Below are 288,358 nucleotides of genomic sequence, written 5' to 3'. Positions count from 1 at the left end.
TACACATTTTCTATGGTTTTTCCATAGAAAGCATTATTCATTAACTTAAAGAATACATCACCAAATTTATCTCCCTTAGCTTTAGCTTCTTTTCTTTTCTGAATATTAAACTCACTATATGGCTTTAACCATTCACTCTTACTATACTCCATCTTTTTCTTAATTGTAATATCATCCAATCTTAAACCATTACTCAAATACCAATCTAACATCTCTCCATCAATTACATAGTCTTCCGTATCTGTTAGTTTTATCAGCAACTTCTCTTTAGGTTTATATCCTTTCTTTTTATTTTCATTTTGATAATCTGTAAACTGATCTACATTAGCTTTTGTCTTTTCTGGAAAGAATGGATACTTCTTTGTTTTCTGTTTCAACTCATCATTATACTTTATATCAATGGTATAGAGATAACCTGTGCTAGAGTTAGATCTAATGTAACTATTATATTTGAAGCCAGTTTTTGGGTTATCACAAACTTTAATTTCACCATTAGGTAAAGCTTTCACCATAGCAGAAGCATAGAATGAGTTGAAGTCTCAATACTTTAAATAAATCTCTCTCCCAGTATACTAAGGATCTGTTTGTTTATTTTTACATTTTTCATGACAATCACCTAATACTGAAGCCAACCCTCCTCTAACACCACGCTGTATTATATCAAAAAGTTTTACTGTCTTATCTTTATAATATTTAATTCTATTATTAGTATATTTCAATCCACATAACCATGTTAATCCAGGAGTAGAATTTGTATAGCAAGGATCTATTTCATAGTATTCTAAACTTTTCTCTCTAAACCTCTCAAATACATCAACTGATAATAATACATCGGTTTATAGCGTATAGTTAGTATATAACGTCATATAATCTTTTATTGTCCTACATCCAGTATTATTCCAACAATCGATTGCCTGTTTATATTATTTATACTTAATACCACTCTGTTTCAACTTAGAATAGAATGCTTCTTTAGGAGGTAGTTCTGTATCATTAAGTTTATCTATATTATCTAACCACTCATACAGGAATATATCTTTTCGTCTCTCTAGTCCATGTTTGTTTAATGTCACACACTCTTTATCACTCAATGTTTTACTTATAGCATCTAAGCTAAGTGGATGGAAGAACCTAAAGATATCTAATGCTTAACATGTCCCATATCAGTACAAATATAATTCTCATCAATTTAGTTATTACTTTAAGTCTAACCTACTTTGCTAGTTTAGTTATAAATAGGTGGTTATCATAATTAGTAGAATTATATGCATATATTGGAACAAAAGTGTTCTTTGCTTGAAGGTTACATTTATTGTGAGCATATCCTCTAAATTTACCATTTAGGTGACCATGATCTCTAACAATGTCATTATCCAAATACTCATTACAATAATAACAACTACTATATAACGGGGTAATACTATCTTCCTTCAACGGAATATTAATACTAAATATCTCTTTTGAATAACTATTATGATAACTTATCCTTCTTATAAACCATTCATCTATGTCTTCCCCACTGTAATATCCATACTCATCTTCTAATATATCAGGATAGTCACTTTTTATTTATAACGCACAAGCAATAGGATTGCGTTTTCTATTTTTAATTATACAGTCAAAATCATAATACATAGCAAATGGTATTCTATTCTTATAACGGAACTTATCAAACATTAGATAATCATTATTATGGAATGTTCTTCTTCCAGTATCATTACGCATCTCAATGTTTATTTAATTCATCTTCAGTTCTAAATGACACACAACACTTAAGACATGGATAACATTTATTAGTAGATGTTCATCATAAGCATGATACATCTTTACATAGTAGATAGTGATTATCCCAGTATAAGAGATTAGGATCATTATGATTGATTAATACAGGATAAATAGTTTTTTTTTTGATATGGATTAAACAAATTAAATAATACTTAAGTTTTTTTATTTTTGTATTTTCTGTAGTTCCTTATATCCATAAGGAGGTTGTAGCTTCGGTAGTTTTATGTCATTAATATATTCAGCTTTATTATAATTACCAAATATATTGGGATGGTCTATAGCGGGATGTAGATAAGCAATTAAACAACATAGTAAACATTTATTATCAGTATTATGTATATTTAATATATATCTAGATGTGAATGGTACCTTAGTAGTATATCCAACAGTAGGATAATACCTATGCGTATTCATAGTCCTTTTAACAAATCTTTGCATACTCCAACTAGATTGATTCTCTTCCTGTTCTTGCATTCTAGACTCAAGTTCCCGATTCAATAAGTCCAAGTCATACGATCCATTGTATTGTCTAGTCATTAACCAAAATGTGAATTCATTTCCTTCTAGTTGTTCATCTGTAGGTTTAGTATATCTTACTACATCAAAGGCGTTAAACTTAATATGAGGATGTATGTTATGCAACGCCTCTAATGCTTCCAAGAATCTAGGGTCTTCATAATCAGTACTGGATATCATTATTTGATTATGCTTCATGTTATGATCTAACCCTTACTCATTAATTTTTATCTCTCCACTTACCATCACTAAGTTTTCTCTGTTTATCAATTTCTTTATGTTCATCTGATTCGTTGTGTTTCTCTTTATTGTTATATCTAGTGTTACATATATCACAATAACCTGAAGTCTCTTTATTTATTTTATCTTTAGTTATTCCCTCAACATTATCTAGATGTGTCCTTGTTTTAAAATGTTTATCCACACTATATTGACCCAGGGAAGTCTTACATGTTACACATTCTAACTTGTCTTCATTCGTTATTATCTCTCCATTATTTAGTTTTACATTATTCTTATGCTTTAATGTTCCCACAAGTTCATTATATTCATTATTTTTATCAAGATATATGTTACAACTTTCACAGTACTTTTTTTTTTTAGTTCAGAATGGTCCCCGTCTATCTTTTGTTCTATACCTTTATTAGTGATTTTCTTCCCAATCTCATTAGCATTCCCTATAATTTTACTTCTGTTATATAACCGCGCATTCTTTCTATGTTTAAGTGATTGAATGTGTCTATCGTAATTCTTTTGAGTTAACTCTTCATTACATTCTTCACATCTAATCTTACTAGAACTTGTTGTAGGCTTTCTAGAATAGACATCTTAATCAGACGAATCTGAATCTTTATCTCGATCTCTAGATGATTCTCCATCTCTAGATGATTCTCCATCTCTAGGTGATTCTCCGTCTCTAGATGATTCTGGATCTCTAGATGATTCTCCATCTTAATCTTTTAAGTATTTAGCTTCTGCCTTTAGCATTTACTCACGCATATTCTTTTCCCGTTGTTTTGGTTTTGAAACCTGTTCCTTATATGACTTCTTTATCTCTTCATTTCATTGATTAAACCTTCTGATTGATTCTAAAGATTTTTCTACTTCTTTCTTTTGTTTTTCTTTATCTATTGGTTTGCTTTCCTTTGCTTTCTATCTTGTTTTTATTTAACAACAATTGGACTGCCTCATCGGCAGAACTTGATTGAGCTTGCTCACTTCTAGATTGGGCTTGCCCACTTCTAGATTGGGCTTGTCCTTTTGAAGATTTAGCTTGCGCACTTCCAAATTTGACTTGTTCACGGGATTGAGGTCGCTAACTCCCAGATTGGACTTGCCCTTCTCCAAATTGAACTTGCCCGCTTCCAAATTCATCTCGTCCATTTGCTGGTTGGACTTGTTCAGTTTCAAATCGAATGTAACCGGTATAATCTTGCTGATTCATTTTATGTGGAAAATTTTGAAATAATATTATTTATATACCTTTTCAACATTATAAAAATGATTAGTACCAAATGTGATAAATGTAAGGATAAGGTCTGGTGTTGGAGTTGTGATGATTGTCAAATTAAACCATTCCAATGTTTTGTATGTAATGAAATCATAACATATAGAGAGAAACATGATCATCTGCAAGTGCGCTTTAATAATCCCAATCGATATTTAGTATGTAGAATGTGTGAGGTAAATAAACACATCTCTCAGTATAGTTTTAAACATTTCTCTTGTAGGTCATGCATATTTCTCTATAGATATAGGTGTCATCATACAAAAGAAAGATTCTTAGATCATGCTAAGAAATATAGTTTTGAAGTTAAGCTATAGCTAAGTCTATGACAAAGTCTATGATTAATTCTATAACTAAGTCTATGACTAAGTCTATGTCTAAGTATATGATTAAGTCTATAACTAAGTCTATGATAAAGTCTGTGACTAAGTCTATGACTAAGTCTATCTCTAAGTCTTTGACTAAGTATAATAAGTTTTTCACCCCAAATAAAATGTTGCTGATATTTCCGCTTATTATTATGTTGATATTTATTATTTTAATATCTTATTATTACTATGATCGATATTCTCATATAAGGAAAATATTTATAGGGTATAGGAACATTGTAAACAAAGAATTTGAAATGAAAAGAGGAAACTTTATTATTTATGGACCATCCAATTCAGGCAAAACAAAATTCATAAAAGAATATTGCAGTTTATATGAAACGGTTAATGTATTCTGTCGTGATGCCAGACAGTGGAAAGGATATAGTACATTTTCTGTCGATGAATTAGTTTTATTGAATCATCCAGAAGACTCTGCTAATAGTCTTGTTATAATTGATGATATGGGGGAAAACATTAGATTGCCATCAGTAGATGAGCTTTATTCTTCAGGCAGGCATAACAATATTAATATAATTTAATGGTCATACTGTAACAGATCTAAATACTAAGTTAAGAGATAACACTCCATTAGTATTTATTACTTTAAATAGTTCTCAATTATTCTTTAAAAGAGTACAAGAGAAGTTTAAAATTGATTCTAATTTATATTGCCATTATAAATATGGTATGTTATGTTATGATGTTATTGGTGCCCATAATATTGTATTAGATAAAAATAAAAAAAATATTGCATATGATTCTAGAGTTGGAGATCTTGATATTAGGAAGTATGTTAATAATACAGAGCTTAATCAAAAGAATATGAAGTACTAAAAGGTTATTTAAAGAAAAGAATGGTCCTAACCGTAGACATTTTAGAAGATGAGTTGATGTTCTAAACCTATTGGTTTTTGCAAAATATATAAGAAACTAAAAGGTGTACTTAATGAGATAAATAGTGGTTATTATGCAGTATTTGGTACTGTTATTGTAATTGGAGGCCTCTTTAGTTTACCTCAAAAATATAGCAATTACTATAATAATGATGATAATAATAAAAAAACAACAAAAATAATAATGAAAATAGTAATATTACTGATTTATTATTAGCCATTGATGAGGGTGCTACTAGATTTAAAAACGGTAAGAAGACGAAAATAGGCTTTGGCACATCTACTGAATCAAATGAACCAATTGAAACAAATAAAAGAATTAAAAGAAATGAAACAGAGGATGAATTATATATACTTGCAATTTGTCCTGTACATTTTATGCAGGCCATATTGAAATTAATCGTCCCCCAAAAATGACAAAAACACTGACACTGACACTACCGCGGACACCAACACTGACACTGTTATATTTAACAATCAAAATTTTAATTATTAATGCTAGTAAAAATGGAATTGCAATATTGAAATTGATAATGATGATGATGATCCCGAAGATGAAATAATGGATCATTATAATAAGTTTCATAAAAAATTTAATTAAAAGATGTAGGAAATGCATGCAAAAATTATATAATGGTTATCATTTTAGGGGTAGTTGTATAGATAAACGTACAGGCAACATATCAACAGTACATAGTTATATTGATTATACTGATATTAATATTAGTGTTAATGATGATAAAAATGATGATGATGATTTAAATAAGACTTTAAATGAACTGAAAGATGCCATTACAGAAGATTTAAAAGATTATATTAGAAGTGATTTAAAACTAGAGATCAAGAATGAATTAAAACTAGAGATTAAAGTGAAACAAAAAAAGAACTCAAAAATTAAATAGAAGGAGGGGTCATAAATAGTTTTAATCATTATATGTATGCAAAAACTATATAATGGTTATCATTTAAGGGATAGTTGTATAGATAAACGTACAGGCAGAATGTCAACAGTACATAGTTATATTGATTATACTGATATTAATATTAGTGTTAATGATGATAAAGATGATGATGATGATTTAAATAAGACTTTAAGTGAACTGAAAGATACTATTACAGAAGACTTGAAAGATTATATTAGAAGTGATTTGAAACTAGAGACCATGAATCAATTAAAACTAGAAATTAAAGTGAAATAAAAAAGAACTTAAAAATTAAATAGAAGGAGAGGTCATAAAAATTTAAAGACTGATTATAATACTAAGAATCCATCTAAAGAAATTCAATCAACTAGTTGTTGTTTAACCAAAATTGAAAAGAATAAAGATTGTTTTTATAAGACTGGAGATTTATGTAAAGAGTGTTCATTTGAAAATGTTACTTGTCCATTATGTAAGATTGTATCAAATAGATCTTCCCTTAGAAAACATATGAATAGAACCCATAAAAACCAGAATAAAAAATCTTAATAAAAATTTAATGATGAGTCGTATATAGTTATGAGATAATTCTCTCATTTATTAATAAAGCACAAATTTCACCTTTTACTTTTATTAATTACAACTTACACAGGATAACACAGAATAACAAGGATAACAGGAATTACTAAGATTCTTTATAGTGCATAAGTCCTGTTATCCTGTGTAATTTGTAAATAATAAAAGTAAAAGGTCAAATGTGTGCTTTATTAATATAATGAGAGAATTATCTCATAATTATATATGACTCATCTTTAATTTTTTATTAAGAATCATTATTCTGGTTTTTATGGGTTCTATTCATATGTTTTCTAAGTGAAGATCTATTTAATACAATCTTACATAATGGACAAGTAACATTTTTAAATGAACACTCTTTACATAAATCTCCAGTCTTATAAAAGCAATCTTTATTCTTTTCAATTTTGGTTAAACAACAACTAGTTGATTGAATTTCTTTAGATGGATTCTTAGTATTATAATCAGTCTTTAAATTATTTATGACCTCTCCTTCTATTTAATTTTTAAGTTATTTTTTTTCACTTTAATTTCTAGTTTTAATTCATTCATGACCTCTAGTTTTAAATCACTTCTAATATAATCTTTTAAATCTTCTCTAATGGCATCTTTCAGTTCATTTAAAGTCTTATTTAAATCATCATCATCATCTTTATCATCATTAACACTAATATTAATATCAGTATAATCAATATAACTATGTACTGTTGACATTCTGCCTGTACGTTTATCTATACAACTATCCCTTAAATGATAACCATTATATAGTTTTTGCATACATATAATGATTAAAACTATTTATGACCCCTCCTTCTATTTAATTTTTGAGTTCTTTTTTTGTTTCACTTTAATCTCTAGTTTTAATTCATTCTTGATCTCTAGTTTTAAATCACTTCTAATATAATCTTTTAAATCTTCTGTAATGACATCTTTCAGTTCATTTAAAGTCTTATTTAAATCATCATCATCATCTTTATCATCAGTAACACTAATATTAATATCAGTATAATCAATATAACTATGTACTGTTGATATGTTGCCTGTACGTTTATCTATACAACTACCCCTAAAATGATAACCATTATATAATTTTTGCATGCATTTCCTACATCTTTTAATTAAATTTTTTATGAAACTTATTATAATGATCCATTAGTTCATCTTCGGGATCATCATCATCATTATCAATTTCAATATTGCAATTCCATTTTTACTAGCATTAATAATTAAAAATTTGATTGTTAAATATAACAGTGTCAGTGTTGGTGTCGGTGGTAGTGTCCGTGTCAGTGTTTTTGTCATTTTTGGGGGACGATTAATTTCAATATGGCCTGCATAAAATGTACAAGACAAATTGCAAGTATATATAATTCATCCTCTGTTTCATTTCTTTTAATTCTTTTATTTGTTTCAATTGGTTCATTTGATTCAGTAGATGTGCCAAAGCCTATTGTCGTCTTCTTACCGTTTTTAAATCTAGTAGCACCCTCATCAATGGCTAATAATAAATCAGTAATATTACTATTTTCATTATTATTTTTGTTGTTTTTTTTATTATTATCATCATTATTATAGTAATTGCTATATTTTTGAAGTAAACTAAAGAGGCCTCCAATTACGACAACAGTACTCATACTGCATAATAACCACTATTTATCTCATTAAGTACACCTTTTAGTTTTTTATATATTTTGCAAAAACCAATAGGTTTAGATATTCCTCTAAACTTTAAATATTCTTCCAAATAGAACATTAACTCATCTCCTAAGATGTCTACGGATAGGACCATTCTTTTCTTTAAATAACCACTTAGTATTTCGTATTCCTTTTGATTAAGTTATGTGTTATTAAGATACTTCCTAATATCAAGATCTCCAACTCGCATTCTTTATATAACTTATATAACCGCGTATTCTTTTCATTGTGTTTCTTTTTATTGTTATATCTAGTGTTACATATATCACAATAACCTGAAGTATCTTAAGTTATTTTATCTTTCTTATTCCCTCAACATTATCTAGATTCGTCTTTGTTTTAAAATATTTATCCACACTATATTGACACAGGGAAGTCTTACATGTTACACACTCAAACTTATCTTCATTCGTTATTATCTCTCCATTATTTAGTTTTACGTTATTCTTATGCTTTAATGTTCCCACATGTTTATTATACACAGTATTATTATCAAGATATATGTTACAACTTTCACAATACTTTTTTCCTTTTAGTTAAGAATAGTCCCCATCTATCTTTTGTTCTATATCTTTATTAGTGAGTTTCTTCCCACTCTCATTAGCGCTCTCAACAACTTCATTTCTGTTATAAAGCCGCGAATTTTTTTCATGTTCAAGTGATTGAATGTGTCTATCGTAAATCTTTCGAGTTAACTCATAGACATCCTAATCAGATGAATCTGAATCTGAATCTTTATCTTGATCTCTAGATGATTCTCCTTCTCTAGACGTCTCTCCATCTCTAGATCATTCTCCATCTCTAGATGATTCTCCATCTCTAGATGACGCTCGATCTCTAGGTGATTCTCCATCTTCATCTTCTAAGTGTTTAGCTTCTGCCTTTAGCATTGACTCACGCATCCTCTTTTCCCGTTGTTTTGTTTTTGCAATCTCTTCATTTATTTGATTAAACCATCTGATAGATTCTAAAGATTTTTCTACTTCTTTCTTTTGTTTTTCTTTTATCTATTGGTTTGCTTTCCTTTTCTATCTTGCTTTTAATTAACAACAATTGGATTGCCTCAGCAGCAGGACTTGATTGAGCTTGCTCACTTCTAGATTGGGCTTACCCACTTCTAGATTGGGCTTGTCCACTTGAAGATTGAGCTTGCCCACTTCCAAATTGGACTTGTTCATGGGATTGAGCTCGCTCACTTCCAGATTGGACTTGCCCTCCTCCAAATTGAACTTGCCCGCTTCCAAATTGGTCTCGTCCATTTGCTGGTTGGACTTGTTAAGTTTCAAATTGAATGTAACCGGTATAATCTTGCTGATTAGTTTTTATATGGAAAATTTTGAAATAATATTATTATATACCTTTTGAACATTATAAAAATGATTACTACCAAATGTGATAAATGTAAGGATAAGGCTTGGTGTTGGAGTTGTGATGAGTCTCAAAGTAAATGTTTTGTATGTAATGAAATTATAACATAGAGAGACATGATCATTTGCAAATGCACTTTAAAAATCCCAATCAATTTTTAGTATGTAGAATGTGTAAAGTAAATAAACACATCTCTCAGTATAGTTTTAAACATTTCTCTGGTAGGTTATGCATATATCTCCATAGATATAGGTTTCATCATACAAAAGAACGATTCTTAGATCATGCTAAGAAATATAGTATTAAAGTTAAGCTGTAACTAAGTCTATGACTAAGTCTATGATAAAGTCTATGACTAAGTCTATGACTAAGTATAATAAATTTTTTAACCCAAGTAAAATGTTGCTGTTATTTCCGGTTCTTATTATGTTGATATTTTTTATTTTAATGTCTTTTTATTACTATGATCCATATTCTGATATAAGGAAAAGATTTAGAGGGCATATGAACATTGTACCCAAAGAATTTGAAATGAAAAGTGGAAACTTTCTTATTTATGGACCATCCAATTCAGGCAAAACAACATTCATAAAAGAATATTGCAGTTTATATGAAACGGTTAATGAGTTCTGTCGTGATGCCAGAGAGTGGAAAAGATATAGTACATTCTCTGTTAGTGAATTACATTTATTGAATCATCCAGATGACTCTGCTAATAGTCTTGTAATAATTGATGATATGGGGGAAAACATTAGATTGCCATCAGTAAATGAGCTTTATTCTTCAGGCAGGCATAACAAAATTAATATAATGTAAAGGTCATACTGTAACAGATCTAAATACTAAGTCAAGAGATAACACTCCATTAGTATTTATTACTTTAAATAGTCCTCAATTATTCTTTGAAAGAGTACAAGAGAAGATCAAAATTGATTCTAATTTTTATAGATAGTCATCATGAATATGGTATGTTATGTTATGATGTTATTGGTGCCCATTATATTGTATTAGATAAAGATAAAAATGTTGCATATGATTCTAGAGTTGGAGATCCTGATATTAGGAAGTATTCTAATAATACAGTGTTCAATCAAAAGGAATATGAAATACTAAGTGGTTATTTAAAGAAAAGAATTGTCCTACCCGTAGACATCTTAGGAGATGAGTTAATGTTCTATTTGGAAGAATATTTAAAGTTTAGAGGAATATCTAAACCATTTGGTTTTTGTAAAATAAATAAGAAAACAAAAGGTGTACTTAATGATATAAATAGTGGATATTATGCAAAATTTGGTAATGTTATCGTAATTGGAGGCCTTTCTGGTTTACTTCAAAAAATAGCAATTACTCTAATAATGATGACAATAATTAAAAAAAAAACAATAAAAATAATATTGAAAATAGTAATATTACTGGTTTATTATTAGTCATTGATGAAGGTGTTATTAGATTTAAAAACGGTAAGAAGATGACAATAGGCTTTGCCACATCCACTGAATCAATTGAACAACTGAATCAAATAAATCAAAAAGGAAATGAAACAGAAGATGGATTATATATACTTGCAATCTGTCTTGTACTTTTGTATGCAGGCCATTTTGAAATTAATTGTCCCACAAAAAAGACAAAAACACTGACAATGACACTACCACCGACACCAACACTGACACTGTGATATGTAACAGTATTGTTTTTAATTATTAATTCTAGTAAAAATGGAATGCATATGTAGTGATTGCAATATTGAAATTGATAATGATTATGATGATCCCGAAGATGAACTAATGGTTCATTATATTAAGTTTCATTAAAAATTAATTAATAGATGTAGGAAATGTATGCAAAAACTATATAATGGTTATCATTTTAGGGATAGTTGTATAGATAAACGTACAGGCCACATTTCCACAGTACATAGCTGTATTGATTATACTGATATTAATATTAGTGTTAATGATGATAAAGATGATGATGATGATTTAAATAAGACTTTAAATGAACTGAAAGATACTATTACAGAAGATTTGAAAGATTATATTAGAAGTGATTTAAAACTAGAGACCATGAATGAATTAAAACTAGAGATTAAAATGAAATAAAAAAAGAAGTTAAAAATTAAATAGAAGGATGGGTCATAAATAATTTAAAGACTGATTATAATACTAAGAATCCGTCTAAAGAAATTAAATCAACTAGGAGTTGTTGTTTATGCAAAATTGAAAAGAATAAATATTGTTTTTTGGAAAGACTGGAGATTTATGTAAAGAGTGTTGATTTGAAAATGTTACTTGTCCATTATGTAAGATTGTATTAAATAGATCCTCCCTTAGAAAACATATGAATAGAACCCATAAAAACCAGAATAATAACTCTCAATAAAAAATTAAAGAAGAGTCATATGTAATTTTGAAATAATTCTCTCATTATATTAATAAAGCACACATTTCACCTTTTAGTTTTATTATTTACAAATTACACAGGATAACACAGAATAACAAGGATAACAGGAATTATGCATTATAAAGAATCTTAGTAATTCCACACGCGTGTGGAATTATTAAGATTCCTTATAAAGCATAATTCCTGTTATACTTGCTATTCTGTGTTATCCTGTGTAAATTGTAATTAATAAAAGTAAAAGGTGAAATTTGTGCTTCATTAATATAATGAGAGAATTATCTCATAACTATATACGACTCATCATTAAATTTTTATTAAAATTTTTTATTCTGGTTTTTATGGGGTCTAATCATATGTTTTCTAAGGGAAGATCTATTTATTACAATCTTACATAATGGACAAGTAAACTTTTCAGATGAACACTCTTTACATAAACCTCCAGTCATATGATTTAATCTCTTTAGATGTATTCTTATTATTATGATCAGTCTTTAAATTATTTTTGACCCCTACTATTTCATTTTTATGTTCTTTTTTATTTCATTTTTAATCCCTAGTTTTAATTCATTCTTGATCTCTAGTTTTAAATCCTTCTTATAAAATCTTTAAAATCTTCTTTAAAAGTATCTTTCAGTTCATTAAAAGTCTTATTTAAATCATCATGATCATCTTTATCATCATTAACACTATTATTAATATCAGTATAATCAAAATAGCTTTATACTATTGATATGTTGCTGTACGTTTATCCATACAACTATCCCTAAAATGATAACCATTATATTTATTTTGCATACATTTCATACATCTATTAATTAATTTATTATGAAACTTATTATAAGGATCCATTAGTTCTTCTTTGGGATCATCATCATCATTATAAATTTCAATATTGCAATCTCTACATATGAATTCCATTTTTATTAGTATTAATAATTAAAAATATGATTGTAACATATAACAGTTTCAGTGTTGGTGTCGGTGGTAGTGTCAGTTTCAGTGTTTTTTTCATTTTTGGGGAGGACGGTTAATCTCAGTATGGCCTGCATACAAAAGTACCAGACAAATTGCAAGTATATATAATCCGTCCTCTGTTTCATTTCTTTTATTTGTTTTATTCCATTCAATTGGATCATTTGATTCAGTAGATGTGGCAAAGCCTATTGTCATCTTCTTACCGTTTTTAAATCTAATAACACCCTCATCAATGGCTAATAATAAATCAGTAATATTACTATTTTCATTATTATTTTTGTTGTTTTTTTATTATTATCATCATTATTATAGTAATTGCTATGTTTTTGAAGTAAACTAAAGAGGCCTCCAAATACGATAACAGTACCAAATACTGCATAATAACCACTATTTATCTCATTAAGTACACCTTTTAGTTTCTTATATATTTTACAAAAACCAATAGGTTTAGAACATCAACTCATCTTCTAAAATATCTACGGGTAGGACCATTCTTTTCTTTAAATAACCACTTGGTATTTCATATTCCTTTTGATTTAACTCTGAATGATTAACATACTTCCTAATATGAAGATCTCCAAATCTAGAATCATATGCAACATTTTTATCTTTATCTAATACAATATAATGGGCACCAATAACATCATAACCTAACATACCATAATCATGATGACAAAATTAATATAAATTAGAATCAATTTAAAACTTCTCTTGTACTCTTTCAAAGAATAATTGAGAACTATTTAAAGTAATAAATACTAATGGAGTGTTATCTCTTGACTTAGTATTTAGATCTGTTACAGTATGACCATTACATTATATCAATTTTGTTATGCCTGCCTGAAGAATAAAGCTCATCTACTGATGGCAATCTAATGTTTTCCGCCATATCATCAAATATAACAAGACTATTAGCAAAGTCTTCTGGATGATTCAATAAATATAATTTGTCGACAGAGAATGTGTTATATCGTTTCCACTCTCTGGCATCACGACACAATACAATAACTGTTTCATATAAACTGCAGTATTCTTTTATGAATGTTGTTTTGCCTGAATTGGATGGTCCATGAATAATAAAATTTCCTCTTTTCATTTCAAATTTTTCGGGTACAATATTCCTATACCCTATAAATCTATTCCTTATATCAGAAAATGGACCATAGTAATAGTAAGATATTAAAATAATAAATATCAACATAATAAGCAGCGGAAATATCAGCAACATTTTATTTGAGGTTCATTTAGTCACAGACTTAGTTATAGACTTAATCATAGACTTAGTGATAGACTAAGTTATAGCTTAACTTCAATACTATATTTCTTAGCATGATCTAAGAATCTTTCTTTTGTATGATGAAACCTATATCTATGGAGATATATGCATAACCTACCAGAGAAATGTTTAAGACTATACTGAGAGATGTGTTTATTTACTTTACACATTCTACATACTAAAAATTGATTGGGATTATTAAATTGCACTTGCAGATGATCATGTTTCTCTCTATATGTTATGATTTCATTACATTTCATTATGTTATGATTTCAATACATACAAAACATTTCCTTTGAGACTCATCACAACTCCAACACCAAGCCTTATCCTTACATTTATCACATTTGGTACTAATCATTTTTATAATGTTGAAAAGGTATATAAATAATATTATTTCAAAATTTTCCATATAAAAACTAATCAGCAAGATTATACCAGTTACATTCAATTTGAAACTTAACAAGTCCAACCACCAAATGGACGAGACCAATTTGGAAGCGGGAAAGTTCAAATTGGAGGAGGGCAGGTCCAATCTTGAAGTGAGCGAGCTCAATCTCATGAACAAGTCCAACTTGGAAGTGGGCAAGCTCAATCTTCAAGTGGACAAGCCCAATCTTTGAGTGGGCAGGCGCAATCTAGAAGTGAGCAAGCTCAATCAAGTTCTGCCGATGAGGCAATCCAATTCTTGTTAAATAAAAGCAAGATTGAAAAGGAAAGCAAACCAATAGATAAAAAAAAACAAAAAAAATTAGAAAAATCTTTAGAATCTATCAGATGGTTTAATCAAATAAATGAAGAGATTGCAAAAACAAAACAACGGGAAAAAAGTATGCGTGAGTAAATGCTAAAGGCAGAAGCTAAACACTTAGAAGATGAAGATGGAGAATCACCTAGAGATCGAGCGTCATCTAGAGATGGAGAATCATCTAGAGATGGAGAATCATCTAGAGATGGAGAATGATCTAGAGATAGAGAGTCATCTAGAGAAGGAGAACCATACAGAGATCAAGATAAAGATTCAGATTCAGATTCATCTGATAAATATATCTATTCGAGAAACCCTACAACAAATTCTAGTAAGACTAGATGTGAAGAATGTAATGAAGAGCTAACTCAAAAGAATTATGGTAGACATATTCAATCACATAATTATGAAAAGAATGCGCGTTTATATAACAGAAATAAAATTGTTGAGAGCGCTAATGAGAGTGGGAAGAAACTCACTAATAAAGATATAGAACAAACGATAGATGGGGACTATTCTTAACTAAAAGGAATAAAGTATTGTGAAAGTTGTAACATATATCTTGATAATAATATTGTGTATAATAAACATGTGGGAACATCAAAGCATAAGAATAATGTAAAACTAAGTAATGGAGAAATAATAACGAATGAAGATAAGTTTGAATGTGTAACATGTAAGAATTCCCTGAGTCAATATAGTGTGGATAAATATTTTAAAGCAAAAACTCATCTAGATAATGTTGTTGAAATAAAAAAAGATAAAATAACTAAAGCTACTTCAGGTTATTGTGATATATGTAACACTAGATATAACAATAAAAAGAAACACAACGAATCAAATGAACAGAAGAAAATGATAAACAGAGAAAACTTACTGATTGTAAGTTGAGATAAAACTAATGAGGGTTATATCATAACAGGAAGCATAATCAAATAATGATATCCAGTAGTGATGATGAAGACCCTAGATTCTTGGAGGCATTAGAGGCGTTGCATAACATACATCCTCATATTAAGTTTAACACCTTTGATGTAGTAAGATATACTAAACCTACAGATGAACAACTAGAAGGAAATGAATTCACATTTAGGTTAATGACTAGACAATACAATGGATCGTATGACTTGGACTTATTGAATTGGGAACTTGAGTCTAGAATGCAAGAACAGGAAAAGAATCAATCTGGTTGGAGTATGCATTTGTTAGAGATTTGTTAAAAGGACTATGTATACGCATAGGTATTGTCCTTGGTGGATATACTACTAAGGTACCATTCACATCTAGATATATGTTTAATATACATAATACTGATAATAAATGTTTACTATGGTGTTTAATTGCTTATCTACATCCCGCTAAAGACCATCCCAATATATTTAGTAATTATAATAATGCTGAATATATTAATGAGATAAAACTACCGAAGCTAGCACCTCCTTATGGATATAAGGAACTACAGAAAATACAAGAATTAAATAAAGATAAAGTATTATTTAATGTGTTAAATAAAACAATGCTAAATAAAAACAAAACTATTAATCCTGTATAAATCAATCATAATGATCCTAAAGGATGTAATATCTTATACTGGGATAATAATTATCTACTATGAAAAGATGTATCATTCTTATTAATGACATCGAATAATAATTATTATCCATGTCTTAAGTGTTGTGTGTCATTTAGAACTGAAGATGCGTTAAATAAACATTTAGCAATGTTTAATGATACTGGAAGAAGAACAGTCCATAATAATGATTATATAACGTTTGATAAGTTCCACTATAAGAAAAGAATACCGTTTGCTATGTTTTATGACATTGATTGTGTAATTAAAAATAGAAAACACAATCCCATTGCTTGTGGTTTATATAAAAAAGTGACTATCCTGATATATTAGAAGATGAGTATCAATATTACTGTGGGGAAGACATAATTGATTGGTTTATAAGAAGGATGAGTTATTATATTAAATTATTTAAAGAGATATTTAGTATTACTATTCCGTTGAAGGAAGATACGATTACCCTGTTATATATTAATTGTTATTTTTGTAATGAGTATATGGATAATGACATTGTTAGCTCACAATAAATGTAACCTTCAAGCAAAGAACACTTTTGTTCCAATAAATGCATATAATTCTACTGACTATGATAACCACCTGTTTATAAGGAAACTAGCAAAGAAGGCTATACTTCAAGTATTAACTAAACCTGATGAGAATTATATTTGTATCGATATAGGACATGCTAAAGCATTAAATTTGTTTAGGTACTTCCTTCCACTTAGCTTAGTTTCTATAAGTAAAACATTGAGTGATAAAGAGTGTGTGACATTAAACAAACATGGACTAGAGAGACGAAAAGGTATATTCCCGTATGAGTGGTTAGATAATATAGATATACTTAATAATACAGAACTACCTCCTAAAGAAGAATTCTATTCTAAGTTGAAACAGAGTGGTATTACAGATAAAGTATATAAACAGCCAATAGATTGTTGGAATAATACTGGATGTAAGATAATTAAAGATTATATGATGTTATATCTTAAAAGAGATGTATTATTATCCGCTGATGTATTTGAGAAGTTTAGAGATACATGTTTAGAATATTATGAAATAGATCCTTGTTATACATATTCTACTGCTGGATTAGCATGGTTATGTGGATTGAAATATACTAATGTTAGACTTAAATATTACAAAGAAAATACAGTTAATATTTATGATACAATACAGCGGGGTATTAGAGGAGGATTGGCTTCAGTATTAGGTGATTGTCAAGAAAAATGTAAAAATAAACAAATAGATCCTTAGTATACTGGGAGAGAGATTTATTTAAAGTATTGAGACTTCAACTCATTGTATGCTTCTGCTATGGTGCAAGCTTTACCTAATGGTGAAATTAAAGTGTGTGGTAACCCAGAAACTGGCTTCAAATATAATAGTTACATTAGATCTAACTCTAGCACAGGTTATCTCTATACCATTGATATAAAGTATAATGATGAGTTGAAACAGAAAACAAAGAAGTATCCATTCTTTCCAGAAAAGACGAAAGCTAATGTAGATCAGTTTTCAGATTATCAAAATGAAAGTAGAAAGAAAGGATATAAACCTAATGAGAATTTGATGATAAAATTAACAGATAAGGAAAACTATGTAATTGATGGAGAGATGTTAGATTGGTATTTGAGTAATGGTTAAAGATTGGATGATATTATAATTAAGCAAAAGATGGAGTATAGTAAGAGTGAATGGTTAAAGCCATATATTGAGTTTAATATTCAGAAAAGAAAAGATGCTAAAGCTAAAGGAGATAAATTTGGTGATGTCTTCCTTAAGGTAATGAGTAATGCCTTCTATGGAAAAACAATAGAAAATGTGCACCTTAGACAAGATGTAGAGTTAGTTAATGATGTGGATAGATATTTTAAATTAGTAAAAATATTAGTTTTAAATATGCTGTAGAGTTTGACGATGACCTGATGGCTGTACATAAAACAAGGGGTAAAGTTTAGTTAGATAAGTTTAATTATATTGGTTTTGCTATATTAGAGAAAGCTGAACTATTTTTGTATAATCCATATATGATTACTTTGAGAAAGAGTTAGGTTGTAGTTATCATCATATAGATACTGATTGTATTTTCATAAACATAAATGTTCCTTGGATAGTGATATAGAAACTGAAATGAATAAGATAAGTGGTATATTACATAACACAGAGTTAGGTAAGATGATAGATTAATTACCTAACGATACTATTATGGAAGCTTGTTTCCTTAAAGCTAAACCATATTGTTACACCTCAGTTAAAGGAGAAGAAAAGAAGTTAAAAGGAATAACTAAAGCTACTATTAAAAACCAAATTGCAATTGCAGATTATACTAATGCTATAAATGAAGGTAAAACTAAGTATGTAACTAATTATACTATTGATAGTAAGAAGCATCATTTAGAAACTAAGGAGCAGTATAAGATAGCTATAGATCCATTTGATGATAAAGGCATTAGAGATAGTAATGGTAAATTTAGATTCTATTGGTCATAGACTATTATTAAATTATTAAATTATTAATTTTTTTATAATATTGGAAAAAATTTATACATATATATAAAATTTATTTATTATTTTTGTTTTTTTTAATTAACAAGAACTAATACATTTATGAAAATATTAGTAAAATTGAGCTAAAAATAATAAAAGCATTAGTTGACAAATTTATGCATGGAAAGGCTCCAATCCGTTGAGCGGACGCTATCATATATACATTACTATAATTATGTAATCTTATGTAAGAATTGGTTTCTGTGACGCCACACATACGTCCAGCTATGATTACAAAAACATCAAACATTTATCTTTCGTTTTAATTCAATTTTGTAAAGTCAATTATTTGTATAATTTTGTGTCCTCGACCAATTGTATTGAATATAGTGCTTTTCAACCAGACAAATTTTTTCCCGCAGATTCTGCTGAATTCACATTGTTCACAAAATAACATGCCAAGATAGGCTAAACAACTGTTGGAATTCATAGCCAAGGACATAACTTGATTTAAATTTGACGTGTGTTTAGAAATCTAAGTTTTGATAGATAGAGTATTGAACTCGTCATTTTCCTTATGAAATTTTGTACGTTTTAAATACCGTGATTCAGATGTATAATATTATAATCTACTTTAAAAATTTGAATTCATTATTATCATATCTGCTTTAACGGATGATTTGTTTGTAAGTTTTTGGTTTCAAAGAGATTCAGAACTTCTCTTCGATAATGGACGCTTTTTTGCAGACTAGACCGGGCGTACAAATAGATTTTTTCCGATTTCCTTACTACAGAAACTCATTTTTTTTTTACCTATTTCCGATATCTGTTTCCTTATGAAATTTCCTTTACCTGCTTCTAAAAAGCTGTGAAAACTCAGTACGACTCCAATCTATCTGAAATAATAACACAAAAGCTACTTGATTGCATTTCCTGTTGAGTCCCGGAAGTTCGCTGTCATTTTTGGAAATACGTCCGAACCGCAGATCCCTTCGATTCAAATTACTCAACAAGTTGTCTGCGTATGCAAACTTTAGTAATTTGAGTATCACACAGAAAAAAATTTGTTGACCCAATAGAAAGTTCCTGCACACCCTTTATAAATCGTTCATCTCTTTTGTTTTGAAAAATGAGTTAAATGAAGGTAAAATTAAATTTGAGCCGTGAAAGTATGGCAAAAGTAAGAGATCAATTGAGTACTGTGTTTTGAATATCAATATTTTGAGAAAATCATGCATTTAATTAGGAAAATTGGAAAAAGATCCCTTTGCTATTAAAGCATTAGAGCCAATCGTAGGAAAAAAACCAATTTTCTCTTATCAAAAATTTTGACAGCAAGTTGTCTTTCTTTGGGCCCTAAAACAGCTTTTGTTTTGTACTTAAATCAGTTGGCAAGCAACCCAAACAAACCAGTCGAACACATTCAAAACAATTGAAGACGTCCATACTTGTTTAAATCAATAGGAGAGCAAAGATAATTCTCCCTCGTATTTTCACACAAATTTTTAGGCCAACATACTCGTCTGATTATATTCAAACCTATTATTATCCAACAGCTGTTTTGGCATAGTTTTTATCTAGATTTCAAACCTTACTATACAATAACCGTCTTTGTAATGTCGCGGCCCCGTAGCGTTTATAATGCGGGGGCCCAATGCTAATATCGTCCAACGCACACTTGTTTTCAAATTTTGTCATGCGGTTTCCCCATACACGAATAAAACCTATGTTAAACATTTCTTTAACCTTACTGAGAGGTTGCCGCATGACACGTTAAAATCGTTTTTTCTATGCGTTGTCATGGGAAATCCATATGCAATTTATTTTGTTGTCCGCGACTTGACAAGTGATTGGCTATGGTGATGATTGTCTGTGTTATGTCTTTGTTATTTGTTCAAGTTTGTTTGTGTGTCTAGATTGGACCTCATTTGGTTTTAAGATGCTTCCTTAACGTTTGGAATTCAATTCACTTAGTGGTCATAATTTACGGGATGTAATATTTACAGCCGCAGTATGACGCTTCTTATGCAGCAACAAAATCAGTATCAGAACAGCTGCAATGGATGCTGAAGCTTTTTAAACTTGCTCGTTTATAAACTTACTCATTTGTAAACTCGCTACTAATAGACACCCCGACTCTCGAGAAGCTTCAATGAGATCTTTTCCGTTTGTGCCCCCCAGTATCTTATATGTGCCCCCTGTTAAAAGGACGTGTCATTATCTGGACAGCTTTACCGATTTATTATTAAGGGTCAAAAAGACCTGATTGGTCTATTAATCAGTAGTTCGGTTGACATTTTATCTTGGGTGTGCGGTCGGCTGGTGCTCGACTCGGCTTCTCCGTGGCCGTACCCTCTCCCCCTGGCAGGGGAAGTGCCTTTCTCATTTTTTGATTGTCGGATAAACGCCCTGTTGGCCAATTCGGTGGCTACCTAAGCTGAGAAGGGGGTCACAAATGGAAAAGATCCCTTTAATTTAGTGAACTCGAAATAAACATAAATGAGCTACCTTTTGCCGGTATCTGAATTTTATCTAAGAGAACAGATGTCTAAAAAAATAGTTGGATGAATTATCTGAAAAAGTCAACACTTCTATTACTTTTCCGAAATACAAAGGAGATCGCAAAGGATTACTACAAGATTTTGAATAGTTATCTAAAAAAGTCAACATTTCTAATACTTTTCAGAGATTCTGCTCCACTCTTTTATAATTGTTGAAATTATTGTACCTTTATAACTTAATCATTTTAGAAAAAGATCCTTTGACAACCAATCATTGTCGAATAACATATTTTCCAGCTGAGAATTGGAAATATCACATTTTTTCATAGTCAAGAGGTGACGAATGAATGATCAATAACAAAAGATTTGTTGACCCGCGTTTTGCGACCTCACATCATCTAGGATGAATTAACAGTTGAACTTTAATGAGATCAATTAAGTATTTAGTGGCAATATTGTGGACAAATCATAGACTCGGTAGAAGGCGACAGGGTTTTTTTGAAAGGGTGATTCTTATAATCCCCCAAACTAGAACGAACTCTAAAAGAAATCGCCAGATAATCCCCCTACATGGCCATGATAACGCTTGAGGTTTATTTTCGGTAAACCGCATTAAAAACTAGTGAAATTCGATGTTAAATTGAAACTCAAACTGATGTCAATTAACAATATACTCGATCATGATAACACATGCGTCTTAGTATCATTAAATCGTAATACTAAATATTGAAAAGTGAACTTCGATGACGTTTAATTGAAAATGAAACTGATTTTATTTAACAACGTTAATACATTTTGATAAAAAATCATTTAACAATAACTAACGTTGAATCAATGCAAATTTGTCATACTGAATTTTATGTCATACGGAAATTTATCTCGATGATTTGTCAGTCCATTTTCCTGCTGAAAAAGATTTTAATAACAATAAAATGCAATTCACTTTTGAAAAAAGTCATGTCTCCATCCATATCTACAAGAACCCAGTCACAAGTGAAGTTCGGAGGAGCTCTTCGAACTCCACACAGCGAGATCACAGTAAGTAATGTTCGTCTGTTCAGCAGTCCTTTGAGATCAGAGCTGCTAGTTGAGCCTCATGAAATAATCGTACCAGAAACGCCGCAGCAAAAATCACACACCAGATTCCTTAGTAGAATCCTTCGAATGCTCACTGCAGCAAATATACTCATCAATAAATCTCACAACAGATTTCTTGTTAAGATCCTTCGTATACTCACCAGCACTTAAACAGGAGAGCTATTTCGACATTGGATTATCCCCCACTATCCCGTCGCCAGCAATTTTTTGTTTTTAAAATGGTATTTTATGAACTCTCTCTTTCATTTAACTGCAAAACCAATGCAAACCAACGCTACGCTCAGAAAATTATTTTCAGAAAACTATTTAAACTATCTGTTATAATGTTTCTCAGAAAAATAATTTTAGAAAAGTATTTGAACTCTATGTTGGAATGTTTCGCAGAAAAATACTTACAAAAAAGTGTTTGAACTATCTGTTGGTATGTTTCTCTGAAAAAAACTTGCTGAGAAGTATTTGAACTCTCTATTGGTATTTTTCTCAGGAAAATACTTTTAGAAGAGTATTTGAACACGCACGCACTCTCTTTCTCTCTCTCTCTCTCTCTTTCTCTCTTCATCATATAATTAACAAAACCAATGCAAACGGTCAAACATTTTTCAGAATAGTATCTGAACTCTATCAGTTTAGGTGAAATATTTCATCTCTCCCGGCTATAATCAAAAAAGTACAATCGTCTGGGACAGAGTTCTGGGTACAAATTGGGATCTCTTGCCTCGGAGGGACGGGCAGTTTGAATTTAAGATCCGCCAGATGAAATTTCTTGAGACGACTCACTATGTTTTTGGTTGCATTGAAATTAATTTGCAAGAAGTGATCGGGCTCTACCTTAAAAAATCAACCCGAGTTACAGAGAAGCTATTGCAGAAAACTCCAATAGATGCAATTTTTGCGACTTTATCAACAAAAGCGAAGTTAGATGATGCTGATGCCGACTCTGATATTGCAGAATTGAGTTATTTTTGATAAACTGTTCATTAATCAAATGTTTAATTAATTGTTCCGCCGTAATTGTTTTAGTTAAGAAACCAGATATCAAAAAATAGAATTCTATAAACCATGTTTGTCATAGAGATGAGAAGACATCAAGGTCACAAACAGCTAATTCAAAATATTTGCATTAGCTTCACATTAGTCAATAGATCAGTGTTGTTAGTTCAACAAAAAGTATCATAAAAAACTTTTCCAACATTTAAGTGCACCTCTGTCATCGGACAAACGATTGCAGCGCTGTACGCCTCCAACTGCCCCCAACTGTGCTCAGCTGTGTATTTATTACGTTAATGGCTACTTAACTGCTTAACTGCTCTGTAAGTTAACTGCTTCAACTGCTGTGAAGCTGAAACTTTACATTGTCAATTAATTCATAGATAATTTTTATCACATAGTTCGTCACACCGGCTCCACTGGACATACATATGGAAGCCACAGCACATCAAATCTAGGACGCCAGATGACACTGTCATGTGGTATCCTGGAATTCTGAGCAATTAACGGTAGAAGAAAAGTGAGATTTGATTCAAAATAGTCTTTGAGGCCGACCCACGACAGGCTCTAAAATCGCCGTTTTACATGTTTTACTATTGAATATCGCCCTCACATGCAGCTTCATCCATGGTATTGCCTTGTAATGACAGCACTCCAATTCTTCCTAAAGAGAGATTACCGATATTGCAAAAACTAATTGAGAACACAAACTAAAAACAAAATTTTGCTCGGTTTTGTTCCGCAGAACAAAATTAAGCCGGTTTTTAACCCAGCTTTTTCTCAATTGTCCTTTGCAATATCAGTGATAAACATTTAGGAAGAACTGGAAAGCTGTTGAAATCTAGATAAAAACTGTCGGAAATATAGCTGCTGGATGTTGATAAATTTGACTATGATCGGACGAGTGCATTGGGAGGAAGTCCCAAATGAAATCATGAGCGAGAATTATGTTCGGTTTCTTAATAATCAAATCAAGTATACATGTTTTTTTGACTGGTTTGTTTGGGTTGTCTACCAGATAGCAATTGTTGAACTAAAAATTGCTTGTTCTTTTTTATTCATTTTTGATATCTTCCAAGCAGTCCAGACAAACCAGTCTATCGTATTCAAAAAAACTGAAGACATGCTTACCCCTATTATCTATTAAGACAGCAAATTCTTCCGCACTTTTTTGACTTATTTTGATACGAACGTTTTTATTAAAGCTGGGAAACTTAATGTTATTTTCATGCTCGGCAAACTCAAAGGCTATTTTCTTTCGTTTGAAATCAGATGAACATATGATAGCCTTTAAAGGCGTCCAATGTCCCTAAGGTAGGCCAGATTTTTTCTTGCCTATAGGCACAGCGTAAAAAATTCACAAAATTGGTTACACGTGCAGCGTATGATCACTTCTAACTCTCTTTTACGCACTGATTTTAAGCGTGTTCCTCATGGTTGTTTCTGAGGTTAATATTAGCAGTAAATAATGTGAATAATTGTCATTTTACAAGGACTTAGTTTGATGTCTCACAGTGAGATTTTTAGTAGATATATTTTGAATAAATTCAGCTAGTAATAGCTTTTTATTGAGCTGATCGGATGCGTGATATACCCACTAATTGCCTTGTATTTTAGTGCATTATCTGGTTGCTATTAAGCTCTAAGGAAGCCTGTTTTTACTTAGAATTTTATAAAGATTTTCCAATTCAATCTTTAATTATATAATCAGAAAATATAGAAAAGTTTTTAGAGACAGAATAAGAAGTTTCAAGATTATTGTTGAGTTTTATTGTCAACTGATTACTATGCTGGTTCTCAGAGCCAGCCTAGTAAGTTATATCGGTCCTTCGTAAAAATTTACTGATCTGAAAGTTGGGCAATTTTTGGCTTTTGTACGTCTCTTGATGTTTGTTAAGTACATACACAAGTTTTGTGTTAGCACCTACTTTATCAGCATAATTACTTCACAGAGTACATAGTTTCTCATGAAGTTGTTAACCAACTATGCGCATTCATCGTCGGGGAACTCAAAAAGCTAAAAATTGCGGCTTTTAGGCACTTAATGTGTTTATCAGTAAACTGTCAATCTGTGGTTGTTTTTAGTAAACATAAACAAATCAGATGGAAATACTGCATTAAAGTTAAAGACAATTAAAGAATTTATAGGTGATAAAGTTTAAGTTAAGAGAAATTAAGATAAAGGTTAAAATGAACGAAGATAAGAGAAGATTTAAGGCTGTTAAGGGACAATAAGGAGGTTAAGATGCGCTAATGCAGAATGGTGAGTGAGAACATAAGTTAAAGTTAAGATCGAGAGAAGGCATTGAGATTAGCCCTGAAAATAAGAATGTTTATTTCGCTGAATAAAGGCTCTAAACTTTTAAATGGAGTAGAAGAAGTGTACTGGTTGAACGAATGGTTTAAAGCACTGATTAATTTCTGGGATTGAAGCACTAGTTTGATTATTTAAAGCACTGATGATTTGAGCTTAATGATTGAAGTGATACTTAATCAGTTAAAAGATTAATACTTGTCGAACTATTTCGGACTTTCAAGAACTTAAAGTACACTTTCTTCTCGGGTTAAAGCGCTGTTGTCCTGTTCGTCTACTGTGGTATTTTGTGCGTCTTTTTTAAATCAAATTTGTCTGTTTCAAATTGAAGATGCGCTTTTAGTTTGACAGTTGAAGAGTTGAAGGAAAACTTGAAGATTGCTTTCCCTATGAACAAAACTTGTCTCTTGCGGAGAAGTCTTAAGTTTTTCTCTTCTGGTAGTCAATTGCTTTGTCCATGTGGTTGTCATTCGTAATGCTGTCGTTGGGAGTAGGAAATAAAGTGATGCATGTTACTCGTGCAAGACTTTTCCGCCTTTTTTTGCTTTCCTTGAAGCCTTAATGGATTAGTGCATTGTATCGATGCATGGTAGTTACTTCACTCTGTCTTTGCTGGCTGATGTATTTTAGGTCAGGCTGCTCACTCCGAGCAAGACCAGGAGCTTCTTTCCTTTATTACCCTTCATTTGAACGCGTGAGGTCCTGTTCGGGGAGAAAGGAAAAATTTCTAAAAAACAATATTCATCATTTTTTGCACGAGCTCTTCAGTTTCCCTTTTCATTGTCTTTCTCTAGCTTTGGCAATTTGCCTGCCTTTCGAGCATAAAATGAACGGAAAGCTGTGGTGCTGTATGTGCAGCTCATTAACAGCAATATGTTTAGTCTCTGAAAGTTTGTCTGAAAGTTTGACTGAAGTCAACTTTTCCCTTAGTGGTCAGATACTCGATAGGAACTCGATATTGTAAAACTTTTGCAATATTTTTGGTTTTGTGGCCAACTATTGCTGTTATCACATGTTATGGTGGTTTTTTTTGTTCGTTTACCTGCTGGATTCGGGCTTCTAGGTCTAGTTGTCTCAATTTGGCACTTGTTTATGGGATAATTACTTGTTTCAGCTGTTCTGTACTTTTAGCTCATGTGTGGTGTTGTGTGTGTTTATTGATATTGCTACTATATATGGTGTTTTATGGTGTCGTAGTGTATTTGTTTGGTTGCATGGCGGGTGTATGGGTATGGGGTTAGTGGTTGGGGGGTCGAATTATGCAGTGTTTACATGTTTCTTCGAGTTTTTCAGATTATTCTGCCTGAAATATTTGCACTATGTGCTTCAATATCACTATGCGTTCGATTGAAATTGGCTGTTGCAGCAATGGGACTAACTTTGTGAGGCGGAACCGAGTTCATTGGTCCTCAAAGACTCAAAGCAGTACTGAGGGAATATTAGAAGATGTGGTAGCACGGGGAGGATGGTGGTACTTAGTTGTAGGGACTTTAATATCCATAGTATTTACTATATCGTTGTTGGCGGTGATTTGGAGGTGGCGTCAGTGGAAGCGGGAGAGAATTGAGTCGGGTTAATTATTTAACTATATTGAATTATTATAACAATTATTATATCAATATTAATAAGCAATAACTTGAACTATTGACTTGTAGTAATAGTGTTCGTGTTACATGTACTCGGCTACCTCTCTGACCATGGTGCTTAATTAATATTCATAATAATGTTACAAATATCATAGTAATTAGTATATAAATAATAATCTCGTTTTTTGGATGGAAATGAGGACGTAAGTTGGTGATAAAGGACAATTGATGAGGCTTTGAGAAAAAATAAATGTCAGTGAGGGGAGTATTTGTGTGTTCACGTCGCATTTTTGTGTGCTTTTGTGCATATGTGTCGTCAATTAGAGGTCGTTACTGCATGATATTTAAATTGTCCTGGGCAATAATTGCATAATTGCTTCAATTGTTGTGATTTCATTCAATTGTTTATTCATTTTTCGCGCTTCACTTTAACTTTGAACTTGCTTGAATCTCAGTTTAATTCAAATTTCAAACTTTCAGATACTTTTTGTTAGTCATGGATGTTGCTCAGTATGAAGTTTTTCTGTCTTTTCTGCGAAGTAAGTTGTTGCCTCAGACTGAATGGGCGTATCCAGCGTTTGTTAAATCGTCTGAAGATCGAAAGGCTTATCATATTAGGGCAGAACAATTGTGACTGGGAACAAAGAACGTAGGAACCTCCGAGTTAGCTGTGAATTGGGAGATATTGATGTGTCAGGCGGAAGTGAAGGTAAATGGAGTGTTGGAAGTTCAGGAGAAGGAAGTTCCAACTCAGCAGTTGGTGACTCAGGAATTGGCTCCGCTTCATGTCGGGTTTAGTGTTTCAGCAGTACACACAACTCGTGTGAGGATGCAGGTCGATTGCCTGAAGGCTGATGGGTTCTTCTTTCTTCGTGCTCTGGGTGGTTTGCAGGCCGCTGTTGAAAGGTAATTATAATATATTCGGTATGCGTATAATAATTATGGGTGTTTGCATGTATTTTCCGGTAGTTAGGATGTTTGTTATCAGTTGTAGAGATTTTGTTGCTTGTTATTTAGATCCAACCGTGAGTGTGTGCCATGTTTCGTGAAGAAGATGAGCGGCAAAGAAGTGCATTGTACCTTTTTCCGTGCGAATCTTCGCGCTAATGTGTGTACCGAGCTGGGGTACGAGTTTTACAATGACATTAGCGCTGATCATGTGGACGTTGTGTCATTTAGAACTCCAAAGTGGCTTGGTGTGGCTGGTGTGAGGACCGAAGTTGGTGGTCTTTGCGCTCTCAGTGCTCTGTATTACAAGTTAACTGGTCGAAAGTCAGGTATGTATCTGATTTTATCGCAGTTTAGTTTTTGTCATATCTGAAGTTTTAATTCATGTTTATTTGCTTTATTACAGATAAAAAGGAACCCAAGCATAATTTTCATGCTTTGCGCTTGGCTAATGTTGCCAAAATGTGTTCGCCTTGGTTCACTGAGCTGGCTAAAGATCAGTTAGGTTACGTTGTATCTGAGTATGAGAATGCGGAGAGTGAAGATAATGGATCGTTGGCCGAGTACTGGGTAATTTTTTTGGGTAACTTACAATACTTAATAAGTTTGGTACAATTGTGTGTAGCTAGATGTTATCTGTTTTGTTGCTTAGTTTGTCGGTATGGCATATTTCCTCGGATGCAATGTCAATATCTATTGGCAGTATGATGAGGAAATGGGGGACGGCTGGGCATGGTACAAGACTTATGTCAATGCTAAAGCCAGCGCTCCTGCGGTACTAATACAATGCATCGGGAAATTCATCGACAAAGTGTTTAGCTACCATTGTGAGCCGATTGTGGACTTTCCTGAGTGGGAATTTGTCTGTTTTTAAGCAAAAATAATCGATTTTTCAATTAAATTTAATGACCTTCTGTTCATTTTTGTGGCAATTTTTCAGGCTATCTGAAGCTGAGGGATACGTGGCTCGTTCAATTCGAACAAAGAGTCGTGCTCTTCAAGGTGCTAGTGGTGGCATTGCTGTAGAGGAGGATAGCGCCGATGAGAATTGACTAGTTTCGGTGCAATTCTTAACATCAAGTAGTATAGTTTCATTTGTAGGTGAGTTTTGCATTGATCATTTTGACTTGTGACAATTATACTTAGTTTCTGCTGGTGTAACTATTAGTTGTGATCCATTTGAGCTTTTGGTAGTGTTTTTATGACAGTGAGTAACTGTTGAATGACATGTTTGAGAGAGGGCACGAACTGTGATATAGAGAATTTTTTCGTTTTTGAGCATTAACTTTACTTTACGTGTAAAATACTGGTTTTAAACTGTTTCTAATAATTCTAGACGTTTTTCCTGGTTGCTAGTAACAATTTTGTGTGATAAGAATATTTGATACTAATTTTTACATGTGCATTTATCGTAATTGTGGTCATTTTTCCGCATCAAGACAGGTGGTACATATATGTGATTTTTTCGTTTTGTATGGAATTTTGAGCAATTTTTTTGCTTGCACTACTCGATAGACATTGGTGGGGAACGACTGTGCTATAATTTCAGTTTTTGGGACCTGTTTTGATCAAATTTTTTATTTTTACGAGAGAGTGAAAAATGCGAATTTTGGGAGCCTCGCCGTCACTCGATTTTTAAATTGCTCCAAGCAGGCTCAAAATTCGAAGATCGCTTTAGCGGCTCAAATAACCCTGCAGCGCAAAAATTTGGCATTAATTGAGCTTTTTTCGCTCAAGTTATGACTATTTTTGTGATCTGAACCTGACTATTTTCGAATCATCAATTTTGAAGTTGAATAAGTCAGCACTGTTCTAGAATATTGTTACTGGATGGTTAAAATAGTACTTTCTGTGCCTGGTACCAATGTTTAAAACTGAATTATATGGTTTGGAACAATTTATCGGATCAGAACGTTGATTTTTGAGTCCAAAATTCTAATTTTTAGGCATGATTTTTCCACTAATCCAAAATTTTTAAGACATGTGTCTGTCTGATGATGCATTAGTGGCCTAAATCTGGTGCTATCAATCAGTACTGATATCTGAAGCTATCAGAAGTAACATTTTGGTATCTTTAAAGATGATTAATATGAGATTTGTTCCGTTTTTTTTGGGGAAATTTGTTAGATTTTTGCTGGTGGTACATCATGTTTAGAGCATAAGTTGACATGGGTTGAAGATGATTGATTTTTAACGGTAATTGAGTTTTATACTAGGGACTATTTTGTAGGTGGCAGCTATTGGTGCAGTTTGGTGCTTGATTTATGGTCGTTATGTTGAGTATTTGACTATAGAGTTTTGGACTAATATTGATCAAATATGTGCAGATATCGGTTTTTTCACTTTTTTTAACATTTATGCATTTCTGTGCAGTTGCATGGGTTTATTATGCTTGGGCAACTACTAGAGAGACTGAATATTGGGTATGGGCTTAAAATTGGATATTTGGTACTATTTTTCTGGTCTAAACTAGCGTTGTTTTGAGTAAATTGAGGAGAGTTTGATAGGCTTCAGTTTTTTGCTAATATTTTAACATTTTACATAACATTTTTCAATATTTTTAATATGAGCGTGTCGAACTTGAGCATGCGGATGTATTAAGCTAATAATATCAGGTTTTGGATCATTATTTTCGATTTTATGGAAATGTTTGTGAATTTTCAAAAAGTCGGAGCCTCGCCAACACTCGAGGCTCCGACATGTTGGAGCCTCGCCAACACTCGATTTTTAAAATGCTTAGATAGAGCTCAAAATTAGTCAATCACTTTATCGGCTCAACAAACCCTGCAGCGGTACGGTTTTAACTAATTTTTCACGAGTTATAACGTTTTTGCTGCAGTGTACCTGGTTTTCTTGAAAAGGGGCTATGGGACTATGTAAAACTTGTTCAAAATGGTTCAAATGGCTAATGAGTATGGCTAATTGAATCAACAAAAATTTCAGGCATATTGGGGTAATAAGAAACATTTTTGATCATTTTTGTTTAGAATTGCATACAAAATGTGGTGATTTTTGCTACTTTGGCAGTCCTTTCTCAGCTTGTATTGGCACTAGGAGGCTGGGAGTGCATATTCTGAAAAACATAGACCTGAGGAGGCTGATGTTATAATTATTTTTTGTCAGGAGTCAATATTTTCGATTCTAGAGGCAAATAACTAAATTTTTGCTGGCAAAATTGTGGCAATTTTAGAGCTTATTTGGATTTAAGTCTTCATGGTTGGTAGTGTGGTGAGCCGGGACCAGTTTTTATGGCACTACTAGAATAGTGGGCTTACACTAGGTTAGTTGGGGGTATTGGTGGCATCAATTGGGTCAGGTAGGTCGAAAAATGACAAAATTTTTGAAGCAGTAAATTGAAGTAGAAGCGTGATTTTCGTTATTTTGTTACTTTTGAACATATGCTTGGAATTAACTGGTTCCAATGGGTGTTTGAAGTTGTACCACATGAGTCGCAACTTGGAGAACCTATAGGAGGCATTTGGGTTAGGTTTTTGGCATATTTATGAGGTATAATTTACACTATAATTTTAATCAATATTAACGCATTTTGGTAGGGCTCGTTATTTTTGTCATAGGTCAATTTTTATTGATTTTTGACAGGATCTTTGAGTATTGAGATGTCAAGCATGAGCAGTAGAATGGTCTGAGGCTTTAAAATTGGTCAATCGGGGAATTTCTGTAGAACTTATTGACGGATTCGAAAAGTGTCAAATTTTGGGAGCCTCGTTGTCTCTCAATTTTTAAAACGCTCCAAATTGTTTCAAATTTTGGAGGTCAATTTCTCTATTTGGTTAATGGGACTGCGAATAGGTATTTTGTGAAAACATCTATCCCACTCAAAACATACTTAAACTGTGTGGACTTAAGAGGGCCTACTAGATTAATTTGAAGTTTTTATTACTTGGAACGGGTCTGAAGGGGTCAATTATAACTGGGTTTGCTGGTACTGAATAGGAACAATAAGTTAATCCAGGTTCGGACAAGCGGTTCTTGAGATATGTTAAAATAACTAAATTTTAGTGTCAAAATTTTTGAATTTTGTGCGATTATTGGACTTTAGGACTAAGTTGCTCGGGCATGTTGAGCTCCTGGGGCGGATAGAGGGTACTGCTAGACTGTACTGCGTCTGTACGTATAAACGGTTATCGGTAGAGGGTCGGAGACTTGACATATAAGCCCAAAAACTATGTTAAAATCTAAATTATTATAGCCACTGGCGAGTTTTGGAAGACATAAGTGTTGGATTCCCTCATCTATTACTATTTCCCTCAGCTCATATGTAGTATACTAAAATACAGTATGCAAAATATTATGGAAATTGTAAGATATCTGTTGGTGAACTGAGATACGTTGCATTTATTTCTTGACTAAAGTGATTTGAGTTTTGGTTAGATGGGCCTGGTGAAGAGTTTTTTGTTTGTGATCTAGTTACGGGCTTGTTTATTTAAGTGCTGGAAATTTTCCCTAAACATTTTGCTATACTTGCTCTAACTTGGTCTAATTTTGTCTCTCTATTTAGTGTATTTGATTGCTTTGATGCTTGTGCAGATGCTTTTATTCCCTCACGTTTTTCTTCTCGCTCCAATCTAGCACTGCATTTTTTGGTCAAAGACTGCCTGATCATCTAAAATGGTTGATTAGGTAAGCTTTTGTTCTATCATCTTTATGCAGTATTATTTCTCTGTCTCTTCTAAAGCCAGGTATGTTTTTTCGTTGTTGGTAACTTTCTGGCGATTTGAATGCACTTTTTTTCTGGTTTTCGTTTCGGGTTATAAGGTTGGGCCCTTAATTTCCTCTCGGTTAATACAAATTGTTCATCGTGTGTGTCTGGAGGCGATTCAACATCCAATGGTACTATTGCTGGTTGGGGCTGTTGGAGAGGTCAGCACATTTCCTCATCTGTTGAAGATGATACCACAGGAACACGAACTTCTTGTTGTTGTTGTTGTTGTTGTTTAATTTCGTCTGCAGTCAACGGGTTTATTGGTATTTTGGCTGTTTATTCAGCATCCTAGGTTCAGGTCAGCTAGGTTTTCGTCTGAATTGCTGTTTTCTTCAAATAAGTTTGGAATTGCTTCATCTGAACTTGAAGAATCAAACACCGGAAGATGTACTGGAGCTGTTCGTAGTCTAGCTGCTGGTGCTGCGAGGCTTGGTGGGGCCAGGGTGTTGCAGGAGGTGCTGCTGCTGCTGGTTCCACTAGGGGAACGTTTGTAGTCACTCTGATTGGGTCTGGCTTCACTGTTTTTTCTTGAGGCGTTTCCTTTTCCTGTTCATTAATTAATTCCGGAATGTCTTTGTCAAAAAGGTCTTGCTCATGTGTTGTCGTCTTAAGGGATCAGTTTGAAAAGTTGCAGGATTAATGACTTCGAGGTCTCCAGGGTTTTCACTTTGTTTAATTGGTTTCAATCTGATGCGATGGACACCTTGTGTGTAATTAGTGTTTACTTTTCGAATGATATAATTAGAATCAGTAAGGGTTTTTTTCCACTTTATACAGCAGTAGCCATCTCTGAACTTGAGAAGCAATTACTGTTGACTGTTCTAGCAGATTAGGGTTCAAAAGTTAACAGAATGATTTCTCTGGAATGGGTTTTGCTGAAGTTTCTTGGTCATAATACTTTTTGTACTTCAAGTATGCGGTTGTAAGTTTTCCCCAAAATTTTGCAATATGGCGTCTTGCAGTTCATTTACAATTTCAGAATTTACTGCTACTGCGTCCATTACTTTTCTGGAGAATCTAATATCAAGGGTTTTTTTTGGTTCTTTGCCTTGGAATAAAATTGAAGGGCGACAATTTGTTGTTGAGTGACAAGAAGTATTATAAATGAACGTTGCCAGAGGAACATATTTGTGCCAGTCTTTCCATTGTTCTTCAGTATTGAGCTTCAAAATTCGGTTTAGCGGTCCATGTGATCGTTCTACTGCTCAGATAGTCTGGGGATACTTTAGTGAGGCGTGCTTCATCTTTATTTCTAATAAACTAGCTAATTCAGATATTAATTCCGAAGTAAAGTTTGTTCCTAAGTCGCTAAGTATTGTTTGAGGAATTTAGCTGTGTTGGAAGAACACCTCTACTAGTTCTCGAGCTACTGTGTTAGCATACCCGTTGGTTAATGGGACTGGGAATAGATATTTTGTGAGAACATCTATTCCACTCAAAACATACTTAAACTGTGTGGACTTAACAGGGCCTACTAGATCAATTTGAAGTTTTTATTACTTAGAACGGGTCTGAAGGGGTCAATTATAACTGGGTTTGCTGGTACTGAATAGGAACATTAAGTTAATCCAGGTTCGGAGAAGTGGTTCTTGAGATATGTTAAAATAACTAATTTTTAATGTCGAAATTTTTCGAATTTTGGGCGATTTTTGGAATTTAGGACTAAGTTGCTCGGGCTTGTTGAGCTCCTGGGGCGGATAGATGGTACTGCTAGACTGTACTGGGTCTGTACGTATAAAAGGTTATCGGTAAAGGGTCGAAGACTTGACATATAAGCTCAAAAGCTATGTTAAAATCTAAATTATCATAGCCACTGGCGAGTTTTGGAAGACATAAGTGTTGGATTCCCTCATCTATTACTATTTCTCTCAGCTCATAAAGACTTGCTAAGACAGATTTGTATGTGGGATTATGGTGAAATTGATTTTTGGTAAGCAAGCTTTAACTATGCATAACGCTCAATTTGTGGGTCAAAGTTTACTAAAATTGAGCCAATATTTGGTGGACATTTAAGTCTGATTGCACTTGGTGCTGCTGGGTTCCAGCTTTTGACTTGTTGGGCTTATCGTTTTGCCATTACAAGTTCTGCTGATATACAGTATGCAAAAAAGTATGGAAATTGTAAGATATCTGTTGGTGAACTGAGATACGTTGCATTTTTTTCTTGACTAAAGTGATTTAAGTTTTGGATAGATGGGCCTGGTGAAGAGTTTTTTGTTTGTGATCTAGTTACGGGCTTGTTTACTGAACTGCTGGACTTTTTCCCTGAATATTTTGCTATACTTGCTCTAACTTGGTCTAATTTTGTCTCTCTATTTAGTGTATTTGATTGCTTTGATGCTAGTGCAGATGCTTTTATTCCCTCACGTTTTTCTTCTCGCTCCAATCTAGCACTGCATTTTTTGGTCAAAGACTGCCTGATCTTCTAAAATGGTTGATTAGGTAAGGGTTTGTTCCATCATCTTTATGCAGTTTTAATTCTCTGTCTCTTCTAAAACCAGGTATGTTTTTTCGTTGTTGGTAACTTTCTGGCGATTTGAATGCACTTTTTCCTGGTTTTCGTTTCGGGTTATAAGGTTGGGCCCTTAATTTCCTCTCGGTTATTACAACTTGTTCATCGTGTGTTTCTGGAGGCGACTCAACATCCAATGGTACTATTGCTGGTTGGGGCTGTTGGAGAGGTCAGCACATTTCATCATCTGTTGAAGATGATACCACAGGAACACGAACTTCTTGTTGTTGTTGTTGTTTAATTTCGTCTGCAGTCAACGGGTTTATTGGTATTCTGGCTGTTTGTTCAGCATCCTAGGTTCAGGTCAGCTAGGTTTTTGTCTGAACTGCTGTTTTCTTCAAATAAGTTTGGAATTGCTTCATCTGAACTTGAAGAATCAAACACCGGAAGATGTACTGGAGCTGTTCGTAGTCTAGCTGCTGGTGCTGCGAGGCTTGGTGGGGCCAGGGTGTTGCATGAGGTGCTGCTGCTGCTGGTCCTTCTAGGGGAACGTTTATAGTCACTATGACTTGGCCTGGCTTCACTGTTTTTGCTTGAGGCGTTTCCATTTCCTGTTTATTAATTAATTCCGGAATGTCTCTGTCAAAAAAGTCTGGTTCATGGTAATTGGTTTCAATCTGATGGGATGGACACCTTGTGTGTAATTTGTGTTTACTTTTCGAATGATATAATTAGAATCAGTAAGGGTTTTTTCCACTTTATGCAGCGGTAGCCATTTCTGAACTTGGAAGGCAATTTCTGTTGACTGTTCTAGCAGCTTAGGGTTCAAAAGTAAACAGAATGATTTCTCTGGAATGGGGTTTGCTGAAGCTTCTTGGTCATAATACTTTTTGTACTTCAAGTATAAGGTTGTAAGTTTCTAATTGTTTTACCCAAATTTTTGCATCATGGCGTCTTGCAGTTCATTTACAAAGTCAGAGTTTACTGCTACTGCGTCCGTTGCTTTTCTAGAGAATCTAATAACAAGGGGTTTTATTGGTTCTCTGCCTCTGCCATGGAATAAGGTTGAAGGACAACAATTTGTTGCTGATTGAAAAGAATTATTATGAATGAACGTTGCCAGAGGAACATATTTGTGCCGGTCTTTTCATTGTTCCTCAGTACTGAGCTTCAAAGTTTGCTTTATTGGTCCATGTGATCGTTCTACTGCTCCGATGGTCTGGGGTTACTTTAGTGAGGCGTGCTTCAACTTTACATTGATTCTGAAGTGAAGTCTGTTCCAAAGTCACTAAGTATTGTTTGAGGAATTTAGCTGTGTTAGAAGAACACCTCTACTAGTTCTCGAGCTACTGTGTCAGCATATCCGTTGGTTAATGGGACTACGAATAGGTATTTTGTGAAAACATCTATTCCACTCAAAACATACTTAAACTGTGTGGACTTAAGAGGGCCTACTAGATCAATTTGAAGCCTATCTCCTGGATATGATTGTAAGGAACTGACTAGTTGCAGCTTTGGCGCGATGTGATTTTATGGAATTCTGTTTAATTGAAGGCAAGTGAGACAAATTTTAATGAAACTTATGAAGTGTTCAGTGAATCCTGGGTAGTAAAATCGCTTTCTGAATTCTTAAATTGTCGCTTTGATGCCTAAGTGTCCTGCTGTTTGTGAGCAATGGAGCCTATATATAGTCTCTTTCCACAGATGCTTAGGTAAACAGAATTGCTTATGAAGTATTTTTCCTGTATCATTATAAAAATTCCGGTATAAGACATTCCCTTCAAGAATTAGTCTATTTAAATGTTTGTGATAATTTTTTAATTTTGTTGAAGCGTACTTTAAATCTGGTTGTTGATTATTTTGCTCTATCCAGTCTGTTTATTTTCTAATATTTGCATCTTTGTGCTGCTCATCTGCTAAATCGAGGCTAATTAGGTTTTCTGTGAGGTCCGGGAACTCATCTAATGGATTTGGGTACTGAATTGAGTTAATTTCTAGTTTTCGTTTAAGTTTTAATAGACCTTGTAATTCTGAGACCGGTAAATTATTCTGTTTCTTTTTGTAATTTTCATAAACTCCGAGTTTTTTTAAGGACGTCAAGTTCTGAACTATTAATTTCATTGTCAAATTTTTCAATATCAAATAGTACGTTCAGTTCAACTGTCTATCTGTTAACTTTAGACAAAATGTTGCCGTTTATCAATTTTCATTCTAAAGAGGAAATCTGCTGCGTAATTAGCACGTCCAGGAATGTGAGCAATTACTATGTTAAAAGCGAGTATTCTATCTAGACAATTCTAAAGACATGGCTTTATTACTTTTGATTGAAAGAATTGTGTAAGTCTTTTATTGTCAGTGAGTAAAATTATTTGTTTGCTTGATCCCCAAATCTAGTGTGAAAAGTAGTCCAGCGCATTATACAAAGCTAGGAAGTCTTTGTAGTAAATTGAGAACTTTAATTGCGTTGCGTTAAACAAGTGCGATCCAAACGATACGGGCGCGTTTGCTTTCTTTTCTTTCTTTCCGCTTTCGTTTACATAGTCTTCCGCCATTAGTACAGAACCTGCACCGTGGTAACTAGCATCATAAAAAATTATATACTGTAAACCGGGTTTTGGTAATCGTAATGTTACATTTGTTGCCTCTATTAGATCCTTCTTTATTACTTCTAATGCCTTTACGTGTTCTTCTGTGGTTTCTATTACTGCATTCTTCTTCAGGAGCTTATGAAAAGACATTAGTTTCTCACCTAATATAGGGATGTAATTACGGAAGAAGTGCGTGAAACCAATTAATCGCTTTACTTGCTTTGTTGTTTTTGGCATTTTGAGTTTATCTAGAAACTTGGTTATTTTTGACTTTTCTTGCGATATTTCTTCTGCACTAATGTTATTTCCACGGAAATTCATAGTGTCAGTTGCTTTTTCCCTTTTCTCGGGTGGGTGACAGTTTCAGTCCTGATTGACGTATACAGAAAAATATTTCTCGTAAAGATACCAATTGTTCAAACTTTGTTACAGCGTTTCCAATATTATCCATAAACTGGGTACAATTTCCTGAGGCTAAGCATGGATCCAAGTAATGTCTAATGAAGGAGCTAAATCTTTTTACCTCCTTATTTAATCCTTGGGCAAGGCATTTGTATGCATAAGTTCTCGAAGCAAAGTTAGATGCTAGCAGTTGCACTGATACACCGTCTACCATTTGCACACAATGACATGCTTGAGAACAGCCAAGTTTTGTCAACAACATTTTCCTCGCGAAGTAAATTTTTGCGTCACTCATGTCCGCAATCGGGAAATTCGTATTCATTTTTCAACAAATGATTTACTTTTCTCAAGTCAATTAGTAGTCTAAGTCTTTCTGAGTTCTTTCGTTGTGCAAAAAGGGGACTACTATATCTTGATTGAGACAAAGTTGTTTTTAGTCCGTAGTAATGCATTATTGCCAATCCTACTTGCAGCTCATTTCTCAGATGAATAGGCGTTGGAGGGCCTTGTTCATAAATTGTTATGCTTCTTTCTGGAGTTAACTTTATTTTCAAATCTGTATTATATCCGACGTCAAATCTGTATTTTGCAAAGATATCGCTGAATTCAACTAAAAATTTACCTACTACAGTTTTTGGTTCGTCATTAGGGGCCAATTTTTCCCACTGAAATTTTCTGAGAAAATTGATTTTATCCTGATAGTTGCCTTTTGGGTCTTATTTCTCCATTCCTTGCAATTTTAGCAGTTGCTCAAATATTTCTCTCTGTAAGGGCGACAAATCTTTCGGCTCAGGGCACGTTTACAATTTTTCATATTCTGGGGCCAGTTTTGCTGGTTGCACTTTCTGTTTTGGAGTATCTCTGACTTGAATTAACTGATTTACTTCTGTTAAGTATTTTTTGCTCATTTTTGCAACATTTATTAACTGTGGTTCTACTTCTGACAATTTTTCAGCTTGGTCTGATGTTAAGAATGAAATTTTGGCTATTTCCTCGCCTTTTTTGATAGTTGATAGTGACTGGGTGTTCAGTAATGTTCAGGACGTAGATGTAAAGAATATTGTTTTCAGCAAATTTACTTAAAGAGGACGTTAAAACTGTTTCGCTATCTTTATCATAGATTTCATTCGGAATTATTACGCCACAAAGGTCAGTGAATGATTCTAATTTATCCTTAAGCTTAAATTTTAGAATTGTTTGTTGATTTGGTTGCAAAACCAGCTTTTTCTGTGTATAAACTCCGAACTTTTTCCATTTAACTACCCTTCTGGGTTGCTTTTCTGGCTTTATTTCATTTATTTGTAGAGTTTGGTCAGGGAATTTAATATAGCTTTGTCCTGGGCAGATGCTAACTTCATGTTTAACAAAAAATATGTTGCCTAATATTACAGGAGTTGTGAAAATTAAAACAAGGAAGTCTTCAGTGAATGTTTGTGTGTCCAATTTAAATGTAACTTTAATTGCTTTATCAATTTTAACTATATTTCCGTTTGCCATTTTAACTTTATCTAGATCAGGTTTTTCTATTTCTGTTATTGAGTTAATGTTTGTGTTAATAAGTTCCTTGTAAAACTTGCGGCTTATCTCGTTTGGAAATGCTCCTGTATCAATTAGTGCACGTCTGTCTAAATCTACAATAAACTTATATTTGACATAGGATAAGGTTCTGCCTAAAAGTAGGACAATGCTAAATAATTGTTGAACATGTGCTACTGGCTTTGGCATGGGCTGAGGTACTTGTGTTGGGAATTGCACAGATTTATTAACTTTACTTTTGTTACTGTTTCTTTTGCGTTTTCTACGCTTTTTATTATTTTCGTTGTGAAATGGTTCTATTAATTTATCTAAGCTAGGACTAGACGTGCTTTCGTTATAATGATTAACTGAATTTTTCTAATTTTTATTTTGGTTTTTAAGATTGGGTGGCTTTATTAGTTTTTTTGTTGATTAAATGGGTAACTCATACCTCTGGCGTTTTTGTGTTGAAGTGCACCTGCACGACTAAATTCTTTTGCTTTTTGCATACCATATCGGTCTTGTGCTGCTGTATGACTATTGTAAACTATTCCTTGTCGCAGAAGGTTTGCAGGGTTATTTTTTGGTGGGAAGCGATAAATAGGTCTAATAACATAAGCTGGGTGAACAAATGGGGGGGGCTATCTGAAGGTTCGGTCCAATAATTCCAAGTTTGTGGCTGTTGATTATAATGAAATGGTCTAGGAGCGTTCAATTGTGGTCTAAACTCTCGATAATTATTAGAACGGGGGGCGTACTGTTGCCGAGGCCGATAGTTTGGCTGAAATTGACGATAATTAGGCCGATATTGACGGTAATTTGGCTGATAATTTTGATATTGTGGGCTGAAAATTGTTCTATAATTTGTCTGTAGGTTTGTTGAGGGTAATGTGGTGCGAAGATGTTTACTGCGCCTTGTTCTGATGGCTCATTTTTAGGTGCTACTCTTTGCTCAAGTTTCTGTTCAATTTGTTTTGATTTTTTGAAATAACAGTTTTTGCTTTTAACATTTTATCAGTGTTGGACTCAGTTATTTCATTAAACCCGTCGCCAAAGTACTCTTCACTGTTACTCATCTCCCTTATTACATTCTGTTGGCTAGCTAAAGTACATAATTGATCGATTGCATCTGTATCTGGCCTTTCTAACAACTTAGTCCTAAGCAAATTTGGCATAGACTTAATAAAAAAGCGCTTAATTTGTTTATTTTTTCTGTTTTCCGACGTTTCAAGGGCAGAATTTTCTTGCTGCTGTCCCTCTTTCAAATCCACGGGTTTCATTACCTCCACTTGCTGGGACTACTAATATTGCGGGTGGTGGATATGCCTTTTTTTGCTTCTGTTCTTAAATTTACTAAGAAATTTTTCACTGTATCTGTTTTCGGATTAAACTTTTGATTCTCTAACTTTAATATTCTGATTTCTCTCAAAACATCTTGCGTGAATCTGTTTCTCAGATCTATTATACTATCTGCGAAAACTGGTCTGGTGGCTTCTGGTAAGGTTAAGAAGTATCTTTCTCGAGTTAACTTTATTTTCAAATCTGTATTATATCCGACGTCAAATCTGTATTTCGCAAAGATATCGCTGAATTCAACTTAAAATTCACCTACTACAGCTTTTTGTTCGTCATTAAGGGACAATTTTTGCCACATAAATTTTCTGAGAAAATTGATTTTATCCTGATAGTTGCCTTTTGGGTCTTATTTCTCCATTCCTTGCAGTTTTAGCAGTTGCTCAAAAATTTCTCTCTGTAAGGGCGACAAATCTGTCGGGTCAGGGCACGTTTACAATTTTTAATATTCTGGGGCCAGTTTTGCTGGTTGCATTTTTTGTTTTGGAGTATCTGTGACTTGAATTAACTGATTTACTTCTGTTAAGTATATTTCGCTCATTTTTGCAACATTTATTAACTGTGGTTCTACTTCTGACAATTTTTCAGCTTGGTCTGATGTTAAGAATGAAAATTTGGCTATTTCCTCGCCTTTATTGATAGTGACTGGGTGTTCAGTAATGTAATGTTCAGGACGTAGATGTAAAGAATATTGTTTTCAGCAAATTTACTTAAAGAGGACGTTAATATTGTTTCGCTATCTTTATCATAGATTTCATTCGGAATTATTACGCCACAAAGGTCAGTGAATGATTCTAATTTATCCTTAAGCTTTAATTTTAGAATTGTTTGTTGATTTGGTTGCAAAACCAGCTTTTTCTGTGTATAAACTCCGAACTTTTTCCATTTAACTACCCTTCTGGGTTGCTTTTCTGGCTTTATTTCATTTATTTGTAGAGTTTGGTCAGGGAATTTAATATAGCTTTGTCCTGGGCAGATGCTAACTTTATGCTTAACAGAGAATATGTTGCCTAATATTACAGGAGTTGTGACAATTAAAACAAGGAAGTCTTCAGTGAATGTTTGTGTGTCCAATTTAAATGTAACTTTAATTGCTTTATCAATTTTAACTCTCAGGCTTTTCTATTTCTGTTATTGAATTAATGTTTGTGTTAATAAATTCCTTGTGAAACTTGCGGCTTATCTCGTTTGCAATTGCTCCTGTATCAATTAGTGCACGTCTATCAAATTCTACAATAAACTTATATTTGACATAGGATAAGGTTCTGCCTAAAAGTAGGACAATGCTAAAAAATTGTTGAACATGTGCTACTGGCTTTTGCATGGGCTGAGGTCCTTGTGTTGGGAATTGAACAGATTTATTAACTTTACTTTTGTTACTGTTTCTTTTGCGTTTTCTACGCTTTTTAGTATTTTCGTTGTAAAATGGTTCTATTAATTTATCTAAGCTAGGACTAGACGTGCTTTTGTTATAATGATTAACTGAGTTTTTATAATTTTTATTTTGGTTTTTAAGATTGGGTGGCTTTATTAGTTTTTTTGTTGGTTAAATGGGTAACTCATACCTCTGGCGTTTTTGTGTTGAAGTGCACCTGCACGACTAAATTCTTTTGCTTTTTGCATACCATATCGGTCTTGTGTTGCTGTAAGACTATTGTAAACTATTCTTTGTCGCAGAAGGTTCGCAGGGTTATTTTTTGGTGGGAAGCAATAAATAGGTCTAATAACATAAGCTGGGTGAACAAATGGGGGGCTATCTGAAGGTTCGGTCCAATAATTCCGAGTTTGTGGCTGTTGATAATAATGAAATGGTCTAGGAGCGTTCAATTGTGGTCTAAACTCTCGATAATTATTAGAACGGGGGGCGTACTGTTGCCGAAGCCGATAGTTTGGCTGAAATTGACGATAATTAGGCCGATAATGACGGTAATTTGGCTGATAATTTTGATATTGTGGGCTGAAAATTGTTCTATAATTTGTCTGTAGGTTTGTTGAGGGTAATGTGGTGTGAAACTGTTTACTGGGCCTTGTTCTGATGGCTCATTTTTAGGTGCTACTCTTTGCTCAAATTTCTGTTCAAGTTCTTTTTGATTTTTTGAAATAAAAGTTTTTGCTTTTAACATTTTATCAGTGTTGGACTCAGTTATTTCATTAAACCCGTCGCCAAAGTACTCTTCTCTGTTACTCATCTCCCTTATTACAACCTGTTGGCTAGCTAAAGTACATAATTGATCGATTGCATCTGTATCTGGCCTTTCTAACAACTTAGTCTTAAGCAAATTTGGCATAGACTTAATAAAAAAGCGCTTAATTTGTTTATTTTTTCTGTTTTCCGACGTTTCAAGAGCAGAATCTCTTGCTGCTGTCCCTCTTTCAAATCCACGGGTTTCATCACCTCCACTTGCTGGGACTACTAAAATTGAGGGTGGTGGATATGCCTTTTTTTGCTTCTGTTCTTAAATTTACTAAGAAATTTTTCACTGTATCTGTTTTCGGATTAAACTTTTGATTCTCTAACTTTAATTTTCTGATTTCTCTCAAGTCATCTTGCGTGAATCTGTTTCTCAGATCTATTATACTATCTGCGAAAATTGGTCTGGTGGCTTCTGGTAAGGTTAAGAAGTATCTTAAGGCATCTCCTTTTAAACGTAATTGCAGAAAATTCGATTGTTGCGCTCCTGCAATTCCTGCGACTCCGATTGCACCCGTTATTAATTGTTCAAACTCGTTAAAATTGTCCGTTCCGGATCCTGATAAAGGTGTGATGTTGATTTGCGCATGCGCCATTTTGCTTTTTACCCGTTTAGATTACACGCTTATCGTTCCATCAGTCTTATTTCGTTCTAAATTAATAAATAACACAATTAACCTAAATTAATGGGGAGATTAATTAGTTAATAGTGAAAAAATAACTTTAACGGGTAGCACAAAAGATCAGAAAAAGAAACTACTGAAACCATTTTTTCAGTAAACGATAAAGATGAGCTACTTAAGAACCTATGCCTAAAGCTCCGGTCGAGTCGTCAGACTTATATCGTTGAAACCGTATGGGCCGCCAAAGTCTCACCATAAAAGTCTGCCCCTTAGTCTAGGAAAATTCATGGGGACCACAACAGCACAGGCCTTGTGGAAGTTGTACTCAGATAGGCAACAGCATAATGACCGAAGTCACTGTTTGATTCATTAACCTCCGGAGCTGGGTGGGGAATTAAATATAGACATTTTTATTTTTGTGATGAAATTTGGTTTTGCCCTCTTTTAGTTTATGTTTAGACTATGGTTTAATTGATTTAGCTTATTCTGAGGTTATTTGATAGTCAGTAATGATGTTATCGAGCTTAATATCACTATCTGATTGAAGTTTGTTTCGTATAATGCCAAATTTGCGTACTTTTTGATTTATGCTTTTTTGCTGTCCAATAAATTGCAACACGTTTATTGTCATTTTCTAGCACATAACTTACAATAGACTTATAAATTGAAATAGAAAAAGGAGTTACTATCTGTGCTTTTGTTTTATTGTTATTCTGTGTGTTTTTAAAATTGTTTCCTTCAATATGTTCAACAAAATTGGGTGAAGCGCGGCAATTGTTAATAACGGGGAGAATTTGTTCTTTCTAAATTGACATAAATAAAGCACCAAAAACTAAAATTAAAAATTAATTTACTCACAATATCCTCGTTTGCAAATACCCTGTGTTGATTTTGTCCGTTGTAGCGGCTGTGGTTGAGTTTGTTCCAGTTGAAATCCACTCAGACAGTTTTGAATTATTGTTGCATTTAGTCCACAAAGACACAAACACAGTTTCCACCCTTTTTTTCCTTTGTTACTGCTTTCTGCATTATCGTCTTGCTCGGAAAATGGAGTGCTGGATGCTGGCTGAAGATTCTTGAGGCTATGAAATGGATGCAATAAAGAAAAGAATGTAATGAACGAAGAAATCGTCAAATTTATCAAAGAATTAATCGGAATTTCGGTCAGTTAAACTGGGAAACAGTTGGTAACTCCTGTCACCATGTTGCTCACTGATTTTAAGCGTGTTCCTCATGGTGTTTTTGAGGTTAATATTAGCAGTAAATAATGTCAATAATTGTCATTTTACAAGGACTTATTTAGATGATTCACAGTGCAATTTTTAGCAGACATATTTTGAATAAATTTAACTAGTAATAGCATTTTTTTCAACGGTTCGGATGCGTTGTATACCTACTAATTGCTTTGTGTTTTAGTGGTTTATCTGGTTGCTATTAAGTTCTAAGGAAGCCTGTTTTTACTTAGAATTTTATAAAGATTTTCCAGTTTTATAAAGATTTCCATCTTTAATTATATAATCAGAAATTATAGCAAAATTTTTAGAGATAGAATAAGAAGTTTCAAGATTATTGTTGAGTTTTATTGTCATCTGATTACTAGGCTGGTTATCCGGTGTTCTGGTGATCGTGGGTTCTTCAGGGCTGTACCTTGAGTTGTATTGGTCCATCGTAAATATTTACTGATCTATAAATCGGGCAATTTCCGGCTTTTGTACGTCTCTTGATGTTTGCTAAATACATATACAAGTTCTGTATAAGCACCTATTTTTATCAATATAATTACTTCACCAAGTACATAGTTTCTCATGAAGTTATTTACCAATTATGCGAATTCATCGTCGGGGAACTCAAAAAGGTAAATATTGGGTCTTTTAGGCACAATATGTTTATCAGTAAACCCTCAATCTGCGGTTGTTTTTCGTAAACATGTACAAAAGGGTTACAGGCCCAGATGGAAATACTAGCTATTTATGGCCTTGAGATCTATTTGAATATGAACTAAATTATAGCACTTTATATGGATATCTAAAAGAAAATCATCACGTAACTATGAGTGACGAAATAGGGGCGTGACACTCTCTGATTTCGTGTGCTGTTTTTTTCTCATTATTTTAGCTTTCATTCGCTTGTTTGTTCAACTAGTCAAAGAAATGCGATAAAACTATATCATCTGCTGTTTTATATGGAAACTTATATGCGAAATGTCCTGATAATTGCAAAATATGGTCGCTTTGCTGTCTTATTTGTCTCATGACAAATGAAACACAACTTTTAAACGAGGAGACATTGCGAACCCAATGAGAAACAAACCTGGAATCGACAAATTGCTCCCTTTTTAAAAAAAAAACTGTCCAGAACGAAGGCCAACGCAGGGAACTATATACTACCGGAAAGAAGCAATCTTCTCTTGCCCAACAAAGGTATTTGATTTAGAATTAAGGCGTAATGATGATAGTCAATAGTGTCAAGGAATTACACACCAAGTGGTATTTCTGGTGACATCGACATCTTTTCCGACACGCCACAAAGTCAAATGGATTGCAGCAGCAAAACGTATTTAAAGAATTTCAGAGAACAAAGAAAGAGCCTATTTCCCGTCCAGATGGCAACAAAAGAGGGCTCGAAAAATTGGAAACTAGAAATTGTGAGGTTTGCTTTAGGCAGAACACGGCAAGAGTAAAACAAAAACAAGTTATGAGAGCAATGGAGAAGTCTGAAATTTTTGTGCTTGTTTTGTAGAATCTCAAAGCCGAGGGGGAAAACTCCGACAAAAAACTACCAAATTGATCAATGTGAAAGCAATGTGAGAAAACGAGGGACAGATAAGTTTGAAAACAAACTTATCTGAGAAATAGCAAGATAAACATAATAAAGACCAAAAACGGGCGAAAAAATCAAAACCTTCCGAAACTATCAGCAAGGTATTAGTCGAGATGTTGCAAAAGAATTGAGATTGAGCAAGGAATTATTTTTCTTTTTCGCTAGGGGTTCCTTGCTTTTAGATCAAGGATTCAGGTCAGTTTTCTTTGGAGAGTTTTGACTTATTTTTGAACAGAAGTTTTTTAAGGCTGGAAAGGTTAACGCTGTTTTCATGCTACCGAAAGTTAACAACTATTTTTTTCGATAGTTTGATTAGTAAACAACAGTTTCTAAAGTCGCGAGATGTCCATAACCTCAACCAGAATTTTTTTTGCCTATAGGCACAGCACGGCGTAAACAAAATTCTGGCATAACTTATGGACACCCGGCGACTTTAAAAAGCTATCTTTCAACCATCAAATTTCTAAGAAAACAAGGTTTTAACTTTCCTTTAGCATGAAAAAAGCTTAAATAAAATCAAAGTTACGTCGATTATTGTTTGCTTCCTATCTTGCTACAGTTATATTTTAGTTTCATCCTAATCTCAGTTATGTGTAAACTGAACCCAAACTGCTGACAAATGTATCAATTTCCTGAAAAATCAATGCAAATCTGTTCACGCACCTCACTTTCAACTCATTCTCATCATGGTAGTGAACCACCATAACTCAGCGAAGGATAAAACACAGTTTCCATAAAATCCCCCATATGAGCGCGGGTGGGCGCAGGCGCTGCGTGTGATCACTCTTAACTCTTTGACTTGGCGTGCGGCGTTTTTGTCTCATTATCCTAAATTTCATTCATTTGTTTGTTCAGCCAGTCAGACAAATGCGTTTTGATTGCACTTGGTGCTATATACACTCTCCTACACCCACAATATACAGAGCTACCTGCTATCACAACTACACAAAATTCTCTATGACTCTAATGTGTAAGTTATCCGAATGGTATGTATGAAGAACTTACTTTGACATGGTTTTCAAAATGCGTAATTAGACGAAACATGTAACTGTCTGCTGCTTCTCAATGTGATTATTTTTGTACTAAGTTATGCATAAGGCTGCTGCTTTAATTTAAAAAACTTTTTATTGGCCTTCTAATTCAATTAAAACTTCGAAATTGGCCAGCCAACTGTTTTGGCGTGGTCTAGACATTTCTTTAAAAAAATTATGATGATTAATTTAATTATTTGAAGAATTGTAGCTCTTTTAATTGCTTTGGGCGATAATGTAAAAAAAGGCTGAAGACAACCGTATGCAAATTCACTCTCCCAATTCTTAGTTAGCATTTTACGTTATTTTTTGTATGAATTTCATTCAATTAATTTTTAGAAAGTTAAGGTGCTATTTAAGAAACAAAAAATATATAGCAAAAGGTGTTTGAAGAAAGTTTAGCTGCTATTTAAACGTCTTAAAGAAGGTAACATTCAAACAGTGCAGAATTTTTAAAATCAAATCATTCATTCAGAGCTTTTATCAGATACTTCGCTCACAAAGTACGGCTTAGTGATCTTTCGGTAAGTGAATACGGGAAGTTGTGAAATTTGCAGCACTTTTGTTCCTACACACACTGCTTAGCGCGCCATGATGGTTAAGAAGGAAAAAGGGGAATGAATGCACGGAGGAGGGTTGTTGCAAGCATGTGGGTGCGGGGGAGGGGGTGGATAGAAGTAGGATTTGTGTTGTGAGGACTTTAAAGAAGACTTGGAAAATATGGATATGTTGTATTGTGGTAAATTGTATGGAAAAGGTGGCAGTGGTAGCGGTGGTATTACATAATGTGGTGGTAATACATGAAATGTGGGAGAAAGAGCATGGAATTACATAGATAGATGGAGAGATAGAGAGATGATAGATGGATATAGAGTATTGCATAATAAATGACGTGACAATTCTATTTCATCGTGTACTCTCTCTCTCTCTCTCTCTCTCTTCTCTCACGTTCACTACACTACCCCAGCATACCATACCATACCTTACCATAGCTGGTACCTTCATGACTGTGTTGTATGGTTGTGCGTGTGTGTGTTGAGTATAACATTCTATATTTTTTCTTATTAGGGGTCTCCTCTTTTTATTGCATTAAAGCGATGGTGGCGCTATGTGCAACGCCATCCTACCTTGAAGCTTTGTATTATGGTGTGCAAAATGTTGGCGGCGGCAGCTACACTTTTTATTAAACGTGTTTCAAAATAAAACTAGTCTTGGCTGTTTTAACTTGTTGGGAAAACGCAAACGCGAGCACAGCCAAATTAGTACAAGTCATTTTTATTGTGAAAAGTACGATAGAGTAGATTTGTAAACAGCAAGTATTAGTAGCGTACCATTTCTAACTGCTTCAAATTATAGCGCATACCTTGTTCCAATTTTTTTTAGATGTATGAGGATAAATGTGTATATGTGAGCTTGTGCATTCCATTAAATTTAATTCCCCACCGTTTCCGTGTGTTTTTGTCTCGTATCGGATGTCAGCAAAAAGCAGCAGCCTCTTTTTAATCAAAACCAAACCACCGCCAACACACGCTCACACAACCGACCACATACACCATGGTACACATATACACAACAGCAGCTATGCAGTAGGCTATCTTCCGTACCTCTATGCCCAATTATTCCTCAATCTATATGAGCTCAAACTAACTAATAATCTAGCTGTGCATTTTTATGTTTATGCACTTATTTCGAATAGTGGCGGCAGACCTTAACTCGTTGCCTGTTATTTACAACAAACAACATTCACCTTGTTCCTGTTATTGCCCCCAATCCATCCATTCCTTCCATACTCGCTTCCTTTCTTATACCCCTATCTCTATCCTGTACCACTAACCCTTCCTTTCATTTCCACACCCACTACTCTCCATCAATGCGGTAATATTAACACCCGACTATTTCGGCGCTTGTTGTTTATTTGTTTGTTTTTGCTGTTAGTTCGCCAATTTTCGCTGTTTATTTCTCAATCCTTTACTGCCGCCATAGTAGCAGCTAGCTGCTCCGTTATTTTGTTTATTAATAAATTCCTTCTTTCTTCTCCTCTACTGCAGGTAAGCATTAATTTATCTCACACATGAGCGCCTCCACTTTTCTTCCTAAACTGTGTCCCACCATTTCCAACTATAGCTACATACACACCTTTATTCATACTGCTGCGCATACATGGAAAGTAGTTGTTGTTTTACTAGTTTTTGTTCATGCTTTTAGTGTTGCTGCTGCTGATGATGATAATGTTTGTTTGTTTGTTTGTTTGTTTTGTGTACTAAATTGCAGTGAGAATATGGCATGCTGGAGTAGCAGTTGTAGTTGCGGCAGAGGAGAGAGTTGAGGAATTTGTGTTCTCCACCTTATCAAAAGAATAAAAAAAGCCCAGGAGAGCGAAGAGTGACAACACAACACAACAGCCATTGTTTTGTTCACATTACCACCACCACTACTACTACTACTACTATCGCTACTACTTCTGCTTCTACCAGTACTCTTACTAGAGCACTAGCAGTGTACTTCCTACCACAACACTAAAACACAAACAACAAATAACAACACAACAACAACAGCTAAATGCCGTGGCGTGGAAAAGAGGGTCATTGTTGGATGTGTATGTAATTCTGTATGAGTGTAATGGTTATGCATGTATGTATGTATGTATGTATGTGTGTATGTATGTATGTATGTATGTATGTAGTGTACGTATAGAATGGGTAAAACTTGTTCCCACTTTCTTTTCCATCTTTTAGTCTTTCTTTCACTCTCTTTCCCTCATCCCACGCACACACACCAACAGCAACACTAATCGAAATTTACTCAACACTTCGACACAATATCACATGAAGCAACAAATATATAGTTTTTGTCTTCTCTTTAATCAATTTCCTTCCTTTCACTCAATAACACAAACCATATTCCATAATACCTCCACTGCCACCATCGCCATCCATTCAAATTTGAATTATTATTCTCGCAAACAGTTTTTGCTTCATTTTTCTTCAATAAAACAAAGCAACTAATTTCAAATGCGCAGTTTACCCGAAAAATTCAGGCTAATATTAATAGATCAATTGCTGAACACGTGCAACTAACTATAGAAGTGCGTTAAGTTTTCATGTTTTAAATGAGTTCAGTTTTGGTAAATTTTACTTCTAAAATGTGTCAATTTTATTTAATATGCAGGTAGTCTGTGACCCACTAATGCACGGCGGCTCCCCTTTACTCTACCATAAAAAGCCATGCATCAAAGGATTTAGTGGGCTATTAGTATGGAAAAATAACTCCCAACATTATTTGAATAATTTACAACTTATTTTCCCTGTCGCTACTTTCATTACTGAACGAAACAACAACAACTACAAACATTTGCGGAGCAGCATCACACAAACAATAATGCAGCCATAACTTCCCCGCTATCAGGATCTTACAAATGAATTATTAATGCGTCAAAAGTATATCCTTCGCTCGTCAATATTTGACTTGTGCTCGCGTATCTTTAATCTTGTGCTCGCGTAACTTATCAAAGCAGCTACCATTATCTCATTGCTTTCCATCTTCCATTTATACCTTTTCAGGAAAAACTGCTTCGTTTTAAGTCAAAAATGCCTCCCAGGTTTGTCCAATTTCCAAAAGTCTTTGGTAGGTAGAAGATAGCAAATCATAATCCGCAATACAAACAGATCCTGGTTCAGAGTTAGTATTTTTTTTGTTCACAAGGACGCTTGGCGATGTCCATTTCCAGGGCAAGTTCGGACTACCTGATAATTAAGGCAATATTGATATATGAACTGTCAGGCCGTGTAAAACAAGGTTTTCCGACCGGGTAGGGAAGTCCCATAGGCCGTGAGGAGTGAACCAGCCCCTTTTCTGAGTCGAGGTCTTGACAGAAGTAGTAAGACTTAAGTGGATGACTCCTAACCTCTCTGGGCCTCTCCAGACCTCTCTGTGCAGAGATGAGTTAAGACTTGAGTTTTCCAAAGCAAAAAACTGGTCTTAGGTTTCTCTCATCATACTCCAATCTGATTTGATGAAGATAAAGTAGAAAAAAGTAGCATACAAAACATTTTTGCTTTTTATGCATTTTTGTATGCAAACGAAGCTATAAAACTACTATGAAATCATCAGCCTTTTCAAAACGGACCCTTTGATTCTCAATCAGAATTGGTTGGACATTGTGCAAAAGTGTTTAAGTAAAATTCGAGAGTATTTCCAGTCACCCTGAACATGTATGTAGCCACAAAACAGGTTCCGTAATGGCTGAAAACCAGAAAGATGTGATTGATAATAATCACGCATTGAACAAAAAGCAGCAAAAACTTATCATAAACAACAAACACAAAGAGTTTCAGTATTTGAATTTCTAATATGCAAAACTTGCTAAAGCGCACGACAGCTAGAAGCTTTTCTGACTCTTCAGGAAAGTGGTCAGCAATTAAAAATAGAATAAGTTGTCAGTATTAGTCAGATGGCAAAAGTAGAAATGATGATCAACATTTTGCATTGCGATATTAGTCATCTAATTAATATATAACAATTATTAAACTGCTTTTGTGACACAATTTGACTAATTTTTGTAAAACAATTGAAAAAAAATGTCATCTGTGAGAAAAAAAGAAACAATGTTGCGGCTTCTCAAGAATCTCAGCAGAACCAAAATAACACAGCCTGGTTCTCGAGTTTTACGCCGGCCTGGTTCTTCACTGGGTTCGATTGACTAACGATCTCGCAGAAATAATTAGTCGTTCGGACGTATTAAAGGACTGTAACTTTAATTTTGCTGATTGAAGTTAAGAAAATCCAGTGATAATCTATGTTCAATCTCGTGCTGAAGTTTGTAAGGCTTCAACCAATGTTAGTACTGTTGCTAACTTCTCGTCAAGTAAGCTCAACTAACTTAGAACCCGCAAGATCTTAAGATCTAGCAAAACTTAGCAAAAAAGACTAAAGTTGTTAAGAATCAAATTTTACTCTATCTGAGAGCCAACTGCTCTTGGTACAGTTTCTAATGGTTCTAAATACAATACGGTTTCACTAATCAAACAGTTGGGTTAAAGTAAATAATCAATTATTTATCAATTATAACATCATTGCTACTTGTCTCATTGCTACTGGTTAATCAAGAAAATGATTTAGGTCATTGTTTACATAGCAAATGTCAAATTAATGCAATATTTACTTTTGTTAACATAAGCACGGATGATTATTACGTGGCTGTGAATGCCTCGAATATACGGTTTTTCACCTTTAATGGTCATCTAAAGTATCATAAAATAAACAACTTAAGAAATTTAACAATAAATAACAAAATATCGAAAAATGCCAAATTTGCACCATATAAGTGCTAATAGCCACATTTGTGGGTCTGATGCAATAACGTTTGTTGGGTCCATGAGTAGCTTAGAGGTAACCCTAACCGTCTGCCATAACCTCGGGTTGCTCGGGTTTTGCCTTCCCAAAATCGGAGGGGGTGGACAAATTTTCGGTCCCAACTTGTAAAATTTTTCAGTTTTGACCATTTTTGAGTTTTGACAAATTCTAAGTTTTTTCAGTTTCAAGAGTTATTTCTTCCTATCTGATGGCTTTTGTAGCTGATCTGAAGTGGCCCCAACATCGCCGGCCCTGTTTTCGATCTCGGAAACACCATCGTAGAATACTGGCGCTAACTTCACGACTGGCCGGTTTAGCTCTCCATGTGCCATTTTGACTCTCGCTGATCTCACAACTCCGTCATTGCCGGTGAAGATCTCAATGATTCGTCCCAGTTTGTATTCACAGCGTTTCAAGGAGTCATCTACTAGCCATACTAATTCGCCTTCTTTCAGGTTTCGCACATGTTCTTTTGACCACTTCGATCTCCGGTTCCATTGTGGAAGATATTCACGAGTCCATCTTTTCCAGATCATGTCGACATATGCTTGAGCCGTTTTGAAAGATTTTCTCAGGTCGTGGTAGCGTTCACTGGGTGGCATGAATGGTGCACTCGCGTTCTCTCGTCCAAGCAAGAAATGATTAGGTGTGAGTGATGTCAAATCTTCAGGATCGTCACTTACTGCTGTCAGGGGTCTTGCGTTGAGAGTCTGCTCTACAAGACACATTGTTGTTCTGAGTACCTCATCGGTGAGGCTTCGGTTGTCCAAGATTGCAATCATGACCTTCTTGCAACTTTGAACCAGTCTTTCCCAGATTCCACCAAAGTGAGAAGCTCCGGGAGGGTTGAATTTCCAGACAATCTTTTTCTGTGCTAAGTCACTCTCAATCTTTGCTTTGTCTCACTCGTTCATGAGTGATTTCAGCTCATTGGCTGCTCCAACGAATTTTGTTCCGTTGTCACTGATGATGATGCTTGGGTAGCCACGTCTTGCAATGAATCTTGTCACTGCAGCTAGACATGACTCGGTGTCCAACTTCGATGTGTACTGCTCTGGTTGTCAGGCAAGTGAAAAGGCAGCACCATCTCTTCAGGGTACATCGTAGGAACTTGACTTCGAAGGGTCAGAAGTAGTCGACTCCGGTATGGATGAATGGGAACACATGTTCATCAAGTCGTTCTCGGGGTAGATCTGCCATCGGTGGGTGAATTGGGTTGGTGTTCCTGTGTCTGCATTTGATGCATCTCGACTTGATTTTTCTTAATGCATTTCTCAGCCTGATGATCCAGTATTCTTGTTGGAGCATGTTTCTCACGTACTCTGTGCCCTCATGTAGGTTGTCTCGATGTGCTTTCTCCAACAGAAGTTGTACAACTGGATGTTTTGCTGTTAACAATATTGGATGTTTTGCATTGTAATCAAGGTTTGAATGCTTCAGTCGGCCTTTCACTCTAATTGTTCCATCTTCTCCTATGGAGGGTGACAATTTGGCAATGTTTAAAGTTTTGGACATTTCTTTGCTGTTTGCTGTAGACTTCGAAACATTCGGGACGCTTTCGTTATGAACAAATCGAAACATTATTTGCTCTGCTTGATGAATATCGTCTGCTTTGAGGGTACCCTTCTGCTTTGTCTTGAACCTCATGCAATAGGCAATGAAGTTTCTAATTCGGTTGAATGTACTGTATCGTCTCCAGTCAAATACTTGTTCTAGTTTTGTTTCTGTTGCTACAGTACTCGTAACTTGCTCGGGTGCGAGTTCGTTCTCTTGGCACGACTCCTTGAGGCCTTCGATGAACATTCCTCGAGTTCCAATGTCGGCAGGGTTTTCGACACCTTTGACGTGTCTCCATTGATTCATCGAAGAGTTTTCCGGTATTTCCGCTGCTCTGTTAGCAACGAACACTTGTTGTTTCTTGCGCGCTGCCTGTAGCAACTGTAGCACTGTTGATGAGTCGGTCCAATGATAGATTTTGTCAATTCTGACATCATGTTCTTTGAGTATCTGCTTTCTGAGACGAACTCCGTAGACTGCGGCTTGAAGTTCTAATTTCGGTATCGACATATGTCTGATGGGTGCCACACGGCATTTCCCTATCACATATGTCAATTTTAGAGTTGCTTCATCTTGCAGATATGCCACAATGCACATTGCTTCCTCGTATGCATCTGTGAAAATGTGTAGTCTGAAGTTTGTGCATCCGTTTTCAAAATAAAGTCGATTTATTGACATTGTCCTTATTTCTCTCAACTCAGAGTACCAATCACTGAACAATTTTGAGTGTTCTGCTGGCAACTCTTTGTCCCACGCTTGTCCCATTGATGCCCAAATGTTTTTGAGTAGGAACCGCATTCTTATTGTGAAAGGTGAACATATCCCAAGTGGGTCGAACACTGCTGAGACAAAGGATAGGACAATTCTCTGAGTTTTTTTGCTGAAACTTCTTGCTCAGTTCCACGAGAGACTATGAGACTATCTGTTTTCACATTCCAGTTGAGTCCTAGGATTGAAGATGATTGTGGTTCTGCTTCGAACATTTTCACAACTTTCGTTGACCTGTCTGTCTCTGGGATCTGTGACTTGACTTCATCGTCACTTGTTATCCATTTCGTCAAATTTAATCCACCTTTGTTAAGGATCTCTCTGACCTTCTGGTAGATTTCGGTTGCTTCTTGAGGGGTTCTGACTGACTTTAGGAAGTCGTCCATGTAAAAGTTTCGCTGAACCGTTCTGACAACAATTTCGTTGTTGACTGCATTATCTTTCGCCACTTGATGCAAAGCGTAATTTGCACAAGTCGGCGAGCTTTTCAACCCAAAAACGTGTCGTGTATACTCATAGACTTCTATTCTCTGCTCTGGATCTTCTCTCCATAGACATCGTAAACATCGGTTGTCATCGCTCGGTACAGCAACTTGAAGAAACATTGCTTCTATGTCGGCTGATAAAGCTATTTGGTGTTCTCGGAAGCGAAAAATAATTCCAATCAGACTCTGCAGCAGGTCTGGCCCAGGTAGAAGTTTGTCATTTAGGGCTACACCTTGATACTTTGCTGCTGCGTTGCACACTCTTCTGATTTTTTTGGGTTTGTGCGGGTTTATGACGGGATGATGTGGTAAATACCAATGCAGTTTGTCTCTGGTTTCATTCAGTTCAGCTTGATCTACTTTCCGAACGTATCCAGCGTTGACATCTGTGTCGATGGTTTCTTGGTAGTACTTCTTTAGTGTTTTGTCTTTCTGCAGGCGTTGTTCTAGAGACTTGAGTTGCCCCATTGCAGAGTAGAAGTTGTTCGGTAACTTCACTTCGTCCTCTCGCCACAGAAGTCCTACTTCATATCTTTCACCGTTGAATCGCGTTGTTTGCTCCAACGTCTTGATTGCTCGTTGCTCTTCCTTTGAATGTCCGGTGACATTCAAAGGAAGAAGCGTAGCAAGCGTAGGACTTGCAGTTTGAAGCGTAGGACTCAATATCCCACCACTTACTCAACTGGTTTGCTAGTTTGTCATCTGTAATTGATGTTGCTGTTGTGGCAAGGGTTGCTGCCTGCTTCGCTGGTAGCGGACCACTTAAGGCCCAGCCAATCTTTGATTTCACTGCCCATGGTGCAGCTTTGTCTTCTGACTTCTTGAATTCAAAAGGGTGATGAATATCGTAGCAATCTTGTCCAAGAATCACTTGAACATCGTTTAGATTGTAGCTCTGATTTGGTAAGTTCCTCAGATGTGGGTAATGGTCTTTCAATTCTTGCAGCTCTGCAATCTGGTCACCCAACTTCAGTTTCTCGTGCACATAGAATTGCACTGTTGTCAATGGTCGAGACTTCTCATGCGCTGAAACAGCTATCGGCACTATTTCCGTCTTGACATCTTGTGAGCCATGGATCCCTGCTACGGATAGAGATGCTTTTCGGCCTTGGAGTTGGAGTTTTGACACCACTGATTTGTCCACAAATGAGATTGAGGATCCCGAATCACACATTGCTAGTACATTTAGGCTTAAGTCTCTGTTTGTCAGCTTGATTCGTACCACTGGGAGACCTCCTTGGGTGATGTTAGTTGCTACTGCCGTTGTAGCATCTGAGACATTCTTTGTAGTATCCTTCTTCGGTAGGTCGCTGTGCAAAAGCCTGTTGTGTCGTCTTCCACAGCTGGGTACACTGCATGTCCTGCTTCTGCAGTCCTTCAACATGTGACCTGGTTTCAAACAATTGAAACACAGTCGTAACTTCTGGACATGCTCTCGTCGTTCATTTACTTTCAGTGATTTAAACTTTTCACACGTCCAAATAGGATGTTACCCGTCTTTGAAGGGACATTCAAATTTCTTGTGCTAGTAAGTTCTAATGAATTACAGCTTTGGAGGCAAGCCACTCTTTGAAAACAATCAGGTTGCCTCTCAGCAGTCTACGATCTTGCATATACTGCAACCACTGTTCTCTCAGTTGCGGAGAAAGTTTTCTCGTTGTTGAACTTAGCCCTCCTTCTGATTCTAGGTCGGATGTGTATCCAAGTTGAGTCAAAGTGTTTACCACAATTGTAACCCTATTTGTGCGAATTTGACGATGCTCGTGGAATCGTCGTGCCGAATTGGAGGATGAGTAAGTATTTTCTTGAATTGAGCATTGACTATGACATCTGATCTGCCATACTTCTCACAGAGTATATCCCAAGCATGATAGTATGATTGTGAGCTGAATCCCATTCCCGATATTGCTGCTTTTGCTTGATCCGTGAGGCTGGTCTTCAGGTATTGCATCTTTTCCGTATCGCTGATTGGCTTTTGATGCACAACAACATCAAAAAGACCTGACCACTCTGGCCACTCCAGTGGGTCTCCTGAAAACTCAGTCAGTTTTAGTTTTGGCAAGCCACTGGCACCACTGCTTGGTACTGGTTGGTAATTGACTTGGGGAGTGGTGTGATTCATTGTGCTCCTGTTTCTGCTCTCGGCAGACCTGTTTCGAGAGTTGTTGATGGGACTCTGACTCCTGTTTCTAGTTTGAACTGCTGACGTTCCCTGTTGCTGAAACGTCGTTCTTGTCAACGGCAGTGCTGGTGGATCCGTTACTCTAATTGATTTACGGAGTTCTGGTTTCCTGAGAATGCTCGGTTCTGTCAGTTGCGTTAAGAAAAGTCTTTCACCCGGTTGGAACAGTGGGGTAGTTTTCGGGTATGTGCTGAAACGTTTGTCAGCTCTGTCCTTGATGACATTCGCTGGAGGGTCGATAACAACATTTGGAGATAGTGGCTGTCTATGGACAGACTGTTGAGCCACTGATTCTGCCCACCCTGCTGTTCTTTCGTAATTTCGTTTTGATCCAACACTTTCTATCTCATCTGCCACTGATCCAGATGCTCTTGAGCTTCCTTTGGTCAGCTCAAGTTTCATACGTCTTTTTTCTTCTTCTTCCTCTGCTTTCTTTCTTTCATTTTCAAGTGCTCGCTCATGCTGTCGAAGACGTAGTTCATCTTCTTGTTGTTGCATCTTTAGACGTATCTCTTGTTCTTGTTGTTGTTGTTGTTGCTGTTGTAAACGTAACTCTTCTTGCTGGCGACGAAATTCTATTTCTTAACGCTCCTGCTCTATCTCCAACTAGCGCTCTCGCAGTCGTTGCTCTGTTTCTTTCTTGGCTCTTAGGTTTTCGAGCTCCATTTCTTCGATCTGTCGCCTTTTTGATGATCGCGAGTTGGCGATACTGGTTTTTTTTCTGCTTCCATGAGTAGCAGATTGCTTGAAAGAGACCTCGGCGTTCTCCTCAGCGTTTTCTATTGCTCCATTTCCTGTATCAATTACAGTTTCATCGTTTGGGTCTTTGTCACCAGTCGATGTAGTTGTCCCTAACGATGTTTGGTTTCCGCAATCCTTGCTGAGCCTATGCTGTTTAATCAAATCCTGATAGTGACTCCTATTATTACTGAAATTCGCTAACCCATGGGGACAATTTTCTGTCTTCAATATTCGAAGAGCTTCTGCGTAAATTTCATCTAGCTTTTCTGAAAACCGTTCTGCCTGATCACACAGTATCTGTTTTTCGGAGTCGCTTAAATTTTCTGATTTCAATTTCTTTTCGAGTTCTACCAATTCGCTCTCGATTGGAACAGAATCTTCCAACATACTGTACCATCGCAATATGTCTTTCCGGTAGTCCACGACTACTGCGCGACAATCTTCAATGTCTCGGAGATCTGGTACTTTGTCAACTACCCATCGCAAAACTTTACTCTTTTCCTCTAACATACGCTTTGTGTCATTGTCAAAGCTTTCAAAATACTTTGGTTTTAATAGTAACCTTTGCTGTTGTCGGTTGTCTTCCATGTTGTCGTACGTCTCGAAGAAACATCGATGAGCACCTTCGGCCGTCATTGTTTTGTTTTATGTCAGGTAGCCTTCTAGCTCGTTGAGGTGTCTTTAGAAGGACTTGATTAGGTCCGTTTGCTCTTTCTCTAACGTCTTGAGTCGACCACTCGCCTTCCAATCAATTGTCTTTCAGTGTCTGTTGGGACTTTTGCTAGCCATCGTTGCTGGTTGTGTTTCTGTCCACCAGGTTGAATCGAAGATTCGTTGCTGTTTGTGTCACTGCTGTTGTTGTTGTCCGGGTCGGCGGACCAAATGTTGCGGCTGCTCAAAAATCTCAGCGGAACCGATTTAACACAGCCTTGTTCTCGAGTTTTACGCCGGCCTGGTTCTTCACTGGGTTCGATTGACTAACGATCTCGCAGAGATAATTAGTCATTGGGACGTATTAAAGGACTGTAACTTTAATTTTGCTGATTGAAGTTAAGAAAATCCTAAGTGATAATCTATGTTCAATCTCGTGCTGAAATTTGTAAGGCTTCAACCAATGCTAGTACTGTTGCTAACTTCTCGTCAAGTAAGCTCAACTAACTTAGAACCCGCAGGATCTTAAGGTCTAGCAAAACTTAGCAAAAAAGACTAAAGTTGTTAAGAATCAGATTTTAGTCTATCTGAGAGCCAACTGCTCTTGGTACAGTTTCTAATGGTTCTAAATACAATACGGTTTCACTAATCAAACAATTGCGTTAAAGTAAATAATCAAATATTTATCAATTATAACATCATTGCTACTTGTCTCTGATCGGTTAATCAAGAAAATGATTTAGGTCATTGTTTACATAGTAAATGTCAAATTACTGCAATATTTACTTTTGTTAACATAAGCACGGATGGTTACTACGTGGCTGTGAATGCCTCGAATATACGGTTTTTCACCTTTAATGGTTATCTAAAGTATCATAGAATAAACAACTTAAGAAATTAAACAATAAATAACAAAATATCGAAAAATGCCAATTTTGCACCATATAAGTGCTAATAGCCACACTTGTGGGTCTGATGCATTAACGTTTGTTGGGTCCATGAGTAGCTTAGAGGTAACCCTAACCGTCTGCCATAACCTCGGGTTGCTCGGGTTTTGCCTTCCCAAAATCGGAGGGGGTGGACAAATTTTCGGTCCCAACTTGTAAAATTTTTCAGTTTTGACCATTTTTGAGTTTTGACAAATTCTAAGTTTTTTCAGTTTCAAAAGTTATTTCTTCCTATCTGATGGCTTTTGTAGCTGATCTGAAGTGGCGCCAACAAACAAAAATAGGCAAAAATGTAACAAAAATGTCTCTGTGAGACACAAAATTCTAAGCTAGTCATCACTAACAATTCTCTAAAAAACTAGGGACGAACGGATATATTTGACCGAGAATTTTCCCAAATTTTAATTATTATAAGTTTTTCTAACAAAACAAATCGTGATTTCGGCCACTGCAAACAGATATCAAAATGTGGCATTGAGGTTTTTTAAGATTAGTTCGAAACTACGATTATTTGCAATTGAATGGGGGCCTACTTTGCATTATCGAGGCTTTAACGAGCGTTAATATTTGCAAAGTAACACACTCAAAAGATTAGTTGAACTCTAGTTTCAATTCAACAGTTTTTTTATACACAAGGTCACAGATTAATTGCTGTTTTACGAATCATTTCAGGGTCAGGTTGCATGAAACGAGTAGCAACAATTTAATTTATGTTTTAAAGAACAGACAAAACCTGTTTCTTTAATTTACTGTTACTTTTATTCTTCCATCTTGTTCATTTTACAATCATTCAAGTAAAAAAAACGAGAGACCAACAATTGATAACAACTTCTCACAAAGTTTATCTTTCAAACGTTTCATACGTCTTTCTTCTTCTTCTTCCTCTGCTTTCTTTCTTTCGTTTTCAAGTGCTCGCTCATGCTGTCGAAGACGTAGTTCATCTTCTTGTTGTTGCATCTTTAGACGTATCTCTTGTTCTTGTTGTTGTTGTTGCTGTTGTAAACGTAACTCTTCTTGCTGGCGACGAAATTCTATTTCTTAACGCTCCTGCTCTATCTCCAACTGGCGCTCTCGCAGCTCTGTTTCTTTCTTGGCTCTTAGGTTTTCGAGCTCCATTTCTTCGATCTGTCGCCTTTTTGATGATCGCGAGTTGGCGATACTGGTTTTTCTTCTGCTTCCATGAGTAGCAGATTGCTTGAAAGAGACCTCGGCGTTCTCCTCAGCGTTTTCTATTGCTCCATTTCCTGTATCAATTACAGTTTCATCGTTTGGGTCTTTGTCACCAGTCGATGTAGTTGTCCCTAACGATGTTTGGTTTCCGCAATCCTTGCTGAGCCTATGCTGTTTAATCAAATCCTGATAGTGACTCCTATTATTACTGAAATTCGCTAACCCATGGGGACAATTTTCTGTCTTCAATATTCGAAGAGCTTCTGCGTAAATTTCATCTAGCTTTTCTGAAAACCGTTCTGCCTGATCACACAGTATCTGTTTTTCGGAGTCGCTTAAATTTTCTGATTTCAATTTCTTTTCGAGTTCTACCAATTCGCTCTCGATTGGAACAGAATCTTCCAACATACTGTACCATCGCAATATGTCTTTCCGGTAGTCCACGACTACTGCGCGACAATCTTCAATGTCTCGGAGATCTGGTACTTTGTCAACTACCCATCGCAAAACTTTACTCTTTTCCTCTAACATACGCTTTGTGTCATTGTCAAAGCTTTCAAAATACTTTGGTTTTAATAGTAACCTTTGCTGTTGTCGGTTGTCTTCCATGTTGTCGTACGTCTCGAATAAACATTGATGAGCACCTTCGGCCGTCATTGTTTTGTTTTATGTCAGGTAGCCTTCTAGTTCGTTGAAGTGTCTTTAGAAGGACTTGATTAGGTCCGTTTGCTCTTTCTCTAACGTCTTGAGTCGACCACTCGCCTTCCAATCAATTGTCTTTCAGTGTCTGTTGGGACTTTTGCTAGCCATCGTTGCTGGTTGTGTTTCGGTCCACCAGGTTAAATCGAAGATTCGTTGCTGTTTGTGTCACTGCTGTTGTTGTTGTCCGGGTCGGCGGACCAAATGTTGCGGCTGCTCAAAAATCTCAGCGGAACCGATTTAACACAGCCTGGTTCTCGAGTTTTACGCCGGCCTGGTTCTTCACTGGGTTCGATTGACTAACGATCTCGCAGAGATAATTAGTCATTGGGACGTATTAAAGGACTGTAACTTTAATTTTGCTGATTGAAGTTAAAAAAAATCCTAAGTGATAATCTATGTTCAATCTCGTGCTGAAATTTGTAAGGCTTCAACCAATGCTAGTACTGTTGCTAACTTCTCGTCAAGTAAGCTCAACTAACTTAGAGCCCGCAGGATCTTAAGGTCTAGCAAAACTTAGCAAAAAAGACTGAAGTTGTTAAGAATCAGATTTTAGTCTATCTGAGAGCCAACTGCTCTTGGTACAGTTTCTAATGGTTCTAAATACAATACGGTTTCACTAATCAAACAATTGGGTTAAACTAAATAATCAAAGATTTATCAATTATAACATCATTGCTACTTGTCTCTGATTGGTTAATCAAGAAAATGATTTAGGTCATTGTTTACATAGTAAATGTCAAATTACTGCAATTTTTACTTTTGTTAACATAAGCACGGATGGTTATTACGTGGCTGTGAATGCCTCGAATATACGGTTTTTCACCTTTAATGGTTATCTAAAGTATCATAAAATAAACAACTTAAGAAATTAAACAATAAATAACAAAATATCGAAAAATGCCAATTTTGCACCATATAAGTGCTAATAGCCACACTTGTGGGTCTGATGCATTAACGTTTGTTGGGTCCATGAGTAGCTTAGAGGTAACCCTAACCGTCTGCCATAACCTCGGGTTGCTCGGGTTTTGCCTTCCCAAAATCAGAGGGGGTGGACAAATTTTCGGTCCCAACTTGTAAAATTTTTCAGTTTTGACCATTTTTGAGTTTTGACAAATTCTAAGTTTTTTCAGTTTCAAAAGTTATTTCTTCCTATCTGATGGCTTTTGTAGCTGATCTGAAGTGGCGCCAACAAACAAAAATAGGCAAAAATGTAACAAAAATGTCTCTGCGAGACACAAAATTCTAAGCTAGTCATCACTAACAATTCTCTAAAAAACTAGGGACGAACGGTTATATTTGACCGAGAATTTTCCCAAATTTTAATTATTATATGTTTTTCTAACAAAACAAATCGTGATTTTTGCCACTGCAAACAGATATCAAAATGTGGCATTGAGGTTTTTTAAGATTAGTTCGAAACTACGATTATTTGCAATTGATTGGGGTCCTACTTTGCATTATCGAGGCTTTAACGAGCGTTAATATTTGCAAAGTAACACACTCAAAAGATTAGTTGAACTCTAGTTTCAAATCAACAGTTTTTTTATACACAAGGTCACAGATCAATTGCTGTTTTACGAATCATTTCTGGGTCAGGTTGCATGAAACGAGTAGCAACAATTTAATTTATGTTTTAAAGAACAGACAAAACTTGTTTCTTTAATTTACTGTTACTTTTATTCTTCCATCTTGTTCATTTTACAATCATTCAAGTAAAAAAAACGAGAGACCAACAATTGATAACAACTTCTCACAAAGTTTATCTTTCAAAACCTACAAAATAGTTGTAAAAGAGATGAAGGTGGAACACCTTCTTTTTAGACATCGATTCCTAATCTGATGTTTTTTGAAAATTTGTTTCCGCAGAGAAGTTATATTAATTCTATAAAACTCGTCATGTTATTTAATTTCAGAAAATTCAATTAGAAAACAAGAAACTGAGAATTCTTTCACAGTTCAGAAAAAAAGCCGATTGAGAATTTTGGATTTCTGTTGTTAGAAGGCTTCTAGTTGAAGACTGGCTAGCGCCCAAAACTCTATCAAAATTCCAAAAAACTTGTTTGGTGGTTACTCATGTTGTAGGGAGTGTAATGTGTTGTGCCCAAAAAGTATTGTTTTCTCGGCTGGTTGAGAAGTTCGCGCTTGGTAGTCGAATTAATAATCAAAACATGTAAAACCAGCAACAAGTAATTTTATAGCCAGAGACAGACAATTGAAAAATATCAACAATCAAAAGGAATTTTTCTATTAAAACTAATTAATGGTCCACGCTAACTCAAACCAATTCGTTTACTCTATCCGCAATTATCCCCAAATCAGTCAATACACTTCCTATCCCAGATATTTAAAACTGTTTTGCCTCCCAGTAGCTATGTTACTGGCCAGAAAACTATAATCTTTGCAACCAACAATTTTGAATAACTTCGAAAAGCTGCGAAACTATGTTCTTTCCCAAAGAACTCACTTAACAGCTAAACTTTTCTCACTCTGAGAATCAACTGCTCCACATGAGCTTTTTCTCTCAATTTTCACTGAAAAACCACTGTTCTTCAGCCTAGTAAGTCTCTCTCTCTCTCTCTCTCTCTCTCTCTCTCTCTCTCTCTCTTAAACTCGCTCTCTAGCGTCTGGTGGTTTTTCCTGTGCTTAAGGGTGCTCAACCTTATCAATTTTTGTCAGCAAAGCGTAACGTGTCGTTCTTTTTTAGAACATTTTGACCGAACGTATAAGTGCAATCGTGGGCGTAGAAGTTCAGTCACAAGATGCAAAATTTTTTAGGTAAATGTTTGCTCAAGAGGACCGGAAATTCGTGAACAATGGCTTTGATAAGTTCAGGATCCAACAAAATTTATGTTTGACATTCAGCAGTTCTTATACAGTACGCGCATTCTGTTTTCATCCTTCTGCATGTTGCTGATACTTCTCTGATTTAGCCCATGAATGCGTTTGCTCCCCCTGTGGATCTAAAAATGTTTGTTTTAACCAATTTTTAACTAGTTTTTTAATAATCACTGTGACAAAAAAATCAGGGAAAACTAAGATCTTTCTGCCTTTACCTTTTAAGAAATTCCGTTAGCGTTGTTACCATGAAACTGAACTGTAACTAGTTTGCGTAGTCTTCATGTCTGAATGTTTTTTTCAAGTGGATAATTTGACTCTAGTAAAAGTGTTGTTTCTTTTGTAGAAGGTCAAAAAATTCATTTAACCTCTTTTGCTTTGTTTGTTTTTCAAAGGCCAGAAGAAAACTTTCCATGATAAATTTGACCAGACTGACAAAATTTGAATATAAGAACTCAAGAATATAAAAATTAAGTGCGTTAAGTCGCAAGATCTCTACCATTTTTTTCCTGCAAATTCAAATTCGCTTCTGAAATAATACTCAAACTGATTCGCTTAATAAAGGATCACCGTCTTGGATCCAGAAAAACTATTGCAATAAAGAGTTAAACAATTTTTTCATTCATATTCTTTTTCTTTTCATTTCCTCAAGCATGTCCCTTCATCCATCCTTTTGCTCTGCTTATTTTTGTTATGGGACCAAGCCTGTTTAGTTGTTATGCCAAGAAGACCAGCACTTCTTGAATTACACCATAAAAGTATCAGTTCTTGATCGTTAAACGTCCTTTCTCCGACAATTCGCAAAATAAAAACAATTGGGAACTGTAATTTTTACCCTACAATACGCTTCACATTTCGCAAAATAAAGGTAATGATGAAACTTTTATCTATCTTTCCTTGACTTTATTTTCCATGGTATGGGTAATCGTTAGGGGCAAATAAACTTCCTTTTTCTTGGAAAAAACCAAAAAATTTGGCCGATAAATCCTTCAAAGCATATTTTTTCTTCTCCTTTGTTAGCAATAAATTCCTCTATTTAACATGCTCATTATATCTTTCCTGAAAACAGTCAACAATAACCCAAAACATGCTGCTGCTCATAAGAAATACATATTCACTTTTTATCATATCAAAAAGGGGCTTTCAGGGGTGCGATTTTGGGGTTTGGGGGGAATTCATAAACAAAAATTATTGTTTTTTGCAGGCTCTACCATTTTATTGCCTTATTAGTGCTTGATTTTTATCGTTTAATGACCTCTGATTTTTATTCCGACTATTTCTGACAACTTAATCACTTTGCGAAGCTAGTATCTTTTTTACTTAACAAATAAAGATAAATTCCACTCCAAATTACATCGCTCAAGTTCCTTCCTTTTATTTACATAATCAATATGCTAGAGATTAGCTCCTAAACACTGCAACCTGATTAAACATTCAATATGAAAGTTTCAATGTCATGTAGTTTCGATGATCCTCCATTATAAATCCTACAACCGAAGAGAAAAAATTTAAAATGTTTGCTGGAATTATTAAGTGCATATTTTTTTAACAGATTTGTACAACTTTTTTGAAAACCTTGAAATTTTTGTGATATTGCATGAGAAAAGGTTCAGGGGATACTATTTCGTGGTGATTTTTTCAATGTTCCAAAACATTGAATGTTTAGCTCGGATATCGTGCCTTGAAAATTTTGGCTGCGCTCATTTTAATTTTAGTTTTGATGAAGGTTCTCGGATGTATTTTTTGTCATAGAATGTTATTTTTTGGCCATCAAGAATTCGTTAAAATTGTTGTTCTTTTGACCTGAGAAGGCAGCATTGAAGCCAATTTTAAAGAAAAACGCACTTTAATTTTTATGTACAACAATTGTTTCCTACGTCTAGTTGTTGTAGATTTTATCAAAACGAATTTATTTAGGTTTCTTAAAAATTTCACTAAAAAGCTTAATTTTTGAGTAGACGACACTTTAATGTCTTTAATTGTTTTATGGGTATATTTTTTATTTGCAGTTTGAGTAAGATCTCTGAAACTAAAATAAGAGTAAGATCACCAAAATAAGATCTCACTGAACAGCAAAGATGCGCTATTCGAAGAAATTTGCGATTGCGGGCTCAGAAACGCAAAGGAGGAGCACGCCTGAAGGATTATAATCCCCGTCTACATTTAAAATGGAGACGGGGATTAAGTTTTGTCACAGTTGCAATAAGCGTCTGCTCCTAATTTTCTAAGTGACTGGTTTATTCCTCAATGTCAATTTGGTAGTCGGTTTGCAGGGAGCAATTTTTCGAAAAACTTTGCAAGAGTTCGACGTCAAGATGTGTCAATATGCAAAATATTTAGTTGAAAATTCAGTTAACTGTCTTTGGACTGTATAAATGTAGGTTTTGTCTTTTCGGACTGATATGCTGTTTAACTTCTGTTTGATTCAATCATTTTTATGAGTTATAAAGAGCTCAAAAGATTTTTGTTTTTCATTTAGATTCGGTTCTCAGCGTTCGCAAGCAGGCACCTTTACGGAGGCACAAATGAAAACAACAAACAAAGAAAACACGTACACATAAAAACAAAGTACAAAAATACAATCACAGATATTTTTATATACCTACAAACGCGTTCGTGTATATATCTTTAATCAACGCCCATTTCAAACAGTTATATTTGGATTTTCGCAATCTGAACCCTAAATTTTTAATTTTAATCTAATCGCACGGAGGCTTACATAAAAAAATTACAATTTGTTATCTAATAGCGATATCTAGCTAAAAAGAAAAGCATCGCTACAAGCCAGCCATGTATCAATTGTTGACTACAGAATCATTTCAAACGTTGCTGCTGAAAGCCCAAAATACCCACCACCAACGGTCAAATGTCTTATTTATGCACTAATTTTCCGCATATACATTTCACGTCGCAAAAAAACAAGAACTAGTGTCTCCAGCTTTTCAAAAATCCCACATAGTGGTATCAAACAAACTAAAATGTCGGCCTTTGAAGCACCTCAATTTCGTTACCAAAATAAGAATGTCTGGGCCTCCCACGACCCACATTGCACTTTTAACTCTCATGCACATTTCACAAAAAAACTTTGATGAAAACTTTGACGCGTCAAATTTGAATCAGTCATCGTTGAGATTAAATTCAAGACCGAAGATAATTAGCTCCAATAGAGCATCACAGCGGCTGTCATTTGGTAAAACCGCAGCCCAGATACAAATTCCCTCAAACGTAAGCACTCCACTAAAATAAGATCTCACTGAACAGCAAAGATGCGGTTTTCGAAGAAATTTGCGATTGCGTGCTCAGAAATGCAAAGCAGGAGCACGCCTGAAGGATTTTCAATCCCCGTCTCCATTTACAATGGAGAGACCTTGTATGATACGATCGTGTGTGGACTGACGAGAAGGTTACAGCAAAAGACACACGCTCTGCGAGATATCTTGATGGAGAATTTGCATGCTAGCCATCCGAAAGATTTTTTCGATTCATCCGTGAAGTGATGTCTTTGGCGCAGCACTGTTGGTGGCTATACATAAATTGCTAAGTCTTTGTAGGGTTATTCTGTCATTTTTTTCTTAGGAGCTGAGGTTTTCTGCTTGTGCTGATGTAAAGATATCCGAGAACTAACTTTGCTCATAGGTTCTTCAGTAAAATTTCACGGACATTTACATTTTCGCTGTTTTTATATTTTTTCGGGACCACCTTTTTTTCTATTTGGCGTCTGATTTTCTTTCGGGTCTTTACATTTCGTCCATGCGTCCAAGAAATATCACAAAAGGCAAACATCTTTGGATTTAAATTTGTCCTATTAATGTCTGCATAGAATGTCTGCAGGAAAATTGTAAATGCTTTTTGATCTAGTAGTTTCCACCAAAATAGGGAAAAAATGATCTCAAGGATTAGTTTTAGTTTTGCATACAATAACTTTTGTTTTTTGCATTTGTTTGATTTTTAGGTTTTATACGTTGGGTGCTTCCGCTCTTTTTTGCTTTCTTTCTGGTCACGTAATTCTGATTTTGATGCTTTTGAAGGCTAAGGACTACTCGATAGAATTGGACTTTTTGGACGGTTATTTTTTCAAAAGAAGTTTTGTGTTTGTTAGAATATCGATCAAACTATAGTCTTAAACTTAGTGAGAATTAGAAAGAAAGTTTAACTTATCAGATTACAAAGACAAAAAAATTGATTTTGGTCACAGAATTTATAAAAGTGAGTCGTCAAGAAATGGTGCTTAGAGTCAGTATTCGGTTCAAATTGGTGAATCTAGATAACTAATGTTAGAGTGAGATTATTTGATGTAAAATCTTCCCAGCATGTGTTGAATGATTAAGATATCACCGGAAATGTGAACGAATTCTTAGAAAAATGTAAATGCATACCATCTATGGTACCCCCTGCGACTGATTTCTGGGAAATTTGCAAAAGCAAACCATATTGGGTAACCCTTGCGACCCCCACTGTAAATCAAGGTGCTAAGATTAGTTTTGTATCTTGACTTTCGCGCACTGATAATTGATATATATACAGCTGATTTTTGAGCCTTTTTTAATCCCTCAAATCAAATCACCATCTTGATCTAATAATCAGATCTCTCCTGTAAATCTCTGAGTTCTATTTTAAAATATCATTCTTGTTGTTCTCTCGTTTTGAGAAATTAATTTTTCTACTTAGTTAAAAACGCTTTCATTCCGCTTGCGAAAACCCATAACCCAACAGGTTATGGGCCCAGCAGTTTTCTAAGTCATAAAACTAATTTCTAAAACAAAACTAATTTGTTGTTGACAGTCATAATCCTTTTATGCCTAGTAACATTTTTTTTCACAACTGTTTTGCCTGCTAAAACTACGATGGATCAACAGACAGTGAAGCTGCTGACCTACACAGGAAAGGCACAGGACTTTCCAATCTGAAGCACAAGATTTTGGGCAATGATGCAGACGAAGGGATTCTACAAATCACTACTTGGGACAGAGGAGCAACCCAATGAGCCTGCACCACTAGCCAATGGGGCAAGCAATGATGAAAAGAAGACCCACAAGGTGCTGAAGGATGCAAATGAGAAGGAAGTTGCAGACATCAAGGAGAAACGGAACAATGTGTGGTTCCATTTGGCACTGACTCTAGATGCAACAACCCTCATGCTGATGAGACATGACTGTGTGGGAGATGACGGCATCCGAGATGGAGCAAACGCTTGGAAGCTTTTGCAAGAGAGATTTCAGAGTGTGGAGACGCCTACAGTGGTGACTTTGGTGGCACAGCTTGCTCGACTGCAGCTCGAGGATGCTGCGGATTTGGATAGCTTCTTCATCAGAGGACAGGAGCTGCTCACAAGGCTACAAGAAGCAGGGGAAGCAATCTCAAAGGCCCTCTTCAACGCATTGGTCCTCAATGGTCTGCCAATGAGGTGTGAAAGTTTTGTTATACAGGAAAGCTTTAACCCGGCAACGAACTTCGCAGAGTTGAGGAAAAGGCTGCAGAATTTCCATGAAAGCTCAGCACAGAGGCACAAGGGACAAAGTGGTTCAATGGCACTGGCAGTGAAGCGTGACTTCAAGAAGGGGCCCAAGAAAGAAAACTGCTCTGTGGGTGGGATCCCTGGACACTTTGCCAAGGACTGCAGGAGGAAGGAGACAGACCAATGCAGCAAGTGTGGCGAGAAAGGTCATCTAGACAGGGCATGCAAAAGACAAAGAGATGCAGGCAAACATGAGTCAGTGGCAATGGGCCAACATTGGCTTCTGCAGACGAGGAATACTGGGCAGCTCTTACCCAGTGGAATACAGCAGGCTTGCTAGTAGACAGTGGTTGTACAGATCACATAGAGACGAACATCGATGCGTTCCTGGACTTTGTGCCCATTCAATCAGTGGTCAGAAATCCCAACGGAGAAGCTTCCAGAAGGGTAGGCAGAGGCTATGTGAGGATCGGCATACCCTCAAACAAAGGGGATTTACAATGCGAACTCAAAAATGTTTTTTTTTGTGTTGGACTACTCTTCAAATCTCTTATCAGTCTCAAGATGCACGGAGTGGGGACATAGCTTCATTTTCGAGAAAGGAAATAGCTGCATGAAACTCCAGAAGGGAACTTGGGTAAAACTAACACAAGAAAATAATTTGTCTTACATACCCTGCAGCGTTCTAGAAATCAAGATGAGTTCCAACATCGTGAAACTTGACAGTGTAAGGAAGTGGCACAGACGATTGGGTCAATTAAATCAAGCGGATGTGATCAAGAATGCACCAGAGACAGTAGGGGAACTCGATAATGCATGCAATGAGTGCGCATTGGCCAAGATCACAAAGACTCCAGTACCAAGAGTTGCAGAGACTCAAGCAGAAGAGAAGTTAGAGAGGGTGTTCACAGACGTAATGGGACCTTTCAGAGTAGAGTCACTGTCAGGGTTCCGGTTCAGCAGACCAATACACGAAGTTTGTGTCTGTGGACTTGCTTAAGGCAAAGAGTGAAGCACTGGCCAGCCCAAAGATGTTTGTTCTCAGTGTGCGGACGCCCAAAAGCTGAGACAAGACAATGCGAAGGAGTTTCTCTCAGTGTAGTTCAAGATGTACTGTTTAGATGCAGGCATTCTGCAGGAGAAGAGCATACCAGAGACGCCACAACAGAATGGGTTAGCTGAGAGGTGCAACAGGACACTGCTGGAGATGGCAAGATGCTTGCTCATTGACACGGGTCTTCCCAAGATGATGTGGGGAGCAGCAACTCTCCATGCAACAAGGATCAGGAACTTAGTTGTGAGACGAGGAGAAGCAATATGCCCAGCAGAGCTGATGCGAGGTATAAAACCTAAGCTTTCAATTAGTAAATTATCTATTTTTGGTTGTACAGTCTTCATGAGAAAGCGGGACAGAGATGTCAGCATACTTGAACCCAAGGCACTGGAAGGAAAGCTTGTGGGTTACACTGAAGGAGACAACGGATACCTGGTGTACGTACGCAGCAAACGCAAGGGGCGAGATGTGATCATCAAGGAGTCCGAAGTGGGCTCAGTCCCTGACACCACACAGACGCCCGACCTACTAAATGAGGGGTCACAGCAACTGGGGATCTGGCACCCAGATGATGGTCATCAAGACGATGGCAACAAAGAGGAGAAGGGCACATTTATTTCAATAAAAGAAGAGTGGCATGACGCAGAGAGCGTGAGCACTCAAGAAACGACACTGTGACGAGATGCCTCAGATGTTGAGGAAGCAGCACTGGATGAGGAATCTACTGCGACAAGAGGGAGACTCAGAGGCTCTGAGTCACTGGAAGACAGTGAAACGGAGGACTTCTCACAGACAGTTGGCTTTGTTGAAGAGGCAGTGGAGCAGCGGACAGGGCAGAGCCTAGACGAGGGACATGAGTAAGGAAAGTTCCGCATTTTTTTTGGAGAAGTCAGGACCCATCTTGCTATAACTGAGGGTGACTACGTGGAACCCAAAACAGTCTACGAAGCCAGGCAAGGTGACGATTGGGACCAGTGGCACCAGGCAATGAAGGACGAGGTCAAGGCACTCCAAGACAACGAGACTTGGAACCTTGTGAGACCACCCACAGACAGGGACGTCATACCGGGCAAATGGGTCTACAAAGTTGAATTGGGACCCAGTGGTCAAATGGACAAATACAAAGCACGCTATGTGGCGAAAGGCTTCAAACAGATGGAAGGACTGGACTAGTTTGAGACGTTTGCGCCTACCTGTAAGCCAGAGACATTCAGGATTCTACTTCAACTATCAGCAAAGCAGGGCCATGTGATGCACCAGTTTGATGTTAAGACGGTTTTCCTGCACTCACCAATAGAGGAAGAAGTGTATCTGGAACAGTCACAGGAGTTTGTAAAGCAAGGATCAGATGGGAAAAAGTTAGTATGCCGACTGAATAAATCAATTAATGGTTTGAAACAGGCAGCTAACAACTGGTATAAGGAACTGGCAATTTTCTTACTGAGACAGGGGTTCACCAGAAGCAGGAATGACCATTGCTTGTTCGCAAGAGCAGAGACAGAGGGTCACAATTTCATCTTGGTCTGGGTTGACGACATCAAAGTGACATCAAGAAGTATGACAGTGATCTCCGATGTCAAAAAGGCACTCGAAGCAACATTTCACATGGAAGACAGAGAGAGATTACTCTGGTTTCTGCGTCTAAGAGGGCAAAGTCACAGTCGACCAAGAATGCTACATAGAAACAATGCTTGAGCGGTTTCAAATGGATCAATGCAAACCCTCACGAACTCCAGCTGATTTGAATTTGAAACTTCAGACAGCACAGATCGGAGACGAAGAAGTGGACCAGAGGATCTACAGAAGCTTGGTTGGATCACTTCTGTATCTGGCCAAACAGACGAGGCCAGACATCATGTTCAAAGTTAACATTCTGTCCAAACACATGAATGCACCTACCAGTCAACACTGGATGTGCGGAAAAAGACTTCTGCTATATCTTCAAGGTTCAAAAGCTTAAAACTTACTTACACAAAAGAAGCTAGCTACCATTTAGTGGGGGAAAGTGATGCCGACGGGTCTGGTGACGTGAACGACAAAAAATCAACGACGGACTACTACTTCAAGCTCAACAGACGTGGCGCAGCACTCAGCTGGAGTGTCAAGAAGCAGGCCACAGTTGCTCTTTCTTCATCAGAAGCGGAATATCAGGGCATTGCAGCAGTAGTTCAAGAAGCATTGTATCTGCAACAACTTCTGGAGGATTTTGGCATCCAACAGAAACATCCAATAGCAATTGGAGAGGACAACCAGAGTTGCATCAAATTGTGCCAAAATCCAGTCATGCACAAGAGGAGCAAACATATTGAGACAAAATTTCACTTCATTCGGGACAAGGCGGAAGATGGGACTATTTCAATTCATTACATTCCTACTGACAAAATGGCAGCCGACATCTTCACGAAATCTTTACCCGTATCGAAGGTGGAAACTTTCAGATCTGTTTTGAGGGTAACAGACTCTACGCAATCAGCTCAAGTCTGAGTGGGGGTGTTAGAATATCGATCAAACTATAGTCTAAAACTTAGTGAGAATTAGAAAGAAAGTTCAACTTACCAGATAACTAAGACAAGAGCAAATTGATTTTGATCACAGAATTTATATAAATGAATCGTCAAGAAATGGTGCTTAGAGTCAGTATTCGGTTCAAATTGGTGAATCAAGATAACTAATATTAGAGTGAGATTATTTGATCTTAAATCTTCCCAGCATGTGTTGAATGATTATGATATCACCGGCAATGTGATCGAATTCTTAGAAAAGGTTAAATGCATACCATCTATGGTACCCCCTGCGACTGATTTCTGGGAAATTTGCCGAAGCAAACCATATTGGGTAACCCTTGCGACCCCCACTGTAAATCATGGTGCTAAGATTAGTTTTGTATCTTGACTTTCGCGCACTGATAATGAGTATATATACGGCTGATTTTTGAGCCTTTTTTCATTCCTAAAATCAAATCACCATCTTGATCTAATAATCAGATCTCTCCTGTAAATCTCTAAATTCTACTGTAAAATATCATTCTTGTTATTCTCTCGTTTTGAGAAATTAATTTTTCTATTTAGTTAAAAACGCTTTCGTTACACTTGCGAAAACCTATAACCCAACGGTGTTGTTTATGTTATTCTCGCCGAAGCAGTAAAGGCTTCGAAAGAGTGACTGGTTTTAGAACATGAGTTGCTTCAAATTTCATTTTCGATTAAGGAAAAAACTGAGTAACAAATGAGCCCTAACGATGTAACAATTCTATCAGTCCATAACAGGCGACCAATAGTGTTTGTTTTTTAGTTGATTCTTTTGGAAGTCATCGTGCCCGAGTTTTTTTTAAGTTTTCTGCCTATTTGTTATTCCATTTGCTGACTTGTCGCTATTCCTGATGAGTTTTCAAATAAACTGCAAAAATGACATTTTTTCTCATTTCTCGTTTTTTTATTGCATGACTTGGTTTTTTCTCACTTTTACTCTAGTCGCATTTTTGTTAGGTCTCTTTAATGACTTCGACACTTTTTTTCAGTTACAGAAAGTTTTTGAGTTTTGGACCCTTTTCCTCCTGGCACATTTTCACAAAAGGTATTATACGATTATATTTATTTAATTTCTAACGGTATTATTTCTAATGGTTGCAAGTTTGATATTTTTATGGGTTTATAATGTAGTTTCGGTTCTTCAGGACGTTGAAATCAGATAACTTTTTTTGAAAATTTCAATTTTTGCAGAACTTTTCAACTACTTTTCGTTTTTCTTAATTTTCTCATCATTGGTTTTGTCGAGTCTGTGTAAGTATTTCCTGGACACATATTGCAAGCTGTTGTTTAACTTATAGTTTTTGGTCTCGATAACTTTGGCATCGTTAATTCTTTAAATAAGGGACATTTTTCTTTTTTTGGATCTTTTTTCATTTATGTAATGTTTATGTAGTGGTCGTATGCTTTTTTGACTGTCAAAGGCTGATCCTGTAATAAATTTGCTATCGGTCTGTATTTCCTTGAAGTATTTGGGTAAAAACTCAGAACTTGTTCTGCTCTGCTAATTTTTGGTTTCTTTTTATGGGCTTCATACTGTTAACTATGGCGATTCCGTAACATTTTGTCGTAAAAACTCGTAAAATGATATCTATGCATATCAAGAAAAATTTCAATTTTTTGCTTCAAACATGGCCCCATTAAAACGTGTCGTTATTCAAATTGTTTGATAAGCCTCTTGAACTTGGGAGACGAGAAAAGAGTGAGAGTTGATTGTTATCAGCGGTTTATCTTAATTTATGAGAGTTGTTCTAACTTTGTGATCTCGTTTGTTGGTTCTCTCTCGCCTGGTCGATTTCTCTTATCCCTTTTCATTAAAGTGTTGTGAGCTGACTACAAAACAAATATCCGGTCCAGCTGGCAAGTCAGCCACTGTTGTGCGGAAATGAGGCAAAGACTAGAGAAGGGGAACAAAATGTATTTGATAGGGTGAAAATTAGGTGGTAGCAATTAGTGTGACTTGGCCGGTGGGGTGTGATGGTCACTAGTTGTTGTTGTTGTAGGTAGCCTGGGGGTGCAAAGTGTGTAATTTCCTGCCAAGCATAATAATGCACCCAATAATCACAACTGCTTCTGCTGTTCTACCACTACGCAACTCAGTTCATCGTATTCTCTTAACTATGATCAGGTTGGTTGATTATGGTGGAAGGGTAGAAGCAACCGTATGACTACATACACAACAACATAGCTACTTATATGGAGTAGTTTTATAATAATAAGTGGCTAACAAAGTAAAAAGGGGAAAAGTTGCTGATAACATGTGGCCAATTTCCCTTTTACTCTTAGCTAGTTTTGGGCAAATAAAAAGGAATGATTTCCTTCCATTCTAATTTTTAATTCACTTTTTCTTACCCGCGCGAGACACTTTTGTGTGTTAATCTGCAAACCCACTTTCACTTTTAAATTGCCTCCTTCGTTATGGAACAGTGCAGAAGGAGCAAAAGGGGAAAAGAGGGTTTCCAAGAGCCCAAATGCCTGTTATTAATTCTTTACAAAACCCAAAATATTTGGGCGTGCATTTTTTGGGACGAGGGGCAGGGAAGAGAATTCAGTCTATGCTTCCTTCTTTTTGTCTGATGAAGCGGGGGCGGGATTGGCAAATGGAGAGATGAAGATGAGCTGTAGAAGGGGGGGGGGTGTTTTGATGCGTGATTCTACAACATGCATATAAGGAATGTTTTTTTTTGCTTGATGCTCAGTTAATAAAATAGTTCATTTTATTTTGTTGGTTAGCATTTAGTTAAGATAAAATAACTATTGCCAGGTACAAGCAAAATTATTGAGTTTAAAATGGTATTAGTAATGGTTATATGAAATAGTTAGTAATGGTGATATAATTGTTATTTTACAACCAGGGCAGGGGAGGTGCTAAGGTTAGTGGGATTGTGAGGAAAAATGAATGTAAAATATCCGCCAGAGAGCCATTAAAGGAGCAATAATTCATTCACCTTTTCTTCATTTTACCCATGAAAACAGTCTTATGTATCATTATTAATATTATTATTTCATCACCCAAATCTGTCTATTTTTACAACTCTATATTCCATATATGGTACAAGAGCGTGTGTTGGTTGGTGCAGTGGTGTATCATGATTAGCGTAATGCCTAGTTGTAGTGGTAGTAGTAGTAGTAGTAGTATGTAGTAGTGTGTAGTATGATGTTGGTGTGTTGTGACTGTGATAGTGCAAAATGAAAGTGCAGCTTGGCATTGATAATATTCCACCGCCCGCTTACGATGAATTTGTTCCCTTCTCTAGCAGCAACACAACCATACCACCATAATGCTGTGCGCATCGTTTTCCATTCTACCGTTTGTTATAGACATTGCTATTTTATCCCCCATTATTTCAGACAAACAATAACAAACTTGTGCGCAATTATGGAAAAAAGAGAGCGAGAGAGAAAAATGCAGATATATATATGTGTGTGTGTGTGTGTATATTGATGAGAGGGTAACTCAGGTCCATAATAGCTAAACTTACTACAAATTGCATAGATTGTATGTAGCCCTTTTGCTTTCCTATGCGTACGTGTGTGTGTGTGTGTGTGTGTGTGTATGGTAACATTTGAAGAGCCCGGTGCCTACCGTTGCTAAAGTATCTTTCTTTTCATCCACAAACTCTCACCACCAATTTTTCTAGCCAGATGGTTTGAGAGAGGGAGAAAAAGAAACCAACACCACCACCAGTACTGATCTGATGAATTCAACTTGTTTGTTCTTCTATGGCTATTCACTTTTGCTCATACTGGCCCGGTTGGCAGAGCAAATCACAAGTATGGATATTTACAGCCATAATCATTGCCTCTTTATCTTCTGACCATTCGTTCACTCATCCCTTCAGCCAGTAGTCGGCTGGTGGCTGTGCTGGCTAAAAGAGCACTTGGATCTGCTCGGACTTTCTGGACCATCAATTACTTTTCTATCTACTTAATTACTCGCAACTTACTTTCAACTTTCTCAGTGTGAAAACATCTGCGCATTTATTTCACTATATCCATCCACACAATCGCGCTCTTGCGCCGCCCACGCAAACAGGCCTTACCTTTATGGTCATTTTCAAATTGCTTACTTGTTTATTCCAAGTTTAGTTATGGAAATTTCCTTACGATGAATTCGGTTTTATGAGAGCCATAAAAATATTATATCATGGCTAGACGACAACATGCACAAATTATGCACCCAGAAATTACCATAACACGATAAATCACTGCGGAATACTAACTACGGTCTTTGTAGTAAGGCTCACGCTTACTATCTGTGCCGCCTGAGTGGATATTTGTTGTCGTTGTTTGTTTGTTTATTTGATCGAGGAAGATGAAAAGTGCGAACAAAATTATCAACAAACCGGTTGAACAATGGAGCGTCAAGGAAAGTAAGTTTGTACCCTCAAACTATCAAACTAACTATGTCAATTTCATACCAATCCCCCCCCCCCCCCCCCCCCCCCCCGTGTTCAAATGCAGTTTCCGTGCATCAGCCACAGCAGTGCGACTACATAACTACAAACATGTTCGAATACGATAATAAGATAAGAGGTACCTTTTATTTCCTACTGCTGTATTCGAAGATCATTTTTGCTATCTTAGATATCCATTTTAAAATAGGCTTTTTCTTTCTATTTTGTTGCTAATTTGACCCAGATGATCCAGAGAACAAAAGGTTGATCAAATCAATTTTACAATGCGAACTTTGTTGAACATTTTGACCACCAAAAATCTATTTCGACTGATCTAAGGCCATGAATCATCGAACGCCGTCAAGGTTAAGACTTCCTTTCGAGACACTAACAAGTTGGTTAAATTTTGTTCTATAAATCATTTTCACTGGACCACAAAATTTCTTTTTATTCAATTACCACTGTCGGCTGGGCGAATTAAGGGAAATAGGAGCAGACCCGGACCTAATGCCAAGTCAATTTCAGTACTGGGCAAGTCTTATTACAAATCTTGATTCACTTTTGACAACACTTGGCTGTCTAAATCCAAATCTTGGACAAGACTCGGCAGTCAAAATTGAAGTCTAATTAAGGTCAAAAATCGTCCAAAATAGGTCCGGAAAACGTGAAAAACAGCCGACAAATGGTCCAAAATAGGTCCGGCATCGTGTCCGGACAAAACAGTCCCAGACAAAACAGTCCCAGACAAAACAGTCCCAAATTGCAAAATATTCCCAGACAAAACAGTCCCAGACAAAATAGTCCCAAGAAACCAGACAAAACAGTCCCAGACAAAATAGTCCCAAATAAAATGTACCTAATTCCATTATACCCAATGTACTTTGAAATGTTCGTTCAATAATCCGACAACAAATTAGCAGTCGCTATTACCCGTATGTTTTAACATACTTAATGGCCATGGCCATGCCTCAGCGGCCCGTGGGACTTGATATGAAACTATCACAACCGAACATGGGATTAAATTATCCGCTTGTTAAATCATACGTGTGAGAGCTATAATAATGGCCTTGGGACTATTTTGTCTGGGACTGTTTTGTCTGGTTTCTTGGGACTATTTTGTCTGGGACTGTTTTGTCTGGGAATATTTTGCTATTTGGGACTGTTTTGTCCGGGACTGTTTTGTCTGGGACTGTTTTGTCTGTTCACCGTCCGGCATACCTATGATTTTTTGGCGTCACAACGCCAAATCTTTAGTTATTCCATAAAAATTAGGCCAAAATAAGCCGGACATAGCTTCTTAAAAATAACTCCTTATCAAATTTTTAAAACATTATATAAGAATTTGTATTTGAACTGGTGGTCGACGAGATATCATTGAGTGGATAAGAAAAGTAATTAGAATTGCCCATAACTGAGAAAACTTGTACTTAAACTTGTATTTAAACTTGCCTAGCACTAATATTGGCTTGGAGTTCGGTTGTTAAAACTTAACAATTTGAGCGGAAAGAATAAAAACGAAGTATTTTTTAAATCTTTTTCGTTCACATTTTTCGAAAGATTAATTGTTTTAGCTGATCTTTAATCTGGCAAGCCTTGCATGCTTAGGGACGCCTCCTTTCACGCTTTACCCAAAAACAGCTGATCACTAAGACATGTTTGAAGCTTTTGCAATCTGTGCCTTAAATGTTGAAAGAGTTTTATGGTTTTCTCAAAAACAATATTTGCGCAACAAAATCTGTGAAGCACACTTTTAGCCTTTAATTTATGTTGATACCCACTAGGTGAACATAGAATTTAAGATCAAATGACCACAATTTGAATTTAGTTTCAATTTTGATTGATGTCGCAAGTTTTTTGAACCCCAATTTTGCGGGCTGCAAGCTTATTCCAATTGAACTTTTTCTGTAAAGACGCCCATGGAGAGAGAAAGCAAGAATTAATATTTTTTAGTTTTTCAAATTTTGTCAAAGAGTAGACAGAACAAGATATCAATACGTTAACATCGTGTGTAAGCATTTGTATGTGGTATGTTCGTTTGCGTGCGTGTATGACAGTATGTGTGTGTGCACGTGCGTGTGTGTGTGTGTGTGTGTGTGTGTGTGTGTGTGCACGTGCGTGTGTGTGTGTGTGTGCGTGTGTGTGTGTGTGTGTGTGCGTGAGTGCGTGCGTGTGGTAGAATCAGATTCCCATTATTGCAAAATGTTGTATTGCTTTTATTAGTCTTTTCTTGGTATTAACATTGACAATTCAAACAATTTGAGTTTTTGGGGTTCTGAGATCATATGTTTTTTTTTGATTATTGATGATCAAAATTGAACGTTTTTGTAATGCTGAAAAAGTGTAAAGAAGAGAAAAGGCTTGTTTTTGCATTTTTAAAAATTTGAAGTAACTGGTCTCCGTTGAAATTTTCAGTTTTCATGACTTCGCCGTCCTTTTTGCAAGAGTTTTCTGGAAGTCCTATAGTTGGAGACTTCAAGAGCCTTACTGCTTTTTCTGTTTTTGGCTATGGAATCTTGACAAAAATGGAAGTTACCTTGTTGTTCTATCTTGTTGCTGTAAAAAGGTTCTAGTTCTTCCTTGCCTAACAAAAATTTATTTGTGAATAAGAGACCAACTAAGTTGCTTTTTCCGGTTTTTTTTCAAAACATCTGCTTCTTTTGTCTATTATTGTCCATTTTTTAATTTTCCCCTTGTTTTGAAAATCTTTTTATAGCAGTTGTGGGTTTCAACTTACTTGACGATGAAATATAACAAAATAAGATTGATTTTTGAAGTATCTTATATTTATCTTATTATCGGTTATTTTTGTTTTTTGTTTCTCATGAATTGTATGCTTAACATACTGAAAATTGTTTGCTTTAGAAATTTGTTTCGGATTCTGCGTTTTTTGACCAAGTGAAAAACAGCATCCTTTAAACAGTAATTTCTATTAATGTTTTATGTGTTTATTTTTTTCATGTGATTTTAATCACCTTTAGGGGCTCAAACGAAAATGCGACATTTTTTCTTATAAGTTTTGGTTGTTCGTGTAGATTCTTATCTCCTTGGTCTGCATCATTTTCTATCTCAAATTAGATTTTGTAGAAAAAATAGACAGCCTTATTGTCATATTTTTGCTTTGAAATTTGAATGTCATGTGCTATTATTGTCATCTAAATTAGTTACTCTATTTGCTAATGGACGCCGTTTGTCATCTACTGAAACGAATATCATTTGTGTGCTCTTATTTTGGACATAGAAATTCTTTATTTCTCTTTTCAGGGCGCAAATTAACGTTTTATTGTGTTGTTTTTAATATTAGCTTTTTCTTCTTCAACTTATAAAGGAATGTTTTGGCTGAGTTGTGAGTGATACATTTCATAAATTGTGAAATTTGTATCATAAATGTGAATAGTTTTAAGTCACGCTTCTTATTCATTAGTTTTAGCTTAGCTTCAATGGGAGGATTTTGTCAACTGGTAATAAATATCAGTACCCGGGTTGACCAAAAGTTTTAATCATATTTTGGACCATTGACTTCGCAAATCAAAAAAGTTTTAAAAGATTGGTAAAACTATAACTTTGCCGTAAATGAAAGTTCTATGACTAAAACTTTTCCATAAAGGTAAATTTTAAGACTGCAACTTTGTATTAATATGGAAGTTCTAAGGTTACTACTTCTCCATAACAACAGAAAGAAGGCTTTTAAAGAGTCTTGATTTTTTGTGAGTTCTCATGAGCTTCTTAAACTACAAGGGAAAACAGTTTTGACTGTTTTTCATGCAGAATAAGCAAAAATGGAGGCTCTTTTTAAAAACATATCTATATATATATATATATATATATATATATATATATATATATATATATATAGCTAAAATCTACAATCTCGGATCTGCCAGTAATATTATAGCACATCATAAAAGAAAAAAAACAAAGCACAATTAAAATACAGCACATGGGAGAAGGTTGAAATAATTGACAAAGTAGGTCTTATTGCATTTTTTTAAATACGGTTGAATTTGTGAGAAACAATTGACGAAATCGCAAAACTTGATGTTATACATCACTTATGGGAAATTTTTTTCATGACCAAATTTATCCTAACGCACGCTTGATAAATATTTTTTGAGCGGCGTAGATTTAGTATTAGAGAAATGAGACTACTTTTTATTGAAAACAATCGAAGAATTAGCATTTCCGACCTTCGCTTGTTTTATATAACCATTTTTTATGCAGTGAGCGAATAGGTAAATCTCGCGTTATTTTTATCATCCTTATGGATAGGATGCACTACCAAAATAGCATGGGCCACATTGCACAACAAATTGACGTAGCAGCTCCTAATAGTTTTTTAATATACAATTGACTTTTTGAGAATTATTTGACGAAATCGCAAAACTTGACGTTATATATCACTTATGGAAAAATTGCTCAAATCATTGCCAAAGTAGGCCTACCGCACGCTTTTTATGCTACTTTGACAAGTCTAAAATTTGAAGTAAAGAAATGCGAACAATTTTTACGTAAAAACCTATAAATAAGTTTGCAATTCCAATCTGTATAGAGAATTTTTGGAGCTCAAAATTTGAAAACGCATCAACTACTTTTTTGTAGACGAGCTAGGTCAGAAACTCATTCGTTTTCAGACTCTACTCCCATTTTGACACTCCTCCTTAGACCCTCAATTTAGTTGAATAAGTCCTTGACTAGGTTGAAAGACAATTTATGTTGAAGCACCATGTAGAGAGTTTTTGAGCTCGAAATTTGACAACGTATCAACTACTTTTTTTGTAGACCAGCTACGTCAAAAATTCATTGTTCCTCAGGCTCTATTCTAATGTTGACACTCCTCTTCAGACCTGCAAGCTAAATGAATATGTCCTTGTTTAGCTTTAAAAAATTTGGTGAAACAATATTTAGGAAGTTTTTAGAGCTCAAAATATTACAACGTATTGATTACATTTTTTGTAGACCATCCAGTTCGAAAATTCATTCGCTTTTAGACTCTATTATTTTAATGACACTCCTCCTTAGACCCTCATATCAATTGAATAAGTCCTTGACAAGGTTGAAACACAATTTTTGTTGAAACACTAAAAAGGGTTTTTGGAGCTCGAAATTTGTTAACGTATCAACTACCTTTTTCATTCACCAGCTGGGTCGAAAATTCATTTGCTTTGAGACTCTATCATAATGGTGACACTCCTCCTTAGACCCTTAATTGGTTGAATAAGTCCTTAACTAGGTTGAAAGACAATTTATGTTGAAACACTATATAGAAATTTTTTGAGCTCGAAATTTGACAAGGCATCAACCAATTTTTCTCAGGCCAGCTAGGTCAAAAATTAATTCGCTTTCAGACTCTATTATTTTAAACACACTCCGCCTCAGACCCTCAAATCAATTGAATAAGTCCTTGACTGGGTTGAAACACAATTTTTATCGAAAATTCATTTACGTTCATGCTCGATTCCAATGCTGATACTCTCCCTTAAAAACTCAAATTGATTGAATAATTGGTTGAGTAGGGTGAAAAACAGTTTGTTGAAACACTATAGAGAGTTTTTGAGCTCGAAATTTGACGACGTATCGACTGCTTTTTATCATGTAGCTTTTTTCGAGCCGCGATTCTTGTACTAGGTCAGTGATTACAAGCCCATACTGAAACACACAGTCAACTGACCTATGGGGTAATATCAGCAATTGTACCATATGCGATGAAAAGAAACAGAGACAAATGGTTGTTTCCGTGAATTGTGTTCGCAATTACTTAACATAAGTCCTGATATGTGATCACCAAAAAGCTGGTTGAAACAGCTGTTGTGAAGTTCTTCTAACACATTTGTATCTTTCATTGGTAACTAAATCAATTTACCCAGAATTAAGGCCGGAAAATTATTGCCATCTGCACTCTTAAACACAAAATAGCCACAATGTCAAATCTAAGAAGTCATTTTTGCGTGGTTTTTCGGCACTATATGCTTTTTTTTCAATTTATGGGGGCCATTATTGGTCTCAACTAAAATATATTAGTAGTGTATGCTCGGGGAACACATTGATATGTTCAGAAAAAGTTTTTGTCGGAATTCGACCTGTCAATTCCTGTTACCAAACTTTTCAAATTGACCGTAATTGAGCTCTCAATTGTTCTAAAAGTAAATTATACTTAAGTCAGTGGACATAAACGACACTTTAGGACAATTGGATACATCTAAAATAAGTAATTCGGGTACCGATTAGCTTAACTTTTCACAATATTGATCCGATTTGGGACCCAAAAACGCATCACCAATGTTAACCGAGCTGACAAATATTGATATTATGGGGTTTAGACTGTATGGACCTAGAAACTACTATCCTATAAAGCCAGGATTTACAATTTTGAACTTCAAAAAGTTTCTACGAAAAAGTTTTAACTCGCCTGTCCTAAACCGTTAACTTTTTTAAAACGGGTTCAAAACGTGTTTTTGGCCAGGGGTCATGTTCCAAGTCTGTTAGAAGTGCCCTGAATAGGCTTATTGAACCCAGTTTGTTTCAGTCCTACTTTAGAACGATAACTTTAGAACGATATGTGTTCTCAAAAAAAATCGATTCCGGCTCGCGACACTGTTAAGATATGTGGGCCATGTTTGTACTGAGACCAGGGCCCATTTTTTCTGACGACAAGATATCTTATTCCAAATAAGAGGAGACCCCAAACTTTAAGGTAGTGCACTGGATATTTTACAGATGTAACTAATTTGAAGCCATAAAAATTGATTTTAATGTTTTTGGCCACCTGTCGCCTTAACACACCTTAACATTTCGATATAAGTGTGTAAAGCAGATCAATAGAAAACTACCCTGTAATTTATTAATATAGGGGTCGTATTGGTGTCTGTAGACGTAACTCAAGTGTTTCTAGTTATCCCGAAGGCTATTCAATCGATTAGAACGCTTTTTGGAAAAGCGTTCCGAGATAAGGCTATTTTGCGTATATGCATTTTGGAGGCTCTAAAACTTGGCATCTTAAAACACAGTAGATGTGGTTAACACAAAACAAAAGTTCTACGGCAGGTCGTAGGAACACAGCAGGAAACAACAGAAAAAAACACCATCCTTTTTCATCAGTGTTCATGGAGAACGAGTGCTCTGTTCCAACGGTACCCGGGAATTTGGGGCCAGATGCAGAGCTCGAGATTCTGCCAAGGGGATAGTTCCGTTTAAAAACGCTCCATAATTAAACCCAGGGGGTACAAACCCTCTAACTAAGAGCAGGCTGAGGACTTCGAGTGTAGCTTTCATACCTACTATGACGTCCTATGTTTTTTCAGATCGGATAGGAAAAAACCCGTTTTTGACCTAAAAAACGAGTGCCAAATTGCATTCAATTTTTGGATCTTATAAACAGTGCTTTTGTCAGTTTTTTGTTTTTTTGGTTTCATACACATGCGAAATTATATAAGAGTGCTTTTGCAGCCACAGGAAGGCCACTTTTCAATTTTTAGTCACTTTGAGACATCATCAAATTTGGGCATTTTGACAACGTGATATCTGAATACAACAACGCTAGTGTTATTTTCTGCACGAATATACGGTCAATTGGTTGCTAGACATATTTGCAGTTGCCAGCTGTACATAATTCATTTAGAAATCTTTCAAGCAAATTTTTATAATTTTATCATATTTGTCCTCTTTGGTGTCAATTGTCAGGATCAAGATGGCAAAATTTTATTTTCTTCTGCAGATCTGCAGCAAGCTAATGTTCAATTTCTCTTAAGATACATAAATTGAGCAGATCTTAACGTACAGGAGCATTGGTTAACACCTTAAATATAAAAAATAACCGCTAGGGTCAAATTTTGGAGTAAAAACTAAAAAATTGAGATCTCTGTATCAATTAAAAATGTGTTTAGTGTTTTTGATTATTTTTGTCTCCAGTTCTTTCTATAAAAAATTTTAAAAATTTTGCAAGAGATGCCACTTCTGATCGGCTGAAACTTTGTTTTTCTACAAGATGATGGTTATTCTTCTCACCTTTTTTATTAAAACCAAACGATAGGAATAAGAGAAAGACATCTTTGCAAAAATCCAAAAAACCTTCATTGGACATTGTTTGTAATTGGTCAGCTGTTTTGTAATTAGTGGTCTGCAGATTTTAAAATTGGAAACACTCTTTTTTTTGAAAATCATAAAGAGTTGGAAGAGTCTTTGCTTTGAATCTTAGTTTTGTTTCGCCATTACAGAAAACTCTGACAACGTGTACGTCAACCGTATCTGTTAACATAAGTTTTTGTTCAAATTGAAATGAATTGAAGTTCTGGAAAAGTGTTTCAGTGTGTCAAAACAACTAGTCTTGTCTTTTGATTGTTTCAATATATGTTTTGGCATTTTTTCAGTTTCTGGTTTCATTAATACCAAGATTCTTGCTTTTTTTGGTTCTTTTTCTTTTTTTGATGACTTCTAGGCCACAGAAAACAGTTTTCTAATAGATTTTCTTGTGTTTAATCATGTGATTTTTTTAGTTGCTTTTAGTCGTCCGCAAACAGTCAACGAAATAATTTTTTTCAGGTGGTCTTTTTTGAAAACTTGGTCAAATTTGGTATTTCAGGGGCTTTTTTGGCTATTCATTTAATACTGTTTTGGTTAGTTTGCGATCACTATGCTGATGAAGAAGTTTAGCAGTAACTGAAATTGTGATTTTCTGCTTTACACCAATCTTTAGTTTTTTTGTGAGAAAACTGATTCCATGTTCTATCGATTTATCAATTTTCATTTTTTTGTGTGTTATACGCTAATTGTAGATCCCTGGACAAGAACCTGAAATGAGGACCCTAGATAAAGCGTTGTATTTGTTGCCAAAAACTGAAAACATTATCTGGATAATTTCCAAAAGCCAAAACATTGAGATAGGTTGTTATTAATTATGATGAGGTAAAATTTTTGCTTGATATCAGCTGAAAAACACAGTGCTTCGAAAACGTCTGATTTCTTGATAAAAACGCAATGGCAGTAGCAGCTGGTTTTTTTAAAAAAGAAGCTAGTTTAACCGAAATCATGGGTGTGCGATTTACCCCATTATTTAGCTTTTTGGGAAAGCACTGTTTCTGTGTCCTATCGAGTTTTTAGTTTCATATAATTTCTTGTGCTATAAGCTAGTTGTACTCTCCTGGACATGATTTTGAGAGGAAGACCACAATCAAAGCGTTTCAGGTGGTGCCAAAGTTAAATAGTCTTTTATGAATAAATTTTGAAAGACAACACCTTGAGATAGTGTTTCAATTCTTGTTGAGGTGAAACTTTGATTGATAACAGCTGAAAAACACAAGATGCGCTCAAAGGTCCTTTTCTTTAAATGAACGTTCAACGGCAATAGCAATATGTTTTTTCAGGTGAAAAATTTCGACCTTAACGGAAGTCGTGGTTGTCCGATTTACCCCAATTTTTTTGGGGAAAAAACTGAAACCATATTTCATCGAATTTTTAATTTCCCATACTTTTTGTGCTATGCGCTAGTTATACAGCCGTGCTCAAGAACTTGAGAGGCGAACCACAGATAAAACGTTTTATATAGTGCCAAATATTGATTATATGAGAAGGAGTAACATCGGAAGACAAAATAGTGATATATTGCTATCAATTCTTTATGAGGAGAGTGTTTGCCTAATATCATCAGCTCAAAAACACAAAATATGCTTCCAAAGTGGTCTGTTTTTTCACCAAAAATTTGAATGCCAGGAAAACGTTTCGTCTTGAGGAAGAAACTAGGTCTTTTACGGAAAAAAATGAACCAGAACTGTTCTATGAAGTTCTATGACTGCATCTTTTTCGTTGTTGTTTGCTTGTTGCGATCCCACTTGATGCGACGGTTTTGCACTGAATATTTCAGAGCATGCAATGACATTTTAAATTATGTTCCGACTTTTTTCTAATTTTTTTCTTTTTTTTGAGTTTCTATGATTACAACTTTTCCATAATTCTCTTTTCGCTTGAAACTCAATTTTTCATTTTTTTTCGGCTAGTTTTTTGAAACATTTTCCCCCTACTTTTCATGATGTAATGAAAATTTTCATAAAAATTGAATTTCATAGAACTCCCTTTTATTAAAGTTCTATGACTACAACTTTTCATGGACGCCATAATATGAAGTTATATTTTTATAACTTTTTGAATTATGGGGTTAACCCGAGTAACCAAACCATTTGTGCGAAGCTATTGAAAACTTTTCATATTCAGTCAAATTTTAAAAGTATTCAAGTATTCAAAAATTCAAATACTTTTAAAAATGCTTTTCCCCTTTTATCATTAAGCGTTTAGCATTTTACCATTTAGCCTCATTTATCATTGTTTTTTTTTTTCAAAATTAATTTATTGAAGCGGTATGTTAATGAAACAACTGCTGCTATTTTATGACAATCTATCATCTATAACTCAAAATTTTGCCCTTTTTGGCTCTTCATTGACCATTACTGAAGCAAACGTCAGATTTGGAACAGTTGGTGTGCTTCTATTAGTTTGCCGCTATTTGCGTTGTTTCGTATTGAAATGCATTTACTACTAGCTGAAACAAAAAGCTTTCCTTCAAAATTTTCGGTTTTTTGGTCACATGTTATCAAGCAAATTGACTCCCATTTTGATGCCTTCCGAATGCGCAGTTTTTGGTTAAAATCCCTCAATTTTTTTTAAAAAAATGGAGTTAGAACATTGGGAGACCTTCCTTTATCTCCTCAATTAAACAAAAAAAAATGTGTTAGAAAAAGGAAATTAGGCCATTCGTCGTAGTTTTTCAGGCTTTTATGTCTTCTTGTTATACTGTTCCAATGTGTCATTTCAGAAAAATGAGAAAAGGTTTTTAAAAAAATGGTCCTTAAGTCGGCCAAATTTGGACAAAAAATCAGAAATAATTGAAAACAGGAATATTTGGAGCTTTTATATTTTTTCTCGTTTATGTTATTTAAATCACTTCAAGCTGTAAGCATGTGTGAAAATGTTTGAATGGCTTCTCGGTGAAGCCTTTTTCAGCCATCTTTAAGATAAAATGAAATTTGTTTGATGGGCGTTTAATTTTTCGTCCTCAAAAATTGGGATAATGCATTCTTTGTGGAGTTAAAAAACTTAGTAAGCTGCTGACCCTCGCATATACTTTTTCTTTGTTGATATTTGGCATTTTTATTTTATTTTGTTTTCAACATTTTTATTCTGTTACAAAATCAGAAATTATATTTTTTTTCAATTTTGCTCTAATAGAATTGATTTATTACTTGTGATTTGATGCTTATCGGAATACATTTTAAGCAAACACATGTTCGGATAATGACCGAGCCTCCTTGTCTTAGGAAATAAAAAATGACTCAATTTTTGGTGTGTTGGGAATTTTAACATTTGTTGCTTTGGCACGCGTTGTTCGTGGTTTTGATCTAAACCTGACACGCCATATTGCAATTTAGTTATCGCTGGGCTATTTGTTGTTTGCGTATTCTCACAGAACTGAGACAGAAACCCATGACAGAAAACCCAATGAAAACCCATGAATCATGCATTGATCTGATAGAATAAACCAACAGTTATTGTTTCGGTGCAGTTTGCTCATGTTGCTATGAAAAAACTGGTCTACGTTGTCTTTGTTCAGACAATTGCAAGGAGCTACTGAAAAAATCTGAGGTGCTTTTTTCCTCTATAAATTTGTTTTTTATCATTTACATTTTTTCTCACTACTTCAGCTGGCCACTTTTTTGCGTCCAAGAAATTATAGCAACTGTTAGAGCATCTTAGCTTATTGCTTATCAGTCACTTTTTCCAATTATCTCAAAAACCCATTGTAGGATGTAAAATGGGAAGATTTTTTCTTTTGAAACAAAAACGAGATGACCGCATATAGCTAAGAAATAAATGACCTATCATTTTTTCTAAAAAAATTCTTATGAATATGCGGTCTGTTTACTGAAAGACACAGTCGATTGATCACAGTAAAAACTAAAAAGAAGCTAAAAGCGCGCAGAATATAAGATAAAAAAATAGGTTAGTTGATAGTTTTTGCGGTTTTTTACTCAGCCATTTCCAATAACGCCGGTCTAGATTGATTCAGATTTATTTTACTCCGATCGCTCAGGAGATTGTGTTCTGTTAGTCGTTTTGGGTGTCCATTATTCCTAGGAACAGTTGCTTTGTGTTGTAAATATGCTTTTTATTTTTTTTTATATTTATATTTTTTCTACCGTAGATTTGATTAAATTTTTGTGATATTTTAACATTGCTTCCGTGAAAAATCAGGCACAAATCAATGTAAAATTTGATCTCGTTTTATGTTGAAGGAGTAGAGATTTTTTTAAAACAATAAATGCTCTTCAATATATTTTTATTTGTGGTGAATTCAGTTTCCTTATTATACGGAAATTTTTCCGATTTCATACTCAATGATGACAGTTTTTGCTTAGCTTAGTGTTTTTAAAAGTTTTGAAATTTTTTTGTACGGCATGAAAAGTGATTCAACAGTTTTAGTACACTGCTGATATCATGATCGGTAACCAGCTATTTTCGTCAAAATATTAGTAGATACAAAATTTTAATATTCATCATCAAAACTTGAACTTTCCTTTATTTTCACATTAATTTCATAGATTTAATAGTCGGTTGCTTGTTTTCAGTTTTACATCAAATTGATGGTTGCAGCGCTGTACTAAGCCAAAAAAATTGTATTTGCAATAAAAATCGCGAATTTTCTGCCATTTGGTCTAATTGGATACGTAATTTTACTCTTTTTTTAAGAAATTGAATTTTCAAATTATGAGTTAACTCAAATGCACCGAATGGAAATTTTACTGAAAATTTTATTAAACGGGTTGAGAAAAATTGACTGAGATAGTACTGGATGATAATAGGCCTAGATAAATATAGCGGGAATAAAGCGAAAACTAATCGGTTTTTTATGCAAAAATATGGAGGCTGGGTCATGTGAAATGGCACACAATATTCCGACCGCCTTGAGTCACGGTATTGTCTCAAAAATATGCCAATTGAAGCCCAGATAACATGTCTTTAAAGAAAATGTTCATATTTTCTTATTTCAACTTTGACAGACGCTTTAACAAGGACAGACATCAAAACGCGTTCATCTCATTGAGATGTTTTTACTTTATTTGACTATATTAAACACTAAATCCAACAAAACGAAAAAACCTGAAAATAATATTAATGCAATTTCTCAAGTTGAAAAAAAAACAATTCATTAAATGAACAAATAGTTTTAAGCAAAAAAGAAACAAAAATTTAGATCCAAAGTTTAAAACCAATTCCATTTTCAAGTTGATTTTCATACTACTGTATCGAGTAATTGACAAGTTGCCTCTATTTGATTTGGTAAAGATTTGGTTATCGCGATTTTACTTATAGGTGCGCGCAGAAGTAAAAGCGCTCTTCGTTTGCTTAAAAATATGAACTGAGTAGGTAAAAACAGATCAAATTCAAACAGAGACTCTTTAAGCGGTATAATCACGAAGCAAGTCACAGCTCAGATAAATCCTTTTTGTCCTCAGAACTTACAAAGAGTTTTTGTAGCACCTTTTGTAGCACCAATTCATATGGACAGCCAAAACAGAAACAGAAATAATCCTGACGAAAACTCCAGTTTCCTTAAAAGATTTTGGTGCTAGAGTCTTAAAACTCAAATACGACCTCACAGTAACATAAAAAAATAAGACCACTGAGCTCGGAAACAGACGTTTGAGTACAATACGGCTAGGAGATCTTGATAATGAGATGGGTCATGGGTCAAATGGAAACTGTCAAAACAATTTCTTTTACTCTTCAGCAGAAAACTAGTTGGACTTGTCAAAATTCAGATTAATTGATGGTATCAAATATGTGCATCCAAATATAGCGTAAGAAACCAAATGAGTAAAAATCCAATTAATAATAAAGCTCCAAAAGTCTGTAGTGAATTAAATTGCGTCAGTTTTGTTTTTATGATTATCTATCAATTGAAAAGCAGACATAATTTCAGATATACCTCACTATTGAATTACGAATAATTTATCAAATGGGATTGATGGGCAGGCAACAAAAAGAACAAAGGCAGTCAGAACTGAAATTTCTTTTCATATGTTTTTGAAAAAATTTTGATCAGCCAAAAAACCATGCGCTATGAGATTGAGATTTTTAAAAAAATTTTCTTGATGTGAATACTACAATCATTGAGATATTTCATTAGTCAGACTAACTAAGCCACAAAAAACAACTAAAATGAGAGCTCATAAATTACAAAAAAATTACTTAAGCAAAAAATTGTAAAGAATTCTATATCATAAGTTCATAAAAAAAAACATTATGCAGGGATAACAGATATCATGTGAACATTGACGAAAACTCTCAATATTGTGATTTATCAAAATACTTTATAAGAAAAAATGGACAAAAATTCAAAACTTGTCTTTGAGCACGTAGTGTCGAAGATAATAAAACCACTAGTAGGCCACAGGCCAACACAGAAAACTTCATTTTTTAACTATTACGTTAAATAACTAGCAATAGCTAAACTCAAATATTCTTTTTGTAATTTTTATTTTGATAGATTCTTAAAAATGGATAGATGTTAATATAAAAAAGGGTTCATAGCAATGAGATCAACTTGCTTTTGTTTTCACCAGATTAAATAGAGAACAGGAGGAGTGACCGACAATAAATCAAAATTACTGCAAGTTTTCAATATCTAAAAAGATTTTTTTGTCAGTTAAGCAACTAATTTTGTCAAAAGTCTCTCAAGTAACAAACCCTTCTCAATTCAGGTTTACTGGCATCTACTTAGTTTTGATTGGACTCTAAATAATTAAATTAGTTTTATAACTGATTGCAGAATTGGACAAATGACATCTGAACTCATTTACAAATCTCATGTTCGTGTTGTAATGCATATTCAAATAGACCAAGCTAGACTGACAATCACGAGCTTTTGTTTCTCGGCCGTTTTTTCGTCTGGCCCATTTGAATTTTTGTCTTCAAAAACTGAATAAACAGGTAACGCCCGGTGGGTATTAGGGGCGCTTAGAGCCTTTTGGCTCACTAGACTCTTAGCATACTGGACTTTACTCTATAGGAGACATAATATCATGATGTGAGGGGCGGTCCTTACAGTTTGACCCCCTCTCTTCACCCCCACTTCACCTTCCCCCGAAATTAAGCTAAAGCTGACCTCCATAAACCGTAGCTAGCTATTGACAAAAGTAACTGCTCGCCAGTCTTTTGAGAGCAATTTGCCCGAGGTTAGTCTGTTTTGCTTCAGATTGTTAACCATTCGTGTAGCAACTGCCATGAAGTTTTTTTCTGTGGTTTGTTGCAATGAAAAATGGATGTTTATGTTATTTTTGCTTTGCACTCATTTTGCTCCTAGAAATGGTGAAAAAGGTTGCTTGTAGAACCAGAAAATTTCCAATTTTGATTTCTCAAGTCAATTTTCTTTTTAGGTCTCTTTTTCTGAAAAAGTTGGTTTTGTTTCATTAGAATAAATTTATTTTTGAGAACAATATTTTCTTTGATTTTGTTTTGATAGTTGAACAATACTTAATTCAAATACAGAAACCGTTAGAACTCCAGCAATTGAAAACATTAATGGAATTTAAGGTAAGATGAACGTACAAAATTTAAGTTGAACCAACATCATATCTATAAAGTTAGTTCTTAACCCTACGATATGGTTAATGAACGGCCCTACAAAAATGTACAATAAAGGCTTCTGGCTCAAATATAAGGTTAAATATTTTTGCTCACTTCGCAATGCATACCCAAGTTTACATTTTTATCGTTTTTTTCTATAGCCAAAATTTAAAAATAATACGGTTTTCAAAATACTTTTCATTTAAATGTTCAATTAGGAGTAAGCAATGCATTGATAAGGCTGTTGTTTATTCCATATGCATTGATTTTATCAGAATTGAAGTAGTCTTAAAGACCGTAACAATTTTTTGCAGTGTTATGCACTCTTTTGCCTTTTAAACCTTTCAAATCAATTGGTATTCCTTTTGCAGCCACCAAATAGACCTTTTCAAGTGTTTTTTGTCAGGTTTGAGAGAAATTTTGACAGAACAAAATTATTCATATCTGTTAATTATTGTTGTTTGTTCTTGTGCGTGTGTGTGTGTGTGTGTGTGTGTGTGTGTGTGTGTGTGTGTGCGTGTGTGGGTGGGTGGGTGTGTGTGTGTGTGTATGTGTGTATGTATGTGTGTGTGTTAGCGTGTGTGTGTGTGCGTGTGTGTGAGCGTGTGTGTGTGTGTGTATATGTGTGTGTGTGTGTGTGAGCGTGTGTGTGTGTGTTTGTGTGTGTGTGTGTGCGTGCGTGCGTGCGTGTGTGCGTGGGTGAGTGTGTGTGTGTGTGAGCGTGTGTGTGTGTTTGTGTGTGTGTGCGTGTGTGTGAGTGTGTGTGTATGTGTGTGCGTGTGTGTGAGCGTGTGTGTGTGTGTGTGTTTGTGTGTGTGTGCGTGTGTGTGTGTGTGTATGTGTGTGTGAGCGTGTGTGTGTGTGTTTGTGTGTGTGTGTGCATGTGTTTGTGTGTGTGTGTGAGCGTGTGTGTGTGTGTGTGTGGGGGGGGGGTTGGTAATGTCAATCTTCCAATTAATTTGAATCAGAATTCGATATATAATAAGTAATAAGTTTAACTAATTCCCCTTAAAACTCATCTCCTAAAGTTGTATGTTTGACAACACTGTTCAAGAGGGATTACGATTGAGGATCAAATCTTTCATACATTTTTTCGTTTCAGTTCACTTCTATTGGCTGAAACAAAAGAGTTCTTAGTAGGTGATCGTATAAGCATTCTCACTGATATCTGTTCGTTGAAAAATCTTCTCGCCTATTTTTCCTGAATTGGCTTTTCAAAACCCATCAAAGAATTTTAGGGGAAAAGAACGCAACTTCAGCAGCCCATCAAAGCTATTCAAATAGTTCAAAAAACAGTTTAATGCTTTCCGTGATTTTAGCGATGTGGCAAATAAATCAGAGAAATTTCAAGTCAACGACAATTTATGCCAAACGTCCTTCCTTTAAAACATTTTGAAAATGACTAATCCTTCAATATCCTTCAAGAAAAACTAATCCTTCAATATTGTTGTCAAACAGATCAATTTTCTTCAAACAATTTTCAAAAAAGACATTATTCTAATCGTTCAGAATTATCTAGTGAACCCGGAAATGATTTTATCTGTTTTTTAGGGGATCCTTAGATGGACCGCTAACTGCTAAAAATTCCTTTCTTTTACAGAGGTTTTTGTTTAATTTCTGTTTAACTGTTACTTTGTCGACTTACCACCAAAAATCTCAGCATTCAGCATTTTGATCTCTTTCAAAGTTTTAGGACGTTTCAATTATTGTTTTATATATTTAAAAAATAAAATTGTGGTAGTTAGCATTCCTTTTTTTAGTCATCTTGAAACTTTCAACAAGAGTTTGTCTTAGCGCAGATGCATGAGATTGAAAACTCAACCATTTTAGCCCCAAATACGTAGTGGTTACAATTCTTTTTTGAAATAGAGTTTCTTATCGTTAAAAAAGGACTCAGTTGACTTCCGGCGCTGAGTAAACAGCTTTAAACAGATTAATCAAGGAAAATTGCTCTTTGAATCTGAGAATCGAAAAAAAAACAAAAAATGAACAGTGAGTTAAATTTGTTTTTATTTGCTTTGCTTTGCTTAGCAAAAAGTAGACAGCAGCTATATTTTTTGTACTTTTCACAGTAATCAGTAATCAGTATTGTTTTTCAAAATAATATTTTAATTAATTATGATTTGAAAATAGTCTAAGCTAAAAATATTCAAATTTGTGGTATTTGAAGACGAGAAAACAAAAAGTAAAATCTAAAAGAAAAAATTTTAAAAGTATTTAAAGCCCTCCTGTTTTAGGATAAAAAACTCCTGTTTTTTCGTATAACAAAAAAAAAGAATTTAAAAGTGTTGATTTGTAATTTGATGTCGCAGAATACGATTGGCCAAATATAATATATCTGGGTATCTCTCCAGAATAATATCTTTTTGCAGGTTTCCGGTTTCTTAATAGAAATTTTCAAATTAACTTTTCAAACATTATAATTTTTTGTAATAAAAAGTACTCTTCAAAACTTCAAATTTATAAAATTCAGTTTTCCTCGCCGTTCCCTAGTATCAGACACCTGAAACCATAATAAAAATAAATTTCAATAGTAGTAGAAAAGTCATGAAGTTTGTGTTTTGTAGCTAAATTGTCGAAGTAAAAACAAAGTTTTCGCGTCAGGTTGCTGTAGTATATGATTTTTAAAAAATGTTAAAAATGCTAGTTTTAGATGTGTGAAATAAATAAGAAATTTCAAAAAATTTGAGAAAAGTTCAAAAATTTATCATATTCTTTAGTTTTGCTATTTTTTTAATTTTCTGAATATTCCCTTTCACTTTAATAAACGCTTGTGAGATCACCAAAAAGATGTCATAATTGAATCACAGCTCCGTTCACTAGTGTCGATCACTTGAAAAAAATACAAACAACCACATTTTAATAGGAGAAGTTTCAGATTTGACTTATTCTTTTATTCTGTGATTTGTTATATTTAGTTTCAGTTCTTTATTGGCCTGTTGATTGTGGTTGTTGCCATCGTGCTTTCTTTTCAGTGAAGGAGATTGTAATCAGGTTGAATAAAACAATCATTAAGTGCCTGGAAAAAAACTGCGGACAAACTTCGGGAAAATAAAGATGGAACATTTTTCATTGTTTTTGGAAGTAGTGTGATTTCTTACTGCAAGCATTGGGGTTTGCGTCATCGGAGTTTTGCAAGTACTGCAAGCATTGGGGTCTCTGAGATTTTAAAATAAAACAAAAATCAGAGATCTTAATAAATGCCAAATTTATAATCAAAGTCTTCGTCCATCCACAGTCATAGAATTAATCATGTTTAACTGTTTGAAATTTTAACCAAATTTGCAAAACAACTGCTTTATTCTAAATTTGTTGTCCCGGAAATTAAAAAAAAGGCATGCGATCTTTGTCCGAAAAATATGATAAAACCCCTTGAACATCACATACGTAATGTTCTGATAGCCAACTGTTTCTTATCTTTGGCTTCGCATTTCAGCCAAACGTCGTCAAATTTTTTCATGATCAACGGATCTATTCAACAATTGACCCTTGTACTTAGTAGAGAATTGCCTTCCCCTTCTGCTATACTTTAGCACGCACAGTATTACTTGGGCTACTGTTTAGATAGCTCAATATCAGTTTAGGCGCGATTGCGGACCGCTGTTCAGGGCCATGCCTCTCATGCGCTGTTGGATGCCCTCCGACCCACCAGTCGGAAATTATTTTCGCTTTGTATTCCAATTCGGCTAATTAATTAGCATGGTGTATGTTATTCTAGTCAGTTTAACATAATTTGCGCATATGTGAAAAGTTACTAGTCGTTTCTGATTGGTTAATCAATCGTTCGCTTAATTTCTATTCAAGAATTGCAATTGCCCCCTTCTGCAAAGGGGGGGGGCAATTGTTGAAAAGATCCCAATTAAGCAACTTGAGTTGGTGCCCGGAGTGGGGTACCATTGTAAATCAGTACTGATTCTTGGAATACCAATGGTAAAATGCTACATCAGTACTGTTTCATAGTATTCTACGGGTATTTTTTGCTCAAAGACTTTGCAGAATGATCTTACACAACATTTTTTCATGAATTTGGCATGCACAGTCGGTTTTCATTCCTTTCTTTGTGTCAGGAGAAATTCATTAAAGATTTTGAAATTTTTGAAAAAAAGTTGCACAAACATGACACTTTGCAAATTGCGCGGGAATTTTGCAAAATATCGAGGGTTTTGTAGACAGAAATCAGTATTACTAACAAACAAAACCAGTACAAAACAATTAAAGACCCGTACTGGACCAGTAGCTACTAGTTTAGCAAAATTATTTGTTTTCTTTTCAGGTTGTTATGAAACAATATGGTTTTTTCAGGTATTGTAATGTGCCTTTAATGCAAATAATCTGTCAATAATCTGCGCCCCCCAGGAGGTCGGTCTTGATTATTTTTCATGTATAGTTGGATCTCAAGAAAGATGGGGGGTTTAAGCAAAACTTGTCGCAATCTCTTGTCGTAATGAAAATAAAATGCATTTTAATCAATACACTTTTGTCCGTTAAAACTGTTTTTCCCCGGTGCGAATCTTCTGTTTTGAGAATCGACAAGCTAATTTTTCAACTGTCCGGAAATAACAAATAGTACACTTTAAAACTGTTCAGAATTTTTTCAGGCAAGGCAATTTTTATTTCTGAATTTTTCTCTTGTCAGAGTAAAATGTGACATGATCAGAGTATGATCATAGTCAAATTACAGGATTGAAATATCATGATTCAGTACTGGTTTACTATGGTGTCCCACTCTGGGTAGGAAAATAGGACGCGAACGGGCGCAGAGCCTAATAAGAAAAAAAATAAAATCATTGCCGAACGCTTGAACTTGATCGGCAAAGCGTTCTTATTGGTTCAAATTAAAGTTACAAATGCCCCTTAATTCTCTATGGTAAGCGGTTGGATCTCGGGCCGCACACCATCTCTCTGTTCTACTTCGCAGTGATGTTCTTATAACCGACCAATTAGAGCTCGGGGAAATATTTGGCTTCAATTCTCATTTGCCAGCATTCTGCTCCGCGTCGTCCCACAGATCTTGAAACTACTATTGACCACCTATGTCGCTCCAGCCCTTTTAGTTGATTTCTAATTTTACTTTATATTTGTAAAATCTTGTAATTCTATACCATACCCCCCCCCCCCCCCCCCCCCCCCCCCTGTCCAAATAGTAATCCGAATAGGTATGTTAATTGTCAACACAATTTTCTATGATGTACTTTTGGGCTGAAGCGATATTGGCTTCCTCAGTTGCCTGAATGAATTTGAGTGCTTACGACAGAATCTGACTAGACACTCTAATCTATTTATGCTAGTTAACAGACATTTTCCTCTACTATCTATCTATTATTCAATCATAGTATCCGGCTTTTCCACGTTCGTATTATGGAAGAGAATTTGATTATTTCTTAATCAAATTTAACGCTCAAATTCTGCGTTTTTTTTTGTGTTAGAAAAGGTCGGGCCCATCAAAATTTATTATTTGTCCTAAGTTGCAAATGTTCTTGAGAAATAGTTCTCATTATTTCTGCACAAAGCCTCCGAGTATTGAAAAAATAATTGAAATAGAAAGAGCATTTTTCCATTTCGGATATGATGAATATTGAGTTTAAGCTCCAGCGGGGAAAGTGAGTAAACTTCGATTTGAACGCACCGCATTTTTTCACAGGCAGAGTTATTTCCCAAAGGTATAAATATAGAAGTTGTATTAATTGAAGTTATGCGTTTTCATTACTTACAATCAGTGCGAAAAGAAACACTACTAAGCAAAACAATTATAACAAGAACTCAATCAACAACTACGTGGTTTATGCGTGCAGTACAACTTATTGCTTGCTGCAAGTTGTTAGTTTTATAGATAGTCTGTTTATACGTGCACAGAATTTTGACCAACTTTGTTCTTTATTTTAATGCTCTTTTCTTTATTCAAATTTTATCTCATTTGACAACAAATTTTAACAAGCTCAAACGTCATTTGAAAGCCAGGTAAGTTTGAACTTTACAAATTGCAAATTATTTTTAATTCCCATATTTAATAAATATTCCCATATTTAATATGTGATACAGCTTCAATACCCAATACGTGATAACTCCGTTAGTCAATTGTTAATTTAAATTTTTTCAGAGAAAACAAATTGATCATATTTTTCGATTGTTTTACAAGAAGGAAAAAATGGTAGAGCCAGCGTATTCAAAAGACGACTCAATTTAAATGCATAATACTTAGGAAATAGATACGTTTTGCATAAATGACGAGTTGATTGAAAAAAAAACAATATTAGTTGCCGAAAATAGCAATTAATTGGTAAAATTTTGTATTCAGGAGAAAATTATACCACCTTGGTCGTTTTTAAGTCGGTCACATGTTATTTTTCTGCTGACATTGGATTAAAGATTGCAATGTTCTCCCAAAACATCAACTTTAGGCTGATTTTTAAAACCATTTATTCTGGATCTAACCCGAATATTGATGCAGTTATGTCAACTAACGGCTGCTAATACTTCTCAGCCTACTTGTGGGAGGAGATATTTTCTGCTCAGCGTCTTTTTTGTTTACAAGTGGCGTAAGTTTGTAACTTTTTTGTTGTAAATGATGTAAGTTTTACGAAAACCAGTTACGCTTGAAAAGATGAAATGCATGTTTTTAAAGTAGTTTTTTGGAGCTATTTGTAGAAACTAAAAGCAAAATGAACTTTTTGAAAAAATTCAAGGAATTGGGTATGAAATTCTTTATTTTGTCATTGATTCGAGCCCTTTCTTCTCTAGCTTAGCTCACCTTTTGTATAGCTCTTTTTTGCAATAATTAAAACCGGAATTTCAAACTCAATTTCGTTTTTTTGTGGTCTTTTCAAAACTTTTTTGCAAATAAACTTTTTTAACTGCTAGAGTTAGGATTGTTTTAGGCATACTATGCTTTTTTTCGATACATTGCTTGCTCTTTCATAAGATCAGTTTTTGTGAACGTTTGAATTTCTGAAAAAAATATCAATAAGTACGACTTTTTCGACTGAGTTTTTGAGGTCCGAACAAGGGAGTAACAATTTTTTCAATAGTTTCAAAAAAGTTCTTGTCTTCCGCTCGATTTTTTTTATTTAAATTCAGATGGTAGACGATACAGAGTACTTTATACAGAGTATTAAGTTTAATCATTTTACCACCTTGGACACCATACGAGTCAAAAGACTCTACAAGAGGTGCCCAGAGAAAAAAAACGTGCAATACCTAATAAAACATATCGAAAACATCATTATTATCCAAACAATATGCCCTAAGTTTAGTTCGAATCGGAAAAAATTTTTTTTAGCTACTTATTTGGGTAATAGACTTTCTTTAGCAAGATAGTTGAACATTTTTATTATTGAAAATCTCAAGGAGTTCTTCTGAGTCTGTGTTTTGATTTTTGGCAAAGGGATGAGTGACGTAATGGACGCCCAGGTGTTTGGTCTGTTACTGTCAACATCATGAAAATTCAAAGGAGAAACTTTTGCAATCTTATCCAGGACCTCTTTTACAAGAGCGTCAAAATATAAATCAAAAACTGACAGCTCGTTGTAACGCTTGAAAAGATAGCATACATGGTCTCCTCTGTACTTGAAAAAGATAGTTTTTAAAATGCGTTTTGTAGACAAAAAATAGAACTGAGTTTTGTTTTTTTCGCTCAACCGTAAGCTAAAATTCCATACGATATCATTGGTTTGGCATAACTATTATACATTTGTAAAAGAAAAATTTTCGAGAAAAAGTTTCTTGCTCGGAACAGATTTCCGTTGAATTTTGCTAACTTTTCTTCAACATGTTCAATGTGTAGATCAAAATTGAGATGCTTATCTATGAAAAATCCTAGATATTTGAACGAAACTACTTCTTCAAGAACTTCGCCTAATAGCAAATTTTTCGATTTTTGTACATTCCGGCCAAAACCCACAATTTTACTTTTCTTAATGTTAAGGACAAGTTTGTTTCTTGAACACCAATTTTCAATCTTTTTCAAGTCATTATTGAGCTTTTACTCAATTTCCAAATTTTTGCCTAATGTTAAAAATGTTGTATCGTCTGCAAAAAGTACTAATTTTGAACTATCTTGAACAATTTGAGGCAGATCATTGATAAACAAAAAAAACAGCAACGGGACCAAAATTGATCCTTGTGGAACACCTACATTTATTTCCAATTTTTTCGATTCTGTGATCCGTGGGTTACAAATTGTTTTCTATCTGACAGGAATGAAGCAATGAGTGTATTAATTTTTCCTCGAAAGCCTAAATTGTGTAATTTTTTCATAAGAAGTGAATGATCAATTGTGTCAAATGCCTTTTGAATATCAATGAAGCAAGCGAAACCCATTTTTTGTGATTCAATAAAATTTCGCATCGGTTCTGTAACTGATGCGATAGCGTGTACGCATGAGCGTTTTTGCCGGAATCCGAACTGTTCGTTTAAAAAAAGTTGATATTTTTCGAGGAATTCAACCATCCTTGTATTCAACACTTTTTCAAACACTGCTTAGGGATGACAAAAGACTAGCTGGTCGATAGATTGAAGGGTTTTCAAAATTTCTTTTTTTATGTATAGGAATTACCTTAGCTGTTTTAAGACAAAACGGAAAAAATCCTTCTTCAATGCTCCCATTTATCAGTTTAGCCACATGATAGCTGACTACTGAAGCTACTAGTTTTAAAAGTTTGTTAGTGATCCCATCATGACCCGCTGTGCTTTTGTTTGCTAATGAACTTATTATATTAATAATTTCCTTAGTGTCAACGGGAAATAAGAAAAAAGTTTTGTCGTGGCAGGGTAAACCTGGCTCACTTTCTACATTCTGAAAATTTGTGTTACTCACTTTCTTCCCCACGTTGATAAAAAAGTGATTAAATTCTTCCACATCAATATCTATTACTGATTTTTTCCTTTGCCCTAGGAATTCCTTGAACAATTTAAATTTTTAAGCTGGGCTACCTGACAAAGTCAGTTTTGGATCATAGTGCTGTTTGCGAGCATTTCGCACTTCATTTGTTACTAAATCACGTAATTGCTTGAACCGGAATTCGTTTTTACTATTCGGGTGAGATATGAGTGTACCATGAGCACGATCTCTCTTGCTAATAAGATTCTTTAACCTGTTTGTCATCCAACTGTTTTTGAAGATTTTATTTTTCGTAATTGGACATTTATCATCAAAGACTTGTAGAATGATTGAACTTAGTTCACACCAAGAACTTTCAAGATCATAATCATTCATCTTGAACAATCTCTGTTGGAGAATGAAGAGGAAGTTCAAATAATTCTGCTCATTCTCAAAAAATTTAAAGTTACGACTGTAATAAAATTCATTAGATTGAGAGCTAGAGACTGAAAAATCAAATTCAAAAAGTAGAGCGTAATGATCGCTGAAAGTCCATTTCAGGGTTGATACTTCTTTCGATTGTTTCGACAAAACATGATCGATACATTTGCTCGTGAACTTAGTTACTCTTGTGGGTTCTGCGTTTTGCATTTCATAGTTAAATGAATTGATCAAGTTTTTGTACTGTTGATGATATGTATCAGAGATATCAATTTGTAAGTCACCGCAAATAATAGTTTCTTCTTTCATCGCGTTTATATTGAACAGTAAACTTTCAAAAGTCTCAAAGAGAGTTTGAATTTTTTCAGAGGGAGGCCTATATATAACACAGAAATTTACTCTCTTTTTTCCGCTTTCTATGGTTAGAAGTAGGTGCTCCAGATTTCCTTCAAAAAAGAAAGTTGATTTTAGCTTACAATCATCTCGTAAAAAAAGCCAACGCCTTCTCCTCTTTTGTCGTTTCTATTTTTACTATAATTGTTTGATACCCTGTTATGAAATACATGTCTATTGGATCGTTATCGGTGAGCCAGGTTTCGCATACAGCTATTACAGCTGGTTTGGTTTCGAGGGTTTCTAGTTGACAGCAAAGTTGGTCATGATGTGATCTTAAGGATTGCACGTTTATAAACAAAAGCGATTTCGAATGTTTATCCATTTCCAAGTGATAGATGATTGTCCAATTACTTGATATTGAAGCTGTTACGAAAACACGAAGTCGAAAGAAAGTGTACATTGCGTCTGATTTTTAAGCCGCGTTTTTTTAATGTTAAGACCATCATCTTTTGGGCGGTGTGTCGTTGTCATTAAGTTTTTTCCCAGCTGGTGTTGCTCCCATATGATAAATTTCGTCGAAATTATCAATTTCAATTACGTCGCCAGGTCGTTTGTTTCGTCGCTGATTTGGCACTTGATTAGGATTCCAGTTGTTGGCTTGGTTGTGTTGATACGGAGATATTTTTTTTATTGCCTGTGATTCAAGATTTTCAACTGCTTTAACACTATCAACAGGCTGTGTTAAACGCCCATTTTCAGTTTTCAAAAACAGTTTTACCCTACAGTTGTAGGTCGTGGTGACCAAATCCAGTTCGTTAGCCCGTTTTTGAATGGCCAAATCATGTTGGGGGAGAATTTCTTTCATATATACGGGTTTACCATTTAGAGGGTTCCTAAAATTTGCGAGCATTGGTCGACGATTTTATTATTCAATCTTATCGTTGTAGTAGATAAATTTGACAATTACCGCAGGGGGGTGTTATCCTTCCAATTACCCAAGGGGTGGCAGGCTTTGATTGCGTCCGGAGTCATGGAATAATGCAAACATTTATTAAAGAAAAATAGAATTTGATCCGTTATGTTGGCGTTACCAGGTTGCAAAGGGGGATTATTTATAATGATTGTGTCTTTCGAACTATACCGCTCCAATTGAATCTTTCTGGATTCCAGTTCGGTAACTTGGTTTGTCAGAGAAACTATTTGGTCGTCTTTTTCAAGAAGTTTTTTATGGAAATAAGTAAGAATGTTTCGCTTTTTTCGTCAGTAATGGAACAAAATTCAGTTTCGAACGCGAATTTGGCCATGAATTTTACGTAAACAGTGCAATAGTTTCAAATCAGTTCATGAATATGTAAGCAACTGTTTTCGAACGTTGCTCTTTTAGTTTCAAATTTCTGTTTTTCGAAAATGTTTGTATGCTAGCTTTGCATCGAATCTTGATTGTAAGTTGAGGCCATTTTATAATGTAATATGCAGAAAGGGATTTTAGCGAAGGGATTTGTCAAATATTAAATGAGGTAAGTATCTGAACGTTGTTGAAATTTATTTTGAGATTAAACCTAAGACTCAGTGAAAGATTCGAAATATGTTTTAACCTAGTATTATTGACAAGTACATCTGTAAGCAATTATTCGCGTGCCATTATGTTATACCATCAAGTTGATTACTGAAGTGAATGTTTTTATTTGATATAAATTGACCTGTTTTCTTCAAGTCTCTAAGACAAATCAAATCCTAAATTCTTCGTTTTTTAGTTTATACAGATATAGCACTTCTCTCTTGTTTTGAAATTTTACTATTTCCATAGATAGTCTTACCAACTGATTCTCAAGTTACTATTTGTTTTGCCGTCTGATTTAACAATGTTAGCAAAATTTAAATTGACTTCGTTCGCTTTTTTTCTTCATTTTCCAAAAATGTTTTTTTTGTGGATTTTTATTTTTAATGTAATCTTTAAGACAGCATCCGTTTTGAAAACGCTATTTATTTTCAAAATATGACTTAGATTAAATGTGAACTTATTTGTGGATTGCATGGGATTTTTAAACTTTGTTGTTTTTATCTAGTTAGTTCGTGATTCATGTCAATTTCCTGCGCGAATGAAACAAAAAGCAATCACATCGGGAATTGAGGATCATGTTTCATTACTCTTGTTCAATAAAGTGAAAGTTTGGTGTAGTATGGGAGCCAACAGCTCTTGACGGTTTAATTAGTATTCGTGTTTTCGAAGTTTTTGTTTGTATTGTTGTCAAAAGATTTGAATAATTTCATTTTGTTTCTTTGGACGTCCAACAAAATCTGCAATCAGATAATCATGTTGCACCAAAAACCTAAGAATTTTTGTGAAACAATTTCATTTGTTTTCCCGAAAAAATCGTCTATTTATTCGAGAAACTAAACAATCTCGTCGCTGGAGATTCAAATGTTAAGTTCATTTGTTAAATCAAGCTTCTGTTAGAGTTATAAATGCTTAGAAATGAAAACTACTGCTTCATTTGGACAATTTTGCTTTTTTTCTTCATACTGTCTGTTTTAGTTGCGTTTCCTGAAACAACTCCCAGGTTTTTTTAAAAAGAAAACCTAAAGAAAAAAGAGTCTAAATTTACTTCTATTTTTTGTTGAATTTCTTGCGCTAGGTTGCTGCTCTGGATGACTTTGGTGATGTGTAGTTTATACACCTTTAGGAGCCATATACTTCCCGGTTTTGGGCCATTGTTGTTTATGCAATGATTGTTTTACGTATTTTTGAAATAATATTTTGGCCCTTCTTTTGACTGGCAGAACTCGGCAAATCTGAAAATTTGCATTTCGTTACAATCTGGAAATTGATATTAACTTCGTTTTTTTATTGTAGTACTGTTATTATTGTGTGCACCAATATTCATAGTTAATATGTGATTGTTTTTCCTCCAAATTTTGGTTAAACTTACTTTTTCGCCAACAATGCCTAACTTTTCTATCTGCTGAGGAATACAGCGTTAAAATTTTTTCTTTTTTCCAAATTAGTGAAATCAGCCAGCGTGGTCACTTTCCTACTTTATTTCATGTCCGGAGTTCTTCATGCTATGTTTGCTGTTTCTACAGCGTTTCATTTTCAATTTCTGTGATCATATTAATGTGTGGCTTGTTGTCAAGATATTTGGGCAATGTGTATCAAGTTTTGTTTTATTGGGATTTTTGAATCGAAGAAAATAAACTTGGGTTAAAGTCTACTTATTTGAGTGTCGTGAATCTCTATGAAACATGAACCATTATCGACTTAAACTATTTTTTTAATCACGAAACTACTTTTAAAGTTTTCAATTTCTGAGCACACCCCGGTCTTGAACCATATGAACTAACAACCTTTTAGCTTTTCAATAACCGAAAGTAGTCACAATTTTGCCTAAACAATACATTTAAGTGCTTTTTAACTAAATATTTCATAGCCCATTACAATTCAAGAAGCAGGCGACGGTGACAAACAAGATATATTTGTGACGTGTTGGGTTCTTTTGAGAGGGTTCTTTTGTCTACTTGAAAGTGCTGTTGTTTCAGTGAACGACTTCCTCTGCAGATTAGGTATGATAAACCTGACCCACCTGGACTACGATGAGAAGGTGAAGATCGTCAAGGTGCTCCAGAGAGATGAAATAGTGCTCCAAACCGAATCGGAACGGGTTCTGTAAGTCCAATTAGAACCCAATAGTGTAGTATTACGAGAGCCGTTACAAATGAACGGATAATTAATCCCGCATTAGAGCGAACGTATTTAGGCGCTAATTAACCATTCTTTCGCCGCGCGCTAAACAAACTAACGCTTATTAAGACTACCAGTACACAAGTATTTAAACAACTCAGTTCGACTTATTTAAATAACACAACTTTAGGCCTGGATCTCCTCGCTTATATCCAGGATAGAAAATGTACATTGTTGAACGTAGGCGGCCTGTAAAACCACAGTTTCTTTTGATTTAAATTACTTCTGCTTTTGACAGTTGCAGTGCAGATCTTTCCCCCCAAGTTCAATAAAGATGAAGCAGATTGCTTCAGGGGAAAAGACAATAGAGTCTCATAAAAAGCCCCCAAGAAAACCATAATTGTTGCGGTTTTAGAAGAGGGGAAAAGCAGAAAACAGGTGCCTACGAAATCAATAATTGAAGCTCTCAGCTTTTTAGATTTTTATTATTTTTTGGAGTTTCAATAATTTTTCCGTGAGATAAAAAAGAGTTAATTCTCTTGCCTTCTCGGCCAATAGGAAAATTAAGAAGCACCTCACTATGAACGTGAGTTTGTGATTCGCTCCCTATCGGCCCAAACGGAGCTGAGAGGAATTAATTGTTTCTCTCAGCGAAGTGGGACGGAATAAAATTAGAGAGATAAATAACAGAGCCAGCGACGAGCAGCAGACAACTGCTTCATTTTTCTTGCAAAATAAATTCCATAAATTTAAACAGAAATTTTATTAAAGATTTCCAACTTAGCAAATTTTCCAACAGAACATACTTGTGAGAAATCGACTGGAAGAAGTTTCAACGACGCAATCATTTAACAACAACACAATCAAGTAACAGCTCAACCCGGTTTAATACTACTCAGTGTAAGCTTGTTCATTTAAACTATCTATTTAATTAATTGAACTTTTCAGCCCCCCAACTACTTTAAATTGAGACTTATAGCACAGACAGGTCTTAGGCATATATCTTTGCCTTCGATTTGTTATATCTTTTGTCAAGTTTGACTGGCATACATAAAGAGATCCCGTATTGTGTGATCTGTAGCAGCCCAGCCAAATTTGATAACTGGTGCGCCCAGAGGAAAGAATCACGCCTGAATTTTTGTTTTTCTATCCGATCGGATTAAAATAGTAAAATAACCACTACCACAGAAGTGAAAGCACACTAATAGACAAACAAATAGAGTAATTTATATCAAATTTACGGCCGAAATACAGTAAATTTACATTAAAATAGTAACAGGCAACTGATTCTTTGCTCTTGTAAAATTGTTTTGACCCGGGTGGGGGTAATCTATGTCCAATTTTTAGTTTATTTATATAACAATTGAAGTACTTTTACATTTTATAGTCAAAATTTAACCAAAAATCATCCCCCCAAAACCTATTTAGCCTAATTTTCACCCAATTTTCATCAAATTTATGGTTAAATTTTAGTATTTACACCTTAAATAACCGAAATTCAACCAGATTCTATCCCCCCAAAACATATTTATTTTGACTTTAACCCAATTTTCACCAAATTTATGGTTGAATTTTAGTATTTTCACTCTAAATAATTGAAAGTTATACAAAATTCATCCCCCCATAACCTGTTTAATCTATTTCTAACCCGATTTTGACCAAATTTATGGTTAAATTTTAGTATTTTCACTCTAAATAATCGGAATTTATACAGAATTTATCCCCACAAAACTTGTTTAGACTATTTCTGACCCGATTTGGACCAAATTTATGATTAAATTGTAGCATATACACTCCAGATAACCAAAAATTATCCAAATTTCACCGCCCCAACACCTAATTAAACTAAACTTTAGCCGATTTTCACCAAATTCACAGCAGAAGTTTAGCATTTTCACACTAAATAGCCGATTTTTAACCAGAAATCATCCCCCCAAATCATATTTAGAGTAACATATGTCTAATTTTTACTGAATTTTTGACCAAAATATAGTATTTTCAAACAATTTAACGTAAATTTAACCAGAATTCATCCCCCCAATACGTGTTTAGTGTAATTTATATCTAATTTTCTACACATTTAAGCACACGTTGTTGCATTTTCACATTAGCTAACCCAATTTTGGTTAAATTTAAGCCTTCCTTAGTTGAATATTCACTCTGTTTTATCAATTCCTTGACCCGGGTGGGGTAATATTAATCAAATTTTAACCATATAAACATTATTTTGACTTAAATCCTCAAAAACTAACCAGATTTCAACAAAATTAACGTCACTTTTATCATAATTTAACGGATAATAATCACATTTAAGCCTTAAAAACAGCATTCTTATCCAATTTTAACCAATATTACTCAAGAAAATAGCCATATTAACGTCATTTTTACAAAAAATTAGGAAATATTAACCAAGTTTTGACCACATAAATCTCAATAAGGCCCTAATGTAACAAAGAATAACGGGTTTTAAACTAAATTTTATCCCCGCAACATAGATTTTTAGCCTGAAAATAACATAAATTGATGAGAATTCCCCCATTTTAACCGGTTTCACACGTACAATTTCACCAACAAAGGTTTTAAACAGTGCATGGACCAAACTGGAAAAGTTATTGTAGAACATCTTAATCTAAGAGCAATAGAAAACACTAGAAGGGGTAAAATAACACGATTTATTACTGACGGAATTACCTTTGTAGCTATCTTCTACGTGTTTGAGCATAATTCCCCAGCTAATTTCTATATAACTTATGCATCTGAGAACCCAAATTTTCAGAATTTACTAACTTTGTTAAAAACTAAAAACAGTGTGATCGAGATTCCCGCAGAAAATTTAGCCAATAATTAATTAAAAGAGCGTAAACTGGCCTTTTTAACCCAATTTGTACACAAATTTATCATAGAAAAGTTGTTGTCTCATGTTAAAATACGGTCATTAACAGACTCAAGCACTTTAGAAACAATATTTAAACACAATAATAGCTACAAAAATACTACTACTGATGTACTAAACATCCCGTACTAAACGTTTTTATACTGTCTTCTGTGTAATTTCATACAAAAATACATTAATAAAACAACAAAAACAATTTTTCTATGTTATTTATATGTCATATATTAAAGTAAATGTTCAAGATCTAAATATAAGTATTAAAGTACATAACAAAATAGGAAAAGTTTCATATTATTTAACTGACCAGAACAGAAACGTTTTATGCATTTACCATCACTCTTCTAGCGAAACAGAAACTGAAATCTACATAACTTACAAGTGGACCAACCCAAACTTTAAGGAACTTTTAAGTGCTCTAAGAAATCAGAACAGTGTGATAGAATTAGCATAAACGTTATCATCTTGTGTGTGGATGAGCCACCAAAATAAAATTCCCCCGTTTGGTTTACAAATCTTAAAAATCATTAAACCCAAATACATCAACGTTTCTCCTGACGATCCGAGTTTACCAGATAGAGTTAAATTACTTATAAAAACAGAATTTGTCACACAAATTAGATTTTCAAAAATAAACAAATTTCACCAATACTCTGTTGAATTTAAACACTCTGAAAGCACTTATCCTTGGTTATTAAATTTTACCGTTGAGCAAACCGATATTTACTCTTGGGTTGAAATTTTTAGTACTGATAACGGCAAAAACTTTGAATTTAAAATACAATCATTAAACGGTCCTAAACAAATAAAATTCATAACACAAAACAAACAGTTCAACTTTCTACCTTAGCGTTTTCTACCTTAGTATTAGCGTTTTATTACATAATTGTTATAACAAAAATATTTTCTACACTAATTACCCAAACTAATAATACTTTCGTATAAAATATTCTTTTCGTACACTAAAATAAAACATGGCAGCGAACGTTGTTGCGTACCCCGACATAGCGTTAGAGAAATTTACAGGTTTGGATCCATCTGAAGATGCCCAGGAATTCTTTAGTTTAATACAAAGAAAAATCCAATTCTCACTAGGAACAAGAGATCCTGCGGATGCTGATTTGCAAGCAGCATACGACGCTAGACAAAAAGCGTTGTTTGGTTCGGTTTTGCGTGGGCCCGCAGCCCAATGGTTTGAAACCTTAGCACCAGGTTTAGCATGGAACGAAGTTAGAAATCAGTTCATTACCCGTTTTACTGATGCAAAAGACAAGTATAGGAAAAGAATTGAAGTCGAGAGTATTAAAAGGCAACCAGATGAGTTGATAAAAAGCTATACACACCGAGTAACAAAAGCAGTTGAAAAAGGATGGCCAGATCCAGATTTTAACAACGACCAGCGTAACGCTAAGTGTATGGAGTACTTTGTAAGAGGATTAACGCCACCTATACTCAAGCAAAAGGCACATCAGCGGTTAATAGAAAACGCAGCTACAACTTGGCAACAATTACAGGATCATGTAGCAACTAAAGACTTAAGTTTTTCTGTTAGCAGTGAATTCACGGGTACTGCCTCAAGTAGTATCGACAATAAAATAGAAATAGAGGGGTTAAAAAACCAACTCACAGAAATTGCAAATCTAATGAAAGATCATAAAATAAACGCCACATACAACAACGACAATCCCAGATTCAAACAAAACCAGACTAGATTCTGCAAGTTTTGCAAACGTTCAGGTCACACAATAGCTTTCTGCTTTAAGTACAAGGACTTTAAAAACGAAAACCGAAACCCACCTCAACAACGAGAAAAGTTCACAGATAATTATAAACGTAGTAGGAGCCATTCACCGGGTCAACAAAATTACAAATCAAACAATTATGACAATCGAAATTCTAGGGACAGACAGAGAAATAGTTATAACCAAAATCAATCCAATTATCAAAACAACTCTAGATCAGACTACCGACATCGATCGCCGTACCCATCAAACTCTTCAAATAATTATCAATCATCTTCCTACGATAACCGATCACAGGAACGACAAAATAACCATCGAAACAACTCTTACAGAGATAACAATAGGCAAAATAGTAGGGATAGACAAAGCAACGGTCCTCCAAGATCAGATAATCGATATCGTGATAGGAGTAGAGACCATGACCGAGATAGGACACCTACTAGACAAAACCATAATACTCATTCAAGAGATAACAGTGAAGGGCGAAGCCCTCGAGTTCACTTTACCAGTGAAACTTCTAGAGACTATTACAATAATGAGAACCACAACGACGAGTATTTAAACTAGACAGGTCTCCGTTCATAAACACTACTGATAACAAAACAAGTTACTCACATATTTACATTAATTTATACCAATCCGTCGGAGACAAAAATAAAAATAACGGCTTAGAAACACAGTTTTTATTGGACACAGGAGCATCAAGCTCTATAATTAATTACCACACTTATCTTGAACTATGTAAATTACAACACATTGAGATGAAAGCTTCAAAAAATCATACTTTAGCGGTTAATGGTGAGAAACTAAAACTTCTAGGTCACATTACCTTCAAAACTTTATTCGACATTGAAGGAAAGTATCAAGTGGAAGTTACCACATGGGTTTCAGCCAAAGATGGTTGCAAGCCGAATTTGTTGGGAATGGATTTCCTTGAATCTACAGTAAAATCTATTGACCTAACCACTCCAAAAATTGATTTAAAAACTTACCCTGAAGTAGCCGTCACATTATCTAGATACCAAACGAAAAGCTATCCATACATTAGCTCTTACAAAATTGTAACTCTTGACCAGCAACTACCATTAGCACCAAAATCAACTCGAGTAATATCAATTAGACCTCCGAATGAATTCTTCAGAAAGGGAACTTCCTTCGTAATTGGAAGTGAACTGCAAGCTCAAGGAATTTATACTTACAATGTTCAGTGTTTTAGAAAAGAAAAGGAATTACCAATAATGCTAAACAATCCTCTAAACAACAAGGTTGTCATCCAAAAGGGTCCTATTGGGCACACTTTAGAAGACATTGAAATTAGACAAGACCCAGAATTTTCTGTAGTTGACAACGTTGCATTCATAAACCACCTAATGAATAGTGACACTAATTGGGATCAAATATTCCATGTTAGTGAAAAACAAGGTCCAAAAATTTCAAAAATTCAAAATTTCTTTGCAGGCAAAACTCCTGAAAAACAAAAGAAAACAGAAAAGCGAAAAAGGCAACAAGATTTTACCAACAACTACGAATTAGAAACAGACTTTAGCGACGACCTCAAGGATCTTAAGCCACAATTAGAAACAACTGATGAGAACATCAGACCCGTTGAACTTCCCGAAGAAAAACTTAACAGATTTGACAAAACCGATCAAGCGTTTCTCAAAAAATTTCATTTCAGTCAAGCTGATATCAATGACGAAAACTTAGACAAGTTACTGAGGACTTTAACTAAAAATAAAGACGTTTACTCTCAACACAAATACGATGTTGGAAAGATAAAACAAAAGTTTCATGTTAAACTTTTACCTAATTCAACTTTGACAAAACAAAGACCATCCAAAGTACCATTACATTATCAGGAAAAACTAGAAAACCTTTTGGAACAACTGTGTAAAACAGGTATAATCCGGGAAATGGGTAATGATAAAGAAATGGGATCAGAATTTGTTAATCCAATCATAATCCTACCCAAGGGGAACACAGTGAAACTGGTTATAGATGCCCGATATCTGAATTCAATAACAGACCTTAGTCGATATTCATGGCCACTCGAACCAATCGGAAGTCTATTAACTAGATTAAAAGGTAATTTCTTCACAACCAGTGATCTTTGTTCAGCCTATAACCAAGTCCCTCTAACTGAGGAAACCAAACAGCTGGTAAGTTTTGTAATTGGTCCAAAACAATACACATTTGAACGCGGATTTTACGGCCTATGCGGTCTACCTAATTTCTTCAGTCGTGTAATGACTATCCATTTTGCACCATTAATTAGAAAAAAAACAAGCTATAACCTACATTGATGACACCATCATGCAAGCGCAAGATGAAACCGAAATGTTTGAAATAATTGACAAGTACCATGAACTTTTAAGGAAATCAGGATTGAAAGCTCAACCTGAAAAGACTAAATTTTTCCTTAGGAAAGTACAGTTCTTGGGACATGTAGTAGGTAAAGATGGGATACAACCAGTCAAGAAGCGAGTAGCAGATTTAAAAGCACTTAAGTCGCCTGAAAACAAACGTGATGTCATGAGAGTTCTAGGTTGCTTAGGATTCTACAGCATGTACATCAACAATTTGCATGTTGACTGCAAACCATTCTATGACTTAACCCGCACAGAAACTAAATTTGTTTGGACAACGGAACACGAAAAACTGTTTAACGACATTAAAAACAGAATTAGCGAAGATACTATCTTAGCAATACCGGATACTAAATACCCTTTCCACGTGCATGTAGACGCTTCTTCTATAGGAGTAGGCTCAATTCTCGTTCAAGAATTTCCAGAAGGGAAACGAATAATGTCTTTTAATTCTAGAATTTACACTAAAGAGGAACAAAAAATGAGTACCACAGAACGCGAACTTTGCGGTGTAATATCGGCATTACAAACTTATGAGCATTACCTAATTGGTTCTCCCCATCCCGTATATGTGTACACAGACCATAAGCCTTTAATGTATCTATGGGGTAGAAGAGGAAAACTCTCTCACAGGTTTTTTAGATACCAGTTAGTAATTTCTCAATTCCAGAACTTGAAAATTATTTGGACTGAAGGAAAAAACTTAGCTTTTCCCGACATCCTAAGTCGCAATGTAAAACTTAAAGATCTGGACAAGTATCAACTTAAACACAAAAAGATACCAAATGACATTAGTTTTTACGACGAGCATGGTAACGAGGAAAAATACTTCATTTTGCGTGATAATGAAAAAGGACCAGCAGATGATTTTTTTCCAATCCTAAAACAAAGCATAACGGGTATCGACAAATTCATTTTCAAAAATGACAAAATGGTAAAGCAAAAGTACGACAATAATCAAAACAGACTTTGCTCAATAAACAATATTTCGGAAGATTTCTCGTATGGTTCATCAATTAACCACTATAGGCGTCACCGCAAACATGAAATAACCCCTGTATCAGAACAGGAGGAAGACGAAACGTCTGATCATTATACAGAAATTGATTCCTACCCTGATGAAGGGATAACCGAACAAAATTTTGACCCAATTTCGGATTTTGAATTGTTCAATGAGAACCAGTCACCGGAATTAGATTTTGACAAACTCTACATTGATCAAACTAATACCACAGACTCGGAGTACAGATTCCCTCTAGAATACGATAAAGTTTTTCTCGTGAAAAATAGCACTTGTATAGATAAAACCGAATTAGCAAAAAAACTTCCCGAAAATCCAAAAATAAAAGATGCAAGAGAACTCATTGATAAACTGACAACCTTCTCTAAAGAAGTTGATTTAAATACATCAGTAATTTGTCAAGAACAATTAAAAGATCCAGTAATACAACAAATTCGTCAATTAAGAACGAACAATAACAAAGATGAAAAGAAATTTGAATTCCGACAATCTAAAGCCATAATGTCATACATTAATAACTTTGAAAAACTGAGATTCGTAGGCAACATCTTATGTATTCAACAACAAACAGACGAACCAGATATTGAATACTTAAAAATTTGCGTACCACTGTCATTGTTCTTTAAAGTTTTTCAGCTAGCTCATTGTGAACTGTCAGGTCATGTAGGTTTAGATAAAACACTTGCTAATGTAAAACGATTTTTTTATTGGCCCGGAATGTATAAATGGATTGAAAACCTAATTGCTGATTGCCTTGAATGCCAAAAAAATAAACAAAAACGGAGAGATATCCACGAAGCACCTCTCGAAAAGTGGACTGATACAGTCCCATTCCCCTTTCATACGGTCCATATTGATCACAAAGGACCTTTAAATCCTCCATCGAACGGTAAACACCATTGTTTAGTTATTGTCGATTCATTTTCACGTTTCATTCAAGTATACCCTGTACGTTCCACAGACGCAGTAGACACCATAAAAGCTTTAGAAAAGTTCATCTTGTCCTTTGGAATACCACAAAAACTTGTTTTTGATAAGGGTTCGGCATTCATGAACCAAGATTTTGCGAGTTACATTCATGAATTAGGTATAACACCCGCACCTCGAACTGCTTATGCGCCTTGGACTAATGGTAAAGTCGGGATCCAAAACAAACATCTAGGAGCACATTTCCGAATTTTTCTAGAACAAGCTTGAGGTAAATGGGACGAACTGGCACCAAAATTTGCTTTTTCTCATAACACGGTTCCAAATGCTAGTACTGGAATCTCACCTTACGAAATTGTGTTCGGACAAAAACCACAGATACCTCTGTCACTTAAGTTAGGACTCCTACGAAATTCACAACTCACATGCTCTTCCGAGTTTTGCAAAGACCTGCCTCTTCACAGGCATACCTTGCAAACTTCAAAAAACACCGAAATTGACAAACTTCTAAAACCGACTATTAACAATTCGTTGCTTATGCGAGAAAACCAATTCAAACAAATATACAATAACGCTTATAAAAAGAGCTTAGAAAACAATAACCGCGCACATAAACATAGAAACAAACACAAATTACGCAAGCCACTTGAGGTTGGACAAAAAGTTCTAATGGAAAACCATCAAATTGAGTTAGGAAAGTAAAAAAAACTACATGAACTAAGATCAGGACCTTATACTGTAGAAAAAAAACTCGCCAATGTTAACTATGAATTAACTTTAGATAGCAACCCGGCCACCAGGAAGGTCGCTCATAGAAATCACCTAGTCGAGTACTACCCAGCTACTGAAACTATACCAGAGTTAACCCTAGAGTATGGTATAGATAAAAATAATTGTGACACATTTTATAATAATCTAATGACAAGTCAGATGAATAAACTCAACAGTCCCTTGACTAAATTCTCCTTCCAAAGCCCCACTAACACCGAATATTTCCCCGTGGATAATTTCATACGAAGAGACTCCCCTGTGCAGAACTTCGACCCTGACCGAACACCTACCAATTTCGATTCTGGATTCAACGAAGCAAGTTCAGGTGGTCGTGACAACCCACCTCCAGTCCAAACACACCTGCCTAGCGGCAGTCGAACAAGAAGTTCAACTCCTTGCCCACAGCACAATTCTAGAATACCTCTAGACCCTAATTTAAGTCCTCTCCGCCCTAATACATCGGAACAACGACCTTCTAATTTACAAACTTTAGAAAATAATAATAATAGGCGAACTTCTAGTCGCTCGGCCAAGCCGCCATCACGCTATCAAGCCGGATTTACTTAACTTTGTTTTAGGTAGCAATAAATCCAGTCAACATTTACTGGCAGTGCCTATTACTACAACTCATAGCCTTAATTCCCGACTTGAAGCGCTAAAAAAGAACAGGATGAAAAGATATCCTTGTTTTGAAAAACTCTATTTTTCTTATTTACTTTTAAGTCTTTTCTACTTTTGTACTCTTTCTATAGTTATTAACGCTACTGAGGATATTAATGACGTGTCTAACAAACTTAGGGTCATTCATTATGACTGTTCTAAAATGAAAGAAAATAAAATGTATGCTTTAACACAAGTTTCTCCTTGCAAAATTACACCCGAAAACATTCAGATGGTTGATACACATGTAACACTTTATCAACGGTCTTATCGGACCTTTGTTAAAGCTCTTATGTGCAAAGTCACTGCAATGCTCATTCGTTATAAATGTGGTATGTTTTCCCATTCATCAATTGTACACAACGCTCCAATAATAACATACGATATTATTGTTTCACCCGAACAATGCCTAAATGCTAATAAAACTGGAAAAATTACTGTTACCGAATTTGACGATGATGACATGGAAATTGACATAAAACATGGAATAAAAACTGTCTCCTATAAAAACCAGGGAGTTGATCTTGAAGGTGAATCATCAACATCTTGTGATAATCGTGGTCAAATTAAACACTTCTCTTTTGAAACCCTGATGCAAGAAACTGTACTCGATATTGATCTTAATGACAGAACTGTCTATAACAGTCAAGGACTAAAACTTCCTTGTGCCCTCTCAGAAGGAGGTTGTCATTCGACATCACTCGACCCCTTTGCATACAATTGGGAGGCACCGGAAAATTGTATAGTTTCTAAAAGATTTTCACAAAACGCAAAAATGCTAAAACATGAAAACGAACTTGGTAACGTACAGTATTTCATAGTGAGTGATGAAAAACCGGAGACGCCCTATGAAGGACCAGGAACGTATTCTCCTGCTGAAATGGACATAAAAATTAGAGTAATTGATGAAAAAGAAAAGGTGTGTGAAAAACCAGAATTTATTTACATAACAAATTTAGATTCTTTATATGTTTCTTATAAAGGCGGATTTAATATGAAGACTGGCAAACCTTATAAAACAAAAACTCAACAATTTTTTCATAAACTTCGTGTTGAACCTGACAATAGCCTAAGTGTAAATGGGTTTAATAGGAAGCCTTCAGATGAACAGATCCGAACATCCGACAATGGTTTTGTTGCATGGGAACACTTAGACAAAGACAAGTTAGACTATGATCTTAACCTTGCGGTAAAAATGGATTTTGTCATATATCATAATTACATGCAAATAAAACAAGCATGGAAAGGTTTGGTCATAGAACAATGCGAACTTGACCGAACTCAAAAACAAATGATACTAATGCAGGCTATCCAAAACAATCGTTTAGCTGGATATATGTTAACCGGCAACCGCTCGATGTTCTTAGACACAGATGGTAGCATAGGTTGGCTGTACCCCTGTCCAAAACGAAACTCACCACTTCAGGTTCTTGAACATTGTTATGATAGGATTCCTATTCATTATGATGGTAGGACAATGTTCGTCGACCCAATTACTCGACAAACCTACCCTTTTGCAAACGAAGTAGATTGTGTTGGAGGCTACAAAAATGCCTACCAATTAGATATTGATAATGAAAATTCATGGTACCATTTGATGCCAGCACCTGTTCCTTTACAACCGCCAAAAATACTCTCTTCAAGAGTTATTAGTTCTATTCCAAAATTTACCGGTTACGAATCGCAACGTGCCGGAATTTACACACCAAATCAACTTAAATCTTTTTGGGACAATATCTTGCATTCGGAAGCTTCAAAATCTGTTTTGACAAAAATTTCAAGAAAAGTTCTAGAAGGAAGAAGCATAGACTATTCTCAAAAAGATATCTATGCGTCGGCAATGGGAATTAACAGACAAATTTATCTAGATTCTCGTCTTTCACCTACATTTTTTACAGACCAGTTCAAAGGCACTTTTGGAATCATCACTTTTTATCTGGAAAAAATTGGAGTTTATTTTGCTTGTTTCTTGTGCATAAAATTCTCAACTGATGTAATCGTAACAATCATAAGAGCGTTCGAAATCCACAAAATATCCAACAAAACAATAGGTTTTTGGAAAATTCTATTAGGAGCAACATATAATCTTTGTATCTTATCGTTCTTTACACCGGTATTCTCTAACGAAACCAAACCGTCGGCCCCGCAGAACAACAATCATTTTTTACCGCTTAGTAATTATCAACCTTACAGCACAATAGAAAAAACTTACAAATGCGTTGAGGATCAACCTCGAGAAAATAAAATTGATGAGCATTGTCATACAGAAAATAATAAAGTAGAATACCCAAATCTGGCGTCACATCAACCACAACCACAAAATGATGCAACCATTCGAAGTGTGGTGGCACCTCCTTAAAGCTGTTAATAAAAAAATCATCTTTTTCATAAAAAAAATAATTTGTCTCAAAAATAAAAAAAATTATTTGTATTAGACTCCATAAGTTAATTAATATCTTGTTTAGATACACCTCAAGGATGTTATGCTATGCAACACAAATTCATAAAACAGCCTAACGCTTTATTCATTCGATTTGGACAATACACCGGACAAATATTATCATCAAGTATTTCCGATTTAAAATCTACTGTAACTATTAGAGTTGCATCTTTCTACTTCAGTGACATTATAGACTTGGACGTACCGCATTAAAATTTTCAATACTTCTCATTGTTAAGAGCCCTGATTGATGACACAATTACTTTTGTAAACATTGGAGTCGAATACAAAATTGTTTCAAAGCATCTGAAGAAAAATATTATTAGACTTTGACTTTTCCTGTAAGAGACATGTGTGGATTCCTTCCTTGCTTTTTATTTCTTATAATCCATTTTCAACTATGTAATCGCAACTATGTCTATCTAGCTATTGCCTGCACTCTTCCCCTACTCCGATTTTGCCTCAGTGAATCCGATTGATATATTGTCTATAAATATCAATCGTTGTCAATAATCCTCTTTTCAGAAATAATTGACACACCCTTTTTTATCCTTTTTTTACATTTACATACTTTTATACATAGTTTTGAAATGAAGAACAATAAGTTAATTAACAACTAAAACGCTTCCATTAATGTACTTTTTGTTTCAAGATAGACTCGTTACAATTTATCAAATAAAGAAAACTTTTGAAGAAAATCACGGAGACATTTTCCCTCAAATCGGTATAAATTTTGAGTTTTGGGACACTTGGGAAAACGATACTGTGATTTTAACCCCTCATTCGTTGTATTGGAATTATTTCGTGTATTTAGCACAATTCGACCCTAATAGTCTGCCAAATGAGCTAGATCAGCAACATGATTCATTTAACTAATAGAAACTTACAAATCAGAATCGGAAACCAAAATTTTGAGCTATTAGCCGTATACTATGTTTCCGCTATAAGCATAATGACTTTCGCAAAAAAACCCATGACAAATATTTACAGACTTTTAACTATTTTCATTACTCATCCTCAGTTCGCCGAATTCACCATTTTTCTAGCATTCAAAGAGAACTCGGTATTTCAAGTACAACATCCAATCTACATTGCTTAGGTATCATTCTAAACTATGATATTTGCAGTTAACAATAAATTTGTAGAGTTACAAAAAATTCAACGATCTTTTGATGCATATCCAACTCCTGTACCTACTATGCTAGTAACGCTGAAAGAAATCCAAAGTGAAAAAATTTGTTTAATAAGTATTAATCCTCTTTCAGTTCATTGGAAATTCTTCCTCTTTATTCTAGAAAACCCAAACTGTGTACCTCACAATCTTTATTTTGAATTGCCGAAAAGAGATTGTTCTCAAAACGATTTCATTACTAAAGAGTTGGAAACTATTAACAATTAAAAGCAGCAATGATATTCTCATACCAAAACTGCCTTATACAAATACAATTTTTTGAAAAATCATTTGTCACGATAAAAAGCAACAGAGTAATCCCACAATTAATACTCCATTTTGAATATTTAAACACTTGGACTGATGGAACCATTACCTTAACACCATCTTCCCCCTATTGGACATTCTTTATAAATAAATCGCAAGCTTTAAATGGTTCTAAAATCCCTTTTAATTTAGATCTTCTATAATGCTGTTCCACTTTGGTGAGCGCCTAGTCAAAGTAGAGTCCCTCGAGAGATCTTTCATTGAAACTTCCACAGCAGAGATTAAACCCTGTATAATTATACACTATACAGACTACGAGCGTGGATGTGAGGGTTCTACTCGAGTAACAATGGGAATGATGCACTGGGAATTCTTTCTTGCACTCATTGATATCGAAGAGCCTTTCCCAGTCAATTTGAGCGCTCTCCAGTAAAGTAAATTGTTTCACATAACTTTCTCTCCCCAAAAAATAATTTTTTTCCCTTGCTCATTACTCCTATCCTTTTTTTCTGATCAATTTGTTCTTTTTCCCTCATTTCTTTTCAAATTGTTAAAAATAAAATGATTTTGTTCATTGGTAAGGAAAAAGTTAAAATTGTTAAAGCAGAAAGATGGTTTACTATCTGTTTTACACAATATAAAGCATGTATCAAAATAACTTATATGTTCCTAAGCACAGGTACCATTAATCATTATTACATTTATCCAAACGAGAAACACTGGAATTTCTTTTTTGCTGTTGCAGATCTAAATGTAACTATCCCCAACGAACTTGAACACCATGGATTAGAAATCGCATACCCAGATCTCTCTGATTTATCCATATAATGGGAAACATTTTGAAAATATTATCTCAGCAACCACAAATTGACTCAACCCCAAAAATCGAATGTCCTATTTGTTACCTCCCTTGTCGTCAATTTAAAAAATTGCACAAAAACCCAAACGGTCAATCTCCCCATTTTGCTTGCATTCCCTGTAGAAATGAATTATTTAAATATTGGAACCAACCTAAATGCCCCATTTGCGTAACTCCCATTTATACAATCAGTCATTGCCATTATTTCCAGTGTGATTCTTGTCAAGAAATCAAAAAGTTATCCACTTGCCACAGCCACTTCAAAAGCCTACACCCTGAAAAATCAATTTGTTTGCAGTGTATGACCTTCACAACTACTAAATGCCCCTTATGCAAACACACAATTGACCCAAACAACCCGTGGTAAAATCCTTGATTCAAAACTACCTTCACAAATTATCCAAAATGTTTATCCCCAAAGTACTTGATTTTTTTTTAATGGCCCTCATGATTATTGCAGCAGCCTTCTCCTTCGTTTTAACCGTTTTCCTCGTTGTTGTAAGTATTCCTTTCAATTTTTTGATATTAGTAGTTATATTAGTAATAGACCAAACAATAAAATCCCAAAATAATCAACAACCAAATCCTCCAACCATACCAGTCCCATAATCCCCTCCAATAACAATCTTCCAGAAATGAATACAATTGACAAAGAAACCAATACTATAGAATCCAAACCGGTCTCATTAATTTGTTTATGCTGCAGACGCGAAACAATTGTTTTCAAGAAATTACACGAAAACCCCCCTAACGAACTACCCCACGTAATGTGTCTGCTCTGTTACCAATATGTTATAAAAGATATGGGCTATGATTTTTGTCCAAAATGCTCTAAATTTAATGTTATCTTTTCAATCTTTAACTGGTTTCAATGTGATATTTGCAAACAAACAAGATTTCAATACTCTGTTGCAAAAACGTTTCATCACAGTGATCATAAGCCCGTCAACTTTTGTAAATTTTGCGTAGAAGATTATGAATTATGCCCTCGTTGCGAAAAAACAACCACATAATCTAAAATGCGTCCAAGAACATCCAAAATTTTACTTCTTTCCCTAGTTTTATTTTTAATCCAATCGATATCCCTAATTCAACTCAGTTTTTACCAGGAACAAGTCACCTCCTTCACCCTAGTTCTGCACTACTCATTGAATTGACAAAATGCAACCCATAACATTGTTTATTCTTCTATTTGTTCTCTTATGCGCATTGGCAATATCCCTTTTTATTAATAACTACCTCCTTTCCGCAATTCGCCAAATTTTCTCCAGATACTAAAAATGACCAATCTAGACCTATCCACAAAAATATTTATCCTAATCCTAATTACCTTGCTTACCATATCGTTCCTCATTAATCTCATCCTACTGCAGTTTCTCAAAGGTTTTCCTGTTTCTATCTAAGGGAAATAAGAGAACAGTCACTCGATGGGTCTTTCACAATCCCTATTCGACGGTTTCCGTTGGTTCTATCCCCATAAGGACATTATCTGCCCCATATGTTCACGGAAACCCGTTATTGTAGAAAAACTGCATAAACAATTTCCCAGAGAAAATCCTCACTATGTATGTATTCCTTGCAGAAAGGCACTTTTTAAAAGATACCCAAACCCTAAATGTCCCATTTGTCTTCGACCTTGTCTTCCCGTCCTGATCACATCCTACTTTCATTGCAATTTATGCAAAAAAATGAAAACAGAATTAGGAGTAACAAAACACCCACATTTTTCCCAACATGACAAACACCGATTCTGTCGAGTGTGCATAAATAAGCTGACAAGATGTCCCATTTGCAAAAATTTTCTTTAGACGACGTTGTCTAATAAACCAAAAACACTCAAGCCCAAACGATCTTTTTTTCTCTCTTTTAACTTTTCCTCGGGAAGGGGTTACCTCAGCTTTCTCCAGCCTGCCCCCCTGGCTTTTGAACCTAAATAATTCAGAACACTAACACGATAACTGAAATTTCCAAAAACGACCCGAAAAATTTCCTTCTTTCAGCTAAAGCAAGGTTGTCTCCCCAGCTGCACGGGTCGTTGCAGCCGTGTTAGTGTGACGCACGCCCCAAGACTCACACCTCCGGGCAGCGGAGAAAGACGTACTTGTGCCAGGGCTGCCCGCCTGGCATAAGTATAAAAATTTTTTTTATTATTGCCCCCCTCCCTTTATTAAAGTTAACTTTGCATTTAGCAAAACAAAAACTTTTCTACCAAACTTTAAAAACAAATGCATTTAGCATTATAATTTTTAAGTAAAGCAGTTAGCAACAAAACCTTACAAAAACATTTTTTACAATAGAATACTTTTTTATATTAGCAATACAATTGCAAACTTGAAAAGAAGCCATAATGTGTGATATTGATGACACAGGCTAACCAAAATCAAATAATTTTAGATCATCCACAAGGAAACACTAACAATGACTACCAGACCCACTCTCGCAAGCGTAATAATCCCCAGTCAACATCAACAAGTGACAACACAACAAGAACAAACACAAACCCATTCTTCCCAGCCTCCTATTTTCTCAAAGCCTCCATTTAAACCTCAGAACACACAACAAGTTACTACAACTATTGCATCTCCATCAACTTCCAGTCAATATGATCCCGAAAACAACTGGCAAATTAGCAGAAAGAGACAATTCCCACTCCAACAAATTAGCAATCACAAAAACAAAATTATTAAGATGAACAACATTGAAGATCTCGTTCCCGACGCTATCAGGAAAATACCCTCAGAATGTTTGAAATTACAGAATCCGCGAGAGGAAAACATGAATAAAGAAAACCCGAGGTACGTTAACACCCTCCTCTATTTCCTGAAACCAAACTACAACAAATTTGAGGTTGCTAGTAAAATAAACATCATCCAGTCAAATGGACATCAACAGATACTAGTCAACAGCGAAAAGCTTCCAGTTCTGAAAACCTTCTCGCTCCCCACAGAAAACAACAAGTGGAGAATTAAAAATCGCGACCCTAAGAATGGCACTTATACCCTTAGGAATAACATGCTCGACACATATATTGAAGTCCCCTACGATGCCATTTCCGCTTTTCCTGTCGACATGCCAGAACTATCAAATATCAACACCAGTAGTTTAATAGAGGAAAACACCAGATTCAGGCAGGAACTATTTCAAAAGGAAACGGAGTTGCAAGAATTGCAACTGAAATTTGAACAACTGAAAATGGAATCACAGAAACCACCTGAGGAGAAGCAACTACCTAACGACTATTGGCGGCGCCAATATGTCGTTGCCCATCAACTCCAAAAAACCAGCGAATCAAATGCACAAACTATGTTAAAAACGTTCTCCTTGAAACATCTAGAAATAACAAACGCCAACAAAAAACTTGGAGAAAAGAATCTGGAGCTAGGAAAGAAAATAACACAATTAATGAAGGAAAACGAAGAACAAAAAACCAAAATTTCCGAGCTCAAAAGGAGAGTTAAAAAACACAAAAAGCGACAGTCAATGGATAAGGACAAACCAACTGAGGACGATATACAAGAGGTTCATTTGATCGAAGACGATGGTAACAGTCCGATGCCAAGCCCAGTCATTTTGCCCCCAGAATTTTTTGAATAATACAGCACAACATTATCGCCCTTTGCGATTAATTTTATAGCATTACATTGTCGCCCTTTGCGATTAATTTCATAACTGTCTGAACTTGTAGTAACTCATTTATATGTCTCAAGCGCAATAAAATTATATACGATGCAATATATTTCTTTTTTTAATCATTTTCTTTTCTATCATAAAAATCGGGGTGAGCTGTAGTATTACGAGAGCCGTTACAAATGAACGGATAATTAATCCCGCATTAGAGCGAACGTATTTAGGCGCTAATTAACCATTCTTTCGCCGCGCGCTAAACAAACTAACGCTTATTAAGACTACCAGTACACAAGTATTTAAACAACTCAGTTCGACTTATTTAAATAACACAACTTTAGGCCTGGATCTCCTCGCTTATATCCAAGATAGAAAATGTACATTGTTGAATGTAGGCGGCCTGTAAAACCACAGTTTCTTTTGATTTAAATTACTTCTGCTTTTGACAGTTGCAATGCAGATCTTTCCCCCCAAGTTCAATAAAGATGAAGCAGATTGCTTCAGGGGAAAAGACAATAGAGTCTCATAAAAAGCCCCCAAGAAAACCATAATTGTTGCGGTTTTAGAAGAGGGGAAAAGCAGAAAACAGGCGCCTACGAAATCAATAATTGAAGCTCTCAGCTTTTTACATTTTTATTATTTTTTGGAGTTTCAATAATTTTTCCGTGAGATAAAAAAGAGTTAATTCTCTTGCCTTCTCGGCCAATAGGAAAATTAAGAAGCACCTCACTATGAACGTGAGTTTGTGATTCGCTCCCTATCGGCCCAAACGGAGCTGAGAGGAATTAATTGTTTCTCTCAGCGAAGTGGGACGGAATAAAATTAGAGAGACAAATAACAGAGCCAGCGACGAGCAGCAGACAACTGCTTCATTTTTCTTGCAAAATAAATTCCTAAATTTAAACAGAAATTTTATTAAAGATTTCCAACTTAGCAAATTTTCCAACAGAACATACTTGTGAGAAATCGACTGGAAGAAGTTTCAACGACGCAATCATTTAACAACAACACAATCAAGTAACAGCTCAACCCGGTTTAATACTACTCAGTGTAAGCTTGTTCATTTAAACTATCTATTTAATTAATTGAACTTTTCAGCCCCCCAACTACTTTAAATTGAGACTTATAGCACAGACAGGTCTTAGGCATATATCTTTGCCTTCGATTTGTTATATCTTTTGTCAAGTTTGACTGGCATACATAAAGAGATCCCGTATTGTGTGATCTGTAGCAGCCCAGCCAAATTTGATAATAGCTAAACGTAAAAAAATCATCGGTTTAATTAGCTTTAAAAGCCAAAAATTGTTGGTATGTTCGGTTTAAAAGAGTAAAAAGGATGCTCGTTAATGTGCGTTTGCACATGATTTTCCGACCCGAGCTCATCTGCATTTTTGACTTAATTGTTACACCACCGAACTACTAATTGAAATACATAACACCACGCCTCATTACAGCGCTTAAAAGATCTGCCAATAGAAAGACTACGAGAAAAAAACAATCACCAAAATAAGCAAAAGCAAAAACTTTTCAGTGAATGTGCTAAAAGAAGAGAAAAGGAAACACAAATATTGACCACCCACAAAATTTTATAAAAACGCATATTGTCCAACAAACAAAACATGAGTTGCGACATGACATCAATGAAAAAATAGCTTTTGAATTACAAGAAATTGGATGGAATTTCTGAATGATGAGAGTAAATTACAAGCTGACGAAAAGAACAAAAACTGAAAAGTATAATAAATCTTTGAGAACGAACAATATCGTAAACTTTAATACTATTTGCTATAAACTGAGTGTATTGAGCAAAATCATTTATTCAATATTCATTCAGAAGCCTATGAGACCAGTCAGCATTTTACGACTACATGAAGAATTAAAATATGGCAAAAATTGAAGATTCAAAAAAATTTGAGCGAGAAAAGTGTCGAAGCCAATAAAAAAGAGAAAAGTTTTGGTAAAAATTTTTCTAATCTTATTTGAATTTTCATCAGCAATTGGGTTTTTCTTTTTTAACAATATGATTTCAAACAATCAACGAGTATGAACAAATGTAATAAAAGCACGAAATTTTTGAGAAAACCTGTTATATCAACAACGTTAAATTCAATAGCTTTCAATAGAAGACAAAAAATACGGTAAGTAATACCTCAATAAGAAAGCAACGGGGTTTGTCAATCATAAGTCATCAAAAGAACAGCACCATAAATCTAATGATTATGAAAACAACAACAAATACATGCAAAAACCAAAATTCATAAGAAAAGTGCAAGACGAAAGCGTCGAAGCCATTTAAGCCATAGGAGTTTCTCTGAAAACTTTATCTTTGACCCATTGAACGTCTCCTATGAGCCAGTGGGAACTGCCAGTACGAAGATAAAGAGATAAAATTTCAAAAAGAATCAAAATTACAAAAATAATTTAATTTTTTTTTTGAAATTATTAAAACTAGTGGCATCGAAGTCATAAAGCAAATAGTTAGCAGATAAAATAGCTTACCAGATTAATTTAAATGCAATTTATAGAAAGGGGGTCCTGTCAATACTGAGACCGAGTCACAATTCATGAAAACATGTTTTATAATGGTTACTGTCCAAAAAAGATTTTTTTAAGTCTTAACAGCCATTAAATTTAATAGCTCTCAATGAAAGTCTAAGAATGGGCAAAAATATGCCTCGATACGGAGAAAAGGGTGTTTGTCCTTCCTATTTCATCAATATGACATCACAAAAAGTCTTATGATTATGAAAACAACATTAAAATCAAAAATTTAGTATAAAAGTGCAACTGTCGAAGCCAATTAAATCATAAATTTTTCTCTGAAAGCTTTATAAATGACCCAGTGAACGCCCTCTATAAGCCACCGAGGATTATCAATAACAGTATATTGTGATAAAATTTCAAAGTGAACCAAAATAACAAAAAAATTCAAAGTTTGAAAAAAATTGAAAACTCGTGGCATCGAAACCATAAAACCAATAGTTATAAGAAAAAACCACTTGCCAGATTCATTTTAGTTGGGGTAGAATAGATGGAGGCCATGCATTACTTAGACTGACTTACAGTTCACGAAAAAATTTTAAGTTCGGTTAATGTCCAAAAAATTCTAAAAAATTTTAAAGTTTTAAGCCGTTAAATGCAAGTGCTTTCAACGTAAGTAAAGAATACACTACCTTATGCCTCAATTCGAAGATATTGATGTTTCTTGTCAATATTGATGTTTGTTTTATCGATAAGACAACACAAAATTTCATGTGGTTATGAATACAACGATGAACACAGGGAAAAATAAAAAAGCAGCAGAAATTTGAAAAGAAAGTACCGAAGCATTTTAAAACCATAATTTTTTCTCGGGAAACTTTATCTATGATCCATTGGACGTCTTTTTAAGCCAATGAGAACGGCCAATATGAAGATAATGAGATAAGATTTAAAAAGGAAATCGAATTACAAAAATATCATAAAATTTTTTTGGATTTAATCTGTCATTAATGAGACTAACTTACTACCCATGAAAATTAGTTTAATATGTTTTACTTTTCAAATAAAATTTTGAAAAAAAAATTATTAAAATCTTGACAGCCTTTAGTAGTCCACTCAAAGCCCTATATAGTATTACCTAATGCACCTTCGAAAGCCGATTGCACTTTTAGTTGGCAAGTTTATGCAATAGGACTCCCAAAATTTAGTAAAATCTCAAAGAAAGTCAAATTTTCATTAAAAATTTAAAAAAAAATTGAGTTGAAGACAAAAGAACATGTGTGATGCCTGTAAAACAAAATTGTTTTCATTGGGAATCATTTGACTATAAATAACGTTTTTCATTAACGGAACCTCGATTTGAAAATCACAAGTCTCTAAGTGACTAGACAAAAATAATAAAAAGCAAAAGTTTTCTAAAAAAACAGCTCTCAAATTGAATTCGAGTTTTTTTATAGTAAACCTCTCCACGGGACCAGAACTAGCTTTTTTTTATCGGTCTAATGGTAACAAAAAATTGTTTCCTTTTGAAGCATGAAATGTAATTTTGAAATGATTTTTTTATAGAAAAGCCTTAATTGCAACAAAAATTACGCTCAATTGAACAAAAGCATCCTAAAAGTGAACAAAATATCACATGCTCACACAAAACCTTGAAACACGATAACTCTTTCAAAAATCTTTCTAATTTCGAGTTCTACGCTTGACGAGCTTTCTAATGATACCACTCACATTTCTCTACGATGAATATATCGATCGGCCAAAATTGTCTGAACAAAAAACCCATTTGAGTATAGAGTACCTCCCCCCACGTGGGGTCGGAACAAAAAGTCTTCGGCGTGTTTGCTTTTTACCTAAAAATTCTTCGGTATGTTTGAATTTAAACAAAAAAAATCTTTGGTTTTATACCTAACAATTTGTCTATATGTTCGGTTCATTGCGCCGAATTCACCAGAAATCATATAAGAATTCAACGCTAGTAAAATCTTACGATCGAAAACGATTTCTTTTTTACAAATGTTGGTCAAAAACGTTCAGAATTGATCCGAATTGTCATTTCCTAACACATTTTGATCGTTTTTGATCCATCATGCCAGCTGGTGACGTTTAAAGCCGATCCTATCTTACGATGGAAACCGAATATAAGAAACCGGATATACCTACAAAAGAATTATCTTTAAAAGCTAACATACCGAATCTAAGAGACAGAAAAAACTGACTGTTTCTCACATTTTAAACCAAATAAAACGAACATGCCAATTTGTTACGTGAAAACCAAACATTTCTTACATCATTTTTGTTTGGTCTTCTGAACAGTCGTATGGACAGAGCCATTCATTCCATCGTACTAGAATTTTAACTATTGAGACTTCCAGCTTCTATCTGCAACAGCATATTTTTAAAGAACAAATTGAAACAAGTTATATTGCTGACCTAAATTTTGTATACGTAATTTTACAACATCGTAAATTTTAATTGTCTTGAAAGAGCGTCTGTTGTTTTTCCATGCTCAACTTCATTAACCACAAACATTGCTTGCTCAAAATGGACGATAAATCTGACTGATAATTGAATCATACCCACCATCTAACACGATATTATAATATAAAGTTGGCTCTCAAATTTTTATGAAAGGTTTCTATTAATATCAGAGAAAAAATTCGCGGAGACTATTCCGACTCAAGCAGAAGCAATTTTTCGTTTAGATAAGAATTGATTACTCTGCATTTAGGGATTTTTTGCCACCATCAACAATATTTTCCCCAAAAAGACGTAGACAACACCGTTGTTCAAGTTTTAGAGAATTAGGACCAGTAATACTTTCATCAATCGAAGCAGAAAAACTGCAACCAAAATTTAATTATTCTGATTTTGAACAACCAAAAATGTCAACAAAACTGTTCGTTATGAAATGACAACTAATAAAATGAAATTTAATTGCAGCATTCTTTTGTGGGCAAAAAAAGCAAAGCCTAAGTTTTCCGTTTTTGAGAGACAGTTTGAATTTCAGATAAAGATATTAAACAAAAAAATTTCTGGTCCCCTTTACTAGAGCATGATCTGGTTCTGAAAACATTTCTTGGTCATAAAAATAGTTTTCGTGAACATAAACTCCTGAATCATTCAATATATTAGAAAAAGAACTAACCTCATTACAGAAGTTAAGGCGTCGCAAACATGAAATTGGAAAACTTTTAGTCAAAAAGTTTTAGGAAATAAAAGCTACTGAAAATTTACGTTTTGGGCCCCGGGAGGCGTGCAATAATCATTGACATATGAACTTTCAATCAATAAATTTTAAAAGTGTGGATTTTTGAAACCTTTCAAACAATTTTTTTAGTCAAATCTTCAGTTACCAAATTTGTCTAAATTCTGTTTTTACATTTTTTAGCTGAAGAAAGTTATTATGAGTTTTAAGAAAATTAACAATTAGAGGCAATAACATTGCACAACATATATTTTCGGATGCTTTCAATTCAACTCCATATTCTTTACCTTCTCTTTTTTGTAAATAGTATTTCGAACCTTTGTTTTTGTTTAACTCTGAAGTCAAGTTTGTAGTTTTTGCATTGTTCGTTTTCAGTTGGTGACATTCTCAGAAAACTAAAACAAAATTTTAGGGAAAACTCAATAACTCAAAGAACAACACAAGTTCCACGTGTGCAGTAATTTGTCCCCTATTGAATCAAACTCATTTTCTACTTCATTTTCTAAAAAGAAATGAAGTTGAAAATTTTCTACTCAAACTACTTCATATTCTAAAAAGAAATAGTTAAGCGGATATTTTGACAATAAAAATTTTGCGGTATTCTGAGCTGGAAACAATTTTTTTCTTTCTTGTGAGCTCTGGTTTTCTTTTTAAATTGGTCTTTTTGCATATATTCATTGATACAGAACAAATTTGCATGATTGCTTAAGATAGTTTAATTTTTTTTCAAATATACACCTGGTTTGCTGTTTTTTTGTTAACCCTCATAAACTCCCTTAGACCTTGTCATCAATTGAAATAATCACAAAAGCTTGGCAAAGAATAGTTTGTGCTTTAAATCTCAAATATAGATGAATCAGAAAATGCTTTATACATTGTTTTTTGTTTGTTTTTGTCAATGTTTTGTATTCATATTTTTTTTCATCGCTAATCAACGTATCGGTAACGGCTTTTTGAAACTGAAGTTCTTTATTTTGATTTCTATGATGTGTTTGGTAATTCAGTAAAAGAAATTTTCCTAATTTTGTTTTACGTGTGAAAGATAAACCAACCAGGCGTAAAAATTGTTTGAATTTTTTTTAATTTTAACTTAGAAATAGAATAAAAAATTAAATTGAAATCTTTTTTTCGAAATTTTGAATCAACTTCCTTTTTTTGAATTAAATCTTTGTTTTCTATGCCCCAAACTGTTACCCCATCAATTTTTTCTTAACGATTATTTCTTTATAAGTTTAAAAAATGAAGTTTATTTGAATCAGAACTTTATTATTGGGGCTAGAAATGACGTCTCTCTCTCTCTCTCTCTTTATTTACCTTCTACAAACAAAAGGTGATATTTTACGTGAAAAAAAGTATTCCTGGCATGTAAAATCCCCATTTTTTAGAAAAGTTTCCGAACAATTATGTTCAATTTACATCTGGAAAACTCAATTTTTAGCATAGACAACTGCCAACATCCAAGGAAAATTCATTTCTAAGGGTCGGCAATGATATCTGAAACTTGTAAAAACTAATCATTATGAGCCCCAAATCTGTTTCTCAAGAACAAATTATAAATCACTGGAAGCAAAAAAAGATGGAGCAAGGTCTTCGAAAAAAGATTTTATAAACTTTCCATTATTTCTTTTTTAACCCATATATATATATATATATATATATATATATATATATATATATAAATTATATATATATATATATATATATATATATATATATATATAAATTATATATATATATATATATATATATATATATATATATATATTAGCACAAAGGGCTCTAGAATACAACAAGGAGGCTCGGTAATGTGCTTTCGCACATAGGGTTCTGACCCCGCTCATCCACATTTTTGGCTTAGATGTCTATCAAATGAGGATCAGATAGAAAACCCCAAAAGTTCTAGTATTTTCCAAAAAAATTTTGTATGAACAAAGATTGCCTTCGACGCAAATAACTGATTGTAGTAAAAAAATGCTGCATGAGATTGATGAGATCAGTCATTATTAAGACAGGAAGTCAAGACGAACAACAAAATCAATCAGCAATAACCAAAAGTATTAATTACATCCAAAACTTTATGTCCATTTAAAAAAAACTTACTAACAAGCTCAAAATTGCGTCAGATAAAACTGCAACCAAACAAAATAACCTGTACTTCACTAGAAAACAAATGGGACCACTCTATAAAAAACCTCGGTAACATTCAGGCAAAAAAGAAAAAAAAACAGCAAAGAAATAGAATGGCTTATATTTTCAAAAACAATTAATTTCAAAGCAGGGAAAACAATTAGATAGCAATTGAAAACGTCCAATATGTTTATGATCACATACGGCTCTATAGGGGGAATTAAGACATGCCATTAATCAATTTTTGTGCGGTTACAAAAAAACAACAAATAGAGACAACCAACAAAAATTCATTTAAAACTTGCGAGAAAACGCTGTCGAAGCCGAAGGCCATATTCGGCCCCTCAAAATATGTTCAAAAGAGCCCTCCTCGAACGCTAAAAATGTGGTATAGGCCTTCTCATTAATGAGAATAGGTAACACGTAGACCAAAAAAGAAAATAAAGGGCAAAATTAATTAACACTTTTTTTTCGAAAACACTTTAATTCCAAAGCCATGAAAGCAGCTAGCTACAAAATGAAATAACTAAACAGGTTTGTCTATGTATCCAGAAGAAGGGCTTGTGACCTTCAATTTTCAAAGTCATGAAAGCCGCTAGCTACAAAATGAAATAACTAAACAGGTTCGTCTATGTATCCAGAAGAAGGGCTTGTGACCTTCAATCATTTAGATTTTGTCTTATGTCTACAAAAAGAATGTTAAATATAGACAAAAATCAGAAATTAGTTTACGTTTTGTGCGAAAAACTCGTGCCGAAGCCAGTAAAATCATATTGAATTGTAAAAAAACATTAGATTTTGTACACTTGCATCCTCCCTCGACCACAACAATGTCATATGTGGCCTGTAATTAACGAAGATAAGTAAAATATAGTCAAAAAAGAGCAAGAGTGCGAAGTTAAACAGCGTTGAAAAGAGTTTTTTTATTTTTGAAAACAATTGGTTTCAAAGTCATGAAAGCCATCAGCTATCTGTTCAAATCAGAATAAAGGCTTATTTATTCCCTAAAGAAATGCCAATGAGACGTGTCATTATCCAGGTAACTTCATATGACTAAAAAGATAAATTAAAAAATACAGTTAAAGACGATTTTTAAAAAATTCAATTCTTTTCTTCGAAAGGGGTGTCGAAGCCGTTAAAACCATAATCTATGCCTTTCAAGACTTCTAAATGTTCAATTGTGCCCTACTTTGAACTCCAAAAAAGTAATAGAAAATTGTCAAATTTGTGATAATGTGACAAAGCGAGAAAAAGAACGTGAGAAACGTGCCAATACCTAAAATTTAAAAAATATTAAAATCTAGTAGTACCCAAGCCAAGTAGTACCCATATTTTTCAATTGTAACAGTCCAAGATGGAACCAAAAGCGCCCCCGCTATTGCTGTTTGTCCTTTTGGAACACTCAATTGTTTCAGATGCTTCAGATCTAGATAAATTGTTAGTTAAAAGATCAAAAATATGTGCTGTGTTTTTGATAATCATAGATTAAAGTTTGCAAAACCCGGCAAAATTTTGATTCAAGACTACTCTATGGAAGTGGAAGTCAAAACAGCTCCTTTCGTAATTTACAAAGATTGTGTTTGTTGTTTTTAGAGTGTGTACTTTCGGCAAATTCAATCAAAGTGGACTAAAAAGCTTATTTCGGGCAATTTTTGCTGAAAAAGGCTGAATTTTGAAAACTTTAGCCAAAATTTCAGCCAGAAAAATTAAATCAAAATAGTCGCCAATTATTTTTCGTTTCTAAAAATGAAATCAACAGTACCAATGTTAACAATTTTTTATAATTTTTTATTAAAAATGACGAAAGTTTCAGGCAAAATTCCGGAAAATGTGAACAAAAACAACGGAAATCCGTCTATTATTCACAAAAATTCAAACCTCAAAAACTCCCTGTAAAATACCATATTCGAAAAAAAATTTTAAATTCCGTGTTCTACTCTGGAGGGGCTTTTTAATAATACCACTCACAACTCTGTACGATGAATATATCGATCGGTCAAAATTGTCTGAACAAAAAAAACCCATCCCCTCAAGAGGGGTCGGAACAAACAATGAAGCAGCGATTTCACGGGGTGAGTTCTTGCGTCAATTCCACTTTGCATCTGTAACTACCATAAGTGAATGAAACGCTTTTCAAGGCATTCATTTTTTCTTCCAATGGCTTTATGAAACTGTTTTAGTTTTTGAACAATTGATTGCACAACTTTATCTGATCTAGCAAAAATGCAGGCAAATTTTAATAAATACCTATAACAATTTTATTGAGTTTTTAAGTTGTGAGTCCTTAACCTTCTTTTCAACACATGCTAAAAATAATTGGTTAATCAGCTGATCTTTTTTGAACCAAGCACTACTCATTAAGCAGTCATCTTCCAATCTTCCTTGATCTGTACCTGAAGACCATTTTGTGATAGAAAGCATTTTTGGAAAAAGTTTCAACCCAGAGTTTGTAGTGTTTGATAATAATAGATCGCTTGAAAAGAGTCTTTGAGATATAACGTTTTCTAATGTGTCTTTTTTAATAGCCGCACAGCGATAGCTGGGGCTATTATTGGCCTTCTCTTGGTTTTTTACGACTCGAAGAGGAGTATTGGTTTTCTTAAGGTTTTTTTTTTTTACCGGAAGTACTATTCGTTCAGACGATGTTTTGACCTAAAAGCGAAAGCGAGTAAAATTGCAGTGTGAACTAATTTTTTCTGAGCGAGAGAAGTTTTTTGATCATGCGCTGCGTTTAGTGAATGACTTTTTGACATTGAAAAGTAGTTTTTGACTGAATGGCACATATAGATAACCGTTTTTAGCCGTTTTTTCGTCTAAGTGGCCTAGTTTTTTTGCTTGTAATTTGGTTTTTTGTAGAAATAATTTTTAGTCGATGCTATGGTGAAATGTAAACCCGGGAAATTGTTAGCACAGTATTTTGCATAGCCTGAAATTGCGTTTCAAATGCGAAATTGGCACATATTTCTTGATTTTTTAGTTAATTTTTGGCTTTTTTTTCTATTAATTTCTTCATTTTTGGATCTTTTAGCTATTTTTTGTCAAAAATCAGTTAATATGGCAACTTCCCTTTGATAATTCATATACTCAATGCCTCTTTCTACCTCGATGTAATTTTGTTTCATAAAATTGTACATTTGCTAATCCGATTTTCGTAGTTTTTTGCAATTTTTTTTCAGTTTTTTGTTTGTATTTTGCATTTAATTACTAGAAATAGTATTTTGGGGAAGATGAGGGACTTTAATTTCGTTTCAAAAAAAATTCAATCATTTTTTGGTGTTAATTTTTTGAAAAAACAGATAAATTTTTTTCATAAATGCAGTCTTAAATATTTTTTGACCACTTTTTTGCAAAATGTTTCATTGTCTCGTATGTATGAATTCTGCTTTTTCTTGTTTTATTCTGCTCAGCAAGCTGGATTTTTGTCTCGAATGACTTGTTGTCTTTTCTATGTCTCGAATGCTGATCAATGAAATGTACTCGTTTTTATTGATTTTTTTAAATTTGATTATTAACTTTCAAAAATCAAGATTTGGTCTTTTTGTTACGGTGTTCCTAACACTGTGTCCATATTCTTCACATTCTCGTTTGTATCATTTTAGTTTTGTCCTGGCACCTACTTTTGTTTTCGCTATATTGATTTTTTCAGTTGTTAAAAAATTGAATGAATTCAGCTTTATCTTAGATCTTGGTTCCTTCGGTTTGCAATTGGTTTAATTCAAAATAAGGCAGTACTGGGAGTTTGCTAGAAAGTCTTTTCCAACATTTCGACTTATTACTATTCATTGCAATTTTATTCCGGGCTGGGTATTGTTTTCAGACGATTGTTTGCTTTTGAATATTATTTTCTTGATTTTGTTTTTCTATGATTAATTTAATTTTTGAATTAGTATGAAATCTTGTTGTCTAGCATATATACAACAAGAAAGAATCATGTATTATTTTTGTCTTAATTGCCGTGATAAGAATTCTAATTGTAGTGGTTCTCTGATTCTTAAGTTTGAGCACTCTTTTTTGAATAATTTTGACTTTCCTGTCTTTTTTGAAAAGTTTTTATCTGCCGTTTGCTTTCGCAATCTTTTCGAGATTAGAATCATTAATTATCTGAGGACATTTGATGGTCTTGTCAGCTTTGTCAGGCTATTAGTTTTTGACCATCCTAAATATTTCAGACTTTTTTAACGTTACCAAACGTTTTCAATAATAAAATTTTGCTGCATTTTCTTTCTCTTGGCGACAGTGGTTTAAATTTCACCGATTTTTAGATCAGACCCGCGGAGGTAATGAGTTAATGGTTTAATACAAAATGTAATGGCTTCAGCTGCAATTACGGTTTTGTTAGTGAAGTTTTGGTGCTTCGAGTCGCTTCCGGAATTCTTCCGGCTATGTTTTTTATTTCGTCGTCATGATTTTTGTTACGACCATATGACGTCACAGCCACTTTTTGTTCATTTGTTCATGCAATTTCAACTGAATTGCATGTGTGACGTCATTTTTCGCTCTAAATGGAGCGAGTTTTTCTGTTCATGCGCGTGATTAAATTTTTGGTCACACTTGACTTACCTCACTCTCAAAAATGACTTCCTCAATTTGAAATTGACTTTTATTTACTTTACTTCAAAGAGATAAGGTCAAATGGGTGTGTGTCACTCTAAATGAAGGTTATTTGAGATCAGCTAATAGAGGCAGCAATAACTTATACAGATTTTTAATCAAAATAACAGATCAGCATTCAATGAAAAGACGAATTTTTTTGGTCTGTCTTTTTTACTGTTTTTTTAGACTGCCGATCTACGACTCTATTGCGGCTATTTTCTGGCAATCTGCCAGCTATGTGTTTGCAGTAAATGTCCTGAATTTCCCCCACATAAAATCTATACCTATTGTTTGACCTTAGAATGTTTGCAACATGATTGCTGTTCAAAACTCCAAGGAAACCGAGATATTGAAGACACAGAGAAGACGTACTGAAAGGTTTCTTTTACTGTCTTTGTCGTGGTTTAAATCAATTTTTTAACAGAAAATATAAACAAATTAGCTCGTGTGTATAGTACTTATCTATGACAAAAAATATAGAGGAAAATTAGATTAACTAAACAATTTTAAACGATTGAAAGGATTTTAATTCAGGATCCCGGAAGTGCATTTCTCTATTTCTGTAACAACTCATGAGAACCACCTAATGATTTGGTATAATAAAGTTCATCAATGAGAGGTCGCTGGACGTCAGAATCAGTTTCAATATATGCGTGATTATAATTTTTTGTCAGATTCAAAGGTCAATAAGATAATGTAGATAGACTAAATTAGACTTAGAATAACGTTAAGTGTCGCGGCCATTATTTGTTGACATTTCAAGAGTGTTCTTTGGGTTAGATTTTCTTTTGGTTTCTGAAAAATTAACATAGCAAACTTATAAGTTTCATTATGTTTAATCAAAACCAGCACATCCTCCGTCTTTTTAAGACAGTTTGTGGAACCGGTTCTCCAAATTTATCAGGCTGTTTTCTATTTCCTCTGTCTTATTTGCCCTCTCAGCTCATCAGTTATTTCTCGGATGGTAGGCTGGTGAATTAATTTTCTGAATTCCTAGTGATTGAGGCCTCTGTTTTAGATCACTTTTTGAAAACTTCTGTAATAAACAAATAAAAAAGTCCTGAACTTTCCAAAAGATGCAAGGATTTGACTAAAATAAATTTTGACAAATAAATAGTTTTTTTGGTTTTCTTTCATGCGGGGGAAAGCTTTGTCCAGACTGAACATGCGCCGATATTTGCCAAAATGTTGTCTCGGTCTCAGTCCAAGTGGAACTTTTCTCAGACGTCGGGTTTTGGCCACCTAGAAGGCGTCTGCCACAAGCTAGACAGACCGGTTCATTTGATAACACTTACATTTACGAACAAAATCTTGAACTTCCTGTGTAATGCCAAACTCTCGTGACATCATTCTGTCTATTACTTCAGTTGCGTTCTTCACAAGATGTGTTTTTCCAAAAACCAAATAAAATGAGTGTCAGTTGAATGTTCGGACAAGATCTTTCATTCTGATACCATTGCGTATGGTTAATGCATTTTTGTTGTTCTAAATCTTTTTCCGCTTTTGAACAGTGTTTCAAATTGCCAGTTTTGGAATCGTTTCGTTATGTCTCGGAGTACTGTTTTCTCCAGCTTCCGCTCTGAGTTTTGCTTGGACCACCAGGTTAATGAGAGCGAAAAATATCGTTGATCTCCAAGCGCACTTGATTGCTCTCTGATTCGTATTTGTCAAAATCCATTCCGCACAAATTATCTGCAATGGGTATCTGTTGTCCGGTTGTATACTTCCGCTCAGTATCGCTCCCATCAGATTTTCTGAACCAATTGGTTCTTCTAGCTGATTCTGTCGTAGGAGTCTCATCTGGTGCAGAGAAAATTCGAGAAATTTCTTTTCTTTGTTCACAAAGACAGTTGCCAGCCCATGCCGCTCCTTATTTGTGTAGTTATGTTCCACTGGAGACATTTCTCCTAGAGAATATATTACTAATTGTCTTTTTTGCTAAAGAACCCCGACAGTCACTTTTTCAGAGGTTAACACATAATTCGTTTTTGATGTATGGAAAGGCTTTTTTGCAGTTTGTCCTATGAATAATCGTTTTTCTTAATCATTTAGAGGTCGCATTTTCTGCAAATGGAACCTCTGTCAAAGAAAGTTGCCAGCCCAAAAACGATTCGAGTTGTTTGTTGGTAGTAGGTGGTGTGGGATTGTGTGCTGTTCGCTCTTTAGAAACTGAGTTTCTCAAAAAACCCTCTCGTTGGTTTTTGAGTTCAATGTTTTCTCATTAGTAGTAAAGTTTCTCTTTTGCAGGTGACTCTTGACAACGAGCTTTTACTTTCGAACTGCTGCTTGGTAGTCTCATGGACTAACACGACGTCTCGAAAGAGTTGCCGAATCACAACTCTCCCGATTCTTCCATTTTGATTTTAAAAAACTGGAAGATTGAAAAACTGTTTTTCAATGCCTCAGGTTATCGGCGGATATTTATTATAATATGGAAGAACTTCGTGTCTGTATTAAGTAGTCCCCATCCATGACTTTACTATGGATATGCGCTTTGAAAGCCACGCAAATTCTAAGTCCACTTCTTCTTTTGTCACAGAACTGGTGAAGCATTAGTGATTCCTGCTGGCTGTAGAGGCTCCTGGATTACCTGTCTGACTATCTGTTCCAGCTTCTCTGTGGCTTTGTTTTGAAGAGATTTAAGTTTTTTCCTGGCTTTGCCCGACATTTGATGATTTTGAAGCTGTTCACACTTCAGTCAGTTTTAATTTTTTTCCACTAGTCCCACTTCTGTTTCTTTCAAAGTCTCAAGTAAGTGACCTCAGAAGCGTTAACTAATGACAATCCCTAACTGCGCTTTCCGAACCAGCATTTCTTCTTTATGTACCAGCATTTCTAATTTGCAGTTAATTGTTTAAATTTAATTTTATTTCGCAAACAAACTACAGACTTGTCCTTTTGTGTAAAGCACTCCCCTTTTGGTCCTGGCGATGCTTGCACTGAAAAACTTTTTTTTGTTTTTTGTACTTAGCTGAGTTTAGTTGTGATTTGCGTCTTCATATTTCAAGTATTTTCCCCCTTTTCACATGCCTTCTATTTGTTTTTCAGAAGGCGACAAGGCCTACTAGAATGTAACACATCTCCAAATCTAATGCACAGATTGTCGCTTTGTTAACTGTGATTTTTGTTCATCTTTATTAAGTTTTTTACCCGATGAAGAGCTTGCAATAGCCATAGATTGACTTCTGAACATAATTGTCTTGGTTATATCAGCGACAGATCTTTTTGGTGTTGTTTTAATACAGTCTTGTCTAATTTTTGCTTCAGGGCTCCTAATTCTTCAGTTTTGCTACAGGGTCCTAATTTTAACTCAGATGAATTTTGTTTTCCTTAATTTCTCCTCGTGATTGGTAACTGTTTTCAGTTCTTTGAAGTCATAATAGTGTAATTATTCTGTGATCTGAGCTAGGAAACCGCCGTTTCGTTCATCCACACTTTGTATCGCGGACAAAAATTTGGTTTTTTGCGGTAGCTACTCTTTCCGTAGTGGAAACTTATTTTCAAATCGTTATTCTTATCTCATTAAGTAAAGTGTTGAATAGCTTCTTAATTTTCATTCTAAATTTAAAAAGCAGGTCTTACTTGCAGATTTTAAAAAAAGGATTTTCTACCTATGTTCGACTATGGTACCAACAGTGCTGATCTTGTCCTGTTTGAGGTGTTCAACGCAGTTATTGACTCTGCATTCTGTATATCTGTAGTTCGGTTGATGGTTGAAGACCCTTGAACACAGATCAAGGGTTTCAATAGGTTGAATTTTTAATTAAATTTTCAACTGAAATTTTTCAAAAGTTAGCTTTTGTTTATAATACTTATCTATGAAAAAAAGCTGAAAAAATTTAGATTAGCATTAGTATTTGTTCATGACTGACTTGTGAAAAGATCTCTGTTCTGATTGCCTGTTGTGATTTTATTTGTTGTTTTTCGTGAGAATCATTTTTGACCCTGGTATAATCGAATTAAGTATCTGGAGGTCAGCTGATAATTAAATCAAATTTCAATAGGTTGGAGAAATTATTTTCTGAAAGTTGACTGAAAGCAAACAATAAGATGATGTTCGCGCCAAGAAAAATTTAGGCTTTGAATCAAGTGTAATTATGTGGCCATTAATTATCGAGACATCACTGAAGTTTGACAGGTAAATTATTTTTTTCTGAAAATATAGCAAGGAAAACTTCTGGATCTTTCGTGATTTTCATTCAAATCCATCACAGTTTTGTTGGCACCTGTATTCGAAAATTTGAAATTTTCTAGTGAATTTATTGTATTTGGGTGTACATTATTTTTACACTTTTACTCTACCGTCAGAATTATTAAAATTTTATATTTCAGCTATTATTGATTTGTTGTTGTTTTAGAGCTTTTCTAACTTCATAAGTCGGTTTAATTCGTTTTCAACGCCACCAATATTCAAAAAGAGTGGGTAGTGCTCACCTCCACTGAATTCTCTGGTTCAACTGCCAGAGTCTTGATTTACTCTCTTAATTTGAGCTGTTGTTTCCAGCTCCAACTTATGGCCACATGTAAAGTAGTTATGTCGCATTTTTCAGCAAACTGAAGTATGAGGTTCAGGACCTAAAGCGTCGCAGTGCAAAAAAGCCGGGATTGAACGACAAGATGTGCGCACGATGTCAGGCTGAACTGGGGATGTTTATGAACTCTGGAGCTGAGTGCTTCAAGTGCCATTTCATAGTGTGCAAGAACTGTCGTGTCATTGTCACAGAAGACGGCAAGACTTGGCTTTGCATTCTTTGTGCTAAACAAGCGTAAGTTATCCATTGATGTAAGTAAATAAATAGCTAAAGGAATTCATTTTTGGCTCAAGAGACACTTCTTGAACGGCATCGTGCCTATCTGGTGATCTCTCAAAAAGTATTGAACTAAATCTCACGGATTATTTTTCTGTTCACATCTGTCAACTTTTTGAAAGAAATCGTTTTCATTTAGTAAAACTAGGCCTCAAAAAAGTTTTCAGAGCTCAAAAGCTTTTAGGTGTATTGTATACCGTTCCAGGCACCTAAATTTTTATTTCTTTATCATGATAAGAAAATGAATTTGATATTTCTTAGGAGCGACTAAGGTCTTGTTATTTTTAAGTGTTGCATCTACGGAAATACGGAAACCTGCTCTAAACAAAGCCAACAACCCACTCTCTGGGAATTTTATCTCTTTTTTAAGTACTGCGAAACGTGAATTCATTGCAAATTTTCAGTTTTTATTTCTAAAAAATTTTAGTTTTCCAAAAGCATCTATTTGCTCCAAAACGTTATCTTCAAAATAACAGTTTCGAGGCAAAAAAATCGAGCGGAATACCCCCAGAATTGTCAAAAACAGGATGTCTGGGTTGCATTACGGTCAGATGGACGGAAAATGCATGTTAAGTGTCCAAACAAGCTAACCGTAGGTAGCTTGTAAATTGAAAGTTTTGCAAAATTACGAGGAAAAAAGGCATTTTCAGGAACTTATTTTTCAAGTAGATAATGCTCCCGTGCATAAATTGAAGATTATCGGTATTTGCCAAGATAAGGTGTGAAAGGTACTGGAATGGCCGGCATATAGTCTAGATCTCAATCCAATCGAAAATTTATTGGCAATTTTTATGATGCAATTACGAAAGCAGTCAGTTTTTTTGAGAAAGTTTAGAAGAAATAGTGTCTAAAATTTGGAACCAATTTGACCCAGATGTTATTAGAAACCTGTGTGAAAACTATAGAGGCCGCCTGCTAGACATTTTGAAAAGCTAAACGTGTAATCACGCGTTACTAGAGAATGAATTTCAACTCAAAATGTTCTATTTTTTGACGTTTGTAACACTTTAAAAAGTATTCAGTTGTACGTAGTTTTTGGTATCATAGTGTATCAAACCTTTGATATGCTAGTTTTCAAAACAAAAAAGGTCATAAAAATTATTTTTTGGACTTCCATTTCACAACTCTGTGAGTGTAAAGAAAGCATTAAGGAACCAGGCAGACGTAAAATTTGTGCAACTAGCAAATCAGCATTGAAAAGTTTTTAAATCTTCTTCTGATTGGTTGATAGCGCTGTAACTGATTCGCCTTATCTCTCAATGTTTTATGACTGGATATAAACATTAAAATAAAAATAGCGTTAAGCTGAAATTAGAAACAAATGACTTGATGGGTAAACTGGTCCCATGTTCGGCTGTGATTTATTCATATTAAGTCCAACGGGGCGAGGCATAGTCAAAGGATATAAATCTCTACAGAGATTTGGGTTTTTTGATTTTAGGGCAGTTGCATGCTTTGCTCTACAATATTTCCATGTATTATTTTCTCTATTAATACACGTCTGCTCGAAAAATGGTTCGCTAAATAGTTGAACTGATTCTCTATTGAGAATTGACGAACTTGTGTGCTGCATTTATTAGACGTGATTTATTCAAAAAGTTTTAATGCGTTTAAGCTGTTTGGTCACCAAGCTAAAGGAAAAAATTTAAAAGCTTGTCTTCATTTCTTCATCTAAAATAATTTTCCATAAAAATAATTATAATTGAGATTACAGTAATGAGGAGTACCTTGTAAACAAAGACGTAAAACAATTGTTCAGACGAAAAAAACGACCATTTCTTCCAAAACGAACATACCGGCGCTTTTTTACAATCAAAACCGATGATACCGACGGAACCGAACGTTAAAAATATTTGTAAGGATCGAAATTGAACAAACCGAATATATTTGACAATGTATCATTTTTTTGTTCGTTTGAACTAGGTATAGCTTAAAAGTGAAAAGGATAAACCTTAATATTTAAAAATGCTTTCCAGGAAGCTGCGCACAATATCTGGAGAATGGTTCTACGAGAAAGTATCAGAGCGTTTGAAGCCATCCATGGCCTCTTACGTGCATGGGAGCAACTTTGTTCGAGATTCCATCCGACTCAAAAACAGAGGAGGTCTCATGGGAAGAGGCAGCCTTGGTGGTGTGGGCAGGGCTGGCTTCATATCCAACAGCAGTTCAAACAGCCCAGTTATGTCCAAAAGGGGAAGTGCTTTAGAAGGTGGGCCAATGGGCAGAGAGGCATCCGTGATTTCTGCTTGGCAAGCCGCATTTCCAGGCCTAACTTCAAAGTCAAGGACGTTATCAGGTAAACAGAAGCTTGCGTCATCCGCATGCACACGTTGAAACTTCTCCTCACTTTCAAAGAAAGGGGCCGACATTAAAAAAGTATAATTTTATAATCCCTTTTGAATTGTTATACGTCACCCCGAGTCATTTAACCCGGCATTTTTAACACCATTTTATTTTGAACGCTCTATCATTTCTCCCTTCAAAATTGTTCCTTGAAAACCTTATTGAACAAAAATCTTTGCCCAAGCCCATCGCATTCCTTATCTTTCATGTCAATAATCTCAATAATGTCAATTGTATAAGAGACTTAAAGCAGGATGAAGTGACAGAGAAGTGAAAAATCAGGGTGAAAAGACGGGAGCGAAGTTAAAATGAGGTTACCCTTTTGGAACTAACTTTACCTCAATACAAAGGAACGTCTTAATTTTGTTCCTATTTTTAATTGAATAATATTCGCCGTTTTCTTTACCATAATGAAAAAGCTGATGAAAGAGCTGATGAATTTGTAGCTGATTTTATTGTGCGGACTTATGGATACCGCAAATTATTATAATGGAACTTATTTTCCTGAGCAAGTTCCCATGAATTTACGAAAAACAATACTTGAAAAATTGTTATTTTTCGTCCAATAGAAACGGAGCACCCAAAATGTGAGGCTATGAGGCTTGATTCTTTCAGCTGACGCCTTACGTAAGCATTGTTATGAATATCCCAACATAAAATAGCGCACTGCTAACCTCTTTGACATCATTATCATCAGTGGTCGTATTGTGACATCACTGTAATCCTACTATATTCATCCATTCAAGATTAGTGTTTTGGATTGTTTTAAATAAATGATGTAATTACTGTTTGAAAGTGACTCAATTTTAGTTTATTACATAATATCGTGACTGTTTGATATCATGTCAGTATACTTTCTGTTTGAAACGAATCAAGCATCGTAGATGACAGAAGTTACTCTGAGACAACTGTATAAACAATTTTAATGAAGATATTGGTTCTAAAGATAGAATTTCAATTCTTTTGATACCTACTTGTAAAAAGTACACTACAATGAACGTACCCAAATAATGCGACACTTTCAACAAAAATTTTACGAATTTCATCTCAATTTTTTTAATATTTTATCTCTCAAGTCTTTTTTAAGCCTCTTGACTAAACTTTTTAGCGCAATTTTGAGTAATTTTCTCCATTTTGTTTCAAATTTATTGGATTATTATTTAACGGATGATAGAATTCAAAATCTGACTTGAAAAACTACCGAGTAAAATTTCGGTTCTCGTAGTCGATTTTTAATTGCTTCAACTTAATTTAATTGCCCCAAACTCCGTAAGCATATTTTGAAAAAGTCTTAAATATTCTTGGCTAATTTTCTATGGGTGAATTTTTTTGTTCCGACCCACAATGGCGTTGTTCATTCACTTTTGCCGATCGATATATTCATCGTACGGGAACGTGTGTAGTATCATCAGAAATCTTGTAAAGCGTTGAATTTCCAATTGAAAAGATTTTTTTCCAAGAAGTTACAGACGTTTTGTGAACGTCATCCTTCCGTTGTTTTGTTCACATTTTTCGTAATTTTTGTTTAAATTTTTTGATCAACTCTTGCTAAACAATGACAAAATTGTTTGCGCTAGTCTCACTGGTTTTACATTTGAAGATCAAGGGGAGTTGTTGCACGGTTTGAACCAACTGTTTTGACTAATTTTGCAGCTAATTTTAAAAAATCAGCAGTTTTTTTTTCATAAAAATGGCAAAATACGCCTATTTGGAAATTTTTGCTTTGTTTGACTGGTAATGCCGGCATAAAAACTGCTGACAAAATGTTCATTTACTCAGATATGGGCTTATTGTACTCAGTTCTCAAGGAAGTTTTCAGGAAACAACATTTTTGTGATTTTTCGCTAATTTACACAGATGTTTTTTTTATTGTTTTTGATATATTATAATTGTCGTGTGCCAAAAAACTTTCACTCAACTTTTCAGAAAAATTGCGCTTTTCAACAGCAAAGCGGCAATAGATATGCATGTTTTGGTCCTATCGTTGATTTCTGCAACGAAAAAAGATTCGGATTGCATTTTGGGTCTGTCCTTTTTAAAATAATTTTGCAATTTTTTCATTGCAATTAGATGCAAGACTGGTTTTATCCAAAATTTCATTTCAACATAACTTACATTTATGATTAGATGAGGTTTAAATGAATAAATTTTGTTTTTTGGTTAAGCGCATGGTTTTTATGGCTCCGATAAAAATTTTTCGTGATTTTGATGAAATCCTTGTTTTGCCAGCATTTGATGTTCTTTTTGTAGTCGCACTTACTGAGTCTTATCAATCAAACGTCTATTTCGATGTAGAGAGTTTTATTAAAGAAACTATCTATGCTTTCAGTTGATACAATGGTTTTTTGGTATTATAACTGGATAAGTATCCAAAATTCATTATTTTTATTTGGTATTTGTCTGTTGGAGTTCCTGGTCAAATTATCTTTTTCGGTAACATTTGGAACAATTGTTTTTGTTTTGATGCAGAAGCAGCATGTGCAAAACCCAGTTTTGTTCGTATTCTAGATTTTTGTACGCCAAATATTCGGACTGTGATTGCGAGCTTTATGGTTTTTAAAAATAGTTTTGCGTTTTTTCTACGTTTTTTATAGAACAGAAAGATTTCAAATCAAACCTCAAAAACTAATAACATATCATTTTTTTTGCAAAAAATGCAATGAAAATTCATGATAATGCGAAAAACAGGTGATTTTTTGGATTCCACGCCGTTTATGAAATTCTTTGGGAAATTTCGAGGTGCGCATTTGTTCTTTGGTAATTTTTAGTTTTTCGACTTAATCACACTAATGACGTGTGTTCATTGGGCTTCCTGAGCCGTAATTTTTTTTCTATTAATCTGTTTTTTGGAAGTTCGCGGCTGTTATCTCTTGCGCTTTTAAAATTTTCGTTTCCGGATTTTTTCCTGATTTGACACACAATTTTTATTCTACCATAATTTAGCGTAGTCTACGCAAAAACAGATCTAATTCCTAGTCAAGTGAAGCTTTTCAGTCTCTGTTGCTGTTTTAATATTTTGATAATGTTTTTTTTTGCGTTACTACAAGTTGTAATAACTTTTTTATAATTTTGTGAGAAATTCCAGTTTTTGAGGATTTCTTTGCTGTTTTGTCAGCTCATCACAATAAAGGAGAAAAAGGGCGAGCTTCTTATCATATTTTTGCGTTAATTCGGAGCGCACGCAGTTGCTTTCCGAAATTAACTGAGGCGCAATTGGCTTAGAACCGGGGCGCAAATGGTTTTTTTTTTATATTTTTGTGATCAAATTGTTATTGTATATGCTTCGGCACCGTTTCCTCACAAAAATGAATTCTATTTTTGATTTTTGGGTGTATTTGTTTTTTGTATTCATCTGACATTTTCGATATAACATTTCTCATTGGTTTTATATGGAGGTATAAATAAAGCCATTGAATGATTTCCGTTGATAGCTAATGGCTTTCTTGACTCTGAATTTATTTGATTTTAAAAAAGTGTAAACGTATTTTCTAGGTTGATGCTTTTTGTTTTCTATCTAGCTGTTGTTTTTTCCAGCTTAAGACAATTCACACTTGTGTTTTGGTTAGAAGCAAGTAGTATAGTTTCCTTTAGTTTTTATCTGCTGCTAAAAAGATTCTTATCTGTTTTCAAAAAAAGATAGGTTATGAGTTTTGGTCGTAATTAATGCGTTTAAGTTTTGATCCTTTTGTTTGTTTGTCTTGTCTCTGACTCTCCTTAATGTCTGCTATCATTGTTTAATTGTATATTGGATTGAGATAAAAGCGATTTCTTCCTTATTTGGTATACAAGTCAAAAATGTGTTTAAGGGGCTGGGATTATTTTGTGCAAACGCACATTTCCAAATCTCCATGTTATTGATAAATAATTGCTTGTGCGGATTAGTCCAGCGGTTTTTGTTTCTTGCGTTGCTAAAATACCGTATTGAAGTTATTTTTTACAGAACCAAAAAACTGTTCCGAATTTTGTCTTAAGGTTTGATAAGGTGTGTGGTTCATAGCTTTCATTTAATCGAAACACAAAAGCTATGCGGTCGCATTTGAAAGAAATGGATTCCGTCGTAAACGTACTTCAATGGATTTTTATCTTCCATGTTTTTCCAACAAACAATTTATCAATAAAGAATAACTAATAACAAGATTCGCTTAGGATGAAGAGTAAACGAGTAGACAGTATTTTTTTGCCTTGTAGAAACGTATGTATTGTTTACAAAAATGAAAAAACAATTTTTAAAGAATGTCAAGTTTTTAATCAATAACCTTGTGCTATTCACTGTGTTTTAACTGACTAGCGGTAGTTAACCTATTTTCAAGAAAAAAAAGTAGACAAGCGTAACACGGAGGGTATTTAAATTGTGTTGACGCAACAAAGTTTTGAAGAGAAGACGCATGATTCAATTACGCTTCTCAAAAACTCAATTCAAATGATCACCATTCCTATAACTCTCACTACAAAAGGTTTTTGAAACTAATTTTTTTCAAACAACTGAGGGCAAATGTTTTTTTTGCAGAAACGAAAAAATTGTTTTAACTTTGTTTTGAAGTCTGACAGAGTTGTGTCGTCTTTATCTTGCGTTTAGGGACCAAAAGATTTTTCAATTTTACGGTACTCATTTTGATTGATGCTTGTTTTTTAGCAAACGTGTTTCAAATAATTTCTATCCATAATCTTTTTTTCAAACAACCAGTTCTTCAAAGGAGAACAAACGGCAAAGACAAATTCGTTTAAGAATAAGAATAAACTGGTAGATAGTGTTTGCAATTTAGTCAAAATTTATGCGAGTTTGAATTTGTTATTTTTTTTAAAATATAGACATCGAGTTAAGGTCGTAATTAATGTTTGTTTTTTTTCTATTTTTCTTTTTGTGTTTTCTAGTAGTCCTTTTCACAACAGGTTCCATCGGCCCTCTAGCGTGGCTCTATGGTATTCCATTTGTGGTTTATTGAACGATATGTATGTTTTTGAAAGTTTTCGCTTTCATTTGGTAGCCAATCGAACCAAGAGTGTGGATGAGCGGGTTCGAAACATAATGTGCGTACGCATATTAACGAGCCTCCTTGTTGCTATTTTAGATTGCTATCGATGCCAATTTTTAATTTGAAACTGTGCTACTTATTGTTCTTGGACGTGTAAGATAGCAGCAACAACAAAACCAACATGTTGCGGGTAGTTAAGTCAGAGTGTGTTAAATTCCAGCTCTATTACTTCCTATGGTCAATGATTGCACTGTGCAGGTAGGGGTAAAAAGGGGGCACAGGGACATTTTGGCATCTAGCCTCGGGGGCACACTAATCAAGTAGTGGGAAAGGAAGGGATTTCTTTTCCATACAAGACGAACATCGATCATATACGCGGTGGATTAGACTGACCCGGGGTATACTTGTAACACAAGACCCAAGTAGACTTCTAATTCTACTACAACTACTTTCTGCTTCACTTGCACTTGCCGCGTTTGAACAAAATGGCCCCAATTTAATTTATACCCCTATAACACATACCAGTCCATTTAGTAAGGTTTCCGTCTTCCTGGCTCCTCTACCCAACATTAAAGTGCGCAACATCAAAACTTGATTCAATTTTGGGGAGGGGGTTATTGGAGCACTTTTTCTCTGTTCTAAAACTCTTTTTTTCAACTCTGGCTACTCTCTCTTTTCTCTTTTGCACTGTTGGTTAAATCCAATTAGCATTCAGTCTGGCCTCACCGCTTAACAAAGTAGTTTTTCCTCTCTCTGTTGGCTTTGATAAAATTAGACTTCTCTTTGCTGCTCATAAATTTGATTTTTCCGCTTATTTGAAGGTTGAATAGCCGAAAATTCACTCTGCAGAAATCTAAATTGAAATGGAATCGAAATTAATGAACAACTTCAGGTGCGGAACTTACACTAGCGTAATTTTTCCGCCTGATTTTTCATTTTCAACTTAAACATACGACTAGTATTACGTTTTGAAGTTAAAACAAACTTTTAATCGAGAAAAATTTATTTGTTTTGCTTTTAAGCCAGATGGTGTAGATATAAACTATTCTATTTCAGATCAAGGAAAAAACATATGCTATAATTATTTTCAACAGTGTTCTTCTGCGGTTCAGCTGATCTATATTTTTTGCGCTCAATTGTACCAAAGATCCGTCCTAATATTTCCGAAAAGTAAATGTTGAAAATCATTGCACTCAATTTATTTTAAAAGGCAATCCAGATATTTTTCATGTCCTTTTCTTTCCAAACCTAACAAACAAATTCTCAAATTGACCCGAATTTATTAAATGTATTATTGGCTAGATTTTTAAGCAAGATGATCGGTGTACAAAGCAAATATTCAACCACGAAGTAAAAATTTATTAACTGAATTTTCACCAGAATTTCTCTCATCGCTCATCAACGTCAATTCTTTTAAATTGGTTTTATAGCGATCATAACTAAGGTAAGAGAGTTTTTGTTTCCGTATGTTTTTTTCTACCTTTTTTTAAGCTCTACAGGGCTGTTATATAAAAACCAATTACTGCTCATGAACACACAGCAGCAAAAATTGAACATTTTTTGGACTAAAAATTGCAAAAACGAGCTCTCACTGTTGCCAATTCTGTACACCGTCCCTCAATGCTCTTAATTTTTGACTTAAAATGTTACTGCTCAAACGGTCGCACTTATTCAAATGAATTAATTTGAAAACCACCATTGCATTAATTTAATTAAAAAACATGTCAAATTAAGTCTACTCCTAATACTGTTTTGGAAGGCTGCTCAGAGTAAAATTTTGGCGTAAAATTGGTTACAACTTTTTCGACAAGCATCAAAATTTAGGTGAAAATCTTTTCAAAATTGTAAGGTTTAATCAAAATTATATTTTATCAATCAGTATCAAACAGGTTAAAGAGAAAGATCATAAGCAGATCAAATTTTCCATTGACTCTAAATCGGGACAATATACAATTAACCTAATGAATCGGAATGAAATCTGAATGAAATAGTGAAACGATTGAAATTGGTTAAGAGAAAAATCGAAGGCATATGAAGCAGAAACAAAAAAATCCTAAGTTTTCTCAAGTTTGCGAAAGTTATAAGTTTTAGAACAAAAAATTCTGCCAATTTTTACAGTACATCGCTTTTTCCTAACAAATATGATGTACTGCTGTTTGTACCGCCTAGCGCCGGAAAAAGTTAATGACCTAATTTTTCAAATACTTTTTTTCTTACTTAATAGCAAAGATGATAAACATTGCCTAGATTAGGTACAAAAATGCAAACCAAAGAATTTAGACTTGGCGATTGGCTGTCATAATTATTTATGATGAGGAGCAGAAAAATCTTGCTCTTCTTGCTAAGTTTTTTAATTTGTTTTTCTACTATGGGAGCCTTCTAAAATTTGACCTGAAAAAAGCAGTTACTGTGATTTTTGCTTTTTAAAGCCCTGGAAGAGAAAGAAATCAGTCCGAAGGTTTAAGGCTAAAATGTGTTTATAGTTTTTCTATGAGTGAGTCATTTAATTGAATAAACTTGTTGACTTATTGTAATCATTTTATACAGTTGTTTTACTAACTAATCCCGAGCGGAACCAGAAGTACTTAAAAACATGCGCTCACTGTTAGGAGATATCCAGCTAGTTTTTTGTGATTTTTATAGGCAAATCAAGATGATTCCTAGTCGACGAAACTTTTTGAGTAAAAACTACCTAACAAATTTTTAGCATTCATTTTTTTCAAGGAAAATTTTTCTCAACTTATGAAAAAAAACAAACATTTCAACCAAAAACCAGTTCATATTTCAGGGATTTTTGGCAACCATTCTTTTTCACTGTCTCTGTACCTTATCAAATGAACTAATGTGACTGAAGTAGCTAAAAAAATTGTGGAAAAGGATGTGACAAAAAATGGTGTCATATAGTTTAACATGGGGAAAACAAGGATGAATGTTCCATGTAAACTCCATTTTTACAACTTCAATACCATCAATGAAACTTAACCGCAAAAACAAGCACAATTATTTGTCACGTGTTTTTTTTAAATTTTGATTCCGCCCATTCAAAGTTTATTATGTGACAATTGCAATCTTCTAACAAGTGGTCTGGTTAGAAGCTCAAACTAATAGCTAATAGCTCAAAATTGCAATTAATTTGGTTTTTGATGATAGTTGAACACTATTATGGTTCAGATTTTAGTAACATTAGGTTCCATCAAATGTAAACTAAGCTTTTTAATTTTTTTCAAATTAAGCAAGTGATTTTTTTAGCTCTACAGGGCTGTTATATAAAAACCAATTACTGCTCATGAACACACAGCAGCAAAAATTGAACATTTTTCGGACTAAAAATTGCAAAAACGAGCTCTCACTGTTGCCAATTCTGTACACCGTTCCTCAATGCTCTTAATTTTTAACTTAAAATGTTACGCCTCAAACGGTTGCACTTATACAAATGAATTAATTTGAAAACCACCATTGCATTAATTTAATTGAAAAACATGTCAAATTAAGTCTACTCCTAATACTGTTTTGGAAGGCTGCTCAGAGTAAAATTTTGGCGTAAAATTGGTTACAACTTTTTCGACAAGCATCCAAATTTAGGTCACAATCTTTTCTAAATTGTACGGTTTACTCAAAATTATATATTATCAATGAGTATCAAACAGGTTAAAGAAAAAGATCATAAGCAGATCAAATTAAATCGGGACAATATACAATTAACCTTATGAATCGGAATGAAATAGTGAAACGATTGAAATTGGTTAAGAGAAAAATCGAAAGCATATGAAGCAGAAACAAAAAAATCCTAAGTTTTCCCAAGTTTGCGAAAGTTGTAAGTTTTAGAACAAAAAATTCTGCCAATTTTTACAGCACATCGCTTTTTCCTAACAAATATGATGTACTGCTGTTTGTACCGCCTAGCGCCGGAAAAAGTTAATGACCTAATTTTTCAAATACTTTTTTTCTTACTTAATAGCAAAGATGATAAACATTGCCTAGATTAGGTACAAAATTGCAAACCAAAGAATTGGACTTGTCAATTGGCTGTCATAATGTTATTTGATGAGGAGCAGAAAAATCTTGCTCTCTTGCTAAATTTATTGCTTTGTTTTTCAACAATGGGAACTTGATTTTTCAAATATTTTTTCTCTTAATTAATAGCAAAGATCATGAACATTGCCTCGATTAGGTTAAAAAATGTAAACAAAGAATTTAGAATTGGCGATTGGCTGTCATAATTATTTATGATGAGGAGCAGAAAAATCTTGCTCTTCTTGCTAAGTTTTTTAATTTGTTTTTCTACTATGGGAGCCTTCTAAAATTTGACCTGAAAAAAGCAGTTACTGTGATTTTTGCTTTTTAAAGCCCTGGAAGAGAAAGAAATCAGTCGGAAGGTTTAAGGCTAAAATGTGTTTATAGTTTTTCTATGAGTGAGTCATTTAATTGAATAAACTTGTTGACTTATTGTAATCATTTTATACAGTTGTTTTACTAACTAATCCCGAGCGGAACCAGAAGTACTTAAAAACATGCGCTCATTGTTAGGAGATATCCAGCTAGTTTTTTGTGATTTTTATAGGCAAATCAAGATGATTCCTAGTCGACGAAACTTTTTGAGTAAAAACTACCTAACAAATTTTTAGCATTCATTTTTTTCAAGGCCAAATTTTCTCAACTTTATTTCAGGGATTTTTGGCAACCATTCTTTTTCACTGTCTCTGTACCTTATCAAACCAACTAATGTGACTGAAGTAGTTAAAAAAACCGTGGAAAAGGATGCGACAAAAAATATTGACATATTGTTTAATATGGGGAAAACAAGGATGAATGTTCCATGTAAACTCCATTTTTACAACTTCAATACAATCAATGAACTTTTACCGCAAAAACAAGCGCAAATCTTTTTTGTCACGTGTTTTTTTAACTTATGATTCCGCCCATTCAAAGTTTATTATGTGACAATTGCAATCTAATAACAAGTGGTCTGGTTATTCTTATTTTATGACCATTTGTTTTAATCAATCAGAAATATAAGTTCAATTTTGTTTCGTTAAAATAAAATCTAAGAAGAAATATTTTCCTTTACTCAATTTTTCTTGTTTACTTTCAACTAATGGCTCAGAAATGTGAACAATTGGGTTATTGATGATAGTTGAACGCTATTTTCTCTCAGATTTTTGGTAGCATTAGGTTCCATCAAAAACAAATTAAGCCTTTAATTTTTATTTTGCAAAATAAGCAAGTTATTTATTTTTTATTTGTTTATTTATTTATTTTACTTAATTTTGCGAATTAAGCAGATTATTAAGAAGTTTTCTGGAAAAAAATCCTTCGCGAGTAAGCTCGCTTACTGGCCTGAGGATTGTATTTTGTCTTTCGATTGTTAAATACCATTTTTCAAATATTTTTTCTCTTACTTAATAGCAAAGATGATGAACATTGCCTCGATTAGGTTAAAAAATGTAAACAAAGAATTTAGACTTGGCGATTGGCTGTCATAATTATTTATGATGAGGAGCAGAAAAATCTTGCTCTTCTTGCTAAGTTTTTTAATTTGTTTTTCTACTATGGGAGCCTTCTAAAATTTGACCTGAAAAAAGCAGTTACTGTGATTTTTGCTTTTTAAAGCCCTGGAAGAGAAAGAAATCAGTCGGAAGGTTTAAGGCTAAAATGTGTTTATAGTTTTTCTATGAGTGAGTCATTTAATTGAATAAACTTGTTGACTTATTGTAATCATTTTATACAGTTGTTTTACTAACTAATCCCGAGCGGAACCAGAAGTACTTAAAAACATGCGCTCACTGTTAGGAGATATCCAGCTAGTTTTTTGTGATTTTTATAGGCAAATCAAGATGATTCCTAGTCGACGAAACTTTTTGAGTAAAAACTACCTAACAAATTTTTAGCATTCATTTTTTTCAAGGCCAATTTTTCTCAACTTTATTTTCGGGGATTTTTGGCAACCATTCTTTTTCACTGTCTCTGTACCTTATCAAACCAACTAATGTGACTGAAGTAGCTAAAAAAACCGTGGAAAAGGATGCGACAAAAAATATTGACATATTGTTTAATATGGGGAAAACAAGGTTGAATGTTCCATGTAAACTCCATTTTTACAACTTCAATACAATCAATGAACTTTTACCGCAAAAACAAGCGCAAATCTTTTTTGTCACGTGTTTTTTTTAACTTATGATTCCGCCCATTCAAAGTTTATTATGTGACAATTGCAATCTAATAACAAGTGGTCTGGTTATTCTTCTTTTATGACCATTTGTTTTAATCAATCAGAAATATAAGTTCAATTTTGTTTCGTTAAAAAAAATAAAATCTAAGAAGTTTTCTTTTACTCAATTTTTCTTGTTTACTTTCAACTAATAGCTCAAAAATGTGAACAATTGGGTTATTGATGATAGTTGAACGCTGTTTTCTCTCAGATTTTTGGTAGCATTAGGTTCCATCAAAAACAAAATAAGGCTTTAATTTTTAGTTTGCAAAATAAGCAACTTATTTATTTTTTATTTGTCTATTTATTTATTTTACTTAATTTTGCGAATTAAGCAGATTATTAAGAAATTTTCTGGAAAAAAATCACTCGCGATTAAGCTTACTTACTGGCCTGAGGATTGTATTTTGTCTTTCGATTGTTAAATACCATTTTTCTTAAGTTTCTTAAAAAATAGAATCTGCAAAACTAAGCAACGCAAAGCCAAAACCCTCCTCCCCACCACTTTTATTCATTGTTTTTTTTTTGCTTTTCAATATGTCAAATTTTTCATTGTTAGCATATCAGAAGATCCAACTTTTTTTACAACCGCTGAATTTTTTTGCCCGATTTATCCGAAATCTTTTAGTATCTTAGAATCATCAATTTTTTATTCCTATTCATTGGTAGTAAAATCGCTTTGATTAAATCTTTAAATTTTTTCTTTGTAAAAATAAATAATTATAGTTACAAATAGAAGTGATAGTTACTACTTATTGTAGTAAAACAAAAAATTGCAGAAAAAAGCATATACAAAGCTTCTCTTAAAGTAGATTTTTTTCGACCTTGAGATAAAAATACGGTTTAGTTACTTCTGTTAAATACAAACAAAATTGAAGTTAATTTTCCTGATTTTGTTTATGGAAAAAATGTTATTTATTTGGCGTGTTTAAAAAGAATTCTATCAAAAAAAACCATCAGCAAATGTGTCAGATTCGTCGATTTTCTTCCCGTCAGTTCTTAAAATCTACAAATTAACTTAGGTTCTTACATTTTTGGTTAAACAGAAACATTTTCTTTTAAGTAAAAATAATATCAAACAACTCGTTTAAGTCATAAGATGCAATTTCAGGTGCACGAAGCACGTCATGTTAAAGTTTTTGTTATTCATATTGTGGCGTTTGCCACTCTATTTAGTTTCTTTAACGCATCAGCTCTGATTGATTTTTCTAGAAATGTTTTTGCTCTCAATAAAATTGTTCACAAATCGTGTTAAGGGGCTTTAAGCAGGTCGAGCTATTTAGGCTTTCATGACCGCTTACTTTTTAGCCGTTTCTCCGTTTTTTAATCTTTTTCTAATTTTAATTTTTTTCCATTCCCGAGCACAGTTATAATAACTATAGTTGAATTACTTTCTTTCTTGTTTCAATTATTTAACTCTGTTTGAATTAGTTCCATTATAAACAGCGGTTGTTTGTTTTCTGATCGAATCCTGAATTTGTTTACTTTTTCCCAATAATGATTTTTTTGAACTTCTTTTGAAAAAGTCTTTGAACAGGTCATGCATAAATCAGACGTGCACAATGTGTTTCATTCCTCCGATTGCATAACAAAGTGAACTTTTTTAGTCATAAACTGTTTCATAAACTGTTTTAGTCATAAACTGTTTCATATTATTCATCAGACGTCAAGAAGTATATAACTTGATCTCATGTGTGTGGAGGAACTTCAGTTATTTACCCACCCCATTCTCTGCTTGCTAGCTTGCAGAAAAGGTGTGAAAATTGTGGCAAGATCGTGTAAGCGTAACGAAACTGTGTGCAAACATCCATTGAGAGGTATAGAGGACGCTATTCCAATCAGTAGTACATTTATACTTACCTATGTGCTCTATATAGTGTCCTTGTATGCATCTGACTACAGATTGGGAGGGCAAGAAAATATAGTTACTGCAATTATGAGTGTAAGGATGATAGTGTAAGGTATGGGTGTTTGAGTGGTACGCGGTGGGGTAGGGTGGGGTGGTAGCGTGAACGGAGGTGAGGTTCAAGCTCCGAGACCCTCTTATTGCCCTTCCGTTCTTCGCTATGGATTTCTCTTCACTGCACAGCACGTCCTCTCTCTTCACACCTTGCAGGTCATTAGTGAGAAACAAGCTAGGATATATCATAGAACATTTCCAAGCTACCCGCATAGCCTAATTTTTATCTAGCATAATTTTAACAATCTTTTGTTCACAATTTTTCACCCTAAGCTTTGTTCGTTCACGTTATCCGTCAAAAAGTGTCCCCTTCAGCTTGTCCCGATTATTGCTGCTTATTTTTTTCGGGGAAAATAAATTTAAAGAAAAAGTTTTAATTGCTCAGCTTAATTGCTCAGCCAGAAAAATTTTTGTAGGCGTTAGGAAGTTTGTGGCAGGTTGGTTCATTATAGTCTTCAATGTCCAGATCTGAGAACAATTCAGATTTTACCATCAGTTGTAACTAATTATGCTGGTACAAATCCAAAAAGACTTTCTTAAGCGTTAATTTTGACGCGCCTCGGCTCGGCAGGGATTACACGCGTGGGTTGCGTTGGAATTTTGCCCAAGTTAAGCTCAGTCTAATTTCCGGGCCATTGGGTCTGAAAGGGGACAAGATTGGGCTAGATTTATTAGGTTGGTAACGGCGTTCCGCTTGGAGAAACAACGTTATCGAGCTGCTTAATTTAATTTCCTGTGAGAGAATCTCTGCTTCAAGTGCAACCTATTGGCTTTCTATCCCCCACCTCTCTCTCTCTCTCTCTCTCTCTCTCACTCTCTCTCACTCTAGCTTCCCTTTTCCTTCTCTATCTTCTCAGTCCTAGTCTCAACTTCATCCCACTGCAAATATTTCCCTGACATCTTATCGCTTATTGGCGCTATCCAACCCAAACACCAGACACATAAAACTACAACACTAGCCGAAGCTCATTTTGGACCGAAACTCAGCACATAGGTTCTCAATTTATGCCCAATTTTTACTATTCAGTTTTTTTCATACTTTCAAATAAGTTGAAGTTTTGATTAAATTTGAAGTTTAGTCAATCTTGGAACTGTGATGTAAAGTTTTAAAAAAGCACGACTAACAATCTGAAATAGCCACGAAAAGGTGAAGCGTTGCTATCAGTATTTCACAAGTTTCGTGGAGTGAAAGTAGTTTGAAAATCAAGGATGAGGTTTTAAACAGGCGGTAATGTATCAACTTTGAGGAAGAAAATAACAATTTTTGAAGTTATTCCGAAAACAATCTGAAAAATAGCACTAAGCTGAGCTCAATTTTTCCTGCTCTATATAAACAGAAGTTTGGGCATATAGTAGTCTTGAAAATGTATGGGTTTTTATGTTTGTCGGCAGCTTGAACATTGGTCTCTATTTTACTAAAAGCGTCTTTTGTTCCTGGCTATAATTTTCCCGTCCCTTTTTTAATCCATGGTCATACTCTGCGTTTAGAGCGCCACGACCCATCCATCTTTATTACCAGGGAGATTCTACAAGTTATGATTATTACCACACAGCAGTCGCCTTATTGAACAAAATTAAATTCGTTACTGGGCGTTTTCCCTAACGCAGAAAGCGTCTTTCCTTTGAACGTTTTCTTGCAGGGCTTAGTCTGAACGTTTTTTTGAAGATTGATGGAAACGCAAGATCACATCAAAAAACTCGATTAAATTTTATGGGAACCTTAACTGATTCGTGCATATTAAAGCGATGGAGACGATTAGAAATTTGTTATTATTTATCTAAAAGCCTTCTGGTCATCACATCCTTTTCTGTTCAGAACATGGACCATTCCTTCATTCATTCATTCATTCATCAGCTCAGACGCATTTTTTCCTCGCTTCGAGTCATAGATTTTTATAGACCCGAGCGTCACTGTTTTACTTCAAAATCGCATCAATTATTATCGCCACATCGTTCAGTTTCAAAATTTTAAACTCTACGTCCTTTGCAGTTTTTGCAAATGATAGACGACTTTGTACGATAGAATTATAGACATTTATAAAGTCCGCTTTCCACTAGCCAACTGAGCCAGGCACATTAAAAAAAAAATTAATAAGTAATGTTTTTCAAAAATGTAATAACTAATTCTTAAAAATGTATAAACTAGAATTTCAAATTTTATCCTAATTTTAACTGTATATTTTTACTGTTTCTCCGTTCTCTTTAAGAGGCCAGGAGGGCTGTTTAGTTTATTTTTCCTTCCTTATATTCAATTCAAGGATTGACTTGTATACTTTGTTTCTGTGTTATAATTCTGAAAACTTGTTTCGTAACCTGAAGCAGAAAAAATTTGGAAAATTAGCCCCCGGAAAACAGCCCTCTATATTGTCCTATATGTATGTATATGCATTTACATATAAACATATGGATACGCTTCGAAATAAAACAAAGGCACATCACTTTTTGTTCCGACCCCCACTTTAGTGGGGAGGGAGGAACTATATACCCAACTGGGTTTTTTTTTGTTCAGTCAATTTTGGCCGACCGATATATTCATCGTAGAGAATTGTGAGCGGTATCATTAAATATTCCGTTTCGATTTTCGTGTTTTGCAGGGATTTATCGAGGTTTAAAATTTTGTGAACATTCGACGGTTTTTGTTCACATTTTCAGTAATTTTTGCTAAATTTTGGCACAATTTCGCTGAAATAATTCAAAATAAGTTAAATTTTTTAACGGCGGAGTGTTGTTGTTACCGTTAGAGATAGAAAAGCGTTGCTGAATTGTTTGATTGAAGATTTTGTTGGATAAAGCTTTTGATAAAATTATCAAAATTCAAACTTTTTTCATCAAAAATGTCACAAAATATGCTTTTTTGGCCCACTTTGTTAAAGTTTGCCAGACTTAGTGACCTAGAAACCTTAACACGGGCTCCCTAATCTCAAAAAAAGCGCTAGTTGTAATTAGGCGCAGTTTGAAAGTCTTCTGGAATTAAAACTTTGCCGTTTTTTGCAGACTTGTCTCGATAATTATACGAAATGCATCGTTCTTTTTATTAATATTTGAAGAATTCCCACGCAACAATTGGTCTAATTCGCAAAAACTTGGAACACTTGGTTGGTTTGCTGGGCGTGAGACAAAATCAGGGAAAGGATCGACAATATCATGGATTCTTAAAATCTGAGACTTTTTGGTTTTTATTTTGATGCTGCATTTTTTCAAAATATTTTGCTTTCGTTCTTTAATGTTAATTACTGACAATATTTTTTATTCACGGCTCCGTTAATGATCGCTCTAATTTACGTAAATTTGAGGCCGATTTTAGATACAGTTTGTTTTCAGAGAACCAAAAGGTTTTTATGTCTTTGAGGAAGAGTTTTAGTAAAATTTAACTGAAATCTTGTCTTTTGCCTTCAATTGTTATTTTTTTGGCAGTATAATTTTTCAGTTTAACCACTCGAAGATCAAAATTTTTTCTTCAAGAGGGAGGTGCAAGTAAACTTTTTTTAATTCTTTCGGTTGTTACCTAATGTCTCTTATGTTATTGAATGTAATTGTTTTAAGGAAAATTCTGTGATTTTTTTTTGAACTTTTGCTCATTCTCAGAAAGTACAGGTCAACAATTCCTCCTTTTAGAATGAAAACTAATTTTGTGGCAGATTGTTTTAACAGAAGGTTTTGCTTTCGGTACTACGAGTTTTCAAACAAAATTTTCTGATTTTTTTTGCACAATTTTTTGTTGTCATATGCCAAATATTGTGTAATTAAAGGTCCCAATGGCCTACTATAGATAAACAATTTAACCTACATAATAGATGTCGGAAAATAACTAATGGCTGTTTTGACTTTCGAATTAAATTTCTAAAAAAAGAGTAATAGTATTCTTCAACTTATCCCATTTTGTTCTAGTTTGCGTTTTTTTCTTCGTATTTTACAATGTTGTATCAATTTCGTAAATTAGCCTTATTAGTTAGAGCTCTTTTTAATGTTCTGTAGAATCAAACAATATTTTTTTTGTTGCTTAAATTTTTTAAATGATGTCTTCAGGGCTTAGACAATTTGTTTCAGAAGAATTTTGTGAAGTCAAGATTCTTTTCTGTTTTTGTGGTTCTTTTTTTTCATTTTGTGATAATCGTTTTACAAAAAGATGTTGTAATTATCAAGGGAGACGCAAATGATGATGTTATATTCTCGCGGTTAATATCTTATAAATTTAATGGCTTCAAAACTGCGGTTTCGTAAAGTTGTTTGTTAAACTTATTAGTTCAACTTATTTTCTATGTTATTTTATAGTCTTATGATTTAGTCTCATTAATAACAGTCGCAATTAGTTTTCCGAGTAGTTGCAAGGTAGACTGTCTACTTTCAGTCGAAAGCTTTTGTTGGCTATGAATTTTGAAAATATATGTTTTTAATAAAAGGAGATAGATTTTTGAGATCTGCCAATTTTATTTCTGTTAAATTGTAGCTAAACATCTCTATATACAATTCATATCAATTATCATTTAAAATACTATTTGCTTTTCATAACGGTTTCTTTTTCCTCATATGGTCTTTCTTCTTGGTACAACCAGTTCTCATGAAATCAATTTTTGCGATTTTTGCAAATTTGCCCCCCTTTTTTGTAGCTTTTTGTTTTCTTTTCAAAGTATCACAATAGTGAGCGTCATTTGGCTTACCAATGTTGTCAACTGCAAAAAATGCAAAAGAAGATTTTTATTGTTTTTAGTGATCAGCTTAATATTTGATTGATTGCGGGGACATCGTTTTTGTGCATAATTTTTCGTGCAAGTTTTTCGTTTTTGCCTGTATTTGTCGTTCTTTTTGTAGTCGAATGACATATCCTGGATAATGAAAGGCCTCAGTCGGTCTCTCTTGAGGTATAAAAGACTCTCTCAATGATTTCATTTGATACGTAATGTTTCTAATCAGTTCGAATCTAATTCTTTTTTCAAAAAAGCAATGTTTTAATAAACTGTCGCACAGTCGCATTGAGGAAAAGTCCCATTTTTTTTCCAAAAAGTACCGGCCAATCATTTTAGTATAAATTTTATCTGATGCCATTTTTATTTGGTTATTAGTGATTTTCAAAAAAACGGACAAGGAGTTTTGGTCGTAAATAATATTTGTAACTATTTGATTTTTATTGCCGTCTTTTCTGGTAGTCATATTCTGGTAGTCACAAGTCTCATAGGCACTCTAGAGTAGATTGCTTTATTCTTTTTGTAGTTTTGTTGAACGATATGTTGATATGTTATTTTTTTATCTCTTCCTCATTTGGTAGACAATTAAGTGAAAAATGTAGATGAGCGGGGTCGGAACTTAATGTGCGAACGCACATAACCGAGCCTCCTTGTTGGGTTTTATATTAGGCATCCTTGCACGTTTTCGAATTGGGCCAAAGTTAACTTTGACTCCCCTTATCTTTGGCTGATCAATAAAGTTAACCTAAAAAACGTCTGAATGATTTGAAAAGAAAGCACCGCTAACGTACAAAATACTAGCAACATATTTATTTTGGATTTTATGTTTTTTAAGGAGCCATTGAGAAAAATTGAGGCTAATTATAGCTCCAGTGGCCAGAGAAGTTGCAGTTTATGCCTAATATTTTATTTACATTTTGAGTTATTCTATTATAAAATGTTTTTATTGAGAAATTGTTGATCTATTCGGTTAGGTCTTTCATCTTATGTCAAAATGCCGTGCAAAATACTTCAGTAAACTAAGAAACCAAATAATTTTCCTTCAAATTTATACGTGTAGAAGCTTCAAAGACAGCAGATTTTTGCAACATGATTTTTTTTCTGTTTTATGTTACAGAGGCAACGTTTTGATTGCCATTTTGTTTTCGTTGATTCCACAAAAATTGATCCAAAGTTCAATGAATTTGTAACCAGCATCTTCTTTATAATACAATAGTATCAAACTATGTGAAATTTGCTTTAGTTTGATTTTGGTATTTTGTTTTTATTTATACGACCTCCACTCTTCGTGAAAACAGTGTTTAATTAAGCGTCAAAGTTTCATGAAAAGTTATCTTTATTGTATGGAAAACTAATTTTCTTTTTTTAAAAAAGAATAGGTATGGAAAACTAATTTTACGGCAGTTACGGTCGAATACAGGTTTGGGGAAATTCTATCGTGTCGACGAAAACTTAGTGGAATCACTTTTTGTAGTCTAAGCTCTTTTTGAAAGCAAATATTTTGTTCAGCACGCAGACAAAAAACAGGAATATAGAAAACTAAAAATTCCAATATTGCCCAATTTTGTCTGAAAACCATTGTATTTATTGATATTTTGTTGCTGTTATCGCGTCCAAAGTTTGAATAGATGTAAGAAAATTGTTTCACGAAAAATATCATCAAGAGCACATGTTCTTTTTTGATGATAATTTTGAGTTCCTTGAACGTTCCTCCAGCGCGATTTTTTTTTGAAATTTAACGTCAAATAATATGTACTGTTGTTATTATTTTTGTGTCCATTTTTATATATAAAATTTGGAAACAAAATTTGTTGTTACACGTAATTGAGCAAAACTGAAAATGTTCCAACTCTGCGCAATCATCACAGGAAATGCTGTTAGAGCAACCGAATTGTAAAAAATTTTTAAGAAAGATTGATGAAGTTTTTCATGTTAAAAAAACATATGAAAGTCTTATTAATAATTATGATTCATTGCATATAAAATTTTGCATATTTGTTCACCACTCATAAAGTAAGTGCTAAATTTTAATCAAAAAAGGGTATATAAGAGAGTATAATTGAATCATCAGTTACGTTAAACAAATCACAACAGAAAATTTTCAATTCATTGCAACAAAGAAATCAGAATGCCGTTTTAGACTCATTTTCTAGCTCTTCTGTTTATTTCTAGCTTTCTGTTCATTGTTTCATTTTCCGCGGTTTGTTACATTCATGATCTTATGACACAGTCCCACCTCATTCAATTTGATTTTTTAGGTAGTAGAATTTTCTATGGTTACTAACAGTGCTTGTCTTTTAACTTTGTCATTTTTGGAAATTTTTTTGCGTTTTTTTGCTATTTATGCGAGTATTTTATTGTTGAATTAGGTTTCAGTTACAACAAAAGGATTTTTTGGGTTATTATTGTTGCGCACATGAAAAATTGTCGAAACAAACAGTTATAATATTGAACATTTAGAAAACAAAAATGAAAATATGTCTGTTCAATGATTCAAAAATTTTAATTATAACTTTTTCTGAAAAAATGTGCCTTTTGTACTTTTTTGATGAGTATCTCAGAGTACATTTCCTTTGCATCCTTAGTTCATTGAGACATGCAGAAACTTTTTACGGAATAGATTGTTACCTTTTTGGGCTTTTATAAATTTCCATATAAGGTAATTTTAATCAAAAATTAACTTTTATGGTTTTTTCTTAAAGATAAATACTTACAAACTGTTACAATTTTGCGGTCCTATTTTTTTATTGAAAATCGTTGCAAATGTAGATTTTTGTGTGCCTCTAACAACCGCATGCGTCAAAAACATTATTTAGATCAGTTCGTTTATATCTGTTTATATGGCTGAAAGCGATCACTCCCAACCACCTTCGCCCAACCTGCCGCCGCCGCCGCTCATAACCAAGTGGCGTTTTTATGTTACTTGTTATTGATCATCATCTTATGGAATGAAATTGCGAATGTTTGAACAATCATATGACTGAATGTTTTCAGCATGTCTTTAGTTTTCTCTACCACGATAAAAAAAGACACAACAAATTTTGATTTGCTTTGGAATGCAAAATTGCAAAGGAAAACAATAGGCAATTTGAATAAGCATTTATTCCAGTCATTCACTAATATAAATTTTTGGCTCCGCCACGTGAGGGATTTTTTTCATTTTACAAATTCATCTTATTTTCCCCTTTTTCAGCTTTCTTAATTTTCCGTCAATAAATTTCGACGGTTGTTTCAAACGAATAACCTTTTTGGTTGCCATTATTATTTACCATTCTGAAAAAAATGATAAGCGAACATCCTCTTTGCCAGAATTACAGATCCAAATTGGTCCAATTTATCAAATTTTGGCATTTTACCGCCAGTAAAGGTTGATTTGAACCTTTAGCGATTTATTTCCGTCTTGGGGTACGTGAGGGAGGGAGGGAGGGAGGGGGGGGGGGGGGGCTGTTATGTAAGCGCTCACAGAATCAAAGACCTGTTTTTCTTATCCCTCTTAAAGTCATGAGAAGTGATAGCTGCTAGTTGCCTTTTAGCAGTTCTTACAATGAGGTACACTTCCATTAAGCATGGAGTATGTAGCAATAAAAAGAAAGCATTGCTAGTGAATTTTGTGCTTTTTAATCCCCCCTATTTTAGCCCCCCAGATTTTGATTCCCACATTCCTTAAGCACAATTTATTACACCATCTCTTACCTGTATCATTTTCTCCTCTTATTTCAAAATCCAACTCAAAATCTAAACAGAGTTGCTGCTACTACAATTCTGTTACTAAATATACTACCAACAATGATGTAGATATACTATTATTAATCTCTAGAATTCTTATTATTACCACTACTGATACTGATATGGTGATATAGCGCTACTTTCGCCCAGAATTTCTATCATCGACTGTTGGCTCAATATCTCTGTTTATATTACTTTTTTTTCTCTTTTTCTACTTTTTTGACCGAAATTGTATATATAATTATTACTAGCAACAATTGCTGTTTGCAATTATGGTAGAGGCTTGTCACCGCAGATATCCAAGTTGAGAATTCCTCACTGTTCCTTTTATGTGAGCCATTGTTTTACAAGGGTGTGTTTTTGTACAGCCCACTATCCTTTCCTTTAACAAGGGGTGAATTACAAGGTGAATATCAGTTATAAGTTGTGTGAAAGAGAATGAAAGGGGGAACCTTTTGTTCTATTTTCTCTACCATCTTCATCACCAGTTTTGATCAGTTGTTCTATAGTGTGGGTGTGTAGCAATAGTTGGTTTTTATGGGAATGAAAATCCCACTTTTCGCTTCCCTTCCTACACTTTTGCGCTTCCTTTTTTCCCACTGTCTTTTCCCAGCTCCCGTTTCTACCTTTTTGTGTTCATTTTCCTTTGCTTGTACTATCAAATTTTATGCTAGTCTGCCGCTGAAAAAACTTCACTTTTATTCATTCCCCCGCTCCGCTATTTTTTATTCACGCCGATTGCTCTTAAGTGGGGGGAGAAAAGATAACTTAGCTTTATAAAGCTGCAACATACCGTAATGTTGTTCTACAAAGTGGCGCACTAGCGGGGAAGCTGAAAACAGACAAAGAACCGTTTCATCAATTAATGTAATTTGATACTGACAGAAAACAATAAAATGCTATTTTCCCCTTTCGAGATATTTTATTTGTTTTACTTCCATCATTTTGTTCACTTTATATCCTTGTTTTGTTAAAACTGTCAATCCTGCAGACTTTTCAAGTACATTCAAGGCTTTAACAACATTTACATTCGGAAGCGTTGAGCTCGATTAAAACATTTTTATACATTAAAACGTCCAGTTTCTAACACAGTTGGCAGCGCGATTTTTGCAAAAAAAGAGAAATTTTTGCATTTTTTTCAAACTTATTTCGAAAGCATTAGCTTGATTAAAAAGCACACCAGGCCCTCTGAATAACAATAGTCCAGAAAGCCGCCTCTCCTTTCGTGATAAATAAATCTGGCTGTAGACTTTGGTAACCAATCTTCATTACGCGCTATGGTATCAGGTGAAATTTCTGTAGGGTTATTAAAGTAACCCCGGGTCCTCAACCAACCCCCTCTTACACACGTATACGCTTTAATGATGTCATGTTTATTCACCTATCAATTTACATGTGAGTTTGGTAACTGAACTAAAAACAATTTTCTGAACTTTGAAGATTACAAAAAGTTTTTGTTAAACCAAAAAAGCATAAGAAATCAAATCGGCGTGAAGTATCTTCAAAGGCTTAAAACGATATAGTTGTGATTGATATATGCGTGATAAAATGGGATCGAAAGCAGAATTAAATGTTCGCCAGATGCAGTTTCATAACGTGATTTTAATTGGAATAAAAAAGTGTCTGAAAAAGGGTTTACATTCTTCCATAAGACCCCCCCCCCTTCCTCCCGGCCCGCTTTGAGAGTTTACGATTTAAAAATCAGTCCAATTAGTTTATTGCAAACAATTAGTCCCTCGTAATTAAGTTTTAAAACTTTTTCTTATTCAAACTGTTTTTACTTATTTGGGTATGCATACCACGCCTTTTATTAAGTTAAAGGCTTTGTTTATGGAACATCCATGTCGATTGATTGAGCTCGTTCTGTTAGGAAAGTGTTTTGATCGTCAATGGCCTTTGCGGAATATAACAATAAAAGTAGAATTGCAAAGAGTTCAAAGGACATTTAAGAATTAACTGATCGGGGAGTTATTTTGTTACAATGTTTATACGCATTTGGTTGAAGTAATGCTTCCCGTAAACATCTCTTTCGGGCTATGAATGATGATTAGTTATTCTCTGTTCTCCTTGTTTATCAGTTATATCTGCAACTGCTCTCTTATTTTTCCCGATTTGCTTCACATCAAAATCAAATTTACATCCAATTCAAAATGGAGTTACAGCAAACCCAAAATTTGAAATCGGGAACCATAAAAGCGTTGAACGGATTAAATTGTATATCTTTTGAATGAAATTCCTCGAAATTGTGAGTGATGAAAAATTCTTTCGCACTTTTGCTTTCTTTCAACACTGAAAGAGTTCATTTATTTGATTCACGTGCTATGAATACCGTTTAGACAACCCTTTTTTATCCATCAAATATTGAATTCACGGCATGTTTATTGCGGTTGAATGAAAAAAATTGCCTCAATTTTGCGCCCTTTTTATTGACAATTTTCCATTGTCAATAATGTACTTCCATTTAGAACATCATTGTGTATAAATATTTTGTTATTGTATGAAAGCTTGTTATCGCTTTAAAGATGTTATGTGCGTTCAGCTGAGATCTTTTCTTTGGTGGATATCTCTTAATTAGTCTGCAATTTAACATGGACTTGTTTAAAAGCTCTTTGTTGTCGCAATTGGAGCGAACAGATAGCATAAAACAATCTCTATTCTCAAAATTTGAGGAATCGGAAGCGATCAAAAGTTCAGTCCTGACGCACAAAGACTCTTTAGTTCTTTCGGCCTCTGGATTAACTTCTAAGTTCAAAGAGAATGTCAGTACTGGCTTGTCGTCCATAGTTACGGAGATTGACCAAAACGTGCCAGTTGGTTTGAAGGACCAAATTAGTCAGATAGCCAGCGAGACTACTAACTCCTTTCTTTCAGCTTCTGGAATCACATCCAGGGAGATCACCAATGCTGCACTTGATTCCTCTCTCATCGGAGCTGGTGCGGTGGGTGGCGGCGGAGAAAATGGAGCGACAGATTTTGAAGACTCAGCCTCCAGTGGAGATCACTGTTTCAAGGTCAGTTTATATTCTAAAGGTCGCTTGGTAGTAATCTTAGTGTACGCTGAATATGTCAAGGTCATTTGACTGTAAGATTTAGTGTAGTTAATTTATAGGAAGGAAAAGTCATTTGCCATTTCCAGTCTGGTTATCTGATCAGAGATACGATTGTGCGCCAAAGTATCTCAGACAAGTCCTTTCAAAACGCATACAAAAGAAAAATTGAAACGCAGTTGTATAGCGACATGAACTAAGAAATGGCACAGCGGACTCTAACGATTCTGTAGGCACTTAAGCGTTAGTTTGGTCAATCTAACAGTTAACTGGCCCCACTTAATCGGAATTATGGTAGAAGTTTTAGGTATCTAAAATTTGAATATAAGAGAAATGATGCACGCAATAATTATTTTTAGCTGTTCGTAACGAAAAACAGCATGCCGTTTCAACTGCTGAATTGCAGGTCACTCAATGTTAAAACTACATCAAATCAAGGTCGACTAAACTAGAAAATTACTTCTACGAAGGTCATGGTATAAAAAAGTTCACGTGATTAAACCACTTCATTTGTAAATACGTGTTTTTCGAGCAATTATAGGACACCTATATTAGAGTACACATTGACTTACTACAAAATAAGCATAGAAGTGAGTAGAAATTTTCTTGCGAATTAGGTGAAAAATGATATCTTTTTACCTCAAATGGATGTGTTCATTTTCTTTGATATCATGTTTTTTCTGATGTGTATATGTATTTAAAATCACTCCTACCATTGTTGAACATGGAATTACGTTTAAAAAATAGTTCCAAATATGTTTACCTTCGGTTGCTCCGATAGCAAACAACAGCTGAATTTAATCCTATCAAGACATCGCTTGCAAGGCCAAAAAGTGACTCTGTAAAATTTTTTTATTGCTTTTATATAGTTTGCGCTTTAAAGTTTGATCGGCGCTGTAAAGTTTTTTGCCTGAATTCCATTACTAAAAGTTTACAAATTTTTACGACCTATAAATATGGAACTTAAAAAAGCGTCTTTATAATCCAAAAATTTTCTTTCCAGTCGTCTCCAATCAGAAATTCGATTGATCTGAAAGAAGTGGCAATCAAAAATACAGACCAATAACAGGAAACCTCGTGATAGCAGAAGAATTGTATTTGTTGCAAAGTTTAACTTATTTCTCCAATGAAAAAGTTTATTGAGTCATCTAAGTTATTACCCTGTTATTATAAAATTGCTTGAATAAATATTTTCAAAAAAGTCACGTTGAGAAAGTGTTCTACATGATCTACAAAGTAATCTTTTTAAGGATTGTTTTAGATAACGGTACTTCATTATATCTTATGCTGAAGAAGAAAGTAACATGAATGTAATTTTGCTACCACTTTTTCTCAATTATTCGACTTTTTGGCATTTTTTCTGAATTATTTTCTACTTCAAATGGCGAGCTTGCTCACAACAATTCTGGAGCATAATGAAAACTCAAAAAGTTTGCCTGGTGTTGTTCTTGATAAAACAACAGATCTTAGTGTGCTTCAAACAGTGATCTACTGGGTCTCAAATAGAAGTTTTGAACATTTAGAAGGCATCAAAATTTTTTAATTTCTCTCGAAAAATGTTTGAAGCAATTAATGCAAACATGCTGCTAATTTTTTGTGTAAAATTTTTGCGTTTTTGTTCGGGAACATTCTGTGACTTCTCAAGTGACAAGTAAATTTTTCAAGCTTCACTTCTTCATTTTGCGTGATTTCAATAGCTGTCATTCTGAAATAAAGTTTTTTTGTTCCGACCCTCTTGAGGGGGGAGGAACTATATACTCAAATGGGCTTTTTTTTGTTCCGTGAATTTTCGCCGCTCGATATATTCATCGTAGAGAGTTGAGACTGGTATCATTAGAAAGCTCGTCCAGCGTAGAATATAGAATTAAAAAGATTTTGTTAATTTTCGTTTTCTACAGGGAGTTATCGAGGTTTAAACTTCTGAGAAAAGAAGAGTGAATTCACGTTGTTTTTATTCACATTTTCCGGAATTTTTGCCTAAATTTTCGTCAATTTTGCTAAAATTTGTTATAATCTTTAAGAATATTGTCGTTGATTTTATTTTTGAAGACGAACAAGCATTGTTGATTGTTTTCATTTAATTTTTTTGGTCAAAAAATCTGGATAAACATTTCAAAATTTAGCCTTTTTCATCAAAAACAGCACGAAATAAGCTACTTTAGTCTACTTTGATTAAATTTGCCAACAGTACATCCCCAATCAAATCTCGTACAATCTTTGTAGACTCAGAGGGGGGCCATTTCTACTTCAGAGTCCGCTGAGAGTGCACTGTAGTTAAAACTTTGCCGTTGTTTGCTAACTTTACTCGTTGATTATCAAAAATGCAGAATTTATTTTGAGTTTTCAACTAACAAATTATCTATATCTACAACATTCGAAAAATCAATTGTTCCTAACTGACAATAAGTATTAGCAGGGCTAGTTTTGGGCCATCCTTGGACTGTTACAATCCAAAAAAAATCGGGTTGTAATCAGTCGGTCTTTTTTTTAAAAAAAAAAAGACTTTTTTTAATAATAAAGAACAGAACATATCAAATCAAAGCTCATGAGTGATAGGTCCAACCAATTCGCTTGCTAAGCAGCTCCAAGCTAATGCATTTAGTTTTTTAGTTGACAGTTTATGGTCGTTTCTTCTTTTAAAAATAATTGACTTTTCAATAAATAATGGCTCAATTAACTTTTCCTCTATTTTTTTCTTAATTTGTTCAACTTCCAGCTTAGTGTCAGCAAAGAAAGACTGCTTCTTCTTTCTACTGATTTAACATTTATTCTCGGTTGCAGTTTTAAGCCTGAAGTTATTGTTTTCTGGCTTTGATACTACAAGATTTCAGATTTTTGTTTGTTTTGATATTTGCCAGTTTTTCACGTTTTCTAATTTTGTCACATTATCACATTATTGACAGTTCTCATGTCACCTTATAAGCATTCAGAATAAGGCACAATTGAACATATTAAAATCCTGAAAGATATACATCATCGTTTTAACGGCATCGACGCCTCTTTCTTGAAGAAATCAATTGAATTTTTTAACTTTGTCTCTAACTGTCATTTATACTTTGTCGTTTCGGTCGTATGAAATTTCCTGTATAGTGATAGCTTTCATTGGCTTTTCATAGAAGAATAGAAGAACCGATATTCTGATATTAGTAGATAGCTGATGGTTTTCATGACTTTGAAAACAATCGTTTTCCAAATATTTGAAAAAAAACTTTTTAACTTCGCAATTTTGTTCTTTTTATGTTTCTTTTTGTTACCTAATCTCGTTAGTTAATTACAGGTCAAATATGACATTATGGGTGTCAAGGGAATAAAAGGGATTGGTGTCCCAAAATCTTTTTTTAAAGAATTTGTTATGACCTTACTGGCTTCGACATCGATTTTTCACAAAAAAAGTAAATTAATTTGATTTTTGTCATATTTGACGTTCTTTTTGTAGATTCAAGAAATATTCTGGATAATTACAGGTCTCGAGGGCTTCCTTTTTATGAATAAACGAACCTATTTAAATAGCTCTCTTTGTAATTAATGCCTTTCATGACATTGAATGTAATTTTGTTTCGAAAAAAAAATTAAAAGTATTACATACTTTAGCACTTCGCTTTTTTGTCTACTTGTTACCCAGTCTTACTGATGAATGGCCACGTACTACATTATAACTGTTTGAAGAAGGCGCGATCAAATATATTTTGAGTGCCAAATTTTTGCTTGACGGTTTTGACAGCGTTTTCTGGCAAGTTTCAATTGAAATTTTGTTTGTTCTTTGTTGTTCTTTTTAGCCGCTTTAAAAAATGAATAAGAACAGGTCCTAATGCCCTTCTATAGAAGCAGTGGTAATCGTAAATTTGTGGTAATATTAATTGATTCCTAACTTGATTCCTTTTTACTACTTTGAAGTTAACTGTTTCAATGAAACAAGTTAATTTTTTTACTTTACTATTTTTGTTTTTTTTTTGTATAATTGTTACCAAACCCAAACCTTTTTATGGACTGGTCGCATATGATTTCTGGTGATTTTTAAGTTATTTTTGTTTACTTTTAGGTTTATCTGACGGTATGTTGACTTTGTTATTAAATTTATTTTTTAAGAGGGACATAAATTTTTTGATGTAATTAATGTTTGTTGTTGTTGTTGTTTGATTTTGCTATTCGTCTTGACTCGCTTTCTTAATATTGATATATTACAGCAATCTAATGCATCAATTTTTACTCCACTGAGTTATTTGCTTTGGAGGCTATCTTATCGTTCATACAGAATTTTTTGAACAAGACTTGGGCTTTTTTGGGATTCGCAAAAAATAATTTTTGGGTTTTTCTATCTGTTCCTCATTTGGTAGACAATTATGCCAAAAATGTGGATGGGCGGGGCTGGAACTTTATGTGCCATCGCACATTACCGAGCCGCCTTGTTGCTTATATAAATGTTTTTGTCAGCGTGGTTGTAACCTAGTGGTTAAGCTGTCTGGCAGCTCTCCTGGAGGTCAATGGCCCGAACCCCTAGCAGGTACACCCAAAAATTTTTGCACCCAATAATTTCTAAGCTACACCCCTAACTTAAGTTGTTCCCAGCCTGTTGTTCGAGAGCAATTAATCCGAAGTTCTTCGGTTTATGTTTATTGTTCAAATAAGCGGAGACAGGTTGGATGTTATATGTTCTATAAAAGTTTTCTGTTTTCTATAAAATTTTTCTTTACAAGTAGTTATGCTATACAAAATGTAGTTCTTGACAATCAGAAGATTTTTGTCTATCAGAAAGTCTGAAAACAATGCTGTTTGCTTTTTTCTCTGAAGTTTTGATTTTTCAGATTCAACTTGATATCAGAGATTTTTTGTACGAAGCTTTTCTTGGTCATTCGTTTCCAAAAAATCTTTCAACAATAAAATTATAAGTGGGTCGGTTTAATCAGTTGCATTAAACCTTTGAATTTTTCAAATGGTTCTTTTGACTTTTTGACTCAAAATAATGCAATTTCAACAAGGTCTAATTGAATCATTTCTCTTTTTATTCTCTTAATCAAATGAAAATTTCAAATTGTTAATGCGCTATAAGATGTTTACGCAATTCAGCGTGATTTCTTTTTTTGTTCTCGCGACCTGTTAAGCTTTACGGACAAAGAGCACGTAAGTGGTGAAAAATTTGCAAAGGTGTGTGTCGCTTTTACAGCATTCAATCATCTACAGCTCCATTTATTAATTTTAAAACAACTATCAACCATTTGTATCAAAAGCGGGGAATTGGATTTGATTGGCGTTATTCTGTTGTTGTTGCCTCAAAAAGTGCCTTTAAATTTTCCATTGAAAACAAATGAGTGGAACAGTTGTGTTTTGCATCGTATTAAAAATTCAGAGCCAGCCAGTTTTTTCTTTTTTTCCTTTTGCAATCTTCCGATTTTACTAAGGAGGAGTTTGCATATACGTTGCCGAAGTTTAAACCAACGTGAACTGAAATTGAATGATTATAATAACAATGGAGTGTAGGCATAGAGCTGTATTCAAAGGCGGTGTCTCTTTCAGTTTTTGAAGTAGCTGCGAGACACAAAGTATGGGCCAGTGTTTTAATTTATTAGATTACGGCATTTGGCGAGTATCCATAAATAATGGTTTATAATTAATTCAGGAGCTGGCTGGCCGCTCTGCATGGTAGCACAATTGACAAGTAGTGAGCTAAGCAGGTGAACTGCAGAGCCAGCTAGAAATTCTAGCCAAATGTGCCTTTAGCAGAATCAGAAAAATGAGTAGGTTATTGTGACCACGGGCTGACCTTCGTTGAACTTGTTCTATATTAATTAAAGAAAAAAGTATTTCAATCGGACCAGTGACATCTAGCAGGAATAAATCGGTCTTATTTCTCTTTTTTCTCATTCTGCTGGGCGCCCATTGGACAGGATCTGGGTCCTCCGTTGAAAAATGGTATACGTTTTCACCTTACTATGGCAGAGATGGTCAGTTCTATAGTAGTAGCATTGTGTTTTAGTAGTGGCTTTTGAAGAGGGCTTGTATTGAATCTAAAAGCCATTAATGGTGTTTAGTTTAGCTGTTTTTCCATTCATACAACTGCTTGAATTGAATGGAGGGAAAGGACAGGAGTGAATGAATACCTGAATGGATGAATAAATAAATGAATCAGCTCGCGTACGAAAAGGAACAAGTTAACAGTGTCACGGCTCATAAGAAATCACACGAACATCATAGTGCGCATCTTGAAAGTAGTGTGAACAGCTTTGAATACATCTTCTCCTTGAAGAAAGCCAAAAAATTGTAGGCTTGCTAAAAACGGTAAAAATTGTGAAAGAAATAATTACACACCAGAAAATATACTGAAAACATTGCGGAAAACTTGTTCTTGTCACCAGAAAAGTAACTAAAACGAAACTAAGCCTTTTCCATGAAATAAAAACAAGGTAAATAAATTTCAAGGTCACTAACTGAAATTTAAAACGGTTAAAAAAAGTCATGCCACTCAAAACATGTTATATGCAAAACCTCGTCAATATGCAGTTTTAAATTTTAATTTATTGACTTTATTTTTTTTCTTGATATTGGTTCAAAATTGGCTCAATGTTATTACGATTTATAAGCCAATTAATACTATTAGATTGCTTTTGACGTCGGCGTCATTTCTTAAAATCTTAGCCCTTGTTCAGACAACCAAAACGAATTTTTAGCAGCCCCAAAAGTTACAGTGCTCCAAAACCTGTTTTCTTTCCTTTTATTGGCTTCCTTTAAGTGATCGAAAAAATGAAACGTGGTCGATTGATGCAGCTTCTGAAATCACTGCACCATCACTATTCTTTGTCATTTCTTCCCTTCAATGCTCGATACAGTTTTCATTTGAAGCCATTGTACATGGAGCACAACGATTATTCTTTCAATATTTTTTTTTGTTTAATGATATATTATCAACTTTCAAAAAAAATCTTTGAGGGTAACTAATAAATTTATGGTAGCCAGATTCTGGAATTGTTTTTTTTAACTTAAAATACGTTATCATATTTTCTAGAGTTGTTGAGCTCACTTCTAACAAGCCGTTTCATTAAAAATAATAATTGAATAGAATCAAGTTTGAATTTTTTATTACTGATTAATTGATTTCATAATGCTTTATAACTTCATTTGTTTTTATTGAACGGAAACTAAATTGAAATTTTTTTTAATTATACCGTTAATTTTTTCAACAAAAAAAAACAAAAAAAAAACAATTTGTTCAGACTTCGTTTCCTTCAACATCAATAAGAAAACTGATTCTTCTTTTCGCGCCAATTTATGTAACATCTTAAATTTAACACCCTCTGTATTCACCTCAGTCAATTAACACCGCAATTTAGTCACCCCGAATTCTGTTTAACATGGAAATATTTTTATCTAATTGTGGGTCCAAATAAACAAAAAGCAAAACTTAAGTTTAAAGAATTTAAATAACACAAAATTACTGACCCTACAGTGTGGCATTGAACAGATTGCGTTTGTTTTAAGTCGCAGAAAAATGACGAAAAAGTTTTTATAACATTATATTTTTTGCCAAAAAAAGGTCACTCGACAAGGCTGATCTCTTTTATGTTGCACTAGGATTTGAATTAAAAGAACAGAAAAGCTGTTTTAGTTTAAAAGACGGACAAACTGGTACTTGGCCTTTGAAACGACCTAAGATTAACTTAAAAACTAATTCTAGAACCAGCGTAAATGAGCCAATCGAAACACAATTTAAATGTGCATTCATAAAAAAAATTCAATGGATCCTAGACTGATCAACAGAGAATCATTTAAATGCTGTTGATCTGTCATTTTTACTTCACCAGTAACTTTATAGGATTTTTCTATTTGCTCGTATTTTTCAAAGGCGGGAACAGTGATCATTTTATAAGCCAGGCCAGTTTCGTGGTTCTCTGATACCAGCATTTTCAATCTCAGATCTTCAACTTTCTGTGCAAAGTTTTGGGTTGGGTGGAAATGGCAGCTTAAGAATATTTAATCCGGATGGCTGTCTTGGAAAGCATAATTAGGGACGAGTTCAAAATCCAGCCAAAAATATGGCTTAAAATCTGGAGCAACACTTTCTAAGGCATCTAGTAATTGGCTAAACGTTTTTTCTGTTTTGTTTAGAAGGATAGCATACAAACAATCAGAAGCATTATCGAGAAATTACACAGAAAACTTGTATACGCAGAAAATAATTAGGTGATAGTTCCGTCCACAAGCCAAATTTTCAAACTTTTGTGATCTGATGTTATATACAGATAATACGCAGAAAAAATTTAGGTGATAATTCCGTCCACAAGCCAAATTTTCAAACGTTTGTGATCTGATGTTATATACAGGTAATCAACAATACGGTCCTGTTAAATTTTTAGTATAAAGCAGAGACGTTTGTATTAAATGTTTTTCGGACCAAAATGCATACTGTATTTTCAAAACTTTTACACTTGTAGTGTTGAGGAGGATACGGCTGCTAGGGCATTTAATTTTTTTAATGAAATTTTTGATCTACTTTATAATTTTTTGAGTGGTCGGTTTTCCAAAAAAAACTCTGATTTTGTTCCCACTCTATGCAAATAATTGAGCTACCTTTTGTAAATGCGACAAACCGTCAATTTAAGTTTTGTTACTTAGAGCAATTCCAGACAAAAGTATACTTTTTTTGCTTTTTAATCTATACTTCTTGACAGCCTTTAACCACCAAAATTTCTTTTTTCGGAAGAAATCTTCAACTCAAAAAATTAAACGGCGGATATCATTGTGACTTGAAACTGCAATAAAAAAAATTCTATAGTTTGATTTATTTCTCAAGCACTTTCAAATGACCTATTAGGGTCAAGATCAAATAACTAATTCGCAAATTGTTTTAATTTGGTTTTCGCTAATCGAGTGCGTTGCTTTTTACTATTGACAATAATGAGGCAATAAAAAAAATTATCAAAGATTAGATTACATAACTGTAGTATGGAATTGTTTTATTCACCCCTCGGTTATTTCACCCCGATTTTAATCTCTCTAATTGGGACTCATTGGAAATGAATTAGCCTTAATTATTTTCAATTGTAGGAATATCGAAATCGAGGTAAAACAATGTAAAGTTAAATTAATGCAGTGTTAGATAATGTTGTTTAAAATGGGGGCTAATTATAAGATTTAAAAGAACAGGATTGGAAAAATACGACAACAAGAAAACAGCGTCCTGTAATGAAAAACCGAAAAGTACGCTTTGGAAAAAAAACTGCACAATGACTTAGGCGGAACAATAGTGCCTGCTCTAGGTTCATGAAGAGTGATTAATATAGTCCAATATTTGTTCAAAACGTTACCATTGTGGTACCGCCATATGAGTTTTTATCTATAAGCCTTCATATATTAGTGAGAAAAAAGTGTTCAACATTTGTTTTGCGTTTTCTTGCCTCCTCTTTATACTGTGATTACTGAGACATTTGAATGCAAACTGAACACACTTTGACCATTTTTCATGACACATTTTTCGTGTTATCTTCTTCCAAAATCCAAACTGGTTCATCAAACTTCATAGGGGCAAAGAATCCTCTGTTTGGTCAATTTCTACCATGTAACTTTTTCAGTAAATCCTTTTGAAAAAATTTTGAGATTTAACAATTCAAAGGATGTGTTGTTTCTTTCTATTTCACTGCAACTTACTTGCTATTTGTCACACGACCCCTAGGTCTTTTTTGCGCAAGATTTCAATAAAGTGCGCAAATTGTGTGTTTGAAATTATTTCTAGCTTTTGGTATAGTTTGGGAAGAATTTATAATAATGTGTCAAAGTTAGGCTTTAATATTTAACTTGCAGACTCAAAACGTCAAAATTGTTTTGTTTAATATACGTTTTCGATAAGTTGAAGAAATCTGAACGTTCGCTATGATATCGAGAATCTACGTAACGCATAATCTCTGCTCTTTGAGCATGATTTGAGTTGGCGCTTTGTAATTTTAAGGAGTTCTCTTTTCGCATTGAGCTATACACGATTTAAGGGCAGTGACGCTTTATTAGATAACTAATTGGAACTCAAAGTGTTTTATTTAATGCTCTTACGCTTTTATAGAAATGTTTAAGTTTTGCGCATGTTTTTGTTTCCATGATGTATGTTTTGATATGAAGTCAATTTCCGGCTACTTTATGGATATTTCTAATTGTAATGATGATGAATGGTATTCTTCAGGACTTTGCGAGCTCCAAGCTGTCGGCGGAGATCCAAAAAGGATTGCAAGGTATGGCATCATCTACTGCCGCAAGTGACGCTGTATTCAGCAGCAGTGACGAGCGAATCAGTCCTAAAACTAACACCACAACCACCAACCAATCACAACAGCAGACATTACTCTACAATGACTCGCCAGAGTCACGACTAACAACTTCTTCGGGGGGCTCAAGTTCCCATCACTCTAATGCTAATGCTCCTCCTGTTCTAGCTAACAACTCTTCTACTTCTTCTTTTGCTGCCATTTCTTCCAAAGATGCCTCAGCTAACTCTTCTGCTAACTCAATACTACCTTCGGCTAACTTGACTTATGCTAGCCAGCAATCTCTTAACATACTAACCTCAACTACAACAGCTAACGCTAACTCTAGTCAACTGCTAACCAAATCGTTTCCAAGCAACGGCCCTCTTATCGCTTCCTCAGAGCTGGGCCGCACTAGTCCTTCCAAAAAAGTGTCCAGTCAAGTTAGTAAACACTCGTTAGAAACACCAGCTAATGTTTCCCATCATTTCCCAACCGGCTACCAATCTTCAGCTAGACAACAAAACGGAGGGGATAACAACTCGATATCGTCAAGTAAATCAAACTTATCTCCTCGCAGTGGCAGACACCAATTAGGAGTAGCCAATGCTCTCAAACATAGTCAAGACTCTCTATCCTCTGAGAGTTCAACAGCGACCCTTGGTTCCAGTTGTACTGGAGGTGCTAGATCTAAAACATCTCGAAATTCGGGCTACTCTAATGGGCAACCTGGCACCAACCGCAACAAAAGTCCAATCGGAGCCAATCAGAAGCATCTATCGCCTAAACTATCGCCTGCTGCTCATAACAACACACAAGCGTCTAAAATGTCAAAGCCTTCATCAACTTTGCCTTCTCACGCGAAGCAAAATGAGACCGGAAACTTAGCCCAGGTGGGAACTGAGGCTGGTTTGTCAGTAAATGACGCCAACACATCGCACACTCTTCCAAGTAACCTTTCCAGTAGCAGCTTAAGAGATACACCAGGCCAGCGACCAGTAGGATCTAGAAAAGGATCTGCTAACCAATTGAGGTCGCCAGCACATCATTTACGATCCCCTGGACGAGAGGGTATGGTGCCGGGGTACCCAACAATGCCTCCTGACTTTCGGATGGCAAGGCGAGGCAGAGGAGGAGCTGGTCATATGATGTCCCCGTATGATCCCAATGACCCTTACTCAATGCCTTACATGCACCATCATCCCCACCATCATCTTGGAATGCGACCACCACAGCACATGCTGCCTCATCAGTACTACATGGAACCACCTGGATCTCTCAACCGGCACTTTAGAGGTCACGGGATGATTCATGGATCCGGGCTGAGACACCCTCCTGGGTGCTACCCTGCAGACAACACTCATCAGATGATTCTGCACAAGGTAGAGCTGCTGAACAGACACACCAGGCGGAAATTCTTGATGCCAAATGTACCTCCCAGTCAAGGTCAAATGAGCGATGAGCAGTTCGGATCAACTAACCTCCAGGAGTACGTCTCTCCTGATAACAGCGAACATGCGGCCACTCTTTCGTCAGAGAGTGAAAGGTCACATCGGTCACACCACGTGGACGATGACCTTGAAGATGGTCAGCGCAGGACTGATCGCGGTTCTTTTCACAAACAAAACTCTTCAGGTTCAAATTATGTTTCTTTGTATCCCAGGTTGAGCTCCCGGACCGAAATGACCTCCGATGAGATCATCCAGACGTATAATTTGGGTCTAGAAAAAACCGTGCAGGATCTCGACTTGAGTTTGATCAGAGGTCAATTCCGTCTGGGACCTGAACCTGGGTTACTTTTTCCCCACAATGTAGTCGTATCAAGGGAAGTTTTAAACTGAAAACGATCTTTTAGAGTGGCGGTCTGTGATCTGACACGTTAAGTAATCTTCCGAATATTGTTTCATTTGAGTTATAAACTAACGATCAGTTGATTTCTCTTTGAAAGCTCACAAAATAAACTAATAACTTTACTGCACACTGGTGAACTTGTGAACTAATACATTTGGTGGTAGTGGGAGTGCATTATTTGCGGTGCTGTACAATTGTATGCGCTGATATTGGATGTATTGGATATAGATAACTACGAGCATGAACAGCCAAACAGAAGATCCAGCCTTCAAGGTGGCACATCGGAAGATTCCTCGACTACCAACACAACTGGAGCAAACATACAACCAGCAGGAAGCAATTCCTCCCTTCACACTACAGGTTTGCAAATGTCACACATTCCAAAAGTTTACCGAATAGATTTCTCTCCTTCTTTCCAAATTTCTTCTTGGCAAGTTTCTTCTTGGCAGAATTATTATCATTGACTTCATAGACTTCATAGTAATTAATCATGACCTACATCAAGTGGATATTCGAATCTTTTCTTGTGACCTTTAAGCGCAAACAGAACATTATTCTGGCATAGATGGTGTTTGTGGAGTTGTGTGTTTGACTTCAGGTCTAGAACTGGGTGCCATGCCACGATCATCAGGAGGCTACAGTTGCTCAGTACCTGCTACCCCAGAACACCGTCGCTATCTCCCACCTGGCACAGATTGGGCCAGCTTGTCGTATGCCGGCCACCCGGGAATGCCCGCACATCCAGCCGAGTTTGCAATGATGCGAGGGAGGAGCCGGGGAGTTCCCTACGGCTACCACCCACGCAATCCCCGCCACCCGGGACCTCCGACCCAAGGGCGGATGCCTTTCAGACACCCTTCGCAATATCGCTCCATGCCTGCACACGCTGCTTATGGCTACTACCCTCGGGGGAGACCACGCCACATGGCACCCATGTACGCATCTTCCAGGTTAGCAGTCTGATGAGTCACAGATATCTTACCACTGTCGACGTTTTCACCATTATATATCCGAGAAAAAACTAGAAAGAGTTGTAAATATGTAATTATGCTGAAAATTAAGGTTAATTTAAAGCGGAAATTTCAAGTTTTCTTTTTCCAGGAAATGGAGAGGCATCGATGATTAATTAAAAGGGAGAAGTGCTCAATTTGCCATGTGCTATAAGAATTGTGTATAGCTTTATCACCAATCATAAAGGCTGTATGTAATGTGACCAAAACCTCGACCCGAGGGATCTCTTGGACATATTCAAATCTCAAACACATATGGAGTGTCCTAAATAGTTACTCGGCCTTTAACGATCAAAACTTCAGAAGCTTAAAAGCTTGCAGTTCAATTCGTAAACATATGCAACAAAGTGATCGTAAAAAAGAATTTAATGAAATAAGAATTTAATCAAACAAGCACGTCACGTAGACGCTCTCTAGTATCTGGTGTGAAGAAACATTCGCTCCTTAGAGGTTCGCATATAGTGGATAGCAGGTTTATTGCGTTAATCGAGGTTTGTTTCTAGTCAAAATTGTCATGCAATATGCCTATTATATGCCAAGAACTATAAAACCGGTTGTCTTTCAAGGAAACGGATCTGTTTAACGTCCCCTTATTTTTCGTGCTATCTTGTTCCTCTGGAAAGTCTATTCGAACGACTTATTGTCAATTATAATTTTAATGCAGATTACACTGTTGTTAGTTTGAACAAAACACTAAGATCAAGTAATTTTGGTTCGATAATTTTCGTTTTGCAGATGTAATTCAGTTGTGATGACTCCGAATGAACTATAACAACTCTAAATATATGTTGATTAGTCAAAAGAATAATCTAAATGCGATACTGAACCTCCAATTAATTCCAATTTTTGAAATAAGGTAAATTTACTGGGTTTCAATTTAGACCACAAAGTTTTTCATACAAAGCAAATAAGTTGAGTGTGTTGTAGATTGTATTATGTCCTTCAAAAACTTGAAAATAAACGAGTGACAAACAGTCGCTAATTAATTGCTCTCAAACAAGTTTGTAGCAATAAAGTTAGCCCCGGAGTTTTTATGCCATTTTTCGCTTGACCGAATTTTTGTCTGACCCATTGAAACTTTCGTCCTTAAAAACGGATAAACAAGCAGCGTTCGAAAGACATTAGGTTCTCTTAGAGCCTTTAGGCTTACTAGACTCTAATTATGTGATTCACCGAAATTGTTTTGGTGACAAAATCATGGTGTGAAGGGCGGTTCTTAATCCTAAAAGTTTGACCCCCCCTCAGTGACCAATCGCCCCTACCCCTCAGTCACCCCCCCCCCCCCGTCACCGCCTCCCCTACAGCACTCTTCAGTCTACCCTCCTCCACCTGTCAATTTGAATCCCCCTAGTTCAGCCATCACAACCTTACCCCACCCCCTCATCCATTGACCACTCCCCCAACCCCTCTCACTCTCTCTAATGCTAGGATCCCTAAGCCCCAGCTAGCTACTACCTAAGCTTACCACTCGCCGGTCGTTTGCGAGCTATTCGCTCGACGTTAGTTGGTTATGTTTAAGTTGCTTTGAATAATGATTCTCTCGTGCCTGGTTTATTACAATTCGCTGTATTATGGATTACCTGTTTGTTACCTGTGCAGAAAGTTCAGCGTATGGTGAACTCGGCATAATTGGTAATCTGGTATACTAAATCAAACTATTTTAAACAGCTTCAAAACAATAGCGTGTCCTCTGCAAAATTTTATTGTTTGGTCTTTGGTTTGTTCACCATACTTGGAAAGATTCCCTGTATCTCCAGACTGGCGATTGTTTTTTGAAATGATAAAGTTACGAGATGTCAATACGCGTACAATTTAAGAGTTCCGAGTTTAAGAACTTCATTTGACGGACAACCGTTCAGTTTTGCAGTTCCCTATGATGTAATCCTATAATAATTGTGAATTCCTTCTAGGTACTCTTCGCAAGAGGACTTCAGAGGCTCTTCCAGATCCATAGCAATGTACCCTGGTGAGTACCCCCCACCCACCATGGACTCAAATGACCCCCGACTGCCAGTGAGACGGAGGATACGAGGCAGCCGAGAGTCACTCGACGGACAGAGTCGTGAGTCGAGGGGTCTGAGTAAGTCGTACCCGAGTGAGAATCGCTCGTCGAGCATGCCCCCAGCCGAGGACAGACTCGGGGATGAGGACGAAGCTGTGCTGAATCGTCTGGCGGATCCCGCTCTCAACTCATCACATAACGTGCCTTCCTTAATCAACAGCCTCGTTAGTTTGACTTTCACACCATTCATCACTTCGCCAGGTGTTTTCAATCAACTAAATTTTCATTAAAGTTCGGGATCTATTCTGTTTTGCCCCCCCCCCCCATCCTCAGTGTTTCTTACGCCCCCAGTTGTAAATGTTGTTATATAGCACGTTACTATGTAAAAAAATAACACGTACGCGCCTGGGGCGTAAAAAATATAAGCCCACTAAGCAGGGGCGAAACAGAATAGATCCAAAATTTGCATAATCTCATCATTTTCTTATCCGCACAGTAAAGCCGGGTAACAACCTGAAGATGTGTCAACGTAAACACAGTTCAGAATCTTTTAGGAATAAATCAAGATGTGATTAACCGTCATAATATTATGATAATACATGAACTAATTAAACTATTTATACGTTCTATATGTACACGTGTTTCGTACACCCATGTTTTTTGGTAATAATCACTTGAACGCCATGAATTGAGGCTGGGAATTGTGTTTCTGCAGCGGGATATGGATTTCTCGTTTCAAAACAGGTGAGAAAATTAATGCGTCGCTATAGAAAGTGTCTTGAACTGCATGCTTTAAATTTATTGCATTTGAATGTCTAAAGCGCATTAGCAACTATAATGTTATTAGGTTGATTCGCATTTTGATCAAATGCAGAGCAGTTGGCACATCGAGTTTCGAATGCATGACATGTGACTTTATTCTACTAAATCATTTTGAGGGGGTCGTGGGGGAGCAAAAAGAAAATAAATTGACCCATTACCAATCATCGCATGCAGCATTATGTTTGCTGACTTGGCACCCTTTTACGCATAGGGATAATTCACGTGCAGGGCAGTGATTGCTTTAAAACCCTTCACCCCCTGTCAACTGTAATATGCTCTTTACCCCTCTCCCACCCTAAACCCACCCTAAACGGTTAAAAACAACAACTATCATAAATTCAGATTAAACTCGGGTCAGTTCTTTTTTAATTTCTCTCAAATGAAGTTTGTAGCAATTATATAAGTCCTGTGGTCATTTTTAATGACATTTTTTGTCCTCAAAAACGGGATAAACAGGCAGCGCTCAGAAGGCATTAATTGGCTGAGCAGCTCTCTTAGAGCCTTACGCCTTACCAATCTTATAGTATGCGATTGGCCGAAACTATTTTCAAAGACAATTTCATTGTGTGAAGGACTGTTCTTAATCTTAACCGTTTGATCCCCCCTCAACGCTCACCCTGACACTATCCATCCTCTTCCAGTTGGCGAGTTGAACTCCCTTCGTCCAGCTATCCCAATCCTTGTATTTCGTCACGGCGAATGACTGAACAAACAGTTTTATTGTCTTCAGAAAATAAGAGACCTCCTTTGTGGAGAATTTCCCACCAACAGTTGTAACATTCTATTTGATAGAGCTTCGCTTTGTGTCCACTTTGTCATGTGATATATATGCTTTGATGGTTTGTCTGCGTTTGCAACTTTATTATTATGAAACCTTTCAGCCCTAAAAGTTTTTGCAGTTTTAATCTCGCAACAAATCGTCTAATTGTTGAACACCTTTCTTAACAAAAAAGGTTTCAATTTATTTAGTTTTCTTATCGTTGAACGCCTATCTTAACAAAAAAATTCTAAAATTTATTTACTGTTTGCATTTTTTTCACGTCCTGACTATCATCATCATCAAAATGAATTGCATGTAGAATTAAAAACTTTGAAAAGTTCACAAGCCATCTTCAATGCTAAAGGGAATTGTTGACGTCTTCTCACAATTTTGTTTTATTTCAGTTATAATCTTTTTAACATCGGAATTGATGACTATTAGTTTTTGTGCACCGAGCTTTACTCCTGTTGTTATATAGACGTGATAAAAAATGTCAATAAATAAAAAAGATGCATTTTGGGTACTTATCGATTTATATTGCCGAAAAACCCTTAAATATCAACTGAAAGCGATCGGCACTTTCCGTTAATAGCTTTCTCAATAACAAATCAATAATTAATTGGAATTTAATTGAACTCAAATTGGACCTCCTATTAATTTCAATGCAAAAATCAACGATTGAGCGAAAACTGGTGTTGCTATCGCTGCGTGGCTGTAGAAAAATGCACCTGCTCTAAAACATTGCGCAATAAGTTTTTGGCAAATAAAAAACATAAATTTATTAAAGTCAAAAATAAAACTATGCCTTTTTTAAATATTGGTTTGAATTAGAGAAAGACCACAAAAAGATAATACTTTCCTAGGAACTGGAGGTACAACATACCTATATCTGAGTACGCATTTTCCAGCAGATTGTTCCAGCAGTTTTTATGTCTCTACTGTTTTTGTGTCACTACTGGTTAAACTGGATAAAACTGCCCAAATATGCACATTTGATGCGATTTTTTTTATAAAATGCAGATTTTCAATTATTTAGCTGGAAATATAGCCAAAACAGTTGGTTGAAGCAGTTCATCAATTCCCTGTTATCTTTGAACATAAAACCAACGAGCCTTTTGTTAACATTTTTATCATATTTTCAGCAAAAATTGATGAAAGTTAAATCAAAGATTATCAAAAATGTGAACAAGACAACGGAAGTTGGGCTCAGAATTACAAAACTTTAAGCCTCCGTAGCTCTTTGGAAAAAAGGAATTTCGAAAAAACTTAATGTGAAATTTTACGCATGACAAGCTTTGTAATGATACCACTCACAACCCTGTACGATGAATATATCGATCGGCGAAAATTGACTGCACAGAAAACAGTTAAATATATAGTTACTCCCCCACTAAAGTGGGTCGGAACAATGAGAAACAAGAAAATTGTTAATCCAAAGGTTGACGTTTTTTAAATCATTTTTTGTACCTCAAAAACAGCTAAAACCAATCTTTGAACAATGAATACATTTAGAGATTATATAAGCACACAGACAAAATCGGTAAATTGTTCTTGAATTTATCATCAAAGACAGATTGCCTTTAATTTGTCTTGGCATGATATAACAGCTGTAAGCAGTGGTTTGTTTCGATATTTAGACAAATTATCATGCTTTGGGGGACAGTTTTTAGTTCTGTGCGGTGACCTTATATTTTGGGCGCGGTGACACCCGGTGCTGTTGAGTTTCGAGATATTTGCAAAAAACTGGCAAATGAATTGCGAGGCCAGGAAAAGCTAAATTGCGCGAAAAGCTGGGAGATTGTGCCACAATCGTTTTCCATCTATTCGATTAGTCTATGGTTGCATGAAAAATTACGTATTTTGTCTGGATCAACATAACTATTTTGGAACAAATTTCACAGGCCGAAAAAAGACATTTGTTTTCCCCAGAGGTTCGAATTTTTTGAATCAGTACGGTTTCAATGAGACTATTAATCTAGTGTGAAACAATGTGTTCAGTTCTGTTATATCGATTGAACTCAAGATGATTTGCCATCGATTTTAGATGGCAGTCAATGTTTTGGATTCTTTATGATTTCATTGGACCATCACTGTGTGCGATTTTTATGACATTGAAAAAGGAAAAATATAATCTTGTTATTAAATGATGCTAATAGATTTAATTTTGTAACGATTTAGTGAAGATCTAATTTCGTAATTAAATTATATATAATTTCGTGAGGTAATATTACGATAAATGTGTGAAATCAGAAGTGGACTAAAATTGATGTCAAAAAGAAAAGAAACTGAACTTTTATCTCAGTAGGAAATTTTCTTTGCCGCTCAAAATAATGATGCATGTTCAACTAGTAGTTAGTGGATATCGCATTGAATTCAATATATAATTGCAATTTCTTGATTCGAGACCACTGATATTTGGATCCTTGTTATTTATAGACCTCTACCGGAGCCACCCTCGGATCCACAATCACAACAACAGCAACAGTCGCCTCAGCTGCCTCGAAAGAGCCCGTCGGGAGCCGAGACCGTCTCTCCCAACATCACAAACAACACAACAACAACAACCACCAATCAATAACAACCGCCCCATCCCCACCCACTTTCCCACAAAATCAACCCACACCCTCCCAGCAATCATTATCATCATCTCCATCATCCAATACAAACACCACCCATTCGGAAGCCAATCGGGCAACTGTTCAAACAAAAGGCAAGAAAAAAGATAAAGGCGGAGGAGAAGATTTTGCAATGGATAAGGAAAACGGGGAGGCTGCCAGCGTATATTTCCAGAGAGCACGCTCAGTCATGGATCTGTCTGGAAGTGTCCAAACATCTCGCAAGTCCAAAGGCAAACGCAGGGGGGTCACGGCTATGCTCTTATCTAGTTTTAAGGTCAGTGTACACACATGCACATGCGCCTCTTAGTTGTGAATCACAGATGCTATTTCAATTGAAGGATGATTGAAGCTTTTCCAACTAATTTTATCCTATAATAATGTCCGACTCACAATTTGGCTGACCACACAATTTTGAAAACAACACTGACCATAGGATAGTTTGAACATATTTGACGTTTTTTGAAACAATATGCTACGCAGCTGTACGTATAATTGAAAGTTGGCCAATATTTTTAAAGATTTAATATCTCTTCTCAACTCTTGGACCAGATTTATAACTTTTGACCTAGTTCTTTGCTACCTTGGTGAGATTATTGGCTTAATTGACTGAACAAGAATAGCAGCCGTTGTGGACGTGCAGATCAATATGAAGTGATGCTTAAAATGACAGAGGAGATACAGAATGAATACAGAATGAGTAGTAGGGTATACAACATAAGAATAGACAGATAGATAGATAGATAGATAGATAGATAGATAGATAGATAGATAGATAGATAGATAGATAGATAGATAGATAGATAGATAGAAGAGTGTGTGGAAGAGATTAAGGGATGGGATTAGAGGAGTGAATGCATCCTTGTTCACATCAGCATCCAGATATGTGATAGAATGTGTCTTTATACTACAGTTCTAATCCCCCCTCTCTTGTACTCCTAATTGTACGCTAATTCCAACTCCCATAAACACTCCGAAGCCACTAATCCCATTTAATCAAAACTCACATACATCAATCCTTACTTCTATCCTCAACCGACACCAACAAATGAAAATCAACCAACCCCTCCTCCTTACTACTCACCAACGTTCATGTACACACCACATGGACCCGCCAACGATTTTGCAAACGATTGCACAACAAACGAACACATCTGCAGCCTCGCACCCAATTTTAAAAAAATGTAAAAACAATCTAAAGAATATTTCAGACTTGACGCTCAATCAGACCGCAAAAAATGAAATCAGCAATGAACGTGCGAAGTTGTAAAAATGGCGAACAAAAAAGATCGGAAAACAGAAAAACATTAAACGAATCAAAAACTGAGTCTCCAGAAGCATTGGTTACGTGTCATTGACAATAAAACATAGCTTTTGTGAAGCAACAACGACTCGCCAGTCATTTAAGTTACACTTTGGAATCAAAAAGCTACATACACCGTGATTGCTTTTGAAGAATGATTACTGCTCTGTAAGAATGATTTGCGCTAAGACGTAAAAAAGTGCGAAATTTTGAGGTTTTAAGGAAGATTTAATTCGTGTTTTCATTCAAACAGAAAAGATGGCTAAATCAATTTGTTCTTTCACTTTTTGCAAACTTGTTGCGTAACGAATTGTCAAATTTTCTTTGTCAAAATACTTCCCTCTTAATATCTACTCAATAAAACAAAGGACCGTGTACACCATCCGGCAACGATGGATGTAGGCGGGAACATAAGGGATGATGAGTAGCACTTAACCGGATGCTGCACTTTCTCTATTTCTTTCTGTCAAAATACAGAAAGAAATAGAGAAGGTTATTAAAGGATATTTTGAAAGATCCAAAAACATCACTGGAATGCATCAGAATTAAAAAAATGGATTGATTTTTGAAAAAAAAACAAAACAACGTGTTTTGACTAGCGATTTGCTATGTTTTGGAATGCAATACGATAAGGTGGACAACGATGCCTGCTAAATGCCCAAAGAAGCTGACCACTGCAAGCTAATTGAAAATTTGAAACATTACAAACAAAAAAGCGATTGCAGGACCTTTTGTTCAACACGATGATGCTACTGTGCATGAAGCAAAGATTATCGGAAATTTTGACCAAAAAAGGTGTAGTTGATTGTGGAATCCCTAGCATAGTCCACATATGGATCCAATTGAAAATAAAAGTGCAATTTCTTAATGGGGCAGTTGCGAAAAGAAACCAATTAGGGAAGAATTTTTTAAAAAAGTCAGCAATTTGGAACGATATGTAAGCAGATGTCGTTCTAAACTTATATGAAAACTATACAAACGGTCTAGTAGACGTTAAGAAAACTAAAAGCGTAATGACGGGTTATTGAGAACTGATTGGAACTCAAAATTTTCCCTTATTTCATGTTTATGATACTTTGTAAAAAATCTTTAGGTGTACGTAGCGTTTTGGTACCATTTAAAGAACGTCCTGGAGAAAGTCTAGTCAAACTTGGAAAGTTGGAAAAATTTAATTTTTACTGTGAAAATAGTATTCTGAAACAGTTGCTGATAATTGAAATATTTTTCATTTTAAATAGACTCCTGGCTTTTTAAAAACGAGAGTGCAACGCTCCAAGATGTTTCATAAATCAGGGCTAATTTGAAGAAATTGTGAATCATTTTTGACAATGCGTCGTCAAGGACCGTAAAACCAAACCCTACATACTGATAAATTTGAATTGTTGAAACGATGCAAAAAAAGTTTTTGTGATGGTGTCCCGTACATTATTGTCATCATATGGACAATCATGGAAGCTGTCGAAACCAATAGTTCAGTGTTGAATGTTGGTAGCTATTTAATCATGACACTGTCAAAAACTGCATGCAAACTTCCTGACAACCGCAAATATTTTTAATGATGGCATTGTTTAAAACTAAAAAATCAATCAGATGACTTGAAATCTATTTAGACATCATCATCTAAACTTGACGTGAGTGCCACCGAGAAGGAGAGTGGCCTGGATCCGTCTTCGGCTCAGTCTGTCGGAAACAACAGTTCATTACTCAACAAATCATTCTCATCATCTTCACAGACAATCAACTTGGAACCCTCCTTCGAATCCAGCGGTGATAGGAAACACGGTGGCTCCTTTTTTGGAAGCCTCAAGTGGCGAAGTATGCGCAGTTTGAGTGGAAGCCAGACATCTCTGGCTTCTAAGGATTCTCTTAAAGACCAGTTGCGCAAGAACAGCAAGAGGTTCGGATCTCAGTTCAGTCGAAAGTTGAGTGGTCGGAGTGGAAAGGGGGATGAGCATTCCAAGGATGACACACTTAGCGTGGGTAGTGGGGGTCAGGCTGCAGGAAGCAATAGTTATAGTAACAGCAAACAGGTCAAGTCTACTTCGTCATCTTCGGATCAGCAAGTGGTGGCATTGGATGCTGATGGAGCTCAGAAACAAGTCAAGGTAATATTGAACAATGATATGATTTTATAACAACCACCAGCTTTTATAAGGCCAACTAAATTACAAAATTACTGGGGCCGTGGTGCAAAGCTCAACACGCTAAACCGCGGTTTTGTGGATAGTTAGTTCGAATCCTCTTAGCCTAATTATTTGTGGTGATTCCTGTTGGCGGTACGGTGGCGAGTTGTTTGGTTGTAAAATGTCAATTCCCTCGTGCCCCACTGAGGCATGCCCATGACCATTACATTATCAATTATGTATCTTTGGTGGGTGGAATTATGCTAAACAACCTTTATTCTGATAACTTTATCTACCGGGTATAATTTTGGGTGTATTTTGGCACATTGGTTATTTCAGTATTGGGTATTTTGCGCTGACACCGATAGATACAACACACAGTTTATACGTTCCTTATATCTGATATTTCTGCTTGCTTCTTCTGGTTTTGAAATCGATAGGAAAAACTACTCTCTATATAAATTAATGTTCGGCTGAAAACCACATCAACTCAGAACAAAATTTGCCCAAGCTCGGTAATGGAATGAAGCATTGTTTAGTTTCATATGATAGTTGTCTTGTATGTAATTTCTCGATTAATTTCTCGATTAAAAGTGTTCCGATGTTGTTCAGGGTGCTCCAAAGAGTGGCAGAGTGAATGCAAAGAAGCTGATCTTGGGATGTGTCCAGTTCACTTGCAAGTACAACAAAGACAAGAAAAGTAAGTTTTCTCAGTTATATCACCTGAAAAAATATACCTGGGAAAATACATGCCTTTTTAACAGATAATGCAAAAACCAAACTCTTTTGAATAACGATCCTAAACTTTTGACCTCCTCAAAGTTCGGTATTGACTGCTTGGTGTAAATTGATTTTTCTTAACAATTGTACTTCAAGAGTGAAATAGATAGCCATTTTAGCGGATATAGGCGCTCATGTCCTAAATTAATAGTTTAAAAATGCCCATTCAACCACTGTCAAATCATATACCAAAAATGAGGGTTTGCCTCGATCATTCATGTTGCAGTCTAAGGCGAATTAAACAACTAGGTTACTAAAGACCGATCAATTATAGGAAACAATTAGGCTGATCGAATCAAACTCTTAACAACTGTTTAAATTTGACGCCGATTACGCGCATTCATCGATTTTGCGGTACCTGGTAAAGTCTCCTAACACACTATTTTATTTTGTTGCAGTGTTAGAAGTTGGTCGATTATCGTGCGCTTCTCTCAACTCATCTGGTAATAAGCTGTGCTCAGCCTACGTGAAGTTAACCCTAACACAGTCCAATGGAAAAGTGTCCAAGATGAAGACTAAGCCCGCCAAGCCATCAGCTGATCCAGAGTACGATGAACTGCTCCAGGTAAGACATTTATCACATTTGTTAATAATTTCAGCGCATTTCCTACAATTTCAGCTTGATAAGGTTTCAGCTTGATAAGAATTTTTGGACAATTCTAACAAATTTTGAAAATTCCGCAGGCGGGGTTGGTAGATATATCTTCAAATCATCTGGCGTCATTCATTTTACATAACACATAATTTAAGAAATGACCAAAAACACGTGGTTTCATTGATTAATTTGCACGAGATTGAAAACTTCGTGTCAATCGATGAGTTCTTGTTTCCATTGAAAAATTTTATTTGCAGTTACACAATTTTTTTTCAGTTGGCTGTTGAGGAGAAAGAGGTGAAGAAGAGCAGTTTGTTGATATCTGTGTGTAACAAGGTCTCTTCCACTCTTGGCAAGGACGCTCTTCTGGGTGAAGTGGAGGTCAGTCTGGCCAAAATGAAGGACCTTCAGAGCCAGTCTCTCCAACAGTTCCCTCTCACTATCTATGTTAGTAACGCTTATTTATACCCCATCATTAATGTAAACGCTAGGCCAGCAGAACTTTATGTACTCCAGAACCTACCCATTCTTAATGTAAACGCTAGGCCAGCAGAACCTTATATACTCCAGAACGTATAAAGATTACCTAGGAAGGTAACCCGGCAAGAAAACCTTTTTGCATTGTGAATTACTCAGATGCGATTTACGTTTTGAAATTAAATTATCACACCGTTGATGATAAACCACTTAGGAATGTGCTTTTCAATGACTCGGACATCTTGCCATCAAGCTGAGCGGAATTGTCATCAAAGATCATCGTCCTCGAATTAGGTCAAATAGAGGAGGTTTAACTTAAACCGTCACAAAATCAGAACTTTTTGCGAAATCAGAAAAATTTGGTACTCCTCTAAAATTAATTAAGAATTCCTGGGCATTCTATACTGCAATTTGAGAAATTGGTTGCGTAAATTCGCAGAATTTCGGAGAAATCTACAAATTCACCATTTTAAAATTTTGCAAAGCTCTTCAATTGCTCAAGTCACGAGAGTGCTACAAATTTTTGAAATAAATTCACTCCCCTACCCCCCCCCCCCCCCCCACACACACACACACACGAATTTGGAGGATTACTGGGCTAACTGCCGGATAATAAAAGACTCAGCTAAAACAAAGAGTTAGCGTATTGATGGAAATTTACTTCGGAAGTGAAGTAGCAAATATTTCATTCACCCACAGTGCATGCTTTTAATTTTTCTCTCCATTTAAGTGTAATTGATTAATGGAAGTGTTTTCTTGAACTATTTCAAGTGTTTAACTCATCTATTTATGTTCAGGCTGCAAATGAGTCGAAAGATATTGGGTCTATGAAGCTTACGGTGAAGTTTGAGCCAAGAAAGGGACTGAGTATTAGAGTGTCCGCCACTGGACTCAACAAAAAAGCCTCCACTGAACCCAACACATTCTGCAAGCTGTGAGTATAATTAACAAGTACTTAATCAAAGTACTAAATTTATAACCACAAAAAGCCAATCATTCAGAATTTAGCCGCTATCTTAATTTTCACAGCAGTTTTTTTTTACATTTTTTTTTGGTTAAGAGGTTTGGTTATGATTTTTTAAAAAATTTTAAGCTGGTTCTGGTAGTGGTTTGAAGGTTTCTGGAAATTCATATGAATTTTATGCTAATTCGTAGGTTTTTCATGTATCTTGCTGATTTTCGGGCTAATTTTTGCGTGACGATTGTTTTGTTCTACTGGCTCAAATGGTTATTGAAAAGACCCCTTTTACTTGAACAAATTTTAGATCACAATTGTTGGCAGTTTTGTGGATATGAATAATTTTTTTGTTGAGAAATATGACAAAAAAATGGCGAAAATTGGAACTATTTTTCTTAATTTTTTGTGGTTTTTCGTTTTTTTTTCTGTTTTTAGATAAGTTTCTGAGCTCATTATGACTACTTGCCTATTGTCTTGCGAACATCTGGATACCCTATTGGATGAAAGTAATTTTTCTTTGAATTTATATGCATTTTAATATTATAAAATTTATTAACTTTTTTCAGTTTTTTAGTGCAAGTTGCATTTAAAAGCTTTTTTTCATAATTTAGCCTCAGGTATTTTTAAATAATTCACATAAGTGTTTATAGTATGTACTAATTGTTTTGATGGAGTAATTTTGGCATAGATAGTTATTTTGGGATCTCAATTTATAACAAAATTTGATCAGATTTTTTATCAAATTTTAACAGCTTTGATTTTCTTGTTTTATTTTTGTTTTATGGTTTTGTTTCAAGATAATTATAAAATAGTGGACGCACGCTTTGTCTCATGAATAGTTGGATGGAGTTGGAATGGATTTCCACTTCGAGTCGTTTTCGGAATTCTTCCGGCTATGTTTTTTCAAGATCATCTGCAATGTTCAGGCTGAATTCATATGAATTCTTCCGGCTATTTTTACACATTTTCATTACTTTTGAAGTCTACGTGCAGTAGTGATTTTGATCACGCCGAAACAGGAAATGGAGCAAAAAAGCGAGAGACCTTATGGCGTGAAATTTTTCGCTCTAATTTTGAAGTAGAGTGAAAAAACAGTGTTTGAACGAAAATCGCTTTCTCGGTAGTGGTTTTTGTTCACATGCGGCAATTTCGCTTTGATTTTTACTGTTTTTTTTCGACTTTTGAATCTTTTTTTTCTAAATGGTTTTCCCATTCCATTCATTGTTCATTCTAGGACTAATTTTTTGTTGCAACCAAATCTCTATTTCTCGCTAGTAGTTTTTTTATCCACATGCTGCATTTTGACATTGATTTTCTGGTTTTATTTTTAATTTTTTATCTGACATTTTAGAAATGGCTCGCGCAATTCACACATAGTCCTTTCTAGGTCTAGTTTTTCTGTTTAAACAATGAAAATTCTTTGAATTGTACGTCAGGAGTTGTCCTGCTATGATTTTTTGTTTCCTCGTCTTAGGCTCTTTTTCGTTTTAAATTTCTTCACAAAGCAAACCTGAAAAAGTCAAATTTTCTGATTGACTTCTTCCTCTCACTAACGGCATTTGCGCGCATGACGTCATTTCTCACTCTCTTTAGCAGAAGTCTTTAGGTTATTTGCGTGAGTAGATTTTGATCATACGTGACTTACCTCACTCAATAAAATGACTTTTGCACTTTAAAAGCTAAATTTAGTTTGAATTTGACTAAGGTCAAAGGAACTCATATGTGCAGTAAAGATCCCTAATAAAAGGCTTTTGCGGAATGAATGTAACCAAGCTTTATTAATTTATCGCTGAATGTTTTTCACCTAGTTTTTTTGAACTACGTCGATTTTTTTTCAGCTTAGATCTGTTTCTATCTCTATTATGCGGCACGCAGGTCTGTTCATTCGCAGCTGTTCTTGCAATCTACCGGCTATGTTCATAGAATTAAATTTTCTCCCCTTTTCAGAATATTAACACGAATATTAGCCTTGAACCAGAACCACCAGCCTCTAGCCTATTGGAATTGACTTTTAACGCTAAAATAATAGATTCCTCAAATGTTTTCGGAATGTTAAGAACTCGTATGTAAGATCACAGCTAATCCATTGCATGTAATATGTCTATACGAGTGATACGATCAGAAAATTTTCTGCGTACAAGTATCAACTAATTTTTGCGTTTTGTAACATGTTATTGTGTTTGATGTTTGTAGCCATCTGTTGCCAATGTCAAAGGCTTTCAAGTCAGAGGAGATTGTGAAGAAGAGTGCGAACCCAGTGTACCTGCAGACCTTCTTCATCCCTCTCAACAGTGTGTCACTCCTCGACTTCTGCCTAGAGATTGGGGTCTTCTCTGTCTCTGGAGGCTCAACCGCTGGAACCACCAGTCTGAAGACGTTTCTGGGCGGAGTGAGACTATCGGACGGAACTGGTGAGAGCGGATTTTTATCTACTGTTGCCAGTTTCCGAAGTATTTTTAATGTCTGTCCTTTAATTTCCGCATGAAATCATATAAAAATCTTTTTACTCTTAGAAACCCCGGTGGGGGGTAAACGACTGTCATGTTTCGGATATCCCAAATCAGTCTCATTGAATTTTTCCTTCCTTGTTCCTAATTGTGAAGCTGATCAATGAGCTGAGCCGCTCTAGGATCTCATTGGAAAAATCGTTTTAAACATTCAATGTTGAATAATAAATAAACGTTCTCGGGAACTTTTTAGTGGATGAGACTAAAATCTGTAACTCTGGACGTAATAACAAAGTAAAATCTGTATTTATGGAAGCTAATAAACTATGGAAAATTGCTGCCTGCTTTTTTGGTGATGTTTGTTAAGTTGTCAAGTAGTGACTTTTAGCGACGTGCCGGGGATCCTTAGTGGAATGGATGCAATCTACAAGTGATGAGATCGATTTATGGAACAGAGTCCAATCTAGTCTGGGCGAGTGGGTTCAGGGCCACCTCAGACTGAGGGCAAACTTCACGCCCTTCAAGTAACCAGATCTATCGTCAACGCAATCAACGGACGAAATATTTAAATTAAATTATGACCCGTGTGTGTGCTGCTCTCATAAATAACTCTGGATAGGAAGGATATGAGTATTAATGTTCAGTATTATCTACAACTGGGTTTTTTTTAGCTTACTTCATTCGTAAATGCTACTTACGCTCATCATTTGGTGTTTGACCTATTTCAAGTTAAATTATGTTGAAGTTTGCGAACTTCGAAGCCACAACTACATTACAGTGAATTTCGTCAAGTGGTGCATTCTTGTGAATTGCAGCTGAGTGTTAATTGTTCTTTTGTTCACACCCACCCCTACCTCCTCCTCCCACCCTGTCTTATTCCTACCCCCATCCCATCCCCTCCCCTCCGCTCTGGGTTTCTGAATTACTCCATGCTGTGAAGCTTGATTGTATTTATTTACACAGCTGATTAGAATCCTCAATTGACTTTTGCTCACCTGCTGTTGTTCTGTTCTGTTCTGTTCTGTTGTACGTATACTGCTTAATCAATATTGAGCATGTTACTTCAAATCAATCAAATCATCAAATGCTTTCTTTCTTCTCTCTATTTTCTGTCTTTTCTCTCTTCTATTCTTGTTCTGCTTAATTAATGTCAGTCACATCAGCCAATTCACCCAACTATTCGCTCAATACTGTATTTTATGTGAAATGAATACTTATTTTTCTGTGTCTGAATTTCAATCAAAATTACATATACAGAATGTTCAATTTTCCGATAATTCATGTCAAATAATGCTTGGTTTACACTATTTTTGAAAAATTTCCATAATTTTGTACTAATTGTGTGTTTTGAATTGAACTTAATTATGAGGAACATTTTAAAATTCAAATCATTGAACGCTCACCTGTGTGAGAAGTTAGCTGCCTTTTATGACATGTGAAAACTCTCTGTGATTAGATTCACACAATGCGACGCACCATAAGAGGATAGAGCAGACCCCGTTAATTTGACTATTTCGAGCATCTTTTAAAAGAGTTTTCAATTAAGATCTTAATTTTTTCCCCAGATTATCCCTATGCACTCGTGAGTTGTATAGTAAGGAGGGGGTAAAAGGATGTACCTATGTATTAAAATTGGTACAGCCCCTTTTTGCATCCTCTCAACCGCACAAATTGTTATCCCTTTTTAAATCAATTTCACGTTCAGTTAGCCAATTATAAAATTTTCTAAATCAGCAATTAAACGCTATCAACGGTTCTCTAACACTTGTTACGACTATTTACTAAGATAAAGGACAGTTACTCCAAAAATTAAGAAACCTGAAGATAATCATAGCAAAGTTGCAAAATTGATTAAATTTTGATGCTGCAGTTTACTACCCTATTGATCAAAAGAAAGTATTTCGAAAATTTTAGGTCATATTTCCACTGAAAACTGGTTAGAAACAGCATGATCAATCTAGAAATGATCAGAAATCTTTCCACAGTCAGGAGCGTCTGCTCAGAACTACAGGTACAACCGAAAAACAGCCAGTCCCCAAAAAACGAGATAATTCACCCTTGAGGCGACCGATTTTTGACGAGCATTTATCTTGTACTTGATTAAAACCGAAGACCACACTAAAACAATAAGTTTTAGTAATTGCTGTGGAGGTGAAAATTTATCCTTATTTAGCAGTGATATTCTTATCTGAAGAACCCAAAAACCATTTATACAAAATGGCGTCTATTTTTTGGAAATAAGACCTTATGCCAATAATCAGCTCTACTTAAACAGTTAAAAGTGTTAGTCAGTCTCTGTTTGGCTCAAAATGGTCTGACGCCCACGTGCGTGACTCAAGCTGACTCGAGCTGATTCAGTTCGGCCTGGCACGCCAATGCGCGACTTAGGTCGATCTGGAACCCCCAATGCGCGAATGATGTCTTTCTGATCAGAGAAAATTGCGGCCTAGATGGGCTGATCAGAGCTGGATGAGGTCTCGCACCTCTTCCTGGTTTCAAGTTTTTTTGTGCGAATTGAATGTTATGTGGTTGTTTTGTAAGATACGAAGCTGGTTGTGTGCAACTCTTTCGACCAGGAATCTAAGGTCCTGGGTTTTAGTGGATCGAATTACTTCTATACAGTTGAGTACATAAACATCATCGTATTCTGCAAACTCAAAAGCAACTATTTCAAAAAGAAATGCTCAAACAAACAGCTACATTTGTATGGGTTGAATTATTTATCTGAAAACCATTATAAAGCCCATCAATACGTAATAGGAACAGATCCTCAAACTGAAACGAGCACCATTAACACATTCCACTACTTTTCGATTTCCACTATTGGTCTACAAAACAGGACAAAACTTTGGTGTCAGCGCTAAAGAAGCTTTAGGACATCCAATCGATCTGAATTCAACTTTGACCATAAGCAATAGCCAAAAAATGATGGTAGCAACAACAAATTACATTCTTGAGACCGAGTTCTATGTTTTTCAGCGACAAAAACTTAGCCATTTCAAGCTTAAGTTTCTCGAAACTGAAGCTGCATCAAAAAATTCAAGCCAGTAGTTAAATTAATGTGGAACCGGAAAATTTGGTCAGCCGAAAAATAAGTTAAGGATAAAATAGCCAAACCAACAGGCAACAAAAGCATTGCATCTCAAAAATTCTTTCCGGATCACAAAAGAGAAACAGTAAACTGAACGATAAAAAGCGGATCTCCCATTAGACAGCAACCAACAAATCCTATACAAGTAGGTTAACCCGCCTAACTAAATTCATTAATCAAAACCTAAGATCAAGTAACAGTGTCTAGTGGGCAAAACACACAATCGGGGTCGTCAAAAGCTTCGGTAGAACCTTTGGGTAAATTAATCTCTTGCAGTTCAAACAGAAATCTGATTTTGTTTTGGCTAAATGGCCTTAGTACTTAAAATAATTTCGTGCACAAAAAGCGGCCGCACATTTTTCAGTGCAAAATATTTAAACACAATCTTTAAAACAAATTGTTTTGCGTTACTAAAACCTGTTTAAAAAAGAAGACAAAGACAAAAAAGTAGAAAAGTGAAAAAAAATTACATTGCAACTGTCACAGGAACAACAACTTAAGTCGACAATTGCAATATTGAAAAGCTTATTAAGACTCGGGGATTACAACAAAGCCTTGTCACAAGAATCAATAATGAAGCAGAAGCGAAAAGTGGAGAAATCGCGAACAATAACAAAAGCTAGCGTTAGTCGATTGGATCAACCTGCAATGCTTTTTGTACGAAAGCACAGTCAACCAGTTAACTTGTCATACCATCTTGAAAATGAAAATGAAATTGTGAAGTCCAAAGAAGTCGATGAAAAGCTGACAGTAAACATTGATATAAATAACGCAATTCATGAAACATGTCGAACTTTCTTCTGCGAGGAGAAAGTTTGACATGTTTAGCAGACTAACTACTTTCGTCTCATTCTTCTTGCATTGTACGTCACTTTCAATCAAAATCAACATGCTACAACTAAATTTGACAGTAATCTTGGCAAAGTGGAGTGGACATTGTTGTATGGGCTAATCAAAGCGGCATCTAAGTCCTCAGGAAAAACAGAATGTAGCAAAATTGTGGGTTCCAGTAGCAGCAACAGCCAGAACTTTTTGTCTTTATGGAGATCTTACTTAACAGATCTTAATTAAGAGATTGGATAACGAAAAGATATTCATACAAACGCATCTTCAATCAACTTTTTCATATCTTTCTTTGCTAATGGACAAAACCAAGTACTTTCGAAGTTTGATTGATGCACCGGGCAATTATTAACTTTTCCTACAATATTCAAGAGAAATCGTTAATGAAGACGTCATTTTGAGGCTATCCAATGAATCAAAATAAGACAATAAAAGAAGCAAGATGAGAATAGAGACTTCATGCAAAGGCTGTAAGTCTCAAGAAAATGATAAGATTAAACTTTTTAGGAAAGACGGCTTCAAGCCTTGGTAGCATTATATGGAAACAGTGAGATAACAACATCATAAAGAAATACAACTTGCGCCATTTTCGAACTCTGCTTGCAAATTAAGATCAGCAATGTGAGTGCTATAAAGTAACGCAAGAACAGTTACAAGTGGAAAAAATAAAGACTTAACAAAGATTAATTATATATATATATATATATATATATATATATATATATGTCAGTAAAAAATTATCACTTGTAAATTAGTGATAGACCGAGCCACTTTTACTAAAGTGCAAATGGTCTGCTTCAACAATTTGCGTCGGCATCAGAAGATTTATGGACCAATTGCAGGAATTGTGGTAGAAAACAACCTTTAGTTTTGCATTCCGAGGATTTTTGCAGCAAATCAACAAATAAAGTGACTTTTTCGGGCAAGTAGATAACAAAACAAAGCCAGATTTGACAACACCATATGCAGAAGGAGAGTCAAAAAGCAAAACTTGGAGAGATCGCGAATAATAGCAAAAGCCAGCGTTAGTCGATTTGATCAATTTTCAACGCTTTTCGTACGAAAGCAAAGCTAACCATTTATCTTGGCGTACCAACTTGAAAACGAAAAAAAATGTGAAGTCCAAAGAAGTCAATGACGAAATGACAATAAACATTGATATAATAACACAATTAATGAAACATGTCGAACTTTCTTCTGCGAGGAGAAAGTTCGACATGTTTAGCAGACCAACTATTTGCGCCTCATTCTGCTTGCATTGTACGTCACTTTTAATCAAAATCGACATGCTAAAACTAAATTTGACAGTAATCTCGGCAAACTGGAGTGGACATCGTTCTATGGGTAAATCAAAGCGGCATCTTAAGCCCTCAGTAAAAACAGAATGTAGCATAATTGTGTATTCCAGTAGCTGCAACAGCCACATCTTTTCCGTCTTCATGGAAATCTTAGTGAACAGATCTCAATCAACAGATGGGATAACAAAAAGATATTTATACAAATACATCGTCAATCAACTGCTTCATATTGTTCTTTGCTAATGGAAAAGAAAACAAGTTCTTTCGAATTTTGATTGATGCACTGGGCAAATAATTTGTCCTACAGAACTCAGGAGGAATAGTTAATAGTCACGTCATTTTCAGGCTGTCTAATCAATCAAAAAAAGACAATAACCGAAGCAAGAAAAAAATGAAGTTTTTGACTCATAGGCAAGAAGTCTTAAAAAATGATGAGATAAGACTTTTTGGAAGGAGGGCTTCGCCTTGGAGTCAACCTATGGAAACAATGAGAAAACAACAGCGCAAGAAAAAACAATTTGCGCCATTTTCGTACTCTGCTTGCAATTTGAGATGTCAGTTCTATAAAGTAACGCAAAAACAATTACCAGTGGAAAATTTAAAGACTTAACAATGATATACATGTTTGTGAATAATTATCAGTGGTAAATCAGTGATAGACCGAGCCACTTTTACTAAAGTGCAAATGCTCTACTTCAACAGTTTGCGTCGGGGTCAGGAAATTTATGGACCAATTGCACGCAGTGTGGTAGAAAAAGGGATTCAAAGAATGAGAATAGAAACAGAGCGGCTGTGAAGAAAACAACGGACGAAGTGTTTCTCGAAACATCATTTTCTCTTTGTCAGTTTTCGTTGAAAAGCAATTCACTTGAAGTTTTTGGTGCTTTCCGCATCGTAGTACAGCTTGAGCATAAAAGCAGCTAAATGATGTCTTATATTGAGGACGAAACAACCTAACTACGGACTCGCAGCAACAGCTGTGCAAGACAACAAGTCATCATGTCAAAGAACAAATCATGATCCATCAACCTAAGTGCATCTCTTCTGACAGAATTGAGACACAATTTGCAGTCGCCTTACATTAAAACCAGCCGGTGGGAGTTAGCAGAAAACTTCAATTTGGCAGATCCAGAGTGCAACGGTCTAAGCATTTACTTATTGACTGGAGCTGCCGAATACGAAGATCTCAGGATCTGACTCGGACGACTCGGAGCTAACTCAACAGCGATGCAAGACAACAAGTCATCAAGTCAAAGAACAAATCATGATCCATCAACCTAAGCGCATCTCTTCTGACAGAATTGAGAGACAATTTGCAGTCGCCTTACATTAAAACCAGCCGGTGGGAGTTAGCAGAAAACTTCAATTTGGCATATCCAGAGTGCAACGGTCTAAGCATTCACTTATTGACTGGAGCTGCCGAATACGAAGATCGCAGGATCTGACTCGGACGACTCGGAGCTAACTCAACAGCGGTGCAAGAAAACAAGTCATCAAGTCAAAGAACAAATCATGATCCATCAACCTAAGTGCATCTCTTCTGACAGAATTGAGAGACAATTTGCAGTCGCCTTACATTAAAACCAGCCGGTGGGAGTTAGCAGAAAACTTCAATTTGGCAGATCCAGAGTGCAACGGTCTAAGCATTCACTTATTGACTGGAGCTGCCGAATACGAAGATCTCAGGATCTGACTCGGACGACTCGGAGCTAACTCAACAGCGGTGCAAGAAAACAAGTCATCAAGTCAAAGAACAAATCATGATCCATCAACCTAAGTGCATCTCTTCTGACAGAATTGACAGACAATTTGCAATCGCCTTACATTACAACCAGCCGTTGGGAGCCGGCAGAAAACTTCCATTTGGCAGATCCAGAATCCACTCGAGCCTTAACTTATTGACTGGAGCTGCCGAATACAAAGATTTCATGATCTGAAACAACAGGCTAAAAGCCGAAACTTGGAATCATTTACAGGCTTTCAATGTTGTGTTGGCTTGTAGGTGGAAAGCAAAAGCGGAAACCCATCACGTAAATAAATTACAGAATTTTTAGTTCAATCATAATCAAAAAATTTGCAGCTTTTTGGAAAAAAGAGGAAGCTCAATTAAAAAATTTAGGACAAAAAGGAAGAATAACGTTTCAGAAAACGTTTCAAAGTATCCACAAAACGGAGCTCATTAGTTCGCTCCTTCCAGAAAGAATGATATTAGGGATCAATATAATTGCAGCGTCGCTAATCATCCTGAAGGATGCAGACTTTGACCTCTTTAAGTACCGCCTCGTTTGTTGTTAATACGGCCAAAAGTGCTTTTTGAAGAACTGGGTGGGGTTATTCTCAAACAATTTCTCGTGAGAAAATTTAATTTCATGGGATGTGTTGCCAGATTCTGGTGCACTGTGTTTGATCTTCACAGTTGAAGTGTGCGATAATTGGAATGACAAACGGGACTACGCTGTAGTTGGTGTGACACGGCTATTGTTAGAGATTGACATTGTAGCTCTTATATTGCAGCTTAAAAAATGTTGTAGATTTCAAGTAGACTTTGGAGTTGATTGGCCTTAGTAAGGGTTTTTAGAGTTTTTAGCAACTAATTTGTTCGAGCGTTAAGGGCTAAAAAAATAGTGTCGTTCTTTTTTAGAGCACGCTTGACATTCACTACTTACTGGTAGATTACAGTATGATTGACAGCTTCTATTTTTGGAATGTATGTGGATGCCTGCAATTGCGTCGTGAATATGGGAAGTTGTCGAAACAGCCAATTTCAGTCATTGGATGTTCACACAAAAAATAAACATGTACCAAATTAGCACAAGCAATATTTTAAATGAAAAATTAATTGCAGGAATAATAGGTGTACCCATCATGTTAAACTATTGTTAAAGATTTTTTATTTCTTTATGTGATTTTATTTCTTTTATGATAATAAGGTTTTACGATCGGTAATGACGGTGGAAGCTGCAACGTTTAGATAACATTCAAAGTATTCTGCAGACGAAATCACCCCAAGAGTATCTTATTCAAAAAGCGTTTCGAAGTTCTTTGTTTTAATTCCGGGACCACGGTGCGAATGCTATTGTTCTCCAATAATCTTATGTAGCGTCGCATTTGATGTGCATTTCAGAATTGAGATTATAACGCGAATTTTTGGATGCTTATGCTACACTCTAAAAAATGTCTAGGTAAATTTACCTGCAACGTTTGCAGGTAAGCAAAATTGCAGGTAAAATTACCTGTAAAATTACCTGCAAAAAATTGATGCGTGCAATTTACCTAGAATACGTTACCTAGAATTTACCTGCAAACTCAAACAACATAACTATATTAAGTATGAAGCTCTAATTGAAAAAAAAACATCTTAAAAAATCTTATTGAAGTTTACATAATATTCCTCAATGGAAGATTAGAAGGAAACAAAGTCAGTCCGAGCAGAAAACTAGAAAAATTCAGCAAAAACTAAAATGCCCTATATCATCTTTAATCCTTGCTGTCGGTAACTAGTTTTTGGCGTGCTCCTCTTGAACTTTCATTTTGTGTTTACATGGCTAAAACTGACTGTTCAGATAATAAGGGGCGGGAAAGTATTGTTTGAAATTGTGACCATATATCCATTATTTTCCTCTGTATTTTCTCTTGCGGTTCCAAAAAAGACCATTTTGCGATCTTCAAAAAGCTATCCATCGACCCAAAAACATCTCTGTCATAATTGACAACAATGTTAGTAGCTATCGGTAGCCTATCAGACTAAGTGAAGGACCCTCAGATATTGTCCAACGACCACACAACCAAACTTTATATGTTCAATGTCGAGAATCGTTATTCAAAGCAATCTGATTCGCGAAACGCAAAAATAAATGTTTATAAGCACAAAATTAAAAAATAAAACATTCTAAGGAGAAAAATGAGACAGTTTTGGTTCATGAAACCAGTTTTGAGATGAATAGAATGTATTCGCTTAGCAAAACTTTTTCGAAGCAGAAAATTGGTTTTTGGGGTAATTTGGATCATTTAGGTAAAAGTCTAATATCTAATGCGTTAAATAGGGATAACTTGCCTGGTAAACGAAACTAATAATGTGTTTGTGACTCTCGTTGTTTGAACTTGAGATTTGAAAAGGTGTCAAACCACAAAAAACGTTGAAAAATGAAGTCAGTCTGATTGAAATCTACGAACAGTTTTAAATATATTCTATAAAGAGAAGTGCGCATGGTTGCCAGTGGAAGTTGATTTTGGTGATCATCTCATAAACTTGACACTGTACTTCTTCAGCAAAGAAATTATTATAGCCAAAAAAGTGGAAGGAAAATGATGTAGAAAATTCTGACCACATATCCATTATTTTCCTCTGTATTTTCTCTTGCGGTTTCAAAAAAGACCATTTTGCGATCTTCAAAAAGCTATCCGTCGACCCAAAAACTTCTCTGTCATAATTGAAAACAAAGTTAGTAGCTATCGGTAGCCTATCAGACTAAGTGAAGGACCCTCAGATATTGTCCAACGACTCCACAACTAAACTATATATGTTCAATGTCGAGAATCGTTATTCAAAGCAATTTGATTCGCGAAACGCAAAAATAAATGTTTATAAGCACAAAATCAAACAACAAAACGTTCAAATGCGAAACAAGAGACAGTTTTTGGCCTTGAAACATGTTTTGAGATGAATAGAAGGTATTCGCTTAGCAAATCTTTTTCGAAGCAGAAAATTGGTTTTTGGGGTAATTTGGATCATTTAGGTAAAAGTCTAATATCTAATGCGTTAAATAGGGATAACTTGCCACGTAAACGAAACTAATAATGTGTTTGTGACTCTCGTTGTTTGAACTTGAGGTTTGAAAAGGTGTCAAACCACAAAAAACGTTCAAAAATGAAGTCAGTCTGATTGAAATCTACGAACAGTATTAAATATATTCTATAAAGAGAAGTGCGCATGGTTGCCAGTGGAAGTTGATTTTGGTGATCATCTCATAAACTTGACACTGTACTTCTTCAGCAAAGAAATTATTATAGCCAAAAAAGTGGAAGGAAAATGATGTAGAAAATTCTGACCACATATCCATTATTTTCATCTGTATTTTCTCTTGCGGTTTCAAAAAAGACCATTTTGCGATCTTCAAAAAACTATCCGTCGACCCAAAAACTTCTCTGTCATAATTGACAACAATGTTAGTAGCTATCGGTAGCCTATCAGACTAAGTGAAGGACCCTCAGATATTGTCCAACGACTCCACAACTAAACTATATATGTTCAATGTCGAGAATCGTTATTCAAAGCAATCTGATACGCGAAACGCAAGAATAAATGTTTATAGGCACAAAATCAAACAGCAAAACGTTCAAATGCAAAACAAAAGACAGTTTTGGGCCTCGAAACCAGTTTTGAGATGAATAGAATGTATTCGCTTAGCAAAACTTTTTCGAAGCTGAAAATTGGTTTTTGGGGTAATTTGGATCATTTAGGTAAAAGTCTAATATCTAATGCGTTAAATAGGGATAACTTGCCACGTAAACAAAACTAATAATGTGTTTGTGACTCTCGTTGTTTGAACTTGAGGTTTGAAAAGGTGTCAAACCACAAAAAACGTTGAAAAATGAAGTCAGTCTGATTGAAATCTACGAACAGTTTTAAATATATTCTTTAAAGAGAAGTGCGCATGGTTGCGAGTGGAAGTTGATTTTGGTGATCATATCATAAACTTGACACTGTACTTTTTCAGCAAATAAATTATTATAGCCAAAAAAGTGGAAGGAAATGATGTAGAAAATTCTGACAACAGATCGATTATTTTCCTCTGTATTTTCTCTTGCGGTTTCAAAAAAGACCATTTTGAGATCTTCAAAAAGCAATCCATCGACCCAAAAACTTCTCTGTCATTATTGACAACAATGTTAGTAGCTATCGGTAGCCTATCAGACTAAGTGAAGGACCCTCAGATATTGTCCAACGACCCCACAACCAAACTTTATATGTTCAATGTCGAGAATCGTTATTCAAAGCAATCTGATTCGCGAAACGCAAAAATAAATGTTTATAAGCACAAAATCAAACAGCAAAACGTTCAAATGCGAAACAAGAGACAGTTTTTGGCCTTGAAACAAGTTTTGAGATGAATAGAATGTATTCGCTTAGCAAAACTTTTTCGAAGCAGAAAATTGGTTTTTGGGGTAATTTGGATCATTTAGGTAAAAGTCTAATATCTAATGCGTTAAATAGGGATAACTTGCCACGTAAACAAAACTAATAATGTGTTTGTGACTCTCGTTGTTTGAACTTGAGGTTTGAAAAGGTGTCAAACCACAAAAAACGTTGAAAAATGAAGTCAGTCTGATTGAAATCTACGAACAGTTTTAAATATATTCTATAAAGAGAAGTGCGCATGGTTGCCAGTGGAAGTTGATTTTGGTGACCATCTCGTAAACTTGACACTGTACTTTTTCAGCAAAGAAATTATTATCGCCAAAAAGTGGAAGGAAAATGATGTAGAAAATTCTGACCACAGATCCACAATTTTCCTCTGTAATTTCTCTTGCGGTTTCAAAAAAGACCATTTTGCGATCTTCAAAAAGCAATCCGTCGACCTAAACACTTCTCTGTCATAATTGACAACAATGTTAGTAGCTATCGGCAGCCTATCAGACTAAGTGAAGGACCCTCAGATATTGTCCAACGACTCCACAACCAAACTTTATATGTTCAATGTCGAGAATCGTTATTCAAAGCAATCTGATTCGCGAAACGCAAAAATAAATCTTTGTAAGCACAAAATCAAACAGCAAAACGTTCAAATGCGAAACAAGAGACTGTTTTGGGCCATGAAACCAGTTTTGAGATGAATAGAATGTATTCGCTTAGCAAAACTTTTTCGAAGCAGAAAATTGGTTTTTGGGGTAATTTGGATCATTTAGGTAAAAGTCTAATATCTAATGCGTTAAATAGGGATAACTTGCCACGTAAACGAAACTAATAATGTGTTTGTGACTCTCGTTGTTTGAACTTGAGGTTTGAAAAGGTGTCAAACCACAAAAAACGTTCAAAAATGAAGTCAGTCTGATTGAAATCTACGAACAGTTTTAAATATATTCTATAAAGAGAAGTGCGCATGGTTGCCAGTGGAAGTTGATTTTGGTGATCATCTCATAAACTTGACACTGTACTTCTTCAGCAAAGAAATTATTATAGCCAAAAAAGTGGAAGGAAAATGATGTAGAAAATTCTGACCACATATCCATTATTTTCCTCTGTATTTTCTCTTGCGGTTTCAAAAAAGACCATTTTGCGATCTTCAAAAAGCTATCCGTCGACCCAAAAACTTCTCTGTCATAATTGAAAACAAAGTTAGTAGCTATCGGTAGCCTATCAGACTAAGTGAAGGACCCTCAGATATTGTCCAACGACTCCACAACTAAACTATATATGTTCAATGTCGAGAATCGTTATTCAAAGCAATTTGATTCGCGAAACGCAAAAATAAATGTTTATAAGCACAAAATCAAACAACAAAACGTTCAAATGCGAAACAAGAGACAGTTTTTGGCCTTGAAACATGTTTTGAGATGAATAGAAGGTATTCGCTTAGCAAATCTTTTTCGAAGCAGAAAATTGGTTTTTGGGGTAATTTGGATCATTTAGGTAAAAGTCTAATATCTAATGCGTTAAATAGGGATAACTTGCCTGGTAAACGAAACTAATAATGTGTTTGTGACTCTCGTTGTTTGAACTTGAGATTTGAAAAGGTGTCAAACCACAAAAAACGTTGAAAAATGAAGTCAGTCTGATTGAAATCTACGAACAGTTTTAAATATATTCTATAAAGAGAAGTGCGCATGGTTGCCAGTGGAAGTTGATTTTGGTGATCATCTCATAAACTTGACACTGTACTTTTTCAGCAAAGAATTTATTATAGCCAAAAAAGTGGAAGGAAAATGATGTAGAAAATTCTGACCACATATCCATTATTTTCCTCTGTATTTTCTCTTGCGGTTTCAAAAAAGACCATTTTGCGATCTTCAAAAAGCAATCCGTCGACCTAAAAACTTCTCTGTCATAATTGACAACAATGTTAGTAGCTATCGGTAGCCTATCAGACTAAGTGAAGGACCCTCAGATATTGTCCAACGACTCCACAACCAAACTTTATATGTTCAATGTCGAGATTCGTTATTCAAAGCAATCTGATTCGCGAAACGCAAAAATAAATGTTTATAAGCACAAAATTAAACAGCAAAACGTTCAAATGCGAAACAAGAGACAGTTTTGGGCCATGAAACCAGTTTTGAGATGAATAGAATGTATTCGCTTAGCAAAAAGCAGAAAATTGGTTTTTGGGGTAATTTGGATCATTTAGGTAAAAGTCTACTCTCTAATGCGTTAAATAGGGATAACTTGGCACGTACGAAAAACTAATAATGTGTTTGTGACTCTCATTGTTTGAACTTGAGGTTTGAAAAGGTGTCAAACCACAAAAAACGTTGAAAAATGAAGTCAGTCTGATTGAAATCTACGAACAGTTTTAAATATATTCTATAAAGAGAAGTGCGCATGGTTGCGAGTGGAAGTTGATTTTGGTGATCATCTCATAAACTTGACACTGTACTTTTTCAGCAAAGAATTTATTATAGCCAAAAAAGTGGAAGGAAATGATGTAGAAAATTCTGACCACACATCCACTATTTTCCTCTGTAATTTCTCTTGCGGTTTCAAAAAAGACCATTTGCGATCTTCAAAAAGCAACCCGTCGACCCAAAAACTTCTCTGTCATAATTGACGACAATGTTAGTAGCTATTGGTAGCCTATCAGACTAAGTGAAGGACCCTCAGATATTGTCCAACGACTCCACAACCAAACTTTATATGTTCAATGTCGAGAATCGTTATTCAAAGCAATCTTATTCTCGAAACGCGAAAATAAATGTTTATAAGCACAAAATCAAACAGCAAAACGTTCAAATGCAAAACAAGAGACAGTTTTGGGCCATGAAACCAGTTTTGAGATGAATAGAATGTATTCGCTTAGCAAAACTTTTTCGAAGCAGAAAATTGGTTTTTGGGGTAATTTGGATCATTTAGGTAAAAGTCTACTATCTAATGCGTTAAATAGGGATAACTTGGCACGTACACAAAATTAAAAATGTGTTTCTGACTCTTGTTGTTTGAACTTGAGGTTTGAAAAGGTGTCAAACCACAAAAAACGTTGAAAAATGAAGTCAGTCTGATTGAAATCTACGAACAGTTTTAAATATATTCTATAAAGAGAAGTGCGCATGGTTGCGAGTGGAAGTTGATTTTGGTGATCATCTCATAAACCTGACACTGTACTTTTTCAGCAAAGAAATTATTATAGCCAAAAAAGTGGAAGGAAATGATGTAGAAAACTCTGACCACATATCCATTATTTTCCTCTGTATTTTCTCTTGCGGTTTCAAAAAAGACCATTTTGCGATCTTCAAGAAGCAATCCGTCGACCCAAAAACTTCTCTGTCATAATTGACAACAATGTTAGTAGCTATCGGTAGCCTATCAGACTAAGTGAAGGACCCTCAGATTTTGTCCAACGACTCCACAACCAAACTTTATATGTTCAATGTCGAGAATCGTTATTCAAAGCAATCTGATTCGCGAAACGCAAAAATAAATGTTTATAAGCACAAAATTAAAAAATAAAACATTCTAAGGAGAAAAATGAGACAGTTTTGGTTCATGAAACCAGTTTTGAGATGAATAGAATGTATTCGCTTAGCAAAACTTTTTCGAAGCAGAAAATTGGTTTTTGGGGTAATTTGGATCATTTAGGTAAAAGTCTACTCTCTAATGCGTTAAATAGGGATAACTTGGCACGTACACAAAACTAATAATGTGTTTGTGACTCTCGTTGTTTGAACTTGAGGTTTGAAACGGTGTCAAACCACAAAAAACGTTGAAAAATGAAGTCAGTCTGATTGAAATCTACGAACAGTTTTAAAAAAATTTTATAAAGAGTAGTGCGCATGGTTGCCAGTGGAAGTTGATTTTGGTGATCATCTCATAAAGTTGACACTGTACTTTTTAAGCAAAGATATTATTGTCGCCAAAAAGTGGAAGGAAAATGGTGTAGAAAATTCTGACCACAGATCCACAATTTTCCTCTGTAATTTCTCTTGCGGTTTCAAAAAAGACCATTTTGCGATCTTCAAAAAGCAATCCGTCGACCTAAACACTTCTCTGTCATAATTGACAACAATGTTAGTAGCTATCGGCAGCCTATCAGACTAAGTGAAGGACCCTCAGATATTGTCCAACGACTCCACAACCAAACTTTATATGTTCAATGTCGAGAATCGTTATTCAAAGCAATCTGATTCGCGAAACGCAAAAATAAATCTTTATAAGCACAAAATCAAACAGCAAAACGTTCAAATGCGAAACAAGAGACTGTTTTGGGCCATGAAACCAGTTTTGAGATGAATAGAATGTATTCGCTTAGCAAAACTTTTTCGAAGCAGAAAATTGGTTTTTGGGGTAATTTGGATCATTTAGGTAAAAGTCTACTCTCTAATGCGTTAAATAGGGATAACTTGGCACGTTCACAAAACTAATAATGTGTTTGTGACTCTCGTTGTTTGAACTTGAGGTTTGAAAAGGTGTCAAACCACAAAAAACGTTGAAAAATGAAGTCAGTCTGATTGAAATCTACGAACAGTTTTAAAAAAATTTTTATAAAGAGTAGTGCGCATGGTTGCCAGTGGAAGTTGATTTTGGTGATCATCTCATAAACTTGACACTGTACTTTTTCAGCAAAGATATTATTATCGCCAAAAAGTGGAAGGAAAATGATGTAGAAAATTCTGACCACAGATCCACTATTTTCCTCTGTAATTTCTCTTGCGGTTTCAAAAAAGACCATTTTGCGATCCTCAAAAAGCAATCCGTCGACCTAAAAACTTCTCTGTCATAATTGACAACAATGTTAGTAGCTATCGGTAGCCTATCAGACTAAGTGAAGGACCCTCAGATATTGTCCAACGACTCCACAACCAAACTTTATATGTTCAATGTCGAGATTCGTTATTCAAAGCAATCTGATTCGCGAAACGCAAAAATAAATGTTTATAAGCACAAAATTAAACAGCAAAACGTTCAAATGCGAAACAAGAGACAGTTTTGGGCCATGAAACCAGTTTTGAGATGAATAGAATGTATTCGCTTAGCAAAAAGCAGAAAATTGGTTTTTGGGGTAATTTGGATCATTTAGGTAAAAGTCTACTCTCTAATGCGTTAAATAGGGATAACTTGGCACGTACGAAAAACTAATAATGTGTTTGTGACTCTCATTGTTTGAACTTGAGGTTTGAAAAGGTGTCAAACCACAAAAAACGTTGAAAAATGAAGTCAGTCTGATTGAAATCTACGAACAGTTTGAAATATATTCTATAAAGAGAAGTGCGCATGGTTGCGAGTGGAAGTTGATTTTGGTGATCATCTCATAAACTTGACACTGTACTTTTTCAGCAAAGAATTTATTATAGCCAAAAAAGTGGAAGGAAATGATGTAGAAAATTCTGACCACACATCCACTATTTTCCTCTGTAATTTCTCTTGCGGTTTCAAAAAAGACCATTTGCGATCTTCAAAAAGCAACCCGTCGACCCAAAAACTTCTCTGTCATAATTGACAACAATGTTAGTAGCTATTGGTAGCCTATCAGACTAAGTGAAGGACCCTCAGATATTGTCCAACGACTCCACAACCAAACTTTATATGTTCAATGTCGAGAATCGTTATTCAAAGCAATCTTATTCTCGAAACGCGAAAATAAATGTTTATAAGCACAAAATCAAACAGCAAAACGTTCAAATGCAAAACAAGAGACAGTTTTGGGCCATGAAACCAGTTTTGAGATGAATAGAATGTATTCGCTTAGCAAAACTTTTTCGAAGCAGAAAATTGGTTTTTGGGGTAATTTGGATCATTTAGGTAAAAGTCTACTATCTAATGCGTTAAATAGGGATAACTTGGCACGTACACAAAATTAAAAATGTGTTTCTGACTCTTGTTGTTTGAACTTGAGGTTTGAAAAGGTGTCAAACCACAAAAAACGTTGAAAAATGAAGTCAGTCTGATTGAAATCTACGAACAGTTTTAAATATATTCTATAAAGAGAAGTGCGCATGGTTGCGAGTGGAAGTTGATTTTGGTGATCATCTCATAAACCTGACACTGTACTTTTTCAGCAAAGAAATTATTATAGCCAAAAAAGTGGAAGGAAATGATGTAGAAAACTCTGACCACATATCCATTATTTTCCTCTGTATTTTCTCTTGCGGTTTCAAAAAAGACCATTTTGCGATCTTCAAGAAGCAATCCGTCGACCCAAAAACTTCTCTGTCATAACTGACAACAATGTTAGTAGCTATCGGTAGCCTATCAGACTAAGTGAAGGACCCTCAGATTTTGTCCAACGACTCCACAACCAAACTTTATATGTTCAATGTCGAGAATCGTTATTCAAAGCAATCTGATTCGCGAAACGCAAAAATAAATGTTTATAAGCACAAAATTAAAAAATAAAACATTCTAAGGAGAAAAATGAGACAGTTTTGGTTCATGAAACCAGTTTTGAGATGAATAGAATGTATTCGCTTAGCAAAACTTTTTCGAAGCAGAAAATTGTTTTTCGGGGTAATTTGGATCATTTAGGTAGAAGTCTACTCTCTAAAGCGTTAAATAGGGATAACTTGGCACGTACTCAAAATTAATAATGTGTTTGTGACTCTTGTTGTTTGAACTTGAGGTTTGAAAAGGTGTCAAACCACAAAAAACGTTGAAAAATGAAGTCAGTCTGATTGAAATCTACGAACAGTTTTAAATATATTCTATAAAGAGCAGTGCGCCTGGTTGCGAGTGGAAGTTGATTTTGGTGATCATATCATAAACTTGACACTGTACTCCTTCAGCAAAGAAATTATTATAGCCAAAAAAGTGGAAGGAAAATGATGTAGAAAATTCTGACCACAGATCCATTTTTTTCCTCTGTATTTTCTCTTGCGGTTTCAAAAAAGGGCATTTTGCGATCTTCAAAAAGCTATCCATCGACCCAAAAACATCTCTGTCATAATTGAGAAGAATGTTAGTAGCTATCGGTAACCTATCAGACTAAGTGAAGGACCATCAGATATTGTCCAACGACTCCACAACCAAACTTTATATGTTCAATGTCGAGAATCGTTATTCAAAGCGATCTGATTCGCGAAACGCAAAAATAAATGTTTTTAAGCACAAAATCAATAAACAAAACATTCAAAGGAGAAAAATGAGACGGTTTTGGTCCATGAAACCAGTTTTGAGACGAATAGAATGTATTCGATTAGCAAAAATTTTTCGAAGCAGAAAATAGGTTTTTGGGGTAATTTGGATCATTTACGTAAAAGTCTACCCTCTAATGAGTTAAATAGGGATACCGTGCCACGTTTACATAACTACTAATGCATTTAAGGCAACTGATGGATGAACGCGAGGTTCGAAAAAAAATCAAACCATAAAAAACATTAAGAACTTAAGTCAGTCTGATTAAAAATTCATAACAATTTCAATCAAAATCTACAAATAGAACTCTGAAAGGTCGTCATTGGTGATTATTCAATGTTATGCACTTTTTGGCATTGTGTTTAACTGGCCAAAGTCATTTTGTTAATCGAAAGAAAGATAGGAAGGTGGCGAAGAAGTTTTTGTTCACAGAATAAATTTTTTCCTATGTGTTTTCTCTTGCAGTTTTGAAAAACGCTCTCATATGAGAAAGAACAATCAAAAAGCTCTCAAATGACTTAATATCAACGGACTCAGAATTGCAAAAATTTCTATTTGCAGTAGTAAGTTTTTGGACTAATTGAAAGACCATCCGAACAACCCCAAAACTAATTTTTTTTATGTTCTATGCCGAGAAAAGTATATCGAAGCAACAACAACAATGAACTACAACAGGCTAAAACAGAAATTGCGGGCAAATGATTAAAAAATGAGTTTCCAGATCACGAGAACTACCTTTCTGGGCAATTAAGTACAAGTAGGAGGGCACTATAATTTACTCTGGTTAGCAAAACTTTTCGAAACAGAAAATTTTTTTGTGAAAAATTATGTAATTCAGATACAACACTAGTTCAGGCTGTGTTAATAGAGATACCATGTCATCTGCCAGGAGTTAATAAAATCCTTGGTGTACTCGTTGAGAAATCTAGAGATTTAAAAAAAAACAAGCAGAAAAAATCTGAACGATGAAACAATTCTGTATAGATTAATTAAAACAAAATTTTAAAAAATACATCAATGAAAGAATGCATTTCATTTGTTGGCGTTCACTTTTAGAGCTTTCGGCTCTATCTTCTTTTGTATAATTGTATCATCATTTGTCTCATTAGTGTTTCAAGTTGTTTTTGCAAGAATTTGCGAAAAAAATTAGTTTCTCAGGCACCCAAAAAATGAGGTGTTGCTCAAATGTTCGATCAATTCTTCAAAACTACTGAACCAAATTGAACAATCATGAGTTCGTAGTGTTGGCCACTAAATGTGGTTGCTTCTTCTAGTGAGTGGTTTCTATAACCGCGACAGTAAAAAATTTATTCAAGGTCAACTTTCAAAAAAAAGTTGAAATTTTAGTTCATGTTGGTATCTCACAAAATTCTGTACCCAAAATAACAAAGTAAACCTACCTATATGAGTTTTTTAGGTTCGTCTGATAATGAAAAGTATCCCAGTTACCAATTTTGTATGGTTTTGTGGAGTTTAATGGGCTATTTTTTCTCTGTAAAGGGCCGAACCACGGAAAAACAAATATTTTCTGAAATTTAAGTGTTGAGTGGTGTTTTTTGTAATTGAACACGTTTTCCGGCCGGCTTTTTGTGTTTTCTGGCCAATATTTATGATCGAGAAGCCAATTGTGTCAATTAATGGGGTCAACTCAACAATTTTTCATTTTTCACGATTTCATCAAATTTCTGTGGATGTTGTTTTATGTCAAAACACACAAAACATCATAACCTTCATGGTGAGGTGGGAAATTTTTTCCCACCTCATCATGAAGGTTTGCCGTGACCTAGAACGTGGAAGTGGACCAGAATTACACCCACAAATACGCCGGGAACGCTGTTTCACGTTGTTTTACGTCGGTTCCGGAGATCTTGGGCTTCGATTTTAGCCCAAAAAATGGGATACAGAACAGTATTTTGTTAATATCTGCTAAAGTACTGGACCAAATTAAACGGGAGTGGTCGCATTTTGTTAGCACTGAACCCCTCTTGCTTGCAGTATTTGGTTGGTTTCCCAAATCGGCCTAATCAAAAAGTTATTAATGTTCAAAGTTGAAATAGGCCGAATTTTCGGGCTATTCTGGGTGACCCAAATTTCGGTACAACAAAGCAGGCGATTTACCCAACAAATGTTAGTGTTTTAGAATCCTCAGTTAGTGGGGAGTATCCCCATATATATTTTCCATATCATTTTACGGAATTGAGACAGTCAATTTTAGCTCTGCAGTCAGGTCACCTCTCTTTTTGGTCATTTGGTACGGTACCTTGTTTTTGCTATAACTCCTTGAAGAATGCACCGATTGGGCTCATTTTTTAATATGATGCGTATCTCAAGCCGTGCTACAAACTGTAGTAAGGGCGTTTATTTTTGTTTAGCCGTTTTCGAGAAATTGGCCAGTAAACTTGCCCTCGTTTTAGCCCCAGAAGAGGTTGACACCAGCGGTTGACACCGTTTTGTCACCTTGAAGTTTTGAACTGTGTTTTGGAAAATTAGTGTTTTGAATAGCCCGTTTCACGCAGATTCCGAATATGTATACTTTATATATCATTTTCTGTGGTTTAGGTGTTCAATTTTAGCTCTGGAGGTGGTGTATCTCTCCTCCATGGTCATTTGGTACGGTACCTTCTTTTTGCTATAACTCCTCGAAGAATGAACCGATTGGGTTCATTTTTTAATATGATGCGTATCTCGAGCCGTGCTACAAACTGTACTAAGGGCGTTTGTTTTTGTTCAGCCGTTTTCGAGAAATTGGCCAGGGAACTTGGCCTCGATTTTAGCCCCAGAAGCGGTTGACACCACCTTGACACCACCTTTAAGCTCTGTCACAAATCGATTTAAAGCTTGTTTATTGGTTCTTTAGCTTCCTTATATTATGACCAAGCTTTCTAGCTATTATGTGTAATTTGTTTGACACATTTTCATGTCAAATTTTAGCCCTGAAGTCAGGTCACCTCGCTTTTTGGTCATTTGGTACGGTACCTTATATTTGCTATAACTCCTTGAAGAATGTACCGATTGGGCTCATTTTTTAATATGATGCGTATCTCAAGCCGTGCTACAAACTGTACTAAGGGCGTTTGTTTTTGTTCAGCCGTTTTCGAGAAATTGGCCAGGGAACTTGGCCCCGGTTTAACCTCCTGAAGCGGTTGACACCATCCGGTTGTGACACCTTAAACTTCTATATGGCTGCATTCGCCCCGAGAATTGGTTCTGTAGACTCCCCGACAGTATGTGTGGCTTTGGTTATAAATCACTGGTTATAATGAGTGGTTATAATGTGGTTATAGTACAGAAACAGGACCGAAATTGGGTCAATTTGGTCATTTGGTACGGTACCTTTATGTTGGAATATCTCCTCGGATAGTGAACCGATTTTTGATCTGTTTGTTGATTTGAACTCAGCGTGAGCTGTACTTGAATCCCTGTAAATAGCGTTTTGTTTCTTTCAGCCGTTTTCGAGAAATTGGCCTCGACACATACGGCCATTTTTACCTTTTAGTGACTGGTACGTGTCACGTTTCTACGTGTGAAATGTTGAAATTAATGACTTTGACTGCAGGAATGGGCTCGTTGAACCCCATTTGTAACTGGGAATCTGCCCATATATATTTTGTATAGGGTTTTCCGAGATCTAGGGGGTCAATTTTGACTCTGCGGGTGACCCCCCCACCCCCCTCAAAATATGCCCAAAATTCAGTAATCTCACTTGGAAAATTGTTAAAACTGGTCAGCTGAGCTCCCATTAGGGTTGCATTAGAACCCATATATAGTGGGGGAACTCTCCTCTAATTTTCAACCATATTGGTTGAGTGGTTAATCTTCTCTCCTCTTATTACTTATATATATATACTATTATTCTAAGGTGAGGGCGTTTCGCCCCATGAGGTGCACCACCCCCCCCCCCTGTCCCGTTGAGACGCCGGTTAGTCGGTTTCCCCCCCGCTGGGTTTTGGTGCACCTCATGATGGGGATGTGCGTGCGGTGCGGGCGCGTTTTGCGGGCGCGTTTTGCGGGCGTGTTTCTTCGCGTTTCTGTGTTTCTCTGTGTTTGTGTTCATTTTCATGTTAGACCAAATGCTTAATTTTAGAGCTTTTGTTTGTTTGCCTTGGCGCAGCAGCAGCAACAGCGGACTTCAATCTTCAAACAGTGAGTTCGCACGTTGTGCTCTCTTTGCTTTTCAGCGCTCACAGTGATGGCATGAGCTTTTTTTGTGCGTGCTCAGAGCCTCCTGTGATAGAGCGCTGCAATTATTTGAGTCCTGTGAGCACTCATCGAGTGCCATGCTTTTTTGTAGCACTGATGGAGTGCAGTGCTATTTTTTGGGCGCACAGTGACGGCTTGAGCAATGCGCGTCTCTGTTTTTCCTTTTGCTCAAGGCCTCCTGTGATCAGACGCCGCAATTATTTAGGTCGTGTGTCTTAGCACTCACCGAGTGCTTTTCCGTCTCCTGTAGTGAGGGGAAGCAATTATTTGAGTCCTGTAGACACTCACTGAGTGCTATTTTTTCGGTCTGCATGCAGCGTTGCTAGGGCGCTGGAATTTTAGGTGGTTGAGCGCTAACATTGAAGGCATGAGTAACCAAGGGCAGTGGCTGTTGGTTTCCTTTTTTTCGACCTCCTGGAGAAACATATATTGGTTTCTGATGGTCGGTACTGGTTCCAAATGCTTGGTAGACATCTGGAAACGGGTGCATAAAAAATCTGAGGCCTCTGATGTGTTTTCATCTTGGTGCTTTTTTGGCCTGAATGAGGTTGCCCTTTTTCTCATGTTTGCTGTTTGTTTCATCAAATTCCTCATGTATTGGGACTTTTTTGCTCTCAATGGGAGTAAAAGCCCCTATACGTTTGTCAACAGACATAGTGTGATCAGTTGGAGCCCAAAAGAAGGCAATTAGGGGTTTTGAAAGATGAAAATTTGTGCCATATGTGGAAATTTACTAGAAATGAATTTTTTTTCGAACTTTTGAGTGGTCTGGAATCCAAGACAGTGAATCTTTTCGCCTGGTTTTTTGAAATGGTTTGTTCCAACAATCGTTATAGTTCGTGGATTTATCAAGAAAAACCTCGAATTTGAAATTTGGTGAAAAATAACTTGATTTATGGGTGCATTTTTTTCTTGCTTGCGAGAGGGGCTGTTGGTGTCCTTTTTTTCGACCTCCTGGAGAAACATATATTGGTTTCTGATGGTCGGTACTGGTTCCAAATGCTTGGTAGACATCTGGAAACGGGTGCATAAAAAATCTGAGGCCTCTGATGTGTTTTCATCTTGGTGCTTTTTTGGCCTGAATGAGGTTGCCCTTTTTCTCATGTTTGCTGTTTGTTTCATCAAATTCCTCATGTATTGGGACTTTTTTGCTCTCAATGGGAGTAAAAGCCCCTATACGATTGTCAATAGACATAGTTTGATCAGTTGGAGCCCAAAAGAAGGCAATTAGTGCTTTTGAAAGATGAAAATTTGTGCCATATTTGGAAATTTACTAGAAATGAATTTTGTTTCGAACTTTTGAGTGGTCGGGATTCCAAGACAGTGAATCTTTTCGCCTGGTTTTTTGGAATGGTTTGTTCTAGCAAACGTTATAGTTCGTGGATTAATCAAGAAAAACCTCGAATTCGCAATTTGGTGAAAAATAACTTAATTTATGGGTTCATTTTTTTCTTGCTTGCGAGAGGGGCTGTTAGTGTCCTTTTTTTCGACCTCCTGGAGAAACAAATATTGGTTTCTGATGGTCATTACTGGTTCCAAATGCTTGGTAGACATCTGGAAACGGGTGCATAAAAAATCTGAGGCCTCTGATGTGTTTTCATGTTGGTGCTTTTTTGGCCTGAATGAGGTTGCCCTTTTTCTCATGTTTGCTGTTTGTTTCATCAAATTCCTCATGTATTGGGACTTTTTTGCTCTCAATGGGAGTAAAAGCCCCTATACGTTTGTCAACAGACATAGTGTGATCAGTTGGAGCCCAAAAGAAGGCAATTAGTGGTTTTGAAATATGAAAATTTGTGCCATATGTGGAAATTTACTAGAAATGAATTTTTTTTCGAACTTTTGAGTGGTCTGGAATCCAAAACAGTGAATCTTTTCGCCTAGTTTTTTGGAATGGTTTGTTCCAACAATCGTTATAGTTCATGGATTTATCAAGAAAAACCTCGAATTTGCAATTTGGGGAAAAATAACTTGATTTATGGGTGCATTTTTTTCTTGCTTGAGAGAGGGGCTGTTGGTGTCCTTTTTTTCGACCTCCTGGAGAAACATATATTGGTTTGTGATGGTCGGTACTGGTTCCAAATGCTTGGTAGACATCTGGAAACGGGTGCATAAAAAATCTGAGGCCTCTGATGTGTTTTCATCTTGGTGCTTTTTTGGCCTGAATGAGGTTGCCCTTTTTCTCATGTTTGCTGTTTGTTTCATCAAATTCCTCATGTATTGGGACTTTTCTGCTCTCAATGGGAGTAAAAGCCCCTATACGTTTGTCAACAGACATAGTGTGATCAGTTGGAGCCCAAAAGAAGGCAATTAGGGGTTTTGAAAGATGAAAATTTGTGCCATATGTGGAAATTTACTAGAAATGAATTTTTTTTCGAACTTTTGAGTGGTCTGGAATCCAAGACAGTGAATCTTTTCGCCTGGTTTTTTGGAGTGGTTTGTTCCAACAATCGTTATAGTTCGTCGATTTATCAAGAAAAACCTCGAATTTGAAATTTGGTGAAAAATAACTTGATTTATGGGTGCATTTTTTTCTTGCTTGCGAGAGGGGCTGTTGGTGTCCTTTTTTTCGACCTCCTGGAGAAACATATATTGGTTTCTGATGGTCGGTACTGGTTCCAAATGCTTGGTAGACATCTGGAAACGGGTGCATAAAAAATCTGAGGCCTCTGATGTGTTTTCATCTTGGTGCTTTTTTGGCCTGAATGAGGTTGCGCTTTTTCTCATGTTTGCTGTTTGTTTCATCAAATTCCTCATGTATTGGGACTTTTTTTGCTCTCAATTGGACTAAAAGCACCTATACGTTGGTTAACAGACATAGTGTGATCAGTTGGAGCCCAAAAGAAGGTAATTAGTGGTTTTCAAAGATGAAAATTTGTGCCATATGTGGAAATTTACTAGAAATGAATTTTTTTTCGAACTTTTGAGTGGTCTGGAATCCAAGACAGTGAATCTTTTCGCCTGGTTTTTTGGAATGGTTTGTTCCAACAATCGTTATAATCCGTGGATTTATCAAGAAAAACCTCGAATTTGCAATTTGGTGAAAAAATACTCAATTTATGGGTGCATTTATTTCTTGCTTGCGAGAGGAGCTGTTGGTGTCCTTTTTTTCGACCTTTTGGAGAAACATATATTGGTTTCTGATGGTCGGTACTGGTTCCAAATGCTTGGTAGACATCTGGAAACGGGTGCATAAAAAATCTGAGGCCTCTGATGTGTTTTCATCTTGGTGCTTTTTTGGCCTGAATGAGGTTGCGTTTTTTCTCATGTTTGCTGTTTGTTTCATCAAATTCCTCATGTATTGGAACTTTTTTGCTCTCAATGGAACTAAAAGCCCCTATACGTTTGTCAATAGACATAGTTTGATCAGTTGGAGCCCAAAAGAAGGCAATTAGTGCTTTTGAAAGATGAAAATTTGTGCCATATTTGGAAATTTACTAGAAATGAATTTTGTTTCGAACTTTTGAGTGGTCGGGATTCCAAGACAGTGAATCTTTTCGCCTGGTTTTTTGGAATGGTTTGTTCTAGCAAACGTTATAGTTCGTGGATTAATCAAGAAAAACCTCGAATTCGCAATTTGGTGAAAAATAACTTAATTTATGGGTGCATTTTTTTCTTGCTTGCGAGAGGAGCTGTTGGTGTCCTTTTTTTCGACCTCCTGGAGAAACATATATTGGTTTGTGATGGTCGGTACTGGTTCCAAATGCTTGGTAGACATCTGGAAACGGGTGCATAAAAAATCTGAGGCCTCTGATGTGTTTTCATCTTGGTGCTTTTTTGGCCTGAATGAGGTTGCCCTTTTTCTCATGTTTGCTGTTTGTTTCATCAAATTCCTCATGTATTGGGACTTTTTTGCTCTCAATGGGAGTAAAAGCCCCTATACGTTTGTCAACAGACATAGTGTGATCAGTTGGAGCCCAAAAGAAGGCAATTAGGGGTTTTGAAAGATGAAAATTTGTGCCATATGTGGAAATTTACTAGAAATGAATTTTTTTTCGAACTTTTGAGTGGTCTGGAATCCAAGACAGTGAATCTTTTCGCCTGGTTTTTTGGAATGGTTTGTTCCAACAATCGTTATAGTTCGTGGATTTATCAAGAAAAACCTCGAATTTGAAATTTGGTGAAAAATAACTTGATTTATGGGTGCATTTTTTTCTTGCTTGCGAGAGGGGCTGTTGGTGTCCTTTTTTTCGACCTCCTGGAGAAACATATATTGGTTTCTGATGGTCGGTACTGGTTCCAAATGCTTGGTAGACATCTGGAAACGGGTGCATAAAAAATCTGAGGCCTCTGATGTGTTTTCATCTTGGTGCTTTTTTGGCCTGAATGAGGTTGCGCTTTTTCTCATGTTTGCTGTTTGTTTCATCAAATTCCTCATGTATTGGGACTTTTTTTGCTCTCAATTGGACTAAAAGCACCTATACGTTGGTCAACAGACATATTGTGATCAGTTGGAGCCCAAAAGAAGGCAATTAGTGGTTTTGAAAGATGAAAATTTGTGCCATATGTGGAAATTTACTAGAAATGAATTTTTTTTCGAACTTTTGAGTGGTCTGGAATCCAAGACAGTGAATCTTTTCGCCTGGTTTTTTGGAATGGTTTGTTCCAACAATCGTTATAGTTCATGGATTTATCAAGAAAAACCTCGAATTTGCAATTTGGGGAAAAATAACTTGATTTATGGGTGCATTTTTTTCTTGCTTGCGAGAGGGGCTGTTGGTGTCCTTTTTTTCGACCTCCTGGAGAAACATATATTGGTTTGTGATGGTCGGTACTGGTTCCAAATGCTTGGTAGACATCTGGAAACGGGTGCATAAAAAATCTGAGGCCTCTGATGTGTTTTCATCTTGGTGCTTTTTTGGCCTGAATGAGGTTGCCCTTTTTCTCATGTTTGCTGTTTGTTTCATCAAATTCCTCATGTATTGGGACTTTTTTGCTCTCAATGGAACTAAAAGCCCCTATACGTTTGTCAATAGACATAGTTTGATCAGTTGGAGCCCAAAAGAAGGCAATTAGTGCTTTTGAAAGATGAAAATTTGTGCCATATTTGGAAATTTACTAGAAATGAATTTTGTTTCGAACTTTTGAGTGGTCGGGATTCCAAGACAGTGAATCTTTTCGCCTGGTTTTTTGGAATGGTTTGTTCTAGCAAACGTTATAGTTCGTGGATTAATCAAGAAAAACCTCGAATTCGCAATTTGGTGAAAAATAACTTAATTTATGGGTGCATTTTTTTCTTGCTTGCGAGAGGAGCTGTTGGTGTCCTTTTTTTCGACCTCCTGGAGAAACATATATTGGTTTGTGATGGTCGGTACTGGTTCCAAATGCTTGGTAGACATCTGGAAACGGGTGCATAAAAAATCTGAGGCCTCTGATGTGTTTTCATCTTGGTGCTTTTTTGGCCTGAATGAGGTTGCCCTTTTTCTCATGTTTGCTGTTTGTTTCATCAAATTCCTCATGTATTGGGACTTTTTTGCTCTCAATGGGAGTAAAAGCCCCTATACGTTTGTCAACAGACATAGTGTGATCAGTTGGAGCCCAAAAGAAGGCAATTAGGGGTTTTGAAAGATGAAAATTTGTGCCATATGTGGAAATTTACTAGAAATGAATTTTTTTTCGAACTTTTGAGTGGTCTGGAATCCAAGACAGTGAATCTTTTCGCCTGGTTTTTTGGAATGGTTTGTTCCAACAATCGTTATAGTTCGTGGATTTATCAAGAAAAACCTCGAATTTGAAATTTGGTGAAAAATAACTTGATTTATGGGTGCATTTTTTTCTTGCTTGCGAGAGGGGCTGTTGGTGTCCTTTTTTTCGACCTCCTGGAGAAACATATATTGGTTTCTGATGGTCGGTACTGGTTCCAAATGCTTGGTAGACATCTGGAAACGGGTGCATAAAAAATCTGAGGCCTCTGATGTGTTTTCATCTTGGTGCTTTTTTGGCCTGAATGAGGTTGCGCTTTTTCTCATGTTTGCTGTTTGTTTCATCAAATTCCTCATGTATTGGGACTTTTTTTGCTCTCAATTGGACTAAAAGCACCTATACGTTGGTCAACAGACATATTGTGATCAGTTGGAGCCCAAAAGAAGGCAATTAGTGGTTTTGAAAGATGAAAATTTGTGTCATATGTGGAAATTTACTAGAAATGAATTTTTTTTCGAACTTTTGAGTGGTCTGGAATCCAAGACAGTGAATCTTTTCGCCTGGTTTTTTGGAATGGTTTGTTCCAACAATCGTTATAGTTCGTGGATTTATCAAGAAAAACCTCGAATTTGAAATTTGGTGAAAAATAACTTGATTTATGGGTGCATTTTTTTCTTGCTTGCGAGAGGGGCTGTTGGTGTCCTTTTTTTCGACCTCCTGGAGAAACATATATTGGTTTCTGATGGTCGGTACTTGTTCCAAATGCTTTGTAGACATCTAGAAACGGGTGCATAAAAAATCTGAGGCCTCTGATGTGTTTTCATCTTGGTGCTTTTTTGACCTGAATGAGGTTGCGCTTTTTCTCATGTTTGCTGTTTGTTTCATCAAATTCCTCATGTATTGGAACTTTTTTGCTCTCAATGGGACTAAAAGCCCCTATACGTTTGTCAATAGACATAGTTTGATCAGTTGGAGCCCAAAAGAAGGCAATTAGTGCTTTTGAAAGATGAAAATTTGTGTCATATTTGGAAATTTACTAGAAATGAATTTTGTTTCGAACTTTTGAGTGGTCGGGATTCCAAGACAGTGAATCTTTTCGCCTGGTTTTTTGGAATGGTTTGTTCTAGCAAACGTTATAGTTCGTGGATTAATCAAGAAAAACCTCGAATTCGCAATTTGGTGAAAAATAACTTAATTTATGGGTGCATTTTTTTCTTGCTTGCGAGAGGCGAGAGGGGCTGTTGGTGTCCTTTTTTTCGACCTCCTGGAGAAACAAATATTGGTTTCTGATGGTCATTACTGGTTCCAAATGCTTGGTAGACATCTGGAAACGGGTGCATAAAAAATCTGAGGCCTCTGATGTGTTTTCATGTTGGTGCTTTTTTGGCCTGAATGAGGTTGCGTTTTTTCTCATGTTTGCTGTTTGTTTCATCAAATTCCTTATGTATTGGGACTTTTTTTGCTCTCAAGTGGACTAAAAGCCCCCATACGTTTGTCAACAGACATAGTGTGATCAGTTGGAGCCCAAAAGAAGGCAATTAGTGGTTTTGAAAGATGAAAATTTGTGCCATATGTGGAAATTTACTAGAAATGAATTTTTTTTCGAACTTTTGAGTGGTCTGGAATCCATGACAGTGAATCTTTTCGCCTGGTTTTTTGGAATGGTTTGTTCCAACAATCGTTATAGTTCGTGGATTTATCAAGAAAACCTCGAATTTGCAATTTGGTGAAAAATAACTTGATTTATGGGTGCATTTTTTTCTTGCTTGCGAGAGGGGCTGTTGGTGTCCTTTTTTTCGACCTCCTGGAGAAACATATATTGGTTTCTGATGGTCGGTACTTGTTCCAAATGCTTTGTAGACATCTAGAAACGGGTGCATAAAAAATCTGAGGCCTCTGATGTGTTTTCATCTTGGTGCTTTTTTGACCTGAATGAGGTTGCGCTTTTTCTCATGTTTGCTGTTTGTTTCATCAAATTCCTCATGTATTGGAACTTTTTTGCTCTCAATGGGACTAAAAGCCCCTATACGTTTGTCAATAGACATAGTTTGATCAGTTGGAGCCCAAAAGAAGGCAATTAGTGCTTTTGAAAGATGAAAATTTGTGCCATATTTGGAAATTTACTAGAAATGAATTTTGTTTCGAACTTTTGAGTGGTCGGGATTCCAAGACAGTGAATCTTTTCGCCTGGTTTTTTGGAATGGTTTGTTCTAGCAAACGTTATAGTTCGTGGATTAATCAAGAAAAACCTCGAATTCGCAATTTGGTGAAAAATAACTTAATTTATGGGTGCATTTTTTTCTTGCTTGCGAGAGGCGAGAGGGGCTGTTGGTGTCCTTTTTTTCGACCTCCTGGAGAAACATATATTGGTTTCTGATGGTCGGTACTTGTTCCAAATGCTTTGTAGACATCTAGAAACGGGTGCATAAAAAATCTGAGGCCTCTGATGTGTTTTCATCTTGGTGCTTTTTTGACCTGAATGAGGTTGCGCTTTTTCTCATGTTTGCTGTTTGTTTCATCAAATTCCTCATGTATTGGAACTTTTTTGCTCTCAATGGGACTAAAAGCCCCTATACGTTTGTCAATAGACATAGTTTGATCAGTTGGAGCCCAAAAGAAGGCAATTAGTGGTTTTGAAAGATGAAAATTTGTGCCATATGTGGAAATTTACTAGAAATGAATTTTTTTTCGAACTTTTGAGTGGTCTGGAATCCAAGACAGTGAATCTTTTCGCCTGGTTTTTTGGAATGGTTTGTTCCAACAATCGTTATAGTTCGTGGATTTATCAAGAAAACCTCGAATTTGCAATTTGGTGAAAAATAACTTGATTTATGGGTGCATTTTTTTCTTGCTTGCGAGAGGGGCTGTTGGTGTCCTTTTTTTCGACCTCCTGGAGAAACATATATTGGTTTCTGATGGTCGGTACTTGTTCCAAATGCTTTGTAGACATCTAGAAACGGGTGCATAAAAAATCTGAGGCCTCTGATGTGTTTTCATCTTGGTGCTTTTTTGACCTGAATGAGGTTGCGCTTTTTCTCATGTTTGCTGTTTGTTTCATCAAATTCCTCATGTATTGGAACTTTTTTGCTCTCAATGGGACTAAAAGCCCCTATACGTTTGTCAATAGACATAGTTTGATCAGTTGGAGCCCAAAAGAAGGCAATTAGTGCTTTTGAAAGATGAAAATTTGTGCCATATTTGGAAATTTACTAGAAATGAATTTTGTTTCGAACTTTTGAGTGGTCGGGATTCCAAGACAGTGAATCTTTTCGCCTGGTTTTTTGGAATGGTTTGTTCTAGCAAACGTTATAGTTCGTGGATTAATCAAGAAAAACCTCGAATTCGCAATTTGGTGAAAAATAACTTAATTTATGGGTGCATTTTTTTCTTGCTTGCGAGAGGCGAGAGGGGCTGTTGGTGTCCTTTTTTTCGACCTCCTGGAGAAACAAATATTGGTTTCTGATGGTCATTACTGGTTCCAAATGCTTGGTAGACATCTGGAAACGGGTGCATAAAAAATCTGAGGCCTCTGATGTGTTTTCATGTTGGTGCTTTTTTGGCCTGAATGAGGTTGCGTTTTTTCTCATGTTTGCTGTTTGTTTCATCAAATTCCTTATGTATTGGGACTTTTTTTGCTCTCAATGGGACTAAAAGCCCCCATACGTTTGTCAACAGACATAGTGTGATCAGTTGGAGCCCAAAAGAAGGCAATTAGTGGTTTTGAAAGATGAAAATTTGTGCCATATGTGGAAATTTACTAGAAATGAATTTTTTTTCGAACATTTGAGTGGTCTGGAATCCAAGACAGTGAATCTTTTCGCCTGGTTTTTTGGAATGGTTTGTTCCAACAATCGTTATAGTTCGTGGATTTATCAAGAAAACCTCGAATTTGCAATTTGGTGAAAAATAACTTGATTTATGGGTGCATTTTTTTCTTGCTTGCGAGAGGGGCTGTTGGTGTCCTTTTTTTCGACCTCCTGGAGAAACATATATTGGTTTCTGATGGTCGGTACTGGTTCCAAATGCTTTGTAGACATCTAGAAACGGGTGCATAAAAAATCTGAGGCCTCTGATGTGTTTTCATCTTGGTGCTTTTTTGACCTGAATGAGGTTGCGCTTTTTCTCATGTTTGCTGTTTGTTTCATCAAATTCCTCATGTATTGGGACTTTTTTGCTCTCAATGGGAGTAAAAGCCCCTATACGTTTGTCAACAGACATAGTGTGATCAGTTGGAGCCCAAAAGAAGGCAATTAGGGGTTTTGAAAGATGAAAATTTGTGCCATATGTGGAAATTTACTAGAAATGAATTTTTTTTCGAACTTTTGAGTGGTCTGGAATCCAAGACAGTGAATCTTTTCGCCTGGTTTTTTGGAATGGTTTGTTCCAACAATCGTTATAGTTCGTGGATTTATCAAGAAAAACCTCGAATTTGAAATTTGGTGAAAAATAACTTGATTTATGGGTGCATTTTTTTCTTGCTTGCGAGAGGGGCTGTTGTTGTCCTTTTTTTCGACCTCCTGGAGAAACATATATTGGTTTCTGATGGTCGGTACTTGTTCCAAATGCTTGGTAGACATCTGGAAACGGGTGCATAAAAAATCTGAGGCCTCTGATGTGTTTTCATCTTGGTGCTTTTTTGGCCTGAATGAGGTTGCGCTTTTTCTCATGTTTGCTGTTTGTTTCATCAAATTCATCATGTATTGGGACTTTTTTTGCTCTCAATTGGACTAAAAGCACCTATACGTTGGTCAACAGACATAGTTTGATCAGTTGGAGCCCAAAAGAAGGCAATTAGTGGTTTTGAAAGATGAAAATTTTTGCCATATGTGGAAATTTACTAGAAATGAATTTTTTTTTCGAACTTTTGAGTGGTCTGGAATCCAAGACAGTGAATCTTTTCGCCTGGTTTTTTGGAATGGTTTGTTCCAACAATCGTTATTGTTCGTGGATTTATCAAGAAAAACCTCGAATTTGAAATTTGGTGAAAAATAACTTGATTTATGGGTGCATTTTTTTCTTGCTTGCGAGAGGGGCTGTTGGTGTCCTTTTTTTCGACCTCCTGGAGAAACATATATTGGTTTCTGATGGTCGGTACTGGTTCCAAATGCTTGGTAGACATCTGGAAACGGGTGCATAAAAAATCTGAGGCCTCTGATGTGTTTTCATCTTGGTGCTTTTTTGGCCTGAATGAGGTTGCGCTTTTTCTCATGTTTGCTGTTTGTTTCATCAAATTCCTCATGTATTGGGACTTTTTTTGCTCTCAATTGGACTAAAAGCACCTATACGTTGGTCAACAGACATAGTGTGATCAGTTGGAGCCCAAAAGAAGGCAATTAGTGGTTTTGAAAGATGAAAATTTGTCCCATATGTGGAAATTTACTAGAAATGAATTTTTTTTCGAACTTTTGAGTGGTCTGGAATCCAAGACAGTGAATCTTTTCGCCTGGTTTTTTGGAATGGTTTGTTCCAACAATCGTTATAGTTCGTGGATTTATCAAGAAAACCTCGAATTTGCAATTTGGTGAAAAATAACTTGATTTATGGGTGCATTTTTTTCTTGCTTGCGAGAGGGGCTGTTGGTGTCCTTTTTTTCGACCTCCTGGAGAAACATATATTGGTTTCTGATGGTCGGTACTGGTTCCAAATGCTTTGTAGACATCTAGAAACGAGTGCATAAAAAATCTGAGGCCTCTGATGTGTTTTCATCTTGGTGCTTTTTTGACCTGAATGAGGTTGCGCTTTTTCTCATGTTTGCTGTTTGTTTCATCAAATTCCTCATGTATTGGAACTTTTTTGCTCTCAATGGGACTAAAAGCCCCTATACGTTTGTCAATAGACATAGTTTGATCAGTTGGAGCCCAAAAGAAGACAATTAGTGCTTTTGAAAGATGAAAATTTGTGCCATATTTGGAAATTTACTAGAAATGAATTTTGTTTCGAACTTTTGAGTGGTCGGGATTCCAAGACAGTGAATCTTTTCGCCTGGTTTTTTGGAATGGTTTGTTCTAGCAAACGTTATAGTTCGTGGATTAATCAAGAAAAACCTCGAATTCGCAATTTGGTGAAATATAACTTAATTTATGGGTGCATTTTTTTCTTGCTTGCGAGAGGGGCTGTTGGTGTCCTTTTTTTCGACCTCCTGGAGAAACAAATATTGGTTTCTGATGGTCATTACTGGTTCCAAATGCTTGGTAGACATCTGGAAACGGGTGCATAAAAAATCTGAGGCCTCTGATGTGTTTTCATCTTGGTGCTTTTTTGACCTGAATGAGGTTGCGCTTTTTCTCATGTTTGCTGTTTGTTTCATCAAATTCCTCATGTATTGGGACTTTTTTGCTCTCAATGGGAGTAAAAGCCCCTTTACGTTTGTCAACAGACATAGTGTGATCAGTTGGAGACCAAAAGAAGGCAATTAGGGGTTTTGAAAGATGAAAATTTGTGCCATATGTGGAAATTTACTGGAAATGAATTTTTTTTCGAACTTTTGAGTGGTCTGGAATCCAAGACAGTGAATCTTTTCGCCTGGTTTTTTGGAATGGTTTGTTCCAACAATCGTTATAGTTCGTGGATTTATCAAGAAAAACCTCGAATTTGAAATTTGGTGAAAAATAACTTGATTTATGGGTGCATTTTTTTCTTGCTTGCGAGAGGGGCTGTTGTTGTCCTTTTTTTCGACCTCCTGGAGAAACATATATTGGTTTCTGATGGTCGGTACTTGTTCCAAATGCTTGGTAGACATCTGGAAACGGGTGCATAAAAAATCTGAGGCCTCTGATGTGTTTTCATCTTGGTGCTTTTTTGGCCTGAATGAGGTTGCGCTTTTTCTCATGTTTGCTGTTTGTTTCATCAAATTCCTCATGTATTGGGACTTTTTTTGCTCTCGATTGGACTAAAAGCACCTATACGTTGGTCAACAGACATAGTTTGATCAGTTGGAGCCCAAAAGAAGGCAATTAGTGGTTTTGAAAGATGAAAATTTGTGCCATATGTGGAAATTTACTAGAAATGAATTTTTTTTCGAACTTTTGAGTGGTCTGGAATCCAAGACAGTGAATCTTTTCGCCTGGTTTTTTGGAATGGTTTGTTCCAACAATCGTTATAGTTCGTGGATTTATCAAGAAAAACCTCGAATTTGAAATTTGGTGAAAAATAACTTGATTTATGGGTGCATTTTTTTCTTGCTTGCGAGAGGGGCTGTTGGTGTCCTTTTTTTCGACCTCCTGGAGAAACATATATTGGTTTCTGATGGTCGGTACTGGTTCCAAATGCTTGGTAGACATCTGGAAACGGGTGCATAAAAAATCTGAGGCCTCTGATGTGTTTTCATCTTGGTGCTTTTTTGGCCTGAATGAGGTTGCGCTTTTTCTCATGTTTGCTGTTTGTTTCATCAAATTCCTCATGTATTGGGACTTTTTTGCTCTCAATTGGACTAAAAGCACCTATACGTTGGTCAACAGACATAGTGTGATCAGTTGGAGCCCAAAAGAAGGCAATTAGTGGTTTTGAAAGATGAAAATTTGTCCCATATGTGGAAATTTACTAGAAATGAATTTTTTTTCGAACTTTTGAGTGGTCTGGAATCCAAGACAGTGAATCTTTTCGCCTGGTTTTTTGGAATGGTTTGTTCCAACAATCGTTATAGTTCGTGGATTTATCAAGAAAACCTCGAATTTGCAATTTGGTGAAAAATAACTTGATTTATGGGTGCATTTTTTTCTTGCTTGCGAGAGGGGCTGTTGGTGTCCTTTTTTTCGACCTCCTGGAGAAACATATATTGGTTTCTGATAGTCGGTACTGGTTCCAAATGCTTTGTAGACATCTAGAAACGGGTGCATAAAAAATCTGAGGCCTCTGATGTGTTTTCATCTTGGTGCTTTTTTGACCTGAATGAGGTTGCGCTTTTTCTCATGTTTGCTGTTTGTTTCATCAAATTCCTCATGTATTGGAACTTTTTTGCTCTCAATGGGACTAAAAGCCCCTATACGTTTGTCAATAGACATAGTTTGATCAGTTGGAGCCCAAAAGAAGGCAATTAGTGCTTTTGAAAGATGAAAATTTGTGCCATATTTGGAAATTTACTAGAAATGAATTTTGTTTCGAACTTTTGAGTGGTCGGGATTCCAAGACAGTGAATCTTTTCGCCTGGTTTTTTGGAATGGTTTGTTCTAGCAAACGTTATAGTTCGTGGATTAATCAAGAAAAACCTCGAATTCGCAATTTGGTGAAAAATAACTTAATTTATGGGTGCATTTATTTCTTGCTTGCGAGAGGAGCTGTTGGTGTCCTTTTTTTCGACCTTTTGGAGAAACATATATTGGTTTCTGATGGTCGGTACTGGTTCCAAATGCTTGGTAGACATCTGGAAACGGGTGCATAAAAAATCTGAGGCCTCTGATGTGTTTTCATCTTGGTGCTTTTTTGGCCTGAATGAGGTTGCGCTTTTTCTCATGTTTGCTGTTTGTTTCATCAAATTCCTCATGTATTGGGACTTTTTATGCTCTCAATGGGACTAAAAGCACCTATACGTTTGTCAACAGACATAGTGTGATCAGTTGGAGCCCAAAAGAAGGCAATTAGTGGTTTTGAAAGATGAAAATTTGTGCCATATGTGGAAATTTACTAGAAATGAATTTTTTTTCGAACTTTTGAGTGGTCTGGAATCCAAGACAGTGAATCTTTTCGCCTGGTTTTTTGGAATGGTTTGTTCCAACAATCGTTATAGTTCGTGGATTTATCAAGAAAACCTCGAATTTGCAATTTGGTGAAAAATAACTTGATTTATGGGTGCATTTTTTTCTTGCTTGCGAGAGGGGCTGTTGGTGTCCTTTTTTTCGACCTCCTGGAGAAACATATATTGGTTTCTGATGGTCGGTACTGGTTCCAAATGCTTTGTAGACATCTAGAAACGGGTGCATAAAAAATCTGAGGCCTCTGATGTGTTTTCATCTTGGTGCTTTTTTGGCCTGAATGAGGTTGCGCTTTTTCTCATGTTTGCTGTTTGTTTCATCAAATTCCTCATGTATTGGGACTTTTTATGCTCTCAATGGGACTAAAAGCACCTATACGTTTGTCAACAGACATAGTGTGATCAGTTGGAGCCCAAAAGAAGGCAATTAGTGGTTTTGAAAGATGAAAATTTGTGCCATATGTGGAAATTTACTAGAAATGAAATTTTTTCGAACTTTTGAGTGGTCTGGAATCCAAGACAGTGAATCTTTTCGCCTGGTTTTTTGGAATGGTTTGTTCCAACAATCGTTATAGTTCGTGGATTTATCAAGAAAACCTCGAATTTGCAATTTGGTGAAAAATAACTTAATTTATGGGTGCATTTTTTTCTTGCTTGCGAGAGGGGCTGTTGGTGTCCTTTTTTTCGACCTCCTGGAGAAACATATATTGGTTTCTGATGGTCGGTACTGGTTCCAAATGCTTTGTAGACATCTAGAAACGGGTGCATAAAAAATCTGAGGCCTCTGATGTGTTTTCATCTTGGTGCTTTTTTGGCCTGAATGAGGTTGCGCTTTTTCTCATGTTTGCTGTTTGTTTCATCAAATTCCTCATGTATTGGGACTTTTTTTGCTCTCAATGGGACTAAAAGCCCCTATACGTTTGTCAACAGACATAGTGTGATCAGTTGGAGCCCAAAAGAAGGCAATTAGTGGTTTTGAAAGATGAAAATTTGTGCCATATGTGGAAAGTTACTAGAAATGAATTTTTTTTCGAACTTTTGAGTGGTCTGGAATCCAAGACAGTGAATCTTTTCGCCTGGTTTTTTGGAATGGTTTGTTCCAACAATCGTTATAGTTCGTGGATTTATCAAGAAAAACCTCGAATTTGCAATTTGGTGAAAAATAACTTGATTTGTGGGTGCATTTTTTTTGCTTGCGAGAGGGGCTGTTGTTGTCCTTTTTTTCGACCTCCTGGAGAAACATATATTGGTTTCTGATGGTCGTTACTGGTTCCAAATGCTTGGTAGACATCTGGAAACGGGTGCATAAAAAATCTGAGGCCTCTGATGCGTTTTCATCTTGGTGCTTTTTTGGCCTGAATGAGGTTGCGTTTTTTCTCATGTTTGCTGATTTTTTCATCAAATTCCGCATCTATGGGAACTTTTTTTGCTCTCAATGGGACTAAAAGCCCCTATACGTTTGACAATAAACATCGTGTGATTAGTTGGAGCCCAAAAAAAGGCAATTAGTGGATTTGAAAGATGAAAATTTGTGCCATATGTGGAAATTTACTAGAAAAGATTTTTTTTTTCAAACTTTTGAGTGGTCGGGATTCCAAGACACTGAATTTTTTCGTCTGGTTTTTCGAAATGATTGTTCTAGCAAACGTTATAGTTCGTGGATTAATCAAGAAAAACCTCGAATCCGCAATTTGGTGAAAAATAACTTGATTTATGCGTGCATTTTCTTGCGAGAGGGGCTGTTGGTGTCCTTTTTTTCGACCTCCTGGAAACATATATTGGTTTCTGATGGTCATTACTGGTTCCAAATGCTTGGTAGACATCTGGAAACGGGTGCATAAAAAATCTGAGGCCTCTGATGTGTTTTCATGTTGGTGCTTCTTTGGCCTGAATGAGGTTGCGTTTTTTCTCATGTTTGCTGTTTGTTTCATCAAATTCCTCATGTATGGGAACTTTTTTGGCTCTCAATGGGACTAAAAGCCCCTATACGTTTGTCAATAGACATAGTATGATCAGTTGGAGCCCAAAAGAAGGCAATTAGTGGTTTTGAAAGATGAAAATTTGTGCTACATGTGGAAATTTACTAGAAATGAGTTTTTTTCGAACTTTTGAGTGGTCGGGATTCCAAGACACTGAATTTTTTCGCCTGGTTTTTCGGAATGATTGTTCTAGCAAACAAGCAACAAAACATAGCTGTTTTTTTCAGGAATGACTCGAGTGTACAAGAGAAAAACGGCGAAAGCATACCAGGGGTATAAAATGGAATGTGCTCTAAATTCTCTCGATGGGAACCTGTCATTGCGAGCTGCTGCAAGAAAATTTAATGTGCCCTTTAGTACTCTAAGAAGAAGGCATTCTGAGCAAATGGTCAGAAGTATAGGAAAGCCACCAATTTTCACTGAGCGTCAACAGAAGTCGATGATGAAGGCATTGTCCTTCCATAGATGCACTTTTGAAGAAATGCGTAAAAAGGCATTTGTGTTTGGAAGCAATATGAACGCCAAATTGCCTGCTAACTGGAAATTGTGGAAAACTGTAGGCGTGGAATGGATGAGAAGTTTTCTGAAAAAATACAGTCATTTAAATCTGTTCCTGGTGAAAGGAAAAACTTATAGCAAAAATAGTTTTGTTTGCATCAGGTGCTCAAGTAATCGAGAGCGGAGAGATTTTAAATTTTTGTGCGAAATTTGCTGCTTGTGCACGTGCAAAATTTGTTTCGCGAAGATGTCAATGTGCTGTGAAATTTGAGATGTGCTTTAATCAGTTTTCTGGTGTTACTTTTGTAATCATAATGCTGAAAATTAATTCAACCCCTGAATGCTTTTGTGCTAAACTTGTTTATCGTAGGAGCTCTTTCTATTGTTGAAATTATTTTCGTAGTCTGTGGATTTAATTGCATTCATTTGCAGATCTGCGCAACTGATTTCTGGAAATACGTGGGCAACATAATTGTAAGGTTAGTGGGCACCGCCCTGGCTGCAAAAATGTTGCCAATCGTTTTCCGTTTCCAGTGAAAAACTTCGATCATACTAAATTCAGCTATTGATTTTGTTTGACTTGAATCTTAGATCTATATTTGGCAACTTCTTATTAAGTTAATCGTTCTGTTGAAACAAAATCGTTTTGTTGAAACAAATGACAATTCGCATGATTAAGTGGGCGCTACCCAACTGGTGCCAATGTATACAATTTCTCAATTCTGTCAATTCGTTGGCAACCTGTTTGTATGGATAGTGGGCACCGCCCTGCCTGCAAAAAGGTTGCTAATCTTTTCCCATTTTTAGTGGCGAACTGTCGAAACTAATAAGTTTTGCTATTGATTTTTTTACTCGAATCAGAGAGCTCTCTTAGGGCAACTTTTTTCAGAAATTTGTTCTATTGAAACAATTGACATGGCTAAGCGGACGCACCCCAACTGGTGCCAATGTAAACAATTGGCTCAATTCTATCAATACGTTGGCAACCTGTTTGTATGGATAGTGGGCACCGCCCTGCCTGCAAAAAGGTTGCTAATGTCTTCCCATTTTTAGTGGCGAACTGTCGAATATAATAAGTTTTGCTATTAATTTTTTTACTCGAATCAGACAGCTCTCTTAGGGCGACGTTTTTTTAGGTATTTGTTCTATTGAAACAATTGACATGGCTAAGCGGGCGCCACCCAAGTGGTGCCAATATATCCAATTGCTCAATTCTGTCAATACGTTGGCAACCTGTTTGTGTGGATAAAGGGCACCGCCCTGCCTGCAAAAAGGTTGCTAATGTCTTCCCGTTTTTAGTTGCGAACTGTCGAAAATAATAAGTTTTGCTATTGATTTTTTTTTACTCGAATCAGACAGCTCTCTTAGGGCAACTTTTTTCAGAAATTTGTTCTATTGAAAGAATTGACATGGCTAAGCGGACGCACCCCAACTGGTGCCAATGTAAACAATTGGCTCAATTCTATCAATACGTTGGCAACCTGTTTGTATGGATAGTGGGCACCGCCCTGCCTGCAAAAAGGTTGCTAATGTCTTCCCATTTTTAGTGCCGAACTGTCGAATCTAATAAGTTTTGCTATTGATTTTTTTTACTCGAATCAGAGAGCTCTCTTAGGGCGACTTTTCTAAGGTATTTGCTCTATTGAAACAATTGACCTGGCTGAGCTGGCGCCACCCAACTGGTGCCAATTAATACAATTGCTCAATTCTCTCAATACGTTGGCAACCTGTTTGTATGGATAGTGGGCACCGCCCAGCCTGCAAAAAGGTTGCTAATCTTTTATTGATTTTTGATACTGCGATCAGAGAGCTCTCTTTGGGCGAATTTTTTTAGGTAGTTGTTCTATTGAAACAATTGACATGGCTAAGCGGGCGCCACCCAACTGGTGCCAATGTATACAATTGCTCAGTTTTATCAATACGTTGGCAATCTGTTTGTATGGATAGTGGGCACCGCCCTGCCTGCAAAAAGGTTGCTAATGTCTTCCCGTTTTTAGTGGCGAACTGTCGAAAATAATAAGTTTTGCTATTGATTTTTTTTACTCGAATCAGACAGCTCTCTTAGGGCGACGTTTTTTTAGGTATTTGTTCTATTGAAACAATTGACATGGCTAAGCGGGCGCCACCCAACTGGTGGAAATGTATCCAATTGCTCAATTCTATCAGTACTTTGGCAACCTGTTTGTGTGGATAGTGGGCGCCGCCCTGCCTGCAAAAAGGTTGCTAATCTTTTCCCATTTTTAGTGGCGAACTGTCGAATATAAGTTTTGCTATTGATTTCTGATACTGGAATCAGAGAGCTCTCTTAGGGCGACTTTTTTAAGGTATTTGTTCTATTGAAACAATTGACATGGCTAAGCGCGCGCCAGCCAACTGGTGCCAATGTATATAATTGCTCAGTTTTATCAATACGTTGGCAACCTGTTTGTATGGATAGTGGGCACCGCCCTGCCTGCAAAAAGGTTGCTAATGTCTTCCCACTTCTAGTGGCGAACTCTGTCGAATATAATAAGTTTTACTTTATCGTTTAGTTTTTTACAAGTCGCAATTTTTTGTCTGCTTAGTAGGCACCACCCTTTTCCGTAATTGCAAACGTGTGGATGAGTTCACTTAGAGTCTGTAAAACAACAACGTTATAGAAGTATGGCACTTTTTGATGTCCTTGCGAAAATGGATCTAACTGCTGCGCAGCGAGAACGTCTGGGATCTATCATTGAGAACTCTTGCATGACGTTGAGGTCTTTCACCTTGCTGTCAGACCAAGAACTTGTCCTGGCAGGTTTTCCGCGGCCAGCTGTCCTCGAGATGCGGTCCCTGATTGAGAACTCGCAGGCGCAAACATTGAACTCCACGCCAACTACTGCAAGTATGAGGTCTTTGCCGTCTACGTCTCTAGATGCGAGTGGTACTTCATCACCGTTAAGTAACATTTCGATCAATAGCGATGCATCAAACCAGGAAAATGTTCTACCGGAACTAACCAGTGACCAGCTTCGGGAGTTGACCGAGAATATAGACGTATCAACCTATGCCGGAAAGCATGAATTCAACCGGATACTGGTGGCAGAGTTGATAAAGGTTTTTTGAATTTAATTTTTTTTCAAGTTGAGTCGTTTCATGATTTGAATCCCGTTTTTATCATAGCGACAACCCGAGGACAGAAAACTTAATCCCTCATCCCAGGACAAACTGCGTTATGCAAAACTGGCGATACAAGTGAAACCCGAACTGAAGTCTCTGGACACGGTCTATCCATGTGTAATAATTTTAATTCACATGTTTGTAATCTTTTATCTGTGAAGTTTCCTTTCTACCGAAAATCTGTTTAAGGCACAATTATTCCGGCCATATTATGTCGAAAGTGGCAAGCCAAAATGTGCCAAAGGTCTAATCGAGGAGCATCTTAAGTCACTGCGGGCGAGGTCTAAGCGTCATGAGGCCAGAAGAAGTGGTTAGTAAAATGTATTTTCACGCGCGCAACATGAAATTTAATAATCTAATGTTCAGGAACGGCGTCGCAACCTAAGAGAGCAAGAGTCTCGCAGACTCAAGAGACGGTTGTTGTCGACTTGAGCGTCCTTCAAGATCTCTTCGGAGAAGATGATCTCGATTTCGAAGAAAGGAGGCGTCAGACTTTCGAGACGAGAAAGGGGCTTCTATCAGAGGCTGGTACTGTCAATTATGACACATACCTCTACTACATTGGAATGGAGTTAAAGACAAAAAGCGAAGTTTGTGCAGTTTTTTCTCTCTTAAATTTTGCCCAATCTTCTCAATTTAATTAGTTTTTCTTTAAGCTGGATAACGAGTTCTTATTGTGGGTACCAAATGCTCCCAAGGACAGCTTCGGAAAGTTGTTCTTGCCATTTGTGTCGAAAATACTGGCAATTTGCGATGATCCACCAAGAGAGGCCGCTGAGAAAATCCTCATTTTGAGAAGCAAAAGATGTATGATCCTTTGTTTTCTCTAACTTGATTATTTTTGTTTCGCTTGTTTCATGCTGATCTTTGTTGTAGTTTCGGACCCAGTGCTTGCATTGAGAGCACTTCCTGCTCTAATGCCGGTCAAGCAAGTTGTTGGGAAAGAAAGGAGGAGTACGAACGCGGAACTGCGAACAATTGCTGTGGCAAAATTTATTCGCGACATTCCGGTAGTTGTTAAGTACCACAAATACTCACTTTTTTGCCTAATAATATTGATAGGTCTTGTTTTTAAGGATGTTGGAAACCTTGATGAAACATGCAGAAGTGAGAGTATTGGCACTATACTCTGCACAAGCAGCCAGGTATTGCCCAGTTAACGTTAAATTTTTTGTCGGTAGAAATAATGTTTTTCAATTGCTGGTAAATTGTCGATTTAGGTCTTCGTTGTGGGACCCAAAAGAGTAGTGCCATGTGAGGACATTTTTCAGGCGGTGGATGTGGCCATAAAGATTTTCTATGTGCTCAATCTTAAGTTCCCCACTGAAACATTCGCTGTGTGGAGTTTCTTGCAGATAGTGGTATATAAATTCCATGTATCATATGTGCCGCCTCAAGTTGACAACTTTGCGGCTAAATTGCGTGACGCGTCTTCGCAGATAGCTTGAGTTCGGAAACTTCTATTGTGGTAAACTGAAGTGGTAATCGTTAAAACAGTGTTAAAATTAAGTGTCATCTGATGATATTGATTTATCGCTTGTTTTTTTTTGTTATCATTATAGAATTTCACTTTCGGTTGTGCAGAACTTTTTACTTCAGTTGGCAATCTGTTTTTATTGGTGAAAGATTCCTAAAACCAGGTAACAGCGGTTGAACACTGACTTCAGATCAAAAATGAGCAAGCTAGTTGAAACAAGTGTTCAGGATTATTATGAAGTCGCGAGCGTAGACTGGCTTCTTTTGGACGAACTTCTTGATAAGGGTGGTGTGAGGAGTCATCGGGCAATCAGAGCTGATCAGAGAAAGGTGGTATCGAAGAAGTCAAGTCTATATAAATTCCTTCAGGATTTGTATCTAACTTCTTTTTCTTTTGTTTCCTACGAAAAAGAACTAACCTATTCTGAGGATGAGAGTAGAGGTTATTGTGGCTACAAAATTATTTCAAAAAGCGGATTTCAAGTAGGTGAAATAATACCTGGACTGAAAGGGGTTGTAGCAACTTGCCCTCAAGATATTGATAACACTCCAGAATTAAACTATTCGATCTTCTTTAAGGAGAAAAATTCGTATTCTCTGCAAGGACCTTTGTCGTTCGTTAATCACTCTTGTATTCCTAATTGTAGGTATAAGGAACCAAAAGGAAAAAGTGGGCTTGCTGTACTTGAAGTTATCAGGGATGTTGAAAAAGGTGATGAAATAACAGTTTTCTACGGAAAAGAGTATTTTGGGAAAAACAACGAACTGTGTTTATGTCCACATAAAGAAAAGCATGTCTCAAAGGATTTTAATGACATTTTCCAACTCAATGCATTATGTTCAACAACTAGGTCGGGTTTGAAGAGATCAAGTACTCAGTCTTGTTTAGACCGCAGCCCGTCTGATGAAATTGACAATCGAATTGAAATAACTTCTGGCAACGCTGAATTAAATAGTCAAACGGACGAAGCTTCCTTAGCTGGTATATCCTCTGCTGTTCCTAGCTGTGTTTCAGGTTCGGAAAAATCTGCTAAAACAGTGAAGATGTGGACAAGCATAAAGGCTTCAGGTGAACAGAGGCTGCTGTCGGAGCATTCCGACACAGATAAGTATGCAACATCATCCGGTGGTGTTTTATGCAGCTCTGACGTGCCTTCAGGGTTTGGATCAAGTCAAAGGTTTTCGAAAAGAGTAAGAGAGCAACAAGAAGGTTTTGAAGAGAATGAAACGAGTAATATCTCCTTAGGTTGTGAATTTTGTGCAGAAGTCTTGAAGACGTCCTCCGAATTTATATCTCATCTGAGAAACCATAAGTTGGAAGCTTTGTTTACATGCCCTTTTTGTCAGCGCATTTTTGGCAGCTATCCTCGTTTTGTAGAGCATTCGAAAAATCATTTTTTTGATTTAGCATCGAAAAATCTGGCAAAGTTAACGTCGTCGCAAAACGAAAATAATAACAGCAGTCATGTCGGGTCTGGGTTTCAAAAAACTAAAACTAATTGTGCTGGTAGAGAATTGGTTGAAATAACGAACAGTTGTGCTGACTCTTTAACTCTTAACAATTGCCCCAGTTCGCTCTCCGATAAGTTATCGCAAAATTGCGAAAATAGCTCAATTGATTGCACATCTGATGAGACACAAATAAAGCCTGTAAGATTTTATCCGTGGTCCAAAAAGAAGTTCAATTACAGTTTAGAAAGCAAACAAAATTTCCAATGTAAACAAGAAGGTTGTTTATTTAATTGTGTAACGCTTGGGAACTATGACAAACACTTGAGTGATTTTCATTTTTTGGCGTCCAGTTTTTTGTGTCCTTTTTGTCCTAGAGAATTCGCATCGCTAAAGTATTTGCAAAAACATGTAAGGAAAATGCATGGTTCTTTTGAAGTAAACGAGAATAGCAAACCACAATCAGTAACTGACGAGGATGAAAAAATCGAAGACCTGAATGATCTAGAGTGGCAACCTGATATTTTAGGAAAATTAGAATGCATAGCAAATGGATTTTGCGGCCGTGAAGTTTTACTTAAAAGTCTTTGTCAAACTTCCTCTACTTGGACTCAGTGTCTCTCGTTCTCGTCAATCGCTTGTTCTGCATTAGAGGAAGTAATGAAATCAGTTCAATTAGCATTGGGGCAGGTCGAAACAGATGTACCATCGGTGATTGAGTCACCAGTTTTCCAAAAACTTCTATGTTGCACTAAAAACTTCAGTGTTAGCGACACTAGTAATCAGTACCAGTTGGTTTCGTTTCTCAAGAAACAACCTAATTTTGTAGAGCCAGTTGATATTATATTTGGAGAGGAGACTGAGATTAGAAATGTTAACGGTCTAAGTAAATTTAAGCAGACGATAAGAACAGGTCAATTTATTCCGATTACTGATGTTCTCTCAAAAATTCTTTTTCAACATGAAGATGTTTTCCAGGTTTGCTTAGCTTATGATAACTACTTGAAAAAACTGTCAGCTCGTGGAATTCTTTTTGACATCAATCAGAGTAAGGGTAGCCTTAATCTTGATAAAGCAAAAGCAATAATAGATTTCGATACAATTGTTGAGTGCGAAGGCGAAATTTCAGTGAATGTATCTCTTCAACTGTATTTTGACGAACTTGAGACTGCAAATCCGATAGGCTCTAGAGCAACCATACATAAAATTGGCTGTTTTTATTGGTGCCTAAAAAATCTGCCCCCCTGGTTGAATTCTGATTTGCGTTTTACCTTTGTTGTGGCCCTTGTTTCTTACCTTGACGTAAAATCTTATGGCTTTTCACCTGTAGTAGCTGCTATAACAAATGACTTGAAAAAACTCGAAAATGGAATCACCTTAGCAACAAAAAGTGGAAAATCTCTTACATTAAAAGCAAATAGACTAACTTTCGTTGCAGACAATTTAGCGTACCACTCTGTTTTTGGATTCAATGAAAATTTCTCCGGCGGCCTATGCTGCGAAAAATGTACTGTGCCGCAGTCTAAGTTCAAGGAAACGTTCGAGGAGAAAGTACAAGAGCTCCGGTCTGCTGCTTCTTGTTTGAATGATGTAGGTGTGACGGGATCAGGTGTTAAATCTTTATGCCGGCTTAAAACATCTTTTTTTGAACCGTACGATAATTTCACAGCTGACCTGCACCATGACATTTTTCAAGGAGGATTGATGCACACAGTGAAACTTGTTCTTAATAACCTTATATTTGAATCAGGTTATCTTTCACTGCAGGATCTTAATTCACGGATAAATTGGTTCAACTACGGACGAGATGTTGACGGAAAGCCCTCCGAGTTTGCTGAAGAAAGGTTATTTTTATTTCAAGCTACGCGTGCAAAAGTTTTCTATCCGCAGTTTTTCGCGTTTCATTTTCTAGGATAAAGGAAAAGACATCCAAGTCACTTAAAGAGAAGTATGATCAGATGTACACCCTCTTCCGCTTCTTACCCCTAATGCTGAGTGACTTGGTGCCAGAGGGTGACTCGGTTTGGGCTTTCATGCTAGACTACTTCAATCTTGTCGAGATGTTGCTGAGCCCTGCTTTTGAGGAGGAGGACATCTCAATTCTTGGTGTTCTTATTCACAATCACCTCAGTTTGTTTGCACAAACTTTTACGGACAGCAGTATGATTTTCAAACAACACCACATGGTTCATTATCCTAGGGTTATTCGATCTTGTGGCCCTCTCTTGTATCTAAGCGTGCTCCGCTATGAACGAAAACATCAGTTTTTCAAAAAATTGGCAAACAACATTTGTAATTTTAAAAACTTGACTAAGAGTTTGGCAATGAGACATCAAATTGCGCAGTTTGTTGATTGGCGAAACGGTTTGCCAGTGAAGGAGGATGATTTTCCTGGTGCTAAGTTGGTCAATTTTTCAGAGTTTTTCAAATGTGAAAACCTCGATATTGATGAAAAATTTAAAAATTGTAATGTTTTAATCTCAAAACATGCTCAAATCAAAGGTACGCGCTATAATTCTAATGAAGCTATCATAATCTCTATTTCTGATGATAATGTTCCTGTTTTTGGTCTAATAAAACATATTCTTGTTAATAACACTCATGTGTATTTTGTTGTAGTCAATTTGAAAATTCATTTCTATGATTCTCATTCACGAGCTTACGCTGTAACGCAAGATTCCGCGCATAAATTTTCGTTCGTTGCTTATTCAGATGTTTTTGATTTCCATCCCCTTTCCCTGCACTCCTGTTTTCTTGAAAGTTGTCAGTTCTCTCATATCTGTTTACGTCATAGACTCGTGTTCAACAATTATGCTAGTTTATTTGACACTGTGAGCTGTAAATAAAACAGCAAAGTTTTGCGTATTTTTCTTGCACTTTTCTTTAGTTTTTCGTTTTTCGAACCATAGGTCTGGTTTCGGTTTGGTTGTTTCGGTTCGGTTGTTTTTTGCCGTTGTAGTTTTATATATTATATATATATATATATATATTATATTATATTATATTTATATATATATATATATATATATATATACATATTAATTTTTCTCTGAGGTTAACCAATGCTTCAGAGATGGACAATCAACAAGTAGAAGAGGACGAATTTCATGTTGGAAAACTCCAGCCAGGACAGGTAGTATCAGATTATGCAGTGAAGTTATTATGGGAAGTTCAAAACGGTTACGTGGAATTAGATAATAGGGTAGTGTTTATTGGAGACTCTAATTTAAGAGATACTTATGAAACATGCTGGTCTTATGATATTTTAAAAACTTATCATAAAAAGTTTGTAATATGTTCCCAAGGCGGTCGTAGATTATCACATTTAGCAGAGCTATTTCCTTCTGTAGCACATTTTAAATATATTTGCATTTTACTGGGCGGTAATGATTTGAGAGAAAAATCCGTTGATGAAATGTTGCAATATATTTTACAATTTAAACAACATCTGCCTGCTGAGTGGCCCAATCAAATACTTTGTGTAGCTGAACTGTTTGAACGTGGTGATCAAACTGAAGAGCCACTTTTATCAAAATTAAAGAACTTTAATGCACGATTAAAGACTGAATTTAAGGCTGAATATTTTCCCAATACTGTTGTTAAAGCAAGTGCTTTTCCCCGCCCTTGTGATAGTGCTCAAAATAAGTTTTTTTACGATCAGAACAATAGAATAATTCCCAATTACCATCTGAAAGTGCAATGTAGAAGCCAATACGCAAAACTTCTTAGTAAATTATGTGATTTCATGTTCAATCGTGCCTGCGTGCCTGACTTTTCCTAATTTTTATTTGTTTTGAACTGCTCTCTGACTTAATAGGTGACATATTGCTCTTGATATTAAGATTACACATTGTATTAGGACTGAGATTGCAGAAGGTTGGAGGGCAGTTCCTGAAAGTGTTACTTACATGAAGCCAATGTGTAACTTAATATGTAACTTCAATGCTTAATATTTGCATGTAGATTTATTATTTCATTTTAGCAAAAAAAAGTTAAATAAAAAGAAAAAAGCCCAAAAAAATTAGTTAGTTCTCCGAATGTGCTGTATTAATTCATCTGTCTCGTACGCTGCTCCTTGAACGTCTGATTTTTGAATATCAATTTTCCGCCTGCTTCAATTATTTGTATTTCTGCTGATAAAATCAAAGGTTGCTGCTATTGTTAGTATAATCTAATTTCTAATTAATAACTCAGTATTTATAAATGCGATGCTGACTTTAATCTCTTTGTTCTGCAATTTTCTGTTATGCATTGTGGTTGCTCCCAAACTATATTGTTTTTAGAATTCTTATCATTTCTTAATCATTTTAGTTGTAGGAATTAAAGTTTTGGAGCTTCCCTTCATCTTTTTCTGCCGTTTAGAATGAAAGATTAGTTTGAGTTCAAAAATATTTAGATTGCATTTGAACCTATTCAGTAATTTTCTATTTTCATACTTCTAGTTTCTTATTTATAACTCAGTATTTATGAATTCGATGTCAACTGTAATCTCTTTCTTCTGCAATTTTCTGTTATGCATTGTGGTTGCTCCCAAACTTTATTGTTTTTAGAAATCTTATCATTTCTTAATCATTTTAGTTGTAGTTAAAGTTTTGGAGCTTCCCTTCTTCTTATTCTGCCGTTTCTAGTGAAAGATTAGCTTGAGTTGAAAAATAGTTAGATTGCATTTAAACCTTTTCAGTACTATTTATTGTGATTCCAAAACTGCCTCATCTGCTCTTATTGTGTGATTTGAATGTGCTGGGCTCCTCATTTTGTTAATCTGCTGTTTTCAATGTCCGATTGTTATCATTATAAAAAACAAAAAAAATTAGTTTGGATAATACAACTCTTGAGTCGATTTATATGGAAAAGAAACCTACAGAAAACCTGAATATAAATAGGTATGAAATATAAAACAAATTTTTAGAGTAGGCAGGTGTGCTTTTTGATTAGTGGGCACCGCCCTGTCAAAAAGCATGCCTTCCTATAACTTGCTTTCAATATTTTCAGTATTTTGCCGAAAGAGGAACGGAACTTGAGTAGAGGGTACCACCCTATCAACTTCAATTCTTCTGCTGGCCTGTGAGCTGATTTATTTTGCACGTTAAAGTGTTTTCTGTTGTTTCTTTTCCATTGCTCCAGAAAGAGGTTTGATGTCTTTTATTTTGTAAATTGGATTTGGGATGGGCAGTAACTCTCTCTGGAGCTTCTTTATTAAATTTTTTCATGTATTTTGCATGTAAAGCATGTAACATCACATGTAATTTTAATTCTTTGCTACTTTTAATTTGTGCCTGTATGTTTTATTTTAAATTTTACACTGCCCGTCCTTAATCCCATGTTCGAGACCTTGTGGGCGCCTTCCCGCTGGTGGTTTTGTTTAAGTCGTGTACTATGTACATGGCGAGCTGAGACCCACGTTAAAAATACAGTATAATGGGAAGTGCAAAGTTGATAACCTGGTCATACCAGGTTTTTTTGCACACCCGACAGAAGCTGCTTGCTAATCAGAATGGTGTTTAAATTTGCAGGTAAATTGATTATAAAATGCAGGTAATTTAACCTAGAATTTGCAAGTAAATTGTTCTTTAATGCAACTTACCTAGAAACTACCTGCAAGCAATCTAAACTACCTGCAATTCTAGGTAAATTTGCCTGCAAAGTACCTAGAAATTGCAGTGTTACCCTCCTAGAAATTTACCTGCAAAAAAAAAATTCTAGGTAGTTCTACCTGCAAATTGCATGTAAAAATTGCAGGTAAAATTACCTAGAAATTTCATTTTGCAGGTAATTTTTTTAGGTGAAAATACCTGCAAATTCTAGGTAAGTTCTAGGAAAATTTACCTAGAATTTTACCTGCAAAAAAAATTCTAGGTAATTCTACCTGCAAATTGCATAAACGGTTTGCAGGTAGAATTACCTAGAATTTTTTTTTTGCAGGTAAAATTCTAGGTAAATTTTCCTAGAACTTACCTAGAATTTGCAGGTATTTTCACCTAAAAAAATTACCTGCAAAATGAAATTTCTAGGTAATTTTACCTGCAATTTTTACATGCAATTTGCAGGTAGAACTACCTAGAATTTTTTTTTTGCAGGTAAATTTCTAGGAGGGTAACACTGCAATTTCTAGGTACTTTGCAGGCAAATTTACCTAGAATTGCAGGTAGTTTAGATTGCTTGCAGGTAGTTTCTAGGTAAGTTGCATTATAGAACAATTTACTTGCAAATTCTAGGTAAAATTACCTGCATTTTATAATCAATTTACCTGCAATTTTTTTAGAGTGTAATTGGTTTTTGATGATTGAAATGTGTGCCATGTGTCTCACTCGGAACGAATTTTAATTTTGTACGTAATCGTCTATGAGGATGGCATTCATGTGCAAGGTTAGGAATAAACTGCAAAGTGCTGCACCGATTCCAGGAAGGACTTCAGCTGTTTTAAGTTTTTTGAAGGTAAAAAAGAATAGGTTGCTGCTGTCTTGGTTTAAAGCGACGATATCACTGTTTGTATGAGTTCATAGCAGAGCCATTCAATTTTGGTTTTTGCAAAGTGACATTTACTTAAATTGATTCTTCTGTTTTCTTTAACTAAAACTGCAAGACATAGTAGACTGATTTTAGGGGATCTCTTTGTGATCCCCGAGAAGCGATAATGCTCCCCGATTAATCTTCTAAGAAATAATATGTGCTCTTCGAACCAATTTCTGTTTAATCAATGGTTTTTTGAAATGCCAGAAGCAGATCTGTTTAAAGACAAAATCCGGTACCGAATCTGTCAGCACTGTTGAATTCTCAACTCAATTTATTCAAATATTGCGAAATCCTGGCGTCTTCGGGTCTAAGATTAGTCGACTATATTCATACTCAGAATCTAATGTTGAGAAATAAAGCGCTTCATTTTGATTTTCATTTAAAGATTGTTTGAGATTATCGATCACATCGTCAATATTAGGCATTTGATATTCGTTTTTATGTATTGAATTGAATTGAATTTGAATTTCTCCTGTTAACTTATAAAGCACGCAGAAGCTATATTGAAGTGCATTGACTAGTTTTTTCTAACTTTTATACAGGACATGGTCTCTTGTTTATGCTGAGGTAGTATTTTTTGTTTCAGTAGAAAATTTATCAAAATTCTACCGCGATAACCCAGAGATGTCCGAGTTGAAATTCTTTTTGACGTTTTTGCTTGTATAATGCGAGTGGTTTTCGAGCGAGTATTGTACGAAAAGTTTTGATTTGCGGTCAAACCTCATTCATCATTTTGTTTGTGCTTAACTCAGGAAACCTTTCAGAATTTCAATTTTATAATACGGTATTAGTGGTCCGTTTAAAAAATTTTGATTAGAGGTAGTATTTACAACCTGAGTTGTTCAGTTTGCTCACGGCCTAGCAATTCTGTCCAGATTCGACTACCATATTTTGATAACCTAAGCTTTCCAATGATTGCATTGAATTTTTGATTTGGTCGACCCAATTAAATTGATGGGTTCGTTTGAGAACGTCTTTAATTACAGTTCCTTTTGGAAGTGATTTGCTAATGAGGATAAAAGCATTGCCCAAATCAACAAGGTCTGAGAATTTAACATTAGCAATTCGATTGTTGACAATTTCAGGCCAAACGGTTGTCAAATGGTGAAAGTTTCTACAATCGCGACACAGTTGTCCCCTGTATTGTAATAATCTGAATAATAGCTGGCCTTTTAGAAACTTGTTGTCTCTGCTCTCATTTGTGTTAGACGCAAGTCAAGTTTAAAGTGCATCTGAGCAAAATAGTTCCCGTCTATTAACACCAAGAATCAGCAGCCAAAGTGAGGCAGCTTTGTGGGTGACGACATAGTTTCCAGGGTTTTTCCACAGAGAACGCTTATAGCTTCTTGTCTTCTTGCATTTGTTTAGATGCGCCATGTGATACTCGTTGAAATTGGGCAAGCAGTTGCAGGCCAATCATGGGTATTTGAATAAAGGGATTTAGCAGAATAGTGATTAGAATTTAGCAGAATAGGGATTTAGAATTGTAATTGTATTGCGATTCCACTATTCTCGCTAAATGTGTTTGTGTTGGGATTTCTTGTCTTTTTAAATCGAGTTTTGAAAACCTCTATGAGACATCTGAACTCAAGAATGATAAACTATATCAATGAAGAAGACAAAAAATGAAAAAAAAAATGAGTCCGTAAGAGACGGCGGTAAATTAACTTTTAAACGATTTAGCACGGCTCACCCCCTCTCAGCTCTACTCTCGACACTAAACAATTCGTATATCAGTTAAAAGTACTTGAACACAATCAAACTATTTCTCAGATTTTTCTTATTCAATATTGATTCAACAATGGATTGAAACTAGGATTACAGAGGGAAAATTAAAATCAGGTGACATTAAAATAGTTGTTAGTCAACCGAGCGACATAGACTTGACAACGCCTGTAAACGAGTGATGAGCATAAGACCCACGGAGACTTGGATGCATGATCTAATATTGTTTTAACTGCTTATAGAACTTAAATTAAAAGTTAGGCGCCTTGGAAAAATACACTCAAAGCATTAATAGAAAAATAAAAAAATCTTTTTCCCGACCAGTAGATCATTTAAATAATACAAAAAAGAGAAGATAAAAAACTAGTTTTAAAAATCGGGGAACATGAAAACTATTTTTGGCATTTAGAATTTAATTTTGTGGTACTAGCGTGTTGAGCACAAAGTTGTGAGCTTCAAGGAAGAAAGCAAAAAAAAACTGGAAATCTAAAAGAAATATTGTGATTGATTTATAGGATACAAGCAGATTCGTGTACGAGCAAAACAATCAGACATTGTCAGGAATGCAAGCCAAAAAAAGATTAGATGAAGATTCTTGATCTTTATACCTTCAGGACCAAATTGTGATACTAAAAATGACTTAAAAACCCCGTTCGCAAAAAGTTGTTTACTTCGAGCTACCAAAAGATGTTTACGTGACCACATGAACTGAAGAAAATGAAAACAATTTTCAAAGAAGTTTTAAAAAAGTTGCATAAAATATAGCCCATTTGTATAACCGTTTAACAGAAAAGAGATCTAAACCAACCTGTTCATTGCAGTACCTTATAGAGCTAACATTGATTTTAGGAGAAAATGACTGGACATTTATTAGACGAACAGAGGAAACAAACGACAAAAAATTTAAAATTACAAAAATGCAAGATTTGATTTTTACTTTGATGGCCCAATTAATTTATCGCCCAATTTAATTAAGCCCTAATTAAGGGGGATATTTTCGTTGGTAAAGATACTCAACGCAAATATCCTCAACCGCAGTTTCTTGCTGCCAGAATTTACTCCATCGCCTAGGTGCAAGTCATTAGTAACATATTGCCCCCTAACAATCGGAGGAGTTAAAATGATAAAAGTTTCCAAAGAATTTGAAAAATAATATTGACTACATTTTTTCCTTTTTATGTGAAAAAGTCATAATACGTAAAAAAAGACAATCAATTAAAACATACAATCCACAAGACCTCTCTAAAAGACTCAAAAATGAAAAACGTTCCAAGGATATTGAAAAAAATTTTGACTAGTTGTTTTCTCTGTTTATGTAAAAAAAACTCATATATAAAAGGCAGATAAGAAACTAAAAAATGCAATCCAAAACACCTCTCTGAAAGGAAAAAAATAAAACACGTTTCCTAAGATTTTGAAAAACATATATTCACTTCTGTTTTTCCTTTTTTAGAATAAGAACATATCAGAAACGAACAATAAGTTAAAAAAATACAATCTACAAGAATTCTTTAGACTGGCACCAACGTAAATTGAAGAATTTTAACAAAAACACGGAAAATCTCAGAAACAATTCAAATTGACCTTTAATTTATGCCTTCCCTCCATTATTGGGACACTATATATCTGAAATACTACTAAAACCAGCTTTGAAAGTCTATTGAAAGTTAGTCCTCACTTGGTTTTACAGGTTTATCCCGCTTTTATAGCAAAAACATCAAAAATGTGTGATCACTTATTAAAGAAACTTTGCATAAATACTCCGAAGCAGATATTCACTCAGGACTATTACTCATAAAAATACTAAGTGGCAAATAGTCATTAAAAAATAACCTGTTTTTTTACTGTAATATCTTTTAATTACAGAGTAAAATTAACAAGAGAAAATCCAAATCTGATAAGAAAGACAGGTAAAAAAATGCTTTCAGAAGTTGCGATTCGGAAAGAACTATTGACAACAGAACTTACAATAAAATGTTAATTTTTTAACTACAAAGTGATGAAAAAACAACGAAGGGTCAATAAAGAACAAATCGGTGGGCTGAAAGCAAAAAGAAGGAAAATCATTTTTTTTTACAAAAACTCCGACAAATTGGTAATGCGTGACTTCAAAACCATAGATCTTGAAATGTTTTTCTTGATCAACTACCTGCCAAATTCGTTTCAAAAATATTTCAAACAGCAACTGAAAAAAGAAACCAACCAAAACGAATCTAGGAAAGTTTACAAATTTTATTCCAGTGAAAATCTTGAAAGATCACTTCTCGGTAGCATTACTTGTAGAATAGCTCTAGATTAAATAATGAGCAAGCTAATGAAAAAAACTGAAAACTCTGCGGCAAACTTCAAGCACAAAACTCCCAGAACTTTAACAAAAAAATGAAGCTGATTAGAAAACCGTTAAAAAGCGTTGAACAGAATAAAACGGCAAAAATAGCTCCAATGGCATCTGAAAGTCTAAAATTTGCTTCAAAAGTGTAACAATGATCCCAAACGTACACATACAAGCTATGATAACTGAGATAAACAAATTTGTCCAAAAGAATTAGAGTTGAAACTAAAAAAACCGCTCACAAAAAACCCTACGTGATCAAGAAATTCGCTCGCTCAGCCTAATATTTTTTCAGCCATTTTTTTCGCTCTCTCTGAGAATGTTTCTTAATCAATAATCGCTCTAAATTCATTCACTGATTTTCAATCTTGTTCAGCTAAAAACTTCGTTTTGCGAGCGGCATTCGACTTCCTCTGAAACACCTCCTCTAAAAATAGAAGTCACCGATTAAAAATGTAGATCACCATTACTCCTTAATGAACAGAAAAAAGACAGAGCACCAATACTATCCAAAATCTTTGCATTGTAACACATTTTGCTAGTGAGTGCGGGTAGCTAAGTAGAGCAACTTTGTAGGGCAAGAAACTTTGACTCAGATGGGCAACTGCCAGAACAATTTTTACTCACGATTCTCAAACTTGCGAAATTTGAGTGTCTATTATTTGCATTTCTTACATGCGAGCTCTCCTACGAACAAAATCACTTGTTATCAGTGAACAGATTAAGACCATTACATCTTAACGCTTAGGTGACGTGATAACCAGTACGAGCTGTTTAATTAAAATCAGGTTATAAAAGACGACGGCAGCTAAACTCAATCAATTGTTTTTTGACCAATTCTTAGAAAAAAGCTACGAATACTTAAACATTTATCACGCTTTAAATCTGGCCCTAAATTAGCAGCATTAAATAAGTTTGCTCGTTCTTAAAAGATTTCCTTGTTTTCAAAATTAAAAAGTTTTAGAAAAAACAAAAGCATGACTATTTAGATCAGGATTTAAGTTATGCTTGCATAAAAATCACGTTTAAAACATCCTAAGACGATAAAAAGGGGTATGAAAAGTTTAGAATATTTTGGCGCAACTAACTTGATATTTCTGCCTTTGGTTTTCTAAGCTAATTAATAAAACATATAAAAACCGCCCCTCCCATAGACAAGATTTTGGCTAGGCCGGTGCACGAGCTGTTCATTGTATATTAATGCGCTATATGAAAGTACAAGTTCTCAAAAAAACGCTGGCTCGCTCGTAACTTGTATTCAACAAAATTGCTCAAGTGCCCTTGCACTAACTCAATATTAAATCAATAGTGCGTTAACATTTATATTCTGACATTTAGTTAGAGAGTATAAATATATTTGATATTGAAATCTTGGATCTATTCTGTTTCGGCCCCCAGTATTTTATACGCCCACCAGTTAAAGATTTGCGTTTTTATATAGCACGTTACTATGTAGAAGAATAGCAAGTGCGCCTGGGGGGCATAAACAATATAAGCTCACTAAGCTGGGGGGCAAAACAGAATAGATTGAATTTGAGTTTGAATTTAACCAGAACAGCAATATAAAAATGTAAAATAATACATGTTACTGCCTGGCGGGCATCCCAAAGAGACTTATGTCTCATCGAGTGGGTAGCCCAGAAGTATATTGGAGGAGACCTAACGCATGTCAAAAAAACATATCTATTAAATTTTGATTTTCAAAAATGTAAAGGAAAGTAAAATTTTTTGTCAAAAATTTAACTGATGGCGGTTCATTTTAGCTATATTTTCTGGGATTAGGTTGTTTTCAGCGGCATAATTGTGAGCCAGTCTGAGCTGTCGTTGTAAAGATTTTTTTCCTGTTTCCTTATGATGTCGTTTGCTTGGTAAAATTCCTTTAGTTGTATTCCGAGTTACTCGTCTAGCAAGAAGTTCTTTCTTATTAAGAAATTTATGAACACATTTGTCTGCCAGTTGCAAAAAAAACTTCTCGAAAAATTTCTGATACATACAGTTCAAAAATGTTGAGCAATTTGAATTTGCTCATTATTGATTGAACGGAATCGAATTTCCTTTTAAGAAAATTGCTCGAAAAATTCTTTTTTGGAAATTGAAAATTTCGTTCAGGTTTGTTTTAGTTGTACAACCATAAACAATAAGACCATACGTTATTACAGACTTGGCATAGCTTTCATAGAAAAGTAGTAACTGATTTTTTGTAAAGTAGTATCTTGCTTTGTACAAAACTCCGCAAAACTTACTCATCTGTTTCGCTATTTTTTCGACATGAGATTTGTAATTCAGTTTGTGGTCTATAATGATGCCTAAATACGTAATTTTGTTTACATTTTGTACGTTTTTAACTAGAAAATCTTTGTTCAAGTATTCACGTTTTCCAAAATTCATGAAGCTGCATTTTTTGTCATTAATTGTCAACTTATGCTCTTCAAACCATCTCTTTGTTTCCTTAACTTCATCATAGAAAAAACTAATGTTCTGCTTTGCAGCAGAGTAAATTGTAGTATCATCTGCAAACAGAGTAATTTTGTTTGACTTAAAAACTCCCGGGAGATCATTAATCTATAACAGGAAAGACAGTGGACCTAAGACTGACCCTTGCGGAACGCCATAGTTTAACTTCAATTTTTGTGAGACAGAATTATTGTATTCAACGTACTTGTGACGATTCTCAAGAAAACTCTTCATTAAGTTCAAAAAATTCCCTCGGAAACCGTACTTTTCGAGTTTTTTCATCATTGTTTTATGGCATATGGTATCAAATGCTTTTTTTAGATCAATGAAACATGCTAACCCTTTTAAACTTTGGTCTACCGAATTCCTTCAAAACTCAGTAAAAGAGATCAAAGCGTTTTTGCACGATTTTCCTTGTTGAAATCCAAATTGGTTTTCATTGATTATTTTAAACTTTTTAATGAAATGCATCATCCTATTAAATAGAATTTTTTCAAACACTTTCGACAACGAGCTTAAGAGACTGATGGGTCGGTAACAACTCGGCTCGGTCTTTGAACCATTTTTGAACAATGGTTTTTCTTTTCAATTTCCATTCCGAAGGAAAGTAACCAAGGTTAATACATTGATTAAACAATTTTGTTAGTGGATGTGAAAAGACTGAGATGGAAATTTTTACAATTTTGTTACTAATGCCATCATGACCAGACGATTCTTTGTTTTTCAGTGATCTAATAGAAGCTGAGACTTCTTTTTCAGTAACTGGTGACGTAACAAAGCTATTGATAATTTCCCTACCAAAACAAATATCAGTTTCATTGAAACTTGAAGCTAAGTTTTTGCCTATGCCAGCAAAATAATCATTAAAAATCTCGGGATTGATGTTCAATTCGACTGATTTTTTGTCAGTGCAAAATTCACTGAACGCAGAAAAAAGGCTATTGTTCGTTTTGTCTTTCTTCTTGGTAAGACTATCAAAATAGCTCAGACGTGCATTTTTCATAGCTTTGGTTGCCAGGTTGCGTTGTTGCCGATACTTTTCATGGTTTTCTTCTGAAGGATTTTCCAACCATTTTTTGAAACTATTGTTTTTCTTTTTGATGGCGTTTTTCACTTGATTGGTCATCCATTGAGATTTGCGGTTAATTCTCAACATTTTTAATGGTGCAAATTTTTCAAAACAATCAAGATTAATTCTTTGATCTGTTCATCAACATTGTTTTGTTTCAAATTCTTTTTTATTTCATGATTTAAGAGAAACAAATAGTTAAAAACTTTTTCACTTTCCGCCAATTTATTAAGTTTTCGGTGCAAAATTTTTGCGACAACTCTTCTCAGTACTGTTGTTAGCTCTGTTCAAAAGAGCATAATGGTCTGAAATATCAGTTCTAACCATGTTGCAAGTAAAAAACTTATCACTGAAAATATGATCAAAACATTTTTCACTGTTTATGAATACGCGAGTTGCAAAATGGTTCTGGAGATTTTAATGGAAAAATTTTAGCAGATTAAAAAATCTGCTATTGTGTTAGCCCAAAAAATCAATGTTGAAATCTCCGCAGACAATGTGATCTCCTTTTAGATGATAAACAGTGGTCAAATAATTTTCAAAAACTTCTAAAAAACTCGAGATTGCAAATGTTGGTGAGCGGTAAATGACAGTTTTATTTTGTAGCTCATGTTTTAAATTAATTGTAATTGTTAAGCCTTCAATTTGATCACCGAGATGTTTAACAGTAAAGTTAACATTTTCATTAACAAAAAATGCGCATCCTCCACGTTTTTGGCCGCTTCTATTATGAGTTACTATATTAGAAAAGCCATTGATTTTATAAAGTGAGGTCGGGTCGTTCGTTATCTGTTAACCATGTATCACAGAGTGCAGTTACTAATGGTTTGGTTGAGAAACCTTCAATGAAAGCGTTCAACTGGTCATGATGGCATCGCAACGATCTTATATTCAAAAAAATTAAAAAAAGCTTCCTTTACTTTTACAAGCTCGTTCTCCTCCATATATACCCCGTTGTATGTTTTCATCATCATTATCGAAGCTAGAACAAAAAATTTTGGGGCAAAAGGGGTTTGTTTTTAACAGTTTCAAGCATCACTCATCCCTCGTCATCAACATGAGTATCAGAAATCGTATTGCAATTCATTTCGCTGAATTCTGTTGCTGTTGTCTTTCGATGAACTCAAAAGCCCTTTAGCGTAATCCATTACTTTGTCACTGTCATCTGACATCAGGCGAAGTTGTTGAATAATATCATTATCTGATATAGGACTGATTTGTGTTCGTTTTCGTGCTGGTTTAGGCTGTGGTCTGTCCATTGATTTATAATTCCCAGGAAACCTAAACAGCTTTTTTGGGATAAAATTTTCGCTTTGAACTTGTGTTTTCTCGGTCCTGAGTATACACTTTCCTGCTTTCAAGTAATCATCAACATCTTTCTTACAATTTAGTTTAATTGGTCGCACTTTCTCACCAACTTTTATCAAAACTTGTGGTTGACTGTTATTTGTCGGTGTTCTGAGACCTTTTTCAAAAGCGTAATCTAATAACATTTTATCAGCTTTCGTAAACCTCTCCTCCATGTGCACATTTTTTCCGTTCAAAGGATTTACAAAGCCAGCAAGAAATTTTTTTCCGTACCCAAATTTGATTTTTTTGACCGGTATATAGAAACTTAGCTATGATAGGGGGTGGCTCGTTGATGTCCACTATCCGCCCTAGTTCATGACAGGCCACTAGGTCCCCTGATGTGACTTCCACATGTAGCACATTTCTTATGAACTCGATAACATCCGTGGTAACGTCCTTGTTTGACAATAAAGGTAAATTTCGAAAAATAATAGTATCTTTCGAAAAATATCTTTCGACATCATTCACTTTTTCACGGAGGTATTCAATCTCATTTTGCAGTCGAATTAATTGCGCATCCTTAGTTTTCAAGTTCTCACATATCATGGAGAGAAACTCTTTTAATTCTGGGTCAAAGTTAGAACTCAATAGTTTATCCGTTAAAAGAGCAGTCGAAGTTATAAAGTTGTTCATTTTGATTTCGTAACACAGATGCTTTAACGAGAGAGAGAGAAGCGACTGACCTTCAGCTTTGCATTTCGCTTTGCTGTCTTGAGAAAGAATACAAAACAACTTTGATGTCAAGTACGCGCCTCGTAGATCCGAAATTTTTGATACGCTAAAACGAGGCTTTAATTGTTCTTGAAATTAAATTGAAAACAGAAAAACTAGATGTCCAATTACACGTAAGTACATAAATCGTGATCGCCTGAGGAATTTCGGGCACATACACGTCGAAACATACCTTAGCACGTGCGCTGGGTAGAATATGGACCAAGACGGAATATGATTTTTTTTCAGCGTGCTTCAAGAATCAAAGGGTCATGCATTTTGCAAACAATTGAGAAAGAGTAAAAAAAAGAAGTTTTTATAATGTGAGAGGTTAACTAAGTAAAATAGGAATCTTAAGCTTAAAAACCCAACTACCTGATCATCTTTTACTTTGATTGATTAGTTCAATACCATTAAACTATACCGGAGAGAGTTCACATGACAATCAGCATTAGATTTATAAATTTAGGCTATAAACCAAACGGCAACTAAATTTAGTCAATTGGTATCTGCAAGGAAATATTTAAGTTCACTATGCAAATCAAAAATTTCAGTGCATTTGTCCCATTTTCTCTATCATAGCGCAACTGAAAAGTCGAACAAAAATGAATGACTCTCTCACACTGACGAAATCCAACCCTTGTTATTTGTTTTTCAATTGTCAATAAAAAGCAGCCATAAAAGTATCATTTAATTGTTGAGATCATCTTTGCTTCTTTGCAAAGTTTTGCTTCTATTATTGCTATGGTAATCAGTTACCGTAGGCAGAACAATTGACAAAATCTGTTAGGATAGGCTTGGAAGTAGGAAAAAAATGCCTACAAAAAACTAAATGAATGACCTCACCAAAATGCATTTGTTTCTCTTGTACGATAGGAGGTAGTAACTTAATTTAGGGGTGTAGCCTAAAAATTTTTTATGGGTGCAAAAACTCATAGGGGTTTTCACCCGCGACCTGCAGCTCAGCAGTCTGACTTCTCAACCACTAAGCAACAGCGGCTTTTATTCTCAGCGGCTAACGATAGCTTTTATATTATCGACAAACAATGATAGCAACTGAGATTGCTTAAAAAGGAGTAAGTGAAGCGTAAACAAGTGAGAAGTCGAAAATGTTTCATAACAAAAACATCAAGCAAAACTTTCAAAAAGACAAGCGTTTACAAAGAATTTGTCCGAGAGCCATTGAAAATGTAAAAATAATCAGCTGTTTATTCTATAGACCAGAATATTACGTAGTAAAAAAAAGTTGAGTCAAAAACTTATGGAACTGTCTCATAATATTCTTTTCTTCCTTCTACTCGATAACTTGCTCGATATTTTGCTGCCAGACTAAGTAATTTGCGATAATAAATCAAAACGCTTCAAAACCAAAAGAAAACAAGAATTAAAAAGCAAACGGAAAAATAAGAGTTTAAAATTTAGCAAAAAAACATTAAAAAATATTCATTGGTCACTTTAAAACATATTGGTCATAGACTTCAATTGAAATATTTTTTTTTGTTTTTTAAAAGTGCAAACACCTTTGTTTTATGGTCTCACTACCAAATTCGTATGTCGTTCTTTGATGTTTTCTGAATCCAATCTAAAAATCTTGCGATAAACTATTTCATGAAAATTTATTCTGTAAACAATTGAATGTTCCAGCTATTTGCAGGCCTAGCTAAGAGAAATGACCTTGTTTCGGTTATCCTCAAATTTTCTGAGCACAATTGTTCAGAATTGTGTGTATCATAAACCATTTTCACGTCATTTAATAATACAAACCACATTACAGGATTTACTCGAATGCGTAAAGGCTGATTTTTTAAAAGTTTAAATCAGTTTATTTAGATCAGTAGTGTTGCGAGTATTTGTGCGTCTTTTTTCTTTAAAGATATATACCTTAGCCCTTGCGCAGAGTAAAATATGGACCGAGATGGAGAAGAATCATTGTTCATCATGCTTCAAAAATCAAGGGGTTACGCTTTTTGCTGACAATTGAGAAAGAATAAAAAAGCATTTATAGTGTGAGAGGTCAACTAAGTAAGACAGGAAGTTTGTTTACTTTGATTGATTAGTTCAATAACCTTGAACTTTACCGGAGAGTTGACATGACAATCAGCAGAATATTTTTAAATTTATGTTAAAAACCAAACCGCAAATGAACTTAATTAATTGGTTTTTAAAAATTGTAAGTAACCAATTTAGGTTAGTACTGTTTCGAGTTATAAGTGTGCGTCTTGTTTCTTTAAAAAGTTGTATCCCTAAGATTCGAACCCAAGTTGGGCCATAAAAGCTGGCATTAAAATTTTTAAATCGGCGAAGATAGGGAGAGCGCTTTGAGCTGCATAAGCGATTTAAAAATTCTGCCCTTTTCAAAGTCTTTAATGGCAAATTTAATATTTTTTGCAAAATCTCAAATATTTTTTCCAGTAGGTTTCGAATTTTTGGAGAATTTTTACTAAAAAAATCAAATTGATTGTATCTTTAATCTTGATAAAGTTTTGCTTCTAATGTTGCTAAAGTAGTCAGTTATTGTTGGCCGAACCGTTGACAAAATCTGTCAAGGCATGCTTGGAAGTAGAAAAACAATGCCTTTAAAATTTTGAATGATTGACCACACCATAATGCATTTGTTTCTCGCGTACGATAGGCGGTGGATTTTTAATTTAGGGGTGTAGCTTAGAAAACTTTTTATGGGCTCAAAAAATTTGACCTCATATGGGTATTTACCAGAGGACTCCAGCACAGCAGTCTGCCTTCTCAACCACTATTCTGCAGGGGCTTTTTCCTCAACGGCTCAAAATATCTTTTATATCATCGAAAACAATAAGAAAAACTGAGATCGGTTAAAAATGAAGAAGTGAAGCGTGAAAAAATGAGAAGTCAAAAAAGTTTCTTAACAAAAACGCAAAAACCAAGCAAAAGTTTCAAAGGTTCAGCGCTTAAAAAATCATCCGAGAGCAATTTTTAAAAGTGAAAACAGCTATTTATTTTTTCTATAGACCAAAATATTACGTAAAAAGACAAAAGTTGAGTCAAAAATTTATGTAACTGATACGCATTCCTCTTTTCTTCCTTCTTAATTGGAAACGATTGTTGGACTTCTCCTTGCCAAACTCAATAATTTGTCCGATATTCTGCTGTCAGACTCCCTAATTTGCAATAATAAATCAAAACACGTCAAAACGAAAAAAACTTGAATTCAAACGCAAACAGAAAATTAAGAGTTTAAGATTTAACGAAAAAAACTGATCACTTGTAAACCATATTGGTAATAGACTTGAATTAAAATAATTATTATTATGTTTTTTAAAATTGCAATTACCTTTGTTTTATGGTTTTGCTATCAAATTCACATGCCGTTCTTCGAATTTTTGTTAATCCAATCTAAAAATCTTGCGATAAACTATTCCATAAAAATTTATTCTAAAAACGATTGAGTGTTCCAGCTATATGCAGGCCTAGCTGAGTGAAATGACCTTGTTTCGGTTGCCCTCGAATTTTTTCAAAACAGTTGTTAAGAATTGGGTGTATCATAAGCGACATTTACGTCATTTTTTGATGTGAACCACGGTCCAGGATTTACTCCAATGTCCAAAGGCTGATTTTTTAAAACTTTAAAGAAGCCAATTTAGATCAGTAGTGTTGCGAATTATGTAAGCGTCTTGTTTCTTTAAAGATACATACCTTAGCCCCTGCGCTGAGTAAAATATGGACCGAGACGGAATAAGATTTATTGTTCAACATGCTTCAAGAATCAAGTGGTTACGCTTTTTGCAAACAATTAAGAAAGAAAGAAATTATAAAAAAGTTTTTATAGTGTGACAGGTCAACTAAGTAAAAAAAGAATTTCCTTCACTTTGATTGATTAGTTCAATAACATTGATTTTTGACGAAGAGTTGACATGACAATCAGTATGAGATTTTTAAATTTAGGTTAAAAAAAGCAAACAGCAACCCAACTTATTTAATTGGTTTTTAAAAATTGAAAATAGCCAATTTAGATCAGTAGTGTTGCCCGTTATATGCGCGTCTTGTTTCTTTAAAGAGGTGTATTTCTAGGATTCCAACCCAAATGGGGCAATAGAAAGCTGGCATTAAAATTTTTAAATTGAGGAAGATAGGGAGAGCGCTTTAAGCTGCATGAGCGAGTTTAAGATTCCGTCCTTTTCAAAATCTTTAATGGCAATTTTAATATTTTTTGCAAAATCTCAAATATTTTTTCCGGTTGGTTTAGAATTTTTACTAAAAAAAAACATATTGATTGTTTCTTTAATCTTGACAAAGTTTTGCTTCTGATGTTGCTAAAGTAATCAATTATTGTAGGCTGAAACATTGACAAAATCTATTAAGGCATGCGTGGAAGTAGAAAAACAATGCCTTTAAAAAACTGAATGATTGACCGCACCATATTGAAATTGTTTCTCCTGTACGAAAGGCCGTGGCATTTTAATTTAGGGGATTTTAATTTAGCTTAGAGAATTTTTATGGGTACAAAAACTCCGACCTCGCAGGGGTTTTTATCTGAGGCCTCCAGCACAGCAGTCTGCCTTCTCAACCACTGAGCTACAGCGGCTTTTTTTCCTCAACGGCTCAAAATAGTTTTGTATTAAGGAAAACAATGAGACCAATTGAGATCGCTCAAGAATGAAGAAGTGAAGCGTGAAAATGTGAGAAGTCAAAAATGTTTCTTAACAAAAACACAAAATTAAAGCAGAAAATTGAAACGACCAGCGCTTAAAAAAACATCCAAGAGCAGTTGAAAAAGTAAAAAAACTAGCTATTCATTTTTTCTTTAGACCAAAATACTACGTAGTAAAACACAAGTTGAGCCCAAAATTTATGGAACTGATACGCAATTCTCTCTTCTCCCTTGTTTATTGGAAACGATTGTTGGACTTCTCCTTGCCAAACTCAATAATTTGCTCAATATTTTGCTGCCAGACTCCTTAATATTCGATAAAAAATCAAAAGGCTTCAAAACGAAAAAAACAAGAATTCAAAATCAAACGGAAAAATAAGAGTTTAAGATTTAGCGAAAAAAATTTAAAAAATTATTGGTCCTTCGTACATTGTTCAACATATCCGTTAAAGACTTCAATTAAAAAAAATATTGTTTTTTGAAAAAAAACTCCTTTGTTTTTTTAGTTTCGCTATCAAAATCACATGTCGTTCTTTGAATTTTTCTCAACCCAATCCAAAAATCTTGAGATAAACTATTCCATAGATTATTATTCTAAAAACGATTGAGTGTTCCAGCTATTTGAAGGCCTAGCTAAAAGAAGTGACCTTGCTTCTGTTGTCCTCGAATTTTTTCAGCAAAGCTGTTCAGAATTTTGTGTACCATAAACGACATTAACGTCATTTAATGATGTGAACCACGGTCCAGGATTTACTCCAATGTCCAAAGGCTGATTTTTTAAAACTTTAAAGAAGCCAATTTAGATCAGTAGTGTTGCGAATTATGTAAGCGTCTTGTTTCTTTAAAGATACATACCTTAGCCCCTGCGCTGAGTAAAATATGGACCGAGACGGAATAAGATTTATTGTTCAACATGCTTCAAGAATCAAGTGGTTACGCTTTTTGCAAACAATTAAGAAAGAAAGAAATTATAAAAAAGTTTTTATAGTGTGACAGGTCAACTAAGTAAAACAGGAATTTCCTTCACTTTGATTGATTAGTTCAATAACAATGATTTTTGACGGAGAGTTGACATGACAATCAGTATGAGATTTTTAAATATAGGTTAAAAAAGCAAACAGCAACCAAACTTATTTGATTGGTTTCTAAAAATTGAAAATAGCCATCTTAGGTCAGTAGTGTTGCGCGTTATATGCGCGTCTTGTTTCTTTAAAGAGGTGTTTTTCCAGGACTCCAACCCAAATTGGGCAACAGAAAGCTGGCATTAAAATGTTTAAATCCGCGAAGATAAGGAGAGCGCTTTAAGCTGCATGAGCAAGTTTAAGATTCTGTCCTTTTCAAAATCTTTAATGGCAATTTTAATATTTTTTGCAAAATCTCAAATATTTTTTTCGGTTGGTTTAGAATTTTTACTAAAAAATCAAATTGATTGTTTCTTTAATCTTGACAAAGTTTTGCTTCTGATGTTGCTAAAGTAATCAATTATTGTAGGCTGAACCATTGACAAAATCTGTTAAGGCATGCGTGGAAGTAGAAAAACAATGCCATTAAAATACTGAATGATTGACCGCACCATTTTGGAATTGTTTCTCGCGTACGAAAGGCCGTGGCATTTTAATTTAGGGGATTTTAATTTAGCTTAGAGAATTTTTATGGGTACAAAAACTCCGACCTCGCAGGGGTTTTTAGCTGAGGCCTCCAGCACAGCCGTCTGCCCTCTGAACCACTGAGATACAGCGGCTTTTTTTCCTCAACGGCTCAAAATAGTTTTGTATTAAGGAAAACAATGAGACCAATTGAGATCGCTCAAGAATGAAGAAGTGAAGCGTGAAAATGTGAGAAGTCAAAAATGTTTCTTAACAAAAACACAAAATTAAAGCAGAAAATTGAAACGACCAGCGTTTAAAAAAATCATCCAAGAGCAATTGAAAAAGTAAAAAAACTAGCTATTCATTTTTTCTTTAGACCAAAATACTACGTAGTAAAACACAAGTTGAGCCCAAAATTTATGGAACTGATACGCAATTCTTTCTTCTCCCTTGTTTATTGGAAACGATTGTTGGACTTCTCCTTGCCAAACTCAATAATTTGCTCGATATTTTGCTGCCAGACTCCTTAATTTTCGATAATAAATCAAAACGCTTCAAAACAAAAAAAAACAAGAATTCAAAATCAAACGGAAAAATAAGAGTTTAAGATTTAGCGAAAAAAACTTAAAAAAAAATTGGTCCTTCGTACATTGTTCAACATATCCGTTAAAGACTTCAATTAAAAAAATTTATTGTTTTTTTTAAAAAGAAAACACCTTTGTTTTTTGGTTTCGCTATCAAAATCACATGTCTTGAATTGTTCTTAACCCAATCCAAAAATCTTCAGATAAACTATTCCATAAAATATTATTCTAAAAACGATTGAGTGTTCCAGCTAATTGCAGGCCTAGCTCAGGGAAAGGACCTTGTTTTGGTTGTCCTCGAAGTTTATGAGCACAATTGTTCAGAATAGTGTGTATAATAAACCACAGTAACGCCATTTAACGATTTAAACCATGTTACAGGATTTACTCTAATGTACAAAGGCTGATTTTTTAAAAATTTAAGGTAGCCAATTTAGATCAATAGTATTGCGAGTTATGTGCGCGTCGTGTTTCTTTAAAGATACTTACCTTAGACCTGAGCAAAATATGGACCAAGACGGAATAAGATTCCTTGTTCAACATCATTTTAAGAATCAAGGCGTCACGCAAGAATCAACAATTGACAAAGTGTAAAAAAAGGAGTTTCTATGATGTGCGAGGTCAGCTAAGTAAAACAGGAATGTTAAGCTTAGAACGCCAACTGCATAGAAAGCCAAAATTTTGGCCCAAGCTTAGAAGGCCCAAACTTAGAAAGCCAAAATTTTGGCGCAACCTATTTGATATTTCAGCCTTTGGTTTTCTAAGCGAATTAATAGAACATATAAAACCGCACCCCTCCCGTAGACAAACTTTTGGCTAGGCCGGTGCACGAGCTGTTCTTTTTATAATATGCTGACATGTATAAGTTTACTTTGAAAATCATAATTTTTCAGTGCATTCGTCCCATTTTCTCTGTCATAGCGCAATTGAAAGGTCGAACAAAAATGAATGACCCTCTCACACTGAAGAAGTCCAACCCTTGTTTTTCAATTGTTATTAAAAAGCAGCTATAAAAGTATCATTCAATTGTTGAGATCATCTTTGCTTCTTTGCAAAGTTTTGCTTCTATTATTGCTAAGGTAATCAGTTATCGTAGGCAGAACCATTGACAAACTCTGTTAAGATAGGCTTGGAAGTAGAAAAACAATGCTTACAAAAAACTGAATGAATGAACGCACCAAAATTCATTTGTTTCTCTCGTACGTTAGGAGATAGCAATTTAATTTAGGGGTGTAGCCTAAAAACTTTTTATGGGTGCAAAAACTTGAACCTCATAGGGGTTTTTATCCGCGAACTCCTGCACAGCAGTCTGACTTCTCAACCACCAAGCTACAGCGACTTTGATCCTCTGCGGCTCAAAATAGCTTTTATATTATCAACAAACAATGAGAGCAACTGCGATCGCTCAAAAATGAAGAGAGGAAGCATAAACAAGTGAGAAGTCAAAAATGTTTCATAACGAAAGCACAAAAATAAAGAAAAAGTTTCAAAAGACAAGCGTTTATAAAGAATTTGTCCGAGAGCAATTGAAAATGTAAAAATAATCAGCAATTTATTTATTCTATAGACCAGAATATTACGTAGTAAGAGAAAAGTTGAGTCAAATTATGGACTGATACGCAATCTTCTTTTCTTCCTTTTTTATTGGAAACGATTGTTGGACTTCTCCATGCCAAACTTCATAATTTGCCCGACATTTTGCTGCCAGACTTCCTAATTTGCTATAATATATCAAAACACGTCGAAACGAAAAGAAAACTTGAATTCAAAAGCAAACGGAAAAATTAGAGTTTAAGAATTAGCGGAAAAAACTGATCACTTGTAAACCATATTGGTAATAGACTTGAATTAAAATAATAATTATTATGTTTTTTAAAAGTGCAAACACCTTTGTTTTATGGTTTTGCTATCAAATTCACATGCCGTTCTTTGAATTTTTGTTAATCCAATCTAAAAATCTTGCGATAAGCTATTCCATAAAAATTTTTTCTAAAAACGATTGAGTGTTCCAGCTATATGCAGGCCTAGCTGAGTGAAATGACCTTGTTTCGGTTGCCCTCGAATTTTTTCAGCACCGTTGTTCAGAATTGGGTGTATCATAAACGACATTGACATCATTTAAAAATATAAACCTTGGTACAGGATTTACTCCAATGTCAAAAGGCAGATTTATTGAAACTTTAAAGTAGACAATATAGATCATTAGTGTTGCGAGTTATGTGCGCGTCTTGTTTCTTCAAAGATACTTTAGCTCGTGCGCTGAGTAAAATAGGGACCGAGACGGAATAAGATTTAATGTTCAACATGACTCAAGAATCAAGGTTTACCCTATTTGCAAACAATTGAGGAAGAAAGAAAAAATAAATTTTTGTAGTGTGAGAGGTCAACTAAGTAAATCGGGGTTCTTAAGCTTAGGAAGCCAACTACCTGATCATCTTTTAATTTGATTGATTAGTTCAATACCATTGAACTTCGCCAGAAAGAAGACATGACAACCAGCTTGAGAATTCTAAAATTACGTTAAAAACAAAACGGCAACTTAACTTAGTCAATTGGTTTTTGCAAATGACATATCTAAGTTCACTATGAGTATCAAATTTTGTGCATTTTTTCCATTCTCTCTATCAGAAAAAAACTGAAAGGGCGAAAAAGTGAATGATTCTCTCACACTGACGATGTACAAACTTTGTAATTTTATATTTCAATTGTTAAAAAAAGCAGCCATAGGCGTGAAAAAGTGAGAAGTTAAAGATGTTTCTTAAAAAACGCAAAAATCAAGCAACAATTTCAAACGACAATGGTTTAAAAAAATCATCCGAGAGCAATTGAAATTGTAAAAAAAGATTAACTATTTATTTTTCTATAGAACAGAAAATTACGTAGTAAGATGAAAATTGAGTAAAAAAATTATGACACTGATACGCAATCTTCTTTTCTTCCTTCTTTATTGGAAACGATTGTTGGACTTCTCCTCGCCAGACTCGATAACTTGCTCGACATTTTGCTGCCAGACCCGGTAATTTGCGGTGATAAATAAAACCGCTTCAAAACGAAAAGAAAACAAGAATTCAAAAGCAAACAGAAAAATAAGAGGGTAAGATTTAGCAAAAAACTTTAAAAATGATTGGTAACTTGTAAAACATATTCGTAATAGACATCTATTCAAATATTTTTTATGTTTTTTAAAAGTGCAAACACCTTTGTTTTATGGTTTTGCTATCAAATTCACATGTCGGTCTTTGAATTTTTGTTAATCCAATCTAAAAATCTTGCGATAAACTATTCCATTAAAATTTATTCTTAAAACGATTGAGTGTTCCAGCTATATGCAGACCTAGCTAAGAGAAATGACCTTGTTTCGGTTGTCCTCGAATTTTATGAGCACAATTGTTCAGAATTGTGTGTATAATAAACCACATTAACGCCATTTAACAATTTAAACCATGTTACAGGATTTATTCCAATGTACAAAGGCTGATTTTTTAAAAATTTAAGATAGCCCATTTAGATCAATAGTATTGCGAGTTATGTGCGCGTCGTGTTTCTTTAAAGATACATACCTTAGACCTGAGCAAAATATGGACCAAGACGGAATGAGATTCATTGTTCAACATGTTTCAAGAATCAAGGCGTCACGCAAAAATCAACAATTGACAAAGTGTAAAAAAGAAGATTTTATAATGTGAGAGGTCAACTAAGTAAAACAGGAATGTTAAGCTTAGAAAGCCAACTGCATAGAAAGCCAAATTTTTAGCCCAAGCTTAAAAGTCCCAAACTTAGAAAGCCAAAATTTTAGCGCAACCTATTTGATATTTCTGCCTTTGGTTTTTTAAGCGAATTAATAGAACATATAAAACCGAACCCCTCCCGTAGACAACTTTTTGGCTAGGCCGTTGCACGAGCTGTTCTTTTCATATTAAAATGCTGACATGGATAAGTTTACTTTGAAAATCATAGTTTTTCAGTGCATTCGTCCCATTTTCTCTTTCATAGCGCAATTGAAAGGTCGAACAAAATGAATGACCCTCTCACACTGACGAAGTCCAACGCTTGTTTTTCGATTGTTATTAAAAAGCAGCCATAAAAGTATCATTTAATTGTTGAGATCATCTTCGCTTCTTTGCAAAGTTTTGCTTCTATTATTGCTAAGGTAATCAGTTATCGTAGGCAGAACCATTGAAAAAATCTGTTAAGATAGGCTTGGAAGTAGAAAAACAATGCTTACAAAAACTGAATGAATGACCGCACCAAAATTCATTTGTTTCTCTTGTACGATAGGAGGTAGCAATTTAAATTAGGGGTGTAGCTTAAAAATTTTTTATGGTTGCAAAAACTCTAACCTCATAGGGGTTTTTACCCGCGACCTCCTGCACAGCAGTCTGGCTTCTCAACCACCAAGCTACAGCGACTTTGATCCTCTGCGGCTCAAAATAGCATTTATATTATCGACAAACAATGAGAGCAACTGAGATTGCTCAAAAATGAAGAGAGGAAGCATAAACAGGTGAGAAGTCAAAAATGTTTCATAACGAAAGCACAAAAATGAAGAGAGGAAGCGTAAACAAGTGAGAGGTCGAAAATGTTTCATAACGAAAGCACAAAAAATTAAGCAAAAGTTTCAAAAGACAAGCGTTTATAAAGAATTCGTCCAAGAGCAATTGAAAATGTAAAAATAATCAGCTATTTTTGAATTCTATAGACCAGAATATTACGTAGTAAGATAAAAGTTGAGTCAAATTATGGACTGAAACGCAATCTTCTTTACTTCCTTCTTTATTGGAAACGATTGTTGGACTTCTCCATGCCAAACTCCATAATTTGCCCGATATTTTGCTGCCAGACTTCCTAATTTGCTATAATATTCTCTCACACTGACGATGTACAACCTTTGTAATTTTATACTTCAATTGTTAAACAAAGCAGCCATAGGCGTGAAAAAGTGAGAAGTTAAAGAAGTTTCTTAAAAAAACGCAAAAATCAAGCAAAAATTTCAAACGACAATCGTTTAAAAAAATCATCCGAGAGCAATTGAAATTGCAAAAAAAGATTAGCTATTTATTTTTCTATAGAACAGAAAATTACGTAGTAAGATAAAAGTTGAGTAAAAAAATTATGGCACTGATACGCAATCTTCTTTTCTTCCTTCTTTATTGGAAACGATTGTTGGACTTCTCCTCGCCAGACTCGATAATTTGGTCGACATTTTGCTGCCAGACTCGGTAATTAGCGGTGATAAATCAAACCGCTTCAAAGCGAAAAGAAAACAAGAATTCAAAAGCAAACAAAAAAATAAGAGGGTAAGATTTAGCAAAAAACTTAAAAAATCATTGGTCACATGTAAAACATATTTGTAATAGACATCTATTCAAATATTTTTTATGTTTTTTAAAAGTGCAAACACCTTTGTTTTATGGTTTTGCTATCAAATTCACATGTCGGTCTTTGAATTTTTGTTAATCCAAACTAAAAATCTTGCGATAAACTATTCGATAAAAATTTATTCTAATAACGATTGAGTGTTCCAGCTATATGTAGGCCTAGCTAAAAGAAATGACATTGTTTTGGTTGTCCTCGAATTTTTCAGCACAGCTGTTCAGAATTGGGTGTATCATAAACGACATTGACATCATTTAAAAATATAAACCACGGTACAGGATTTATTCGAATGCCTAAAGGCTGATTTATTAAAACTTTAAAGTAGACAATATAGATCATTAGTGTTGCGAGTTATGTGCGCGTCTTGTTTCTTCAAAGATACATACTTTAGCTCGTGCGCTGAGTAAAATAGGGACCGAGACGGAAAAAGATTTAATGTTCAACATGCTTCAAGAATCAAGGGTTACTCTATTTGCAAACAATTGAAGAAGAAAGAAAATATAAATTTTTGTAGTGTGAGAGGTCAACTAAGTAAATCGGGAATCTTAAGCTTAGGAAGCCAACTACCTGAACATCTTTTAATTTGATTGATTAGTTCAATACCATTGAACTTTGCCAGAAAGTAGACATGACAAGACAACCAGCATGAGAGTTCTAAAATTAGGTTAAAAAACAAAACGGCAATTTAACTTAGTCAATTGGTTTTTGCAAATGACATATCTAAGTTCACTATGACTATCAAATTTTGTGCATTTTTTCCATTCTCTCTATCAGAGAAAAACTGAAAGGGCGAACAAAAATGAATGATTCTCTCACACTGACGATGTACAGCCTTTGTAATTTTATATTTCAATTGTTAAACAAAGCAGCCATAGGCGTGAAAAAGTGAGAAGTTAAAGAAGTTTCTTAAAAAAACGCAAAAATCAAGCAAAAATTTCAAACGACAATCGTTTAAAAAAATCATCCGAGAGCAATTGAAATTGTAAAAAAAAGATTAGCTATTTATTTTTCTATAGAACAGAAAATTACGTAGTAAGATGAAAGTTGAGTAAAAAAATTATGACACTGATACGCAATCTTCTTTTCTTCCTTCTTTATTGGAAACGATTGTTGGACTTCTCCTCGCCAGACTCGATAATTTGGTCGACATTTTGCTGCCAGACTCGGTAATTTGCGGTGATAAATCAAACCGCTTCAAAACGAAAAGAAAACAAGAATTCAAAAGCAAACAGAAAAATAAGAGGGTAAGATATAGCAAAAAACTTAAAAAATTATTGGTCACATGTAAAACATATTTGTTATAGACATCTATTAAAATAATTTTTTATGTTTTTTAAAAGTGCAAACACCTTTGTTTTATGGTTTCGCTATCAAATTCACATGTCGTTCTTTGAATTTTTGTTAATCTAAACTAAAAATCTTGCGATAAACTATTCCATAAAAGTTTATTCTAAAAACGATTAAGTGTTCCAGCTATATGTAGGCCTAGCTAAGAGAAATGACCTTGTTTCGGTTGTCCTCGAATTTTTTCAGCACAGCTGTTCAGAATTGGGTGTATCATAAACGACATTGACATCATTTAAAAATATAAACCACGGTACAGGATTTACTCGAATGCCTAAAGGCTGATTTCTTAAAACTTTAAAGTAGACAATATAGATCAATAGTGTTGCGAGTTATGTGCGCGTCTTGTTTCTTCAAAGATACATACTTTAGCTCGTGCGCTGAGTAAAATAGGGACCGAGACGGAAAAAGATTTAATGTTCAACATGCTTCAAGAATCAAGGGTGACTCTATTTGCAAACAATTGAAGAAGAAAGAAAATATAAAATTTTGTAGTGTGAGAGGTCAACTAAGTAAATCGGGAATCTTAAGCTTAGGAAGCCAACAACCTGAACATCTTTTAATTTGATTGATTAGTTCAATACCATTGAACTTTGCCAGAAAGTAGACATGACATGACAACCAGCATGAGAGTTCTAAAATTAGGTTAAAAAACAAAACGGCAATTTAACTTAGTCAATTGGTTTTTGCAAATGACATATGTAAGTTCACTATGAGTAGAAAAAATTTGTGCATTTTTTTCCAATCTCTATCAGAGCAAAACTGAAAGGGCGAACAAAAATGAATGATTCTCTCACACTGACGATGTACAACCTTTGTAATTTTATATTTCAATTGTTAAACAAAGCAGCCATCGGCGTGAAAAAGTGAGAAGTTAAAGAAGTTTCTTAAAAAACGCAAAAATCAAGCAAAAATTTCAAACGACAATGGTTTAAAAAAATCATCCGAGAGCAATTGAAATTGTAAAAAAAGATTAACTATTTATTTTTCTATAGAACAGAAAATTACGTAGTAAGATGAAAATTGAGTAAAAAAATTATGACACTGATACGCAATCTTCTTTTCTTCCTTCTTTATTGGAAACGATTGTTGGACTTGTCCTCGCCAGACTCGATATTTTGGTCGACATTTTGCTGCCAGACTCGGTAATTTGCGGTGATAAATCAAACCGCTTCAAAACGAAAAGAAAACAAGAATTCAAAAGCAAACAGAAAAATAAGAGGGTAAGATTTAGCAAAAAACTTAAAAAATCATTGGTCACACGTAAAACATATTTGTAATAGACATCTATTAAAATATTTTTTTATGTTTTTTAAAAGTGCAATAACCTTTGTTTTATGGTTTCGCTATCAAATTCACATGTCGTTCTTTGAAATTTTGTTAATCCAAACTAAAAATCTTGCGATGAACTATTCCATATAAATTTATTCTAAAAACGATTGAGTGTTCCAGCTATATGTAGGCCTAGCTAAGAGAAATGACCTTGTTTCGGTTGTCCTCGAATTTTTTCAGCACAGCTGTTCAGAATTGGGTGTATCATAAACGACATTGACATCATTTAATAATATAAACCACGGTACAGGATTTACTCGAATGCCTAAAGGCTGATTTATTGAAACTTTAAAGTAGACAATATAGATCACTAGTGTTGCGAGTGATGTGCGCGTCTTGTTTCTTCAAAGATAAATACTTTAGCTCGTGCGCTGAGTAAAATAGGGACCGAGACGGAAAAAGATTTAATGTTCAACATGCTTCAAGAATCAAGGGTTACTCTATTTGCAAACAATTGAAGAAAGAAGAAATAAATTTTTGTAGTTTGAGAGGTCAACTAAGTAAATCGAGAATCTTAAGCTTAGGAAGCCAACTACCTGAATATCTTTTAATTTGATTGATTAGTTCAAAACCATTGAATTTTGCCAGAAAGTAGACATCACATGACAACGAGCATGAGAGTTCTAAAATTAGGTTAAAAAACAAAATGGCAATTTAACTTAGTCAATTGATTTTTGCAAATGACATATGTAAGTTCACTATGACTATCAAATTTTGTGCATTTTTTCCATTCTCTCTATCAGAGAAAAACTGAAAGGGCGAACAAAAATGAATGATTCTCTCACACTGACGATGTACAACCTTTGTAATTTTATATTTCAATTGTTAAACAAAGCAGCCATAGGCGTGAAAAAGTGACAAGTTAAAGAAGTTTCTTAAAAAAACGCAAAAAACAAGCAAAAATTTCAAACGACAATCGTTTAAAAAAATCATCCAAGAGCAATTGAAATTGTAAAAAAGATTAGCTATTTAATTTTCTATAGAACAGAAAATTACGTAGTAAGATAAAAAGTTGAGTCAAAAAATTATGGAACTGATATGCAATCTTCTTTTCTTCTTTCTTTATTGGAAACGATTGTTGGAGTTCTCCTCGCCAGACTCGATAATTTGCTCGAAATTTTGCTGCCAGACTCGGTAATTTGCGGCGATAAATCAAACGGCTTCAAATCGAAAAAAACAAGTATTCAAAAGCAAACAAAAAAATAAGAGGGTAAGATTTAGCAAAAAACTTAAAAAATCATAAGTCAATTGTAAAACATATTTGTAATAGACATCTATTAAAACATTTTTTTATGTTTTTTAAAAGTGCAAACACCTTTGTTTTATGGTTTTGCTATCAAATTCACATGCCGTTCTTTGAATTTTCGTTAATCCAGTCTAAAAGCCTTGCGATAAACTATTGCATAAAAATTTTTTCTAAAAACGATTGAGTGTTCCAGCTATATGCAGGCCTAGCTGAGAGAAATGACCTTGTTTCGGTTGCCCTCGAAGTTTTTCAGCACAGTTGTTCAGAATTGTGTGTATATTAAACCATATTCACGTCATTTAATAATATAAACCACGTTACAAGATTTTATCGAATGTCCAAAGGCTGATTTTTTTAAGTTTAAATTAGTTTATTCAGATCAGTATTGTTGCGAGTTATGCGCGCGTCTTGTTTCTTTAAACATACATATCTGAGCCTGTGCGCTGAGGAAAATGTGGACCGAGATGGAGAAAGATTTATTGTTCAACAAGCTTCAAGAATCAAGGTGTTACGCTTTTTGCAAACAATTTAGAAAGAAAACAATAAAATTTTATAGTGTGAGAGCTCAACCAAGTAAATCGGGAATCTTAAACTTAGGAAGCCAACTACCTGAACATCTTTTAATTTGATTGATTAGTTCAATACCATTGAACTTTGCTAGAAAGTAGACATGACAACCAGCATGAGAGTTCTCCAATTAGGTTAAAATCCTAAGGGCAACTAAACTTAGTCAATTGGTTTTTGCAATGAAATATTTAAGTTCAAAATGAATATCAAAATGTTGAAGTGCATTTGTCCCATTCTCTCTATCAGTGCACAATTAAATGGGCAAACAAAAATGAATGACCCTCTCACACTGATGAAGTCCATCCCATGTAATTTTATATTTCAATTGAAAAAAAAGCATCCAAAGGCGTGAAAAGTGAGATGTTTCTTTAAAAAACTGCAAAAATCAAGCACGAATTTTATAAGACAATCGTTTAAAAAATTGTCCGAGAGCAATTGAAAATGTAAGGAAAAATTGAGTCAAAAAACTATGGAACTGATACGCAATCTTCTTTTCTTCCTTTATTGGAAACGATTGTTGGACTTCTCGCCAGACTCGATAATTTGCCCGATATTTTGCTGCCAGAGTCGGTAATTTGTGATAAAAAACCAAAATTCTTTAAAACCAAAAGAAAACAAGAATTCAAAAGGAAGGGAAAAACAAGAGTAAGATTTAGCAAAAAAAAACTTAAAAAAACATGGGTCAATTGTAAAACATATTGGTAATAGACTTCAATTAAAATACATTTTTTTGTTTTTTAAAAGTGCAAACACAATTGTTTTATGGTTTCGCCACCAAATCAACACTTCGTTCTTTGATTTTTTCTTAATCCAATCTAAAAATTTTGCGATAAACTATTCCATAGAAATTTATTCTAAAAACGATTGAGTGTTCCAGCTATTTGCAGGCCTAGCTAAGAGAAATGACCTTGTTTCGGTTGTCCTCAAATCTTTTGAGCATAGTTCTTCAGAATTGTGTGTATAATAAACCACATTCACGTCATTTAATAATATAAACCACGTTACAGGATTTATTCCAATGTACAAAGGCTGATTTTTTAAAAATTTAAGGTAGCCCATTTAGATCAATAGTATTGCGAGTTATGTGCGCGTCTTGTTTCTTCAAAGATACATACTTTAGCTCGTGCGCTGAGTAAAATATGGACCGAGACGGATAAAGATTCATTGTTGAACATGCTTCAAGAATCAAAGGGTTACGCTTTTTGCAAACAATTGAGAATGAAAAAAAAATAAGTTTTTTAGTGTGAGAGGTCAACTAAGTGAAACAGGAATTTTTTTTATTTCGATTGATTAGTTCAATAACATTGATCATTGCCGTAGAGTTGACATGACAATCAGCATGAGATTTTCAAGTTTAGGTTAAAAACCCAAACCGCAACTAAACTTAGTTAATTGGTTTTAAAAAAATGAAAGTCGCCTATTTGGGTCAGTAGTGTTGCGATTTATGTGCGCGTCTTGTTTCTTTAAAGAGGTGTATTTCTAAGATTCGAACCCAAGATGGACCGTAATGCTGGCATTAATATTTTTAAATTGGCGGAGACAGGGAGAGCGCTTTGAGCTGCATGAGCGAGTTTAAGTTTCTGCCCTTTTCAAAATCTTAAATGGCAATTTTAAAATATTTTTTGCAAAATCTCAAATTTAGTTCAATACCATTGAACTTTGCCAGAAAGTAGACATGACATGAAAACCAGCATGAGAGTTCTAAAATTAGGTTAAAAAACAAAACGGCAATTTAACTTAGTCAATTGGTTTTTGCAAATGACATATCTAAGTTCACTATGAGTATCAAATTTTGTGCTTTTTTTCCATTCTCTCTATCAGAGAAAAACTGAAAGGGCGAACAAAAATGAATGATTCTCTCACACTGACGTTGTACAGCCTTTGTAATTTTATATTTCAATAGTTAAACAAAGCAGCCACAGGCGTGAAAAAGTGAGAAGTTAAAGAAGTTTCTTAAAAAAACGCAAAAAACAAGCAAAATATTCAAACGACAATCGTTTAAAAAAATCATCCAAGAGCAATTGAAATTGTAAAAAAGATTAGCTATTTAATTTTCTATAGAACAGAAAATTACGTGGTAAGATAAAAAGTTGAGTCAAAAAATTATGGAACTGATATGCAATCTTCTTTTCTTCTTTCTTTATTGGAAACGATTGTTGGACTTCTCCTCGCCAGACTCGATAAATCGCTCGAAATTTTGCTGCCAGACTCGGTAAATTGCGGTGATAAATCAAACCGCTTCAAAACGAAAAGAAAACAAGAATTCAAAAGCAAACAAAAAAATAAGAGGGTAAGATTTAGCAAAAAACTTAAAAAATCAGAAGTCAATTGTAAAACATATTTGTAATAGACATCTATTAAAACATTTTTTTATGTTTTTTAAAAGTGCAAACATCTTTGTTTTATGGTTTCGCCATCAAATTTACATGCCGTTCTTTGATTTTTCGTTAATCCAATCTAAAAATCTTGCGATAAACTATTGCATAAAAATTTTTTCTAAAAACGATTGAGTGTTCCAGCTATATGCAGGCCTAGCTGAGAGAAATGACCTTGTTTCGGTTGCCCTCGAATTTTTTCAGCACAGTTGTTCAGAATTGTGTGTATAATAAACCATATTCACGTCATTTTATAATATAAACCACGTTACAGGATTTATTCCAATGTACAAAGGCTGATTTTTTAAAAATTTAAGGTAGCCCATTTAGATCAATAGTATTGCGAGTTATGTGCGCGTCTTGTTTCTTCAAAGATACATACTTTAGCTCGTGCGCTGAGTAAAAATTGGACAGAGACGGAGAAAGATTCATTGTTCAACATGCTTCAAGAATCAAGGGGTTACGCTTTATGCAAACAATTGAGAATGAAAAAAAAATAAGTTTTTTAGTGTGAGAGGTCAACTAAGTGAAACAGGAATTTTTTTTATTTCGATTGATTAGTTCAATAACATTGATCATTGCCGTAGAGTTGACATGACAATCAGCATCAGATTTTCAAGTTTAGGTTAAAAAACCAAAACGCAACTAAACTTAGTTAATTGGTTTTAAAAAAAATGAAAGTCGCCTATTTGGGTCAGTAATGTTGCGATTTATGTGCGCGTCTTGTTTCTTTAAAGAGGTGTATTTCTAAGATTCGAACCCAAGATGGACCATAATGCTGGCATTAATATTTTTAAATTGGCGGAGACAGGGAGAGCGCTTTGAGCTGCATGAGCGAGTTTAAGTTTCTGCCCTTTTCAAAATCTTTAATAGCAATTTTAAAATATTTTTTTGCAAAATCTCAAATTTAGTTCAATACCATTGAACTTTGCCAGAAAGTAGACATGACATGAAAACCAGCATGAGAGTTCTAAAATTAGGTTAAAAAACAAAACGGCAATTTAACTTAGTCAATTGGTTTTTGCAAATGACATATCTAAGTTCACTATGAGTATCAAATTTTGTGCATTTTTTCCATTCTCTCTATCAGAGAAAAACTGAAAGGGCGAACAAAAATGAATGATTCTCTCACACTGACGATGTACAGCCTTTGTAATTTTATATTTCAATTGTTAAACAAAGCAGCCACAGGCGTGAAAAAGTGAGAAGTTAAAGAAGTTTCTTAAAAAAACGCAAAAAACAAGCAAAATATTCAAACGACAATCGTTTAAAAAAATCATCCAAGAGCAATTGAAATTGTAAAAAAGATTAGCTATTTAATTTTCTATAGAACAGAAAATTACGTAGTAAGATAAAAAAGAGTCAAAAAATTATGGAACTGATATGCAATCTTCTTTTCTTCTTTCTTTATTGGAAACGATTGTTGGACTTCTCCTCGCCAGACTCGATAATTTGCTCGAAATTTTGCTGCCAGACTCGGTAATTTGCGGTGATAAATCAAACCGCTTCAAAACGAAAAGAAAACAAGAATTCAAAAGCAAACAAAAAAATAAGTGGGTAAGATTTAGCAAAAAACTTAAAAAATCATAAGTCAATTGTAAAACATATTTGTAATAGACATCTATTAAAACATTTTTTTATGTTTTTTAAAAGTGCAAACATCTTTGTTTTATGGTTTCGCCATCAAATTTACATGCCGTTCTTTGAATTTTCGTTAATCCAATCTAAAAATCTTGCGATAAACTATTGCATAAAAATTTTTTCTAAAAACGATTGAGTGTTCCAGCTATATGCAGGCCTAGCTGAGAGAAATGACCTTGTTTCGGTTGCCCTCGAATTTTTTCAGCACAGTTGTTCAGAATTGTGTGTATAATAAACCATATTCACGTCATTTTATAAAATAAACCACGTTACAAGATTTTATCGAATGTCCAAAGGCTGATTTTTTAAAAGTTTAAATTAGTTTATTCAGATCAGTATTGTTAAGAACTATGTGCGCGTCTTGTTTCTTTAAACATACATACCTGAGCCTGTGCGCTGAGGAAAATGTGGACCGAGACGGAGAAAGATTTATTGTTCAACAAGCTTCAAGAATCAAGGTGTTACGCTTTTTGCAAACAATTTAGAAAGAAAACAATAAAATTTTATAGTGTGAGAGCTCAACCAAGTAAATCGGGAATCTTAAACTTAGGAAGCCAACTACCTGAACATCTTTTAATTTGATTGATTAGTTCAATACCATTGAACTTTGCTAGAAAGTAGACATGACAACCAGCAAGAGAGTTCTAAAATTAGGTTAAAATCCTAACGGCAACTAAACTTAGTCAATTGGTTTTTGCAATGAAATATTTAAGTTCAAAATGAATATCAAAATGTTGAAGTGCATTTGTCCCATTCTCTCTATCAGTGCACAATTAAATGGGCAAACAAAAATGAATGACCCTCTCACACTGATGAAGTCCATCCCATGTAATTTTATATATTTCAATTAAAAAAAGCAGCCAAAGGCGTGAAAAAGTGATATGTTTCTTAAAACTGCAAAAATCAAGCACGAATTTTATAAGACAATCGTTTAAAAAAATTGTCCGAGAGCAATTGAAAATGTAAGGAAAAATTGAGTCAAAAAATTATGGAACTGATACGCAATCTTCTTTTCTTCCTTTATTGGAAACGATTGTTGGACTTCTCGCCAGACTCGATAATTTGCCCGATATTTTGCTGCCAGAGTCGGTAATTTGCGATAAAAAACCAAAATTCTTCAAAACCAAAAGAAAACAAGAATTCAAAAGGAAGGGAAAAATAAGAGTAAGAATTAGCAAAAAAAACTTAAAAAAAACATTGGTAAATTGTAAAACATATTTGTAATAGACATCTATTAAAACATTTTTTTATGTTTTTTAAAAGTGCAAACATCTTTGTTTTAAGGTTTCGCCATCAAATTTACATGCCGTTCTTTGAATTTTCGTTAATCCAATCTAAAAATCTTGCGATAAACTATTGCATAAAAATTTTTTCTAAAAACGATTGAGTGTTCCAGCTATATGCAGGCCTAGCTGAGAGAAATGACCTTGTTTCGGTTGCCCCCGAATTTTTTCAGCACAGTTGTTCAGAATTGTGTGTATAATAAACCATATTCACGTCATTTTATAAAATAAACCACGTTACAAGATTTTATCGAATGTCCAAAGGCTGATTTTTTAAAAGTTTAAATTAGTTTATTCAGATCAGTATTGTTAAGAACTATGTGCGCGTCTTGTTTCTTTAAACATACATACCTGAGCCTGTGCGCTGAGGAAAATGTGGACCGAGACGGAGAAAGATTTATTGTTCAACAAGCTTCAAGAATCAAGGTGTTACGCTTTTTGCAAACAATTTAGAAAGAAAACAATAAAATTTTATAGTGTGAGAGCTCAACCAAGTAAATCGGGAATCTTAAACTTAGGAAGCCAACTACCTGAACATCTTTTAATTTGATTGATTAGTTCAATACCATTGAACTTTGCTAGAAAGTAGACATGACAACCAGCAAGAGAGTTCTAAAATTAGGTTAAAATCCTAGCGGCAACTAAACTTAGTCAATTGGTTTTTGCAATGAAATATTTAAGTTCAAAATGAATATCAAAATGTTGAATTGCATTTGTCCCATTCTCTCTATCAGTGCACAATTAAATGGGCAAACAAAAATGAATGACCCTCTCACACTGATGAAGTCCATCCCATGTAATTTTATATATTTCAATTGAAAAAAAAGCAGCCAAAGGCGTGAAAAAGTGATATGTTTCTTAAAAAAACTGCAAAAATCAAGCACGAATTTTATAAGACAATCGTTTAAAAAAATTGTCCGAGAGCAATTGAAAATGTAAGGAAAAATTGAGTCAAAAAATTCTGGACCTGATACGCAATCTTCTTTTCTTCCTTTATTGGAAACGATTGTTGGACTTCTCGCCAGACTCGATAATTTGCCCGATATTTTGCTGCCAGAGTCGGTAATTTGCGATAAAAAACCAAAATTCTTCAAAACCAAAAGAAAACAAGAATTCAAAAGGAAGGGAAAAATAAGAGTAAGACTTAGCAAAAAAAACTTAAAAAAACATTGGTCAATTGTAAAACATATTGGTAATAGACTTCAATTAAAATACATGTTTTTGTTTTTTAAAAGTGCAAACACATTTGTTTTATGGTTTCGCCACCAAATTAACACTTCGTTCTCTGATTTTTTCTTAATCCAATCTAAAAATTTTGCGATAAACTATTCCATAGAAATTTATTCTAAAAACGATTGAGTGTTCCAGCTATTTGCAGGCCTAGCTGAGAAATGACCTTGTTTCGGTTGTCCTCGAATCTTTTGAGCATAGTTCTTCAGAATTGTGTGTATAATAAACCACATTCACGTCATTTAATAATATAAACCACGTTACAAGATTTTATCGAATGTCCAAAGGCTGATTTTTTAAAACTTTAAATTAGTTAATTTAGGTCAGTAGTGTTGCGAGTTATGTGCGCGTCTTGTTTCTTCAAAGATACATACTTTAGCTCGTGCGCTGAGTAAAATATGGACCGAGACGGAGAAAGATTCATTGTTCAACATGCTTCAAGAATCAAGGGGTTACGCTTTTTGAAAACAATTGAGAATGAAAAAAATAAGTTTTTTAGTGTGAGAGGTCAACTAAGTGAAACAGGAATTTCTTTTATGTCGATTGATTAGTTCAAAAACATTGATCATTGCCGTAGAGTTGACATGACAATCAGCATGAGATTTTCAAATTTAGGTTGAAAAACCAAATCGCAACTAAACTTAGTTAATTGGTTTTAAAAAAATGAAAGTCGCCTATTTGGGTCAGTAGTGTTGCGATTTATGTGCGCGTCTTGTTTCTTTAAAGAGGTGTATTTCTAAGATTCGAACGCAAGTTGGACCATAATGCTGGCATTAATATTTTTAAATTGGCGGAGACAGGGAGAGCGCTTTGAGCTGCATGAGCGAGTTTAAGTTTCTGCCCTTTTCAAAATCTTTAATGGCAATTTTAAAATATTTTTTGCAAAATCTCAAATTTTTTTTGCGGTTGCTTTCGGATTTTTACCAAAAAAAATCAAATTGATTGTAATTGTAATGAAACTGAAAACTTTACTATTGGGTTGCAACTGGTTATACTTTCATCGAGTTTCGATGAAATTGGAATGTTCATTTCCCAAAAACATTGTACAATTTTTTTATGAACTATAAGGCTGCAGAAACCTTAATCATTTTTATCAACCAAAAATACAGAACCTACTACGACTGGAGCCTGATTAGATATATAATGGAGGACCTCGGTTGAGCGAAGAACGTCAAGATCAAATTAAGGTTGCCGATATAACTTACTTTCTACCAGAAACATCTTCACAATGAAGCGTAACGCACTGCAATAACTCTGGGAGACTTCCAAGTTTCTATACACGGCTCATCTTACCATGCACAAACAGTTCACTTGAAACTACTTTTTATAGCTTTTGTCGCATCACTTAGTCCAAAGCAATACCGCTAACTGAAAGTTAAAATTCAAGGTTATTTACGATATCACTGTGTAGATAGATACTTCGGTACTTACACGAGATACGTTGTCTAGCCATAACTAAATTATTTTTGGAATTTGAGTATCAAGATTGGAGTAACAGCGCATGCTCCGCTGTCATTAGACTTTGTCATGCATTAAACACTTCACCTCGCTAGGTATTTTTCAGCAGAATTATTCACACCATGATTTTTCACTTCGTATTGTTTTCGGATTTTGACTGTCAGTTCATAATGTCCATCTAAACAGTGCCTTGTGGGCTCTATCAGAGTGTAAATAGTATTCCTGAGCTGTTAATAGGTTTTCTGTTTTACCCACAAACAAAACTACTACTGGGTCAGTACTGTCACGTGGCAATTGGTACATTTCGATATATTTTGGAACCAATATTTTATCACTAATTAGCTTAATACTTGCTCTTGCGGGTTTGGTAGTTTCTTAATTCACATATTTTCCAAATACCAAACTTTCTAAAAAGCCAAAAACGCGAGTAGGTACCATTCAACAATGAGCCTATATCATCCACACTTAATCCTAGACGTTTGTGCGCAATTAATATCCCATTAGGTTTCCTTCCATTTCTGTCTATTTGACATGTTAACATTCAATGCGGAAACCCGTGACAAGTGCGAGCACACACACTAAATATACTAAATCTAACTTACTACAGTTGTTTCTAGCCGAGCTGTTGACAATTTTTATGACAAAATGACTTTCCAACATCCGTTTCCTAAGTATAGGTTACGTTACTCTGCTTGAAGTCATTAAAACTTCTGGCATCTATCGAAAACCGCATGGAGACACGCGATGTTCAGCCAGAATTTCTAGGGAGGGGCTCCATGAAATGCCTGGCCAGTAACCAATTGGCTACACGTGCTACAAACAATCTTCAGACAATCGGTTTCATTTTTAGCAATTGCAGACTTTTCTGAATGCTCGCAATTGAAATCACTCAAAAAGTTCAAAAAGTGAAATCGATAGAATAGTCTAGAAGAAAGCGGTCAAGCAAAAAAAAATGCATATAAAGACACAGACGTTTGCATTAATTGCTCCAAACTTTGTTCAAGAGCAATCAGTAATGATATGCCAAATGAGATAAGAACACGGTATCCAGATACATAATAAGAAACCTCATATCGTAAATTTGCCGAAAACTAAATCGTTTCCAAACTTCAAATTTAAAACATCACTCTACACGCCACAAAAAGTGCACTGTTTCCAACCATACTTATGAGTAATTAAATTCTTGTTCTGATGATCAAAAACATCAAATGCAGCTTACAAGCGAACAGTTGCCTTGCATTACATATAGCTATCAACTCATCGAAACCAATTCAAGTCGAAGTGTCCATATTTTGATCATCTTTTTCATCATCGTCCTTTTTTGGACCAGTCTTATCATCTTTTTCTGCGTTTTTAGCCCCATCTACGTCAGCGATTGCATCACTTCCTGTCTCCTTTTTTGCGGCTTTGTTCAACGCCTCTACAAAATCTTTCAAGTTTCCGCCATTGGCAGCCGCGGTAGCTTCCTGGCCTAGATTAAACTGGGTTATGATGGGGCCCAACTGACCACTGGAGAAAGCTGTTGAGAACATAGCCAGAGACTGTCGGAACTGTGGCGAAGACAACGATTGACGCAATTCGGCAGACGCATCCGGAATGAGTTCAGTCGGTTCCTGTGGCACATGTTGACTCAACCGATCTATTATTTCGGGTGAGGTGAGTATTGATGACAGATCCAGAGGCAGGGCAGCCGCAAGATTCGCCGCACTTCTGAAACAAGCACTGGGTCAAGAACACCTACTGTCTTTCTCTCAACCATGCCATATTTTTAACCATGCCAACATACAACAAACGCTTTGCTGTAGCCACGGGGGAAACCACCAATATGCGTCAAATGCATTGTTATCCGACGGCTCCAATGAAAAAAAAGGGGAATCGATATTATGCCTTCGCACAATGTTTCAACCCTTCAAATGGTAACAATGTATGTAAATTTATAAACTAAAATTTACCTATCAGCTAGGCATAAAAATGGAACTCTACTTCAAAAGATTTTTGTCGAGGCTGCTCTATAATAATTTGACAGTCTGCTTGTTTACAGAATGACTGGAAGCCTGTTTTAAAAAATCAACAACAGATTTTAAATAATTTGTACTCTATCTCTATTTGCTCTTTGCTGGAAATTATCACAAAACCCCCTCCCTTAGCTATAAAGAATTAAAATAAAGACTTAACAAAAAAACATAGCTGGCAGATTGATAGCAAGAAAGCAGCTGCGATGGCTTTACAGACCAACAGTCTCAAAATAAAATTGAACAGCTACATAAAAAAAGAAAATTTTCTAACGAAAATTATTGATGTGTGCAATTGATTCAGACTCAAGTACTGTCAATTTTTCCTCAAATAACCTCCAATTAGGTTAAGATATACTCAATTCACCTCAACTCCAATTAACGCTAGAGAAAATCAAAACGAGGGAGGGAAGATAAACATTCATTCCGAGAGTGAGGTATTCGACCTGTGACCAAAAATTATTTTCACGCGAATTAGGTATGAATATGGAGAGATTACGTCATGAGAGTAAAGTTATGGTCAAAACCAAATCCTTGACAGTAAAATAAGAAAAAGTAAATCCAGAAATAAAATCCCCAGAGTTGAATTCTAAAAAAACTCGATCTCGATGTCCGCCGAACAAACACTGTAGAGCTTAAATGAACGCAAACGCTTAGCTCCAAGCTCAAAAAATACCTAAAAATATTGCCTCAATTCAAATAAGATTTCTCAATTTTAAAATTCAAAAAATATTATTGCTGAATTGTAAAATTTATTTGACACTTAGGTCTTCAAAAACCAATTTTGCGTGCCAAAATCTTCAAAACAACTAAACTAGAGACTAGCACAAGCCTGGTTGAAGAAATAGGAGACATTCAGAGGCAAAAACAATAAGGATTTTGACAAAGAAATGAGCAAAATTAGTAAAAAGTTGGTCAGGTTCTTGAAGCTAATGTCCTGAAAAACAAATTTGTAGAGTTAAAATCTAACCACAAAACTACTCAAGCTTTAAAGAACTTAGTTTTTGTTAACAAATTCTAGTTTAACTTTGCAAAAAAATTAAAAATGTCATCCATTTAGAGAAAATAAATTTTGACAATTTTTTTATCAAGAACAGTTCAGAAAAAAACAGCGAAATTTGTAATTATTTTTCTGGAAAATGTATTCACAAATAAATTATTGAAATATCAGACATGACAACCCATCTAT

General features: G+C 35.0%; 2 protein-coding genes across 11 annotated transcripts in view; one reads left to right on the top strand and one right to left on the bottom strand.

Annotated features, from left to right (window-relative positions):
- Positions 1-49,423: 49,423 nt before the first annotated feature.
- On the top strand, positions 49,424-200,142 carry LOC142358757 (uncharacterized). 10 transcript variants are annotated; one of them, XM_075410322.1, is made up of 19 exons: positions 49,425-50,267; positions 76,647-76,771; positions 78,285-79,016; positions 107,776-107,902; positions 143,615-143,830; positions 145,849-146,168; positions 170,636-170,775; positions 180,971-182,666; positions 183,111-183,242; positions 183,481-183,832; positions 185,803-186,118; positions 189,913-190,368; positions 193,005-193,499; positions 194,130-194,217; positions 194,696-194,862; positions 195,169-195,339; positions 196,167-196,303; positions 198,521-198,738; positions 199,163-200,142. In XM_075410322.1, exons 3-19 carry the CDS (start codon positions 78,959-78,961, stop codon positions 199,300-199,302), a joined length of 5,229 nt encoding a protein of 1,742 aa, XP_075266437.1. In that variant the 5' UTR covers positions 49,425-50,267; positions 76,647-76,771; positions 78,285-78,958; the 3' UTR covers positions 199,303-200,142. The 10 variants fall into 10 exon arrangements, with proteins under 10 accessions (XP_075266443.1, XP_075266437.1, XP_075266439.1 ...); XM_075410325.1 differs by lacking the exon at positions 49,425-50,267 and adding an exon at positions 50,881-51,817; XM_075410328.1 differs by lacking the exon at positions 76,647-76,771 and having other exon boundaries at positions 49,424-50,267; positions 183,481-183,817.
- An 86,111-nt stretch (positions 200,143-286,253) lies between these two features.
- Positions 286,254-288,358, bottom strand: part of LOC142358754 (proteasomal ubiquitin receptor ADRM1-like) — a 275,805-nt gene continuing 273,700 nt past the window's right edge. The window contains exon 4 of the mRNA XM_075410317.1: positions 286,254-286,867. Coding sequence (XP_075266432.1) covers positions 286,429-286,867 — 439 coding nt within the window. The 3' untranslated portion in view covers positions 286,254-286,428. The remainder of the gene's footprint in view (positions 286,868-288,358) is intronic.

Source organism: Convolutriloba macropyga, chromosome 2 (assembly GCF_964194025.1).
Source record: "Convolutriloba macropyga chromosome 2, txConMacr16.3, whole genome shotgun sequence".
In the NCBI taxonomy this organism is placed as follows: Eukaryota; Metazoa; Xenacoelomorpha; order Acoela; family Convolutidae; genus Convolutriloba; species Convolutriloba macropyga.
The sequence above is the reverse complement of the archived record's forward strand: the minus strand, read 5'-3'. Positions and strand labels throughout refer to the sequence as shown.

Bases quoted from the DNA above. Each gene is read 5' to 3' on its own strand.
- LOC142358757 (XM_075410324.1), top strand. From the start codon at position 78,959: ATGAAAAGTGCGAACAAAATTATCAACAAACCGGTTGAACAATGGAGC. The intron at 107,903-143,614 runs GTAAGTCCAATT...CGCATTTTTCAG, and splicing joins ACCGAATCGGAACGGGTTCT to CAAACTGAAGTATGAGGTTC. The intron at 186,119-189,912 runs GTTAGTTTGACT...TGTTATTTATAG, and splicing joins CTTCCTTAATCAACAGCCTC to ACCTCTACCGGAGCCACCCT.